At 39.9% G+C, this 260156-nt stretch overlaps 3 protein-coding genes and 1 non-coding gene across 13 annotated transcripts; 2 read left to right on the top strand and 2 right to left on the bottom strand.

The window, feature by feature from the left end:
- The first annotated feature begins 31925 nt into the window (after positions 1 to 31925).
- Positions 31926 to 69276, top strand: Pygl (glycogen phosphorylase L). Its single transcript, XM_046461084.2, has 20 exons — positions 31926 to 32254; positions 38346 to 38447; positions 40949 to 41027; positions 42859 to 42962; positions 50730 to 50861; positions 54173 to 54284; positions 54575 to 54657; positions 58144 to 58287; positions 58511 to 58603; positions 59272 to 59418; positions 59754 to 59917; positions 60423 to 60537; positions 61020 to 61121; positions 61244 to 61391; positions 61514 to 61572; positions 61678 to 61819; positions 63423 to 63630; positions 65922 to 66056; positions 66488 to 66554; positions 68942 to 69276. Exons 1-20 carry the CDS (start codon positions 32012 to 32014, stop codon positions 69116 to 69118), a joined length of 2556 nt encoding a protein of 851 aa, XP_046317040.1. The 5' UTR covers positions 31926 to 32011; the 3' UTR covers positions 69119 to 69276.
- Positions 44130 to 44207, bottom strand: Trnaa-agc (transfer RNA alanine (anticodon AGC)). Its single transcript has one exon. It is a non-coding gene; the product is annotated as a tRNA-Ala (tRNA).
- Abhd12b (abhydrolase domain containing 12B) lies at positions 63582 to 99944 on the bottom strand. Of its 6 annotated transcripts, none has more exons than XM_058584522.1 (13): positions 99783 to 99944; positions 94934 to 95061; positions 93987 to 94089; positions 92209 to 92328; positions 90035 to 90065; positions 86677 to 86722; positions 86439 to 86568; positions 85143 to 85180; positions 83195 to 83274; positions 72910 to 72992; positions 71480 to 71558; positions 70354 to 70472; positions 63582 to 63786 (listed from the first exon to the last, which is right to left on the bottom strand). In XM_058584522.1, exons 1-13 carry the CDS (start codon positions 99875 to 99877, stop codon positions 63582 to 63584), a joined length of 1257 nt encoding a protein of 418 aa, XP_058440505.1. In that variant the 5' UTR covers positions 99878 to 99944. The 6 variants fall into 6 exon arrangements, with proteins under 6 accessions (XP_058440505.1, XP_058440506.1, XP_058440507.1 ...); XM_046461085.2 differs by lacking the exon at positions 63582 to 63786 and adding an exon at positions 69135 to 70238; XM_058584524.1 differs by lacking the exon at positions 71480 to 71558 and having other exon boundaries at positions 63656 to 63786.
- A 38875-nt stretch (positions 99945 to 138819) lies between these two features.
- On the top strand, positions 138820 to 239009 carry Nin (ninein). Of its 5 annotated transcripts, none has more exons than XM_046461167.2 (31): positions 138821 to 138945; positions 139460 to 139513; positions 148207 to 148410; positions 160627 to 160708; positions 172660 to 172829; positions 186521 to 186560; positions 187731 to 187921; positions 192990 to 193136; positions 193595 to 193762; positions 194243 to 194379; positions 194697 to 194837; positions 195113 to 195287; positions 197842 to 197952; positions 198324 to 198413; positions 200592 to 200730; positions 202586 to 202707; positions 203821 to 204326; positions 205226 to 207370; positions 208631 to 208756; positions 208869 to 208938; positions 210552 to 210767; positions 213455 to 213568; positions 215327 to 215449; positions 216233 to 216346; positions 217098 to 217244; positions 220303 to 220482; positions 222015 to 222164; positions 224013 to 224114; positions 228325 to 228522; positions 232308 to 232421; positions 234984 to 239009. In XM_046461167.2, the coding sequence occupies exons 3-31, from the start codon at positions 148228 to 148230 to the stop codon at positions 235191 to 235193; spliced, it is 6411 nt and encodes a 2136-aa protein (XP_046317123.1). In that variant the 5' UTR covers positions 138821 to 138945; positions 139460 to 139513; positions 148207 to 148227; the 3' UTR covers positions 235194 to 239009. The 5 variants fall into 5 exon arrangements, with proteins under 5 accessions (XP_046317126.1, XP_058440504.1, XP_046317123.1 ...); XM_046461169.2 differs by having other exon boundaries at positions 139460 to 139599; XM_046461170.2 differs by lacking the exons at positions 232308 to 232421; positions 234984 to 239009 and adding an exon at positions 230289 to 230854 and having other exon boundaries at positions 138820 to 138945.
- Positions 239010 to 260156: the final 21147 nt, after the last annotated feature.

The raw sequence follows: 260156 nt of genomic DNA, 5'->3' as shown, positions 1-260156 counted from the left end.
ATCAGGATCACTCTGTGTGGTTTAGGCGGACGATGAAAAGACCACACTGACACGGAAGTACTTTATTCACTGAGTGGGGGTCGGGATGGCTCTGAAACCTCAGGGGTCTTCTTCCACACTGGAATGCAAGAGCACAAGAGAGCGAGTACACCCAGAACCCCTCTATTTAACTGGGGAAAAGACATTCAATAGAATATTCCACCCAAATAAGGCAGAGGATAAAATTTCAGAAGGGGGTAACGCTCAAGCCCATAGCTGAAGCACTTCCTTGCCAAGCAAAGGTAAGGCCCACTTGCTTCACATAGTGGTGTGTCGTGTGATGCCAGTTCAACCCCCAACAAGGCTGAGGGGGCATGCTTAGCTCATGCGCAGGGTGGCCCCTGGCACTACATGGCCAAGTTGGGCAAGCCTCTTTGTCTTACAAGTGCTCTCTTTATAGTTTGTTTCTGTTTCCCCAATCTGTCTAGATGTTCCTGTAGCCTCTCTCCTCTGAGACAAAACCCAAAACAGAGAAAAGGTATCAAGGACCTAGACCTAGACCTGACCTCCCAACCTTATCTTTCCTTTCCCTTTCCCCTATTCCCTTAGGTTATTAGTCAGTTTTTCATTGCTATAATGAAATACTGAGGCAGACTACTTTATACAGAGAAGAGTTTATTTATCTCATTATTCTAGAGGCAGGAAGTCCAAAGAGCATGATGCAGATTTGGGGGAGGGCACCCCATGGCTACATCACTTCATGGCAGGAGTGCATGCATATCTCTGTGTCTATGTGATCTCTTTCCTTCCCCTTATAAAGTCACCAGGATTCAACATGGAGGTTCCACCCCAATAGATCTAACCTAATCACTTCCCAAAGGCCCCAACTCCAAACACCACAGTCAAATTAAATTTCCACCCTCCTAATACCATGAACATAAGACTTTTGGGGCTTAAACTCTTGCATGATTCAGGGGTTACAAATCCACTAAAACCCAGAAATGCTCTCATTTACTTCCTCTTCCTATCTAGTGGAGATTACCTCCACATTTAGTTTTCAGCCTTCTTAAAAGGATATTTAATCTGTTCCTTTCCTTTAACACCACAGTAGTGGAGAGAATAGGGAATTGGCCATATTAAGAAAACAAGGTAAATAGGTCTTACACATCCTTAGTAGTCATAAAACTTGCTCATATCTTTTTCTTACTCCCAGCAAGTAAAAATAAGCACGTTCCATGAAATTTAAGAGTTAATATAAGTTTGGTTAGTGTTTACTTATGATTTGGGTTTGATGTGTCCCCCATAAGTTGATGTATAAGATAATAAAAGAATGTTCAAAGGTGAAATGATTGGATTGTGAGAGCTATAACCTAATGGGTGGATTGATCCACTTGAATGGATTAACCAGGTGGTAAATGGTGGCTGGCAGGGTGTGGCTGGAGGAAAAAGGTCACTGAGGGTGTGCATATGGAGTTTATATTTTGTTCCTGGTGAGTGGAACTCTCTCTGCTTCATGGTTGCCATGTCGTGAGCTGCTTTACCCTGACATGTCCTTCCACCATGATGTTCTGATTCACCTTCAGCCCAGCGCAATGGAGTTGCCCACTGTAGACTGAACCTCTAAAACCGTGAGCCAAAATAAACTTTTCCTCCTCTAAGTTGTTCTCATCAGGTCTTTTGATCACAGTAACACAAAACTGACTAAAACAGTTTTATTGCCTTTTTTACCTAATAACATTTTTTTAAAAAAATTCTCTAATAACTGATGAAGATAGATTATAATTTCCTGAAGATGCATGGAAAATGGTATATTTTAACTAATTGTTAACAACTCACAAATTAATATCTTTTAATATATTGCTATGATTTTAAATTTGTATGAAAAAGAAACCCTAAAGCTAAAGAAACCAATTTGATAAGAGAAAGAGTCATGAAGACATAAGTTATAAACTAATGTCTCTCAATCCTGCCTGAAACTCTCTCATAAGAACAATATATTCCATATGTATTTATATGTAGCCAATGACACATTTCAAGGCCCCCAGTGTATGCCTGAAACCATAGATAATACCAAACCCCATAATTTAATTCCTTTTCTATCTTAACTAAGAACTTAGCGAGCATTATAGTCATAGATTTTTTTTTTTTTTTTTTTTTTTTTGGTGGTGGTGGTGGTGGGGAATACCAGGGATTGAACTCAGGGACACTCAGCCACTGAGCCACATACCCTGCCCTATTTTGTATTTTATTTAGAGACAGGGTCTCATTGAGTTGCTTAGCATCTTGTTTTTGCTGAGACTTGCTTTGAACTCAAGATCTTCCTGCTTCAGCCTCCCAAGCAGCCAGGATTACAAGCGTGTGTTACTGCACCTGGCATAGTCATAGATTTTGCAGTTTAAAGTGCAGCAGAAAACCTAGCACAGATTTCTCCTTCACAATTTCATGGATTGAAGACTTGTTCTTTCTGTATGTAGATCTTGGCAACCTCTGCATCAGATTTTTTTTCCTTATTAATTGCAGAATTTTCACTTTTTCAGAGGGTAAAGCACATTATGACTTCTCTTTAGTATATTTAAATCTCCAGTATCATTACTCCTGCACTTTGGGGCTATTGTGTTTTTTTAAAAAAAAGGGTTATTTCCATGCAAGAACTGCAATACCTCAAGGCAGTGGGCTGATAACCAGACTGGCTAGTAAGTAACTGATATGGAAGTAGCATATACAGTGTGGATACACTGGACAAAGGAATGATTCAGATCCCGGGTTGGGCAGAGCAGGATGGCACAAGATGTTTACACTCTGCACACTTAAACAACCCTAAGGGTAGTGAAGTACAGTGATAGAGCACAGCATCCAACAGTGACTGTCTAGTTAAGGGTGTGCCAGCTTTGTGACCTGCAGCAAGTAATGAAAACTCATCCATAGTTTCCATACTTCTAAAGAATTGAATGAAGTGATATAATATGAAACACTCAAAACAGTACCTGGCACATAACAAGTTTCTATGAAGTATTAGGTATTACTAATCTATGTGTGATCTTTTAATGATTACCAATATCCCAACTCAATTTCAGTACTGATTCCTCCCATCATATTCTTTGGTGACCATGTCTTTCTATGGAATTGGGTATTCCAAATAATATCAAATTGATTAAATTGTTTTGCAAAAATTAATGGAAAATGTAGGCCAAAAAAAGGCTGAAAAAAAGTAGTAACTTGTCTGAAAAGAACAATTTCAAAACAATAGTAATTGAAATGGTATAGTAATACTAAGATAAACTGCAGGATAACTCAAAAATTAAGATATTCGATGTTATATATTTGAAAATGTGTTCCTTTTCCAATTTTTCCTCTCTTGGTACATGATGCTTTTGTCCACACAGTTCCTTAAGTCAGCATTTTGGAACAATTCCAACAGCTTTCTCTTTTCCCCAATCTAATCCTATCAGTAAACGATGTCAGTGTCTTAACCCAAGGCATTATATTAAAACAAAAAAAAATTAAGATTTTCAAGCTTGCTGAGAATCACAAAGGAGGAAATGAAAATTTCCACCAGCTGGCGGGGCTGATGAGATGAGCTGGGTTCAAAGGAGCTGGCTGCAACAACAATCTAAGAAAACAGCAAAGAAGCCACACAATACACAAACATGAGTTTTGAGGGTGGGACTGCTCTGTGACCCCAAGGGTCAGCTCCACACTGGATAGCAAAGAGCAAGAGAAAGAGTGCACTTAAAACCTCTCTATTTATTAGGGAAAATAATTAAATAGAATATTCCACCCAAATAAGGCAAAGGGTAGTGTTACAAGAAACAGGGGGTAGCCCAGTCCCATTGAGTGATGCCCAAACCTAGAACAGAGGCACTTCCTTGCCGAACGAAGGTAAGGCCCACTTGCTTCACACAGCATGTGATGCCAGTTCAATACCCTCATTACTCAAGGCCTGGGGGTGGAGGGGTGCTTAGCTCCAGTGCACAGCTGTACCTGACAGAAAATTATTTCAAAATGGTGAAAATATTATCCCAAAATTGGTTAACTGGGAAACAAAACTATTTTCCTAACCATATCATATTCCAGATATTAAGGTATTGTTGTAGGGTCAGAGGAGGCAAGGCACCCAAGATAGCAGGAGACAGTTTTATTTGGCTGCAGCCAGGTTCAGAGGGCACAGTTTCTTCTGTAATCAATACCCAGCATGTAAGGGGAGCGGCTCAGAAATTCACAATCTGCAGAAGTTTACAATAAAGCAGCTTTTCTTTCACTATTTTGGGCAAGTTAACCCTTCAAGGGCAACACCTGAGAAGGGGAGAGCTTCTTCTCCCCCTTTCTTTCCTCCCCCTGCCAGCTGTTACCAGGAAGCCCAATTGGTATCTTCTCTTAGGAAGGTAGACATCTCTGTCTACCTGTGAAGCCCAGCTCAAGGCCAGAGGCCTTGTATGCACATTTTTACAAACTACTATACTGGATACAAGTTTGTGAAAAACTAGTAAGGGGGTGTCCAACACCTGGAGTGCTGATTTCTTCCTGGCCAGTGGCCAAGTAAAACGCGGCAACACAAAAATAGGAAGTTTATCTACATTGAACTCTTTTGCAGACTTTTTTGCTGACAATCCCAAAATCAGCCATGGTGAAGATTTCAGGAGAAGCCCCTTTAAGACTATTCTGTGGAGGAAGGGGGTGACACTACAGTATCAAACATAAAATATTTAAAACCTTAATAACGACAAGAGAGTGCAAATATTTATCTGATCTTTCTCAAGTAGGCTGAGTCACTGTGAAATACTTTATGCAATAGTCTCCTCAATTTTCTCAAACTCCTCTCCAACCTCTCTACTCCTCTCCATATAGCATAGTCATCTGTTTTCTTTTTAATTAACTATACATCTTCAGGCAGTCTAAACCCATTTCTGGAACTGATGATTTATTGAATTTATTGATTCATCATTATGCCACTATTTAACAAACTCCTTCGAAGTAAAGACAAAGGCATTAAATATGAATTATTTTCCATTCTGTTTCTAGACTGTTTTCAACCTAGTAGCTAATGAGTTCATAATGAGCAAGTCGTCTGCAGCAAATGAGGACCCTGATTGTTCCTACTGCAATGCTGATCTTCATATTGATCTCAATACATCTTCCTAATTGCCTGGTGGGCAGCAGGGCTGTCATATGTAAAATAAATCTCCAGCTTTACTTGTTAGGCAGGGTTAAAATGAAGAGTAGTTGAAAGTTAATTGCAACTTCTCAAGAGGTTGGTTTCATTGTTAGCATTTTGCAGACACGGTGGGCTTTGCAGAATATACACTTTAACTAGATTATAGCTATGTACCTGATACACCAGCAGAAAGACCACAAATGTCTTCATCAGAAAGAAACCAGTCTTAAACACTCCTGAGGTCCAACTGAAACTCTATGCCACAATCAAATTCCACATCTTCTAGATTTCAACTCTGACCACAAGTTGAAACCCCGTGTAGTTTCCACCTGTAACACATTCACTGCAGGGAAATGAGCTGTCCATCACCCAGCTGAGGGGACACTCCTCCCTGAACTCAAGCATCTGCTTTCCATGTCTTGGGATGGGAAAAAGGAAGAGTCTTAATGGATTGTATGAATGAGAATGAAAGCCAGTTCAGGGGAAATTGAGATGCCAAATCAGGGGCCCACAGGGACCACAGGGACCACAAGGTATAGGATATAGGAGTGCACTCAATAAGGAGCATATCACCTGTGCATTTCACCCCAAGCTTTTAAATTTTCTTTTTCTTCCCCAATTTGGAAGTCTTTAGGTCTCTGACAGTAACTAAAGGAATGAAATAATTCCTGGGGCACTTTCCTAGAATAAACTCTCTAAAACACTGTAAAGGAGAACAATTAAGGAACATCAGTTCTTCCACAAAACTTGTCTAACTCAATATGACATTTTTCATGGTCTGAATTCCTCTGGGACTAGAGAAATAACAACTTCTTATTTTTTTTTTTAATCTTTTTTTTTTTTCACATTTAACTTCTCTCCAAGCAACACACATCTTACAACATACGTCAGAAGGAACTCTCCAGGCACTGGTAACATGGTAGTTCTCAATTTCTGCAGCATACTAGGGGACTTGAAAAATACTGATGTAGCAGGGCATGGTGGCACACGCCTGTAATCCCAGCTGCTCCAGAGGCTGAGGCAGAAGGATGGCAAGTTCAAAGCCAGCCTCAGAAATTTAGCAAGACCCTAAACAACTCAGTGAGACCCTGTCTCTGAATAAAATACAAAAATGGATGGGAATGTGGCTCAGTGTTTGAGCACCCTGGTTCAATTCCCAATACCAAAAGAGAGAGAGAGAGAGAGAGAGAGAGAGAGAGAGAGAGAGAGAGAGAGAGAAGGAAAAGGAAAAATACTGATGCAGACCAATAGTTTAATTGGTCTGGGATGCAGCCGAGAATCCGCATTTTTGTAAGTTCCCTAGGTAATTCTAAAGTGCATCTGGGGTTGAAAGCCCAGATATAAGGAATGAGTGGTGCATACACTCAGAAACAGTTGTTATTGCCTATATATTTGCAAATAATAAAATGGGGGTACCATTTCATCAGTCTTTCACTTCTGTTGAGTCATTTGCATTGATAGCTGGTAAACTTAAATTCACCTCAAAATTATCATGTAAAAGGTATTTTTAAGAGTCTATTAAAATGCAGCATAGAAAAGGTATCATATTTGTAAGAATAAACATACACTGGAAAATATAATTGAAGGCAGTAAAAATTGCCACCATGTTGAGAACAGATCACACATTTTTCAAATCCAGAAAAATTTGTTGACACCAACTGATTCTCCAAAGACTATCATTCAGATGTCCAAATCTGTCAAAAGCTTCCAGCTACTTTCCAGAAAAGTGCATTACTTCCAGTTTTTTATAGTTCAATTAACAGCAATAATACAAACAAAATAGCCAAAAGGAAGAGAAATACACAAAAAATCCAACAGGATACTTTATTGAGCAGCATTATAGAAGCACTATTTGTCCTGATCATGTGCACTGGACATGCACATTATGTCATTACATATAACTGCCAGAGGCCACACTCAATGGACATTTCAGACCCCTGACATGTTTGTTAGCCTAAAGAAAAATGTACCTCATATTTTTGGGGGGGTGGGGGGATACATCCAAGCTCTTAGTTAGGATTCTTAAAGTTTCATACATTTCATATTGTACTTGATTTTGGTTTTCTAAAAAAAAAAAGCTAATATTAAGTCAGTAGTGAATCTTACAATCTCTAACAAAATCCTCTTACAATTTAGGAATACCCTAACAAGTTGACACATACTGATTTCTGTTTTCCAGGCAATGTACTAAGGGCTTTACTGAATCATCTTACTTAGGCTTTCTGTACCCCCAACCCCACCCCTCCCCACCCCTCCCCACCCCCTTGGCATTGCTGGTGATTGAACCCAGGGCCTCACACATGCTGGGCTAGTGCACAACCACTGAGACACATACCCAGCCTCCGTATTTTTCTTATTATTAACTGAAGCACAAAGAGGTTAAGTATCTTGCCTAAGGTCACACAGCAGGCAAATATAAAAGCCAGGATTTGAATCCAAACAGTCTAACTCTAGGGCCCATGCTTTAATCACTAGGTTATATGAAGGGTTTTTTTGTTTGTTGTTTTTGTTTTTGTTTGTGTGTGTGTGTGTTGTTTTATTGTTGTTTCTTTCTTCTTTTTGCACACAGTGTGTACTACATACAAGACAGTCAATAAATGTTTTATAATCATGTACTAGGTACTAAACGCTGTTGTAACTACTGGAGATGACAGTAAATAAAATAGATGAAGTTTCTATCTTTTTAGAGCTGATATTCCAATAAAATACAGTGCAAATGGCAAACGGCTAAACAAAGATGGAGATAAATTAAAACAAATTTTAAATAGTAATAAATACTACACTGCAAATCAAACAAGCTAATGAGACAGAAAGTTATGAAGTGGTCAGCAATTGCCTCTCTGAGGAAGCGATACTGGAGCAGAAGGGGAAAGGGGCAGGGCGTGGTAAAAGCCCTTGAGGATGGAAGAAGCTCCGGAAGTCCCTGGAGCTACAGAAGAATCCCGAGGCTGACCAGAAGTGACAGGGAAGGCGGTGCCAGGTGAGGTTAAAGGGCGTGGGCGGGACTGAGGGGCTCCGCAGGCCAGTGTAGGGCGACCTAAAGACACAGCGGAGAGGTTTGAGGAGGTGAGGGGTGGCTCAGAAAGGAAGCAGCTCTATTCTGCTACCCTCCCTATCCCCCCCACAACTGACACTAGGATCGCTGTATGTATACACATGGCTGTATAACCAATGTGATCCTACAATTTGTACACGTGGAAAATGAGAATTCATACCCTATTTGAATCAAATGTATGATATGTCAACATCATTGTATTGTCTTGAGCAACTAATAAAAAAAAGAAAGAAAGAAAAAGAAAGGAAGCAGATCTCCCAGGACAGCTCTGGGGATGGAAGAAGCAGAGACTGAAGAACCTCTGGTCTTATCAGAGCTCCCAAAGGAGCAAAAAGCTCCTGCTCTTTCTCATCTTTCAGTCTCTTTGCTCAAGATTTAATGTCAGAAGAACGTGACTGATTTTGCCTGGGTCCGGTGTCTTCCTCTTGGCTGCGGGAGGAGGAAAGGGGGCACATCAGAACTTCCGAATCTCAGCCACTGATCCAGTCTTGAGTGGTGTTTCCAGAAAAGGGTCGATGCTGGGCAGCAAAACGGGCAAGGTTTCCCCACACCATGATGAAGAATTTGGATTAATCCCAAGTGTAGCAGGAAGCAGGAGGTGGGTCTTATATAAAGCAAAGACAGGTTACATCTTTGTAGAGTTTGAATGAATGAATTCTGCTTAAGTCTGTGTCTTTGATTTCTGGGATATGTTCTCATTTATTTTTCTTTTTTTTTTCTCAAAATAAAGTGTTTTAGAAATAAGAGAAAGCAAAGAATCATTTACAATCTCAGCAGAGAATAAACAGAAGAAAAATTCTCTTCTGTATTGACTTTATGTCTCCGAATGCCAAATGCTCAGGAATGATCTAGCTCAAAAACAGCGCTTCCACAACTCAGCAGAAACTGGGGCCGCAGCCAACTTACTGGATACATCTTTTCCAAGCAATGAATACAAGATTTTGCTGCCTCTCAACTACTTGACTCTGAGCTGGGAATATTTTCTTACGGCATAAATACCACACAACTGGTAAAACAAAAAACAAAACAAAATGAATTTTATTCTTGAGTATTACTGATCTGAAAATCTGTGTCAACATAGACTCTGGGGTCACAGAAACCTAGTTCCTGGTCCAAGTCAACCACTTAGAAGATATGAGCTTAAATAAGTTAATTAACCTTCCCAGCATTAGTTTCTAAAACTAAATTGGAGATAACAATACCTACACCATACGGTGTTTGTGAGGATTATGTTAGAAAATATGTTAACCATCTAATCCAGTACCTCACTGGGATTCTGCTTGGTTAAGCCCTTGTTTATCTTTGCATTGGAGAATGGTCAGTATTGACTAAATGTACATTGCCATTGTGTTTGCAGTGAGGATGTAGATGGAAATAAATGGTTTCCAAAGGGTTTGGCTTTTAAAACTCTAAAAGATCTATATTCCTTGATTCTCATTCTTACCAATGCTTCCTAGGTCATGTAATAATAATTGCTACCATTAACTTAGGGCTCATAGTATGCCAGGCACTATTTTAAGTGCTTCATATTTATTAATTCATTTAATCTATGCAACACCATCATGAGGTTCTGTTAGGGTCCATAAACAAGTCAAGATGGTGCCTGGCACTTTGCCAGAGGGAGTGGTTTGTGAAGTAACACCAGCGAGCCATTAAGATAATGGAGATTCCTTAATGACTGACTGCTGTATCTAGTTTATGTCGATTGAGTTAAGCTGTGTGTAATTAAGATGATGAGGATTCTGAAAGGAAAGTGACCACAACACTCGGAGTGACCAAGAGATCTTTATTGCAGCAGTGCAACAAAGAGAAAGGAAAGAAGGAAAGAGAGAGAGAGAAAAGAGAAGAGATGAACAGGGAGAGAGCAAGAGCAAGAGAGAGACAGAGAGCACGCGTAAGAAAGATAAAGAGCAATAGAGAGCGAGCAAGAGAGAAAGAGCAAGAGAGACAGGGAGAGAGAGAACAAGAGAGAGGGGGGCCTGGCAGGAGGGAGTTTTTATAGCCCAAATCTAATAGGGCCTCTGGGTCTGTAAGCTGCCTTGTTGGCCCAAGGGGGGGTTAAGTGTTCAGCCTTAAGCAGGGTTGAATGTTCAGACTTGAGGCAAACAGGTGATAAAGGACCAGATAGAGGGGGGTTTGAGTGCGTGGGCTATCTTGCAGCCAACATCTGTTCAGCCTGCCCTGCAGACAACACAGTTCAGCCTGCTCTGCACCCAACAGATTCCTTGATGACTGATTGATGTATCTAGATGTTAATTGAAACAAGCTGTGAATTCAGTTATGTATATATACCCTTGCTGTCCTACAATAAAGCGGCTCCTGCTGTGTCAACCTTCACGAATTCCTTGTCACTCGCCCCCGGTTATTTCGCCCAGCCAGACTGCAGCAAGGTTGAGGTTGGCATTGTTATATTCCATTTTTAAATGAAGGAAATATATTTTCCCAAGTTCTTAAAGTGGGTAGATGACAGAGCTGGGATTTGAACCTCCACTTGTCAGTTCTGGAGTCCTCACTCTTAAGCATTTTTTTCTACTTTCCAAATAGCAGAGAAATGTTAATCCATGCATGATCTCAGTAAGCCACACAACTCTTTTCCTCTCTGAAAAGCTGTTGCACTTGGGATTTGGAATTACAAATGAAAACTCCCAATTTTAAAATTCTGTGTGTTTTGTGAATCCTCAAAAATAGATTTAAAGAAGTTTCCGTTTTAACAGTGCTTTATGTGAATATAGCAGAGACCAAGTCTTCTTCAATATTGTTCCATGCACCCCTGGTGCCTATAAGCTGTTCCGTGGACATATGAACAAACCAGCTACAACTACCCATGCACATGTCTATAATCTAGTCATGGACCAAGCCCTGTAGGCTCAATCTACTCACAGAGGTAGCAGGTATAACATGAAGGAAACATTAGCAACTGGGATCACACAGTGGTCTAGGAGTAGAAGGAAGTAGCCCCTCTTCCCATGTGCCCATTAAAATAGATTTAAATGATCTCCATCCAGAATCTGGAGAAATTCTGATAGAGACCTAGTCTCCTTGCAAGCTGGCGTTGGCCCTGTGGAGGATCACAGAGACACTGTAAGGAAGCTCTCCTCTCTAAGGTTTTATTTCTACCTAATGATCTGGATGATGGAGAACAAGGGAAGCCTCAGGCAATCCCAAAACAAGCAAGGTGTCTCCTTGGCACCCTCTCTTTTTCCTTTCTGTGCCAACCACTTCTCACCAGGAATACAGAATCCATATCTGAAAGCTTCCAACAGCTGCAATTTACCCCATGACTCTGAAGCCACACTCAGCTCCATCTCATTTTCATTTCCCCCATTAATCAAACATCCCACTCTTCAATGTCCAGGTTATTGCCAATCAAGGTAATAATCTCCAATATGATTTATTACAACTTCACATTAAGAAATCCTGTTTAAACTTCCTAAAATGCTCTGACTGAATTTCTAACACTACCAAAACTTTTAACCATTGGACAGTGTCTATAAACTTTGACATACAGGAGGCTAGACTGTGAAACTCAACTGTGGTCAAGACATGAAGAGAACTTGTTGAAATAAACAGGCTCCACCCTCTGGGACAGAAGAGCCACCTGGGAAGGAGACAGAAGGAAGCTCATGTCATCCCAGTTTCAGCAGCCAGCTCAGAAATGTGCAAAATGGCACCCAGGCAGCCATGTGAGAGCCTCTGCCATATGGCCAAGAGGGTGCCCACCTTTCACCCATGTCCTGCACAGGCTATGGAAATGGGGTTCCCCTCAGTGGAATGGGCTGGCTGAGAAATAAAAGCTAAAAAAATAGAACAACAAAAAAACCACAGGACACAGAAAGTAGTTTCAAGAGCGAGGAGAGGATAGGCAAGCTACTCTGGCAAAATGGAGCCCTCCAGCTTGCTTTATTTATATCCGGAGACATCAAAGGCAGGGATAAGGCTTCAAGAGCAGAGTCTTGCTTCCTGGTGTCTTTTAGTCAGCAGGTTGATTGACATCTTGGTAGGTCACATCCATCTCTGGCAGAGCTTGGTGGGGAGTTCACCTGCAGCTGGCCGTCAATCCCTGTGGGGGTGCCACGGGAGGTTCCCAATGCCAGACGTATCCCCTCATTAGGCAGCTATGTGCAACATAATCCACACATAGCCCAAGGAGGACTCTGACACCCACCTCCTCCTTTTGCATTCATTCAGGATGATCCCTCAGTCCCTTGCAGTAACGACATAGCAGGAGACAGCAGGTATGTTGTGCTGAGGGGTGATGCTGGCCTAGGAGGGCTGAGATGGAAAGAGCTTCAGAGGCCAGCCATGCTCAGGATATTTTGCTCAGATTTTTAAGGACAGAAATCCCCTTTTTCAGACTAAAAGAGAGGGAGCAAGGAGCAGAATGGCTAGAAGGATAATTTCTAAAACTCTAGCTGTTCCTACCTGAAGGACACTAGAAAACTGCTCTGAGAGAAAACTGGGAAGGAGACAGAAGGAAGCTCATGTCATCCCAGTTTCAGCAGCCAGCTGAAATTTTTTCTTCTTTTCCCTCCTTTTTTTTAAAAAATGCTTTAATGGAACCCCTGATTATGCAAAAGGAAAACCCAGCCCAGTTCCACAAGGGTAATTGAGAGAATGTGAAGCTAAATTATTCTGTATAGTAATGTGTTTCATCTTTGTGCAGATGCAATTGGGCATGGGGGTTGTTTGTTTTTATTTTAAAGGACTTTTACCTCCTGATTAGTTTGGAGCCTCAAGGGAAGAGGAGATGGAAAAAGCCACTCTAATCCAACAGGGTAGAATCCAGGAACTTGGAAGCAGAATAAAACCTAAGGAAAGATAGCCATTAAGGAATACTCTCTGACAGCTTTTGTCTAGTAGTCTTTGGACAAAGTGATGTCTGTTATCCAGTTTTAAAACATTTCCTATTCTGTGCAACATTTCTCTTCCATGACCTGCCAAGCCTTTAAAGAAGCTTCCTTAATTTATATAGATCAGTGTCAGCCTTAAGTAAGAAGTGTCTATATGATGGAGACTGAGTGACTTGAGGTTAGGAGAGTAAACCAAATGGGCAAGACTGATGGGGAAGAAGCCAGCACGTAAGCAACACATTTCATTAATATTTCTTCTAACACACAGTGTTCTCAGGAAGGAGAACTGACTATGTAAATAAAAAATCTTTCAACTTCATTACATATTTATACCTATATTTAAGTTTTATTTTATTTCTTGTATTGACTCTTTCCCCCGCCCCTTTGTGGGTCAGTTCTGTCCAAAAAATACACTCCTGTCATGCTATTAGTTTTCCTCAAATGTCTGGCTCTGTGTTTAGGGGATGTTGAACTAGATTGGTACTAGGAATGTTTTTCCATCTCTTGGTGGCAGTAGGATGTTTCAGGCAGAGAAGGATATGGACTGAACAAGTAGACAGTCATTCTTCAGGTAGTGTCCCCGATTCTCTGGTGGCTATAATTTACCTGTTTCTCCTGACCAAGCCTCTGGTCTCAGAGCCTCACATTTGAGTAGACCCACTCAAAGAGTCATATTCCCAGCTTTATCCTAATGGCCACTGTGAAAGCAAAGGCAGTGATTCATCTGGTAACTTAATTTCCCAGTGGGTCATGATGTCAGGACACCCAGAATCACCCTCATCTTCAGTGATTTTCTAGAAGGAATTACAGGACTCTGAAATAGTTACATTCACAGTTACAGTTTATTGCAATAAAAGGATACAAAACAAAATCAGCAAAGAAAAGTGTCACAGTGGGAAAAACCTGGAGGGAACTAGGCACAAGCTTCTAGATTTCTCTCTAGAGAACATACTTCATTCCTCCAGCAATCACATGGCAACATTCATTCCCTGTCTACTTGGGAAGTTCACTAGGTTTCATTCCTAAGATTTTTACTGGGGGCTAGTTGCACTGGAACCCTCTGCCTAGCACATTCTATGATTCCAGATTCCCAGAAGGAAAATGGGAGCTCAGCATAAAACATAGTTTGGGGGTGGGGTTGTGGCTCAGTGACAGAGTGCTCGCCTAGCATGTGTGAGGCACTGGGTTTGATTCTCAGTACCATATGTAAATAAATAAAATAAATAAATAAAGGTCCACCAACAACTAAAAAACATATTTAAAAAAACAGTTGTGCAGCAGGGCGCTGTGACGCAGGCCTGAAATCCCAGCGGCTTGGGAGGTTAAGGCAGGAGGATGGAGAGTTCAAAGCCAGCCTCAGCAACAGAGAGGCAATAAGCAACTCAGTGAGACCCTGTCTCTAAAAAAATATAAAAAAGGGCTGGGGATGTGGCTCAGTGGTTGAGTGCCCCTGAATTCAATCCCTAGTACCAAAAAAAAAAAAAAGTGCAGTCTAGGCACAGTAAACCAGTAGTGAAGACACTACTGAAATCCAACTTCCCAGGTGCTGGCCATGAGCCAAACGTGCAAGTAGGTCTTCTAAGGACAACTGTCTCAGGGCTTTGATACTAGCTCTGCACAGTCATTCAGACATCTCTCTCCCCAGCACTCCCCTTGGAGTTGTTCTGGATTCCATTGTGTAAACTCAAGTCTTGGAGACCCTGTAAGGGACTGCAGGATTCCTGGTTCTATTCAGTTTTGTCATCAGCATATAAGAAGTTCTTAAAAGTATATGTGTTGAATAAATGATCTCTTTTTAAAATGGGTAATCAAAAGTTGAAAGAAAATAACTCTAAAATATAAATAAAGGATAATGCTATTCCATATGATTTTTATTCTTTATATTTTTCTATGCTTTCCAATTTTCTAGAATAAACACAAGCTATTTTATATTTAGAAAACAGTAAAAATGTTTGTTTCTAACAAATTTTCTAAGCAATGTTTCTATAGATCAGATGCCAACTCTGCAGGGTGAGACCCACTGGGTAACTCTCACTCCAGGAACACTTTAAGTCACAGACATGCCAGGTGAAGTCCACATCACAAAGAATTTTTCTCTTGGGCCTTAATCTCAACACCATTCCCTTCCACTTACTCTTCATAGTTTAAACTTATGAAACACAACAATCAATGCTCCAAACAGATTTGTTAACTTATTACTAAAAATTCGGTAACACCCTGATGTTTTCCAGTGTTCAGTGGTAAGTGTTGTAAATAGTGAGTGCTGTAATCAACTTTTAACCATCTTCACAAATAGACAGAAATCATCTTTTAATTAAAAATTACTTTCCTAAGCATATCTTCATGGAGCTAATATTAAAAATTAATTTGAGGTATCCTAAAAATGTTTTTGGTGGCAATGAAAGAATACCCTAAAACTTTTTTTTTTTAATTTGGAACAAGCAATGCAGTAGTTTATATTACTACCACTTATTCTAACTTACGCCAACTAATAAGATTTAACATTGATAAATATCAAAATTATAAGTACCCAGATTCTCTAAATAATGCCTACATTTATTCTAGCCTCCTTGTCAAATGTACTTTCTTCATTGTTGTAATACCTTCAAAAGAACTGTACATCTGTACCCAAATGTCTTAGTTATTTTTCCGTTGCTGTAACAAAATAACTTGAAGCTAGATATTTTTTCAAAGGTTTGCTGGGTACAGTGGTGCATACCTGCAATCCCAGTTACTTGGAAAGTTGAGGCAGGAATATCACAAGTTTAAGGCCAGTCTCAGCAACTCAGCAAGACCCTGGTCAAAATAAAAAATAAAAAAGGCAGAGGAAGTAGCTCAGTGGAAGCTCACTTGGCTAGCATGCATGAGGCCCTGGATTCAATTCTCAGTAGCACCATTAAAAATAAATAAATAAATAGGTTTATTTAGCTCAGTCTTAGGGGCTGAAAGTCTAAGATTGGACAGTCTCGTTGGTCCAGACTCTGGAGAGGGCCTTCATAGTGAGAGCATGTGCCAGAAGAGAGGGGCCAATCACATGGCAGGACAGAAGACAGGAGGGATTCAGGGGCCAGGCTTGCTCCTTTTATAACAACTCCTGAGAAAACTACAGTAATCCCTTCTGAGGGCAGTGTCCTCAGTGATATAACCACCTTCAGCTAGGCCCCCATCTCTTAAAGTCTCCACCACCTCAACAGTGCCACTCTGGGGAACACACTCCCACAACATGAGCCTCTGGGGGGCACATGCAAAAGAGATCCCAACCACAGCACTAAACTACATTCTCCACATGAGGAAGAAAAAAAATATCTCATTAAAACATGTATCAGATCTAGTAATCATATTCCCCACAGAAACGAGAGAATGTGTGCAGGAAAAAAAATGTGCAAAAGTGGCTATGGCGATTTTGCTCATAAAAAGCAAAAACTGGATACAAATCAAATGGTCATCAGCAGTAAAATGGATACATAAAATGGTGCTACATTCATATAACAGACTACAAGACCACGATGAAAGCATGTCTGTCAGGAAGATAAAAGAAACTTCAAACAAAATACTGAGTAAATGAAGTCAGACGAATAGAGATGTGCTGTATGATTCCATTTAGACAAAGATTAAAACAGGCAAAATAATTTGAAGCATTGGAAATCAGGATACCAATTACCCATAGAAGAAAGAGTGACTAGAAGTGGGGGCACAGGAGGAGCTTCTGAGATTCTCAAAACATTCTACAGTTTAGTGTAGGTGGGGTTTACATGAGTCATTCATTTGTACTACAAACTTTTTATATACCTGTCTGTAGATGTTTTACTCCTGTAAAAAAATTACCACCCCCTAGAAAAAGAGGTTTACAGAGAGCTTATACATCCTAAGAAGCACCATTTATTTAAGTTCAACTAGTAAATATCTCTAAGAACATGGATGGCTACATATATAATGTATAATATATATATATATATATATATATATATATATATATATATATGACATATCATATATGATCTATATGTATCATGTATATTTCTCCAGTCCTCTTGAGTCTGAATCAGAGGACATTCCATTAATATCCAACATGAATGTCACTCACTCGTTCTTGCTTGCACTTGCCTTACCAAAACCTCTGTGCCCGGTATCCCATGTTCTGCACTTCTGGGAGTGTCCAGAAGGTGTCCCCATGAGCTCACACTCTGCAGGCACATCCTCTTCCAGGCACCAGGGTTCACCCAGATCCTCCTCCAAGCTATGCAGAAGAGGATAGAAGACAATGAATGACTCACCTGTTCCTGTTGGACGGCACTACAGTGTTTCTGGGATCTGAGTATTTTATATAAAACTTAGTGAGAAGATTAAGTGTACTGACAGCCCTACTTACCCCTGTGGTATACTTACTTCTAGATAGTTGGACCAAGGATCAGAGTCAAGAAACTGCCATAGATTCAGCCATAGAACAGGTAATTTCAGGCTGCCATTCGCCTGCGGCTTGCAGACAGATTGCTAGGGTTCAGTGCGTGGGGGCTTCTTAGAACCTGATCTTATCGGAGTGAACACCGAGCGCGGGGCGGCCGAGTTCCGGCTCCCGGAACCGCCCTGGCCCAGGGCTGGGGAGGCTGGGGAGCCTGCGGAGGCTGCTTCTTGGACCCTGCTCCTATCAGAGCATACACCAAGCACTAAGCGGCCGAATTCAGGCTCCCGGAACTGAGCCCACGGGGACTGCTTCTTGGAGCCTACTCTTATCGGAGCTTACACCAAGCACGGAGCGGCCGAGTTCCGGCTCCCGGAACTGCCCTGGCCCAGGGCTAGGAGCCCACGGAAACTGCTTCTCGGTCCGGGTCCTGCTGAGGGCCGGTCAGGACTCACCCGTTGCTTTGGTTGCCCGGCAAAGGGGAACGAAATGCTGCCATTCGCATAGGATACCAACATGGCAGAGATCTGATGTCATCAGAAAGCGGTGGAGGAGAGAACTTCATCAATACCAGCGGCGACAGAAACAGTTGGTCTCCTGGTAGGGGGAGTGAGGCACAGACACCCAAGTCTCCTCAATTTGTCGTCGAGCCAGAGGGAAGGAGCCGGGCCGCCACCAGCGCCCGGAGCAGGCCCAGCGGCTCGCCAGCGTGGTGACCGCGTGACCCCAATTGGAGAGGGGGCGGAGCGGAGCCGCCACCTGCACCCGCAAGGTGGGCAGACCCGCGACCCAGTGGTACATGGGTGTGGTAGGAGGGGCAGGGCAGAGCTGCCGCCCGCGCTTGCAAGGTAAACAGACCTGTGACAGACTGGCGGGTCAGGCCCAGTGGCCTGCCAGTGTGGTACACACGTCACCCCAACTGGAGTAGGGGCAGAGCAGATCCTTCTCCCACGCCCGGATCAGGCCCTGCCGGTGTGGTGGCCACGTGACCCCAATTGGAGTGGGGGCGGAGCGGAACCCCCACCCGTGCCCGCAGGGTGAGCAGACCTGTGACCAACCTGCAGATCAGGCCCAGGGGTCCGCAGGCGTGGTAGGAGGGGCAGGGCAGATACGCCGCCCGCGCCTCCAAGGTAGGCAGGCGGATCAGGCCCAGGAGCCTGCCGGCGTGGTACACACACCACCCTAATTGGAGTAGGGGCAGATCAGAGTCGCCGCCCGTGCCAGGAACAGGCCCAGCGACCTGCAGGCGGGGTAGTCATGACACCCCAATTGGAATAGGGGCAGAGCAGAGCCGCCACCTGTGCCCGAAAGGTGGGCAGATCTGCGACCGACCAGCAGGACAGGCCCAGTGGCCTGCCGGTACAACAGACACGTCACCCCATTTGGAGTAGGGGCAGAGTAGAGCTGCCGCCCGCGCCTGCAGGGTAGGCAAACCTGCAACCGACCGGCAGATCAGGCCCGGTGGCCTGCCGGCGTGGTACACTCGTCACCCCAATTGGAGTAGGGGCAGAACAGAGCCGCCGCCAGCGCCCAGAACAGGCCCAGTGACCTGCCGGCGTGGTAGCCACAACACCCCAATTGGAATAAGGAGAGAGCAGAGCCGCTGCCCGCGCCTGCAGGAAAGATACGCAAGCAGTATAAAAAGACAAGGAAAGAAAGGACCACAAGCAATGCAGGTCAATGCAACTTTAGAAGAGGTAACAGCTGCAGCAGATGGAATGTCAGATAAAGAATTCAGGATATACATGCTTCAGAAGATCTGGAGTATCAAGGAAGACATTAGACAGCAAAATCAGACAATGAAAGATCACTTCGACAATGAATTACGCAAACAAATCCAGGAAGCAAAGGATCAACTATACAGGGAGATAGAGGTTATAAAAAACAAACAAACAGAAATCCTAGAAATGCAGGAAGCAATAAACCAACTTAAAAACTCAATGGAGAATACTACCAGCAGAGTAGAACACTTAGAAGATAGAACATCAGACAATGAAGACAAAGTATTTCAATGGGAAAAGAACATAGACAGCTCAGCAAGACTGTTAAGAAACCATGAGCAGAACATCCAAGAAATATGGGATAACATTAAGAGACCAAACTTAAGAGTCATTGGGATACAGGAAGGTACAGAGCTCCAAACCAAAGGAATGAGCAGTCTATTCAATGAAATAATACGAGAAAACTTCCCAGACTTGAAGAATGAGACAGAATCCCAAATCCTAGAAGCCTACAGGACGCCGAATGTGCAAAATCATAAGAGATCCACACCTAGACACATTATAATGAAGATGCCCAACATACAGAATAAGGAGAGAATTTTAAAAGCTACAAGAGAAAGGAAGCAGATTACATTTAGGGGTAAGCCAATCAGGATAACAGCTGATCTTTCAACACAGACTCTGAAAGCTAGAAGATCCTGGAATAACATATTTCAAACACTGAAAGAAAATGGGTTCCAACCAAGAATTGTGTATCCAGCGAAATTAAGCTTCAGGATGGAAGATGAAATTAAAACCTTCCACGATAAACAAAAGTTTAAAGAATTCGCAGCTAGAAAACCACCTCTTCAAAACATCCTCGCCAAAACATTACAGGAAGAGGAAATGGAAAATAACAGTGAAAACCAACAGTGGGAGGTAGGACAGTAAAGGGGGGGAAATAATCAAAGAGGAAAACAAACCATGTTTAGTAACAGAAATAAACAAATATGGCTGGAAGAACAACCCATATCTCAATAATAACCCTAAATGTTAATGGCTTAAACTCACCAATTAAGAGACACAGGCTAGTAGAATGGATCACAAAACAAGACCCAACAATATGCTGCCTACAGGAGACGCATTTGATAGGAAAAGACATACATAGGCTGAGGTGAAAGGTTGGGAAAAATCATATCACTCATATGGACTTCGGAAACAAGCAGGAGTGTCCATACTCATATCAAATAAAATAGATTTCAAGCCAAAGTTAATCAAAAGGGATAAAGAGGGACACTACATTCTGCTTAAGGGAACCATACACCAACAAGACATAACAATCATAAATATTTATGCCCCAAACAATGGTGCAGCTATGTTCATCAAACAAACTCTTCTCAAGTTCAAGAGTCTAATAGACCACCATACCATAATCATGGGAGACTTCAACACACCTCTCTCGACACTGGACAGATCTTCCAAACAAAAGTTGAATAAGGAAACTATAGAACTCAATAACACAATTAATAACCTAGACTTAATTGACATATATAGAGTATACCACCCAACATCAAGCAATTATACTTTTTTCTCAGCAGCACATGGATCCTTCTCAAAAATAGATCATATATTATGTCACAGGGCAACTCTTAGACAATATAAAGGAGTAGAGATAATACCATGCATCTTATCTGATCATAATGGAATGAAACTGAAAATCAACGATAAAAGAAGGAAGGAAAAAGCATACATCACTTGGAGAATGAACAATAGGTTACTGAATGATCAATGGGTTATAGAAGACATCAAGGAGGAAATTAAAAAATTCTTAGAGATAAATGAAAACACAGACACAACATATCGGAATCTATGGGACACATTGAAAGCAGTTCTAAGAGGAAAATTCATTGCTTGGAGTTCATTCCTTAAAAAAAGAAAAAACCAACAAATAAATGATCTCATACTTCATCTCAAAATCCTTGAAAAAGAAGAGCAAAACAACAGCAAAAGAAGTAGAAGGCAAAAAATAATTAAAATCAGAGCTGAAATTAATGAAATCGAAACAAAAGAAACAATTGAAAAAATTGACAAAACTAAAAGTTGGTTCTTTGAAAAAATAAAAAAAATCGACAGACCCTTAGCGATGCTAGCGAAGAGAAGAAGAGAGAGAACTCAAATTACTAGCATACGGGATGAAAAAGGCAATATCACAACAGACACTTCAGAAATACAGAAGATAATCAAAAACTATTTTGAATCCTTATACTCCAATAAATTAGAAGATAGTGAAGGCATAGACAAATTTCTTAAGTCATATGATCTGCCCAGATTGAGTCAGGAGGATATAGACAACCTAAACAGACCAATGTCAATTGAGGAAATAGAAGAAACCATAAAAAGACTACCAACTAAGAAAAGCCCAGGACCGGATGGGTATACAGCAGAATTTTACAAAACCTTTAAAGAAGAACTAATACCAATACTTTTCAAGCTACTTCAGGAAATAGAAAAAGAGGGAGAACTTCCAAATTCATTCTATGAGGCCAACATCACCCTGATACCTAAACCAGACAAAGACACTTCAAAGAAAGAAAACTACAGACCAATATCTCTAATGAACCTAGATGCAAAAATCCTCAATAAAATTCTGGCAAATCAGATACAAAAGCATATCAAAAAAATTGTGCACCATGATCAAGTAGGATTCATCCCTGGGATGCAAGGCTGGTTCAATATATGGAAATCAATAAATGTTATTCACCACATCAATAGACTTAAAAATAAGAACCATATGATCATCTCGATAGATGCGGAAAAAGCATTCGACAAAGTACAGCATCCCTTTATGTTCAAAACTCTAGAAAAACTAGGGATAACAGGAACATACCTCAATATTGTAAAAGCAATCTATGCTAAGCCTCAGGCTAGCATCATTCTGAATGGAGAAAAACTGAAGGCATTCCCTCTAAAATCTGGAACAAGACAGGGATGCCCTCTCTCACCACTTCTGTTCAACATAGTTCTCGAAACACTGGCCAGAGCAATTAGACAGACGAAAGAAATTAAAGGCATAAAAATAGGAAAAGAAGAACTTAAATTATCACTATTTGCAGATGATATGATTCTATACCTAGCAGACCCAAAAGGCTCTACAAAGAAACTATTAGAGCTAATAAATGAATTCAGCAAAGTGGCAGGATATAAAATCAACACGCATAAATCAAAGGCATTCCTGTATATCAGCGACAAATCCTCTGAAATGGAAATGAGGACAACCACTCCATTCACAATATCTTCAAAAAAAATAAAATACTTGGGAATCAACCTAACAAAAGAGGTGAAAGACTTATACAATGAAAACTACAGAACCCTAAAGAGAGAAATAGAAAAAGATCTTAGAAGATGGAAAAATATACCCTGTTCATGGATAGGCAGAACTAACATCATCAAAATGGCGATATTACCAAAAGTTCTCTATAGGTTTAATGCAATGCCAATCAAAATCCCAACGGCATTTCCTGTAGAAATAGAGAAAGCAATCATGAAATTCATATGGAAAAATAAAAGACCCAGAATAGCAAAAACAATGCTAAGCAGGAAGTGTGAATCAGGCGGTATAGCGATACCAGACTTCAAACTATACTATAGAGCAATAGTAACAAAAACAGCATGGTACTGGTACCAAAACAGGCGGGTGGACCAATGGTACAGAATAGAGGACACAGAAACCAATCCACAAAACTACAACTATCTTATATTTAATAAAGGGGCTAAAAGCATGCAATGGAGGAAGGATAGCATCTTCAACAAATGGTGCTGGGAAAACTGGAAATCCATATGCAACAAAATGAAACTGAATCCCTTTCTCTCGCCATGCACAAAAGTGAATTCAAAATGGATCAAGGAGCTTGATATCAAATCAGAGACACGCCGTCTGATAGAAGAAAAAGTTGGCTACGATCTACATTCGGTGGGGTCGGGCTCCAAATTCCTCAATAGGACACCCATAGCACAAAAGTTAATAACTAGAATCAACAAATGGGACTTACTCAAACTAAAAAGTTTTTTCTCAGCAAAAGAAACAATAAGAGAGGTAAATAGGGAGCCTACACCCTGGGAACAAATCTTTACTCCTCACACTTCAGATAGAGCCCTAATATCCAGAGTATACAAAGAACTCAAAAAATTAGACAATAAGAGAACAAACAACCCAATCAACAAATGGGCCAAGGACCTGAACAGACACTTCTCAGAGGAGGACATACAGTCAATCAACAAGTACATGAAAAAATGCTCACCATCTCTAGCTGTCAGAGAAATGCAAATCAAAACCACCCTAAGATACCATCTCACTCCAGTAAGATTGGCAGCCATTATGAAGTCAAACTACAACAAGTGCTGGCGAGGATGTGGGGAAAAGGGTACACTTGTACATTGCTGGTGGGACTGCAGATTGGTGCAGCCAATTTGGAAAGCAGTATGGAGATTTCTTGGAAAGCTGGGAATGGAGCCACCATTTGACCCAGCTATTCCCCTTCTTGGTCTATTCCCTAAAGACCTAAAAAGAGCATGCTACAGGGACACTGCTACATCGATGTTCATAGCAGCACAATTCACAATAGCAAGACTGTGGAACCAACCTAGATGCCCTTCAATAGACGAATGGATAAAAAAAAATGTGGCATTTATACACAATGGAGTATTACTCTGCATTAAAAAATGACAAAATCATAGAATTTGCAGGGAAATGGATGGCATTAGAGCAGATTATGCTAAGTGAAGCTAGCCAATCCCTAAAAAACAAATGCCAAATGTCTTCTTTGATATAAGGAGAGTAACTATGATCAGAGTAGGGACGAAGAGCAGGAGAAGAAGATTAACATTTAACAGGGATGAGAGGTGGGAGGGAAAGGGAGAGAGAAGGGAAATTGCATGGAAATGGAAGGAGACCCTCAGGGTTATACAGTGGAGGGGGTAGAGAGAGAGGAGGGGAGGGGAGGGGAGAGGTGGGGAGGGGGGAGGGGGGAGGATGGGAAAGGCAGCGGAGCACAACAGACACTAGTATGGCAATATGTAAATCAATGGATGTGTAACTGATGTGATTCTGCAATCTGTGTATGGGGTGAAGGTGGGAGTTCATAACCCACTTGAATCAAAGTGTGGAATATGATATGTCAAGAAATTTGTAATGTTTTGAACAACCAACAATAAAAAATTTAAAAAAAAAAAAAGAAAGAAACTGCCATAATGTCATCATCAGACTCAGGGATTCCCTCTGACAACTAATTTGTTTCCCAGTAAAGCTAAGCACCAACTCTATCTGCCTTTAGGTTGAGTTCTCACCTAGGAAGCTTCTCATCCCTTGAGAGCCACCCACAGATGGCTAAACTGCCCATGTATATCTATATTCCAGCAATGGGCACGACCAAACATCTTTACCATGTGACTCCATCTCCCTGGAGCACGCTGACTTCACTCAGGCCTGTCTCATGAGTTCACAGATGGCTTGAAGCCCTGTGCTAGACTCCAGCAGAGGCCCCTGTAGTTATTCTAATCCTGTAAATTGAAATGGTTGACTGGCAGGCCCATGCCACTCACATATCAAACATTGAATATTTTCTAAATCTAGCATAAAAATATTAAAATCCCATGCATTTTTCCATTTTTAAATTTTCTCCAGTGTTCTCTATCAAAATAAATGATTTCTTTAGATTTCAATATATTTATATCTAAGATTTTGGGAGAGATAAAGTGCCAACTACCTTATACTCTGGATAAAATGATAAGAAAACAATTTTCATTTATCTTCTTCATGTTATGGGTCATTCTTTCAAAGGTTTTGGTGCATGAATATCTGTAACAAAGAGAGAACTAAAGCATGATTAAAATTGCAGTCACATCCGAAACCACTTGCTTCCCTGAAATGTGTCCCAACAGCGAATTCCTCCACCTGCTGGTGCCAGCCTGTCTCTGCAGTTCATACACCATTCATCAAAAATATCTCATGAAATGGACTAGTGTGCAATTCCAGATCTTCATCTTAAAATGTATTATGATTAAATGACGAAGATATTCTAATTCAAGAGAGTGGTGTAATAAAATGGAACTTCCAAGAAGAGAAAAAATACTCTGCTTTCTCTTCAGATCCTATAAATCTTTTGCCTTTTACTAACGATTTCCATAGAGAAACAGTTATTTTCATTTGGTTTCCTGTGACCTTAGATAGCACTTCAGGTCTGGGTCACTTGTTTTTTTCTTATGATAGTCCGATGGTCTACTTTGTATTTTCTTGTGAATGTGGTACCTTGAACTAATTTTAATGTTTTGGGGAAGGCAGAGACCAAACATCTTTCAAATACAGAGCCTTGTATATCCAATGATTGCTGTTCATTCAGTGATTGCTTTGTTGATGTTCCAAATTGACAAATGCTTCCAGATCATTTTCTCACCCAGGATATGACCATAGTGGAGTCCTATAGTACAGCTATAAAACCTAGGTCAGGTTGCAAAGTGACAATTCCCAAAATAAACATATGGACTTATATTTATAAGTATAAGGCAGAAAGGGTAAGAAAACAAGAAAGACAGTTCCCAGAAAATGGAGCCCTGGAGTGACAACATTTCTGGTTTCTATATAGTCAATCTGATTTACTGATATATTCCAAATGGCCAGCACAATGCTGTACACACATAGTAGGTGCTGAACAAATATTGTCATAAATAAATCAAAAAGTTGAAATGTTGAATTTGAAAATTGGGCTATACACAGCTTCGATTAACAAATTACAATCCATCTAAGACAACAAGAAATGAAAACAAAAAAGAGTCCTGAGTCTGTGTATGACATTAGCTTTTAATATAACACCCAGATGCCCAGCCTTGAAAATATTAATTGAGAGAAAGCCATTCTCTCTTTGGATTTCTGGAGGTTTAAAGCTAACAAATGTAACCCATCTGTATCTAAGCATCTTACTAGTTAGAACTTTAAAGGCAGATAATTAAACAGTTCTGATTAAGTTAAAGTATTTAGCATTTGAGAAGCTAGGGGTTTGATTCTTTAGGTTTGGCCCCCTCCATGGAACAAAATTCTGAAAACTGACACTGCTTGTTTTGTATGGCTGATTCCGGCAATTAATCGATTGTGTGCAAAGGGCAGGTCAAAACATGGACAGGAGAAGTTTACTTTCACAGCGGCCCTGGGTCAAGGTGACAGGCGGCCATCCCTTGAGCATGTCTGCTGAAACCCTGTGCTTAGCACATTTTTCACTTCCTTTCCTGGGTCAGGATTTGTTCATGTCGGTTTGCAAAACTTTCCCAGAGTTAATCTCCTCATTCTTTCCCATACACGGTTGAAAGCCTTTTCTGAAATGTGAGTCTTGTTGCAGGAATAGTAATACCAGAGGGTGAAGCAAATGCATGCAGTAGACAGACCCTGTTGTGCAAGGCACACAGTTTATAACTTTTATATTATTCTGAGTCCTCCAAGAAGGAGAAAACTTTTATCTCAATCAGTCCACTCAACTCAGGTCCCCCAAGCAAGGCTGCCCTAGTGTCAAGTGGCTGGGATAGGGGATGGGATGCCTCCAGACTTTCTTCCTGACCACTTGGGTATTCTCTGAATCAGCCTTCAACCAGTGGCTGCCCTGAGTCTCCCTGGAGATAGGGAGTCCTTGTAAACATGCCTAAATCCAGATTGCTGAGAGTCTCCAAGAAGACACTTTCTCCCCGGGGTCCTACTACCTGCCCTGGATTTTCCTAGGAAATGGAGCTAAGGTCCCTTGCTTCTCTGAGATACTCAGGCTACCTGGGATCTCTGCTGCCTCCTCAGGAAAGCAAGTCTCAGGCTCCTCACTCTGAAAGTTGCTCTTTCTCTTCTCCCCATACCCCTATATCATCTTCTCACCACCACCTCACTCTCCTCAGACCCTTGCCCCTCATTCTTGACTTCTGCATGTTAACGCACAGTTTTAAACCAGAAAGGTTCATGTCTTTCTTCAGAGCTCATAAGCACTTCGGGAAAAAGTAAAATATTGGGAGAAAATAAAAAATTAATACTTCAAAATGTAATCCTCTCCCAGAAGTTTACATTTCCATAATGCCTTTAGCCTTTCCTCTCATGTCTCTACTCATGGTTTTTCTAAGCTAAGCCATCTTGCAGAGTGAAAAGGACAAGGAGCATTACTCTTACTTTGCAGAAGTTGAAATTGAAGCCCTGATTCTCTGGTGTCAGCATCTTCCACAACAGGCATATTGAGACTGTCCATGATTCGAGAGACAGGAAAAAAAAAAAAAAGTGGGTTGTAAAACTTTCCAGCTTTTCAGGAATTCCCACTAGACCACTCTTAACAAGCCAAACTACTGTACTAATGAACAAATCAAGTATGACAGGAAGTAAAAGTGCCAGGAACATCCACTTCTTCAAGACAAGCCAACTACACTCAAGTACCAAGAGAAGGATCGAAGTCACAGCCAATTATAGAGATGACAATTTGGTTAGCCACATTGTCTGCAGGTGGTAGGGTGTTCCGTAGCATAATCAATCCAGCCTCTCAATCATCTTTCTAAATATTTAAAACAGCAGAGCCTGGATAGTAACCTTGGTTGACAGATTCATACATTAAAAATACCTGAACAAAATGTACTTACCTCTAGACCTTGGGCATAATGCTCAGCCCATCTTTTACACTTCCCCTCTCCAGGATGTAAATGATCTGTATATGGGGCCACTTTGGCCATCTGGCATTTTCTTGGACCCAGGTCTGATTTAAAGTAGACCAAGCCGGGCACAGTGGTGCACACTGGTAATCCCAGTGGGTCTGGGGTCTAAGACAGGAGGATTGCAAGTTTAAAGCTAGCCTCAGCAACTTAGCAAGGCCCTAAGCAATTCAGTGAGATGCCCCCCCCCCATCTCTAAATAAAGCTTAAAAAAAAAGGGGGCTGGGGATGTGATTCAGTGGTTAAATGCCCCTGGGTTCAATCCCAAAAAAAGTAGACCAAAAGGTCAACAAATAGCACACACAAAAATCCAAGTGAATCCCATCTGATTCAAATGTATGATATGTCAAGATCATTGTACTTTCATGTGTAACTAAGTGACACAAATTTTTAAAAAATTTAAAAATCCAAGTGAAGCTGCATTCAGTGATGCACACCTGTAATCCTAGAAGCTCAGGAGGCTAAGGCAGGAGTATCACAAGTTCAAGGCTAGCCTCAGCAACTCAGCAAGGCCCTAAGCAACACAGTGAGACCTTGTCTCAAAATAAAAACATTAAAAAGGCCTGAGATGTAGCTCAGTGGCAAATGGTACAGGGTTAAATCCCCAGTACCAAAAAACCAAAAACAAACCCAAAACAACCAAATGAATAGATAAATTGGCTAGCTAAGATGCAGTCTGAATTTGAGTTTACATAACAGATCCCAAATCCTGTTTCAGGGGAGTGAAATCAATGTTTAAGGATGTGAAAAACATTTCTACCACTCACTTGTGAAGATCCTGAGCAAGCTACATAACTTCTAAGCCTATTTCTTCATCTGTGAAATGGAAAGAAAAATAGATCTTGCTTCACAGAGCTGGTAAGAGGACTAAATGAGGTAATGTATGTAAAAGTCTAACCAGAACCCTTTGGAAAATGCTAGTTACAGCCTTGGTGAATTTGGAAGTGATATATCAGCACAATAAACTCTGCTTTGAGACAGTGGATAATAGTATCTTTTTGCTATAACCACCAAATGGGTCTCACAGACACACACAACGGTAGTGAGTATAACTGACCCAGGGCTGTAGATAGCCTTGCTGTGTTTGCACAGAGGTCAAGTCTCCCTGGGGACACTCCACCAATGACAAGCAAAGAACCAGGGACTCCTCTCACTGCTGGCTTTGGCTTCAGAACAACCCAGTGACCTTGCTGGATCCTCCAGGACTACAGGGCAGCCTGGGATATGACCCCCTCCCTTCCCCTCCTTCTCTTCTTCGCTCTGCATTAGCTTGCATCATGGTCTGCTGCTCTCCTGCTCCAAATTGGCTCGCTCCTCATGTCTCTCCCACAAACATTTGCCCTAATAAAACCTTTTCACATTGAAACCCTATTTAGCATCTGCTTCTGTAAGGACTCAAATTAACACATTTTACCTTGGTTCTTTTCTGACAGTGGGGAGCTTATGCTTGTCCTGTGAGGTTTGGACAGTTTGTTCAGCTATTCACAAATGCTGTTTCATTACAGAAGCCACAAGGAAGCAGTAGAGAAGAAACAGGAATAATACATGTCATTGTTAACAAGGCTGGTATAAACATGTGAACCACTTAAATCTGATGGTTTTTCAGGCACCCATAGTTTTTAGTGTTTCAGTCAGGGAAGAGGCTAAAGGAGAGGTTTTGGTGTTGTTTGGTTTGGTACCTGGCATTTAACCCAGGGCTGTTCCTACCACTGAGTTACATCCCCAGAACTTACTTCCTTCCTTCCTTCCTTCCACAGTGTCTGGTTAAGTTGTCAAGGCTACCATCACACTTGCAATCCTCCTGTCTCAGCCTACTGATTCATTGGGATTATAGGCATGTGCCCCAGCACCCAGTTTAAAGGAGAGGTTTTTAAAGATATTGATCTTAATGTTCAAGTAACTTAACTTCTTGAGGCCTCAGGTTTCTGTACTAGTATAGAAGGATCAGATGTTGGACTTTGAAGGGACCTCAATGACTATCAATCTCCTGGTTTCTCAAACTTCAATTATAGATGTACCATTTTCTTTTGCCCCAGTCATGTACCACCCAATCTATATGATTTTTCTAGAAACAAGTTCATTTTAACTGAAAATTTGAAAAATAAGGCTCATATTGGAACAAAAATTGGAAAAGTATCACTCATAATAATTAGAATACAATTTATTGAATTCTAATTAGATACTAAAACCTAGAATAAAAAAAAAGAAGAGTCTACCTTCTGTTTAAAATGCAGATTAACAAATGCTAATACCAAAGACTTTTCAGAAAACCTAAAGGAAATGAGAAGGGAATAACTATTAGGCAGTTGATTTAGTGTCTGGAAGACTGAGTCTACTAGTACCCCAAGTCATCTGGTGCTTTTATATCCCCTTTAACACAGGATTATACCCCAGTTTCCCTCCCCACATTCTACAGTTTGAACTTCTAATTTGATGGTTAGAACATTTGACAGTTTTTTCCACAGAGAGATGTTCAATTCAGGAGAGTGGGCTCACTGGCTGGATGCAGAATCAAAAAAAAAATAGTATGTGCATTAGTTCATCATTAACCTGGACTTCCAACAAGAATTCACTACATCTAAATACACAGGAGGCTAGGATGTACCTACTTGAAATAGGCTTAAGCAAAACTAAGAAACAATAAGTTTGCTTTGGTGTCTTCCCTCTCTTCTTTTGTATCCTACTTTCTCACTCCCCATCCAAGTGCTCAGACTTTATTTTGCCTTCTGCTGCTTAGAGACCTCCATGTGAGTAATATCTACTGACACTTAGCCTTTTACCTTATTTTCCATCCAGCTATTAGACCTGACTGATGTATTTCACAATGTGTGAATGACCCAAAACTGGCATAATGCTGTGGGTATTCAAAGCTGATTTAAAAAAAAAAAAAAAACTTTCAACAAAAGAATTTCTTTTTCCTTCAGGCTCCCCTCACAGGGCTTCACTCCACTCTCTTGACTCAGGACTCATCCAAATCCAAATCTCAACCTCAATTCTCCTACCAACTTTCCTCTGCTGATTGTCAATAGTGTAGGTATTGCATAAAGCCCACCTCAGCCTTAGTTCTGCCCCAAGGGCCAAAGTCTAAGCCCCGGGAAGTAAGGAGGACCAGGAGTCTGGAAATGAGGCCAGACCTATGGGATTTAAACTTAGATTTTTATGGTGAGTTCGCATTAGTTCAAAATAATCAATTTTGGCTAAAAACCCTCTGACATCCTAAAATCCCCTGTGTTTTGTTTACCTTTGCCAAGGTGTAAACACACACACACACACACACACCCCACAAATACCACTGGAGCTGAAGGTGAACAGAGCAAAGATCAGCCTGCCCTGTAGATTGCCACAGACCAGTTTGTTTTATGTGACTAAGGCAACTGGCCCAATGAGCGATCATTCATTTTCCACACACATTCCCTCCTCTTTTCTCTCCGCCCTCTCCTTCAGTTCAAACATAATGTAAATCGACTGGCACACAATCAATCTGAAGCATAGATTCCTGGATTCACTGATTCTTACTGACCCATCTCTACAGAATGTGGTAAGGTGCTAGGCGCAGGTCAAGACTGGTTCTAGGAGACCAGAAACCCGAGTCTCTGAGTCCTCAAAAACTAAGAACAACTGGGGCACGCTGACGATCCACCGTGAGGCGACGCGAAGGAATGGGAAGGGAGGTGGGACAACCTGAAGTTACAGCAAGATCCCAGGTGGGAGATAATAATAATCGCACTGCAAACGTAGATCAGTAAACGACAGTTTGCCAACAAGGTGTTTTCTCACCAACCACGTCCTGGAGGCGCTGGGACCTGTGGCAGGGAGCCAGAACAAACCCTGCTTTCCCAAGTTTGGCAGATCCGGAAGGAAGCCTCCGAGCGCTACGTGACCTGCACACGGTCCCTGTAAACAGCCCAGAGCCTCGGCCGGGTCCCCGGCCCACGCCCACCCCCCCTCCCTCCGCGGTTCGTCTCGGGCTGCGCCCGGCGCCTAGGGGTGGACTGGAGCCGCAACCCTCGGGGAGCGCGGAGGGCGGTGCCGCGCCGAGGGGCGGACCCCAAACTTTTCTGCTCCTCAAAAGCAGCGGCCAGCGCGGCGGCCTCGCCCCTGTCCCGCCGCCAGCTGCCTCCCGCCTCAGGTCCAGCTCTTGCGCGGCCGCCGCCCGCAGCAATGGCTAAGCCCCTGACAGACCAGGAGAAGAGGCGGCAGATCAGCATCCGCGGCATCGTGGGCGTGGAGAACGTGGCCGAGCTCAAGAAGGGCTTCAACCGACACCTGCACTTCACGCTCGTCAAGGACCGCAATGTGGCCACCCCTCGCGACTACTTCTTCGCGCTGGCTCACACAGTGCGCGACCACTTGGTGGGGCGCTGGATCCGCACGCAGCAGTACTACTATGAGAAGTGCCCCAAGGTAGGGAGGGCGGGCTGGCTGGGGGTCTCCTAGCCTACTCCCCGCCCCGTGGAGGGGGGGTGGGATCTGCAGCCATACCCCCAGCGTGTTTTCCCTGCGCGCCTTGCCCTTGCCCCGGAGTCCGGGGAAGACGTGTCTGAGCTGTGGGTGGACAGACCAGGAAACGTATACCACCACCCCACCGACACCCCCATCGCGTCTCTGCGGCGCTGCCCACCAGCGCCCCACCCGAACCCCGACACTGTCCGACCCTGGGCCCGCTGGGTAAGCAAATGCCTAGGCAATCTCTTGTCCACAAACTTTTTTGGAGCATCTACAGCAAGCATTTGAATTAAGAGGTAACTGGCGCCTCTTGCCCGGGCTGCCAAGAACAATTTATGCCCCTGACTTTCAGCCCTGAATAAAACAGACAAAAGCCCTGCCTTGGCGGGGCTTAGGGTTTAGGGAAGACACACAAATATAGAGTTCCTTCAAATAGTTTTAAGTTCCAGGTTTCTCCAAGAGAATGCGTAACTGTGGTGCGGAGGGAAGGGTAGGGGTCCTGCCCCAGTTCTGATGAGTAGGGCGTGAATCGCTCCTGGACTTCCTCCTAGAGAAATACCCCACGTAAGACCTCCTAGAGAAATATCTGCTACCCGCTGGAGACCTACCCAAGAGCTGCAGGAAAGCTCTTCAGGGGTTTAACTCATCCACTTCGTGGAGGCTGGAATGGAGAGTCCCTTAGCATGCTTTGAGCCCACTCTCTCTTCCTGAGAATCTGGGAAGGGGACAAGAGATGGGTGGGTAGAATTGAGGGTGCGGGGAGGACAGGGTAGAGAGAGGGAGAGATACTATGTGCAGAGTAAGAGTGAGAGACAGCCGCTGACAGCTGTAAGGAGGGTGTGTTTGAGTTCATCTTGGAAGATGAAACTGGAAAAGCTGGTTAGAGTAAATGGGAAAGGGCGAAAGATTGGGATACATCCTGGAGACAATGAGAAAAATATGTAAATATTTATTAGGATCTTTAATATGTAAAAGTATGAAGAAAAAGTGATCCATAATCCCAGTGCCCCAAAACAATAGAAATGTTTAAGAGAGAGAGAGAGAGAGAGAGAGAGAGAGAGAGAGAGAGAGAGATTCTAATAGTAAGAAGTTACAGCTGTAACAACACTTTCAGATAGCCACTGCTCACCCCAGATGCCTGGCCAACCACCCAAATATATCAAAATGCTAACATGTGTTCTTATAAATGTAAATGTATCCTTAGAAAACATTTTGTGTATACATTTATTTACTTTCTTTTCTATTTACACAAAAGGGATGTTACTACATATACCATACTGTCCCTTGCATTAAAATGATTGTTAAAATTTTTAAGCTGAAGAGTGGCATAATGAGCCTTTTTTTTTTCCTCCTATAAAGTCCTGCATATTTCCCCTCCAGAGGCTTATCTGGTATTTTATAGGTTTCCCTGGTTCTTTGGCTAGTTCATTGTGTGGGCTCTCCTTTCCTACTTGAGTGAAAGTATAAGGCAAGTATTCTGATCCACTGAGGGTACAACAGTGAACATGATTCATTCCACAAGTGTTAACAAAGTGCCCATGACAGTCTTGTTTAACTAAACAGATGGCTCCTGCTCTTGTACAATGTAGAGCCAGTATGTGTCCAAGCTTCTTTCCCATCTCCCTTGCTCTTTAGAATCTGTGCTGATGAATCATAAACCTGGATCTCTAAGTTCCTTTTCAAACTCCTTCCTACATTTCCTAAATCTCCTCCTCTCTCTCAAAATCAACATGTTAAAAACTCAAATCATATTCCTCCTAATCCTGCCCTATCCTCTGTGTTTCTAGTTTTAATGGCATTTTCATCTTGACAGTAACCCAGACACTAAAATTTAGCTTTACCTTTGACTTCCTCCTGTATTTACCATTCAATGGGTTACCAAAATCTGTTGATACCTGAAGATTCCCTGGAAATTACCCTCTTACCCACTCTCTTCCATTCTCACTTGCTGGCTAGTTGAGGCCCTGGCTACAGCTCTGTTGCAGTGGACCTCTAAGTGGTGACCTTGATTCCCAGAAGTGCTACAGCTGGCAGCATGGGGCTGGCTATGGCTAGTAGACATATTTTGTTTGGCCAACAAGATGTCTTCACCAGTTTAAATTCAGTGCCTTGGGCCAGAACTCTTGCACACACCAGTTCATTGCCTAGTATGTCACATCATTTTATGTGACCCTCATTTATTTTCTCTGCCTGGTTTCTGCAGGCATTTGAATTTGCAGTCCCACCTACTCCATGCCTTGTAGTTCTGCTAATCTTCCTAAAGTAACACATCTTGCCCTCTGCTCAGTTATCATGGGCTCCCATAGCCAGCCACAATACTTAAGTTTTTAAAACCCTTTCTCCATCAGGGTGAATTTGTTTCTCCCAGCTCATCTTGTGTTACCCCCCAGTGCCTACCTTAATGTTCCACCAAACTCCACTTCTGGGCCTCTGCTCACTCTACGCCCTTTACTTGGAAGCCCTTCCCACCATGTCTATGTTTCGTTCTTGACTTTCCTTCAAGTCTCAGTTTTGTTACCACCTGTTCCACATGTCTTCCCAGAAGTACCAGTTCCTCTGATTAATTCTGGGAATAAAATATAAAAATACAGGGCTGGGGATGTGGCTCAAGTGGTAGCGCGCTGGCCTGGCATGCACGAGGCACTGGGTTCAATTCTCAGTGCCACGTAAAAATAAATAAAGATATTGTATCCACCTAAAAAAAATATTTTAAAATGTATTATAAAATATATATATATATATATATATATATATATACTTACTTCAAAACTCTGGTTATTGTTAGGTCTTCTTTATCTTTGCAAGCCTTTTAAAAATGTTCATTTTTTGTGTACTATACATAAAATATTAGTAATAGTGACACATGCATATATTTTATAAAGTATATTGGAAATGCTCAAATATTTTGCTATTAGGCAATAATAGTTCTTTTTCAAAGTCCTTCCTACACTTCCAAATGCTTTGTAAACATACCTAAATCTCTTTTTTTTATTTTTATTTTTTTTATTGGTTGTTCAAAACATTACAAAACTCTTGACATATCATATTTCATACATTAGATTCAAGTGGGTTATGAACTCCCATTTTTACCCCAAATACAGATTGCAGAATCACATCGGTTACACATCCACATTTTTACATAATGCCATATTAGTAACTGTTGTATTCTGCTACCTTTCCTATCCTCTACTATCCCCCCTCCCCTCCCCTCCCATCTTCTCTCTCTACCCCATCTACTGTAATTCATTTCTCTCCTTGTTTTTTTCCCATTCCCCTCATAACCTCTTATATGTAATTTTGTATAACAATGAGGGTCTCCTTCCATTTCCATGCAATTTCCCTTTTCTCTACCTTTCCCTCCCACCTCATGTCTCTGTTTAATGTTAATCTTTTCCTCCTGCTCTCCCTCCCTTCTCTGTTCTTAGTTGCTCTCATTATATCAAAGAAGACATTTGGCATTTGTTTTTTAGGGATTGGCTAGCTTCACTTAGCATAATCTGCTCTAGTGCCATCCATTTCCCTGCAAATTCCATGATTTTGTCATTTTTTAGTGCTGTGTAATACTCCATTGTGTATAAATGCCACATTTTTTTATCCATTCATCTATTGAAGGGCATCTGGGTTGGTTCCACAGTCTAGCTATTGTGAATTGTGCTGCTATGAACATCCATGTGGCAGTATCCCTGTAGTATGCTTTTTTAAGGTCTTCAGGGAATAGTCGGAGAAGGGCAATAGCTGGGTCAAATGGTGGTTCCATTCCCAGCTTTCCCAGGAATCTCCATACTGCTTTCCAAATTGGCCGTACCAATTTGCAGTCCCACCAGCAATGTACAAGTGTACCCTTTTCCCCACATCCTCGCCAGCACTTGTTGTTGTTTGACTTCATAATGGCTGCCAATCTTACTGGAGTGAGATGGTATCTTAGGGTGGTTTTGATTTGCATTTCTCTGACTGCTAGAGATGGTGAGCATTTTTTCATGTACTTGTTGATTGATTGTATGTCCTCCTCTGAGAAGTGTCTGTTCAGGTCCTTGGCCCATTTGTTGATTGGGTTATTTGTTATCTTATTGTTTAATTTTTTGAGTTCTTTGTATACTCTGGATATTAGGGCTCTATCTGAAGTGTGAGGAATAAAAATTTGTTCCCATGATACCTCTCTTATTGTTTCCTAAATCTCTTTTTTCAAACTCAGAATGTTAAAAACTGATGATGACAGAGATCTATTTTTCAAGGTCATATATATATATATATAAAATATATAAAAAATACATATAATATATGTGTGTGTATTTTTTCCCTCAAATATTAGGTGAGGTTCAGAGGGGGTTCAGAAAAACTATTTTTGAGAATTAGGAAATTATCTAAAATTTCTGTCCTTATAATATCTCTCATGTAAAAAGGGACTCTCATTTACTGTGTTTAAACAACCTCTTTTTTTTTTTTTAAGGAAGACCTAGAAATATCTTAGAATATTCTTAAGATTTTATATATTTTAATATATCTTCAGTCCATGCTAACTTGGAATCATTAAAAAAGGAAGGCAAAGACATTTAATATAAATGTAGCCATTATTCCTGGGGTGATGACCTCACAATTTCAAGTATTACATACATACTGTATATATTAATAAGCTTTTTATAGATAACTTTAAACAAAATGGCAAAATATTGTGGTTATGTTATAGAGATAATGAAAATACATACGGAAGAACCAAAAAAGTCTGTGCTAATATTCCACAAGTGAGCATTGTGGCTTGAGATACAGTTTCCCCTAACAGCCGTAGCATTGTGTGTAAGAACACCAGCCAGAGGTCTGAGTGGGCTCTGCCCGTTTGGCTTCAGTCTGCCCAGGAAAGGTGCCTTTTCCCAGTCCCACAAAGGCATCTGACAGGCTGGTGAGGCCTTAATAACAGCATGAGAGACATTCAAACAACCTGGATAAAAAATGAGGACCGAGTGTTAGAGGCCTCACTAAGGCAGGGATGCTTACTACCCATGTGAAGACAAAAATTCAGTTGTTTCACAAAATGAAAGAGTGAAACTTCTAAACTGATATTTTCAAATAATATTTTATTCATATGTGTATCATTTATTGTTATGGAACATATTTATAATCCTGGACTCTATTGATAATTTTATATATTTTCCGATTGACCAAACACTTTTCTTTTTTGGTTCTTACAGAAATGAGAGAACACCTAAAATTTGAGTTGACTTTATATTGGTGCATTTACAGGTTTTTGTTGTTTTATACCTGATGGAGAAGAACATAACTGATAATGGAGAGTGGAATAAGATATTGTAAAAATGGATAATGAAATCACTCGTGGATTTTTTTTTTCTTTTCCTAATTAGTAAACTATGCTTGTATGTAAAAGGCTTTAGGCATATCTGAACTTTGTACCTCTCACTTTTGACTCTGATATTATTTACCAGGCTTTTACTATGTCAAAAGCAAAACAGCTTCTAAGTCAATAGAGAAATTCCCTATTTCATCAAGAACAAATCTAATAAACCTTAGGTGTTTTTATTCAGAAGGAACTATTCCCAGTTCATAGACTTTCAAGAGCAGTTTTAATTCTAAAATTGTAAAATTTCTTGCAATAACCAGAGAGAAATATTGTCTGGCCATGGAGTCTACGGAGTTGGTCCTTGTACGTCTTGCCAGTCCACCTGACCCTCGCCTTCAAAGGGAGTGCTGAGTCGTGGCAGTCTAACTTCTCTTTGTCTAAAGTGTGCTTTCTTTGTAAGATTCTTGAACAGGACCGGGGAAAACACAAAACATTAAATCCAAGTCGTTGGATGAATGAGCTTGCTTTTTCCCCACTCCCTGGGGATAAAAAATACTGAACACTTTGCTAAAATGGTATAAATGGTTTTCCCAAACCAATGTCAGGAATAATCTTAGGCATCTGATCTGATATGTGTCGCAGCTGTGTTAAAGTAGACCTACCTCCTCTTTTGTTTCTTCTTGGTGACCTAACATTTGACCTTGTGTTTGGATGGTTGGCCTAATAGTGGAAACATGACCTTTCCTTTCTTTATTTTAGAGAGTGTATTACCTCTCCCTGGAATTTTACATGGGCCGGACATTACAGAACACCATGATCAACCTTGGCCTGCAAAATGCCTGTGATGAGGCCATTTACCAGGTACTTTGTTCCCATCTCATTTCTCTCATCCTCTCCCTTTAAATTTCAAGTTCACTTCAAGAACTCTGAAAACATAGCACATATACTATCAAAAGAGGGGATGGTCATTACAAACTATTAGAAACAGACATTACTGGTGATCTCTGTCATAAAAGAAAGGACCAGAAAAAGAAGTTAGCGAACTAGTTATGATGCATGAGAATTTTTTTTTTTGCAATCAGTCTTTGACAGCATTCCTCCAAAAATTACATTTTAGAAATTAGCATCTGAACAAGCCTTTGAAAGTCTCTGCTATGTGAACTGCAAGTTTTACTTTGGTCTTGAGTCCGCTTTTAAGAACTGATCATAGTTTGACAGTTTTCAGTGTATAAAGGCAATTTAGAAAATGATAAGCTTTAAAATCCTTTTGTCTTACTGTTGCTTAATGATATGTAAAATGTCTTTCCTCCCTAAAGGAAAAGTCTGAGGTCTTAGCCCCAATGTACTAATTTGTTTTTATGAATATATTTAACTGTTTGTTTCCTGAGCCTCAGGCTTCAACCAAAAACAGGGTTGTTAACCTTTTCAATGTGGTGGAAATGAAGAATTTATATTCACAAAGTCAATTCTAAATGAGAGACTATTTGAACTCTTCCTTTCCCTTGAGGTGGGATTGTCACACTATGCAACCAGCTGTTTATCACTGAGGGCTTTGTGTGGGTTTAGAGCATTTCCTGTGAAGGAACCATTGCAATTTTCCTCCACTTCCCTTTTCCTTACTTCCCCTAATATTAGCTGAAAATAATATAGCTTTGCTTAAAACAAAAAATTGCATTTTAGAAATTAGCAACTGAACAAGCCTTCGAAAGTCTCTGCTGTGTGAACTGCAAGTTTTACTTTGGTCTTGAGTCCACTTTTTAAGAACTGATCACAATTTGACAGTTGGGGCGGGCACCATGGCACATGACTATAATTCCAGTGGCTTGGGAGGCTGAGACAGGAGGATCACAAATTCAAAGCCAACCTCAGGAACTCAGCAAGGCCCTAAGCAACTCAGGGAGACCATGTCTCTAAATAAAATTTAAAAAGGCTGAGGATGTAACTCATTGATTAAGCACCCCTGGGTTTAATCTCTGGTACCAAAAAATAAAAAATAAAACCAAGTGAAATGAAGTGCTCCTCAGCTTCTTGCTTAAGGTTTAGATCCTACTTTTATTTTTAGAATTTAAAAATCCTGAGTGCTAGCACTTACAGTTGGATTGCACAAGGATCCTAGTAGGCTCTGGTTACTAGGGATTAAATTCAAAATAGTGAAATGAAGCAAAATCATGCTTAACTCTTATAAGATTTAATGGTCAAGGTTTACATGAGAAAGCTCTTTGTGATATAAGAGTAGAGATCATGAAAACTGGAGCATTGTCTTCAAGCAGAGTTACATCTCAGGCCTGTATTCCCAATAAGTAAATTAGTTTTCCATCTTAAAAAATATTCAATTTCGTGATTGAATGACATTCAGAAAAGAACATCCTCATTTCACAACAGGCCATCCTTTAGCCAAGTTTGGGTTAGATTATCATCTAGTCAGCATAGAATGGGTCTTGCAACTTATCTGGCTATCAATTTCCTCATTGTAAAATTAGCAACCCACAGTGACCTAAAGGCTGCAGAACTCTGACAGGAGCCCACAGTGGTGCTAATAGACTCTGCCTGTGTGACTCCTCACACTTAGGGGCAGGAAGCCCATGGACAACCAGTTACCTTCATTCCAAGTTCACAGATGCTCCTTGACTTCCAGTAGCTTCTTATCTACTCCAGCAAGAAGTAGAAGATTTTATCTCCATCCACCTGGACTGCGGGACTGAGGCTTTCCTGGGAGCTGTCGGGCCTCCAGTCATCTCATTGCAGTGACTCACTGATTTGGGTTAACAGTTTTTGACCCTACTGAGTAAATATACTGTGGTCATGGGAAGATGATCTTCAGTCCATACTGAAAAGTCTTACCTTGCACCTTTTGCTCATGTTCAAATTCCTACAGTCCAGCAAATGTCAGCTTGGTACTGGACTATTTCTGAGGTTTTAACCCTACCCCATACACACACACACACACACACACACGCATATAATAATAATAATAATAGTTAACATTTATTGAGAAATATCTGTCCAGGAATATGTTTTGCATAATCTCTTAATTCTCAACAACTCTAAATGTGGCATATATTTTTTTATCACCCACCTTATTAAAATAAGAGAGTGCAATGCATAAAAAGATTTAGTAACTTACCCAGGGTCACCAGTAAGGAAGTAGCAGAGTCTGTGACGGTCATTTAGAGTCCATGATGTTGCTGTACCATATCGTACCATTGGCATTTGCAGTTGCCAGTGTCTGCAGTGGGCATCTGATGCCAGAATGAGCTGTGAGGGAAATGAAACTGGTTCAAGTACACAAATACACCTGGGTACCTGACCCAAATGGCCTATATTTGTATCCACATCCGGTATTATTTTCCTTTCATTGTCAGCTTGGATTGGATATGGAGGAGTTAGAAGAGATTGAAGAAGATGCTGGACTTGGCAATGGTGGTCTTGGGAGGCTTGCTGGTAAGTGACACTGGGAATGTATCATCTTGTCTGGCCAATTGATGTTTCCTCAGATGCCATGCACAACCACACTTAAAAGCAGCAGACAGGCTTCCTAGAAGTGCAAAGTATGCTCTATCGTAAATGAATTTGTTCTTGAGTTTTCACTGTGGCTGAATTGAATCCAGACAATTTCCAGCAGAGAAAGGAAGTTGAACAAAACAGACATTGCTCAAAACCTGTGAGGTGTTGCTTAAAACCCCACAGTTAACCAGATCCTCCCTGTGCACTTAAGTGTTTCCAAACTGTCTCTTTTATTTCACTGCTGTCCACTGCTGTGTTCACAGCAGCTCAACTCACATATTTGTGTGGTATGACCTGAGTTGTAAGGGCATTACTAGGCTTCCTGGGCTGTAGGAAGACCAGCAGTGCCAATGGAAAGTGCATTTAACAATGAGAACTTAAATGACTTCGCTTTTTCAGCTGACTGGTAAGGTCAACGAGTGAAGCAGCAAATGAGGCTGAGTAATTCTCATTACGTGATCTCATCTCTTACCTGACTGGAAAGGTTGGGACCCCATTGTGGTCAGGCTCTAAGGAGGAACTGGTCAGGACCCAGAAAAAGCCATATAGCCATAACCCAGAGAGAGAAGAAATGGAGTAGAGCCAGGCCACATGGGCACAGGGGCTGGACATGTTAAAATAACTTGAAGGCCTCAGTCATTGGCATTCATGGATCTCTGTTTTAGAGTTGACCTATGAACCTGTTTGATTTACATCTTTCTGTTTGTTTTACAGCTTTCAATGCTCTTTTCAGTTTTTAATTCCTATTGTACATTTCCTCATTCTCTGCATCAGTTCAAATTCCTGAGAGGGACAATCTGGTTAGTGAAACCCCTGAGTTTGCACCCAACCACAAGATAAATCCCTATTCTGCCTGATGATTGGCTATTCTGGTTCAGATGCTGTGTCATTAGTTAATAGAAAACCTAGCAAAAAAAAAAATTATCCAACCAACAAGGCAGTGTGTTATCACAGAACAGGAACTGCAGAGGTTGAGCTATTTGAAGAAGGGTTTATTTAACATCACGATTATGTCAGGACTCTAGGTCTCTGTGGTTCTTTTACACTACCCTCTAAATCCCCACCCAACCCCCACCATGAAGCAAAAGATGGTGGCAGCAAGGAAAATCTTTCATAGTAGTTCCCTGCACCTTGTTAGTAACACTCAGTGGATTGAGTGTCAATGTATGCCCAAGCCAATGCCAGTCACTGATGAAGAAAATAAAATTACTAGGCCAATTAATCAAGGTTCATTTCCTAGTCCAGACTTCTTAGAACACATGGTCATATATATCCCAACAACAGTGAAATTCAGTAAGAAAGAGTCCTCCACAAAGGTCTAGTTAGTAGTCAGGACATGGGTCACGTATAGGTTATACTCCCCTGGAGCTATCTTTTTAAGCAGGGGGACAATAGAAACAGCTTCCCTTAGAAAGGACAGTGTAGGTAACAATAATCTATATATCTCAAGTAGGTAGCTTCCTTATCTGTTCTCAAACAAAATACCAGCATATACACAGTGGTTATTTCTAGATGGTAAGGTAATAGGTGATATTTATTTTCCTCTTTATAAATTTTTATATTTTCTAACTTTTCTATGGTGTTATTTTTATAATTAGAAAAAAAATGTTATTTTAAAAAATCAATACCCATTGTACAGCAGTCTCTGTGGTTTAAAATATAAAAGTGGTTTCTCATAGAAAACTGTTCTGAGGCTGTCTGTTTTGGGGAGAAAGCCTTGAAATTTACACTAAGCTTACTCTTTCCTTTGTGGTACTCTCTAACTTAGCCTGCTTCTTGGACTCCCTGGCAACCTTGGGACTTGCGGCCTATGGATATGGCATCCGATATGAATATGGAATCTTCAACCAGAAGATCCGAGATGGGTGGCAGGTATGGGAACAATTATTTTAAATGTTATTATTGAAGTACTTCATGACTTCTTTTTTTTTAATTTATTTTTTTTATTGGTTGTTCAAAACATTATAAAGCTCTTGACATATCATATTTCATACATTAGGTTCAAGTGGGTTATGAACTCCCAATTTTACCCCAAATACAGATTGCAGAATCACATCGGTTACACATCCACATTTATACATAATGCCCTATTAGTAACTGTTGTATTCTGCTACCTTTCCTATCCTCTACTATCCCCCCTCCCTCCCCTCCCATCTTCTCTCTCTACCCCATCCACTCTCCTTGTTTATTTTCCCATTCCCCTCACAACCTCTTATATGTAATTTTGCATAACAATGAGGGTCTCCCTCCATTACCATGCAATTTCCCTTTTCTCTCCCTTTCCATCCCACCTCATGTATCTGTTTAATGTTAATCTCTTCTTCCTGCTCTTCCTCCCTGCTCTGTTCTTAGTTGCTCTCATTATATCAAAGAAGACATTTGGTATTTGTTTTTTAGGGATTGGCTAGCTTCACTAAGCATAATCTGCTCTAGTGCCATCCATTTCCCTGCAAATTCTATGATTTTGTCATTTTTTAGTGCTGCGTAATACTCCAACTTCATGACTTCTTGTGCTCTGGATATTTTATACTTTATAAAGCTTTACTAATTTCTCTGGCATTTTTGACAGCAATGAATACAGTCATTCTTCCCCTTTAGTATATAAGTTCCCTGAAAGTAGAGAGCTGTGGGTGTCACTCACCATCAGATCCACAGCACCTAGCACAGGGCCTGCTCTTACTCACTGACTCCATCACAGCCCTTAATCTCTTTGATTCTTAATTATCATCTATAAATTGAGAATAATAATAGTTCATCCATCTCAGAGTTATTGTGATGATTAAGAAAAATAACCTGAAAGAATCACTTAATGAGTGCCTACCCATAGTGACAGATCCTCAAATTGGAGTTATTTTTATCATTCTTGAGGGCAGGTTGGAGCTTTGGTGTTTGCTACATTGACATTGAGAGTGGGTTCTCAGAAGGGAGTTCTGAAAATATTTATCACTGACTGCCTGAATGTGGACCACCTACAGCTTATGACATTCCACTCTGCAGCTTGCTTGACTACAAATCTCCTCTAGTTTTTGCATGTTTATTTGCTTATGGTACTGAGGATTGAACTCAAGGCCTTCTGCTTGCTAGGCAAATGCTCTACCACTGAGCTACATCCCCAGCCTCCCAGTAACCCTTGATGGTAAGAAATATATTTCCATCTTGTAGGAGAGAAAACTTAGTCTCTAAAGAAGTGAAGTTACCCCAGATCATCAGCTGGAAAATATGCATATGTATTCCCAGATTTCCTGGTCCACATTCAGTATTATTGTCTATCTTCAGAGGTTTGCCCTCCTTAACACACCTTTTTTATAAGATAAAAAGCTAAATGTCTTGATTTTTTTAATAAGATGAAATCAGACAACCTTATTAACTGTTGCATCAAATAAATCTGGCACATATTATTTTGTATAATGTTACATAGAAATGTGCACAAGTCCATCCAGATGACTTTAGTTTTACTTTTGTATAACCAAGCCAGGTTCTCAGGTATTTGTTTCTTTTCTCTTTGTTAGCTCTTTGCATCTACAATCAGCCCCACTGTGGATAATTTTCCCTGATACTAAACGTGATTTTTTACTTTCTCTTCTTATCTTCATCTCATACATGCACACCATTGACAAAAATGTCTGGATTGTATTTCCAAAAGGACTGAGCTCTGAGCATCCCCATACTTGCAAGACTGAGTCCAATGGCAGAGTGCTGAGGGATTGGATAGGGGGACCAAGGCTGTTAACAAAAGCCAGAAGAAAAAAAGTGTCACCACTTTCCTCAGTCCCCTTCCCTAGTATCTGGATACTTTCTGGGTTGAGGAAGAAAGGAACTAAAAGATTCAGCCTGAAGACAGAATGAAAAAATACTCAGAAGGAGAATAATTAGAACATATTATAAAAGACATATTGTAAACAGAATTCCAAGTTTTGCTAAGGACCAGGGTTGTATATCTTCAGTAACCTCTAAATAAATCTTAAAAACTGGGAGCCAACATGGTATAGAAGAAAAGGTTGGGCCCCAATTTCTAATTCGAGACCTAATTCTGACTCATTACCTTTATAAGTCATGCTGCCTCCTTTATGTTACCTAACTTCTGTAAGCCTCAGTTTTTTTATCTGCAAAATGGAGATACCAACTTCATAGAATTAGTATAAAAATATATAGAATGTCTGGCACACAAACAAGCACTCAATAAAATGTTAATTCTGTCTAAGAAAAGGAGGATGATTTAATAAATTGTGGTATTCCACAAAATATTAATATAGCCCTTTCGGGGCATAGTGGCATACACCTGAAATCCCAGCAGCTCGGGAGACTGAGGCAGGGGAATCATGAGTTCAAAGCTAGCCTCAGCAAAACCAAGGTGCTATGGGGCAGGAGGTAAGAAAGATGGTGGAATGAAACTGACATCATTACTCAGCAAATAGATTTCAAAATTCTCCCTCACCTCCTGCAGGTGTATTTTCCTGCCAAATTTTATGAAACGTCTGTCATTATTAATCACCCTCCCTTTTAAATGGTCTTTATTTTGGGAAACCATCCCCTTTGCTACAGAACAAGGAAATGCATTTTCCAGTATCCTTAGAGAAAGTGGAGAGAAAGACCAAATAGCTTTTGCTAATCCAAATATTCCAAACCTAGCCTCACTAGTCATCACCACATCTTTAATTCTGACTTGAAATTCAATCCGGATATAATTTTTTAAGTGAAAATATAAATATATCACTCCATTAAAACACACACACACACACACACACACACACATTTCCATTAAAAACAAAAAAATCTGCCCCAAAAGCTGCTGCCTCTTCAAGAGCATGGTCACACCCACTTACAGGAACCCTGCAGTGGCAGATACACAGTAGGCTGAGCTGGAAGGTCTGTGAAGGGTGATAGACTTTTAATTTTTAAGTCTCTTCAAAGAAGATTTGCTGGGGGAACAAAACTGTTCATTGTGAACCCTCCTGAGGAAAAGAGTTGCACTGATAAAATTCTGGACTTACCAAGAATTCTAATGGGGATCACTGGAACCTTACTAGAAATAGTCTTCAGTAAAAAATAACTGGCCACTGGGAGGTGGGGTGGGAGAAGGTGAACCTCACATAAAAGTTAGCAGTCACACCACAGTTCCCAGTGGAAGGGTGCTCACTGTGTGTGTCTCAGGGTTGAGTCACAGTGTCTGTGAACCCCTCTCTTCTTAGAACCCCGCGCCAAGCCAGTTCCAGTCAGTTACACACGGTTCAGTTTACCCAGCAAGCTTCCAGTTATCATTGTGGAATTCTTGGAGTTCCCCAGAAATATTCTCAATATTCTTATTTATATATCTTACTACAATTATTAACACATACTAATTGTACAGATTAATGGGTCTCACTGTGCTATTTCTACGAAGGTGTACATAGTGCACTAATCACATCCATCTTTCCTTCTTCTACCTTTTCCTGTCTCGTCTTTCCCCCTTCCTCCAACCTCCTTCCCAATCCCTAGCAATTCCTCTTCTACTGTCTTTTCTTTTTCTTTTATATTTTCATATATGAGAGAACACATACAACACTTGACTTTCTGTGTCTGGCTTATTTCACTTAACATGATGATCTCCAGTTCCATCCACTTTCCTGCAAATAATAGTATCCCACTCTTGTTTATGGTTGAATAATACTCCACTGTGAATATGTAACCCATTTTCTTCATCCATTCATCTGCTGATGGGCAGCTAGGCTGCTTCCATAGCTTAGCTATAGTGAAGACCACCACAACATATTATCACAAAGCTAGGTTTATTAACTCTCCTGGTTTGTCCACAATTTCTCCATGTATTCCGTATCACAGAGTTGAGGGGGAAAGCATTTCTTAAAATTCAGTAACAGACAGAGCCCCCTGAGCTGACCTCTGCTTCACTGCTTGCTGGGATACAGATTCTACTGAGTAACTCCTCTAGGGAGACCCACGACGAGCTGCTGCCTCCACCCAGCATGACTCTCCCACTCCAGAGAGCACATTTGCTTTGGGTCAGCCCTGCAGAGCCCCTGAAGGGAACAGATCAACCCACTTGGCTGTGAATGACACTCTCCTACCACCTCGCCCCTATTTTGACTCAGTACTTGTACATTCAGGATCACTGGCTCTCTGGAAATCTAAATTCACAGAGGGCTTTGTTAATCCACTAGAAGAAAGCAAGGTAAAGTGAAGGTCTATCCTCATCCCATGGCTTCTGTGGATTTAGTAGAGGGAACAGGCAGCAGTTTTGTCTTTCTCCTCGTTCTGCTGAGATGAACTTGTGCTTATAAAATACCAGTTTTTCAATCTACCTTAAAAACAAGCCTTGTAAAAGTGAGGTTATTACTCACTAATCCTTTACCAAATCATCAAGAGACTCAGAATAAAGATCAGCAAGCAAATGGGGCTTCCTACAAACTTGTTAGCTCCGAAAAATTAAAACCAGCCATAAACTGGGAGGGGAAAAAGTAAGCCAATATTTAGTGGCATTAAGACTTGATCAACTGACTAGTCCTTGGTCACATACCAGTGTGCCCTTGCTGGGTGTGATGGCACACACCTGTAATCCCAGTGACTCAGGAAACTGAGGCAGGAGGATCACAAGTTCAATTTCTTACTACAATTATTAACACATACTAATTATACAGATTAATGGGTCTCATTGTGCTATTTCTACAAAGGTGTTCATAGTGCAATGATCCCATCCATCTCTTCTTCTTAGGGAGAGGGTGGGTCCTGTCAAAGAGGATAAGTACAGTATGTCCTTCTGCCCTCCAGTTTTATTTTATTTTCTTGGACAACTAAGAAAGACCCTGTCTCAAAATAAAAATAGAAGGGGCTGGGGATGTGGCTTAGCAGCAGAGCACCAGTGGATGCAACCCCTGCATTAGAGGGGAAAAAAGTGTTTCCTCAAAGAGCAAATATAGCTGGGACTTCACAGGAACTGCAGGGGAGTGGGCCCAGCAGGGGTCGTGCAGAGCCAGCCTCTGCACAGCCTGTGATCCTGCTGCCTTTCTCAGCAGAAGAGGTGGTGTCAGTTCTCCCACACACAGGACTTGGCAGAGGAAAACCTGCTGTTTCGTCTTCCTCCTGCCTCCCACAGTCCCTTCAGGAGCTTTCCACAGCAGCCCTGAGTGCTGAAATGAGGTAAATGGGCTACTTTCTATTCCGTGACAGGAAGCAGTGTTCACACTGACCAGTATTTTATAACCCCAACCCCTTACCCAAGTGCAGCATAAAGGATTTTGCAAGCCAAGATGTTTCCCTACTTTGTTGATATTGTCATCTGCTTATTGGAGAGTTTCTAACTAATGGACTGGACAAGCTTCTTGTCCAGTCCATTAGTTAGAAAACTTTGTTAAAATTTTATTTTTTTTTTGTTTGTTCTCTTTAGCACTGGGATAATGGAGTTTAGTTTTGGATTCTGTAGCACAGAATTAATTAGCTTTGTAGCACCTTGTAGCTCTCCAGGCTGCTCTTTGGGTGGACTAGGGACCAGCAGCATCAGGAGCTTGTTAAAATATTGGATTTCAGACCCCCTCTCAGACCTGCTGAGAATCTGCATTCTAACAAGATGTGATTTGACAGTTTGTCCAAATCTACCTCCAGCCTTTCTGGGCTTTTTTTTCCTTCTATCCTTAGCTGCGTCCAGCAGGTTTCAAACTCCCAGCTCTTCTACCTGAAGATGTTGTCTGTGAGTTCCCTTTCTGTGCGTCATCATTTCTTGATATAAAGTCATGAACTATGTTTCAAAAAAGTGAATGTGTATTTACTTGCCTGGCTCTTGACATTAATGTTTTGCCTCATATCCCGAAAGACAGTAGCTATGTTTATTTCTCTCTCTACACTGTGACTGGTCAGGCTTCACATGGAGGGATCATGGGGTATCCAGCATTGTGTCATAATTTCCTAAGTAATATCTTTTAAAACAAAGATGAGTGGTCTAAGAGGTGACAGTGAGGAATCAAATAGGTAAAATGACCATATTTGGAATTGTTATAGGGCAAGGGCCTGCCACAGAGTTGTGGCAGCCAGAGCAGTCCTTTCTCATTGGTCTTTGCAATCATGCCAAAAAGATTTTAGACATGTCACTCAGAGAAGCAGGCATGAGCTTATTAGAAGAGATAGAAGAGGGAAAAGGGGACACTCTCAAGGGAGAAGGTGGGTCCTGTCAAAGAGGATAAGTACAGTATGCCCTTCTGCCCTCCAGTTTTATTGGGGGTCCCAGGGAAGTTTCCAGAGAGTCCCACAGAACCATCTCCTGATTTTTGACTGACAGCAAAATGATATCAGACTTACAAGACCCCACTGTGCATGACAATTCTAGGTCACTTTGACCCATGATGACTTGTTCTAAATGAACTTGTTCTTATATAGTTTATGGTTGGGGGGGAGGGGGCGTATCTTTATCTCTCTGAATTCTGGAACCTGATCTGTAGTCCCCCACTCCAGGGTAACTTATGTTCTTCTTATCAGCATTTCAGGCCTGCACTTCTCCTGCAGATAACTGGTTGTTTGCTAAGGAATGTAGCATATCCTACTGACTTAAGCTAGGCAGGCAGGGCTCCAGGTAAATTGCCACCTTTTGTTTTTTTAAAGCATGTCAGAATCAGCACAGAGGACCCAGTTTATAGAACTATTCCCCTTAACCTCATGCTCCTGTCACTCATATCTGTTATCTATCAGCATGATCTTATTGGCAATTACCTCTTTCTTGCCAGAACACAATTCCATTTTTTAATATATTTGTACTATTTCGTAAGTTTCATTTACACAGTTTACCTTAAAACTGTATCTCTCCAAATGCATGTGTGTGTTGTGTGCATGTGTATGTGTTTGATGTTATTATTGTTCTTGCTTTGGTATGTTTGTTTGTTACAAGCCAAAATTTGTTCACTACCCAGGATACTCTAAATAAAAACTATAGTTTAAAATTTTTATAAGAAATATTTTGTTATGTATTAGCATAAATACTTGGGGAAATGTTGTGATTGTCAATAAAATAAATTTTTACCTCTTAGTATATAACATTTTCAAAATGAACCTTAACATGTATCATTTAAAAAAATCACATAAGGATTAAGGTAAAAAAAAACTCCATGAAATATAATGGTTTCTGTTTTAAAAATACTTTATTTTAAAAATAAAACATTTTGTTCTTTAAGTAGCATTTCCTAATTCTGTATATTCTAAACTTGAGAATCTTGCAGGACCCATCAGGTTCATATATCCAAAGGTAAACATCCCTAGAGGTCTTCTCTGTTTAGTTCAAACTGGACAGTTGGCTCCACAGATATTTAGACAGAAGCTCTAGAGCACACAGACCTGAAGTCAATCTTAGCTCTACCATTTAGTCTCTGTGTGACCTCCAGCAATTATTTTCCTCATCCTTTAAAGGGGCGATCCGTAGTTCCCTCCTTTGGGGTTGCTGTGAGGTTTAAATGCAATAATACATATGAAACATTTAGAGTAGTACTAGCAAGTATTGTTGTTTTGTGATATAAGACAAAAATGAATTGAGAGTGATAAATCCAAAATCTCTCCAAAACAATATTCTTTAGTCCTTTCAGCTGGAGACATTTTTATTGTGAAATAATTGAAGGACTGGGTCCATATCTCTTGAAAAATAAATTCTAAGCAGTTTCTTTTTTGCAGATAGAAGAGGCAGATGATTGGCTCAGGCATGGAAACCCTTGGGAGAAGGCCCGCCCTGAATTCATGCTGCCTGTACACTTCTATGGAAAAGTAGAGACCACCCCAACTGGGACCAAGTGGATTGACACTCAGGTATTCTGGCCTCCTCGCTATGAACATTTTGTGTAAGGTAGAGTGGTAAGAAGTACCCACTGTAATATGCATGTGACATTGAGAGGAGTATGTTTTGTATTGAATGATAGAATGCATTTTTATAAATAAATCTGTTATTTCTCTTAGTGTTATCCATTCATTTTGGAGACAAGGGAAGTGACACCAAGAGAGAAGAAACTTTTCCAAGGTCAATTGATTTAGCAGGGTCATTTTGCAATCAGCTTTATCAGAAATCAGTCAGTTCTGTAATATCCATCCTGTTTAGTGCTCCAGTTTTATATGAAGTAGTTGTTGAGGCCAAAGAGGAATAAATTTATTCCTCACCCCACTGCCACATATACATTTACTTACAATTTCTCCAAGATAAATATTTTAACACTTCAGGGTTTATTCGAAAGATTATCAAAGTTCTTATTCATTGAAAAGTCAGAAAAACAATGCAAACTATGAAAGTGTACTGTGTTATTCTGTGACAGATCACTTCTAGAAAAGTAATGCTGGTATCAATTCAAGTGCATTTACTTGCTGGGCAAGCACTTTTCCTGTCACTAGATTTGACTATTGCACTATCACTGAACAATGGCACCCCCAGTGGTGGTTTGTGCTTTGTCATCTTCATACTTGCTGATGTAACCCCTATTAAGTACTGGACAGCCCCACCTAATCAATGGAGCACCACTTGAAATATTTGTTTAATAAGAAATGGTCTCAGGGGCTGGGGATATAGCTCATTTGGTAGAGTGCTTGCCTCGAATGCATAAGGTCTGGGTTCAATCCCCAGCACCGCAAAAAAAAAAAAAAAAAAGAAAGAAAGAAAAAAAGTCTCAGGCTGAAAAGATCAACCACTGATCATTCTTCAAATACTTGAAGAAAATGGTAATGACCAACTAAATGGTGCTCTTATATATGAAAACTGGAAGTCAAAATCAATATTGTAATGCTAAATTTGGTTGATTTATGAATTATTTTTATGAGTAAATGCTTTATTTTACCTTAAAAGAGCCAAGATCATATTATATAGCTGATTTTTTTTAAATTATGATTTATTTTACTAATTCTTATAGAGCTGTTTGCAATTCAGAAAAATAAGACTTTTTTTAAAAAAGGTTTCTTGTCTGAATATGAATTTATTTAGCATGTAAGATGACACATTAAGAGCTATAATAAAAAGTATAATGGTATAGGTAATAAACTAATACTATTATTTGAAGGTAAGGTCCTATTTTGTTTTGTTTTTTTCATTTCAGCTAAATAATAGACCAAAATCTAAGTTGCAATTGAATATATATATATATATATATATATATATATATATATATATATAGAAGAGAGCTACAAACAAATCAGTAATTAATCCACTTAAAGATTTCACAAATGTTTCTAATATGAAACTGTAATTGTGTTATGGAATTTGGTGCCTAAAACTTCACCAGTGGCTTTTATCAAAATGTATGGCTCACACACCAATCATGGAAGCATTCTATTTACACTATCAGTTCCACTGCGAGACAACTTGTATTTACAAAGCACCTTTAGATATTTTCATAAGCTATCCCACAATTCAATGAGAGAGTGTGTTTCTGTGCCCATAAAAGCAAGATTATGGAGCAAAGGTTAAACCAAGGAGCTGAGCTAGGTCATGCAAGGCTTCGTGGATGACAGCCATCACCTGATCAGCCCCGTGGTGGTAGCCAGTGAGTTCAGAGAGTATGAGGCCAGACACGCTCAGTGCACGCATGGGGTGGCTTCCAGGAAACTGAGCTGTTCATTTCGATCTTGTGTGTGTTTGAGTCCTCTGGGAGACCAGAGAGAATTAGAGGTACAAGTGATACATTGGAGGAATTCCTGTGATGGGTAAAGTGGGAAGGAGTGGGATGAGATGGGAAGTCTTCAGACCAAGGTGCCAGCTGTGAAAGAGAAGCAGGAGGAAGCAGGATGCTCAGGAAGAGCTCCAGGCTCTAGTGCCACTCTGAGCAACTGACTGGGCCCATGAGGCCTGGAGTCAAAAACTGTCCATTAGAAGAGTCACAGCTCTGGTGCTTCAGCCATGCTGGAGCTTCCTGGAGAAAGTGCAGTTTCAGTGTGACCTCTTAGGGGGCAGGTTCTCTCTGAAGTTGTCTGAAAGGAGATTCAAGTGGTATATTTCAAGAGTCAGAAATACAAATCTTGTCTGAACCCACACTCAGTCCCTCTATGTGAATTTTCCTGATTGATCACAACTTGCTTTAAACATCCTCTGAGACCTTTATTTTTTAGTGGATGATATTCAAATAAGGGTGATATATAATTTTGAAGCCACAGTGATCGTGAAAGCATGACTGAATATATCTGGTTGATACTGGCCATAATGCTTCATTCATTCATAATTCAACAGGCAATAGTAAAAAAGTGTGTGTTTAGGTTTCAACTCTGCCACTGATTGTGACCTTGGGTAAGTAGTTTCTCTCTCAGCTTTAGTCTCTTTGTGTCCAAAATGAGTAGGTTGCACCAAATGATGTCTAGCCTTCTCCAGTTCAATTATCCTGTCATTCTCCTTCCAGAGCTTGACTCTGACAAGGCAGGGTTTGGACATGAGTCATTTCTCACATAAATTTTAAATGCATTTAAAATGCATTTAAACATGGTTCATTTTCCTGTTCTCTATTACAATGACTGTCACAAAGATTGAGTGAGATTTTTCCAAAGCTCTCATCTTAGACCCAACTCAGCTAATTATCACCTGACTTGGCAGATTGCTATAGGAACCACTAAAATAACTCTTCTATATGTAACTTCAAAAATGTAGCATAGCATTTTAAATATCATATGTAATGTTCTGTCTTCATGAAATGCCTGCTCCACTGATTTTCACCATGTTTGCAATCGGGTCAATGAGTAACCTGCACAAAACTTATCCTAATTGTTACCTTTGGGTACGTACAGATTCATGTTTGTCATTCTGCTTGCATGTTTATTATTATTGAGCAGCAGCTTGATCAGAAATATGAAAGATACGCCTTTCCTAATACTAATACCACAGTTAGCATTCTCCTGCATCTGTATCTGGGCAAGGGCACATGGAATATCAACAAAGAAATGCTATAAAGAACTATCCACCTGGATGTTCCAGTTGGGGGAGGAATCACATGATCTCTACTACCCCATCCAGCCCTGGGACCCTCTTCTTGGTTTATACCTTACACAGTTTGAATTAATACAGGGCCAGGAATAGAATTACATTGCAGTCTCTCAGTCCATTGTTAACCTATATTTGAAAAACAATAAGCAGCTGCATCTGTTCATTTCCACAGGTGGTCCTGGCCCTACCTTATGACACCCCTGTGCCTGGGTATATGAATAACACTGTCAATACCATGCGCCTCTGGTCTGCACGCGCACCAAATGACTTCAACCTCAGAGACTGTGAGTACGGTTTCTGTTTAATCTTTTTGGTTGCTAGTCAGAACCAAATTGAGCTTGAGTTTCTGATCTGAAGTCTTCAGCAACTAAGCAAAAGTTTTATGGAGAGAGTAGGGAGGGAGGTTTTTAAAGCAATCCTTCAGTCTGGCCCTCAGACCTCACGTGAAGCCCAGAATGAAGGGTTGCTGAGATCCTTTTGGATTTTTGGGCATCTAAGGAATCACACATGGCATGACATTAAGTGAGATCAAGGCTGGCTTGTCTATTTATTGTTTTTCTGACATTCCCCTCAGTTAATGTTGGAGACTACATTCAAGCTGTGCTGGACCGAAATTTGGCTGAGAACATCTCCCGGGTGCTCTACCCCAATGATAATGTGAGTGATCCTGTGGCAACCAAAGAGCCTATTTAGTAACCCTATAAAATACATATGTAATATTGGTTTTTCTTCTTCTTTACATACAGAATAGGCTTCATGTCTCTTCCTGAAATGCCTAACTTTCCCCTCCTATACAAGTAAGGAAAACAAATTCATACAGTTCATAAAAACAGAATAAGTATTTTGTCCTTGATTAATGACCCCTTCTCCAATTGGGGAGTTTTGTGGATATTTCAAAACAGAACCTGAATATTTAAAAAAAAATGATGACTCACTGGTGAAGCACTACTTTCTTTTCAGACAGAAAATTTATTTGCAAAGTTAAAAATCCTGAAGATATCCTGCCTGGCCTCTTCCCTCATTGACGGGGCTCTTCCTGATCTTCTTTCCCCAGCTTGGTGGGGTCATGGTCCTGGGAACAGACTCATGAACAAACACGTGCTTCTTTTGGCACTTACTCATGTCTTTAAACTTTTTCTTACAAGTGATTATTCCAATTTTATTTTAAAAATAACTTAGTTTTAAAAAAACGTGGAACTGGATCTCAGATGACTGCTATAAATTCTTAGTTGATTCAAACATATGTAACTTGAATTTCTCGATGAGAAAAATCATTTTCTTGAAGCTATAACAATTCTTTCTTAACATAATCTTGGATGCAATCAAATTAGCACTCTGCTTTGCATACATGGTAGAAAGCAGGGTTCTTGGGGACATAGATGTAAAAACTACTTAGACCGGATATCTTCTGGTGATAAACCACAGTCTCTAAGAAGGGAGGAAGATTGTATGGATTTGCTGGAGTGGTTTTCAGGAACCTACTCATGTATGTTATTTTTCCTTTGGGGAAAATGCTGCAATTTCAATACATTTCAGGTGAACCTCTAATCCAGAAAAGGTTGCTCTGTTTCACAGTCAAAATAAGAATGCTTCCAAGCACAGGACCATACTACCTCCCAAACCCAGGCCTGCAAAACTGTGCAACCAAAAAGGGCTTCAAATCCCTCCTCCTTCTCCAAATAAGGACCAAACCTGGCTTCATCTGGAAATAATCATCTGCAGTAATTGACAACATATACTAAGTTAATGTGTGGTAAAAAGTTGACTTGATGGGTAAAAGGAGCTCTCAGGATTGTGTTTTGTTTTGTTTTTCAGAATGGATTGATAAAATCAATTTTTGACCTTTAACACAAGAACACATTCATTCCCTCTCCTCAACCTGGCAGTACCCCTAGTCCATTCTTGAGTCTCTCTTCCAGAGTGAGTGTGCCCATCCTCATTCTGCCAGTAGTGAGATATTTGTCCCCAGCTTGAAGTCCTTTAAAGGCTTCTGATCAGGTACAAGGGATGTACAGAGTCTTAGGTATGCAGCCCAAGTTCTTCACTGGGGTGCCTGTCCTGTAACTCCTGACAGTGAGGCCCCAGTTGTCCAGGGCTATTTGCCCTCTTCTTTTTCCACCTCGGTGGTATGCACTGTTTTCCTCTGCCTGCAGGGAATGCTCTGACCCTCTGTGTTCATCTGACAAATTCCTACTCATCTTTCAGAGCTCAGACAAAGAATTACCAGATTACCCACATTCTCATAGTACCATTCATACATCTTAATGTAAAATTTTAAAAATTTGTCATGTTGTATTTCATTACAGTTTTCACTATGATATATACCATTAGAAAAGAAATAAGTGTAAGTAATATTAAAAAGTACCAAGAATAAAGTAAAAAAAATCCTAATTTTACTACCTGTAAATTCCCATTTCTCTTAATGACTTTTAATTTTTGTCAAAGTTACACATAGTTTAAGGAGAACCATTCTATGAAGCTTATTGTAAAAACACAGTCTCCCATTTCTCACTCCCCAGAAGCAATATATCCCTTTGCTTTTAGTTGATTTTTTCAGGTTCTTACCTCCATATTTCTGAAGAACAGAGTTATTTCTACTTTGTGATTTTCTCCCCCATTTTTACAAATGTTTGTCAACTCCCTACTCTGAAGGATGAGAGCAGACCTCACATTCTCACATACACACTTCCACCACACAAACACCTAGTTCCCATCCTGGTTCTCTCTACACAAGTCCATGTAATTTCCATGCACTCCTTAGTGTTCACATTATTCTAACTCTGTAAATACAGCCAGCAGCTATCTGTGCATAGAACTGTCCTCATATAATTATTGCCTTTCCTTTAAAGGTTTCATTTGTTGTTGTTGTTGTTGTTGTTGTTGTAAATAATTTTGCTTTGTTTGCTTGCCTGGTTTTCTAAGTACTTTTCTTTAATTTACTGTATACCCCACCCCAGTTTTTAAAATTTCAATATATCCAAACATGGTAGGTATTCCACTACCCAGTCTTTTGAACAGTATCTTCTGGATCTCTCTAGGATGGCTGTTCCCTGGGTTGCAATTCTGCTGTTGTCTTGGGATCCTTCCCTATCATTATGAGCACCTGTGTAGTCACCTACTATCTAAGGTTTTTATTTCCTGTATGTCCTGTCTTTCTCTTTCTTGTTTTTGTTTTTTTTGTTGTTGTTTGTTTGTTGTTTGTTTTGTTGTTGTTGTTTTATTGGTATTCATATGCTCCCGGTACCTCCTGGGGAAGGCATGGATGAAGTCAATTTTTTTGAGATCTTGAATATCAGAAAACATCTTCACTCTGCCCTCACATTCACAACATGCCTGGATACCAAAACACTCTCAGGGTTTTATGATTGTTTATTTTTTAAATTTCCTTCCAGTTTTCCTTTTGGCTGAGAAGTACAATGTATTTCTGATCAGATTAATTAACATTAATAATTAATATCTTGGCTGTCTGTGTTCTGAAGTTTGGTAGAGAGAAGGCTGAGAGTCTCAGAACTCAGTACATAAACTTGACCCCTCTCTTCACATTGTCAGTATGAGATGGCTGAGACCCCTGCCTTCAACGGTACCTGTTGCCCCAGTTCAGAGATCCCTGTCTTACCACCTCCAGAGAATACAAATCCAACTTCTCCCTGAGCTGGGAAAGGAAGTTGCTTAACTGCAGGAGTAGGAGATGTGATCTGAGGCCAGCTGTTCCTTAAACTTTCAACTAACCTTTACCCCCCAACTTCACTCCTACTTTCAAAGACACTTGATGCTGCCAATTCCTGGGCTTTGGGGGAGGGCTCTGGTGTATCAAATGAGTTGTTTTATGACTCTTCCACTACCAGGTCAGAATTGGGCTGTCTTGGGTCTTTGTCTCAATTACCATTCAACTGTTTTTCAACTTCTAAAACATCTTTGCTGTTGTTTCTCACAGGCTCTTTATCCTTTATCTGAATACCTTTGTTAATTTCCTTTGCTGAGTTTCAGGGAAGACCAAAGGCTAATGCTAACATGCTCAACCTGCCATCTTTAACCAGCTGTCCAGAGTGTTTGACCTTGACATGCCCTGGGTGGAAGACTCTAATCACATTTTAGCCACATCTACGATGTGAACCACTTTCATTCAGTCTCTCTGGCTTGAAGTTTTTTGAAGGGAAGGAGCTAAGACTGAAGCAGGAGTATTTTGTGGTGGCTGCAACCCTGCAAGATGTCATCCGACGCTTCAAAGCCTCCAAGTTTGGCTCCACTGACAGTGCAGGAACTGTTTTTGACGCCTTTCCAGATCAGGCAAGTATTCAGTATGTGGATGCAGACAGGGTCGGCTAGGGACCAGGATTTCCAGCAGATTTGCTCTTTTCTCTCAGTGCTAAAAAAGTTGGGAATAAGATGCTTCTGGTGTTTCCTAGGAGTTGGGCATTTTGTTTCAGTGCTTTCCCCAGACGTGTGAGGACAAGGCAGCCAGACCCTGGGCCATCAGTCACCTTCAACTTGATGTCTTTTCCCTACCCAGGTGGCCATCCAACTGAATGACACTCACCCTGCCCTTGCCATTCCTGAACTGATGAGGATTTTTGTGGATATTGAAAAATTGCCCTGGTCTAAGGTCTGCATAGCTTGGCTTTTTTTCCCCCTTTATTAACCAGAATGTCTGTGGTTGAAGGACTACCAAAAAAGCTCTCTTTTCAGTTTTTCAGAATAAGTTCCTATTGCTAACTTCTGATGGTTAGGGTACATTTTGCCCTGATTCGAACCTGACTCCATCCTGAGAATAAGACTAGAAAATCAACCCATGCTTCTTGGGAGGCAGAGAAGTAGCTGTATTAAGGATTATGTTGTGTTTGGCACATTTGTGTCTAAGAGGATTTGAAATTAAATTCTCTAACCTCAGAAGACAGCTAATTGAAAGTGTCCCCATAGCTTTGGAAGTCTGCATTTTAAACATACTTGTGTTTCCTGAGAGTGTTCCTTTAGTTTTTAACTCTTCAACCTTTGTGCATTTAATTTAAAAAGAGAAAAAATAGTAGTAAAGATTTATCAGAACGTTATATTCAGTTCTATTACAGTTTTATATAAAGTTTTTCCCCCCTCCCAAAAAATCATGCACCCATTATCTGGACCATTCAAGAACCTAGTGGAATCATGTGGGGTCTGACAGCACACACTCAGAGCTGTCCTGTTGCAGGCAGGAAGGAGCTGAGGAGGGCTTGGCCCTGAGAGGTAGGTGCACTCCCTGCAGAGCAGACGAAGCAGCTGACCCTTCCCTCCCCACAGGCTTGGGAGATCACTCAGAAGACCTTTGCCTACACCAACCACACTGTGCTCCCAGAAGCCCTGGAGCGCTGGCCAGTGGAGCTGGTAGAGAGGTTGCTTCCTCGACATTTGCAAATCATTTATGAGATAAATCAGAAGCACTTGGATGTAAGTCATTTCCAGAGATTCTAACCCCTTATGAGAATGAAGTCTTAAGATGTTAAGGGTGGTTACAGTGTTTTCCTTTCCCAAACTTGAAGTATAAACACCTTTCAATCATTAATATATCAAAGTACTCAAGTCTGAGTGGGGCTGTGTTTAAAACATCTTGAAAGGGCTAGAATGGAGGGAAGGGTGGCACCTCCCTAGCACTATCTCAACTCCTCTCTGTGGGAATGAAGTTTTATATTCACTGCATCAAAGATTTTGCTTGGGAAGTCAGTAACAGTCCAATGTTGCTTAAACTTGAGTGATCAGCATGGTCTTTCTCTTCCTTTGTCTAGAGAATCGTGGCCTTGTTTCCTAAAGATATGGACCGTCTGAGAAGGATGTCCCTAATAGAAGAGGAAGGAGGCAAAAGGATCAACATGGCCCATCTCTGCATTGTGGGCTGCCACGCTGTGAATGGTGTGGCTAAGATCCACTCAGACATCGTGAAGACAAAAGTGTGAGCCTCCGTCCGTTACCATGGCAGCAGGTCTAATATGGACCGTTCATGGAATGATGCTAATAAGTGCAAGATTGTATTTCCAGATGAGGAAAGGCCCTCTTAAAATGTTTAAAAATACTTTCTTTTATACAAAGAACACTTCTCTTTAAAGAGGAAAATATAAAAAGTAAAAAAATAAAAATAAAAATCCCTTCCTCTTCTTCCTAAATCTAGACTTAGGAGCCAAAAACCAAAAACAACAAAAAAGTATCCTGTTATATATGTCAATGCCAGGAAATCAGATGGAGGTGACTAGATTTGGAACTTTTCTTGTAATTGTTTTGAATTGCAAATGAGTTTCTATTTAGGATGACAGCGATAACTGCTGCTAGCCCCTCCCTTCACCTTTATGTAATCTTTCTAAGCCTACACTTAGCTTCTCGAATATGATTCTGAGCTTTATGCAGCATGCAAGACTCTGCTGTTGCAGCCAAACTCAGTGATCTGTCTCTTCCACCTCCAGATTCAAGGACTTCAGTGATCTAGAACCAGACAAGTTTCAGAATAAAACCAATGGGATCACTCCAAGGCGCTGGCTCTTACTCTGCAACCCGGGACTGGCAGACCTAATTGCAGAGGTAATGGGAAGAGCTGAGATGATGGGAGGTCTGGCTGGAAAGTGAGAGGCATATGCGTGCACTTAACTTCACAAACGCAGTCTGCAGCAGGGCTGGCTTCAGCAGCACGCCCTGCAAATTGTGTAGCTAATCATGACTAACAGCCTGACACACAGATGGAAAATAGTATCTATATTAGTAAGAGAGAATAACAAAGAGCATGTAAATAACTAGCAGAACCTAGGTTCTTGGTCACCCCTTTGAGTAGATTTCCTATTTTTAACACTTCAATAGCACTGTGACTAATATAAGATACTAGAAAAAGTGTTCTTCCCATGGAGAATTTCTAGCCTTTTCAGTGAGTAAGACCATTCTATGAACTGTGTGGTCCAGGAACTATACTCTTACAATAAGAGAGGCCCTCACCCCATACTGACAGAGCTGCTCATTTGGGCTTGATTACCATCCCTGAATTAAAATCACATCCTCCTTTACACTGAAAGAAAATTGGGGAAGACTATGTGAAAGACTTGAGCCAGCTGACGAAGCTGCATGGTTTCCTGGGCGATGATGTCTTCCTCCGGGAGATCGCCAACGTGAAGCAGGTAAGGTTCCAGGTGGGTCACTTCCCTGGAGCTGCCTTCAAGGGTGTACACTGCAGTTTTTAAAAATAGACACCCAAACCTTCTAAGTCAGAAGGGCTCTGCCCCATGCACTGTCTCAACAGGAAAATAAGCTGAAGTTCTCTCAGTTCCTGGAGAAGGAGTACAAAGTGAAGATCAACCCATCCTCCATGTTTGATGTCCAGGTGAAGAGGATTCATGAATACAAGCGGCAGCTCTTGAACTGCTTGCATGTGATCACCATGTACAACCGTGAGTCTGCCCTTTAGCTACCAAGGAATCCCATGGAGGTGGAAGCAACAGTCTGGGGGTAGTTCTCACCACCTCTGCAAGTAGCTCTCTTCCATTCCACTCCCCTCTCCATCTTTTTTCAGGCATTAAAAAAGACCCTAAGAAGTTATTTGTGCCAAGGACAGTTATAATTGGTGGAAAAGTAAGCTGACTGCATTCCTTGGGGACCTGAGGGTTCTTATCTCTTGCCATTTCTCCACTTCACCAGTTGTAACTCCTGTCAATGACTTTGCCATTCTTCCCTAAGGCTGCTCCAGGATATCACATGGCCAAAATGATCATAAAGCTGATCACTTCAGTGGCCGAGGTGGTGAACAGTGACCCCATGGTTGGAAGCAAGTTGAAAGTCATCTTCTTGGAGAACTATAGAGTGTCTCTTGCTGAAAAAGGTACTGCCTTCATTGCAAACCATGGGGGTGGGACAAATTGTAGGGATTGCAAGTACCGGAAATGGGGTAGCTGACCTCAGGGAGCTAGTAATTTAGGAGAGAAGGTGTCACTCATAGGAAAAATAAGGCAGGAGCTATTAAGGTGACCCAAGTAACAATAAGTCTGATGTCTCCAGGGTCAGTATCACAGGATTACATATGCAAATGCATTTTCCTTCCAGCTGGGGAGAGCTGGGTGTAGGTGGAGACTGCCATGGCACAGAGGGTGCTGTACAAATGGAGTTTTGAAAGGTTTTCAGTTCCCAGTCCCAGTTTTGCAAGAGAACACAAACTATCCAATTTTCAGATATTCCTCTGGTCACTGCTTGGGAAGAAGGGCTGTCACTTGTTCATGTCACAAGGAGAGCAGACATCAGGCTGCCAAAGCACGAGGTTCAGATGTGCTTCAGATGGGCACTGTAGGATCAAACACAGTGTTCCCACATGGGGACAGGATGGCAGGAAGCCACTGTCCCTTTTTCTGCCTCTGGGACCTTTGCTTATTTGCATCACATGCTGGCAAAGCACCAACCACACACAAATGCCAGCTGTGTATTACTTGCCAGATTAAAAAGATAGAAAGGCAGCTCTTTTTTTGTTGTTGTTTTGTTTTGGGGTACCTTGAGATAATTGCTTAAGGCTCTATGCCTAAAGAGAAAAGAGCTAGGTTCCTAGGTTTGCAAATAAATATAAATTGAATCCACAAATAATCTCACAGTAAAGCAGAGAATTGCCCTGACCTTTGTGGTAAGGGGAGGTATGGGGGATTCAGGCAGCTCTAATTTGTGTATAAATAAGGCTGAGAAACAGAGGCTTAGTGTCTAACCACAGGCACACCTCAGTTGCAAGTGGCTGATTTCTCTGCAGTGAGAGTGGGAGGAGGGAAGTGAGAAATAGAAAGAGATCAGCAACCCAACCTGAGTTTGCAAAAGAGGAGTCTAGAGACCTCTCTGCATTTTATGGACTAAGAAAGAGAGGTTTCAATATATTTAATAAAGCAGAAGAAATAAAAATAAAACTAGAACAAATATTAGAAAGGAGAAAGAGGACAAGAGAAATGTAATGTCAACATTTATAGCTCAAAAGTCTATAGATACTGGGCTGCGGATGTGGCTCAAGTGGTAGCGTGCTCGCCTAGCATGCGTGAGGCACTGGGTTCGATTCTCAGCGCCACATAAAAATAACAAAGATATTGTGTCCACCTAAAACTAAAAAATAAATATTAAAAAAAGTCTATAGATACTCTTCAAACTTTATAAACCAAGAAATAGCATTATAAGCACATAGTTATATAACACATCACAAAAGGACAAAGTGCATGTATGAATATGTGACAATAAATGCCACTATTATGGATAATTATAATGCAGCAATAAAAAATTAAGGGCAAAGTAGACAAATGTGGTTGCTGCATCAAGGAGAAAGAGCAACTCTGTCCTTGTAACCCACTTTGAATGCTTATCCTATTGTGCATATATTAATCATCAAAACAGGACAGCTAGATAAATACTCAGTTACAAAATCTAGAGAGAGTATCACTGATACTACTGTGTCTCCCTTACAGTCATTCCAGCCACAGATCTGTCAGAGCAGATTTCCACTGCAGGCACAGAAGCCTCAGGAACAGGCAACATGAAGTTCATGCTGAATGGCGCCCTGACCATTGGGACTATGGATGGGGCCAACGTGGAAATGGCAGAGGAAGCCGGAGAAGAGAACCTGTTTATCTTCGGCATGAGGATAGATGATGTGGCTGCTCTGGACAAGAAAGGGTGAGAGAGCAGCTCCTCTTTGTTGGGCAGGTGATGCCCAGGAGGGTGTGTGATCTCAGAGGGCTTCCATATCCCACTGAGGCTGGGTCACATGTGATGAGGCAGCAGAACATCTCCCCTGAGGAGTCAGGAGAGCCTCCTGGGCCACAGATAAGTCTAAAATCCAGAAGATAAAAATAAAGGAAGCTTAGGCACAGGTACGTGAAGAAGTCTCTGTTTGTTACCAGCCATTGCAGCCCCAGTGAGCTATTTGGTTCTCTATATCTGTGATTTTTAAATTTTAATTTTTTTTCTTTTTAGTTATACATGACAGTAGAATGTATTTTGACATGCATGCATGAGTACAACTTCCCATTCTTGTGGTTGTAGATGATGTGAAGTTACACTGGTCGTGTATTCACATATAAACATAGAAAAGTTATGTCATATGATTCATTCTACTGTCTTTCCCATTCCCATTCCCCCTCCCTTCCTCTAGCATCCCCTTGTCTAATCCAGTGAACCTCCACTGCCCCCCATCCCTCCCACCTCTATTGTGAATCAGCATCTTCATATCAGAGGGAACATTGGCCTTTGGTTTCAGGGATTTGGCTTGTTTTGCTTAGCATGATAGTCTCCAGTTCCATCTATTTGCCTGCAAATGCCATAATTTCATTCATCTTCATGGCTGAGTAATATTCTGTTGTGTATATGTACCATGTTTTCTTTATTCATTCATCTGTTGAAGGACACCTAGGTTGGTTACAGAGCTTAGCTATTGTGAATTAAGCTGCTACAAACAGTGACATGGCTGCATCAGTGTAGTATGCTGATTTTAAGTCCTTTGAGTAAAAACCAAGGAGTGGGATAGCTGGGTCGAATGGTGGTTCCATTCCAAGTTTTCTAAGGAATCTCCATGCTGCTTTCCAGATTGGTTGCACCAATTTGCAGTCCCACCAGCAAGGTATGAGTGTGCCTTTTCCCCTACATCCTCACCAATACTTACTGTTGTTTGTATTCTTGAAAGCTGCCATTCTGACTGGCATGAGATGGAATCTTAAGAGTAGTTTTGATTTGCATTTCTCTAATTACTAGAGATGTTGAACATTTTTTCAAATATTTCTTGATTGATTGTATATCTTCTTCTGAGAAGTGTCTCTTCAGCCCTTTAGCCCATTTATGGATTGGGGGTTTTTTTGATGTTAAGTTTTTTGAGTTATTTATATATCATAGAGATTAGTGCTATATCTGATGTGCGTGTGGTAAAAATTTGCCCCCAAAATGTAGGTTCTCTGTTCACCTCTTGATACTTGTATTATTCTTTTTTTTAAGAGAGAGTGTGTGTGAGAGAGAGAGAGAGAAAGAAAGAGTTTTTTAATATTTATTTTTTTAGTTTTTGGCGAACACAACATCTTTGTTTGTATGTGGTGCTGAGGATCGAACCCGGGCCGCACGCATGCCAGGCGTGCGCGCTACCGCTTGAGCCACATCCCCAGCCCTGTTACTTGTATTCTTGGTAAATGCCATCCTAACTGGAGTGAGATGGAATCTCAGTGTAATTTTAATTTGCATTGTGATTTTTAACATTAACCAAAAGATGAACCGTATCTAGTTGTAATTTTTTAACTAAAATTTAAATCACTATCTAGTACTTCCCTAAGATCTCAAAGAGATGAACCAAAACATGGTAGAGGATAGGAATATACAGAAGTACTCAGGAATATTTGTTGTCACTTACTACCTAACTGTGTTTTTCAACCTGAGTTCAAGCAAGAAATGAAGAGCAATGTCCAAAGGACCTCTAGGGGTCACAAAATTTGGAGGGTATTGAATATACTTCCTGACTTAGAAGTAAATTTCACTCAGTAGCAACAAATTTGAAGAATCTGTGGATCCAAAAAGCAACTGGTTCCTGTAAGACAAGGCTTGTTTTGAGTCATAAAGTCTGCTTTGAAATGAACCTTGCCACATTCTATCAGATAAGACTACTGCTGTGTGCCTAGAGTTTTCATTATCTACTGTTCTTAGTGTCTTTGGTTACAGGATTGAATCAAATTTAGAAGGGAAAAAACCTTCAGGATCTAGAAAAGAAATTATTTGTACTCATGTTGAAATCTATGATGACTTCTGTAAATGCTAGTATATCTGAATGCATTTTTAATTAAAACTTTATATGGAATGCATTAATCAGAATGGTGGATTTCAAATATGCCACAATTAGTGCATTTTTATAGCTACTGCAGTGTCTACTGTGTGGTTAACCGCACACACTAACAGTCTTTTTGTCATCACCACCCATTCCTCCCCCACAGATACGAGGCAAAAGAATACTACGAGGCACTTCCAGAGCTTCAGCTGGCCATCGATCAAATTGATAATGGGTTCTTTTCTCCTAACCAACCCGACCTCTTCAAAGATATCGTCAATATGCTGTTTTATCATGACAGGTGAGTTCCTATAAGAAGATGTTATGATTTAGGCTGTGAAATGGGAAGAGAACTTCTTTAACTACAGCCCATTCATATAGATTAGCTTAGGTCTGTGATCTGATCAGCTAACTAAGCTTGGGGGTGGGAGGATGGGAAGAGTCTTCACCAATGGTACTACTAAGATTTAAGAATAAGACCCTCAAACCTGGCACACTTTTTCATCTTCCACTGATATAGTCAACTTTCTAACATACATATTTTGATATATTTAAATGTGGGAAGAACCATAAAAATGTTGAGGGCTGGCAAACATTCTTATGAACAGGTAAACCAGCCATGCCTGACATTAAGCAAAAGAGAATTTTAAGTAGAATCTTAGCTTGCATCTGTTAATGAAGCTTTCTGTTGTTTTGTTTTTTCCTTTTAACAACCCCCCCAAAAAAACACAGATTTAAAGTCTTTGCAGACTATGAAGCCTATGTCAAATGTCAAGAAAAAGTCAGTCAGCTGTACATGGTGAGTAAGTTTTGTGGAGATTTGTGAAAGAACCCAGTTTAGTATGATTAAACTTTTTGTTTCAGTAAATCTAAATATCAGGGCCCCCCTAATCAATCACAAATAGGTGGGGTTTGGGGTATGCCTCAGTGGTAGAGTATATGCCTAACATATATAAGGAAGGCCTTGGGTTTGATCCCCAGCACCACAAGAGAAAAATGAAATGAGGTAACTATTCACGTTGTTCAGATCAAAACTTAACTTTTCATAAGGTTAGACAGAGGTCGGGATTCAAGATTTCAGTAATAATTGTAAAATTTTTTAATACCCAAGTAAAAATCACATTTATTGAGCATATAGCAGCAGGTAGCAGGCACATTCTGAAAGTTCAGGCACTTGGGGTCTTCATGACTGGCACCATGGTTGGCACTGAGAGCATAGCACGGACAAGAAAGGGTCCCGCCCAGCTTCCCTCAAGCAACCTGCACTGCAGAATTCTTCACCAGAGGTGTACATCACAATCACCAAGACCGCTATTATAAAGTATGGATATGCCCCCCCTAACACTGCTGCCCTCTGCTGCCTCACCAGAGATTCTGACCCAGCAGTGTGTGGTATCCACCATTAGTATTTGGAAAGCCTGTCAAGATGATTCTAAGGTTGAGCCTTAGTTTATTGGAATAAGAACTGACCCCCGACCCCATTCTTTGAAAATTGCAAAGTAAATACCTCTCCTCAACTACTAGAGTGGGGCTATAGAAATAGAATAAAACTGTATAGAAGGAAGAGAGTTTTTATGTTTGAATTTTTTTTTACATTATACAGAAAAATAAAATAATAGCTAGAGTCACTTGAATAAGGCTCACATGCAAAGTGGCACACCTTTATCAAATAGTCCTCTAGGTGTATTTTGTAAGGATATGTCAAGGCTGATCATGTCTGATAAGAGAGACTTAGAGAATTTCAGGTCCTCCCAGTGGAATGGATACAGGAGAGGCAGCTCTGTGCCAAGACTCCTGGGACTGCATCACTAACTTTGTTTTCTATTCCTTTTCCAAGACAGGTGACAGGTAGTTCCTACTCATCATAGGTATCCTATTGGGGTTTTCAAATGGGATTATTCAAGGTCTGTGCTGCTTTCTGGCCACTATCTTCTGGTTTGAGTCACACCCATCCCCCAACAGTGTACATATCAGAGAAGTTGGTAACAGCTTTGAACAAGTGAGACCGCACTAGAGCTAAGCTACATGGCTCACTATCTGCTTCTTGAACTTTGTAGGCAGCAGCCACATATAGCCATCACGAATTCAAAGACAGATAAAGGGAAATGTAAGTAGAACAGAGCAGGAAAGGAAAATATGAACAAGGACAGGGACAAATGTAAATGTCAGTTTTACACAGAGGATCTCCTCTGTAAATGTGTGGTCCAATCCCAAAGGATGACCATCTAGAAGCCCAGGATGTGATGCAAATTGCAGTTTTCTACTCTTAACAGTATTATGTTCTTGAGGCTTAGTAAACATGACCTACCTAGCTGGGAAAGCTGTTCACTATGCATTTAAGCAGTTGAAGAAAGGGAAGAAAGGTGTGGTCTTCTTGTTGTGTCCTCCCAGTGGAAGTTTTGTTATCATAGTAAGTTTCAAAAGTCTGAACTAATTGCAGTAACTTAAGGTTTGATGGTAATTTTAGTCTTGCTCTTAAAGGCTTATAATGCATGGTTAACAACTTTGAGTAGCTCTCAGTTAACTTTCAGAGTTCTTTGGAAAATCATGAGGCTATAAGTTAAACATCATTTTATATTATTTTACATAAAATCATAAAATTGTGATATTATATTTTTATTAAGGTGTCTTGTTTCACCCTGTTTTGGAACCCCAATGGGGTATTTGGAATTTAGTGTAAACCTACTAGGCCATATACTTCGGAAAGAACAAGAGAAGCTAAGTGGGTCAACAGAGTCTTTCACTGTTTTGTAGCTGACATTCTGGAGCAGAGATTTTCATACTTTGTGAGCCACATGTTAAATCTCTTGACATGGCATCTTGCAGACAATGAATGTTAGTCTCTTCCTGCCCCATAGTTTAAAGGGAGGTGACTTCCTTCAAAATAGAGCATGGGAAATGTATGTAACTTACATGCCAAAGCATTTTAAGTATAGGAAGAATTACCAACTAGAAAATTCACACCCATAGTTTCTCTTAAAATGAAAAATATTTTTTTGTTCCTCAGAGAAGTATACTCTGAATATGAGAAAAGTGCATTCCATACCTATCTGTCAACTGTGGAGACAATGTGTTTGTAATTCATTCTAGTTTACTCCTGTCATTTTCTCCATGAAATGTGCTTGGTCTGATGTTTGTCATGAAGCTCACTGGCACTCAGGCTGTACCCGCATATTTTGTTCACAGAATCAGAAAGCCTGGAACATGATGGTACTCAAAAACATAGCTGCCTCTGGGAAATTCTCCAGTGACCGGACAATTAAGGAATATGCCAGGGACATCTGGAACATGGAGCCTTCGGATCTAAAGATCTCCCTGTCCAATGAATCTAGGAATGGGGTGGACAAAGCCAATGGAAATTGAATCATAACATGTCTCTAAAAAAAAAAGAGCTTCTTATTGAATTTGAACATTTTCACAGCATTCATTGATTTATTAGCTAATAGTTAAGTATCTTTGGGAATGGAAATGGAACATGTATGGTTGTATTTAGGACTGAAAATAAAGTGTCAATTACTGAAGACTCCAGGAGTGCCAAAACTTATTGCTTTATAGCAGATTGATAGCTTGCAAGGACTTAACCCAAAACTAATCAGAAAATTGGAAAAGTGCTTAGAACTTGATAGTGCTATTTAAATGAATTAAACAAAAACAAATTCTTTAACTACAGTAAAGCACCATTTTTAAAAAAAATATCTTTATTTATTTATTTGTATGTGATACTGAGGATCAAACCCAGTGCCTCACACATGCAAGGCAGGTGCTCTACCACTGAGCTACAGCCCCAGCCCAAAGCACCTTTATTTAATACTGCTAAGTCCAGACCAAAGACTATGTCTTAGTCTATTCAGGCTGCTATAACAAAATGTCATAAACGGAATAACTTATAAATAATAGAAATTTATTTCTCATAGTTCTGGCAATTAGAAGTCCAAAATCAAGGGGCTAGCACATTCAGTGTCTAGTGGGGACCACTTTCTGTTCATAGGTGTGGTCTTCCTGTTGTGTCCTCCCAGTGGAAGAGGTACAGAGCTCTTTGGGCCTATTTCATAAGGACACTAATCCTGTTCATGACTGAACTCTCATGATCCAGTCACCTCCCCCAACATCATAACCTTCGACATATGAATTTGGGGGCAGGTGCAGATGTTCCCACCATAGCAAATGTCCCCAGTCTGATGACTATACATTTTTAGATGAGATCCAAATTTTACCAAATTCTGATTCTCCATGGTGATGAGGTTTCAGCATGTTTCAAAGTAGACTATGATGAGCTAAATGAGAACATTCCATGCCTCCCCTACATTCTCCTTGTTTAGATGACAAGTGTCTTGGGGAAGTGTCAGTGGTTTCAGCTCATTCAAGCATCCCAGTAGAATGTTGCATAAGGAAAATATACATTAAAGGTGGTATTTGGACCAAGTCCTCAGTGAAGATTGCTGCTGCTCTCATGACCTAAGCCCACTGCTCACTCAGGAAATCTCTGCAGAAAAGGAACCTCGATCAGCCCACACCTTCCTTCCTTAGATCCAGGTAAGCCAGAGCAGTCCTAATGGCTTTTACAGGAAAATAGATGTATTCTAAAAAGCAGTTCTTACCTCACGGTTTTTAATAGTATGGGACTTTTATGAAGGAAATTGTGATGGAAACCAGGAGGAAAGATAACCATCTTGACCCTCTCTTTGTGCCTGTAGGCATCATGTGCAATTTCATAGAGCTGAAAGAAAAAGAAAAAAAAAAAAGGGACTCAAAGGCCAACAGTTCAAAGCCATAGGCTCCCTATATGATTTTCCTAAAAAGGTTCAGAAACAACCAACTTGGGGAGTTTATCTCATTGGTTCAGAGACATGAGGCCTCTCCATGTCCCCAGCTAGCTGCCTCTACAGCTAAGGAAAAAAAGGCTGCACAGCCAATATAGGACACTGATCAAACCTCATCCTCCTCTGCCTGTACCTCACTGCAGAGGAACAGGCAATGTTATGGACCCACTCCAGGAGAGGTTTGTTTAAAGGGAAAAACTGCATCCCTATTTTTAGAGCCACTACAGTAGAAGCAACATTTTGTGGTTTGCCTATGAAATGTCCACCCAGAGCTTATGTTAGACCAATGGAGGAATATTTGGAGGAGAAATGATCAGACTATGAGAACTGTAATAATCCATTTAATTATTTGAAAACACTACCATCCTAGGTGGTAACTGTAGGTGGGTAGGTTGTGGCTACAGGCAGGCAGTCACTGGAGGCATGCTCTGGGGGATTAGATCTCCAGTCCCTGGCTCCTTGATCCTTCTCTCTCCTTCCTGGCTGCCAGGAGCTGAGGGGTTTTCCTCCATCATGCCCTTTCACCATAGTGTTTCACCATGGACTGAGACCTCTGAAACAGTGAGCCAGAATAAACTCTTCCTCCTCTAAATTGTTCTTCTCAGATATTTTGATTAGAGCAACAAAAAGCTGACTAACACAAACATGGAGCTTCCCACATAGCCTGGAATCTTCTCTCCACTTAGGAACCACAGACCCCCACATGAGGGGCCCAACTCTGCCCACAAACATGCCTTTGAGCTAAGTAGCCAAAGACACTGAAATTTGTTGTGTGAAATTTGCACAATTTTAGAAGACCTTGTATTTTTCCTTATTCCACCAGGCATCATGGCTATTTAAGGGTGCAGAATTTCAAAAGAAATGCATATAGTGAGTTTCAGTGGGCTCTGAGCTTGTCGTTTACCTTTTTTCCACACTCCAAAGGCACAGTCCTGTCATCCTCTCCATGTAAGATGAGCAGGGGAGAAGACAGGAATTTAACACTGAGACAAGTGGGAAAAAAGCATTCAGTTTAGGAGCTATACATTGAGATCTCTCCTTTTCTTTTTTCAAAGTTAATACCTTTTTCCTTTCTCACATATAAAAAGAACTAATTTCACGATAAAAATAATAATCATGATGATAATGTATAAACTATCACTATCCAATCTCTTCCCAAATAACCTAAAGAGCTATAAGCTCACCAGTATCTAGAACAATGATTGGCACATATTAGGTACTACTCAAATATTTTTTTGAAGACATACAAGGAAGAAGGAGATCTCTCCTTTTCTCAGGTAAAGTTTTAGCAAAACATAAAGTTCACCTAAAACTTCAATTACAAGAAATCTCCTTCCTTCCAAAAAATAACAGTTTCTGTATTAAAAAAATTGCATAGGGTAACTTTTTTTCCAGGAAAATGTCCTTTGAAACAATTTGAATATTTCATTAATTTAACTTACTTCTATCTGACTTTAGGAAATACTGAAGAAATACACTGAGATGTTGAATTTGCACAATGTTAGAAGACCTTGTATTTTTCCTTATTCCACCTTATTTTGTATTATCTGAATATTTTAATTAAAATATTTTCTGGCAGCCAGAAAATAACTCAAAACCCAAAAATAATAAAAACTATCACAGATCCAGAGACCTCTTTGTGGCAATTAATTTACTTTTCCCATAATAGTAGAGGATGGACATGCAGTTGACAAGCTTTTGACTGCTTCCTGGTCAGTCTCTTAATTTGGTTATCCAAAAAGGCTACGGCACAAACAGTGCCTTGATGCCCACTCCAGTGACTTTCTCAAACAGTGTTTCTCAGTCCTTCCCAAATTCTGATACCTATCCATTCCTGCCAGGGTGACTTCGTGCCACCTCTGAGCACAATAGAGTTCCTTAGGTGTGTTAAAATACAAACAAAATTGACCACCACTGATTAGAAGTATTCTCAAATTTCATAAATTCATTGGATCTGCTGTTGGGTTAGGAGGATGGATATCAAGTGGGTTTGGGTTACATGGGGAATGAAGCCTAGAAGTCAGAGACCCCTTAAGAAATGTTAGACTAGACCCTAGAGGACCTTTAAAATGTCTTATAGGTCATAAATATACAAGTCTGAGTTCATAGGGAAAACTGTACTGGTGAAGACATTGGATTAGACAAGAGGGAAATAGCAAATACTGAAAATTCATAGAAACCCTACCCCAAAGCCTAGTGCCCATCTAAGAATGCTAGAACAATATTCTAAGAAAATAAGGACAGGATTTAGATCTGTCATCACCGTAAGTTACATATTAGTTAACCTGGAACCCTACAGATGGAGCAACAGTGGAGCTTCTCATCATAGCTTACTTTTCATCACTGGGGAAGACTATCCTGTCTTTTCTCAGGGCATCCATAAGCACCTGTACACATCCTGGCAGCTTCTGGTAAATCTATTAAAAAAAAAAAAAAGCAACATTAATAATTGTCCCACATAGCTGTGCCATTTGTTATAGTTTCTCACCACAAGCCATACTAACATAGAAAGTAGCAACTTTCTAAATATAATGAACTTTTTTAGAAAACTTATGATTTTAAAAGGTAATTCATGTCTTTGTAGGAAATTTGGGGAAAAAAAAACAGAAAGGAACAAAGAAACAAGTTTTATGTATTTCTACCGCTATAGATAATCAGTTAACATAATTAACTAGTTTAGTTGGAGAACAATATTCTGATCAGTCAAAAATTCTGTGAATCCCCCAAAACCAAAGACTGAAAGTTTTCTCTTGATATGTAGATTCTAATTCACAATGGGGTGGGGGGGGCGGTTCTTGGGAAGAATAGAGGTACTTTGAATTAGGCAGAGGGGAGTATATGGGAAGGGGAGATGGGGTAAAAAGAAAGGTAGAATGAATCAGACATTATTACCCTATGTACATATATGAGTACACAACTGGTGTGATTCTACAGAATGAGAAATTATAATACTCCATATATGTATGATGTGTTAAAATGCATTCTACAAATAAAACAAATAAAAATAAAAATTTTAAAATTCTGGTGAAAGTATACAATATCTAGATAATTGGTTTGAGAGGATTTGAATATTATAAACTGTTGAAATAATGTTATAATTCTTTAAAAGAGATTTTAAGTTTTAACAATAACCACAGAGCTCCAAAGGTAATATATTATTCTATAAATACCGAATTTCTTCTTTAATGGCAAAGTCCAATAAATAGAATGCTAACTAAATCTTTTCCACTATTTTGATTGTCAACACATAAATTAGTTTATATGCCTTACAAACATCCACTTCAGTTGAAAATGAAGAGCAAAGGATGGAAGCCCTGAGCAGTCTAGCAGCTTCCTCACACCTTTGAACCCGCTTCCACACCATATCCAATTCCCACTATTACCCAGCCCAAGTCACCTCTGTCTCTTGCTTGGACTATGCCAACAGTCCCAAATGGGTCCCTGCTTCCACCCTCACCTATAATCCATTTCTTACAGGGACACCAGAGTGATCACTTAAACATGCAAATTAGATCATATCAATGTTTCTTTTGCTTAGCAGCCTCCAAAGGCACATGTTAAATCAAACGTGTCACCTTGGTCTTTGAGGCCCTGCAGCACCTGGTTGGTGGCTGCCTGTTTGCAGCCACATTTGTCATTAAGGCCCCACTGCCCACTTTCAGGGAGGTGGAACATGTTCTGGAACATTCCAAGCTTGATCCTACCCCAAGGCCCTCACCTTTACTTTTCTCTTTTAGTAAACAGTGTGGTAGTCCCAAATGTGGTAGCCTCAAAGCTTTAGTAGCTTTAATACTTCTTGGTCAGAGACCGCTGGATTTTGCCATGGTAAAACTGACTAGTCTTAGCTCAGAGGACATTTCTTCAGAGAGGTTTTCCTAACTAGCCATAACTCTGGCCCTCTGCCACCCATTTGCTCCCCATCACATTATTGTATTGTGTTCACAGCACTTCTCATTATTTGGTATTTTCTGGTGGTATACTTGTCTTTGTTTCTCCAGCAAGAATATAAACTTTCATAGGAGGAGGAATCAGGAATTATTTTTCCTTGTGGGATCCCCAGAACTTGGAATAATTTCTGGTATACAGTACACATTCAATAAATATTTGTTAAAGATGGAAATATTATGCAAATATACCTGGTATACATTTTGAATACTATCTGTAATTTTCCTTTTAGAGTAACTGATTTTCAGGTTTCATTTCTTAAAACAGACTTGCAAAGAAGAAAGACCAGGGGTAGCAGGGGGCAGAGATGCAATATAGTAAACAGGACACCACCAAGAGAAGAAAATGAGCACAGAATAGGTAAACCAGGGCGAATAGAGACAAACTACAGCTTCATTATTTGTAAAAAAGGAAAAAAAAATCATTGAAACCTGCCTCATGGCTACAAAGTCACTTCTTAGAGTCTCCTGCTATGAACTGTGGTAATATAAAGAAGAGTAACTTTTTAAATATAATTATTTTTTAACTTTTTTCTGATTTTAAAAAGTATTTTGTGTCCTCATAAGGAATAGGGAGGCCAGCATCAGTAAATATAGATTTCTGCTTCACAGCTGGGGCTCAGGCTTGAGTGCTACTTCCAAACCTCCTTGGCTTCACAGGATTATCTGGCCTGCTCTTTTGCTTGGTCTCTGAGCAAGTGACACATATTCAGGAAAGATCTGGACAGCCTGGCACAGCCCCCCTCTTTCTTCCTCCATGCTAAGGGCCAGTTTTCTTCATTTATTTTCTCTTTTCTTTGTCTTTCAATTTTCTGACTCCTAGAAGGGGAACTCCTTGGAGGAAAATTCAGTAAGAGAAGCCCTTCAGCAATTCATCTCAAATTCTAAAAGTGTAGGAAGAAAGCAGACTCAAGTCAATCTACTCCATTGTTCCTCACTCCCTTTCAGCCTGGGATGCCCTTAAAGACACAAAGGTCATACTGTCCCCGCCCGCCCAGACCACAGCAAGGGGCTCCTAATTGGCCTTTCTCACTTCCCCTCTCTTCTGTAATGCCACCAGATAAATATTCTTAAGATACCATCTGCATGGTGAAACCTGCTATTACAAAACTTTGGGCCTGCCACACTATCTACTAAAAACAACTTCTAGCTTGACTATAAGCCCATTCACATCTGGCCACCCTTTTTCATTCCAAAGGCTGTTCACCTCCAATCCATCTGGAGTTAGAAGGTGTTTCCTCCTCTTACAAGGTATGTGACAATTAGGAAAGTCTCTACGGCTCTTTTTTCCTCATCTCTAAGTGGGGGCAACAATGCCACATAGTACTTTATTTAAATCTCAATCTCTCTCTCTCTCTCTCTCTCTCTCTCTCTCTCTCTCTCTCTCTCCCCCCATAGCCCAAGAATCTTTTTGTTTTGGTTTTGTTTTGTTTGGATTGGGTAGTGTTTAAGTGTGCATGTGTATGTGTGTGTTTCTTGCTGTGCTGATTGGTTTGGGGACATATATACATATTTATTCATTTCCCACCCCCCTCATTTTTAGCATTTTTTAAATGTAGTTATTTTTCCATGCTTTGTCTTTTGAGGGTTAAGGTTTTTGGTTTGTTTATTGTATGTAAATATACTAAATATTATAATTAATAGACAAAAACTATGATACCTAAAAAAGAAATCAAAACTCTACTATATGGTGCTTACAAGAGATATGCATTAAATATAAATATCATAAAGATATGCATGAAATATAGACATTCAAGCTGAGATTCAAGGAATAGAAAAAGCTAAACTATTCAAACACCAATTAAAGCAAAGGTATACTAATAATGGGTAATGCTGACTTTAAGTCAAGAAGCACCATTAGTCACAAAAGAAAAGGGACATTTTTATAATGAAAAAAGGATTATCCTACCTGGAAGATATAAAACCTACATTACTATATTACTAGGTGACACACCTAATAGTCTCACCTCAAAAAAAAAAAAAAAAAAAAAAAAAACCTAAACTAAAACTGATAGAAACAAACAACTCCATACTCATGGGAGATACTTTAATACCCCCCTGAGTAACAGAAAAAAAGCAGCATACCAAAAAACTAGTAAAGATAAAGAACTGAATAGCATGATTAAGAATCCTAATCCAAGTTACAGCAATGGAACACTACAGACAGCAGAACACATTCTATTTAAGCATATAGAACATTAAAAATTGATTATATGTTGTGACATAATGCACATTTCAACAAATTTCAAAAGACTGAAATAATAGATTATTTTCCTGGATCTTGATAATGTTGAAATACATCTTGCTCAGTGAAATAAGCCAATCCCAAAAATCCGTGGACCAGATTAATTCTCAGCTGAATTCTATCAGACCTTTAGTGCCAGTGCTCCTCGGGTTATTCCATGTAATTGAAAGGAATGGAACACTTCCAGATTCATTCTATGAAACCAGAATCACACTTATACCAAAATCACCTAAGGACACATCAAGGAAAGAAAACCATAGACCAATACCCCTGATAAACTTCAATTCAAAAATTCATAATAAAAAAATTTCAAATATTATTCAATAACATATTAAGAATATTTTATATTATGACAAAGCTGGTTTTATCCCAGAGACGCAAGGATAGTTTAACATATGGAAATCAATAAGTTTGATTTATCACAAAAATAGAATTAAGGACAAAAATCTCTTAGGCATCTCAGTAGATACAAAGAAGACTTTAATTAAATTTGGCACCGATTCCTGATAAAAACACTGAAGAAAGTAGGATTGAAGAAATTGACCTCGATATAAAGGCTATTTACAAAAACCAAAAGTAACATCATAGTCAATGGGAAACAAAATGAAAGCATTTCTTTTAAAATTTGGAACAAGACAAGGATGTCCATCCTCACCACTCATATCTAATATAGCACTAGAAATTCTATCCAGAGCAATTAGGCAAGGGAAGGAAATAAAAGCAATAAAAATAGGAAAGGGAAAAATCAAACTACAAAACTGTTTGCAGGTGATATAATCCTATACTTAGAAGATCCAAAAAGCTCCACCAAAAGAATGCTAGAGCTAATAAACAAGTTTAGCAAAGTAGCAGATTACAAAATCAGCATACAAAAGTCAAGAGCTTTCCTACATATCAGCAATGAATCTGCTGAGAAAGAAATTAAAGAATAAATTAATTAAATATAATACCTAGGAATAAATCTAACCAAGGAGGTGAAAGACCTCTACAATGAAAACTATAGAATACTGAAGAAAGAAATTGAACAGGCCAGGCAGGGTGGCGCACGCCTGTAATCCCAGTGGCTCAGGAGGCTAAGACAGGAGAATTGTGAGTTCAAAGCCAGCCTCAGCAATGGTCAAGGCACTAAGCAACTCAGTGAGACCCTGTCTCTAAATAAAATAGAAAATAGGGCTGGGATGTGGCTCAGTGGTAGAGTATCTCTGAGTTCAATCCCCGCTACAAAAAAAAAAAAAAAAAAGAAATTGAACAGGTCACAAGAATATGAAGAGACCTCCCATGTTCATGGATTCACAGAATTAATATTATTAAAATGGTCATACTACCAAAAACAACATACAGATTCAATACAATCTCCATCAAAATACCAATGACATTTTTCACAGAACTAAAAAAAAAAAAACAGTTCTAAAATTCATTTGGAAGAATAAAAGACCCAAAATAGCCAAAACAAAGCAATTCTAAGCCAAAATAAAAAGATGGAGACATGACAATACCTGACTTACAATTATACTACAGAGCTATAGTGGCAAAATCTCAGGGAATAATGCCTAGAGTTAATATATGGGGTGGCATCAAATTAAAAAGCTTCTGCACAGCAAGGAAACAATTATGAATGTGAACAAAGAACCTACAGAATGGGAGAAAAATCTTTGCTAGCTACTCTTCCAACAGAGAGTTAGTATCTATACTACACAAAGAAATTTTTAAAATTTAACACCAAAAAAATCAAATAATTCAATAAATGGGCAAATGAACTAAACAGATACTTCTCAAAAGAAGAAATACAAACAGCCAACAAATCTATGAAAAATATGTTTAACATTATTAGCAATAAGAGAAATGCAAATCAAAACTATACTGAGATTTCACCTCACATCATTCAGAATGGCAGTCATCAAGAATACAAACAATAGTAAATGTTGGAGAGAATGTAGAGAAAAAGGCACTTTACATTGTTGGTGAGATTGTAAATTAGTACAACCACTATGAAAATCACTATGGAGTTTCCTCAAAAGACTTAAGAATGGAATCACCATATGACTCAGCTATATCACTCCTCAGTATTTATCCTAAAGAATTGAAGTCACCATTCTATGGTGATATATGCATACCCATGTTTATAGCAGCACAATACGCAAGACCCAAACTTTGGAACCAGCCTAGATGTCAATCAATAAAGAAAATGTAGTTCATATACATATTGGAATTTTATTAAATCATAAATAAAATGAAATTATGTCATTTGGAGGAAAATGGATAAAACCTGGAAAGGTTATGTTAAGCAAAGAGCCAAACTCAGAAGGTCAAGATTTGTATGATCTCATATATGGAAGCTACAGAGGAGAAAAGAAAAGAATAATGAGGAGGAATCTCATAAAAATCCAAGGGATGTCAGTAGAATATAAGAAAGGAACTAGGGGGAAGTAAGAAGGGAGGGAAAGGATAAATACTGGGAATGACATTGGCCAAATTATGTTGCTATATTGTGTACAAGTATAAATATGTAACAAGAAATCCCACCATTATGTAAAACTATAATGCACCAATAAAAAATGTGGAAAAAAATAAATTTAGGAATAGTTTCTTTATCATGACATGTCATGAAGAGAGTAAAAAGACGAAACAAAATACTAAATCACAGTTGCAATACAAATAATTTTCTAGTGACTCATATCCAGCATATAAAGAACTTCCACAATGAAATATAACTCAACTGAAAAATCAGCAAAAGACATGAACAAATACTTCATAAGAAATGATGTCGAAATGACTAATAAACATTTTAAAATACCCAACCTCATTAATTATCAGGGAAATGAAAATTAAAACAACAATGATATATAAATGTGGGGGATAAAATGTGATTCAAATTGAATTCTCACACACAACTAAGTGGTGGGGAAATAAGGCGGTAAAGTGTTTTAGAACACTGCTTGACATTGTAACTATTAAACTGTATGCATGCATATCATATGCCCCAGCAATTATATTACTAAGGTACATTCCAGTGACATTTTATAGAACATGGGTTCAAGAATACTCACAACTACAATATTAATTGCCCCACACTGAAAGTGATCCATTATAAATAATGGAATAGATCAATAAATTATGATATTTCCATGTAATAGAATACTATATGGAAATGAGAATGACTAAACTATAGCTCTACATGTCATCAATGACTCCCACAAATATAATACATTACATATGATTCTACTTACATAATATTCAAAAACAGGCAAAATATATTCCTTATACATGTACACACAAGTAATAATACTATAAAGAAGTACTTGAATATGACTACCATAAAGTTGATGTAAGGATTACATCTAAAGACTAAGGATCACATAAAATGGGGCTTACTGAACTGGGGATAACATAGAGAAGACATCTGAGGGCAAATGATGCTAATTTCTTGACTTAGGTGGTAGTCACATGCGTGTTAATTTGTAATGATTCATTAAATCATGTATTTCCCCTATTTTGCTAAATTTCAAAATTAACAAAATTTTTAAATTTGATCAGTCCTATACCAAAGACACAAAGAACAGTAGATGATAAAAACTCTAGTCACACAGCAGTAGTCTTATCTGATAGAATATGGCAAGGTTCATTTCAAAGCAGACTTTATGACTCTAAACAAGCCTTGTCTTACAGGAACCAGTTGCTTTTTGGATCCACAGATTCTTCAAATGTGTTGCTACTGAGTGAAATTTACTTCTAAGTCAGGAAATATATTCAATACCCTCCAAATTTTGTGACCCCTAGAGCTCCTTTGGACATTGCTCTTCATTTCTTGCTTGAGCTCAGGTTAGGTAGTAAGTGACAACAAATATTCCTGAGTACTTCTGTATATTCCTATTCTCTACCATGTTTTGGTTCATCTCTTTGAGATCTTAAGGAAGTACTAGACAGTGATTTAAATTTTAGTTAAAAACTTGCAACTAGTTACTAGTTCATCTTTTGGTTAACATTAAAAATCACAATGCAAATTAAAACTACACTCAGATTCCATCTCATTCTAGTCAGGATGGCATTTACCAAGAATACAAGTAACAAGAGGTGAACAGAGAGCCTACATTTTGGGAGCAAATTTTTACCACACACATCAGATAAAGCACTAATCTCTAGGATATATAAACAACTCAAAAAACTTAACATCAAAAAAAAACCCAATAAATAAATGGGCCAAGGACCTGAACAGACTCCTCTCAGAAGATGATATACAATCAATCAACAAATATATAAAACAATGTCCAATATCTCTAGTAATTAGAGAAATGCAAATCAAAACTACTCTAAGATTTCATCTCACACCAGTCAAAATAGCAGCTATTAAGAATACAAACAACAATAAGTGTTGGCAAGTATGTGGGGAAAAAAGGTACACTCATACATTGCTGGTGGGACTACAAATTGGTGCAACCAATCTGGAAAGCAGTATGGAGATTCTTAGAAAACTTGGAATGGAACCACCACTTGACTCAGCTATTCCACTCCTTGGTTTTTACCCCAAAGACTTAAAAACAGGGGCTGGGGATGTGGCTCAAGCGGTAGCGCGCTCGCCTGGCATGCGTGCAGCCCGGGTTCGATCCTCAGCACCACATACAAACAAAGATGTTGTGTCTGCCGAAAACTAAAAAATAAATAAATATTAAAAATTCTCTCTCTCCACAATAAAAAATTAAAAAAAAATTCTCTCTCTCTCTTTCTCTCTCTCTCTCTCTCTCCCTTTAAAAATAAAAATAAAAACAGCATACTACAGGGACACAGCCACATCAATGTTTATAGCAGCTCAATTCACAATAGCTAAACTGTGGAACCAACCTAGATGCCCTTCAGTAGATGAATGGAAAACAAAAATGTGATATATATACACAATGGAATACTATTCAGCAATAAAAGAGAATAAAAATCATGGCATTTGCAGGTAAATGGATGGAATTGGAGAATATAATGCTAACTGAAGTTAGCCAATCCCAAAAAACCAAATGCCGAATGTTTTCTCTGATACAAGGAGACTGATTCACAGTGGGATAGGGAAAGGGAGAATGGGAGGAATAGACGAACTCTAGACAGAGCAAAGAGGAGGAAGGAGGAGGGGGGATGGGAGTAGAAAATATGGTGGGTGGAATGAGATGGACATTATTACCCTAAGTACATGTATGAAGACACAAATGGTGTTACTTACTTTGTGTACAGAGATATGAAAAATTGTGCTCTATATGTGTAATATGAATTGTAATGCATCCTGCTGTCATACAAAACAAATTAGAATTTTTAAAAAAACAAATTAGATGAAAATATTGAATCTTTTAATGATTAATTTTGTTAGAAACTTACAATTTAATGAACTTATCTGCAATTACCAAGAGTAATATAATAGATACCCAACTAATGGTTATATTAAAATAAACATTCAATTGTCTAGAAACAGTTGATAATGTATCATTTATTGAATCTTACATTACTCAACATCTAATATTTTCAATTATCGAGTAGATTCTTGTGTTAAGTCGAAGTTTAAATATTAAGGGTATTTTTAAGATTATGTGATTCTGTGAACTGGCTGTGCCAGGAAGTAGTGAGAGCTACCTTTCCCTAAAAATGGTTAACAAATTCCAGAACATTCTATGATCATCTACTGTACAAAAGATTTCAAAAGTAAACAGTTATATTAAAATAACCCTATGATGACTCACAACCTCAAACAACCCAACTGGGGCCATATAGGACCCCAAAGCCCCAGCTCCTCCTGCCTTCCCTTCTCTCTCTCTCTCTCTCTTTCTCTCTCTATCTCTCTCTCTCCCACCACCCCACCCCTTTCTCTCTCTCTCCCTCCTTCCAACATTTCTATAACAATAGGCATGGAATAAAATTATAAAATTTGAATAAAATAAAATTATAATAATATACACAACAGATTTTAAAATGACATCTTGTGGCCCAATTCTTAATACTTTATTAAGAAGACTATTGTCTTTATCTATAATAATGTATAAAAGCATTCAGCAGTTTCCTTGAATTATCTGGAAACTTTCTTATGATAAAATCATAAAAGTTATATGGCCAACATTTGTAGGGCTAAAAATGATGCATGAAAGCTTATTTTTAATTTAAAAAATGAATGATAAATAATAAAAGGCAAGTCTATATTAAAATTATAAAAGATAACAAGTAAAGTTAATGAAAGGACAAAAAGGCTTTCACTCTTAAGTCACTCAATTTGTTAGAAGAAAATAAATAAACTACCAAATACAAAAAAAAGCCAGGTGTCCCCTTTAATAGTAACTGGCTAATAATAAACTGTCTCTGGTTAGACTAACTTAGAGACATATAAAACTAATTAAGAAAAGGAAGATAGTTTATAAACATACATGTCTATGCTTTGATAACTTGTAAATATGGATCAGAGACTTACCTTTAACAAGGGATAGTTGATACTTGCATCCCATATGTTGGTAAAAGGAGCTTCCAAGACAATGGCATCAACTGGGCATCCTTGAAAATAGTAAGATAAAAAAGAAAAAAATAGTAATTCCCCTATTCAAATACCAACTTCCCTAGATAAGGGATCCTCACAGTCTTGTACATGAACTACCTGCTTCAAAATCATTTGCAAGGCTTATTAACAATGCAATTTCCTGGACCCCACACCATGCTCAAGAGTCACAGTGTTGGGGGTAAGGAACAAGAGTGTTCATTTTTAACAAAGTTTCTCCCCACCCTTGAGGTTTTTATGCAGATGATGGTTAAAATCACTACCTTCTTCTAAGAATACAAGATTTTTCAGGGCTTGGACAATTTAAGAAAGCAAAGCACTACAGGGAGACAGAGTATTCTGAAGTCTATTGTTTAAAATGTGCCAGAGACAGATTAGGTTGTTTTGGGCAATATCCCCTCTGCACAATTAGAAAATGTATGGGGAAGACAGTATGTGTATGTGTATGTGCACATTTATATGTTTGAAGGCACATGAGGATTACTGATCAGTGAGAATTTTCAGAGCAAATACCACTGAGAAAAGACAAGAGAGTTTGAGCTGCCTTTCCCCTCAAATCAGCTGAAAGCACTGATGATAGTTGACAGAATAGAAACTAAACAGTACTTTCAGTATTCTCCACAACCAAAAGGGGAAAATGAGAGTTCAGGATCTGACAAAGGGGAAGATCCAAGAACATTTCTCAAGCTTTTGGTTGTTACCTCAAAGAACTACATACTAGGAGAAGAAGAATAATGGACCAGAAATAAACCAGCTTTCATAAAGGCTTAAGCAGAGCTTTGAATCAGCTCAATCTCTGATTGGATTCAAGTATTCTATTAGTAGCACAACTGCCTTTCAGAAGAAAAGTAAATTATTTTTGGAAAAAGACAACATCACCCCAAGTCTTAAATCATCTCTATGATTACCCATAAAAATTACTAGCACTTAATCAAAAATAACTAGACATATGAAAATAAAGAAAAGGGGGTTGGAGGTGTAGCTCAGTGGTAGCATGCTTGCCTAAAATGCATGAAGCCCTAGGTTCAATCTCCAGCAAGGCAAAAAGAAAAAAGAACAAAAGAAAGGGTTTAAAGTAGAGAATTGAGTTTTGGAATTTTGAAACTTGATAGCATTCAGGTAATTAATATTTTTATTGATCCAATATTTTATATATGAAGCAAATTCCAATTTTTTATCTTAAAAAATATTTCTTGGCCCTATTCATAAAGATTCTAATTTGTGAAGGTAGGATCCAGGAAACCTACATTTTTCACAAATGCACTCAATAAATTCTGATACAAGCTATTCTCAAATCACTTTGAGACCAGGTGTAGTGGTACATGTCTATCATCCCAGCAAATTGGGAGGCTGAGGCCACAAGTTTGAGGCCAGCCTCAGCAACTTAGCAAGACCCTAATCAACTTAGCAAGACTCTGTCTCAAGATAAGAAACAAAAAGGGCTGGAGATGTGGCTCAGTGGTAAAGCGCTCTAGGTTCAATCCCTGATATGAAATAAATAAATAAATTGCTTGAAGAAATATTGACATAGCTATTATATAAGAAGGACTGCAGAAACCAAGTCCTGACTATCCTTTCATAATGTCATTTTCCTCTCCTGAAATTTTAATTAACATCACTTCACAAAGAAAATTCATCTTAAGGCATTTTTAATTCTTCCCTTGATATTAATTTGAAATTTCATAGCCCCCAGAGCAACCATTATTTTATATTAAGTAAAGAAAAGAACGTTTGTTACCTGCAAAGAACTGTCCTCAAAAGGACACCATTGGCATCTCTGTGTTCAAAGTGGACACAACAGTTTCTTGATTCTTTCTATTTCCCACCTGAAGCCAATAAATTAAACCATGGAAGCATTTTACATTACCTTTCTCTTCTAACACTTTTGCAGCATTTGTTGCAACTCTGTAAAGCAATGCATATTAGTACATATGTGAAGCAATGACTTAATAGTCAATTAAGTAACACAAAATGCAAAACATCCAGAATGAGTATTTGATGAAACCTCTGAGCTCTCTGACACAAACTTGCACAGGATTTCAAGAGTTTCCACAAGCCCTAAATAAAAATTTTTTTCTTTAAAACTCTCCAGGAGATTCCTGGGAAAGCTGGGAATGGAACCACCATTTGACCCAGCTATTGCCCTTCTCGGACTATTCCCTGAAGACCTTAAAAGAGCGTATTATAGGGATACTGCCACATCGATGTTCATAGCAGCACAATTCACAATAGCTAGACTGTGGAACCAACCCAGATGCCCTTCAATAGATGAATGGATAAAAAAAAATGTGGCATTTATACACCATGGAGTATTACGCAGCACTAAAAAATGACAAAATCATGGAATTTGCAGGGAAATGGATGGCATTAGAGCAGATTATGCTAAGTGAAGCTAGCCAATCCCTAAAAAACAAATGCCAAATGTCTTCTTTGATATAATGAGAGCAACTAAGAACAGAGCAGGGAGGAAGAGCAGGAAGAAGAGATTAACATTAAACAGATACATGAGGTGGGATGGAAAGGGAGAGAAAAGGGAAATTGCATGGTAATGGAGGGAGACCCTCATTGTTATACAAAATTACATATAAGAGGTTGTGAGGGGAATGGGAAAATAAACAAGGAGAGTGGATGGGGTAGAGAGAGAAGATGGGAGGGGAGGGAGGGGGGATAGTAGAGGATAGGAAAGGTAGCAGAATACAACAGTTACTAATATGGCATTATGTAAAAATGTGGATGTGTAACCGATGTGATTCTGCAATCTGTATTTGGGGTAAAAATGGGAGTTCATAACCCACTTGAATCTAATGTATGAAATATGATATGTCAAGAGCTTTGTAATGTTTTGAACAACCAATAAAAAAAATAAAATAAAATATTTAATTTGACACTTCTAAAAAAATAAATAAATAAATAAAACTCTCCAGGAAAGTCCAGAATGAACTTCAGTGTCCTAGATCCATGGAGCTGACAGGACCCTCCCTTGTTTTACAAACAGGCAAACTGAGGTAGCAAGGTCTCTAGCCACTTCTGGAGAAGAAGAGAAACCAGAAAAGAGACCCTATCTCCTAGAGCTCAGTGCCCCTTCCCCTGCTCTTGGCTGCCTTTGATGTGACCCTAAAGCCCCAAGTCCCCACCAAAGGACACATCTTCAGCTCTCACTCACCCTGTGCCCAGAGAGTGGCCCCAGAGACACACAGGAGTGGCACCACATCTTGCCTTGGTCCACTCATAGACACAAATAGCATCCGCAGTCAGTCCCTCCTCCGTGGGCTTCCCCGTTGAGTCCCCAAACCCTGGCAGCAAGCAAAGGCAAGCACAATATCACTATCCCCAAAACAAGCGATCATCAAAAAAGCCTCCTGCTTATTTGGAAATCTTTGAACACTGTTCTTAACACATACCTCTGTAGTCAACAGAGAGAACATGAAAGCCACCATCACTCAGCACCTGGGTAACAAAGAGCTGCCGTCACTTGAAACTGAAGGTGTAAACAGGAAAGGCTCCTTAATAGGTCCATGTCCCTGTTCGTGGTGGTTTAATAGGTGGGGGAAATTTGTACTTTTGAAATCTAGTGTATGTCTTCAAACCTGAGGAACTCAGACTCAGTGGGAAAGATGGAAAGCAACCTCGCAGAGCAAGGTCAGACTGTCAGGGTCACACCTACCAACTGAGTGGCTTTGGCCAAGTTACTGAACTTTTAAGTGTAAAAACATTATTCTGAAAAGTAAAAAACATTACTTTTAGGATTATTGGAGAATTACATGGATGACATATTAAAATACCTGATTGCATGTTGTCTTTTTAAAGAACTCCCTTGAGAAATAAGGACGCTACACAGGTGTAGTAGAGGCAATCAAGCATTAAGAAGATATTTATATTAAATATGATCAGCTAAAGAATTAAATTCAATCAAAATTAGAGATCATGCGAACACATGAAACCACCACCAAGCCCCTCATAGGTCAAGAAGGAAAGAATGTGAAAAAAATAATTTTATATGAAGTGAAACACAATGACAAAGAGACATAAAAAGAATGAATTATTAATGTGCAGACAGTTTTTATTTAACCCTCATGACAGTAAGTTAGATATTATTCTCATTTTACAGATTTTTAGTAACTGAGAGCTGGGCACAGTGGCACATTCATGTAATCCCAGCAGCTCAGGAGGCTGAGGTGGGAAGATCACAAGTTCAAAGCCAGCCTCAGCAACTTAGCAAGTCCCTAGGCAACTTGACAAGACCATCTCAAAATTAAAAAAATGAAAAACTCTGAGAATGTGTTTCAGTGGTTAAATGAGCTCAATCCCAGTACCATAAATTAATTAATTAATTAATTAATTAATTAATTAATTAAAAAACTGAGCACTGGAGAGTTTCAGTAATTTGTTCTATCACCCAGTTTTCAGAGGCAGATCCAAGATTCTGCCTATGTCCAAGTACTGTGCTTCCCCTCCTTCAGCACAGATGTGAGCAGCTAAACCTCACTGAGGACATTTTAAATATAAGTTGAACTAATAATTAGAAATTAAATGGAACTTTTAAATATCAATTCAAATTACAATCCCTCAAGAAAAGCTAACACACGTGGCAGCTAAGCCTTCAGAGAAATGGGAATAATCATGTGTTACTTATGGCACATGTATTTAAGGACCATTTGACAATACAACTCAAGGACAACAAGAGCAGCAAGTCCTTCTCCTAAGAATTTATCTCTAGGAAAATATGCCAAAAAAGAAGGAAAAAGGGATGGGGATATAGTGCCTGCATAACATGTGCAAAACTTTAGGTTTGATCCCCAGTCCCATAAAAAAAAGAAATTTAAAAAAATACATGCTTGAAGTTTTCTGTAGTAATACTATTTAAAATGAATTCAGAAAAAAAAAATCTAGCAATAATGGAGGAGTTAAGTAAACAAAGTTTGTAAATAAATAGGAAGCTTTAAATTGGTTAATTATGATAACTAAAAGCATGGAAGGATATTTACAAAACAGTATTAAAAGAGCACAACATAAACTTGTATTAGATATATAGAGGCAATCATAGTGACATATTTCCTCTTCATATAAAAAGAGAAATAAAGATGGGGAAATACAAATAAATGTGAATAGCTGTACTAAGTGATTGAAGGAACAGAATCGAGGAAGGAAGCAAGCAAACAAGGAAGAATTTAATAAAGACTTGTTTTCTTCCAGGAGAGGTGGCACATGCCTGTAATCCTAGCAGCTTGGGAGAATGAGACAGGAGAATCGCAAGTTCAAAGCCATCCTCAGCAAAAGCGAGGTGCTAAGCAACTCAGTGAGACCCTGCCTCCAAATAAAATACAAAATAGGGCTGGGGATGTGGCTCAGGGGTTGCGTGTCCCTGAGTTCAATCCCAGATACAAAAAAAAAAGATTTGTTTTTTGAAAGAAAGAACCTATCCAAAGTAGAAAAGGGGAGGCTCTGGAAGCCTGGTCCTATTGGGCAATGGTGAAGGCAGCACTTGGTATACAAAAGGTGCCAGGGGAAAAGTCATACCAGCCACTGCCTTCCCCAGCCATCCTAACCATGACAGGGACTAGCCACCTTCTTTTCGTATCTACAACTCTTCTTTCTGGGAACACTGAGGTCATGCAATTCAGCTCTGAGTGGGAGGGGAAAAAAACCCCTCAATTCTGATCATCATCTGCTTCACCGTATCCTAAGTACGAATAGCAAAGGGCCAATGTGGAATAGAAAGCTAACCCACAATGAATAGATATCCTCCTTCCTCTGAAAACTGGGTGACTGAACAAATTACTGAAACTCTCCAGTGCTCAGTTTTTAATCTCACCTAGCACAACCCATTGGCAAGGGTCACCTGTGAGATGCACTGATATGGGTGGAGGTCTGGAAAGGAGTGGAGTTTCCTGACTGCACAGGGAGGGCGGGTGAAGAAGTGCTAGAGATACTGAGGCTGGCAGGATTATACGCCTAGATTACAGGACAGATTATAGGCCAGTTTATAGGCTGGAAAGAACTGAGGAGGAAGCCAGTGTGTGGGAGGAAAGACCAAGCCTCAGGGTCAATAATGGAATAGCAGCCCAGGCACCTGCAACAGAGATTACCTAACTGCAGAGGATCAACAGGCAGCTCGCTGGACCAGTTCTGAGACAGATATGGCTAAGTGGAGAGCCAGCCATGTTCCCACTTGGAAATGCAGGGACTGTCCCAACAAACTGGAGTGAGAAGTGAGGACAGCACAGCGCAGCCACCAGGCTACTCTACAAAACTTTATGTAGGACTAAAGCCAGGGTTTGATGGACTTTTAAAAGAAGACATTCGGAATTTTTGTTCTATACCACTTAAGAGATCCTTATACAAGGAGAAGAAATTTCCCATTTAATACATCTATCCCCTAACCTTCGGCGGGTGGGGCGGGTAGAAAAATCTAAGTGTCTTCTACCTTTTTTTTTTTTTTGAGATGAAGGGAACCAGTGCATGAAAGTGTATGAGGTCCCAGACATCACAACTCACCCTGGGACCTCTCAGGAGATAGCCAGGCTAAGGACCTAAGGAGATCTTATGACTATAGCCCAGAAGAGAATCAATGGGGATATACAGAACTGATGTTTTGAGGCCTCTTCAGGACATGGGGATATAGCATAGTAGTAGAGCTCTGGCCTAGGATGAGCAAGGTCCTGGGTTCAATCCCCAGCACCACCAAGAAAGGAAGAAAGAAAGGAAGGAAGGAAGGAAGGAAGGAGCAAACAAACTTCTGTGAGGCCTCTTCAGACATACCTTTACCAGCTCAAGCCTGTGAGGGGCTGCCCTGTAAAAGGGGTTAGGGAAAAAAAAATAAGAATTATGAATTACGATGATGAGTTCAATAAAAATCACTCAAATGCTGTTGGCATTTCATGCCATTCTTTTTTAGATTAGAGAAATAAACAACTGAGAGCAAGAGAACTGCTTCTTGGTAGCAGAGCCAGCTTAGATGTTTCAGGGAGAGTGATCAATGGCCCTGTTGCTGGACATTTCTCCACACAAAGCATTGGGCGCCCAAGTCTCTCTGAGGTGAGCATCTGATGAAGTACTGATAATCCATCTCCTTTCATTTCTATGCAACTAGACTTATCTCTAGGAATACTTTTAGAAGCTAAAGGGAAGTAAGTTCCAGAAAATTACTTTTCAGAACAAGGGATGATGGAGTCAAGTTGCACTAAATTATAATTTGCCTGTATCCCATCGCCTGTGTCATTGAACACAAGATGAGGTGAAGGAGTGAGGCTCCCTGTCCTGCAAGGACAAAAGATGTTTCTTCCATAAAATAACCATATTGATTATCCTCACACTAACAAAAATGAGTCAAAAGGCAGAGGATTCTTAAAAACCATTTTCTGGCAGCAAGCTGAGACTCTTGGGCAGAAGCCAAGAGGCAGGTGTGGCCAACCCCAGAACCAATGACTCTAGGACAACTGGGGGCAATTTCAGATTCACACAGAGGCACACATGGTAGTATGTTCCCCCTGATCCTTCAAATAAGCACACTGCAGCACCCTGCCCAAGTTTACACTGCACTGAACAATGTCGAAGACTGCCGAATTCCGCAGGAAACCTCAACAAATGTGATTCTGAAATGGACACATCAAGAAAGCCCCTTGAGGAAAGGCAAGTCATGAGAAAAAGACATCACCTGATAGGAAAAAAAGATAGGGAGAAAAAAGACACTCTTGGCAAGCTAGCCAAGAGGCAGATTCCAGGGCTTGTCACTTAGCTGGAAGTTCCCTCCAGAGATGAATGGAGACCAGTGGGCTTCAAGCCTCAGTGCCCCTCCCCAGACCAAAGAGGTGCAGTCATGGCTCATATCCATCACCTAAGGTAATGAGACAGGTCCAGGGACAGCTCTGACAGTACATCAAAGGACAGCCAGTCTTCCTGGAAACGTTCTTCCTTACAAAGCAAGGTAGGGACTAGAGAGTGAGGTGAGGCATGAATATTCTAGACTAGAATTAGTCAGATGGCCCCCAATTCCTGTGGTCAGAATTCCAGATGATTTCTCTTAGGAGTCATACTTTTAATTAACAGGGTTGATGCTAAATAAAGGACTCTCCACTGTAGTTTTCTGAAAAGTCCATTGATGTGGAAATTGATCTTCCTTTCCCTCAGAAAGCATGCCTGACCCCTTTCCAGTCATCCATGGGTTTGTCAACCTAAATAACAATCAGAGAGAGATTCTGCTAAGAGTATTTGGAGAATATCCAGGAATAGCAGAGCCCTGCCGTGGAACTATGTATGCCACAGTAAACTGTGAATGTATTCAAAAAGAATGAGGCAAGGGGAAGTTCTTAAATGCAAAATCAGGAGGATTACGTAAGATATTTTGAAATGATAAGCCTCTGCTACAAGGATTAATAACAAGGGTAGCACCAGTCAGAGATTGAACAGAGAGTTACTGGGCAGATGTCCTTGCACAAGTATTTCTGTGTAAGGTTGAAGTGGGCTTTGTACCAGGCTGTGGTTTTGGCAGAGTGACCTGTGAATAATTCCTATTATCAGGTTATGGGACATAGATGCATGCAAATCTTCATAACCTTCTGGCTTTATTTATTGACTTTGTGGTTCAAACTTGACAAAAAGACTCCATTTTGACTCTGACAACAGGTTCAAGCTATCATTTTGGATATTCTTAAGGAGTAAAGGAACCACTGCCTTCTCTGAAATCAACATCCAGATTTTGGAAGAATCATTCTTTTCTCCATCCCAGTTAAGGATCCATATTATTCTTCTCATAAAACAATTTTCTAAAGAGAAGTCTTTTGCCAGAACACCCTTAGATTTCAAAAAAGGAAAAAAAAATGTGTGAAGACATGCCAGCAGAGTTTAAAAACTGAATCCTGCTTCACTCTCCCACAGCAACACTGAGATGCTCTTAATCTCCTTAAAGAAAAAAAAATGCAAACAGAGGCACTGACCTATGTTCTGCACTGCCATGAAGATAAACAATAATCGGGTTCCCATCGTGAAGGGCTGCTTCATACCAGCAACAGTCCTTCCCCTTGGCATCTTCTCCCCGGCAGCTGGGGACTGTGTGCCTGAAGAGGAAGGAGGTTATCAAAAACATGTACAGAGGGAGGAATTCTCCTTCCTTGCCAAAATCTGAGGCCCTCATTATGGGGCACCTGTGTGTGTGTGTGTTTATATATTTATATTATTTATACATTCATATATTATATTTATATTCTATTCTAGAATATTTTTAAATTTTTACCTGAGTAATATATGCACCAATTAAAATTAAAATATAATACCACAAAACATCTTATAATGAAAATCTTACTGTCCTGACCCACTGGCCCATGAACAAAGGCAACACTTTTAACCATTTACTGTTTAAATTCTCCTGAGTCTTGTACCCATTAAGCTTTCAAGACTCCAGTTCTTAGGTGCAGTCCATTGAAATAACCAAAAACAAATAGAGACAAGTAAAAGATAATAGATACTTGCCATCTGCCATTAGTTTGGCTGAAGAGAAAAAGTTAGAGAGATTTTAAAGGAAAAATCAAGTTATGTAGGAAAGAGAACTTTAACATGAAGCCAAGCTATTCTATCCATGAAATCATGTGACCTTGTGATCATAAATACCTGTGTGGTCCTGTTCCTCCATCTTGCTAAACCAATGAAAGAACCCTAAAAATGCAAATGCTGACACATGACATGTCACAGGGACTTGCAAAACAGGTCAAGAAATGGCAAAGCTTCTGTTCTCTTGATTATTAAGGGACAGGCACCACTGCCTGAGTGAGTTGGTTCTAATGAGGACAACCACCTCACCAAACAGAGGGCCAGAGGGGAAAAAGCAAAGAACAGAAAGATTTCCAAATTCCAACACTGTTAGCTGACCTGTTCCCTGCAGGATAGAAAGAAATCATGTGCACCCATATTGATTCTCAAACATTCTATGATCAGAGGTTTAAACTCAGGAAGAAGCAATATAAAACAGAGCACTGGAAACTTGTCAGCCAAGAATAAGTAGTAGAACCAAACAAGAAAATACTGAGTTAAGCATAACAGAAAAAGGCAATAGAACGTTCCTGGCTTCATCTGACAAATATTTATTGCATGCCCTTCATGTACCAAGAATTAGGCTAATCGATCAGAGCCCACCACCAAAGTCTGTCTTCTCTGCAAGCTGTGGTCTTGTAAGGAAAACAGGCATTAACCAAATAATCACACAAACATTTATTTAATTATGAGAAAAAAAAATGTCTTCATGGACATTACAAGCACAGGCAGCCACCAAAGCACATACTTAAAATGGGGGCTAAGGAAAGACTTTCCTTAAAATTGTCAGTTAAAGCAAAACCCAAAAAAGATGAGTAGACAATTAGCTATGCAAACGGAGGGCCATGCAGGAAGATGAGACAGAATGACATGCTGAGACAAAGCATATCCTGGGGAACTGTGGCTTGACGTGCCTGGAGCAGAAGACATAACAAGGGTGGTGTGGAGTAAGAAGAGGTGCTGAGCCCACAGGCCAAGGGCAACATCTGACCTCACACTCTGAAGCAAAAAATTCTTGAGAAGCAGAATTAATCAGGTCAGATTTCAATGTAAGGAGAAGGTGTTATGGAACGATTCCCAAGGAGCACCAACCCCCACGCAGACAGGTAAGGCAGCATTGCTCCCCTTTGCCCTTCTAACAGGAAAACCTGGTCCATCAAGCATCTCAGTGTCCAATCCATGTACTCACCAGATTCCCAGCATCACTCGGGGTTCAGCCCTTATGTAGAAGTTCACAGTGTGAGGAATCTTTGACTCTGGTTTCTTTAAATCCACAAGAAATGGAGCTTTGTCTGGAAAATAGAAATTATTGACTACAGAATCAATCAAATTCCAAGTCTTTTAATGATAACCAAAAAAAAAAAAAAAAAAACAGGAATGAGTCTTTGTAGGCAAACTGGTTTCTAGGTTGCAAGCCACTAAATGACTTGCAAAGAGTTTTATCAACTAGGGCTAGCCAGCAGACTAGTTGCAAAAAGAAACAAAACCTAAAGCTAGATTTTATAATAGCACCAGCATGGTAGCCCACAATAGAGCAAGAGAGTTTGTCCAATCCTTATCTTTGGCTCTACCTAAAAGCAGAGAAAACCATTCCTCTGATAAGGTAAGAGGGCCCAGAAGGAAACAATGAATATTCTGCCACTGAAGTAAAACCTAATCATTAGCCTAAGTCCAGAAATGATTGAGGTATACCAGGGGGCTGGTCAGTAAGAGCTAGGATTGTTACACTGACTGAAAGTACCCAGAAGACCCTTCCTCTACCTGCTCTCTTCCTTCTCCTTTCCTCCCCCTTTTTCTTTTCTTCCCCCATCCCCTACTTCTCCAAGGCATTCTTATAAGAGAGAAAAGAGAAAAACATAATTCCATGGGCAGTTAGGTATCCATGTCAACAGCTAACTTGAAGACTGAGCTCCCGAATTGAAACCCCAGTCACAAGGCCCGGTCACAAGTGTCTTTGCCTATTCCCAACAGCTTAAAGGATTTATGCTAGCCTCCAAAAATCAATACTGAAAATAGGTTTCAGACTGTTTAAATCTAGCCACAAATTTATAATTTACAAGTCTTTTTCATTATATTATAACATTAAGGACAGTGAGTTCTTTATTTGGGGAAAATTCATGGGAAGTATACACTTACAAAAATTAAAATAAATCAGCATGTCCATCAGAGGAGGGAAAATGTGTTCTTTTAATGGTTTACTAGTAAAGCTGATGTACAGAGCAGCAATTTTTCCTCTGAGTGTTGAACAGGAGTGTGGAAGAGATCTGCAAAATATTGGGAAACACACAAGGTTTTCAAAATCAGTCCAAGTTTGACTTGTTTTGTTTTTTTCTCCCAAAGTTCAAATCAAACTTTAGAGACTAATATTGGGCATTCCAGGTAACTCAGCATTTAAGCAAAATCCTTCACACAACTTCACACACTGTCTAAGCTGGGCCCTGAAGAGGAACCCAGTGAGGAAGACAGAGCCCTGTCTAGTCCCTGAAAAGGCCAGGGCATGACAGGGAAGGAGGGCAAGAGCTGACGAATGCACCAGGGTCAGATTTGTCCTCCGTATTGCCCCATAGAAGGCCAAAACTAGACCCCAAAATCATTAGTAAACAAGATGCAGCCAGCTTAATAGTTTCTGTGTTCAAAAATCACATCACAACGCAGCACTACACATGTTAGCTGTTGTTCCTACTATATAAAGCAGTGAGTGACATCATTAGATCTTCTCTCTTCTGACTGAGTCTTAGGAGGAAAAAAAAATCCAATGAGAGAACACCCCCACTTCTGAGTGACATTCCTGGAGGAGAGGCACCTGTGAGGAGCAGGGTGGGGGGCAGGTGGGTGGGACCTGGAAGAAGTGGGATGAGACCATCGGCGTCTTGCGCATTCTACTGTCCTCTATGACACAAACCATCAATGTGATGATTTGTCCATGGGGGTCACTAATTCCACTCTGTCTTGAATCACATCTCTCATGAAGGTCAAGATGGCCTCCCATTTTTGACAGATGAGGGACACAGGAGGTTAATATTATTATCTGCTTCCAGTTTTTGTCCACATCATCTATTCAATAAATCCTTTTCCTTTTGTGATCTACCAACATTAAGACTGCCCAATGTAGTCATATTGTAAGGTTGGAAAGATAGAAAGCACTCTGTTCAATTGCCCTGATTTTTCTGCTACCCCAGAGGCAGTTTAGAAGATAAGTGTTACCTCTGCTTCACAAATGAGGAGTCTACAAAGCTAAAAGTCCTTCCCAACCTTGCAGGCCAAGGAATGAGTCACACATCCCCAAGTCTGCCTGACCCCTGTGATAACTACAGTGAGCTGTCACTCTCCTGCTGAGTTCAACTTGCCCTTCAGGTAGGCAAAGTGAACCCCAGGAACAAGGCCAGCCTCTGGCATAGTTCTGTTCTTAGAGACTCTTATTTTAGGATCCCCTTCTCCACATCTGCACTCTTGTGCTTTCTTGGGTCCCTGCTTCCTCCCACCTTCTTTCCTCCTTGCTGTTTCTGTGTTCTCAGGAGCCCTCTGATGACAAAGTCACCAAAGAAATACCCTCTAAAATATTAATTCTCCCTCAAGTACTGAAGGGAGAAGATGGATTCCCAGTAGTTCTGAAAGAGTGGAAAAGAAATGGGCTAAGGATAGTAGATGGCTCTTCAAACACATTGCACATGGGAAACTACCTACTCATAAAATCAGCAAGAAATAAATGAAGATGATTGTTTCATAACACTGTAAAATAACCCCCCTGAGGACAGCAGGAAAAAGAGGTCATTGTTCTGATTTTAGAGATAAGAAATCAAAACCTAGGGAAACCACTTTGAGCCACAGATCAAGGCAACATGGGCACAAGGGAACACAGGTTGGCAGAGTTGTGCCTGCTCCCAGTTTGGGCTGCCTCCTGCTTGCTCTTGCCAGATTCCCTGCACTCACTGCTACCCTGCCTGTTAGTCTCCCACTAAGTTATCTTTTGAAGGTAGGCAGGGCAGTCTCCCGCTAAGTTATCTTTTGAAGGTCTGCTTGGGAAGCAGAAGCAGTGGAGGGAAATGTATTTCTTTTTTAAAGGAATAATTCATACACGACCCTTCTCTCAAATAGCTCAAGGCACTTCTGTGAGAAGCACTGCGGGAAAAGAACAGAGTGACCAGATTCCTCAGAGCATCAATAATGCAAAGGCGCTTCTTTTAAGTAGGGGGTTGTCAATTTGACTTCCCCTAGATCAGTGGGGGATCAAAAGTCACCAGTGGCTAATAGACCTTATTTGAGCAGAGGATGCAGTTTCAGCTCAATCTCTGCTACCAGCCAGCCACATCAAAAAAGCTTGGTGCCTTGGTGTTCTTTGTTTGCCCTTTGATCAGTGGTGGCTATAACCATGAAGTATCCCACAGAGGCACAGCACCTAGATGGATAATTCTTACTGGTGAAACCTGGTGGAATCTGAGCTGATAACATTCCTACTCAGAGGTGTCTGCAAACCAGCTTTTGGGAGCCCAAATCCAACCACATTTGGTCAAACAACTATTCCAAATATGAAGACGCTTTGTACATCCTTCCTACCTGCTGATTCATGCAGCCAGCATGTGTGGATCACTGAGTACCAAGATGCATCATCCAAACCAAATCCCACCCCTACCCCTTCACACACACTCAAGTGTATCTTCTTGGTGGAAGTCTCCCAAGACAGATCTTCCCACAGTGACCTTCCCTTTCTTTCCATCCCTCCCACTAATTATAATGGGCCTCAGTTTGACCCTATTTTGTTCTCTGATAGTTTTCTCATTATTAGCCCATCTTCCCCTCACTGTGCCAGGCATGAACCATGTGGTATGTGTGCTTCTTTTACATCTCACCTGTGTAGCACAGAGCCAAGTTCACTAAATATCTGTTGAACCACAGATTGAAGGCTGAAAGGTGTATTTCTTTCATGAGCCATGACTTTTAGAGTTTTGGGGGAGAAAGGGAGGGCTTCATTCTTTTATTCTTTATTTTGAACTACAATTGAAAAGAGATCACTGAGAGTTCTAAAAGAACAGGGTTATTATTATTATTATTATTATTATTATTAGTGTATTTCATTTGTTCCTTGAACCCAGGATATAGGAAAGAGCATCACAGATAGTGATAACCTGTGAGAAGAATGACTAAATTTATCTGCATATTACTAAGCACTCTAGAATGTGACAACTTGGGTGACACAGGCAAATAAGGAAGAAAATAACCTTTGACCTATGCCATCTTCTTTCCTGGGAATGTTTTCCATTTTTTCCAATTTAAAGATCATTTGCAATGGAGACTTACTGTAAAGGACCAACCCACCTTAAGTAGCAATTATGTCAGATGAAATTTTTGAAAAGTAAATAAATAGACTACCACTGAAAATATAATATGATTAAATGTTCTCCTTAAGCCTCTGAAAATGTGACAATAGACCTAGCACTATAAGCAGGGCCAAGCACACAGCAAGTCCTCCATGAATATCTGCTGATTTAAACCTACTTGGCTCCAAGAAACTAAAAGGATTCCAGGTGCCAGAAACAGGTCTATGCCTCGGCCTTAACATGTTTTATGTTAAATCAATAATCTGTTTCGATTAAAAAAAAACCACTGGTACTTTATCCTTTTAGAGATCATCTCTTGAGAGTTATTTTTTATTAATTAGTAATATAAATCATGGGGTCCCTAACTCCCAACTTCCTACTCCATTATCAACAAAAGTAGGTTGTTCTCTAAGAGAATGAAAATGCAGCTTTGAATCTCTACCTAATCAATGCTCTATTAGTATGGACATTAAGTAATCAGCCATTAAGTCTACAGAAAACACAAAAGGGAGAGGTGGCCGATGCCAGCTTTCCTAGAATAACCAAATGAGGTGGGGCAGGAAGCGGAGAGTCCTATGATTGTGAAATTTGAAAAGTACAGACAGAATATTCCAAAGGTGTCCTGCTGAGGTATGGGTTCTGCATACCTCATCAGAGAGAGCCACTCTATGATAACTGCACTAAGCTAGGGAAGGAAGAGAAGAGAAAAGATCCCCAGTGGTCATCATCACATTCCAAAGTGAAGTCTCCTGTGTCTGGATACGATTCTGGGATTTTTTTGTCATCCACACAAATTAAAAAGGAATAGAAAGAAGAAATATAAACAAAAATGCCAATATCTTACCACATCAATAAAACAACAGGAAATATACAAGTCTTCCGTGTCCAGGTCTCCAGCCAATACCTGGTTTCCATGCGAACAAGACTGGTGGTATGTTGCTAATCAATTCCAGTAACTAAAAATTATTATTCAACCCATGGGAAGAAGTTTTATATATATATATATATATATATATATATATATATATATATATATATATATATATCTCTGATATACAGACATTTCCAGATTTAATGTGAGAACTTGGCACAGGCAACACCACTTTGAGATTTCAATGTACTACATAGCTTTAGCATTTGTGGAGGTGTTCTTTAAATGCACACCTGATCATTCACATTGGGGAGCCAGGCAGCAACTTTCTGACCTTTTTCCATCTACACTGACAGTTCCTTGACCTAAGAAGACCAGCAAAGATAATTGCACACAGTATATTCTTATTACCACTACTGTTAGTAGTATCAAAATCCATTTTGTATATTAGTAAAATAGATAAAAGAGATGTTGGTATAGGAACCCGACTTCTATTTCAAATCTCAACTTCAAACCCCCTCCCCTCCTAAAATTTTAAGTTCTGGAGGTCAATTCTGTGAGATTCACTGGCCCAGGTAGGGGGGGGGGGTCAAGACTGAGCATAAGACCATGCCAAGGAGCCCTGGGAACTTGCAGGACTCTGAAAGCCACTGAAGCCCCCTAGTGCCGCAGTGCCTGGCCAGGGGTCCGCGAAGTGGGGCTAGGGTAGGGCTTCTGTGTCAGAACCGGCGGCACGCTCGCCCTGCGCGACCTCTGTCCTGCCATAGGGGCTCCTGTGTCGCTGGCGGGGCGTACTCACCGCAGGTTCCGCAGGACCATGTTCCACCAGGTGGCCACGTAGTCGCAGGCTGGGGGCCCAGGGGCCGCGTCCGCCTCGCAGTCCTGAGAGTTCATCGCGTGCTGTGCTGTGCCCCCAACTGTCGCCACCGCCACCGCCACCGCCTAGGGAATTGCCACTCTGGTCCGCCCCACCCCTGCGGCGCCCACGCCTGCCCTTCTTCGAGGCGCCAGGCGGACGGCGGCGCGGGGTGCTCTGCAGCGTGGTGCTGCGGGAGGTGCTGGACCCGCCGCAGGAGCCAGGGGCCGCCTGCGAGTGGGCTTCTGCCTGGCACAGCGTGCTCCCTGCTTCCCCCATACATACACAGATAGATGTTCAATAGAAACAAAAAGTATCCTAAGTGAAGCTATGCAGCATTTCATTTTTATTTGATTCCCATTATACCTCCATGTGCACCCAGGAGCAAGAGGCCTGCGTGAAGTAATATTATGGCAGAACTCAAACAAACATTTAATAGGCACAGAGTAAAAAGATCTTCATATCATTACTGTAGCAAGAATTTCTTTGGCATCCTTTGGTTGAGCAATGTTTGATCTGTCCATTGGGTTATGAACTACAGTTATTCCAGTATCCAAAGATGAAATCTTTTGGTTGTTTTGTTTATTTAGCATTATAAAACAGAACCCCATTTTTGTTCACACCTTGTAATGGTTGGCACCTGGTACAGACTTGCATTGCATAATTTTCTCCTAGAAGCTGGGATTATGAGTCTACCAGAACTGCTCCAGGGAAGCCACAGGGCGCAAGTGTGGAGATAAAAGGGAAGAAAAGGGATGCAATTTGATGCCAGCCAGCATCAAGGCTTTGTCTTGGATGAAGACGCATCCTTGGTGCAGCATCACCAGAGGTGAAGTGTAATTTTCTGTGGTGCCTGCTCTGTTTGGGCAGAGGACAGAGCAGGAGACTGCTAGCCCCCAGAAGGTGGGTGCATAGGGACCCATCTGCTAGAGGATAATTGGACAATGTGGAGGAAAAGACACAATTTTCAAGAAGTGTTCTTTTTGAGAACTAGACCATTTCATAGAACTGGCCAGACAGAAGGAGATTGTGTTCACTGCCTCTTACAACCCTTCGGGGAATGTTTGTTTCCTGATTCGCATCAAGACAGAACAAGATCCATGAAGAAGGACCAATGGAATCTCAGCCTGATTGATGAGGCAGCTGCAAGTGAGTTTTCACAGGGCTACTCCCTGCATGATGAGAAAGGTTCAAGCAGATGTCTGATTCCACTCCAGGAGTTGGTTATAAAGATGGTCTGGAATCTCACAGAACTTGTTCAGGAGAGCTCTGGATAAGACTCTAGGCCTTTCTTGCCTTATGAAAATGAAGGGACCAGAGGTAGCTAGCAGAGGGAAAAGAGAAAAGCAGCCAGAATGGCCCCAGATTCTATTTCCATCTGTTTAGATTGAGAGAATAGAAGCCTGTCTGCTAATTGAGGCCACAAAGTTGTCAACATAAGCCCAATTTCTAGGGACACCTTGAAATGATCAACCAAATCTTGGAAGCTGAAAATCACTTTCTGCCATTTTTTATAACATCATGAGAATTAAGGATCAGGAAGAGGCTTTCCCACCATAGGTAGTTTCTTTGGGGTGGAAAAGGGAAAATCAGAGAGCAGTCTCCAACATGATTGGGCAGAATCTAAGAAAAAAAAAGTTCATTCATTTATTAAGCACCTATAGACAGAGTGTCTTTTAAATGTCAGGTACCATATTGGACTCCCTAGGAGGATACACACCAGGATCCCATCTGTAGAGAGACTAACCTTAGAATGAAGCGTGAACTAGGTTTGATTCCACATGCCTGTAATCCCAGTCACTCTGGAAGCTGGGACAAGAGGATCACAAATTCAAGGCCAGCCTCAGCAACTTAGGGAGACTCTCAGCAACTTGGTGGGAGCCTGTCTCATGATAAAAAAGAAGGACTGGGGATGTGGCGCAGTGTCAAAAAACAAACAAACAAACAGGAGAAAAGTGCCCTAAGGAAATCCAATCAGGGACTGGAGATGGAAAAGGGGAGTTAACTACAATAGAGTATGCCAGAACATTTTAGGGTAATGGAAACTGTCTTAGGCTCTGCAGTGGTTACATGACTATAAATGCTCACTGAAATTCACGAAACTGGAAATTTTTCAAGGGTGAAATGGCTGAATATGAATTTTATATCAACAAACCTGACTTTGTTTTAGTGATGCTGGGGATCAAATGCTAGGGATTGAACCCAGATCCTCACACATGCTAGGTGAACACTCTACCACTGAACTGTACTTCCAGCCCACACCTGACATTTAGAAAAGTGACCTAAGAAACATACAGTTAAACCAGGTGCAGTGGCATACACCTATATTCCCAGTGACTTGAGAGGCTGAGGCAAGAGGATCCCAAGTTGAAAGTCAGCCTCAGCAACTTATGCCCTAAGCAACTTAGTGAGACCCTATCTCAAAATAAAAAAAAATAATAAAAAGGATTGTTAATGTAGCTCAGTGGTTAAACATCCAAAACAACCATAGATTCAATCTCTGATACAAAAAAAAGGAAAGAAAGAAAAGAAATACACAGATAAACTACATAAATGAGCGTATCCTATGCTACACTGTGTAAATGTTTAAACAAAGTCACTGGCACAAATATATCAGAAATCAAGAGTTTAGCTGTTATTTGAACTAGTAGGAAAAAAATCTCAATTGGAAATAGGTTAATTTTGCCACCTAAAATTATTCTGTAATAAAAGAAATGGAGGATAAGAGTGATGGTCTCTCAGCTGCCACACAGCTGTGGAGGTAAACAGCTGGTGACAAAGCATTTGGACTGAAGAACCAGAAAACGACAAATTGCTAATTTTCTGTTACTTGGAGAATAATAATAGAAAATTTCTATCTATCCCCCTTGCATTTTCTTTTCCTTTGAATTCAGTTTTGCTGAGACACAATTCACATACCAAAAAATTTATCCTTTTTTGAGTATAAAACTCAGTAGTTTTACTATATTCAGGGCTGTGCATCCATCATTGTATTTAATTTTAGAACATTTTCATCACCACAAAAAAAAAAAAAAAAACCATGCCCATTAGCAGTTACTCACCATGATTCCCTTTTGTCTGCCCTGAGCAACCACTAATCTACCTTCTCTCTCTGTGGATTTGCCTATTCTGGATATTCTATATAAATGGAATCACACAATTTGTGGTCTTTCCTGTCTGAATTTTTTTCCCTTAGCATATTTTCAAGGTTTAACCATGTGTAACACTCCAATCCTTTTATGACTGAATATGGCCATTTGGCTTACCCATTCACCTGCTGATGAACATTTGAGTTGTTTCTACATTTTGCCTATTATAATGCTGCTGTAAGTGTACAGGTTTTGTATGGACATACATTTTCATTTCTTTTGAACACATAACTAGTAGTGAAATTTCTGGTTCATACGGGCAAATTTGTGTTAAATTTTTGAGGAGTTGCTAAAATGTTTTCCAAAATGGCTGCACTGTTATATAGCCCCACCGTGTAACGTGTGAACTACTGTCTTGCCTTTCCCCTTGTTCTGCTTTTCACCCTATCTGAGCTTCCCATGCACAAATAGGAAAAGAAAAAAAGGATCTGATGCTGTTGAGATTATACTGAAACATTTAAAATAAGTTTAAGAATAGTCATAGAAGATAGAGAATGACTCATTCGGAACATTTCTTTTTCTGTGTTAAGTTTTTTATTGTCCTTGGCCTATATCAGGCCAAATTAAGACTGTTTACTCTTTTTTTTTTTGCATATAACTTTTTATTCTTGTACAACATGAAAAATCAATTTATTTTTTATTTGCTCTTATTAATTATACATGACAGTATAATGTATTTTGACATATGGAGTATAACTTCCCATTCTTCTGGTTGTACATGATGTGAAGACCATTCTACTCTAAGAAAGAATGTTAGATTATTCTTGTGTGCATTTGAGAATGTTAATATGGCTTCCTTTTAGCAAAAAAAAAAAAGTGATTTCTTTGAGAAGAACAAGTGATGAGATCATGGGTTTCTTTCAGTTAATACTGAAAGGGCTCAAAAGTCCTCTTTCTTCTGAAGAAGCCTCTACATTCCAAGGCATGGCCCATGGCTTCCCTTGCTATTCCTCGGTAACGGATGGGACTCAGTTTTTCTAATATCAGTAGAAGGACTGAGCCAGGATTAAAACCCAGGGTTACCATCTCCTCTTACCTTTCTAGTTGCTCTTTTTCAAAGGTCCTCCTGCTATTCCTTAGAAGTTAGTTATTCTGGGGCTGTGGTGTAGCTCAGGGGCACAGTGTGCCCTTAGCATGCACAAGGCCCTGGGGTCCATCCTCAGCACATGCACATGTGTGCGTGTGCACACACACATATGCACACACACATACATACACACACTAGTTATTCTCCAGGGTTCCTTTCTAGCCCTGCCTCTTTTCTTGCATTATTTATACCAGGATTTCTAAAACCATGTTTATTCATTTGGGGTGTTGTGGGATGAATACAGTAAAATATGCTCCTTTGGCTAGGACTTCAGTCTCAAAATCTTCACTTACCTAGTATTCTTTGAGAATCACCAACAGGGAATTATAGAATGAAACATTTTTCTAAATTCTTTTTCTCTCCCTACTCCTCCAAACTTGTTCCACTTGCAGAATGCCCCATCTTGAAGAATAACTTCATCATACATAGAGTTTCCTAAACTAATAACTTGCTCTTCATCCTGATTCTTCTGTTTCCTATAAATCCAGCATTTCCTCTAGATAGAATTGCTATTATATCTTAATGTACTATTTCTTTGAAAAATATTTACCAAGCACTTTATACATAGTATCTAACTTGGAATCTCACACTCTAGTTGCACAGAAAGGACTTACAGATGTGAAAAGCTACACAACAACCTATGAGTTATCACTAGGTAATAAATAAACATGTTACAAATAATACATATTACCACAGGCTCAATATGAAACACCTCTGAAGGCTGAAGAGGTCAGGTAAGGATCCCAGGAAGGAACCGTTCTGTTGCTTAGAAACAGCCTCAGAGATAGAAGATAATTCAAAATGGCTTTCCTAAGAGACCTACAGAATGTCAAAATTGGAAGATATACAAGCAATCATTTACTCTTGTCTTAACACAAAGGAAACTGAGACTCAAACCAACTGATGAAAGATGAGTCCCATTCATTCAGTACTTATTGAGTGCCCACTATATGCAAGGTTCAGCATGGGCTGCACTCATTCAGCAGAGCAAGCAAGATGAGACTGATCATCAAAGAGCATCAGAACCTGGTGCAAGAAAGTAACCTGCTGACAAAACATCCCCAAGAGCAGGACAATGACAGAATGGTGCGGGGCCCAACAGGTGATTGTAAACTGGGTTACTAGTTCTTCAGCTTACCCTCAAAAATAGCAGGGCTGGGGTTGTAGTTCAGGAGGGGCTGGGGTTGTAGCACTTGCCCAGCATGTGTAAGGCACTGGGTTCAATTCTCAGCACAATATGTAAATAAATAAAATAAAGGTCCATCGACAACTAAAAAAAAAATAGGAAAAAAAAAAGAGTCTACCTAGCTATTTAAAAACATAGCAGAATTAAAATAGTTCTATCACAGGTTAGATAGGCACTAATTGTTTCTGCTTCCTGAATCATCAGGGAGGAAGAATTTACCACCACCTACGGTGTCCAGTCATATGGCACCTGGATATACAGATATCCAGGTAGGAAATTCTGAAGCAATCTTTGTAGTATTTGCTCTAGGGAAGGTGACGCATGCCTGGATTTTTGTGAGGTGGAACTTTGGAGTTGATTTTAGGACAATATGAACAGGGAGATAGGGAGAGTTGCACCATCAAGAATTATTATTATTATTTCTTTTTACTTCTACTTGAATGTGTGTGTGTGTTATTTGTCTAATAAATCCAAAGTAAAGTCATTTCTGTAGTCTGCAGGCCAGCTTTAGAGTAAATAATGACCTGGGGCTTTTTACCCCAGAGGGAGTTAAACAGGAAAAGCTAAAATATTAGGTAAGGATATGAAAAAAAAATATCTTCCTGAAAATGAAAGCACACACATGAAGAAATTGCAAAGACAGGAAAAAAGTCACAGCTGGGGATGAAGTAAACAGGAACTGGCTGTTCGGTCTCAGGAGACTAAAGGATTCCAGTTCTGAGCTTTCTGAATGCCTGACATCAGTTTGAATTAATCTATTCCCCATTGTTTATAAAATCTCCAAAGACATTTCCAAAAGGGGCCTCACTCCCTTGGTTCCCCTGTTCATGCCTGAGTGTACATCCAACACAGCTTGAAATTCATGTATGTTTTCATCTTCGCCTTTAGTTTTTAAACAAGCAGGGAGAGACCCCAGGGGACTTCCACAGTGGACAGCCTGGGCCATGATGTCAGGTAGCCTGAGGCGGGTCTTCAATCTTCACCCCACTTAGCCTTGCTTGCATGAAACACCTGCCCCCAGAGAGCAGGTTTAAAATAATAATATGTTGTGTGAAATGAGATCATAGATCTGAAAGCTCTTCTTTGAAGTTAAAAAAAATTAGCTTACATATTATTTATTAATGAATACATTTGATACTGTCTTTGTCAGGCTCCTAGGTATATTGGTATTCCTTCATTTAAAGGACAACCATCGACATATGGCTTGTAGACCAGCATGGAAGTCTAATTACTAATAAATACTAATATGAAAACATACCTGGGAGTTCATGCAATTATTCTCTTCTGCTTCACTCCTACCAAAAGGAATTAAAAATTGATATCACAGGAGACTCCCTTCCTTCCTTACACTGTGAGAGACAAAGGAATGTGTGGGGGTAGGGTAGAGGTGGAGGATGCTCTTCCCTCTCCTGCCTGCTAAATGTCAAAGAGGGTAAGAACTCTCCACGGAGTCCTCCCAACACAGCAATCAGAAATTATTTAGCAAACACCAGATCATTAATCCAGAGGGAAATGTTGAATAGCACTGTGAGGCGACTGGTTGAACAATGTGCAGGGGGTAAGGTACTGGGGATTGAAGCCAGGGGTGATTTACCACTAAGCTATGTCCCCATTCCTTTTTTATTTATTTTTTTTTATTTTAAGACAGGGTCTCACTAAGTTGCCAAGGCTGGCCTTGAACTTTCAGTCCTTCTACCTCAGCCTCCAGAGTCTCTAGGATTGTAGGCTTATACTACTGTGCCCTGCTTAGTTAAACAAGTTTTAAGCAAAAGGGCTATAGTGGATCACATGCAATCCTATAGTCTTGCCCTATATAAGTTGGGATTCCTTTTTTGTGTTTTGTATTTCTTACTAAGTTAGGAACAAAATTTCACACATCTAGTCCATGTGTATCCCCAGCACCTAGCATGATATCTGGCACAAAGTAGGCACTGGGTAAATATTTTGTAAACTGAATGCATAATTGAAAAACTTGAATTTATCCAGCAGCCAGTCAGTACCACAAGTTCCTGTCTCATACATACATTCTGTACCGGTCTCTCTGTCCATCCTGTAGAATTCAGAACTACAAGATGAGAGCAAGGAAGAGCCCAGGCCTCACAGACGATCTGTAAGGTGTGCTGTGGAGGCTGGTTGTGAGGTTCACTGACCCGTTCTCACTCCCACCCACCCAGAACAAAGTTCCACGTTCAGTGCAGCCATCCCACCCTGTGTAAATGAGGGATCTCTCCCTTCCCCGCCCTTTACCCACCTAAAGATGAGACAGATGCTCCTTCTCCAATGCAATGCTACTTAACAAGATGGGGGGATCTTTTATCATGCCAGGCACTAGAGAGGACAGAGGGAATATAAGACATGAGCCCTGATGTCAGGGAGACCATTCTTCATTCTTCATTTATTCTACAAACATAGATTCAGTGTATATGCTAAATATTGTTCTAAGTCCTGGGGTTTCAAAGTTGACCAAGACTTCCCTGCTCTTGTGATGCTGACATTTTAGAGAAGGTAGACAAAAACAAAAAACAAAACAAAAAAAAAAAAACCAATAATACTAAGTCAGGTGCTAAAAAAGCTAAATCAGACAATAGAGATACTGTTGTAACTGAGATCTTAATGACAAGACTTGAGGGTAGAGAAGGAGCCAGAGAGAATAGGAAGGATTATGAATATGAAGTGTCCAAGACCCAGCAAGAAGGTTGGTGTGACCGAAGCTTTGGAACCCTTAGAAAGAGACAAAAGAGACAAGATCAGAGAAGTAGGCAGGGTCCATTCAAGGTCATGTGTTGAGAGCCACAGCCAAAGGGGCCCCAGCAAACTTCCAGCTGCCAGCAAACTTCCAGCTGCTGGCTGATGATTGGCTCACAGCGGCCCCAGCAACATCTAGCTGATTGGCTCCTCGGCCCCAGCAACATCTAGCTGATTGGCTCCTCTGCGGTGATGCTCATTGGACTGTTTCCCTGCCCTTTCAGACCACGGAGCTGCTCATTGGGGGACTTTTTTGGCTCCGCCCACGTGACCCAGCCAATCGGCCTCAAGAGCAGGAGGATTGTGGGAGGTGGAGAGAAGCTTGTGTGGGAGAGAGAGGCTTGTGGAAAGCCGGTGGTGGCAGTTGAGGCTCTGAGGGTTTTTCCTGAGAGACTATTTTGTTTGTCGTGTGTGGTTCTAAAAATAAAGTTAGTTTCTTTTGACAAGTGGCTCCTGATTGTGCCCAGCCAGACTGCGGCAGTCATGTCCTTGTACTCAGAGAGTGGCCTGACTACCTCACAAAACTGCTAAGAAGGAGAAGGAGAAAAAGAAGGAGAGATGTTCATTTTCTTTAAGCTGCTGTTATTCTGAGTTCTTAGTTATTTATAGCTGAATTTAATTCTAATCCTCACTTTATGCTATATTATTTCTTTCAATAAAACTGTACATGTCCCACAATCTTTGAGACTAATTGTGGGAGACCAACCTCACACGTGACCGAGTCACAATCCCCAGCTGCAGTGCTGAGGCGCTCAGTCACAGAAATGTAGCAGAGCTTTCCCCACCCTTCTTGGGTTCGAGGGACGGTGTCTGGGTGCATGGGTGTGTCTTGCTACAGCCCCATGGGTGAAGCTACGCTCACCTGTTCCTTTATAATATAACCCCTTGCCCTGTTTAGGATAGAATCTTCCATGGAAGTGCCTTGTGTGTGTCCCCTTCTCTTACTGTGCCCTTGGGGTGTGGCCTACCCAGGTGTCAGTCAACCTGTTGACAGTGGACATCATGAAGATAGACTCAGCCCCCTGAAACCTGACCCCTTGCCTCACTTGAATAGCTTCTCCTCAATAAAAGGGGTCAGAGGGTGTGTGTGCTCTCTCTCTCTCTCTCTTCCTGCAGACCCTTAAGGTCAGAGGAGCCGTCACAGCGACCCCAAAGGAAAAGGTATTTGTGTCTCTTGTGTGGTTATTTTGCACAGCCCAGTCAGTCCAGTTTACCTGGAGTGACCTCTGAGCCTTTTAGTCGCGAGAACAGAAACCCGGCAACTAATCAACAATCTAAGCAGGTAAACTATATCCTGTAGCTCCAAGTGCTTGTCCGAGTCCTGATCTTCCTCCCTTCTCACAGACACACAGCAATATAAGCAGCATGGTCCTGGATAGATGGGAGACTGGCCACAGCCAGGTTCATGGCAAAGAAAAAAGGCACAAGGCTAAAGATGGGTTTGGGCTCCAGGACGGCTGCTTCTGAGAGCACAGAGAGAAATGGACCTCCTAGCCTGAGTAGCCAAACTGGAACACTTAGGGACACTGGCCCCTGCTCTGTAACTTCTAAAACTGTTCAACAACAACAGGGTCCCTGTGTTGTTGATGAGACTTCTACCTAGACTAATTAAGCTCTTCAAACAGGTTGCTATTCTTAGACGATGCCTATTGTTTACAAAGTTGAAGGACTGAACCGGGGTTATAGCTCAATGGTAGATCACTTGCTTAGCATGTGTGAGGCACTGGGTTCAATTCTCAGCATCACATATAAATAAATAAAATAAAGGTCTATCAACAACTAAAAAAGTATTAAAAAAAAAGTTGAAGGACTGACGAAGTGAATTCTTTCCAATAGGCAGTTTCATCATCATCCACCACTCCCAGAATCACCTCAAATAAACATACCACTGAAAATAGTAAGCTTAATGCAAATGTAACCTCAAGATATTCCCTTCAGCCCTGACATCTGGTCAGATAATTACCCTGAAGCTCCTCCAATGTAGAAATTCCTGAAACCCTGCTGTACAAATTCTCAGCTGCCTTTGCAGAGACATTGATAGATGCCTCATCTCCCAAGGATAAATGGCTATAGCTGCTCTTAACCTGGAATATTACTAGAAATTCAGAGAATACTTTGGTCAGGCCAATTTAAATAGCCCAGAAATACTGACTCACACTCAGTGTGTGTCCCATAATCCCTGCCTTACCTTCCATGGTGATAAATTTGGTTTTGACCTAGTTCACAGGAGCCTGTGTGGGCACTGACTTTGACCAGACTTACTTTGATTTCTATGGTAGGAGGTGAAGCCTGAGCCCTCTCCCTAAGAGCAATTTTTGAACTGAACAGCAAGGACCAATAAGATCCATAGAGAAACACTCAGACTTTAGCTGATGACTATGGGAGGTGCCAAACAAGTGTAGAAGATTCTGGAGTGAGTATTGAGAACAGGTAACCATTTCCTCCATGCAGGTAACATTGAAGAGGAGACTCCTGCATCCTTTCTGCATAAGGGAGCAGGCCCCTTGATACATTCAGTACAGAGGCATTTTCCATATGCCACTGAAGATTACATTGATATTCTATTTGGTCCCCAGTTCTATGAAGCCAGAAGCAACTCACAGAAATTCATGGATGGTTAAGAAATAGAAAGATTTGGTGTTTAATAGAGACATCTATTTTCCATCAAAACTGAAGTTTAGTACGCTCACCAAAGTTACAGGTGAACACAAGGAGGTTGTGCTTTGATGAGTATTCAGGTCATGTATCAGAATTATTTCACATTGTAAACCCTTTATTCAAACTTTCAATCACCCTAAACATAAGATTTTAATTGAATGCTATAAAATAAAAATGTAATGCATATGGTTTGTCAGGAATGGGGTATCGTTAGTAGAACTCACTTTGCTAGTATAATCATAACCACTATTTCTAAGGGTTAAACTTACCCTTTCAACAAAGGCACAATCAATTGGGCACAATAGAATGAGGTCTTCTAAAATGAAAGACTTACTGAAAATTTACCTGAATTATCAAGCTTTCACTAGCAAGCCAAAACACTGCTTTGATTCTATACTGTTTATTTTCATGGGAGCTAATAGACTGATGGGGGGCTTTGCACAATTAATTTGCAAAGCATAAAATTAAGGACGAATTCTGTGATTTTTCAGATCTGACACTTGGGGGCAGCAGTGAGCCAGTAAGGAACGTAGACAATAGTGATTCCATTGAGCGAGAAAGTTTGTATCTAGAAATTGAAATGATGGTTAGCTGTTCAAAATCATTTGTAACATTTTAAATTTTTTTAAATTGAATATTAGAAGATTTCACTCTTCTAGCATGTGTTTTCTGCTCTGCATTAATGCTTAATTCCCAGATTTCACTGATTTTTTTTTCTGTTGACAATTTTATTTTTTAATTCATTGTGCATTTTGATCTTTATAAAGCTGAGAAACTTCTTCCTGAGCAGTCCAACCTGAAGCTCAGGAAGCAGAAGTAGGATATTCCAACCCAGGGGCACAGAAAGCAAGCTCTGTGCACCACAGTAGGTAACAACGACAGCCTTTGTGGAGAATCCACTTAATAGGTGCTGAGAAGATTGTTCCACAAGTCGGTCTCCCAGGGCTTCTTTTATAAAGTGAGGGAACACAGGGACACTCCCTCTTGCTCCCCAAAGATGGATCCGTTTCATCCCTGCCTATCTGAAAACTGCTTTTCTGGCTTAACACTGCAGATCTCCCACCTTGGAAGAAAAAGATGGGCCCATCCCTGGTTTTGCTTTCACTGCTGGCAAAGGTTTTATAAACAAAGGTACCACAGCCAATTAGTCATTAGATCCCAAAATGAGGCAGCAGCCAAGTCAGGGACAGAGGGATAGGGATGGAAGGGAGTGTTTACTGAGGGCTGCTGGGGAATGACACTCTGGAAGAAGGCTGGGAGGTTGGAGGTTCACTCTCCACATGGCCCCAAAACAGCCCTGCTGGCTGCACCTGCTCCACAAGAGAGCCTTTGTGAGGTTGTCAGACTTGGTTTCATTTTTAGGCTCAGCCCCAGCTGCCCTCCTGCTTTAGACTTTCCTTCCACACAGCTGTTGCTGCTGCTTTCCAATGCTCCAGGGTACAGGTGCTGGGCTTCCCTTTGCCTTTGTCTGCCTGGACAAATAGGAAGAGAGAGGGGTAGGGAGGATGTGTGGGACTGAGTTCTTTCTCAGCAACTGACAACTCCTAAGCACTGTTGCACCCTGCAGCAGGTCGCCCTGCAGCAGGTCCCTCTCTCCAGTCCCACCAAGGACCTCCAATCCAGATATTGAAAACCAGTTCAGAGCCCGCAGGATTGGTAGCTTTGTGGTATCAAGTGGGCATTTTACAGGGCACTGGCCCATTGAATGACCAGGAAGGAGGCTTAGAGCCCAGAGACACACTTCAATGCCATACCTCCACACCATAGACCCTCTCTGAAAAAAAAGGGTTTCCTCCTATGTTATTTTAGGAAATTTCTTTCTTCAACTTAAGAAAAAAAAATTACTCTTTTATGGTAACATTTCCATCCAAGTCTTGGAAAAATTTTACATTTCCAATTTTTTTTTAAAGCACAGCAGGGCCCTTCCTGAATGTGTGACTTTAAAGCACCTCATGTGTATTTTAAAATCTGCACTGAAGACAGGCACAGTGGCACACACCTGTACTCCTAGCAACTTGGGAGACTGAGCCAGAAGGATCTCAAGTTTGAGGCCAGCCTGGGCAAGTTAGCAAGACCCTGTCTCAGAATAAAGAATTAAAAGATCTGGATAGTAGCCCAGTGGTGGAATGCCCCTGGGTTCAATCTCCAGTACAACAAAAATAAATAAGTAAATAAATAAAATAAAATATGCACTGAAATGGAGGTTACCTGTAGGGAGTAGGACTGGGGGAATGAGGCAGTTTTGGTTTTTTTCTTTTCTACCTTTTTGTATTATTTAATCCTTTCTCAACAAATGAACATGTTTTAATAATGTGCAAAAGAAAGGAAAGGGGGCAGCTCTAACCAGTGAAAGCCACTGCCATATTGGACACACCTAAGACAGGACTCAATATAGCAGGTGGGTTTTTTTTTTTTTGTCTTCTGTTCTTAATTTATTTAAATTAATCTTCCAACTGTTGTAGTTTCCAGGGCTAAAAGACTTTGAAATGGCCATGGTGTCCCCAGACTCAAGAATTATCCTGGAAAGGACTCTACAAACAGGACCACTCAGAGAAACAGTAAGATAGGTCCATACAATACCTTGAAAAGCCAATTGGCAGGCAAGTGAAAGAGCACTGGCTACTCTTTATTTTATTTATTTATTTTTGGTGCCACAGATTGACATGAGAGGCACTTAAAGACTGAGCCACGTCCCCCAGCCCTTTTTTTTTTTTTTTTTTTTTTGAGACAGGGTCATGCTAAGTTGCTTAGGGCCTCCTTAAGTTGCTAAGGCTGACTTTGAACTTCCAATGCTCCTTCCTCAGCCTCCCACCCCCACCCCCAGCTGCTGGGATAACAGGACTGCATCACCCAGCTACTCTTTATTTTTATTAACACTTTGTCCTTTGATCTGTGTTCTCTCTTATTACTTAGCCTCGGCTACATAGTATTTGTGCTGTCCCCATCCCAAATTTTTACATTGAAATCCTAACTCCCAAGGTGGTGATGTTAGGAGGTAAGGCTTTCCAGAAAGTGAGTCCCTCGTGAAAGGGCTAGGAGCCCTTGTAGGAAAGAAAGGCTGGAGGGAGCTTGTTGTCCCCTCCTCCATGTGAGAACACAAAGAGATGGCACCATCTGTAAGAAACCCAGCCCGTACCTGACACTCACCTTGATCTTGGACTTTCCTGGCTCCAAGATTATGAGAAGTAAATTTCTGTTGTTTGTAAATCATCCCATTTATGTATTTTGTTACATCAGCCTGAATGAATTAAGACAAATAAGTGCCTTGTGCCTGGCTCCTGGCAGCTTTGGGATTACAAAGAAAATGAGGGAGGCACAGTCCCTGTCTGGAGGGACCACACATGCTTGTACCAGACACAGGTAAGCAATGAACTTGTGGGAAGATGATCTGGCAGGCTGTGGGTGATGGAGCCCAGAAAAGGCAGTCAGCCCAGCCCAGCCCAGCCCAGGTCACAGGAGGTTCTTGGGAGGACTAGATGCCTGCATCTTAAAGGGCCCATTAGCCAAGCAGAGAACAGGAAAAAGGCTCTTCCCCACAAAGGGAAATAGGAAGCAATATCAAGGCCCCTCTGCCAGTGGGATTTCTACACATCCCAGCTCTGCCCTGAACATTTCACACATGGCCTGCCACTTAATTCTCATGGCCCCATGGGACAGGTGCTTTTATTACTCCCGTTCTTGAAGCTGAGGTCCCTGAGGCACAAGGGTTCAGTGATGATTTCAAGGCCATGTAGTGAGCAGGTGGGGGAGCCAGGATTTGAATGGAGGTACTCTGGCTCCAGAGTCCTTGATTCTAACCCCAGATTATCCTGCAGTTTGGGTAACTCAGGAAGTATAGATGGCTGGAGCACAGAGTTGCAGGAGATGGTTAGAAAGGAATCTTCATGCTAAGGAGTCTAAATTTTATCCTGAAAACAGTGAGAGGTTTGAAAACAAAGGTGTGGTCTGATCAGATCTGGCTGCAGGATGGACGTGTGCCTTTGGAAGGATTTGTGGGGCTGAGCTAGTACAGTGTAAGGAAGCCACTGTAGCAATTGAATCAAGAAAGGAGGCTGCAAAGACGGGTGAAGAGGAAGACGGATCTGAGCTTAGTTGAGATGAAGCTAGAGCCGTGACTCTCAGAAAAATCCAGACCCTGCTATAAGAATTGGCGTCAAAAGGCATAAGGAGCCATGACACCAAAAAAGTGGCAGTCAGAGCCCAGATTGCACAAAGTGCAATTTACTGAGGACTTTGAGACAGAAGTGTATCTTGGGCAGCAGTGAGATAGAAGGGTCCTTGTGCCCCAAAGCAGGAGGAAGTAGTCTGTAAAAGTTGCTAAGTTACATAAAACTGAGCCATGGACAACTGGAATGTACACAAGTTTTCTTAAAAACTATTAGCATGTCCAACATCAGTTAAGAACATCTGAACATCAGTGACTAGCACAGCATGCTCAGCTACCTTAATGACTTCGTCCTGTAAGGTTTGTAATATGTGCCAGGGTCACTTGGTGGGCAAGATGGCTGCAGTTGTGTCAGGTTGGATCCATCATTATAGACAGACTGTGGAGAGGGCAGCCTGATGCTTGGTGGCATCTGGAGTAGGTGACTGTGCAGAGGGTGGCTTTTCTCAGGTACACTGGGAACACTGGAATAAGAGCAGGTTTAGAAGAAAGGGGAGTACTCAATTCAGGTGCCTATGGGAACTCCCCATGGAGATAAAGACCTTAATTAGGTCAATGGAATGGAAAAGAAGACGCAAGTGTCAGGTTATTTTAAAGCAGGTGTTCTTCACCTGGATAGACACAGGAGGTCTGTAAACTTGAATGGGAAAAATATTCTATCTGTTTTCACTTTACTGCTACTAAAGCTTATCATTTCCTTACATTATTAATGTAAGAAAACTATAATAGTAATGTTAGCAATATCTATGACTTTACCATCAATAGAAACCACAGACTTTTCATGTTATTTTTCATATCATATTTCAGTTGTTGCAATTGTCTGCAAGTATCAATTGTGTTCATCGCTACTTTAAAATGCTGGCAATGAGATCTGGCACTCAATCTGAGCAGTTTCCTTCTTCGTTAGCACCTTACGACCTGTATCAACATAATTTTGAAAACTGTATTTTTTAAAATGGCATCCTTTGTAATCCTTTGTTTTATTTTATGAATTAAAAAGCATTATTCTGAAAAGCAGTACAAAGTCTTCATCAGACTGCTGAATGTTTTAATGATTTAAAAAAGGGATTAGACTGGAGTTGTAGCTCGGTGCTAGAGCACTTGCCTAGCATGTGCAAGGCACTGGATTCGATCCTCAGCATACATACATACTATATATGTATAAATAAATACATATATAGTACATACATACATACATACACAAAAAATCCAGATGCAGTGGTGCACACCTGTAACCCCAGCAGCTTGGGAGGCTGAGACAGGAGGACCGTGAGTTCAAAGCCAGCTTCAGCAATGGTGGGGCACTTAGCAACTCAGTAAAATACCAACTAGGGCTGGAGAGGTGGCTCAGTGGTTGAGTGTCCCTGAGTTCAATCCCTGGTACCGCCCCCTCCCCCCCAAAAAAAGGTTAAGAACATCTGACTTAAGGTAAAATAAATTACACCTGTTGTTGATTGGAAATAAGGGGTAAGGGGTCAAAAGGAGGAAAACTAGAAGACTCCAAGAACAGCTGGCTAAATGACATAGTGATTGATGGCAACAGGTTTCACCATAGAGAACAAAGAGGGAGCAGAAGTTTGGAGAGGATGGTGATGAGCTCATTTGTGGAGATGTCATGTATGAAGCTCACAGGATAAGCACTTGGAGCTCTCCAGTGGAATGCTGGCAGTGTGGCCACAAGCTGGGCGAGGAGCAACCACAAGCAGAGAAATCTCATTTCAGAGACATGGACTTGTTACAAAATAAACAAGCATATCCAGGAAGAGCAATGCAAAGTGGGGTGAAGAAGAGAGAGCTAATCTGTGGGCACCTATCCAAGGAAACTTCCAGGGAGAGTTAGTGGCCAAAAGGACACCTATTAAGTCATCAGAGGGGAGGCAAGAGAGAGAGCAGAAGTGGCATCATGGAAACCAGGGACAGTATTGTCAACATTGTCAGATGCACACTAGAAAAAACAAATCAGAAGAGGACTATCTGAGACCCCAGAGTCGGCAGGCATGACTCTAGAGGACAGTCCCGCAAAGCTGTCAGAAAACAAATCCCAGTGAATTGAGTTAATTGGAAGAAAGAAAGTGCAGGCCTTGAGTATGGGCTACTCTTTTGAGATATATCATGGGTGGGAAAGGGTGGCATGTACAGTAGTGTCAGCTACTCCAGAGGCTGAGAAGATCACTTGAGCCCAGGAGCCTGAGACCAGGCTGGTGACACATACGGGGTGGGGGTAGGGGAGAGAAAGGGATACAGCATAAGAAACAATTGAAAAAAGATATAATGGTGGGAGAGTGGGAAGCAGATCAGGAAACCTCTAAAATGAAGTAGGCAGTAAGCCAGGAGGGCAGAATGAGGACTGGCCTTAGGGTCATGCTTATGATCCAACAGCCAGCCTGTGGTCAGTGGAAAGAGTCTTCCTAGAGAGAGCTGGTTGGGTGGGAAGGGGGCAGGAACCCCGAAGGCACAAGTGGAGAGAGGAATAGGGCCATCTATTCCTCTTTTGGGGAGGAACCAGGGATTGAGCCCAGGGACACTTAACAACAGAGCGACAACCCCAGCCCTTTTTATTTTATTTTATTTTAATGATTTTTAAAAATACGTTCATTTTTTATTTATTTATTTTTATGTGGTGCTAAGGATCGAACTCAGGGCCACACACATGCAAGGCCAGTGCTCTACCACTGAGCCACAACCTCAGTCCCCCTTCTTATTTTTTTACTTTGAAGATAGGGCCTTACTAAGTTGCTGAGGCTAGCATTGAAATTGCAATCCTGGAGGAGGTAGGGCAGGGGGTGAGTCTGGGGTTGTGGCTCAGCAGGTTGAGTGCTCATCTAGCACATGCGAGGTGCTGGGTTTGATCCTCAGCACCACATAAAAATAAATAAATAAAATAAAGGTATTGTGTCCAACTTCAACTAAAAATAAAGATTAAAAAAAGAGAAATTGTGATCCTCCTACCTCAGCCTCCAGAGTTGCTGGGATTATAGGAGTGTACCACCACACCCAGATGCCTGTTCCTCTTTGATAAGGGATTTTAGGTGGACTTGAACATGTAGTTAAGCTTAAATGAGAAGAAAAGAAACACAGGAGATCCTGCCTTGTTCTTGTTTCCTCCACACAGAGGGGAGTTAGCGCTTTGGGTCACGACATGTATGCTGTTTGGGAGGATGGCCTGTTTAAGAAAAAGAACACAAAATTAACCAAATCAAAATTAGGAACAAAGTATTTATTTAGAATTAGAAAGGGAACACACCAATAATATTTTTAAAGGCAGACAAATACCACAAACCTTATAAGAGTCAGAAAATAATGTAAGATTTATATTTACAAATTGACATGCTTCTACATTATTTTGTTTTTCCTGCAGCTTTGACTGTCTAATCATTCCTTAATAACAATAATTTGTTAATATTTTTCTAATGAGAGACAAGAAAGCTAATTCAGTATTTCTTCTAATGTGATTGCTTGAAGTTTATTTTGAATATTGATGGCTGAGAGGCATTGAGCTTGCAGCTTCAAACACAAACCTTGCAAACCTTTCTGCTTGTAGTATGACACAGGTTTCTGCTCACACAGACATTACAATTCTATCTCATGTGATTCTCATTTTCAAAAAAACAGTAAAATGCTTATGATGCATATCTTAGCTGAAACTGCTGTAACAAAACACCACAGGACTGGTCGTTTGAACAACATATTTATTTCTCACAGTTCTGGAAGCTAGAAGATCTAGGGTCAGGATGGGGTTCTAGTGAGGGCTGTCTTCCTGGCTTGCATCAGGTACAGGTGCCTTCTTGCTGTTTTTTTCTATGGAGGGGAGACGGAGAAAGAAGGCCGTGGGGCACGAGCTCTCTGATCTCTTTTTAGTAAGGCAGAGGGGACACCTTATGACCTTTTCTAAACTTCATTACCTCCTAAAGGCAAATCATCCCCAAATTCCATCACAATGGGGGTTAGGATTTCAACTTATGAATGTGGAAGGTACACAGACATTCAGCACCTAACAATGCACTTATAATTGTTGTCAATGCTGCATTATCTGGTTTGTTCTTAAGAGGGAGAGACTTCTGCTTTGACTGTGGCCTGAGAACCACATCCTCCTCTTCTTTCAAACATCTGAGAACGTTTCTGCATGTTTCGAGACCTGCTTTCTCCTCTACCCTCACGCCTCTGCTGCCAGGCTCCACAGGACACAGTCGCATCCCTGTGTCTGACCCTGCACCTATGGCTCAGACGGTGGTAGGAGTCCTGGGAACTGCTTCAACACCAGCATAACAAGAAGTAACTGAAAGGGAGATGAACAAAAAACTCGAACATTCCCTGCTAAACCCAAACTAAGTGTTTCCCCAACTTAACTTCCTCTTAGCTGGATTCCCAAATGCCCTCAGCATTAGCCAACACAAGGAAACAGATGGAAACAGATGGCATCTTAACCAATGTGATTAAAAGGTCTCACTTTTTTAAAGGTGACGAAAGCACCTGTGAACACACTGGTAGGGGCTCTCTCAGGGCCTGGAAGGGGCTGGGCAAGTGGTGGGCTGCACCTTCGTGGTGAATCTCCCTCCACCTCTGGTGCTGGGCTGTGAATGTGCGGGCCTGATAAAGCTACTATATAGAATAAAGGAATTGAGAATTATAATAGGGCCTGCCAGGGGAAATGCTTTGTGTGTATTAAGTCATTTAATCCTTACAGCACCCCCGCTATGGTTTGAATATAGATTGTCCCTAAGGTTCATGTGCTAGAAATTTAGTCCCCAATGTAATGATATTGAGAGATGTTAAATCTTTTAGAAGTGAGGCCTGGTAGAAGGTGATTGGGGCATGAGACCTCCATCCTCAGAATGAATTAATGTAGTTCTATAACCAGATTCCTTCCTGAGAGAGTTGTTGAATAAAAGAGTGAGCCTGGGGCTGGGGATGTGGCTCAAGCGGTAGCGCGCTCTCCTGGCATGCGTGCGACCTGGGTTCGATCCTTAGCACCACATACAAACAAAGATGTTGTGCCCGCCAAAAAAAAAAAACTAAAAAATAAATGTTAAAAAAAATTCTCTCTCTCTCTCTGTCTCTCACTCTCTCTTTAAAAAAAAAAAAAAAAAAAAAAAAAGAGTGAGCCTGGCCCCTGCCTAGATTCTGCCTTCTCACTCATACAGATGCCTCTTCTGCACATTGAGTTCCCATACCACTTCTCTACCGTGTTATCAAACAGCCAGGTGTCCTGATCAGATATCAGCACTATGCTCTTTGGACTTTGCAGCCACTAGATTTATCAGTAAAATAAACCTCTTTATAAATGACCCAGTGTCAGGTATTTTGTTACATCAACACAAAACAAACCCTATGATGTTGGTGCTATGATAATCTTTATTTCACATATAGTGAAGGTAAGGTGCTTAAGCAGGGATTAGAATCCAGGCAATCTGGTTCATGCATGCCCCTAGAACCAGCCCCCACAGCCTCTGCCTCCCCTCCAGACTCTGCACCTTCTATTATAGTACAGTTGTCCTTCAGTATCTTCAGGGGATAGTTTCCAGAAACGCCTATGGATACAAATATAAAAATCTGCAGATGTTCAAGTCCCTTATATAAATGGCATAGTATTTGCATAGAGCCTACACAAATCCTCCCATGTTCTTTGAAGTATCTCTAGATTACTCATAATACCATTGCAATGTAAATGCTACATAAAGAGTTGTATTGTGTAGGGGATGATGACATGAAAAATGTCTGTACATGTCTATTACAGATGCAGTCATCATATGTTGAACTGCATAGTCCAGAATCCTTGGTTGGTTGAATCCATGGATGTGGAACCTGTGAATATGAGAGCCAACTGTGTACAATTTGCTATTTTGCTTATTTTCCATGCCTTGTTTCCAATAATATAGACTCTGTGAGTACAGAGCTGTTTGTTTTGCTCACTGCTATGTTGCTAATGCCTGAAACAGTGCTTGGCACATAGTATGCCTTCTGTGATTATCTTGAATTCTTTAATACTCCTCACAGGAAGTAATCTATTTGGAAGACTGTATTTTAGTCAGCTTTTTTTTTTTACCACTGTGGTCAAAAGACCTGGCAAGAACAATTTTAGAGGAGGAAAAGTTTATTTGACCCTCCTGGTTTCAGAGTCTTAGTCCTTCAATGGTCAATTCCATATCTCAGCCCAAGGTGAGGCAGAACATAATGGCAGAGGAAAGCAGCTCAGGACACAGCAAGCACAGAATGAGTTCTGCTCACCAAGGACAGAATATAAACCCTAAAGGCATGCCCACAGTAATCTATCTCCTCTAGCCACACCCTACCTGCCTAGAGTTACCAGGCAGTTAATCCATATTAGTGGATTAATCCACTGATTTGGTTAAGACTCTCATAACTCATTTATTTTATCTCTGAAAATTCTTGCATTATCTAACACATGAGCTTTTGGGGAACACCCATATATAAACCATGACAGACTGCAAAAGAAAATGAAAGAGGGAGGAAACACACACACAAGTGGGGAAAATTTGGCTCATGTAATACTCAACAAAAGATGAACTTTTAAAACATTTCGATAAAATAGTTAGCTTCATCCTTAGTGTTGGTGACTTATAGTCCCATGTGTCTCAGACCAGGTAAATTGTTCAGAGAACCAACTAAGAATACTTAAAGAATTTCAGATGGTCTTGAAGTTCAACTAAAGTTTGAAATTCAAAATTCGAGTTAGCCTCTGACTACAGGATTGTGTGATTTTCTCCAGTAACATAACCCCAAGGAAAGCAGGAAGGTCAATGGATCCAAGGTTGAGGATCTATTGGTTGAGCAAGTCATAGCGGGTAAGGGCGTGCTTCTAATGATAAGACTGTCCTAAAAGTGTCCTTAAGGCCAAAAGCACCAGGGGCTATGACATGGGAAGGTTGAAGGTCAGATGCCTTGGAAAGATTGAAGATTTATAGGATGAAGTGCAGGGGGAAAGAGGGGTAGGGAGTTGAGCACAGAGTGGAATTTCAAAGTTCAGCATTTCAGAGGTCAGTGAAGCAGTTCTAGGTGATGATGAGCTCTTGTAACAAGATAGGAGACATTGAAAGCAAGAGACCAGAATTAAGATAAGTCATGAGACAGGAGAAAACTTGATGGTATTTGAGATAGGCACTGATGCACAGGTTTAACAACTTAAATCTGCAAACTGTAAAGCTAGCTTTAAACACCATATGATTTAAAAAAGAATATTACCTTCTCCAATAGTCCAGTTCTGATGGAAAATGCTTTATTTTTGATAATTTTAAAATAGCAACCCTTCCAAAATTAACAAATCAAGATCCTGGCATCATCTCAATTCAGTAGGTTGATAAAGTTGGAAGCCAAGTTTTACTTGCTGAAGGTTTGATTCTGTTCAAAGAATCACTTGCAATTAAATACATATCAAAGAAGTGTTACTTTCTATCTCCAGACTAAAGTCCCCTTTGAGACAATACTTTATGTAGTGGGACGAAGATCATAAGAGATCTTTAGTCTCTAGAAGTTCATCATGTTCTAAGGCTACAAGACACTCAATAAATATAAAAATAAACATTAAACAATGATAGGCTAGAGAAAGCACTTTGCTTTCTCAGACACCCAATTCATGAAGTGCTCCAATTACAAATATAACCAACTGATTTTCGGAAAACAAAACAAAACAAAACAAAAAAACACTTACTAAGTATTATCTAGTAGCTTAAACAGAAAACATAATAGCTTGAAATTACATGTAATACCCAGTGAGGAGTAAGATTTCAACTTCTTTCACTGTCGAGTATAGTGGAATGATAGGGAAAGGGGAAAAAAAAGTTATTGTATTTTTTCCCCTTTTTTTCAAATTTTTTCATCTACTACTTAGCCTAAAACTCTGGGGAAAAAAAAAAGATAACAGAAATCCCAGACTAACTGTAGTCAGCAAGTAAGTTGATTATATTCTCCTTTAAGGAAATTCATAATAAAAGAACCTGTTTGTGTGTTTCATTAAATTCACCTGAATTGATAAGAAGGCTTACAGAAGTCTTTTAGGACAGAGGCGTATAAAAGGCTTTCTGCTGTTTACTGCAGACCTTTTAAGCAGACAGTAACTAAGCAATGTCCCCTTTCCCTGCTTTGAAAAGCAGAAGCTTTTCAGGGGCAGTGGAAGGGTTAGGTGGGGGACAATACATCTGGTCTGGCAGATTGACAGACTCCTGGGTAGTGTTTTGGAAATTAGAGATGAAGGAATGTATACACTAGATCTTACATGTGAAGTCGTTTTTAGACATTTTATGAAACTAGGGAAACAATTTTACCCTTTCCATTTTTCCCCTGCTGAGTTTTCTGTATCTCTAAGACAGATGGAGCACATGTAACAAAACCAACCAAATGCAGAGGATGCAATCTGGGATATTAAAAATAAAATCTTTTCCAAATCTTCACAAGCTCCTTTAAAAACACTTCCACCCAAGTGTTAGAGCTGTTAGAACAGAGGTGTCTAAAAAAGGAAAGAAGAAGAGGTGCCCCAAGGGTTCTTATTTCTAAACCAGCCAGAATTAATATTTATTTCTCAGAAAGGGTCCTTTATACAATGAGCAAATGTGACCAAATTTAGTCATAATGTGGGCTGAAAAATGAAGGCTCTCCATTAATAATCTTTAAATATAAAAAAGTTGGACTGTATCCAGAAACAATACAAATAAGTAAATGCAATTAATACCCAGGTTACTATATTACTATACTCCAAATAAACATTTGCTCCCATTAAGATTTTCAGAGAAATCTATGAAGAAAATATAGTTAGCTAGATTTTTAACATTGTATTCTCTATCCTTGCAACTATAAGCTCTTTACTATAGAAACATTATAGCTTATATTTTGCATTTTCATAATATTTAAATTTTATATTTTCATAATATTTAAAAATAGGAACCTATCAATAATGGCTCCTGAGTTTTTAATTTTCTATGTAAAACTAATTTATTCTGAACCATATGCAATTTCAGATTTTTCAAGGGGTAGATTAAACTCACAAAATTATGTTCAAATATCACTATTTCATTGCCATCATCCAAAGAACACATCAATATTCAATTAAATATAAATAAAATTAATGTTTTCTCCTTTTTTTGCTTTTCCACTGGGACATATAAATAAATTGTTTGGAATACATTACTGAGGGAAATTAAATGTAAATTACTTCTGTCTTAACTTATGGAGTCTCTACACACTGGGAACTGATCTACGCGCTGGATACAGCCAGGAATGTGGTAAACAGGCCCGTTCAGTTTAATAGGGCAGATTGGCATCAAACCCACAAATAAGCCAACAATCAAATGACACAATTTCCGATGGTGATGAGTACAATTAAATCTGCTATTGGGATTGATGGTGGCCGAGAATGGATGGAGGAACAGTGGGACAGGGGACAGGGCAGTCAGGAAATTGGAAAAGGTGATGTTTGAATTAATACCCAAGAACAAGCCAAGCCCTGTGGTGCATGCCTGTAATCCCCAGAGATAGAGAATTGGTTGTTAGTGGGGAAAAACAAAACCCACACATTCTGGTGACCAGGAGTTTCCTGTGTTGATGTTGCATGTAGGGACAGTTTATTTCTTCTCTATACAGGCAAGAACAAGAAAGAAGCAGAGAGACAGCTAGGAGGCTGAAGGATAGGAGACTCTTAAATACATGTTGGCAGTGGCCATGGTAGTGATGATGAGAGATGTTCAGATCTGAAATACAGTTTAGACAGGTGCGGTGGTGATGGTGCACACCTATAATCCTAGTGAATTGGGAGCCTATGGCAGGAGGATCACAAGTTTGAGGCCAGCTTCAGCAACTTAGGAAGACTGTCTCAAAAAAATAAAAATAAAAAAGAGCTAGAGATGGGCTGGGATTGTAGCTCAGTGGTAGAGTGCTTGCCTAGCATGTGTGAGGCATTGGTTCAATTCTCAGCACTGCATACAAATAAATATAAATAAAGGTCCATCAACAACTAAAAACAAAAAAGTAAAAAGAAAAAAAAGGCTGGAGATGTAGCTCACTGGCAGAGCACCCCTGGGTTCAATTTGCAGTCAGTACTAATAATATCTTATGTAGATGAATATATATGTATGTATACACTTATTTATTTATTTACAGTCTACAGAACTTTAGCTGGTCGATTATGGTAGATTATTTCATTTTCCCCAAATATCATCTCTCATGAGCTACATTTCCAAAATTTTTCTGAGACAGTGTTAGATCCAAGCCCCTTGCCCTTACTTCTCTATTCATGCATATATCAACCCACTCCTTTTGTGTCTCAAAAAAAAAAAATGCCCAACTCTCTTAAATCACAGTTGGTCCAAATGGCTTTTCAGTTATCATTCCAGTGCTCTGAGTACATTCTAGCCAGCAGAGTGCCTTCAGAGCCCTGAAGTGACTCTCCAGCTAGCCTTTCCCAGGCCTTACACCCAGTAGACTCCTACAGACTCCTAGAAAAATCCATTTTGTATTTGTGCATGGCTCTTCCCGAGCCCAAGATTCCACAGTCTCTGAGGCTCTGTCGCAGTGACATTCAGGGGGTGATTATCAGGGTCTAGCTCAATACTAGGGTGTCTATGGGATTGATGTGCTTCACTCTTCTCAACTAGGACAGAACTATCAGCAATACCATCTCATGGTCAAGGAGATCAGTATGTGGACATGTTTTGCAAATTGTGAAATAACACACATCTAGGATTTAAGTTAGGTGGAGATTAACCAGGCTCTTAACCACCGGGCCCCACTGCAGCACCAACAACTACTCCAAGAATAATCCCTTTGTCCCCCACTTAATGAAGTGTCGCCACATTTCAGTTGATGACTTGGGGTAAGACTCTTAATCTTTCTGTGCCCATTTTCTCACCTGTAAAAGACAGGTAATGATAATGCCTGCCTTGCAAGGTGAGGACCAAGTATGTTACTATATACGAAGTGCTTTGAATGGCATATGGTACAGAGCACATGCTACCTGAGTATCTTCCTCCTGTCCTGATCACCGAATATCAGCCAAATGACCACTGAGCCATTTCCAAAAGCTCCCTAGGTAGGTGTCTGTGGAGTGGATGGCTCAGGGTATACATAGCAAAATCATTACCAAAAAGAAAAAAAAAAACAAAAAACGCAGCAGAAGTTTGATGAAGCTGAGTGATGAGGTGTCAAAGATACTAAAGAGACACTTAATAAGTTGTGATTAATTTACTCTGAATAATTCATTGAAGTGAGGACATTTTCACAGAATTACTTGGATTAAATTACTTATTGTTCCAAGTCTCATCTCCCCAACCAGGAAATGTATGGCGTGGGCAGTTAGTAGTCTGCCCTTGACAGCCACCGTTTAGTCATTGGCCTGCACTGCCCCCAGCCAGCTCTCTGGCAATGAATCAAGGTTCTGCATCTCAAGCTCTTGCCTCCACTTCCCTGTTTTTAGTTACCACAGCTTTTAGGATGTCTATAGGTCAAAATAGACTAGATTCGTCTGTGTAACAACAACAACAACAACAACAAATTTCAGCAGTTTAAAATTATAAAATCTATTTCTTGTCCATGCGGCAAGCCCACTGGAGATGGGAAGGCCCCAGTCCTTGCAGTCATTTGAGGAACCAGGAGGCTGGCACCTCAGCTCATAGATGCCCGCCGAGGAAAGGAAGCATAACGAACCATATGTTGGCTCTGGAAGCTTTTTCCTGGCAACATGCTGCGCATGCTTTACTAGTCAAAGTAATGAAACCATGCCTGGCCTTCCAGGGGGGAGTATGTACGATCTTCCCAGGGGAAGCTCCTCAAACACTTGGGAACAATAAAACAGGCAACTATAAGAAGGAATTGATTAAAAATAGAAAACCCACCTAAAAGCAGCTTAAATAACCAAAGTATTATTTTCTCCAAAACAAGAAGTCCAGAGACAGATCAAGGCCCAAAGGTTGGTAAATTCAGTAGCTCAAGGATGTCTGCAGGGACCTACTTGATTTCTAATTTGCTATTCTTAGGATATCAGCCATGTTTCCATTTCTGATTACAAAAGAGCAACAGCAGCACCAAACATCATATGTAGACCCACAACATCCAGTAAAGAATAATAGTGGTTCCTCCCGATAGTCTGTATTATTAAGAAAATCTTTCCTGGAGCCCTTAGCTTACTTCCCTTTGGTCCCCTTGGCCAGATTAAATATGTTCATGACTTTCTAATCACTGGCAAAAAGAATAAGACCACCTTCTGGAGTGAGAAAAGGCCTGTTTTTGCTTTATACAAATTCTGGTTTCTATAAGAAACATGGCACTGAACATAAACAATCAGGAAAATATAACCTGTTCTCACCAAAGATGGTAAGAGCCTTTGTTCAGAGTGTAGATAAAGAGGGACCACAATGTCCCTTCAAGAAAAGCTTTCATTTGTGCTTACGTAATTATTCACAGTGGAATAACTACGGGCAAATAAAGCAAGCAAAGCAGGCATTTAATAGGGAAGGATCATTTACCCAAGGGTCAGGGAAATAAGAAACTTCTTTGGGCTGATATTACATCCATCTCAAAAGAGTTGACCAAAAGAATTTCATTGCTCCCTTCTTTGTGACCCCCTCCCTTATGGCCTAAACATTCTTCATCATTTCACCTTTGATTGTCTTTATCTGTATACCTGTCTGTCCCCACCTGCAAGACTGTAAGCTCCTTGAAAATAAAAACTGTTTCATCTTTTCATTCCTATGTGTGCCAGCAAATGGTAATGACTGCTATCAGTTGATCACTCACTATGTGCCAAAACCCACTGTAAATTCTAAATAACTTAACTCTTGTAATACTCACTAAACCCTACAGAGAATGTGTTTTTATTATCTATGGCTTATAGATAAAAAGACAAGGGGTCAAAATGTTGAATCACTTGACAAGTCAAGTGCAACTATTAAGTACAAGAGTTAGATTTCAGATAGCTTGGCTGTATTTTCCCAACAAATTGGTGAAATTAATATGCTTTAATATAAAACATGAAGTGATATTTTTTTGCTTACGTGTAGAATCAAATCAAGTGTGATAGACCTATGTTCCATGAGTAACAATCTAATCTGTTTGTTTTGTACAACATGGTATCTCCAGTTCTTGGCATAGTTGCTGGCACACAGTAGTCACTCAGGTACTCCTAGAAATAGAATAGAAATGCAGGGATGAGGCTGGCCACAGTGGCACATGCCTGTAACCCCAGCAGCTCAGGAGGCTGAGGTAGGAGGATCATGAGTTCAAAGTTAGCCTCAGCAAGAGCAAGGCACTAAGCAGCTCAGTGAGACCCTGTTTCTAATAAAATACAAATTAGGGCTGGGGATGTGGCTCAGTGGTCGAGTGCCCCTGAGTTCAAATCCTGGTACCTCCTCCCCCCAGAAAAGGGAAAAAGAAAAAGAAAGGGAGGAATGAATGGAAAGAGGAAGGAAAGGAAGAAGAAAGAAATCGAGTGAATAAACACAACTAATGCACTCTCTCTTGCTTCTTAGTTTCTCTACCCCCTCTTCTGTTATTTCTATTCTGAAATCTGCATCTCGCCTAAGACAGGAGGAAATGTTAGTTTCTAAGCATCAAGGGTTCCCCAGAAAGTTTAAATGTAACTTTGTTACAGAGTAGCAAGGCCTCTTAGCTGTCCTGTAACTCATTTGGCTTTTGAAACATTGTCTCGAGTTAAGTTTTTCCTCTATCTGAAAGATTTTTAAAAGAATTTGCCCTGCAATTATACTTTTTCTTCTAATTGTATGTGGTTTGAAATGTCAACACAATGTAGGGAAGCCAATTCCAACATGAACATATTGATTTTTTTTTAATCAATGCAAGGTCATAAGTAAATGAACAGCAATAATTAAGGGCCAACCAACAGCCACTGCTGTGGATGGAAGTACTGTGTACATAGCCCCATCACAATCAGCATTTTATATTAGATAGATAAAAGCCTGTGGACGCTCCAAGTACTATTTTTCTTCTTGCTTTTATTGCCATTATCATAGGACTCTGCTTTCAGAGATGGCTCCAAACAGCCATACAGTTTCAACATATCAGGTCTAATACTTAGACCACATATCCCTTAGATTCATATCCCTAGACTTAGATTCATGTCCCTAGACTCCCCACCCTAGACTTGATCAGCAAAGTAAATCATGATGAAACTGAAGCATTCTGCTTTGTCATGAGTGAATTCTGAGTGCTGTTTTTCCTAAAGTGTATCCAAATTTTCTGTTGTTGATTTTATTGTTTTGATTCCTATCCAAAAAAGTACTTTTCTGAAATTTCTCATTTTAAAACACTTGGTCTAACCTTGAACTAGAACTTTATGAGTATCTGAACATCCTAAATTCTTTGGTGTGTTCTTCATTCTCAGATTACTTTCAGATTTCATTCAAATTATTTCGAGTTATTGGGGATTGGTTTTTAGGTATTTCCTCCAATTTCAATATATCCCAAAATTATCTCCTTGACTTCTCTCCCTAGTCCGTCTTTTTCTTCTTGACTCTCTCTCCTTGGGGATGGCACCATCATTCACTCTCTGATTCAACCCAACACCTTAGCTATGTTTGATCTCTTTCATTTTTTTGCCACTTGCATCCAGTTAATTGAACTCTATTCAATATCCAGATTCATGTCCCTAAGTCAGTCCCTCATCATCCTCTCCTGGAGTGTTGTAATGGTGCCCCAACTAGCTTCTGCTATCTGTCTTTAATTCATCTTTTCTATTTTCTGAGAGATCATATTTCTCTCCTGCTCAAAAACCTACAATGGCTCACTATCACCAATTTTTAAAAAACCCCAACTCTTTAGTGACATTTGAGACTCTTTTTCATCTAGTCCCAGCCTGCTCTAGCAGCTTCATTTCACTAGTATTTCATTGTTTCTTTTATTTTCTTTTAGTTGTAGATGGTCACAATACCTTTATTTTATTTATTTATTTTTATGTGATGCTGAGGATTAAACCCAGTGCTTTATACATGCTAGGCAAGTGCTCTGCTATGGAGACACAACCCTAGCCCTCTTTATTTCTTTATGTATATATATTTCCCCAGATGTATTATGATATTTCTCAATTTCATCTGTCTGGTAAAATCCAAATTACCTTTCAAGATTTCCCTCAAACACCATTTCCTTTTATGGAAAATTCCTTGCTCTCCAGACAGAATTAATCATTCTTTCTATGCTTTGATGGCATTTTATTTGTATTCTTCTTGTGCCCTGTCTTAGGTCAGATTCTCAAAGACATGCTCTGACAGATGGATTTGTAGGAAAAAGTTTTGTTAAGCAAACACTCTCAGAAGAGATCAGCAAATGAACAAGGGAAGAAGGACAGGAAAGGGAGAGAGACTAAGGAAGGGTCTCAAAGTTTCAAGGGAGTAGCTTAGCCTGCTTCCATGGGGACATTCTGGATACTCATTCATATCCTTTTCTGAGGCATGGGACCATGCTTTCTCAAAAACTCCCACACTAAGCAGTCACTAGCTAGGGATTAATTCCCAAGCTCTTCCTGCTACCTATAATGTACACAGTAGTCCAAGGACAGCCATGGAAGTAGAGTCACAGGTGCAGGCCAGTGGATATTACTGAAGTGCACAGAAATGATAAAAGGGATGCCAGAGTATTTGGGGGGAGTCGGACAGTGCCAGCCACATGCCTTAGTATAGCCTTCCTTGAGTCCACCTAATGAACCACAGTTATCCCCACCTCTGGCTAGTGGATGGTGAACCATATGGGGGCAAGAACTGCATCTTAGTCACCTTTACATCTCTACAGCAGGTGGAATATCACTTTGTACCTGACAAGTTCTTAAACAGCATTTATTGATTCGAACTAAATATTCTCTTGCAACATTCTGCTGCTATTGATTATTTTACTGAATTTCTCCTGCTAGTTGGTTTTAGCTGATAAAAGGTATGTGGCTTCTGGGGTTCCAAGACCTAATGATCAACTATTCACCTTGCACTTCTCTTCCTCTGGCAACAATGTGCTCAGCACATCTCTTCCTAAATTCCAAGACAGGCTGCTTGCTCTGTTCAGTCAAGAATGCCAACCCAAGAAACATTTTTGAAAGATCACAGTCAGTGTCATTGCCAAAAGAAGAAGTTCTTGGCACACAAAGTACCTGGTTCAATATGAGATGCCAGATGGTGATTTCAACTTCAGCTAAATTCCTGATGAAAAGTGTTTGAACTGCAGATGAGAAAAGCTTCTATGACAAATTTCCAAGTGTTAGAAGCTTCAGAGGAAAATGGCAAGTGTTGATATTCCCCCACCACCGCCGCCAAACACATGCACACATACCAGAGAACTACTACTTCATCTGGCAGCCAAGAGTCCTACAAAGATTCCTTTGCTTTTGAAGAAGACTAAAGATCCTATTTGATTTTTACTAATTTTAAAGTATATTAACCGAATGCACTGAAGTGAATACTATTCAATTAACATACGGTGCTTTTTCAAAGTGTGTGTCCCCTTAACATCATAGATAACACTTCCCCCTCCACCAATAGCTCCACTGTTAAGCGAATTGATAACCTATGTATCTCTTTCCTTAAATATATGCAAATTATGGGGAATATATGTAAAGTATAAATTAATCATGCTCTGCCCAGAGGCCCTTCTACTTTTGGTCTACATTCAATGTGCTTTGCTTTCTTCTTCTTTTCCTTCTACTCTTCTCCTTTTTGCAGTTCTGGCAATTGAACCCAGATACACTCTACCACGGAGCCACATCCTCATTCCTTTGTATTTTTTTATTTTGAGACAAGGTCTTCATAAGTTGCCCAGGCTGGCCTCCAACTTGGAATCCTCCTGCCTCAGCCTTCCTGGGATGGGATTACAGGGTGTGCCACAATATGAAGTCTGTGTTTTGCTTTCTAATGATTGGTTCCTGCAACCATCTTCAGAGGACTGCTCTTGGACTACTGGAGTTTAATCTATTTCCACAGAGAGCTGGAAGTTCCTGAGAGTTTGCTGTGGCCCAGAGGTGCAAATAGCCAATGACATAGTGGTACAAGAGATTGAAAGCCTAGGTCCCCTGACTCAAGTCAGGGCAAACTTTGAAGTTAATTTATGCTCCACAGCTCCATTCAACATGAGGCTAATGCTGGGGCTTTGCCTGAAATAACACCCTTGCCTGGATTCTTCACTCCTTTCTCTGTCATGCTCCTCCTTACTACCATACTCTCTTACAATTTCTCTTGGGAGTATATCTTTAACACTATTGCATATGAATACTTATCTCAGGGTTTGCTTCCAGAGAACAGACTTAATATGATTCTGGGCAATGGAAAAATTCAAGAAGTCTCATTTCAATAGAGAAAAAGGCATTTTTTTTTCTAGAACAAGGAATGTGTGCATACTATCAATCAAGATTTCAGAAGAAAGTAGTGAATAAACTCCAACTAGGCATTTAGAGGATAGTTCATAATAAAGGTTCTATTTACAAAGTGTGGGCAGGTACAGAGAAACAAGGACAGTGCCTGCCTGACAGTTGGTTACAGAGGGTGCCCTTACCAACCTTAGACCTCACTGGTAAGATGAGGACATGGCTTTGAGAGCTGGTGACAGAGTTGTGTGGAGAGGACTATGTGACAGGAGCTAGTCTCTGCAGCCAGCCTATAGAGACCCTATAAGGAGCAAGTTGGGCAAATAAATACCCTGGTCTCATGTTCCTGCTTCCTCCAATTTTTTGCCAGTGACCCCCATCAAGCGAACCTAAAGGGATGCCAGGGCTTGGGGAAGCCTGTTGATGTAGTAACCTCTAGGTTATCCTCTTAGGGCACAGAGCAGGTATAAAAGGGCAGAGGGAGGATCTGAAAGGACAAACAGAGGCCATCCAGCATACTTCCTTTCTACACACACACACACACACACATACACACACACTCACACCCCTGTTCTTGATATCACCTTGTTACTAGATACACATAATTAGACATGCCTTTTCCTCTCTACAGATCTTGTTTCCTTCTACCTCATTTGCACCTTGGGGGACCCAGAGATAGGCTACACAATGTGGGAGAAGGGAACCTTAATAATAAAGAATCAGACAAAGTACATTTTGATTAAATTCTGAGCTTGGCATCTGGCATTCTCCGCATTAGCTCCAATACATCAGCCTCTAAGATGGAATTTTATGTAGATTCAAAACGACTCACAGAGCTCACTGCCATAGAGATTTATTATCACTGTGGCCTCAGCATTTTGGTACAAAGTGATCTGAATTATATCCATAGAAAACCATACCCCTTCTCTTCTAATTGAAAACAAAATGCAAATCAAAGATCTTTATGCTGCTTTTTTGAAATATCTAATTGCTTTCTCATCAATCCAGGTGCAAAGATGCCTTCATTATTCGGTATACTCCCAGATGTCCTCATTACTGGAAGCAATGCTCTCTTCATATGGGTCTCATTTTCTGTGTTGGAAATGGTCATTTTTTCCCCTGTATTTCAGTTTCTTCTTAACTCAAAATATAAGGCATTGCAAAATGTGCATCCTAGAAGAAAAAAGGTCACTGTTATTTCAAGGCCTTTGAGATTAATCATGGAGAACAACATGGGTCCTCAGGATGCTGGCAGGAGCTCATGTGGGTGGTATGGAGGGCAGATGATGCATAATCCTCCCTCCCTAGAGGACCAGCAGTGCACAGCAGCCACTGTCTTCCTGCTCTCAGCCTCCTCTCCGCTGGGTACCCCACAGACATTGATAAAGCTGAGCAGAAAACAGGTGGGGTGCACTTTAACAAATGTTCTACCAAGTTGTCATTTCTAAATATTAAAATAGTATGTATTGGGATATTTTCATCTGAAATTTTATTTTTAAAATTTCAAAGGCTTTTAGAAGGTGGTGATTTTTTTTTTTTAATGTTTTTCAACACTGTGCTTTATTCCAAGGTAGCTATTTAGGTCAGCCCTAAAATTTTCCAGGAGGTGAGTGTTGGAGGCCAGGCCCAGAATAAGGCCCAGGGGTCTGATATATCCACTGTGTGGTCTTGAACAAGGCATAAACACTTCTTAAGTGCAGGCTTCTTTTCAACATAAGAGAATTGGGTTAGACAAATTCAGAACCATTTTTTGTTCTAACATTGTATTTATAAGGCAGCCATTAGTCCCATGTGGCTAGTCTGACCTGAGATGTGCTGCAAGTGAAAAATATGCACCAGGTTTCAAGACTTTATTCCAAAATAAATATAAAATATCTCATTAATTTTAACAGATGATATGTTGCAAAGATAATATTTGGGGTATACTGGGTTAATTAAAATATAAAAACTCATTTTATGTATTTGTTTTTATTTTTTAAACATATCTACTAGAAAATTTTGAGTTATACACGTGACTCACATTATTTTTCTACTGAATAGAACCATTTCTTTTGTGAGTACATCAAATTCTAGAAAACTCCAAGTAGTCTCACCTGGAAAAAGTAATGTTACATCATTTTTCAATTCAATTTCTTTTAAAAGAAAAAGTAAAGATTTTCATGTCACATTGACAGAGTTTAGGAAAAAGACCATCAATGTTTCTTTTTCTTTCTCCCTTTCTTTTTTCTTTTTTGTACCAGGAATGGAACCCAGGGGTGCTTAACCACTGAGCCACATCCCCCAACCTTCCTTTTTAAATTTTTTTAAATTTTGAGACAGGGTGTCACTAAGTTGCTCAGGGCCTTGTTAAGTTGCTGTAGCTGGTCTTGAACTCACAATCCTCCTACCTCAGCCTCCTAAGCCACTGAGATTACCGGCATGTACCACCACAACCAGCATCAATGTTTCTTTAGCTAAAATTTTATTTCCTTCTTCTCTGAATAAAACTTTAGTGACAACCAAAAGGGAAAATCAGCCAGACATGATGACACATGATCCTAGTGATTCAGGAGGCTGAGGCAGGAGGATTACAAGTTTGAGGTCAGCCTCAGCACTCAGCAACTCAGTAAGACCTTTGGCAACTTAGGGAGACCCTGTCTCAAAATGAAAAATAAAAAGGGCTGGGGATGTGGCTCAGTGGTTAAGCACCCCTGGTTCTAGCTTCAGTACAAAAAGGAAAAAAATCAGACCCCTACCCTATGCACATACATATAACATCTCTTCTACATGGGAATGCCAAGATTTGAAAGCAACTAACTGCTTAACTTATCAGATCCAAAAGGCTCAAGTTTAGCTCACATCCTGCTGTTCTTTAACTTCTGGGCCAAATAAAGAACAGTGGATAGAGATAAGGCATCAATTGTGTTTTAGGACTGACATTCTGGGAAGAAAGAAGAAGAGGGATGATTTGGAAGCACTTATGAACAGAGTGGAGGGGGTAGATTGCCTGCAGACATTGAAGATATGTACACTTTCAATGATTGGGCAGGACCTTGAATGCCAAGGAGACCTAGGGCTGAATGTCAAAGGCAACGGTCTGAGCGACCTGATAGAAGCATGTTAAGAGGAGTCCTTGGCCTCTTCGCTATCATGCAACAGTATGTGGATGTTCCTCACCTGGAGGACTTATTAGAATCCAGAGCTACCCACATTGTTTTCCTATTCTCTCATGCATACAAATTTTTGCTTCCCCCCAAAGAGAATGTTACATTCCTCTTTCTCTATGGCTAGAACCAAGGTTGATGTTTCTTTTGAACATCAAGACAGTGGTAGGCACAGAATAGGAGCTCAGTGCTTTTTAAAATGATGTACTGAATCTATTTCCTCTTCTTTTATATACTTCACAGGGGAAAATGAATAAAGAATCCTGGGGCTGGGGTAATGGCTCAGCAGTAGAGCACTCGCCTAGCACTTGCGAGGCCCTGGGTTCGATCCTCAGCACCACATAAAAATAAATAAAATAAAGGTATTGTGTCCAACCACTACTAAAAAAAAAAAAGAATCCTAATTTCTAATGAGAGTCCCTGGGGGCAAAATGGAAATCAGTTTGACTCCTGTCCCCTTCCTCTCTCTGCACTGTCTCCCTTCTTCCTGGGTTTTTACCAGCAATGTCTTGTTGCTGAAACTCCTAGTTCTTGACCTGCAGGTCTAGAATCCAAACTGTCCCCATCTTCCTTCCAACATTCAACCTCCTTAGGGCCAAAGGTCTTACTGATATATTTTTCTTTCACCTAAACATGGCTTGGGTTGAATTGTAACTGATCATCTGTTTTAACCAGTGGGCTCTCTCAACCCAGCTTCACAACTTACTTGACCACTGTTCTGCTGCGTTCAAATGGTCTAAGGAATCAAAAGACATCCATCACTGTTTCAAAGGTCTTGGAGTTGATACCAGAAAGACAGAAGAGTTTTTGGTTATTCTGTGAATAATAAATAATACCAAACTGTGACTTGGGAGAGGGTAGGTTGAATTTGGTTAGAGCTATAGCCATTCCAGCACCAGGGGTGGGAGATCCCAGGAAATTTATGAAGCCTGAATTCATATTCTCTGTTTGTTTCTCTCTCAAATTTATTTTTGCTGCCCTGCCCTCTTAAACTGATAATTACAAAGTTACTTCAGGAAGAAACAAGGAGTATCATTCTCTTCCCAGGGTTTTTTTTTTTTTTTTTTTAGTTAACTTTTAAAAAGTTTGAACCACCTGAGAAAGCCAGTCCTACACCATGAAATGTAGCAGAAAATCACTCAAAAATGTCATGTACAAGTACTTGAAGATAGGATCCATTAACAAGGCTCTATAAAATGAGAGTTAAAACCAGAAGTAGATAAACTGCAACAGATAAGAGTCAAATTTGGTTTGTGAAGGTATTACCTCTAGGCAAATATTGACGTTTCTTTTCATTTTTCCTTATATTGCATATAATGTAAAATTGAAGGTGGCTGAAATTTCTGCTATTATTTGTGTTGTATTGTATTTTCGTTTAATAGAGAAAAGTTCAAGTAATGTCCCTGCTTTTTTTTTTTTTTTTTTTTCCCGTGACTCTAGGCTGGGCTAAGAATAACCATTCACCCTGTGCAACCCAAGCCACAGACACCTTGTGTTAAAGAAAGGATCTGCCTTTGCAGGCTTGCTCTTGCCAACTGGTACCACTCAGCAGCCAAGCTGCAAGCTTCCCCTCCTCTAGCAAGGCTGGAGATGATCCCAGATCCCAGTCCCCCCCCCACACACTAACTCCACCCAATTTGCTCCTCTCAAGAAAGTATGTCTTGTGTTTTTCTAATTACAACATCTTCCCCACCCCACCCCCAGCAATTCTGATCTCCCTCCACAAGGAGCCAATATCACCTCCAATTATCTCCTGGGCCCAAGAATCAGTGCTTTAAACTAATGAGCTATCTCATCCTTAGGGATTCTTGCAGGTTAAAAAGGGATGCTTGGAGAGAGATCCAGTAGGACAAGGCTGCCATGGCAGAGATTGAGCAAAACAAAGAAGCCACCTCTTCATCCTTACCTTCTAAGTCTGTTTGAGTGCCCAGTGAGCATTATTCTCTTATTTATAGGATGACATCTATGTAAGTATTCCGGTAACAGATTAATGAATGGTGTGTGTGTGTGTATGTTTGTGTGCGTGTGCATGCACATGTGTGTGCATGTTTGTTGTATAACTAAACAACTATGCTTACAATATATGATTATTTGTGTGTTTATCCAAGAGTGTTCAAAGAGATCCAAGAGCTTCCTCTTACTCCCCAGGCCCATTGTATTGAAGGAAGAGACACTGGGTTTTAAAATAACTGATCTGCTTCATATTTTTTAAATTTCAAGATAACTGTAGACTCACCTAAGTTGGAAGAAAAAATACAGAGATCCTCTAAGTACTTAACCCTATTTTTTTTCCAGTGGTAAAATTTTGTATAACTGTTATACAATATCACAATGAGGAAATCAACATAAACAATCAGATCTTATTTAAATTTGACTGGTTTTACAGGCTCTCATTTGTGTATACTTTTAGTTCTCTGCATTTTTGTGTGATCTGCTTTTGAACGTCAGCTCTATTAAGTATTTTCTTTGTGATCACAGAAAAGCTCTTTTGACATCTGGGAGACCCAGTTTCCTCATATATTAAATGCTATAATGTCTGCCTCCTCAGGATTGTTGGTGGGAGGATTAGGTAAAAAAAAAAAATCTGTTGCGTCTTCAACACACTGGATTCTCAATAAATGCTGATTTCCTTCCTGTCTTGTTCTTGCTGCTGCTCTTTCCCTTAGTAGCAAAGGGTTTGCTCCAGTTTTCTTGCTGAAATAATCAGACTGTGGGAAGTAATAAGTCAGGCGGATCCTTCTTCAAGGGCAGCACTTTTAACCCTGCAGCTCAAGAACCATGGGTGCTGCTTGGGGCCCACAGCTACTGCCACCTCTAGCCTAGACTTGAGATCCTGTCTGCACTGAGATCAGAGGAGAGAATAGGTACGCGGAGAGTGCGAAAACCATTACTTTGTTGGGGCGTGTAGAGTACGGATGCAAGGGGGTGAGGCTCTGGGACCACCAACTCCAGAGTTTCTGTTCTGCTTGGTTGTGACCTAGGTTTGGATGTACCCTCAGAGGGGCTGCACAGGCGGCAGGAACCCATGAGGATGCCGTGGGCAGGTGTTGATGCCATCTAGAGGTTCGTAGGATTCAGAGTCAAGCCCGGAGGTCTCTGCCTCCTAGACCCCTCTTCCCCTGATAGCGAGGGGCCTCCCCAGAGCTGGGAAAGCCAGGCCACTTGCGGGCAAAAGTGGCACCTGAATTCACAGTTTAAGGTCGCACAGGCTGCAGACGCTGTCTGCAGGGTGTCCTAGTCGCCGGGTGCGTGTGGGAACGTTTGGAAGGAAAGGGTGGCTGGCAGGCTGGAGGCGGAGAGGCGGACGTGCCAGCTCCTGGGCAACCTCCGCCCGCACCCTGAGCCCTGGCGTTTCCAAGTTCAAATCTCCGTGGCTGAGGCTCAGAAGGGTCACTCGTCCGCGAGGGCCCAGACAGCGCCACCCGCTCCTCCCTCGGCTGCAGGAGCCGCGCGGGCCGCGGAGGAGGAGCCGCGCCCGGGTCGGCGTCGCCCTGACTCCTCCTCCCCGCGCGGGCCCTGCTCTTCCTCCCGGGCGTCCAAAGCTCTGGGTGGCTGAGGCCGAGCCGGGAGCTGAGCGCGCTGGGCGCGGCCGTCCCGCTGCCGCCCTCGCCGAGCCCCGAGTGCGCCCGCGGCCATGCTCTCCGCGGTAGCGCCGGGAGCCTGAGCCCCGGGACGCGGTAAGCAAGGAGCCCAGCTCCAGAGTCCCCCGACCCCCCGGCCTGAGGGTGCGGGGAGGCCTTGCGCTGCCCGCGCGCCGTCGGCGAGGCCCTGAGCACCAGGGACAGAATGTGCACTGAAACCCCCTGGGGCTCCCCTTCTGAACCAGGGGTCAGGGCGCTCGCTGACCCCGCGGGCCTGAAGGAAGCGGGGACTGGACTGCCGGCCCCGGCCCAGGGGCTCCTTGGGACCAGGCGGGGAGGGGGCGGCTTTGGCCGCAGAGAGGAGGGGCCGTGGCGGAGGAGCGGGCTGCGCTCGCGGGGGGCGGGCCGGCGGGCGGGGAGGATGCGGTGCAGCCCGCGGCCCCCGAACGCAGCGCTTTTGTAAGAGCTGGCCCCTTACATATGGAAATGACGCTCGCGCGGGTCCCCATTCGCGTCCTTTTGAAGGACGCCGGTCCGGAACCGCGGCGCCGGCTGCGAAGTATTGTCCGGCTTCTTGAACCCTAACAAAGCGCCCTCCTTCGCTTTGCAGAGCACTGGAGGCAGGCAGCCGGGTGTGCGGGCGCTCCGGAGAGGCCGACAGAAGGTAGGCGAGGGCGGCGGGGGCCGAGAGAGCGTGCTGCCTGGTGACACAATGGAGTGTCTCAGGCTTCTGGTGGTGGCGATGGACAGGTGGGTCGGGGACGCGTTGCGGGTTGCCAGGGACCTAGGCGGCGCGCCTGCCCTCTGGCCGCACCTCAGCCTCCCAGACCTGCAGCGCCTCTGCCACCCTCTTGGCTCCAGCCGCAAGCCTGGAGCTGAAAGCTGCTACTGTCTGTTGGTCCAGGCAGCAGATTTGAGTCCCAGAAGCAGCAGAAAGGCTTGCTGTTCTGTTGGTATGTGCCGCCCAGGCAGCCCTGTGATTGAGAAGCTGAAGAGAAAGCTGCGTGGGGTACTCCGAGATGTTAGCCTGTGCTGTTTGTGTAGCGCACAGCTATTTGGAGCCTTTAAAGTGGAGATTTTAGGTGTGTAGGATCAATACATGTAGAGACTTTCCCAATACAATTACTAGGAAAGGGGGAAACGACTACAGTGACAAGTCACCAGAGCAGAGAAATCGAAGTGTCTAATGAAAGTGAGGAACGTCGGGGGAGGAAGCTTCCAGGGTTCCAGCTGAACTCTACAGCTACTAAACCGGCCCCCACAAAAGGACAAAGCTGATGGAAAGAGTTACTGCTTAAAGCCCCCACCCCACCCCCCACCCCACCCCGAATTTCAAAGAGAGATTGAAAGGGGCAATTTTCCTAGTCTCTGACCTGATGAGCCATGGTTAAGGTGCGAATAAAATGGGAGCTGAAACTATTGTTCTACCTTATGTCATGTTTCTAGACAACTTAGTTATTATGAGGTCTTCAGCTCTCCACTTCACTGGGACAGATCCCCTCCTGGTGTTGAGGAATTACTGAGATGGGCTTGTCCTACAACTCAGTTCTTGAGTTTACTAATAATAAAAGCAGATTGATAGTTGTCTTTGTGAGTGTCAAGGTAGTTTTAGGATAAGAATCCTGATTAAAGTCCATAAGGGCACATAAGATAGGCTCCTAGGATCATGGAAGATTTCTTTTCAAATTCATACATGAATTTGTATGTGATTACATACTTCCTAAGGCTTAATGATCTACAGGAAATACATTTTGTTTTCTGTCAGCATAGTTTTATCTTGTTTCTTCTCTAGTTGTAGCATTTTACTCTTTTTATATTTATTTTTTAGTTGTAGATGGACACACATTCTTTATTTCATTTTTATGTGGTGCTGAGGACCGAACCCAGTGCCTCACATGTGCTAGGCTAGCATGCTACCACTGAGCCACAACCCCAGCCTGAGTTGTAGCATTTTATATTGGTGGCCTACCTGGAATATTGGTAGATCTTGCTCTGAATTGAAAGTAGCTGTGAAATTCCCAGGTTGTAAGAGTAACATTGCAGGATGACTGAAAATGAGTTTGTGTGTTTTCTTCAACTGTTGTCAGTGTTCCTCTTTGGGAAGTGATGAGAACTGCTGGGATGGAGGGTTGTTTGCAGATTTGTTTATTTTCACCTGTAATCTGGTGCTTCTTTAGAGGGAAGCATCCCGAACTGCAATGTAGATAAAGCAAATGAGTTGTACTTAAGCAAAGACCTTGCCAAGACAGGGAGAGGTTTTACTGGGGCAATAGAGAAGAAGCCATCATCAGCATGGACTTTACATTAAAATGTCAAGGATCAGTCATTTTAATAGGCACTTGCCCAGAATGACATGGGCTTCATTTTTCTTATTTTTTCATTTTAGATATGTAATGACCCTTAATATCAAAAGATGTTAACTCACACAGGGGGAGAATCTGGCTCCAATGAATTCTGAACAGCCAATCTTCATTTAATAGGCAATGTTCTTATCATGAATCAAATGTTGTTCAAATAAATTGTTTTAAATGTCACTGAAAATGATTTTCTAAACTAACATTTCACCAATCTTGATGCTTCCATTTTATGTTGGTAATGGAAATACATTTTATCGGTCTTACACTGATAAAGGCTTGGCAAGTTTAGCCAGAAGCATTTTAGAGGGATTCAGATAGCCCAGAGCCTTTTCAGAAGGCTTGTTTTTGTAGATGCCAATTCATTTGTAAGCCAATAAATAATGCAGTTTGAATTCTGGCTATTGATCTTGCATCTGTTGGGCAGAAGCTTGTGGGGAGACTTACTGAACCTTGCAAAATGATATTTTTATCCCACTTACAAATAAGATAGGATTTTGAAAAGATTATGGGATTATACAAGTCAGCAACATTGAGATTAGTATTTTTATTATTATTATTTGTAGCAGCACTTATTCAAGCTTTCGGATGGAAAAAAAAATACTGCAAAGCCATCTGTACCTAAAAGCTCACTTAAAATACAAAGTTGGGAAAATATTATTTATGGATGTGAGAATAGAAGCACTTCACTTATACCCCAGGGAACTGTACTCATAGATTTAGGCATCCTAAATTAATTTGAGTAAATATGGCTCAAGAATTGAAAGTTGTTATAAGCTTTCTCTTTTAGAAAAGAAGTAGTCAACGTGCAACTCTGTTTTCTGCTCCCATAATTTTACTTAGTAGTTGATTATAGGTTATTGGATCTACCTTGTGCTAAGCTGATGTTTTTTTCCCATCTACTGCCCTGAGTTAACTACTTGATTGGGTAATCCACCTGCTGTTAGATTTAACAAAAGCCTGGTTTGCTGTAACCTTCAGGGTGGTAAAATACTAAAGCTTGTTTATGATTTGGGATAAGTGCTAATAGGACACCCTTAGTTCAATAAAATTTTATAGTATATTTAGCACAGATTATTGTTTTCTTTCAGATTTATTTAAATGTTGCTTTTTCCTGTGTAATGGCACTTACATTTTTATGGTATATTTTTATACCACAGTTTTATTCCTGGTAGCACCATGTTGCTTTTGGTAACCAGCCTGGTGTGAGGGGCTATTTGAGCAGAGAGGAGGCTGATTGTGATTGGTTTGCTGCTGAACAGCCATAGTTTTTGGACTGAAGGGTTCTCCTAATGAATATGCAAATAGGAGCGATAGCTTTTTTTGGTTGTTGTTGAGTTTTTTGCTAAACTTGAATTTATTCTCATCACTATTTCCTTTCATGCTGAAATTAGTCCAAAATAGTAAGCCTGGAAATCTTTGTAACAGATTAAAGAGTTTGCAGAAGAGAAAGAAACATTGCAATTTGATCATGGGCATTATTAGGCTGACTTGCCACAGGGTGAAAGCTAAAGGCCTAAATGAAAAGGCTCCCCAAGCAGTTTGTCTGTGTTCATCACTTCAGTCCCCAAGTAACTTAATTAGTCACTCGGTGGTCACTGCTCAGTCTGTGGACCCCCAACAGCTATGTCTGAACACAGGTCCGAAAGCATCTATTATGATGTCCTAGAAGGGAGAGCTGCTGAGCCGAGAGGGGCATCCAGACATTCCACAGAGCTGTTCAGCTGCTGGACCATCTGGAGGGGAAATCAAAGGCCTGGGCTAGGGGCTCTGGCATTGTGCTTATTTATTATTTGGGTTTCACTTGCTAGACTTTGTCTTCTTTTCACTCCCTCCAGCCCAGAACAGACGTCCCTGTTGGCTGGGGTACCATTCATTCAAGCTCCTTTCTGTACCTCAGATGCTGGAAAGTTCATAAGTTCACATAAGCACTTCATCCTGGCCTTGTGTCTGCACTCCATTATTCGTGCCACACCTCCACCTATTCCTTTTGCAGTCTCAGTTGGTCCTGTAATTCCATCAGCCAGGGCAGCCAAGTGGAGCACAACAATGCAGATCTGTAATGGACATCCCTGTCAGAGTCTGCAGCATTTTGGCAGCCTTATTTTGAATTATTTTGGAAGAAAGATGTTCTGAACAATTGTCGTTATAGCTGGTTATTGGGTGGTAAATGTTTTGATTAATGATTCTGTGCATCTGCCTCTTATTTAACTATCCCTAGTTAGAACTCCTAAATATTACCCACCCTGGCCCTTTTATTCCAAAAGAATCATAAAGGTCCCAAACCACATGATTGGGAAGGTCCTTGGTGAGGAAAGGCTTAGGTTTATGTCAGGTTTCATAAAATTGGAATTGTTCTTTGCAATTTGAAGGATTTACCACTCGAGCCCAACTTTTTAAATCTCTAAGATTCCTGCCACTGATGGATGCCAGTTAGGCTTTGGCTCTGGAGTGCACTAGATTGTATACTTAAGTATTTATTTGGGAAGATTAATTGAACAATTATCATTTCCTCAGCTATGCCCATATTGATGATGAGACTCTTTATGATCATTCTATATAAAAATGTATTTTTTCCATGCCCAAATCCCAAAGGTGCATTAGGAAAAAAGCATGCTTATTCTATCTATGTATCCCAAGAGCCTTGCAGCCTGTACTCATTCAGTAAAGGGTTCAAGGGAGGGAGCAGGTAAGGATTTCACTTCTTCCCATTCTAATTTGGAAAAATTTGTGGCCAGGGAGTATTCCATGGTGGCTTCTCATACTGAGTACTGTTCAGCTGGCTGACACATAAAGGTGGAGGTTAAGTTTGTCAGTGGTATCATTCCAAGTGTGGTCCCGTTCATGTGTTCTTTGTGCACTGGAGGATAATTTATTGCCATACCAGATTTTAAGTTCAGCTCTACCCCTATATTAGTTCTGTATCCTTGAACAAATTGCTTAATTTTGCCAAGCCCCAAGTTTTAATACCTTAAATGGGGATTCTGCTTTGAAGAATGGGGGTGGTGGGGAGGGTATTAAATAAGATGATAAACTTGAAACACTTAGCATAGGCCAGCTCATAGTGAATGCTCAGAGATTAATCACAGCAACAATAATTATAATAAATTCTTCTGAATTCTCAGCTACATTTCAGCCTCTCTGCATTTATTTGATGTTAAATGATCAATAATCTTCCTTTGAAGATTGAGGAAGCATGAACATTACCTGCTGCCATTATCATTTAGAAATATAATGCTGTTTATATGCATAATACATTCAATGCCTGCTCTAAAGCTCTGTTCTAAGACTTTCCACACTTCCTGCTTTGCTTCTTTGAAGGTAGATTTATGACTGATTGACTTAAGTTACTCACCTAAGTTTGTGCCTCCTTTGTGAGACTTGGGTGTTTTCTTGGTTGTTTTTCAGTTCCCCTCTTATATCACCTTTCTCTGGGATAAGCCATTCTCACTGCTTGCCATATTTAACCTTCAGAACAACCCTCCAGAGGGGTATTGTTATTCTCATTGGATAAATGAGAAGACCTGAGAAAGTGTTTTAGTACAGATTTTTCTCCAAAGTTTTCTCCCATAACAACAACAAAATGTAGCTGCAGTTTGTGAATCCATTGGCTTAATTACTAACCCATTGAACTAAGCTTCAGATGTCTTTATATAGAGTGGTTTGGTAGTCACTGCTGGCTCTGTACTTCTGCTTAGTATGTTCAAGACTAAAAATGCCCTTAAAAAAGAACTGGAAGAGGGAAGTGGAGGTGTATGTGTGGAAGAAATAGGTATTTCAAATTTTTCCTATGCTTGTTCCTACATCTCCCCATTCAGGGTAAGTCTCCTCTCAAGGAGTAGTAAGTCAGTACATGAGGTTGATCAAGTCCCTGGCCTGAAGAACAGTTTGAGGGAAGGCATAAAAGAAATAGAAGGTTTGGACCTTACACTTAAGGAACTTTCTGCTAAGTGGGGAGGAAAAAAAAAATTCTTGCACATGAAATTGCTGATGAACATTTGGAGAATAATATCAACCAGAAAAAAATACATTCTGTGCCAGATGAGTGCTTGCAGCTTGTCACCATGCATAGCAGCTCCTGGATGTTTTATTGTGAGCATTTGTTTCACAGGGGTGGGGCCTTCCCCCCCTTCAGTCCAAAGAATGTTTTCCTAAGCTTGGTATCTTAGGAAGGAGGGAGATGGAAACATAAGAAAGGAAGGCTGCTACAAAACAAAAGAAGTTCAATTTAGCAAAGTTCAGTGATCTCCCCAGAGTGGGGCATAATAGTTTATTAAATTCAAAGCAGCAGGCCAGTTGCATGTCTATAATCCCAGCAACTCTGGAGGCTGAGGCAGGAAGATTACAAGTTTGAGGTCAGCCTCAGTAGTTTGAGGCTCAGGCTAAGCAACTTAGTGAGACCCCTGTCTCGAGAAACAAAAAGAGATGGGATGTAACTCAGTGGTAAAGCTCCTCTGGTTTAATCCCATCTATTTCTATATAAGTATATCTATAACTATAGATGGGATTAAACTAGGAGAGCTTTTCTACTGAGTTACATCCCATTTCTCTATATAGAGATAGATATAGATATAGAAGTAGTGTGTGTGTGGGATTGAACTCAGGAGCACTTGACCACTAAGCTACATCTCCAGCCCTACTTTGGATTTTATTTAGAGACGGAGTCTCACTGAGTTGCTTAGTGCCTCGATTTTGCTGAGGCTGGCTTTGAACTTGGCAATCCTCCTGCCTCAGCCTCCTGAGCCACTGGGATTACAGTCATGGGCCACCACACCTGGCTAATCCCCAGTATTAAAAAAGAAAAGAAAGAAAAATTCAAAGCAGCACATCAGATAGGACTTTTCAGTGTATTGTGAGTTCTACTGCTCTCCTTCATTGACTTAGATGGATAAATTGCTGCACCTTAAAAATAATTTTAAAAAGAGGAAGTGTTAGAACTTTTTTTTTTTTCACTTTTGAGCTTTTAAATATTATGCAAAATCAAGCAAAGGTAGAATGTCTGTCTTTTCTGAAGGTGGTCAGATTACAACCCAGGGGACTGTAAACCTCAGACTGAGCCTGAGAGCCATAGCAACGCCAAAAATCCCAGAGCACTTTGGGGAATCTCAGCAAATCTTGGTTGACAATTAACTGGCAGACACTGAGTGAATCTCATTAGCCAAGCCTTGGCTTTGTCTAAATTCCTACCTCTTGTGACTTTGCATAACACCTTTGTGTTCCTTTTCTGATGCTTTGATGTTTATATAGCACTCTCAACTTATTTTGAAAATATTTGCATAGTGATTAGTTAACCCAACAGACCAACCCTGGGAAGACAGCCAGAGCCAACAGCACCTTAGTAATGGGAAACTGCTAATAGGAGAGGAGACCTCCTCAAGAACAGGGACTTGGACCCAAACCATGGCATGTTGTTTTAATGAGTGGTCCTCATAAAAATTGAGTTGTATGGCAGAACTGATCAGGACTCTTCTTCTGAATCCACCTAATTTTGTTAAGGTCGTGGAACTATTTGGGCTTATCATGTTGTAAAGTTGTTTATGAACACACAGCAGACACAGCTGAGAGAAGCACTGGTTTGCTACAGAAAGCTCTTTTATCTTCATTACTGGCTCTGTTCAACATGCTAGCTTACCTCTTCCCCAGGTAATAATGATTTTCTCTATGGAACATCACCTCTAATTCAGAGTATTTTCTGACCCAGTGCTTGGTTTAGTTGAAGATGCTGCCTTTGTTGTTGGAGATGGATAGCAGTGCTGGGGATTAAACCCAGGGCTAAGCACATGTTCTACTGCTGAGTTATACCCCAGCCCCTAGGCTGAGAGCTTGCTGTCTGTGGCTGAGATCACTGTCTCAAGGGTATGTGTTGTATTTGGCATCTATTACATCATAGTGAAGTTTCCTCCAGATGTTCAGGCTTCAGGCTTGCATCAAAAGACCTAGCACATTAGAAATGAATAATTGAGCAAGAAAAAAAAAAAAACCAACCTATTTTAAAGCATGAAGTTCTTAGAATTTTATGATGTATATTTTTAGCAAAAATATGACTCAGAGCTATTGATAACTCTAAGTATTTGACCAATCTTAGGGAAAGTGGCAAAATGGAAAGCCCTGGGGTTGGGGTGAGACAGAGATGCAAGACAGGTTAACCAGGCATAAAGGGGTGCTCCAGAGAGTTCTGGTTCCCTAAGAGTCTCTGATTCACAGAAGCCAGTCTGTGACTCCTTTCAAACCTTTCTGTCACAAGGGTTGGAGTGGTGTTTTCCCCTTTCTCTAGGCAACTAAGCATTACCTAAAGCTCCCTGGGACTATGGTGAGCTTCAGGGAATATTCTTCCTGTCACACTTCATGTAATTGCACCAACAAAGTTAATTGAGTTGCTTTGTGAAGCTCTCATGTAAAAGGCATCTGGTCTCGTGTAAACAGGGACATGGTTTGGTAGCAAACATGTTCAGCCAGTGTCTCTTGTAACTATTATGGGCAGCATCTAGGCTGAACGAAGTGGAACTAATCAGCTTGGCCACACTGCCAGATCCTAGCATCTGGGCAGGTTGTGTGGAGCATGCAGACTTGTGTGGAGGCTCTGGCTTGCACAGTTGGGTGGTGCTAACAGTTGGCTCATTTCACTGGACTGGCTGTCAGAAGCGGCCTTTCACCTTCTTTAAGTCTTGACCAGATGAACTGATAGGGAGAGAACCACTCGTGGGTTTGAATTTGATAAACCGGACATCCACCTAAGGAGCAGGAAGGAGAAGAGGGTGTCTCTCTGCCTACATGACCTGCTCCTCCTGGTAATGTCACCCCCAGTGTGATCAAGAGGTACCCCTGGTGTGAGTGTGCATGGGAGCTTTAACGGCCAAAATGGGGTCCTGGACTTGCCATGGGTTGTGTCAGAAATAGAATGTCATACATAGAAGAGTGTTCCCAAGCAGCTAGTGGTGCCAGGAGAGATTGGTGCACCAAGGACTGACCTGCCCCAACCTGTCCTTGTCTCTGTCTTGCACAGGTGAGCGCTGTGGGCTATGGGATGGATGAGGTGGAGCAGGACCAGCATGAGGCCCGACTCAAGGAGCTGTTTGACAGTTTTGACACGACAGGCACCGGGTCCCTTGGACAGGAAGAACTCACTGACCTTTGCCACATGCTAAGCTTGGAGGAGGTGGCCCCGGTACTGCAACAGACACTGCTTCAGGACAACCTCTTGGGCAGGGTAAGATGTGAGGAAGAACTATGAGTCTGTGGGAAGAGGGGTGCGGTTTCTGTCCGGGTGCTGGGGGTGGCGCAAGCCCCATATGTTGCAACTTAGCCGTTAACTCAGTTGAAAAGAAAAATGTAATGGCCATGAGCAGTGCAGTGTGCTTGGGTAACAAGAGTGTGCTTTAGTTTAGCTGTGGAATCATGTTGTGCACTGAGTGTCATAGATAGAAAAAAAAAATATTTCCCACTTTTTGTTGTTATTGTTCTTTGTGAATCATTTCATTGACTCCACATTCATCACTGGGACAGAAAGGAGGAGGCAAGATTTCCATGGAAGATAAAGAAAACACAGCAAGAAAACCGCCCATCACAGGAAGAGCAGATTTCTATTATGACTTTTGTTCCTGGTAAAACTATTTCTTGTGTGGATTGTTTCTGGGTGAAGTATTAATTAAACCTTCCACCCAGGAAGTAAGACAGGAGGGTAAGTAAATACAGTGTAGCTTCATTTAAAAACCAGCACGACTTGCTTCCAGCAGGGATGTGTGTGCGTTGCCAATGTTAACTTCTACAGTTGACAACAAATAGTCACGCTTTCCCCATAGATCTGCCGCAGATGTGAGTGAGAGGAGAGAAGGGGATTCACATCCCCCACTCTTGTGCTGATAGTGGGAAGGACTTTTTATGTCAAGACCTGAGATTTTCTTCAATTTTCATAATTATAATTATTGGATCATTTACAATGTAATACAACATTTACATTGCTTTGGATACTCTTTTTTTTTAAAAAAAAAAAAGTTGTAGATGACACAATGCCTTTGTTTCTTTCATTTATTTATTTATTTATTTTTAATGTGGTTCTGAGGATCAAACCCAGTGCTTCACACGTGCTAGGCAAGCGCTCTACCACTGAGCCACAACCTCAGCAGAATCTTTGCTGTTGGTTTTTGGAATGCATGAAAATAAAAGGTTTGAGCTTTGTTGTTGTCATTGCTGCCCCTCTGTAGGCAGTAGTTTTTATCATGTGTAGATTGAGGAAGCAGTCATGAAGCTTAACTTTATTCTAGTGACTGAACTTTCTCTTCTTCATTTTATTTTCACTGTCTCTTGGCTGACAAGGTGGGTAAATAGCCTGAGATGCAATGTAGTGGTTGTCTATAACCTGAAAGAGACAAGAGCAGTGCTCATTTTGAGATTAATATAGAGGAAGTGACAGTCCCATGACTGTGGTGTCAAGAGCAATCCAAGTTCTTCACAAAACTGGGGCCATTCTTGGCCACTTTGGGGGATTAACTGCTTGTGAATATATATGATTCCTAAAAAATGCCAAAAATCTTGCTTTGAAAGCAATAAAAGTGGATGCTTTGAATATTCAGCCATTTGCTCCCCATCATATGGTGCACTCAAATGTTTTTGAGTTCTGCCTCAATTTTAGACAAGGTGGGGAGCAAAAGCGTGGCATCCCCCAGTGCGGTCCTTGAAGATCTCAGGGATATCAAAGGACATATCTGTTTTAATGCTATGAAAGCAGGAGAAAACATGATATGCCTGATGATTTCCTTGAGAGGGTTCCTCAGAGTCAGCATTAATGTGGAATCCTCTGCTGCAAACAGACTGCACCTTGGCAGCAGATTAATAGTTTGCTCTCCAGATGTTGCACATATCTGCCCTCATTTGGTAGACTAAAACCAGGGAACAGCTATCGATTGATTTGTTAACAACTTGACACCACCAGCCTGCTTTTTATGTTTGATATTTGCCTGAATAATGAATACCTAAGTGGACTATAGTGTGATATTTACTTAGTGAGCCAGTGATAAAAGTTAAATAGATGTATGCATATTGATTTCATGTGGGAGGTCCCTGGTGATTGTCTTGAGAGCAGTGTTGGCATGAATTAACACACTACTGTTAAATTTGCATTTTTAATGGAACTGAATTATTCTCAGATGATCACATAAACTTGGCCATATGCTGTTAAGATATCCTATATGGTTTATGATTTTAAATGATAAAGAAAAAAATCCTTAGAATTCACTGGAGCAATCCAAGTGCTCTCACCTTCATGTATGTTGAGTATGGATCAGAGGAGTTGTTTTTAATTAATACAAAAATTTTTTAAGTGATGCATAGTAGTTTTACATTACTTATGGGGTATAGTGTGGCATTTTAATACATGTATAAGATATATAATCATTAGATCAGGGTAATTGGCATATCTGTCACCGCAGGCATTGATCAATTCCTTTGTTAGGAGTATTCAGAATCCTTTCAGCTATTTTGAAATATTAAATTAATTGTTATCAGCCATAGTTATCATATAAGTTGTTTTTAATGCCAGTCATCTTTTTTCTCTTTGGAAGGTATTTGTAGAAAAGCTTTCAAGGGTTAGTAGCTTGGTTTAATAAAAAAGGGGAAAAGGTAGCATGACAAATCTGCATATGCTCATCTATTCGTAAATTCAGCAAATATGAATTGAGTGTGTCCTGCATGTCAGTCATTCCACTAGTCTCATGGTATTGGTACAGTTTATTTATGTTTATTATAGGCTGCAGTTCTCCATTAAATTAGCTTTTGAATGCATTAGGACCCATCAGCTTCCTGGATACTTATGACTTTAATTTTATGTTTTAAATCTTAATGAGCATACTTTTTAGATGCAATAAAACTTCCAAGTTTTATCTCTATTGGAATTAGGCAGAATTCTTGAAAAAGAAATAAGAAAGTAAAAAAGCATTTTCTCCCTCAACCAAGAATATGAGTACTGTCTATTTATTTTTGTATTTGACAGTCCATCTGCAATAATATTTTTTAAACCTAATGTTTCTTTTAATAAGTGTTAAGTAACTCAAATCCACTTGCAATTTTTATGCATAATAGGTCATTTCCTCCCAAATCATCTTTCAAATCATGTGTATTTCTTTATAATTTGAGTCCATATTCCCCTAAGCAAGGTGGTTACTTTACAAGTGTTTGAAATGCTTAATGCTTATCGATTTCTGATTGGAAGGAAAGGGGACATTACTGATTTGTGTTTCCTATTAGATAATCTGAAGAGTTCATCCATCTCTTTCTCATCAACCAAGCACCTGTCAGGTGGGTAAGGCCCTGACACAAGGGGCTTCTTAATGCCACTGAGGAATTTAAAGTCTAATTGGGTAGTGTAACTGGCAGGTGAATACTATAGGGAGAAAGTACTATAAAATTTTTAAGAAAGAGAATCATGTTAGCTCTCTCACTGGGCCAAAGTATCATTCAAGCAATTGATACTAAACTGTATGTGCTTCCTGTTTCTTGTTCCTTTCAAACAATCCTCCCTCTCTTTTCCCCCTCCCCCTCTCTCCCCCACCTCTCTCTCTCTCTCTCTCTCTCTCTCTCTCTCTCTCTCTCTCTCTCTCTCTCTCTCTCTTAAGAAAATAGGACATAAGTTGGGCATGGTGGCACATACCTGTAATCCCAGTGGCTTGGGAGGCTTAAGACAGGAAGATCACAAGTTCAAAGCCAGCCTCTGCAACTTAGCAAGGCCCTAAGCAACTTGGCGAGACCCTGTCTCAATATAAAAAATAAAAAGGGCTGGGTAATGTAGCTCAGTAGATTAGCACTTCTGGGTTCAATCCCTAATACACCCCCCACATCACCCTTAACCCCCCCCTCCAAAAAAAAAAAAAAAAGAAAAGAAAATAGGCATAAAAAGAAGATAGTTTGCTTTGGTATTGTTGAAGCCCTTTATTATATTCAGTTTTAAAAATGCATTTCCTTTTCTTATTGTTACATACCTACTTTAAGAAAAAACAGCTCCCTGAAGTTCTAAAGTGTTTCATTGCTATGTCATTACTTTAATATGAATTTGAATGCTAAAATATCTCTCTGTCCTTATTCCCACTCTTTTGAATGGGAATAAGCCACTTGGCAGCAGAACTCACCATTGGCTTCCAAATAAGATGTGTGAACTTGGGCCATCAAAGGCACTTTGAAATTTTTAGTATTAAAATTTGATAGCTATACAAATATATAATTTAGCTCAGCTTTCTACCTTTCATTTCAAAGTGCTTGTGGTTCTTTTATAAATGTCATGATTAATTTCAAATGGTAGATTTACTTCTTTGTTTCCAGTTCATTAAGAGCATTTTAAGGTTTCTTTCTTTAATATATATTTAATCATTTGAAGAGTAAATCAGAAATAGAGAAGTGCTTTTAGGCAGTGATTATTTGGACTTGTTCTCTGTGTGCAAAATTATACTTCGTCATCAATCACTGCCTATTTTTTTTGTATCTATCCTGTGATCATGCTACTATATCATATTATTGATCTGAGACCTTTCGAACCTACTGCAGGGAATGGTAGAAATGTTCCTTGCTGCATTTCTCAAATGCCTGGCCCTTTGCCTTTTTCTTACTCTTAAACTACCACACTTTAACCTGTAGCAGTGAGGATTATATGTGTGATTCCTCCGTTGGTCTTGTGACTCCAGGTGAATTATCATTCTCCTTCTGAACAGGAGTCTCGTTTGAGGTTGATCTGAACTCCTGTGGGTCTGTGGTTCTGCATTTATAGAAAAGACTTTCTAATGAGGGAGTTATTAGATTTGCGTCTATTTTATGTTAGTGCTTTCTTGTCAAACTCATTGTGAAATTTACTTAGGTTTTGAGTACCTTAAGTTCTTAAGTCTCTGAGGTGTTTTATGTGACAGGAAGCAAGGAGGGAGGGGGAGCTATTGGGAAGGCCTTGAACTCTGTAAAAGCAGGAAGGGTCAAGCATTAGATGGCCATTGTCTTCAATCTACTTTATTTCAATAATGCCCATGTCAGAGAAGACATGGTCAGGAATGCTCTTTAGATTTCACCAATATTCCACTGATACTTTTATGGTTTGCTTCCTGTCTGCGTAATGTTCTTCAGTGTCAATCACAGATTTTACCTGACAGGGTTCATCTGTATGATGAAGAAACCCAGCACTTGGAGAGAATTGTTCAAGGTCAGACAATTCATTTGGGACAGTTCCATGTGGGATACTGGAGTTCCAAGACCCTGCTTTTAAATGTACATATTCAGTTTCCTCTAATTCCAGTATGCAAAAATAAGTCACATTCTTTGTTCCCCTCTAAATACTATCAGCACCACCACCACCACATGGAGACTCTGTTCTATTAGAGCATGGTCTTTGAGGTGAGACCTGGATTCAGGTACTGGCTCTTGCTGTTTTTTAGCCATGATGGCATGTCATCTTAAATACTCCGAGCCTCAGTTTCTTCATCTGTATAATGGAAATATAATATGTTCCTTGCAAGATTGCAGTGAAAGTTGGTTGAGATTGTGTGTGCATAATTTTATCATAGAGCCAGGAAAAATTGTTTACCCACCATATCTCACTGTACACTCCTCTTCTCCACCCACTACATGCCCAGAAGGGGTCCTCAATAAATAGTAACTTCAAAGTAATGTGTTTCTAAGAAAGCTTATTAGAATAGAAAATGAATTTGCTAGAAGTTGTCTTGGTTTGGTGGTGGTTTGTGTCCATTTCCATCTTTAGGCAGGGTTAGTCACGGAGAACAAATTCATATAGTTAGTTTTAAAAATCTACCTTTTAAAAAGGTCTTGGCCTCCCTACACTGTCTGCAATAAATGACTGCTGGGCTACAATAGCCCAAAGACTTCATTTAGAATAAAACATTTCATAACTGAATCTTTCACTGTAAAACTACATCTCTTCGTCAGTGTATGTTATTTCTCCTTGCATAATGCTATGAATATTATTTTCCTATACATTGACCTTCTGATAAGTGTATACTTCTATACCCATTTCCTAACAATGTTATGAATACTCTCTTGTTGATTTCCTTTTGTATTACTAGATATAAACCTACTAAATTTAATGACAATTGCCTGGACTTTGCCTTGTTTAATAAGCTCACTTCATTAAACTAAGTTCTCTCACTCTGGGTCTGTTTGAAGTACTGCCTATATACATGTGCAAACTGGGTGCATTTGATCTCCATGATTGCTCAAGGTGATTTTATGCAACGTTTGGTTCCTTATTCCACTTCCTATTGAAGGTTTCTTTGTGGTTTGAATTAGCATTTGCTTCTTGTGGGGCATTTAAACTTCTTTTTCCCCCAGTAACGCAAATCTTATTTCTTAAAAAAGCATTCATACAAAATGTAGAGAGGAAAAATGATGAGGTAAATTCTATTAAGCAGTGGTGACACCTGACAAAAAAATATCAAACTTGACTAGTCTTCCTGTTAATTTAGTTTAAATGTCATGTGTGTTTTTAGTCAGTCCTGTAATTTTCCCATTGCTGCAAACTGCCCTTTGAGGCATACAAGATATGGAGATTCTTGTAAAATGAATGGCAGCAATTATTATTCAAATGAGGAGGTACAACCAGCATGTGCACAACCTTGAAGCTTGTTACCCTGTGAGATTTAATTGCCTTGTGTATTTGTGAAGATTTCTAAATTTTAACATAATACAATAGTAAAGCTCCCTGGGATAAGAAAAGTGTTACTTAAAAATTCTGGTTACTGAACATAGTCAGCCCACTCTTTATGTGATTCTTCACAATAGAGGGCATTTGTCAACATTTTGGTTCTGGGTTGTGCCCTGGGGGCTTTTTTGCCACATCAGTATTCATGAGCTTTGATGGAAAATAGCAATCACCTGCCTCTATTAGAGAACTATCTCCTTGAATCAAAGATGTGGCATTTACTGCTATTTAAAATCCAGGGGCCCAGTGTCCACATGCCCTTGTAAGAAAGAAATACAGATCAATGTAAGACTTAAAGCTACTCCAATTATTTTTATCATATATCATGAATAGTATCTGGTCTTGGGGATTTTTTGTTATTATTGAGGAAGGAGGGGGACAGCTAGAAAAATGTTATTAGATTATGAAGAACCTCTGAGTTAATAACCACATAGATGCTTTTTCTTCTAAAATGAGGCTTATTTAACTATATCATTAGTCCATTTTGAAAACGTTTAACTCCATCTGTGAATATCTTAGAGCAGTCAAAACCTATCCCAATTTCCCTCCGTACTGGCCCAGAAGGACATGCTGAATTACCAGAGGCCTCTGCTGGCTTGTTTGTGTCTCTTTCAAGGCACTTACCAGATTCTTGTTTGTAATAATGAATGCACTTTTCTTTTTTCTTCTGCATGTCACTCTCCTATTTTTCTAGAATCTAGAGTGCAGCTGATAAACTTCCGAGGTTATGCATCTTTTTGATGACTGATCCCCTATTGCCATCTTACACCCAGCTGCTCTGTATGAAGGGTAGGGTTTGACTTGCAGCAGCAGGGGTTTTCCCAGAGAGGTCAGATCAGGAGGGAAGTGGGTCTGGGTCAGGCTGGACCTTGAAGAGGCCCACCAGAAGACCTAGCTTACTTAGGGTCTCCAAGCCACCCCATCACTTTCAAGACACATGGCCTCAAGCACGTGCCCTCTCTGCGCTACTTCTCTTAAATTTTAAGGGGGTAGGGGCACTCTCTGCTTTGACTATCTCACATGGATGTTGTGAAGTTGAAAGGACAAAATTTCTAGGAAAGAATGAACTTTCAAAAATACCCCCATTCACTTGGTATTATTCAGGACTCATGTTAATAAAATGTTCTGGTTAACTGGAGATAACTGGACCTTTTACCCCATATAGTGACAGATGAAAGAGAGAGAGAGAGAGAGAGAGAGGGAACACACAACATGTTGAGTACTGGAGATTTCTGAAGTTTTATCCTATCAAAGAATAATTAAACATAAATTAGATTGTCCTTGATCATAAAATCTTCTTGATCTATCAGCTTTTCTTTTATAATATAATAGAATGATACCCTGAGGATTCCTTCAGTAGCTTATTAATCTTTATCCCAACACTAATGACCACGACCTATTTTTGAGTGGACATGCCATTTTTTTTTTTTAATCAGTTCTGTAGATTTAAAAATGGTGGTTGGGGTTGTGGCTCAGTGGCTGAGTGCTCACCTAGCACATGAGAGGCACTGGGTTTGATCCTCAGCAACACATAAAATAAGTAAAATAAAAGTATTGTGTCCAACTATAGCTAAAAAACTTTTTTTAAAAAAATGGTTTTTAAAGCATAAAAATATTACACATCACTTTTGTTTGAAGGAAGATAACTAATGTCTTTTCTCAATTCAAATATGTCAGTAGTTACTTCCTGGTCTTACCTTGGAATACCCCTTTCTTTTATTTGCTACTTCTGCTCTGTACTGGGTTAGGAAGCAGATAATGAAGTTTCTAAAAAATCTGGTAGTGTAAGAGTAAGGAGATCCTGTGTTGGTCCTGTGGCTGTTCCTAGGCAAGAGCTCAGGGCTCTACAGGGCCCTGCTTAGCCTTACACCTCCCTTGTAAGTTTCCTCATTTTCTGTTGGACTCTAGGTAGATGGAGTTACAGGATGAACAGCCTTCATATGCATGAAGTTTGTACCATCTCAAGCATTTTTGTGTTTGTTATGCCTTATTATTTTTTCTTTTTTTCTTTTAAATTTTAGTTGTTGATGGACCTTTATTTTTCTCATTTATTGGTATGCGGTGCAGAATCGAACCCAGTGCCTACCACTGAGCCACAACCCCAGACCCTGAGCCACAACCCCAGGCCTATTATACCTTATAAAAGGGAGATTTAGGCCTCATATAAAGTCTTGGAAGTACAAATTATGTGTGCATTGTCATTTGTCAGGGGAATAAAATTGAAGTATGTAAACCCCTGGGTGACCCTCACCACTGCCATCTACTGAATTGAACTGTGTCAGGACACAATTCAGAAGGGCTCTTTCCCGTTGCCCTGGCCAAAACTTAGACCATTGAAAGATCCTAGGGAGACCTACAGAGTCAGTATGAAGGATTTGAAACAGGAGCCTGCCATTCAGCTTGAAGCCAGGGTAAGTTTAGGCTCGTTCAGGTTCCTCCATGAATATCTTAGAGCAAGAAACCAGAGTTGGGGGTCCCACACACAGCAGACCAGATCAGTTCCTCTGGTTCTGAGCAATTCTACAGGTCCTGGGGCTGGGAGAAGGTGGGCTCCCAAACTCCCTGCTCCATCCCACCCTTCCACTCATCTATCTCAACTGCTCCCACAGTCAGCTGCTTCGCTTCAAAATGTAGGCCCAGTTTGACTGTAATAGTGGTGGGAACAGTCACCCCCACTATTAGTAGTATTAACTACCACTTGTGGGATACTTAGGAAATTCTAGGGTGTTCTAGACATTTTACATGGTTTTCATTTTATCTCTCTAACACTGCTATTGTAATAGATTTGGAAACAAGAATGCCTTTGCTAAAAGCTGTGACCTCCTGGGTCTACTGAGCCCTACAGGTTTTGTATCTGTCTTCTTTAAACTTTGGGTTGGGTCCCTGCTCAGCTTTGAACATAGGCATGTTCATCAACTAAGGAGTACTTATCTAAAACTAGTAATACAAGGTTTATTGGTCCTAAATTTAGCCAACATGTCTCATCACTCTTCAAGACTGAAGCCAAATTTGCAGGGAAGTCTATGGCATGCAGTTTCAGATCTCTGGAGTAGCACCTAGAAGTTTTAAATCCTGTCCTACACCTTCCAGGAACACCAGGAGCAGTCACTTCATGAGAATTGAGTTGCCACTTTCCAGGATCACAGGTCTGATGGATAAACATCCAGAACCACAAGTATAAATTGCCCCTCAGAGTGATAATGGCTTCTCTGGTGCCACTTCATGGAACCAGAACTGAAAGAATGATCAACCAGACAAGTTTGACCAAATCTGTTTAATTATGCCTACCTCTTGACCCCCAATCCTTCCTGTTTGAACCTAAAGCACCCATCAGTGCCCCAAGACAGGGCTGAGATGCTGGATCTCACACTTTGCCTTCCCATTATGGCCATATTAACTAAAGCTCCCTTTGCTACATTTCACCATGACCTTTTCCGCTTGTTTTTTTTTTTTTTTTTTTTGGCAGGTTGGTTGAGCCTGGTTAGTTAGGACCCCAGAGTCAGGGCTCTAAGTTAGAATGCTGGTAACATGACGAGGGAGGAGTTACTCTAAAAACCATAAAATTCATACAGTGCTGTTAGCATAGTACCTGCCTGACTCCTTTTGATATTTCCTGAGAGCGGAGTTCCATGAAGCCAAGTCTTTTGTCACTCTTGTTCTCTGCTGTATCACCAGTGCCTATTTAGATGAAACAGATGGGAACTCATTTCTTATCCTCACCAGTGATCTAGTTCTTCTTTGTACCTTCTGAAATGTTCCAGATTTGTGCCATGTATCTGACAGTGCTTGACATATAGCAGCTACTCAATAAATATTTGTTGAGTGAATTATATTATTTGATAGATATCCTCAGTTTGACAGATGAGCAAAGAATAGCTCAGAGAGGTTTAGCAGTTTCACAACAGGAAGTGATCAGCAGCACCAGAGTTAGAACCTGGACCTGCCTGACACCAGAGCCTCTGTGTGTCCTTCCAAACCCTCTGCTGCCTGCCCTGGGAATAGGAATACTTCTGCTAGGAATTAGGAGATGCCCGTTAAGTGGCCCGGATGGGAAAGCTCCTGGGTATGGGATGTTTATGAATGGCTGGTAGGGAATATGGTGTTGCCATGTGAACTAGAACTGGGGTACACTGTGCTTAAAGCCCATTCCTGAAACTAGGACCACAAATCCTCCCTCCCAGGGGTTTTGAAGTAATTTGTCAGTTGTGAATCCTGGTTAGCAGAGCTTGCATTCCTGCAACTGTTTAACTGTCCATGGGTTGTATCCCACTATCTCTTTAGCAGATGCCCTGCCTCCCATGACAGACTACTGTGGCTCCTTTGATTGTTGATTTTTCAAGACCATAAATCTAACTTGAAATTTGCCAAGAGTATATAGATCCTAAATGTCCTCATGACAACAAGCAGTTTTAAAAGTAATAAACCTATGAGATGATGGATATGTTAATTAGATTGGTTATGATGATTTTTTTACAGTATATAAATATATATCAAGCCACCAGGTTGTACACCTTAAATATATGCAATTAAACATTTTTAAAAATATGTAACGTTCAGTCTAAAAGAAATATGATTTGGGGAAGTAATTTTACTTAATTAAAATCATGTGGTTGGGAAGTCACATATTCCTTGGAAGTGTGTGGTAAATTGTAAGCAAACACAATTTTATGACATAAATGAAGATGGATTCTTCTCCTTTGCTTTGATTGCACAGGTAATATCTTATCTGATTTTCCCCCATTGTTTAGATAACTAATAAGGTTTCTTGCTTTTCCAAATTTAACTAGGAGGTGTTTTTTAATCTGTCACCTATGTTTAAGCCTCTAGGCAGTGTTTTTTAATGACATCCAGAAAAATCCACAGCAGCAAAGGTTGCAACATTTATCAAACTTTCCTTTTGTATTTATCTATGGAGTAAATAGGTGCCACATTATCCAAGAAGCCTTATGATGAGAAGAACTACCATCTCTTCTTCCTGTCCCTTAAGTTGAAGTTATAGAAAAATCTAGCTGGCCAAAAAGAAAATTGTTTTATGTTTTTAAGCAAAATAATATCCCAGTTCTGACTATTTCCTTAAATAAGACAGATTCTTTCACACTGCAGTCAAGGCATTTGTATTATTATGGATTCATGAAAATTATTCTCAAGATTCTCTTATCTCCTGATTTGCTATTGACTTATGCTTGTTTATAGACTCTTGGGCAACTGGGAGATAAATTATTATATTCCTGCCTCAGGAAAGACCATAGTCCAGTCATCCTCAAAAGAAAGCTTACCTCTTCTAGAATATCTTAAGAGCTAAAACTTTACTTGGGAAGTTTTTCCTAATATCTAACCTAACATTTTTCTTTTCTGTTCTTGTTTGAAAAAATAAAAGAAGCTAAGAGTTAAATACACACACACAAACATACACGTGTGTGTGTGTGTGATATATATATATATATATATATATATATATCTTTTAAGCTTTTTAGCTTTTAAGAGGGTTTTGCTGTACAGCTTTTTCCCTTGGGGGTTGAATAAATATCAATGTTGATATAATACTAATTTGTTTATGGCACTGAATATCAAAATGATCAGCCAATTGTCCCTTCTGTACTTTAGAGAAATGAAGAAAAAAGGGGACAAAGATGGGCAATGACTCAATTCAAGGCTGTCAGGATGGGAACAAACTCTTCTGGTACCTCATAGATATCTTGGCACTGTGGAAATGATTTTAAATTTTTTTTTTTTATTTTTTAGGTGCATTTTGACCAATTCAAAGAAGCATTAATACTAATCTTGTCTAGGACTTTGTCTAATGAGGAGCACTTTCAAGAACCAGGTAAGGGCACAGATGTTCCTCTTCTACAGTCCCTTTGAAAGTTGTCCAGGGAGGGCTGGGATTGTGGCTCAGTGGTAGAGCACTCACCTAACACATGTGAGGCCCTGGGTTCGATGTTCCTCTTCTACAGTCCCTTTGAAAGTTGTCCAGGGAGGGCTGGGATTGTGGCTCAGTGGTAGAGCACTCACCTAACACATGTGAGGCCCTGGGTTCGATCCTCAGCATCACATAAAAATAAATAAATAAAATAAAGGTATTGTGTTCAACTACAACTAAAAAATAAATATTAAAAAAAAAAAGTTGTCCAGGGAAAAATGTGGGGACCTTGAAGCATGTGTGTGAAGGATTTGGGACATCTGCCTTTCACAGATTGAGCAGTTATTTCCAGTGACTTCTTTCTTTCAATATTATCATAAAAGCCTTGCAGCTGTTGAACACTAAAATGAGACTTCTCCACTATAGCAGCGTATTATGGAAAAATAATTGGATTGTTCCTAGGCAATATGTCATATGGTATGGCAGTAACTCACTCCTGGAATGAATGGGGAGAAGCTAAATGGTGACCACCCTCATTCTTATTTCCTGTGTACATGGAAGCCTGTGATTTGGGGGACATTTTTCCTGAAGAAAGATTCTGACCTAGAGATAATTCTTTTTAGTCTCAGTGAGTGGCTAGGCCTTTGCTACAGACATTACCATAGGCATTTTTATTATTATTTATGTCTCCTCCTTTCAAATGTTAGCTCCTTGAGGGCTGTGTATTCATTTTTATGTTTCCAGTGTCTAGAAGAGTGCTCAGCACATAGTAAGTAGTCAATGAATGTTAAGAAATAAAAGACTTCACTGATTTTTTTTTTAAAGTACTGTACATTATGAGACGCATTGCTATTTCAGGTATTTCTTAAAATTTGTTGTCAGCTACTGTCACGTATATCTAAAAAGAATAAATTAAAAAAAAAATGTTTCTAGATAAATTAAGATGCCATTGATTTTGAAATATGACCTGATTTCAGTGTGCTCAATTCTGGTGTTGGAATCAATAAAATATGGTAAATATTTAAGAGGGAAGTCTAGACAGTACAGAAATTTGTATCAAAGTACAGTCTGGTTTATCAAATCAGTGGCTGTCATAGGCTAGATGGAGGGATTGATTAAAACTCCTACATGATGGAATTTTGGTTATGATAAAACTTCTATATTTCAATAGTAATGTTGTGAGCTTTTTCCAACCTGTAGATTGTGCATTAAAAGGATGAAATTTTCTCAAAGTAAATGTCATCACAATAAACCTGACCTTAAAAAGAAAAAAGAGAACATCAAAAATACAATGAGGTTTGAGACCGAGGAGAAATCATTGACATTTTTGTGGCTACCAGTACATGTTCAGTGTGACCTATTTAGATGAAACAGATGGGAACTCATTTCTTATCCTCACCAGTGATCTAGTTCTTCTTTGTACCTTCTGAAATGTTCCAGATTTGTGCCAGGTATCTGAACTCTGCCTTCCACAGTGTCTTGGATTATGGACTGTGTCCCCACTTTTGCTGATGCTCACCATCCATAGGAAGGCTAGTCTCAACTCTGAGGCTTGCCAGCACTCTCCAGAAGCCCCCAGTGAGCCTGAGCAAGAGGGTATTACACTCTTTGAGATTTTTCCAGACAGGTGGTAAAATTTCTGTAGGTGACTACTACTGGAATAAAGGATGTTTGTTAATTATGGGATGTCACATTTTGTTGGTATTTTTACTTTTTAAAGGTAAATTTTTTCATCTTTATAACAATTACACAAGATCTAGGAACTCTGATAGGACAATGGTGATATCACTGCTGGTGTACATTTCAGTTCATATGAACATAGGTAATAGAGACATAAATTCAGCCTTCTCTGGGCTGATAATGTGATTTTGTATGGATTTGGGAGGGGTAGACCTGCTCCTAGTCCACATGGTCCTTTCACCGCCTTTTCTTCAAAACCTGTGCTGTCACCTGCCAGAAAATTGTCATAATAAAGATAGAGATTTATGGTGATCACAGATGTGGAGGTTGCCCCCTAGACTTGTGCTGGGTTGTAATATAAGCAATAGACTGAGCTAGAACATGGCTATTTGAGCTTGGTCACAGCAGGAAGTAAAGCAGATACATCAAGCTGCTGATGGTGGTTTCATAGTTATGTGTGTATCTTGCTGCTGTGTGGGCAGAGGTTATGATTTGGACCAGTCTCCCAGGATAACACAGAAGAGATTTTTATAGTCTTGCCATGTGTCCTGTCCTTGGGGTAGACTGCAGCAAGCTTTGCGATAGAACTGCTGCTCCCAAATCAGTGTAAAGCAGCAGCAAGACACCTTCTGATAGCATTTCAGCCAGGATTTAAATGACTTCCCTAACATTTGTTCTGCTAGGATAAAATCTAGAATTGAGTCTGTGCCTAAAGACTATTTTATCTAATAAGAGACATGAATCAGCCCTTCCTCCCACATTCCCGGCTTTGTTCTAAATATCTCTGCTTTGTTTTTGTCCATCTCTCCCTGGCTTCACCAGTTGTTCATGAGGATCAAGCAATTCTTTCCCTCAAGCATTCTTCTAACCACTCTCACTGACTGGTTTGGGTGGGCAGAGACAGAAAAGAGTAAGGGCTCCAATGCAGTGCATCAGGAAGCCACCTGAGTTTCAGCTTTTCCTCTCCCTTTATAACAATAACTGTCCCTTAAATAACAGACCAGTGCATTTTAGAACTGCAGAGATCTCTGCAGTTTTATCATAGAACAAATTGAAGCCTAAGGAGGAACAGAGCCTAATTGAAGTGTCACAGATAATAGCAGAGGAGAATGCTAATATTGCATCACCTGGGTACCAGGGACGTACTGGGTTTAGGTTAAAGATTTTTAACCTTCAAAGGGTGAGTTGGTCCTCAGTCAGTGCAGCCTGGCCCAACAAGGCTGCCAAGTAGCCAGAGGCATCAAGAAGTGAATGAGAATGTGTTGCAGATGATGGTTGGTGACAGGGATACCTTTGTCCTTCATTGTTGGGTGCTCAGTACTCATGTTTTACCACAAGGGCCAGGACTGTTTTTGCCTTGGCTTTTAAAATCAGTGGTCCTGGTATACTTGAAGAGAAAAAGCTGCCCTTAAACAATAGAAGGAGACTGAAAAAATAAGAAGGCCATAGTGATAGCCCATTCATATTTTATAACACTTAGGATTTTTATGAGTTAAATTATCAGATGCCATACCAGGCTGTAATATAGAAAAGTCAACTTGATAAGACAGACAGAACCTTGAGCTAGGAGTTAGGAAACACTGACTCAGCCCCTCTGATCGTGTGCCCTTACATGTCTCTCATCTCTGTGGTTTTCAATCAGCTCCTATCTAAAATTGGTCATATTAGAAAATACCTAAAATCCCTTTAAGCTCCAAGATTCAATTGTGTTGTCTTCTAATATCTAAATGACATTATCTAAATCTCTGAAAAAAGCTAGCTTTTGTGTTTCTATAAGATTTTACCTAACATAAATTGATACTCTAAAGTGCTTCTTCCTAAGTACGAATGCTCAATATCTTTTACATTCCTCTAATAAAAGAAATTATTTATATAGAACAAAATCAAAGATCTAATGGGATTTCAAAGGCAATGAAATTAAGTCGTTATTTCCATAGTCTTTGGCTCTGCTATTTATTACTTCTCTGAGGTTTTAAAATGAGAAGTTGTGAACTAGATTACTTTCAACATCTTATAACTCTCTTATTTGTGATTTTAAGACTCATTTTTTCCCCTAAAAAGCAATAACAATAATAACTCAATAAAAAATGCAAGATTCCAATAAGTTCAGAAGAATGGACTGCAAATGTGGGGGAGTCCTTTGTAAGTTTCAAACTGACCAGCATTGCCAGCGGCATAGTTCCCCTCATATCTACATGTACAATTTAATTTTTAAATTATTTTTCTGGAATAAGAGAGGTGCAACAACTTAATTATTACCTCTTCATTCAATTTGTGACGGCTCTGGATTATTGCATTTTGTAGTGGAAATGTTGCCACAGGCTCTCAGCTACATGGCATCAGCATGCTAGCTGAATCTAGTCCCCAGAGATTTTGCTCTTATTTGATGCATCTTGCATTAGATTTCTGTTTTATAGTAGATGTTAGCATAATGCAGGAAGCCCTTTCCCTGATATGGTTCGTTGAAAGTGTCTTTCCTTTATTTATTGGAGGGAGAGAAACTCAGGTTTGGAAAAGCCAACTCATTAGAAAAGCAGGGCTGGGCAGTGTTGTGGTGAAGGTGATTGTTTTGTTTTGTTTTGTGACAGACCTTCCTAATTCCGAGAACTGCCCTACTCAAAATTATTTTTCTTATACTTTGAAGAAGCCATCAATATAATAAACAGTTATCTTTTCATTCACTTAGTAAATGTACAGTGAAGCAGGGTCTATGGTAAGGCATTGGGTTCAATCTTGACTTGCAGCAATGGAAGATTTGTGTTTGCAACTGTGTTCAGAGGCGTTGGGCCCATCTCTGAAGTCTGGCTAACATCTCTGTTTTGGGGAGGCATTACACACAGATAGCCCAAGAGACATGTTTTGTGTCCTCTGTTTGGCTAAGTAAGATAAGTGAGAACTTAATCCCTGTTCTCCTGGTGTTGATGACATGCTAATCGTGAGGACCAGAAATTTTTTCCAAAAGTTAAGAGTGAAATAAACCATTACCACCAATTATAATACAATGAAAGAAGGTGTTAAGAATGTATTTTTTAATATTTATTTTTTGGTTGTACACAATACCTTTATTTTTTTTTGTTTATTTTTATGTGGTGCTGAGGATCGAACCCAGGGCCTTGCACGTGCTAGGCGAGAGCTCTACCGTTGAGCCACAACCCCAGCCCAAGAGTGTGTTTTTAATATCATAAAATTGAAAACACTCATGCCTACTACCGGTGGTCACATAAAGTGATAGAACCTTTCTAGAATTATAGAAGATAATAAATACCAAGAGCTGTAATAATGATTTTGGTTAATCAGTGCGACTCTCAGATTTTATGCAACATAAGTAATTATGGATATGTGTAAAGAGCTATGTATGAGTACTCATGTCAGTGTGTGCATGTGTCAAGAGAAAAAAATTGGCAGTGTATTAGTAGGCATATTGTGGTATATCTATATAATCAAAGACTGAGCAGCTATTAAACTTTGCCATAGAAGATTCCTTGTTATGGTAATTTTACTAAGGATAAAAAGCAGTCTTTTAAAATTATGTGTATATGTGCTAGAGCTGTTCATGTTATTTAAAATTAAATAAATGGGACTGGTGAGAATTTTGATAATGAAGCAGATTACTTGGAAGTTGTGTCTATTTTAATTTTAATATCAGTGAGTCTCTAAGGTTTCCAAACAGAGGATGGTGGTTTTTCACAGAGAAATTAGTGTGTCCCTTTGCATCAGCCCATCCCTCTTGCATCAGCCCAAATGAAGGGAAAGTAAACTAACAAGGAAGAGAAAATTAGGATAAGCACAAGATCAGGACCAGGACAGTTCCAGTTTCTGAGATGAGAAACTGCATAATGTCATTATACATTTGCCTTGATCTTATTTGTTACAAAAAAATGAAATTGAGGAAATCGACTGTGAGGTTGAGGGCTGGGATATTCTTCCTGATTTTGCTCTTCCAGGCACCCACTGCTGGGTACCTGTCCCTGGCCTGTTGGCTTTGGGCTGCCACTGGCTCTGTAGAAATCTGAAAGAACCAGAGTGTAGCCAGAGCTCCCGGGACAGAAGCTGATAGACCAATTGGTGACCTTGCTCCATGTAGCTCCTGTTCTTTTCACTCCTTCCAGATGAGGAAACCAAGCCTTCCTGAGTTGAAGTATTCCTAACCCTGACAGCAGTTGAGTATCTGGGTACAAGGCCCAGTCTCTTTCCACGAAGCCCTGCTGTCCTAGAAAGTGTAACAATTGTGATTTTAAGACTCATTTTTTTTCCCCTAAAAAGCAATAACAATAATAACTCAATAAAAAATGCAAGATTCCAATAAGTTCAGAAGAATGGACTGCAGCCTTTCTCCACCCTTATTACCTTTGTATCCAAAAACCTGTGTTCTAGAAAGAAGTAAGATGAGTAAGCAATCTTTTTTTTCTTTTCTTTTTTTTTTTACTGGGGATTGAACCCAGGGGCACTTAACCACTGAGCCACATCCCCAGCCCTTTTTTTATATTTTACTTATAGACAGAGTCTCACTGAGTTGCTTAGGGCTTTGCTAAGTTCCTGAGGCTGGCTTTGAACTACCAATCCTCCTACTTCAGTCTCCTGACAGGCTGGAATTACAGGCGTAAGCCAGTACATCCAGCCCAGTAAGCAATCTTAACATGTAAAAAGTGCTTTTAGAAAAAATATGACCACAATCATTATTAAATTGGAGATGATAAACAATAAGAGTTACACCAAATGCATAGAAAAAAAGGTTCCAGTAGAGTTGTGCCAAGAAGTTACTTGAGAGAAATGAGTATTGGGTTGTGCCTTAAACAATGGGGAGGTGCCGCAGTTAGATGAAATGTGACTCTGCTTTTTTCCTCCAAGTGTCTTCTGATGCAGGACCTCCTAATAGAGATCAGCCAATTGATCCTTCCATGCTGAGGCTGGGGAAGCAATCATAATCATTATCCACTCAAAGATCTTTTCCTGTTGACTGATTGTCAACTGCTGGAAGTCTGAGATAGACCAAGTAGTCACACTGATCAGTCCTGGGCACACCACACTCACCCACCACCTTCAGCAATTTTGGGGGTGCTAACCTTCCTCTCAGAGCCTTTCTCCCTGGAGCCTTTCTCCACCCTTATTACCTTTGTATCCAAAAACCTGTGTTCTAGTAAGAAGCATCTTACCCATAAGAACTGATATGGAGACTGCTCCTAAAATTTTGTCACTGGGATAACCTGAAAGACCCAATTGAACATCTACACCTCGTGTGGTGATTCCAGGAGAGGGGAGTAGATGGGGAGTGAGGTAGTGATGTCTCTGGACCCCCAAGCAGCTGTTTGGAAAGGCCTGCCAGCACACACAAGTATGGGGAGAAAAGGCTGCTTGGGATGATGTCTCCTGGGGACTGGGAGCACACTGGGAAGCAAAAGGAATGGCAGATAATGTCACAAGGCTTTTGCTAGTGTCTTTTTTGTGTTGTCCATTCTCTGTTGGCCTCTCTCCCCCTTCTTACTCCTCCCTACACCTTTCCACTGCCCCAACTCACCTAAACCCTCCTCCTTCGTCCCCCTCTCTGCTCTTCTCCTGCCTCTTGGTTTCCTTTCTTATTTTGTTTCTTTTTTCCCTCTTGCATTCCTCCTCAAGCCTTTAAGTTTGCCATCTCCTGTGTCCTCACCGCCTTCTCTCTCTCTCTCCTCTTTCTCTCAGTCTTTCTGCCTCTGTGTCAATCTCTGTCATTTGCTCTAAATATGTAAGTCTCTCTCCTAGTCTTGTTCTTGGTTTGTCCTTTAATTCCTTGTCTTATTTAGAATCAGATGGGGGTTTGCAGTCCCTGTGTAATGGCACATTCATAACCAGTGAGGAGGTGGGGATGCTCAGTGGGGCAGGGTGTGCTCATTTGCCACATGACTGCCTTTTCCCAAGAAAGCTTCTTGGGGGTGTTTGTCTGGAGGTTTGCACATGTTTCATTTTTTATCCTTTGTTAATGTCAAATGGATTTTAGGAATCCTGTGAGCTCAGGAGGCGTGCAGTATGACAGGCCTGGATTGGCACCCTCTCCGCTGAGGTTCTGTGGAAGGGGGCGGTGTCACTGGGAATGACTGCCTAGGCTAAGTGGGTCAGGAAGGCAAACAGAAAGCAAGAGTCTGCCGTAGCAATTCCAAAATAAGAATGGCTGCACCCTCATGGCCAGGCTTTCTTCTTCATCCTTGGAAATAGCATCAGGTTATATGGGAGATCCAAGAAGTTTGCTTCAGAAAATGATAAAATGTCCATGTTGTGTCTCAACAAGTATAACATAATGCCCTGCCCATGGCAGGTGTCCAGTAAATATGAGGTTAAGTGAACGTAACACTAGAGGGCAGCTTTGAAAACCTGCTTTAACTTCTCATGTGTGTGCTGTGGATGCCACTTTATCTGCGGTCCTAAGCTTGCACTTGTGCACAGAAAGCATTTGATTAAGTGGAGCCTCCCTTAGTGTCTTGTCATTATGCCTTTGGCCATCCATGGGGTGTTTTTAGGACACCTGAGCATTCCAAGCGGCCACCTGCATCATGTTGGTGGCCGGGGTCAGGTTTGGAAAGCTGTTCCTGCCATCAGCACTCCTGGGAAGAGTTGAAAGAGAAATGGGCATGCCACTGATGTTTGTTTCCCTGCCTGCAGTTGGCTCATCCACTTGGAGTATCTTTCTCCCTGATGCTGTGTTTCAATTTTCTTTTTATTGTAAGTTCGGGACCTTCTGGTCACAAGTCATACGTGTGTGTGGAGGTTCATCCTGATCTGGATGGGGAAAATTACCACAGCTCTGCAGCTTCTCTTCTTGGGACAACTAAGATGTGTAGTGAAGAATGAGCACCCAGCCTTTATTTCTAAGATTAAAAGGGATAGGGCTTTTTCCCCGCTTCATCTTTTGAATTTTGAATTAGATCTTTTACTCTGCCTGCTTGTTAGAGATTATTGGTTTCTTCCACATTACTCCAGCATCTTAAGGGGATTAAACCAAGGTTTCTCTTTTGTCCCCTACTCATAAGCAATTGTTTGGTTTTGGGAATTAAACCTAGAGCATCTCAACTACCTTACCATAACCTCTCCCAGGATGGATCTGAGACTCCCCAAGGCAGGTTGGTGTGCATCCTTCAGAGCCTATCTTTATTTTTATGTAGTGATGCTAAATAGGAGAAATGAAAAAGGGGAGAAAGAGAAAAATGACTCAGAAGTGAGACTCAGGCAGAATCATAAATACACTTTCAAGGAATTAAAATACCAAAGACAGAGCAGTTCTACTTTGTTTAATTGGCATTTCACATTTCTTCTTGGAGCTCATGATCAGAGCATTCCTTACATCTATGTCAAAGGAAACTATGGGATGTAAATAATTTTATTTCTTAACAAACCAAATAACCCCATGTCATCTGGCATGGGTACATTGTTCCAGAATAAAACCCTAAAAAACTTACATCTGAATACTCTCATAAATTAATAAACTAACTTTGCCCCAGTGCTTCAGTTTTGCTCCTACGCCTGGTAAGAAGGAACAAGGCATTCTTTTTCTTTTTTCTTTTTTAAAATATATTAGTTGTAGATAGACACAATATCTTTATTTTATTTATCTTTATATGGTGCTGAGGATTGAACCCAGGGCCTCACTCATGCTAGGCAAGCTCTCAAGAGCTGAGCTACAACCCCAGCCCAAGGCATTCTTTAGTCTTAATATCCTGGCCATGGACTGACTGGTGGACTGCTGTTGTTGACTTCTGAAGCCCTGGTTGAGACTAAAAAGGAGAATCGTGGTTTTCGGATGCTTAACACAGCAGTTGCTGTTGACTATAAATGTTCTCCCTGGAATTCCTTATTCTTGTGGTCTCTCTTCTCTTCTTATCATATAATTTCAATGACATTAATGTTCTCAATAGAAATGTCTAAGTATAATTCTAAGAGATAACTATTTTTAAATGGTGTGTGGACTCTAATTCTCTTTTGGTCACACAGATGGTTTTGAAAATTCAGTGATGAGGAAACATTAATAATCTATTTTTCTTTTCTGTGTGCTAATATCTTTATTCTAAAAGATTATACAGTTTAATAGATCTCTCTAGAGTTTGACTATAATAGGTACATTCTGTAGAAGATATTAAAGTTTGCTTAAAATTGCTTGTTATAATAGAATTTTAAAAATCTTAAGTTCCTGGCAATGCAGAAGTGAGTAGGTAAGCAAAGCACAACTTCATGGGTCCCTAATGGTTCACAGTCTATTGTCTTTTATTGCTTAGAGAAAGAGCTGTTTGCAATGCACCACTGCTCCCTGAAGTAGGGGGTAGTTAGTAGTTATTAACCAAGGAATCATTTCATCCACAGGTAAGTTTAGGACTAGTCACAGTAGGATTTCTTAAGAATGTTGCTTTTCTCCTTTGGAAGCTTTTTTCCAGCCTGCAGTTGAAGAGGTCCTCTGTCAATTCCATCCCTGGACGTGACTTTGTTCTCAAAGGTTTTAAGTTTTCCTTTTAATCTTTTCCAAGTCCCCCACTCCCTCGTCACTAATGGTGTATCTTGTTGTCTGCCACTAAAATTTAAGAATATCTAATAAATTAAGGATGGTTCTGCATTGCCTCTTATCTGACTAGCATCTATGGGTGTCAGCTGCCAAGTAGCTCGGGTGTCTGTGCCGCTCCTGAATCCCCACAAGCTGACACACTCCCTTCTGAGAAAAGGTACCTTCAAATATGCATGCAATTTTCAATATAAATTTTGTATGTTTGAACACTGCCTGTAAGAGAATCGCTTGACCTAATAAAAATGACTTGACTGGGACTTTTTAAAAGCTGGATATAAATATCACTAGAGATTGTATAGCCAGCATAAATACTTCACTCTGAGCTTTGCTGAGCATTCTCAGAATGCTTCTGGCCACATTTGTGAGTCTCATGAAATCTGAGCTTGTGCCAGAGGAAGGGCAAGGGCTAGTCAAACAGGGTCATCGGGCCATAAAGTGAGGGCTAACCTACTGTGGTTCAATGGTAGCAGAAGAAGGCTTTTGTTCTTTCAACTCTTATCTAATCAGCCACCCTCATTTTGATGCTATGTTTACATACCTCACCTAAAAATCAACATGTCTTGAGTTCTGAGATATCTTGTGAGGACTGTCATGTTCAAACAGAACCCATATTGTGTTCTCCAGAGAGACAGTGTGTCTATAGACAAAAAGACAACAGAAATCAAAGCATTGCCAGTCTTTTATATTTTAATTGAATTGTTTATTCTTCTAATACTGCACAGGTACTTTATAAATCGTCAAGCTGACATTCAAATAGAGTGAAGTATTTATTTATTTTGTTGCTTTAAAGCTGTTTATAGTAGAAAGAGGCTAGTCTGTCATTGTGGTGATGGTGTTGGTGGCTGTGATGATGGCAGCAGCGATGGTGGTGGTGGCAAAGGTGGAGTCAGTGAATGTTGAACCTTCCATGTCAAAATGTCAAAATGCTGAAGCCCTCCTTTAAGACCAAGAGATGGCCCTCCCCTTATTCACATTCCTTTTCATTTTGTACAACACTGAAGCTCATAAAGAGGAAAAAAAATACAACACACCGTTTTTCTTAATAGAATTTTACATTTGCTGTTTTATTCCACAGCTTTTAATTTGAGAATGAGATCTTGATGCCAGGCTTCATAGACGTGACTTGCTGTCATTAATTGATTAGATCCTGCTGTATCCATCTCTTTGCTTTACCTTCCTACTTGTCTGATAGACCATAAAGTAGAATAATTGACCAAGGAGTCGTTGAGGTAAGGGAGGGTGTTTCTAATTGATGTGGATGCTAACTTTACAGTGCTGGTGTAAGGTCTGTTGCATTACCATTTTCCAAGATTTCCTCCAAGATATCTGTTGGTTAGGTTTTTTTGTTTTGTTTTCCTCTCTACCCACTTCTGCATCTCCAACCTGCAGAACATTAGCTTAGTAAACAGAAGAACAAATATGATCCCTCACCTTTTCCTGATCTTCTGTACTTTTGAGTTAAAATCCTTTGCTGTTACCATTGTATCTTTCCCACGATATGCAGATATCTACTCGGGCTGCTATAAATCATTCAGAATTAGAAGTTGTGCTCTGCATCTGACCCAGTAGCTCACATACGCCCAGGGCCACCACAGCTGGCAAACAGTGGTGGTTTATTTCAGGGCTGGTATAAGAGGCTGTATCCAACGGCTGTGAATGTTAGCTCAGGGCTGAGATTCTCATGTAATGTGGCCTCAACTCTTGTCTCCTTGTCCAGACTGCTCCCTGGAAGCTCAGCCCAAATATGTTAGAGGTGGGAAGCGTTATGGACGAAGGTCCTTGCCTGAGTTTCAAGAATCTGTGGAGGAGTTTGCAGAGGTGACAGTAATTGAGCCACTAGATGAAGAAGCGCGACCTTCACACATCCCAGCTGGTGACTGCAATGAGGTAAGTAGTTGGAATAGCACATCTAGGATATGCTCCTCAGCATGGCATGGAGCTGGGAGAAGTAAGGGCACTTAAGACTGAATGCAGGCTTTTCTGAATTACCAACTTCTTATTAATCTTATTACTTGTCTTTTGGACATAGAGATTAATCTTTCTGTTTGAATATTTTCTCCTTGGTTTCAGCTTTCAGAGTGAGTGCTGACATTCTGTACATTTTTATGCCTTTATGTTTAGATTTCAGTAATGTTTATATTGTCAGGGGTCTTCTACTTCTAGCTCTTCCTGGGAATATATCTTATCCCAATGGTGCAGCTATTTTTTTAGTAACTTAAAGATCTAGCAAAATCTTTCCCTTCCACCCACTCCAAACTATAAAACAGCATTCTGTTATAGGTAGAAAATGAAAGCTAAATTTTCAGGCAGTTTGAGAGCCTGCATCTTATCTTTTGTGATGTACTAAAGCAGCTCTAGTACTCCATTCTTGCCTCAGGATATCAAGCAGGGGCACTTTCCCTCTGCTCAGCAGTTGCCACTGTTCTTCCTACTGATTCTGACACACCCAGGTCTGTCGCCCTCTGCAGCACTTCTCCCTCCCTTAGCTCCCTTGTGTTTACTTTGCATATTGCCATAATCTACCAATAAACAGTAACATTTTCTTTATTCTTTCTTTATGGCTCATTTACCAGCATCCCACTTACAGAATATGATTGAAAATGCCATGCTGAACAAGCTCTAAATATTTCTTGCAAATCCGAGCTCAGATTGGGGCTGCAAATATTTCAGATACTAATATAAACTGGGAAAGAGACAGCACCTCAGCTTCCTGAAAGTGGTCTATAGATTGCCGGCTGATTGTGTGTGTGTTCATGGCTGTCTAACACCCATGTTGAGCTTACTAAAATCTACAGGAAACATGCTCCCAATATGTCCCCAGCAATCAAACATCTAGTATGCTCAACGTTCCAGAATATGCACAAACCCAGAGTTAACTAGAAACCCAAGTATTGAGCAGAAATGAAACTGGCAATAAATTCTGAAGTTTACAAGAACACACAAGCAGTCTGCCAAACAGAAGAAGTTTGCATCATTTTTTAAAACAAAAGCCATTTGTCCTCACTCCAGAAGTGACAGAATTGTGAGTGGGAAGAGAAGAAAATCAAGTAGGAAAGGGGGGTGTGGTGAGACATGAAAGCTGAAAACAAGGAGAAGGGACACTTCCTGGGATATCATGGTCCCCTGGGTGGGTCAGTTGGGCAGGGCCTGCTTCCCATCTCAGGTACAGTTTTAGTGGTCTTCCCCTATCTCAGGTCCCTTTGAAAATCCAGATAGGGACCTTTCTCAGGAAAACACACATACTCACATGCACAAAGCTTCACATATACAATTTTAGAGAGGCAAGTAATTTGCATACTTCAAGGAGTGCAGTGTTCATAACACTGTGTTTGTCTTGTATCAGGGAGGATATCATTTTATTACATAAAGTCCGTTTCATAACTCTGGGTAGTATGAAATAAATGAGATGCTTCTTGGGGTGGGGGGGATGTTTAAAATGTTTCCAACACTTTAGTGGATATGTTTTATTTGGAAGCTACTTTTAAGTCTAATTTCCCAGTTCTCCAACTGTTTTCAAGAGATTATTATTTGGTGTTAAGAGATTAAGTGGTTACTTATTTTTTGATATGATATCCAATAAGTTCTTGGGCAAATCTGACCATTGCTGGTACTGCATTTCTTATATCCTTGTTATCTTATCTACTGGACTCTTAGTGAGATTTACTTAAAAAGTGAAAGTTTGGTTTCATGTATAAACAAAAAGAAGAGCCGAAGTTTAAGCCTGGGTACAATCTTTCTGCTTGTAAAGGATATATTGGGAGAGTCATTCCAGCCCCAACATCCTATAGCTTCCCTTTATCCTCCAGAAACCTCTTGGGTGTGACCTCTTGTGCTATATACAGAATCTGCAGTTTTCTCCATGTTCCTTCAATAGAACTGCAGATAGAGGCCTGGAGAGGGTCATTTCTCTGGATTTCTGCTCTCAGCAATCCTGCTTTGATAGCGTGTTCAACCATTCTTGTCCTGTTCCCCACCCCACCTTTTTTTTTTATTGCTAAAGGTGTGTTCAAACCAAAGCTCAACCACCTATTTCTTGCCTAAAAATCAAGTGTTTTATAAGTGGATCCTGTCATTTTTCAAAACAATTCATCTCTTTAAAAAAATGAATAGCTTCTCATGTAGCATTTTCAACATTCCCTTTGGCAGTCGAAAGGGCAAATCCCAGCCCTGTGCAGCAACCCTGGATGCAGATCACACTCATGCCATTGCTGATACACAACGCCTCACACTGTCCTTTTGTCAGTGTGTCGGTCCTGTTGCACGCCCTGTGTGAATGTGCAACCTCCTCCTGGCCAGTTACCGCATTAGCCTCAGCAATCGAGAGCCACTGAGTCAGCCAACAGAAGTTCACATGCTGGGAGGCACAGGCCCACTCTGAAACCCTGCCATTCTACAGAAGCTGTCTAGGACAGCTTCCCCATTCTAGAGTGGCTTCCACTGGGGACTGTGGGGTGGAAGCAATTCTGAGTGACCTGTGGAGTTCATTTACTCTCACAAGGAGTCTGAACCTGTCAGGAGTTCTTCATTGTACAGTTGGCTTCTTTTTTCCTCCCATTTTGGTTGCCTGAGTCCCTCTTGTCTTCTGTCTGTGGAGGTACTAAGAATTTGTTCTTTGGGCTCAGACTTATGTCAGTGCTACCAGGCAATAATGAATGAGGGTGTGGGCCTCGTTCTCCCAGATATAAATATTTTATAAGGAATAACCAGATGGGCAGCTAGAGACAGTTATCTTAGTTAAGTCCTGGGTTTCCTTTGATTCCTGGGCCCTGGCTTAGGTGAAGGTAAAATTCTTGGCTTGCCTTAGGCCTACAGTATCTGGAAGGAATTCCAGAGTTTCTGGATGAAGACAGTTCCAAAACCTGAACCTATTGTCAGAAATTAAAAGAGGGGAGGTCTATGCAATGAAAGACTAATTTAGAGGGAAGGGGGGTACTGGGGTTGAACTCAGGGGCACTCGACCACTGAGCCACATTCCCAGCTCTGTTTTGTATTTTATTTAGAGACAGGGTCTCATTGAGTTGCTTAGTGCCTTGCTTTTGCTGAGGCTGGCTTTGAACTCTTGATTCTCCTGCCTCAGCCTCCCAAACCACTGGGATTACAGGTGTGCATCACCACATCCAGCAACAAGAAACTAATTTTAGTCCATGTTGAATTTAATACTAGTTTTATTTACCTGAGGACTTGCAGAGGGGTGGGCAGTAGGATGAAGCAGTGTTACAGCTGTCAAAAGCTGTCCCCATGTGACTTGCTTCCTGTTAGGAACTCATCCCATCAAAGTAAGTGAGCAATCATCTGAAAAGCAATACCTCTTCCTCTTTGCCCTCCAGGGCTACCCCATAGTAAGGGAGGTTGCTATCAGTGACAGGAATTCATTCCTGGGCTCCTGGATTAGTGATTCCCAGTGTTTTTCTGAATCCTTATTTGACAGACATTTTCCCACAAGAAAAACAAAATTAGTAATTCTTAGCAGTCATAATTCTCTGCAGTCTACCTATAACTCCACTCTTTCTCTCCCACTCAGGAAAACATATAGAAATGCAGATGAGCATGAGAGAGGCTATTATGGAGATTGCTTTGAAGCAACTATATTTATATTTAATGTAAGTCCCATGTGAAGCTTCAGACTTCATTAGCTGCAAGCAACTCGGAGCTCATCTGGTGACTGTTCACCGTGCACCATTGTGATGTGCTGCTATGGGTGAGAACCCACATTGTTACTGTGGAGTAGCTCCCTCCCTGCACAGATCATATGAAAACAAACCTTGTTACAAGGTGTTTTTGATCATGTTTGACTTTTGTTTCAGTACATCTATGTTAAAGCATTGACATAAATTGTAAACATTTTAATAGTCTCCATCCTGCCTCTTCCCCCAGTGCTTTTATCAGGCAATTTGATTCTTTCCTGCTGAAACTGAGACTATCTAACCTAGCTATTAAGCATGTCTCCCCTACCAAGTTTAGTTTACAAGGCAATAAAGCCCTCTGTAGGGAAAAGACTGCTGTAATCTAGCTAAATTTTCAACACTGAAGTGTGGTGTTTCAGAATTTCATTTGGAAACCCTGAAGCAGAATGCACTAATTCACAAGTGACAGGTAGGTCCCACTGGCAGGCTGCAACATGCATTCGCCTTCCAATTTAGTGTGTTTATGTGGCAAATGGATCCCTTGGGCATCTGACCTCTCTTCTGGGTAGTATTGAAAGAAAAGTGGTGATTTTTCTTTTTTCGTGATGTCATTTTCACCCAAGTCAATTCAACAGGACAATGTACTTTGAATTAACCCAACAAACAAAGGACACATTCTTGATTCCAAACTGAGGTGCGATTAATGAGAAGGTTTTGATAGTCCCTGTTTGTGTTTTACTTCATTAAGAAACAGAAGTGAGATTTTTTTTTTTTTTTTTTTTTAGGTTTGGAAATGAACATTTTTTCTCCTTTTGTATGCAGGAGCTACTGAACTGACCTTGAATTTTATGCTCATGTTTCTTTTGAGGTAGATGGAAAGAAGGAAAAGAGAAAATGAATTCTCAATTATTCTATTCTGTATTCTTCAGACTTGGTAGGAAAGATTGTGCAATTAATACAATTGGGGCAAGGCCACTTTGCTTTCTGTCCTGGTTGAAAACAGGGGACACCTTGTTAATTGTTTTCCTCCACAGGGAATAGATCAGGTCTAGTAAGATTCTTATCAAGAACAAGGGGCCATAAACAATGATTTCTTCAACTGTAGACAATAGTAGTGTAAGCTAAAACTGTTGGCTCACACACTGCAACTTAAGCAAGAACCTGGGAGAAAAAGTTAAAGCTGATTTCCACATTCGCCCAAGGATGGACAAGTGGATTCAGGTGTTGTGTTGGGACAGGGGTGGAAGTTGTTGAAAAGCACCCACACCAAAACCAAAAGCTGACTTTGCTACCCTATAAAAAGTCAAACTTCTTTAAGAAATGTGAAACTAACTTATCTTCCCCTTATGATCATTTTCATATATGCATAACTTTGTAGTTAAACTTTATGAATTATTCATTTACATTGTATAGAGTCAATATTTAATTATGGAGCAAACCCTTCTTAACTGACAGAAGTTCTGCTGAGATCTTTTGTAGTGGAAGCACATCTATTTTCTCCTTATCCATGTTAACATTTTTTGTTCCAGTCTTTGACAAAGCAAGCAGTTTATTACTATGCCATCTACCCCATCAAATGCTGTAACATCCTCAGGATGTTTGTTTATTTTATTTATTTGTTTGGTACCAGGAACTGAGCTCAGGGGCACTTAACCACTGAAACCACATCCCCAGCCCTATTTATTATTTTTTTTTATTTTGAGACAGGGTCTTGCTAAGTTGCTTAGGGCCTTGTTAAATTGCTGAGGCTGACTTGGAACTCCCAATCTTCCTGCCTAAGCCTCTGGAACCTCTGGGATTACAGGCATGTGCCACCACGCCCAGCTAGGATGGATGTTTTTATTACTGACATCCTAGTCCTTGCCTTTATGTTTCTTTAGTCTGATTAGATCATCTGGCTATTTCCAGAAATGAAACACTCATTCAAGATGCAATTGTAGATTACCTGAAAGTGATCTGAGAAGCTCCTTTGAAGCTTATAATAAGACCCCTCTCTCTCTCTCTCTCTCTCTCTCTCTCTCTCTCTACAAGACTTTAGGACTTCGGTGTCTCAGTGAGTCTTCCTGACTTGATCCCAGAAAGAATTCCCTTGGAATCTAGTCCCACTTTCTTCCAGAACAGTTAATTAATTAATTAATTTTTTGGTACCCGGCATTGAACTCAGGGGCACTCAACCACTGAGCCACATCCCCAGCCCTATTTTGTATTTTATTTAGAGACAGGGTCTCACAGAGTTGCTTAGGACCTCGCTAAGTTGCTGAGGCTGGCTTTGAACTCACAATCCTCCTGCCTCAGCTTCCCAAGCTGCTGGAATTATGGTCATGCACCCCCATACCTGGCCAGATCAACAATTTCTAATATTTATTTTCTATTAGATAACAAATCAAATTAATTTTAATAATAATTAAGCATTTTCCAACTCTCCCATTAATTATGCTCCACATAGAAAAATAGTGTTAACTAGCCATTGAGCAACTCTGATGAGCAGGAAAGATATAAAAATATCCCTTCCCTTTGAGGACTTTGAAATCCAATAAGCTAAAGCAGTCTCCCAACCTTGACAGCAGAAGAGGCTTACAGCTCAGACTCTTCGATTCTACATTTCCATACACCCGCAGTTCTAAAGAATTTTTGGCAATGTAGTAGGATGTGTATGCATTTAAAAATTGTGCATTCATTCCTGTTATCCCCAGCACTTACTTGTAGCATTTAATTGCTTTTAAAGATTAAGGCATTGATTTGCATTCTGGTTGTGACAGCCTGCCACTGAGCAGCTTGTCCTTGAGTTCAGAATAGAGACTGGGAGCTGAGCTGTCAGGCCCTCCTTTGCCTTTGCCTTCAAAGGCAGCAGAGTGGGAAATGAGTCTCAGTCCCGGGAAAAGTGTGTCCTGTTGAAACAATAATAGCCAGCCCTCCTGGGCACACTTAGCTTCCAGTACCCAACTCAGACTTTATAAATATGTAGAACTATGAGTGAACCATGCCACCGACACTGTGTACTAAAAAGTCCTAAAATTTTCATTATAAGCATTCTCCCTAAACAGATTGCTGTTTTTTGTCAGTGACTCATTTTGCTAAATGTGCTCCCCTTTTAAAAGGGATATTCCAGCTCAGTTTCTCTGGGGACCTTTGCTATTCTATTAAGTTTCCTTCCTCTTCTCTTCAGGCTTGCAAGGCCCTCCCTGTTCAAAAAAGAATCTGCTTCATGCTCTGGGGCTGCTGAGATCAGTTAAGCAACCTCTGCCAGGAAAGAATAGCCCTGTGTGTGCCCCCATAATCATTTTAATTAGCCGTACATTCTGTGGGGCACAAAGGTCTGCACTAGAGCAGATGGCGTGTGGGGGGTGGCAACTGGGCTATTGTGGGTAGGGGCCGCACCAGATCCAAAGCCTGCAGATGCTGGCCCGGCCTTGGGGCTGGAAGCCGGGGATCTGAGAAACTCAAGCCATCTGCTCTGCAGTCCACCAAAGCAGGTGTCCCTCCAAAAAAACATTCCTGAAATTGGTGTCGTCTATGTGACTGAAGTGTGCAGGGCACCTTCATCCAGCTGTAGACAAGCCAAGAGCCAGCCACAATGACCAGCATGACACTGAGATGCACAGTGAGCGCAGGGGCTCCCTTTATCTTCCTGGGGGGTTGGCGACTGCTTTCTGAAGCAGACGTTTTAGGGCTTGGCAACCTCTGACCCTTTCCCCTGTGTTTTCTCTCAATGGGGCTGTTGACCAGTACACTTGGCATGGTAATGGGGAAGCACAGGACAGTCCCTGCCAGCTGTGGTAGCCCAGGGGACATTGTCTGTAGGGGAAGGTCCCCAGGGGAGGCTCTGATCCTAAATTAAATCAAAGTTGATTGCTTCATCACAATCACCAGGTCAAAAACTGTAGATTTTGGTTTGTTAAGGTAGAACTGATGAAACATACATAAATGTACATATTCTGTATATTTATAATATATACATGATGTTTTAATATATGTGTACATTGTGAGATGATTAAATCAAATCAATCAACATATCAAAACAGTAGTTTTAAAGGTTCTCTTCTGAGTTATTCTTACAGCTGACTGTGGTCTGTCTGCTATTTCTTCTGCCCTTGTCCTACTTTTGAACATACCATTAGGATTCATATTTGTATTTCTTATTTACTTCACAAATGCTTAGTGCTTAAGTCATAGCAGGCACTCTTCCAAGTGCTTTCCAAAAATGCAGCCTAACTTTGGAGAAAGGTATTGCTACTTATGCATAAGGAAACTGAGGCACACAGAGATTAAGTAGCTTGCCCAAGGTCACCCTGGCAGTAAAGGTCAAAGGTGAAAATGAACCCAAGGAGTACAGCTCTGAAGTCCAAACGCCTAACCACATCATGGTTCCAGCTGAAACCATAATGATAGCTGATTTTCCTAAGTGCCAAGCACATGCCTCCATGTCCCTAAGTATGTAAGAGTGTCATCCCACTTGGCAGATGAAGTACTGGAGGGGTCTCAGGAAGTGGTTAAGCCAGACCAGTCTCTCTGCCAAGCCCCTGTGCTTATCCATTCTGCAAAAACTTTGCCCACAGAGTTGGGAGGGGCTGAAGTCCTACAGAATAATGTTTAAGTGCCTTAATAGCCGTTCTTTCTCCAGTGAGAGGCTACCTAGGATTTCAAGAGGAAGAAATGGAAAATCCTTCCTCATGAATGCATCCAGCAACTGTCCCTCCCTTCAGCCTGGCTCATCCAAAGATTTTCATGATTATATCCCTTCCAGTGCTTCTGGCAGATCAGTGTCTAGAGGCCACCTGCCAGCTTTCACTATGCTGGGGAAACCATCAGCAATTAAAGGACCCTGTTCCAGAATGATGCCTCCTTTTATTGGTGCTGTTCAGTAGCTGAATGATCTAATCCCCCAACCTTCTAACCTGCTCTCCCCTCCTTCCCCAGTTTTTTAATGGGAATAACTGGCTCCAGGCAATGAGAATGAAAATAAATGAGCTGTGAATGAATTGGATCTCCCCCCTATACACACCCCACCTCCTGAAATTACAATTTAATAACAAACTTCCAGCCGCCATGTGCTTACCTCCCTCTTGTTAAAGGAGAAGACCTTCAGTGGAGACTGGGGAGAAGCATAGCATATATCATATCTGAGTAATAAATTTCGTCTCCAGCTGAGGTGGTCTTGGAATGAAAATGTGGCCATTAGCATAAGCTTGCTTCTCCTAACAGGATGGTTTCTGTTTCTTACAAAGGGCTGTGGGAGAAGTGCTTGGGAAACTGTTTCCCCTAGACTTCAGAATATATTTAAATCACCCCTTACCTCACCACTCCCAATTGCCTCAAGAGTTTATGCGAGACTTTTTAAGTGAAGGTGCTGCCTGGGGTTCAAAACCTGTACCATACTTTGGATTGGGCTATTTCAAAGGGGATAGTCTCAGTACCCCCAGACAAGTCTCAGGCGAGTGTCTCAGATCTTTCCAACTGCCACTAAGCTTAGGGGGCACTGGCATTAGTAGCCTTTGCATTCAGGCTCTCACCAATACTTCTCCATCTGTCACAAGACAGGATGGCATTGCAGGTGTTGCAGAATGGGACTTACCAAAGGGAGGGAACTTCCTTCCTCCATCCCCATCCCCAAGTCACAAGAGTTAATTTATTTAGTGAGAACTTGAGGGCAATTGGGCAAAAGAAAGAATGAAAGTTGTGCCTATTTATATTGCATCAACAGCATTTATAACAGTAGAAGAGTAGAAAATTGTCTCCCATGGTTCCTCAACCAAAATGTATCTATTTTTTCTTTGGGGTGCTGTATACAAAGGATTGAACTCAGGGGCATTAGGCCACTGAGTCACATCCCCAGCCCTATTTTGTATTTTATTTAGAGACAGGGTCTCACTGAATAGCTTCCACCTCACTTTTGTGGAGGCTGGCATTGAACTCAAGATCCTCCTCCAAGCTCCTGAAATTATAGGTGTGTGCCAACGTGCGGCCCAAAATGTATCCATTTTTATTATCTCTATTTCCTTCCAGTCTTTGTCTGTTTGTGTAAATAGTTTTGCCAGCAGTAACCATAGGGTAGATGGCATTTTTGTTATGCTCTTTCATTTGTTAGGATTTTTTTTCATGTTCCTACAGTTTCTTAATTATTCTTTTAATGACTACATTATGATGTATCATTATATTTTATGCCCCTATTGTTGAATATTTAGGCTGTTTTCAATATTATATTGTTACAAAAAGTGCTACGATACACATATTTATGCCTATGGCTTTTTGCTTTCTATCTCTGATTATATTTCCTTTGGATAGTAAGTAAATTTATTGCGTCAAAGAGTATGAATATTTTTATTGCTTTTGACACATAATGCCATTTTCATTAATAAAGGAATAATACCCATTTACATTGTTACAAGTAATATACAAACAAATCTATTGTTTACATTTTTTTTAATATATTTTTTATTGGTTCTAATTAGTTTTACATGACAGTAGAATATATTTTGACATATTATATATAAATGGAGTATAACTTCTCATTCCTCTGGCTGCACATGATATAGAGTTACACAGGTCATGTAATAATATATGCACATAGGGTAATAATGTTTGATTCATTCTACTGTCATTCCTACCCTCATGTTCCTTCCCCTTCCTTCACTCCCCTCTGTCCAATCCAAATTACTTCTATTCTTGCTCCCACCTTGTTATGAATTAGCATCTGCATATCACAAAAATTTAGCCTTTGGTTCCTTGGGGTTGTCTTATTTTGTTTAGCATAACATTCTCCAGTTCCAGCCATTTCCCTGCAAATGCCATAATTTCATTCTTCTTAAGAGCTGAGTAATATTTTATTGTGTATATGTACCATAGTTTCTTTATGCATTCATCTTAAACAGGACTATTTTAAACTATAATAGTTGTAATAGGAGTTGTATCTTAAACTTATATTTTGCTAATTTAGTACAAACTATTATGATTTCTTGGTTTAAATTTATACTACTTTGATTGGTACTGAGATAAACCTTTCCCCAAATTTATTTAATTTTGTTGCCTCTTATGTGAATGGTCAATATTCTTCGCACCTCTGCTGGAGGCTTGACTTTTTTCTTATAAATTTATATGAATAGGGGAATACGTCCTCAGGCCTACCCAAAAGACTACTTTAAGTTTTTGTTTTTTTTCTAATATGTTTTAGTTGTCAATAGACCTTTATTTTATTTATTTTTATGTGGTGCTGAGGATCAAACCCAGTGCCTCACACATGCTAAGCAAGCATTCTACCACTGAACCACAACCCCAGGCCCTACTTTAAGTTTAAACATAGTAATGAAAAATATTTCTACAAATATAAATTTCATGTCTATTATGCGCACACCTGGCCAATAAAATAAAAATTTTACATTGCACAGGCACAATTCTAATCCCTTTACCCTTACCTCTGTGAAATCTGTACTATACTACTTTATTCCCATTTTGTAGATAGGTCAAGAAACTTGCCTAAGGTCAACCTGATAGGTAAGTCAGGATTTGATGCCAGGCAGTCTGACTCCTAGATCTATGCTATGATCTCCACACTTAATCTCTTATTAGTTGGGAGTGAGAATTGAAGAAAAAAACCAGCAAGCATGCACTGTCCCTGTCAACCTGAAATATGCACACAGTCCCATAGATGGTGATATGTTGGAAAACAGTATATTAGAAATTCTATGCACCTTAGTTCTTTTAACTCAATTTTAAAATGAATTAAGATGTGAATGAACAAAGTTAGTAAATCAACTTTTGTGTAACAACACATAATTCATTGCTTTAGAAGGTGTTACCAAGGATTCCTTGCAGGTTTGCATGTTTCTAAGTAGGAATCCCAGCTGGAGCTCTCTTTCTGGTTTGGGTTCAGAGATAACATATCTCCTAGCATTTCTCCCATCAGTGTCTGCTATTAAAAATCATCTCATTTGTGGTTTGAGAGGTTTTATTTTGACCTACACTTCTTAGATCATAAACCGTATTTGATTTGTTGTAGGTTGGTTTAATGGATTTAGTTCTAGAGTGTTTAAATGTTGAATAATGAATTTTCATAATTGTGGATACCACAGCAGAGTGAGTATTTAAATAATTTGCTCTGTTGAATAAGGAAATAAATATGGAGGGACAGCAGGCAAGATACTTTTACTAGTGGGGCTTTATTGATTTAAATTTCATATATAAAATACAGTTGAATTCTGACTAGCAATAAGTAAAGAAATCCACGGAGGACTGTTGACTCTGCCACTCACCCCTTGTTCCCACCCTGCCTTGCACACCACCTGCCTTTATCACCGTGAGCTGATAAAACTGTAGTTGTGAAAAAAATCAAGGTCACACTGTGCCTACTGATTCATCATCATCCCCTTTGTATGCTAGTGACTTTCAATTGTAACCTGAATGAGCCATGGTGAACATATTCATTTGGAGTTATGGCCTTTTGGTGCCTTCTGTGTGACAAGAATACTCTGTCTGAGCATTGTCAATTTGAGGTTTACATTTAGGCCAGCTCCTGAATCTGTGCTATTTCCAGTGTTTTTGTAAGTGAAATAAGGAGCTATGAAATCATGGTAGCTACTTGACCCTCATTTAAGAAAACTACAGGGAGTGTGGAGAATGAAGTAGGTGTGCTTAGGTGGCCCAAAAGAAGAACCTCAGCTCAGGCCAATTTGAACAAACTGCTGAAAGACAGTGTTTAATCCAAGGATTTTTCAGGTGGCACTCCATCTGCCATGAGGAATCCAGGTCTGGAGACAGGTGGCAACAAGGCCTGTTTTTGCTGCTCAGTTTATTTCAGGATTCAAAGAAATTAATTCATCTTAGATAGTTTGGCCTCCCCAGAGAATGGGCTGGTTTTTTGTTATCAAAGTCACCTACCTTGACAGAGTTATATTTTTGCCAGTGGTCACAAAACCTCTCAGTAGAAGTGGGAGCACTGGGCAGCTGGCTGGAAAGGCCAAAGCCACTGAAGACCTATGTTTGCAGCTGGTTGGAAGAAGATCTGTAAAGTGGGCAATGGTGGATTTTGGTCCTGACTTGTGCCCTTGGCTGGGTGGTTTTGCCAGTACATAAACTACATGCTGTGACCCTGGGGAAGACTCACTAAAAAGTAGAAACATAGCATGATAAGATGGCTAAATGGTCTAATTCAGATAAGGTTTACTACTTTTACTGAAATTTACTGATAATATATATTTTATTTAGCTCAAGCTTTCTAGCCTCCCATTTTTTGGTTTGCATTTCTCTGCTCACTGTGCCACAGGCACACAAAGCTTATTCGTACCCGCTTGCTTCAGAAGCAAACAATGACTGCCCCTTTTTTTTTTTCACTCTCTCTAGTTCATCCTTGGGGGGTCTCAGCTTAGACCTTGCTTCTTCTAGGAAATCTACCCTGTCTAGTGAGTCTGAAGTGTCTCATGTAGGCATCATCACAGCATCCTGAAATTCCCTATCACAGCACTTAAAACATCCTCCTGTGTACTTCCTGTTTTCTTGTCAGCTTGTCCTCATTAGCATATGCACTTTGTGAGGCAGAAAATGTGTTGGCTCTCTTTATGACTGCATTACTAGGACCTAGCATAAAAATAAGCATTCAATACACATTTATTGAACAAGAAGTTCATAAATGCGTGCATACAAAATCTTGTTTTCTTAATGGATTCCGAATATTTACTTCAGCTTAATTTAATGGGTTTGATAGGTTTTGCTGTTGAATAAGTGACCTCCCAGATGAGAAGGACAAATCCTTATAACAGTCTGCAGAAGACCATATTCAGTGTCATAGGAATCATCTGGTTAACTGAAGAGAACCCTCTTGGATAGAAGCATTGGCAGGCCCTAAAATCATGTGGCCCACCCAGATGATGATTTCAGAGCCAGAATGTAATCTGGTTTAGGAAAAGCTAGGATTTCTTTTTGAATAATTTCAAAAGCACACTAATCATCTCTTGTCCTCCGTAGCACTGGAAGACGCAACGCGGTGAGGAGTATGAAGCAGAAGGTAAGAGCTGAGCATGTGGGGACCTGCTGGGGAGGGGAGGGCTGGGCTGCCATTCATAGAGCACTTCCCATACCCTACCTCCCGCATTTTATGCTGGAGGCTAGTTGAGAATAAACATTAGGAACAGAAGCCACAGAAAATTCAATTGTAGTTGATAGCTCATAGTTTTAAACTCCTGGCTTTTAACATCATGAAAAAGATGGCAACTACAATGTGACTAATTTCTCTTGATACAAACCTTTTAATTAATTGAACAGCCGTAACCTAAATATTAACCTAACCTAAATAGCATTTTAATATGCATCCCTTGCAATTTCAAATGTATATAAAAAGCATTGGAACACAATTGATCCTCTGACCACCAGGTGGCACTGAGGTCCAGCTGACAAGCTCTCAAGCCACTTCACTACCTATCTGGGATTAACTGTGCTTAAATGTATTTACAACACGTTCTCTCTAGATCTCCGTTCTTCCGGCACACAAAATTGTGCTAGTAATTATCTCATATTTAAGTGACAACTTTAAAGACTCTCTAATATGTAAGTGGACAATTTAGAAGTAGAGATTTTTAATAGAGGATAAATATTCTTGATATTTAAATAAGTAGTTTGATCTCTGTCTTCAAATAGAAATTACCCTTCATATTCTTTGAAGTTGGATTGTTTGTTTTCTATAGGTCAGAATATTCTTATGTGCAGACTTTGGAAAGAGGCAAATCTTGAGATGATCATCATGAATTTTTTTTTCTTAGTAAAAGATGCTCTAGTATTTAGATAATAGAAATAAAACTGGAACCTGTAGTTGTTCAGGGCCTGGAACACGTTAGGGTGGCTCTTGACCAGCCTTCTCATGTGATCAGATGACCACCTAAGCTTCTGATGTTATTAGTTGGGATAAACCAGTATCAGTGGTACTGCACAGGAAGGATGTTCTTTACTCAGTTTGACTGCCATGGAGCAAAAAATTATCTATTGTTTCTAAAAAAAAAAAAAAAAAAAAAAGTTGGAACATCAGGACCAAATAAGAAGGGGGTCAACATTTCTTATAATATTCAACTTTTTTAATATAATATTTATTTTCAAAAGTACTTTTTTTTTTTTTTTGAGAATAGGCATTCACTCTTTCTTTGCACTTCCTTTAGAGACAATACTGTGTGCACTCTGATTTCAGGCCAGCTACGGTTTTGGAACCCAGATGACTTGAGTGCCTCACAGAGTGGGTCTTCCCCTCCCCAAGACTGGATAGAGGAGAAACTGCAGGAGGTTTGTGATGATCTGGGGATCACCCGGGATGGTCACCTGAACCGGAAGAAGCTGGTCTCCATCTGCGAGCAGTATGGTTTGCAGAATGTTAATGGGGAGGTAAGCATTGTAGTGTTTTGATTCAGGAACAATAATGATGATAAGCTCCTAACTGGCCACAGGCAGGGACAGCCATACCATAGCTTCCTGCAGCTTGTTAGAGACTATTTTCTTTCCTCCTAAGAAGTCATTCTTGAAGATATTGTCTTTTGAGGGATTCATATTGTTTTATGAGAAAGAAAAACTGATACTTCGTGCATACTGTGTACCCCTTACAGTGCTAAGCCTGTTACCCTGTATGAGACTACCAGACCCTAGCTCTTTGAGCTATGATGTTAGGAGATGTCAATCACAAAGGAACACATGGGAAAGCATGGAGGAAAAATTAAGCAGGGAGTTTCACACATTTAAGTTGGGGGACTATTTTGAAAGCCAGGCTGTTAAGTTTAGGTTTTTAGACAGAATATCTCAATGTCATCCCTGGATCCTTAAGCAGATTGAGCAATATATGGGAAAAGTTTTTATGACTTGTTCTAAACCACAGAGGAGCTGGGAGTTAAGGATGGTCTCGGCTGCCTTTGCCTATTGTATGAGAAGAGCTTTGGGTTAGCTGTCACAACCAGGGGTCATTACCATTTTCTGGTCATGAGGAAATGGAAAAGGGTAAGTTGGTTGTTTGAAAGTACAGAGTCTTAAAAGAGCCACCCAAAGAGTCTCACTTGGTAACATTTCAAACTTTACATTTTCTGAAAAATTAAGAAGGGCTCTGCAGGACTAAATGCATGAATAGCTGTGAAACATAAGAATGTAAGTAATTCCAAGAGATGTCTTTCAAAAAGCTAAAAATAAAGATTAGGGAGTTAGAGGTTAGGGCTACCGTCGTAGCTTTGGGGTCTTTGATTATAATGATATTTGAAACCCTGCTATCTGCTCACTCCATAAGTGGTAGTATTTTCCTATCCCCTCTCCCAAAGAAATTTATAATCAAAAACTTCCCAGTATCCTGGTTTGCAGAAAATTTATTATTTTATTTTTAATGTTTTCTTCCTCACTTGTATATGTAGTCATTGTACACTACTTGACTGCTTTTTTAAAATTTATATATGACATCAGAATGCACTGTAATTCTTATTATACATATAGAGCACAATTTTCATATCTCCAGTTGTATACAAAGTATATTGACACCAATTCATGTCTTCATACCTGTACTTTGGATAATAATGATCATCACATTCCACCATCATTAATAACCCCATGCCCCCTCACATCCCCTCCAACTCCTCTGCCCTATCTAGAGTTGTCTATTCCTCCTATGCTCCCCCCCTCCCTACCCCACTATGAATCAGCCTCCTTATATCAAAGAAAACATTCAACATTTGGTTTTTTGGGATTGATTAACTTCACTTAGCATTATCTTCTCTAACTCCATCCATTTACCTGCAAATGCCATGATTTTATTCTCTTTTACTGCTGAGTAATATTCCATTGTGTATACATGCCACATTTTTTTTTATCCATTCATCTATTGAAGGGCATCTAAGTTCCACAGTTTAGTTATTGTGAATCATGCTGCTATAAACATTGATGTGGCTGTGTCCCTGAATTATGCTGTTTTTAAATCCTTTGGGTATAGACCAAGGAGAGAGATAGCTGGGTCAAATGGTGGTTCCATTACCAATTTTCCAAGAAATCTCCATACTGCTTTCCATATTGACTACACCAATTTGCAGTCCCACCAACAGTGTACTAGTGTACCTTTTTCCCCACATCCTCAACAATACTTATTGTTATTTGTCTTCATAATAGCTGCCATTCTGAGTGGAGTGAGATGAAATCTTAGAGTGGTTTTGATTTGCATTTCTCTAATTGCTAGTGATGTTGAACATTTTTTCATGTATATAGTGGTGATTTATTTTTCAATGGTGGCTTTTTAAAAAATATTATTTTAGTTGTTGATGGGCCTTTTTTTTATTCATTTATTTTTATGTGGTGCTGAGAATTGAACCCAGTGCCTCACACATGCGAGGCAAGCGCTCTACCACTGAGCCATAACCCCAGCCCTCAATGGTGACTCTGAGTCATAAAATTCAATCATCCTCCTAATTTATAAACTAGTGCAGTACCCAGAACCTGGGATTGTTTTTGCCAAGAAATATTGCACAAACTTGGATTATTTATCCAAAAACAATTCTTGGAATAAACCGTAGTCATTATATAAGAGTAGTAGAGTTCCCAAAACCTGGGAGAAGAAATAAAGATTTTTTCCTCTGGTTTGAGTATGAATAAAGGATTGCTTATTAAACACAACTTTTATTTAGCGGTTTCTTTCTTTTTTTTTTTTTCTCCTAAAGAAAAACTGTGTGATTCTGTAGTGTTTTTTATGATTTGCTCTAAGCCACAGAGGAGCTGGGAGTTAAGGATGATGTTGTTAACATGCCACTTGGAATCCTAGATTTTACAACTGAAAGCCATTTGAGCTTTAGTCACCCCTTCATTGTATAGATAAAGACAGTAAGGTCACTGCTGCCCACTGTTGTCTTGAGGGGGAATTGGAGCCCCTCTCTTACAGCTCTAACTAGCACTTTGCTTTCCAGAAGGGAGGACAACTAAGGGGTAGAGATGGCAAACCAGCATCCCAGATGCCACATCTAATCCCAAAGTCATTTTCTTTGGCTGGCTCAAGGTTTTAAAAATTGAACTGTGTTGTACACTTCAAGTTTGGGAGATTTTCCTTTAAAAATCCAAAGATCTTGCCCACTTCTGCAGGCCGTGAGATGTAGTAGGCTCCTTGGGAAGGACATGTGGTCAGGTGTCCAGTGAGTTCTCACCACTTTCCAATGTCTTAAAACCACCCTCTCCATTGTCTCCATCATCTTCTGGGCTCTGCTCATATTTGGGTTTTTGATCTCTATCCTGATACATTATTTCCTAACTCACACATTGGAAAATCAACTATTTAAAGATCTGGCTAGTGCATCATGGGGAGCAAAAATGTCCTTGCAGTTCTAGATGTGGGTCTAAGGTAAAATGTGCCTTGCTAGCTTCAGCCAGGGCGCCTGGATTTCATCATAACTTTTGGTTTGGTGGTTCTGAAAGCCTCCTCCTCCTCCTTCTCCTCCTACAGGAGAGTGTTCTTAAAAATAAATAAATAAATACACACACATATATATTTTTTATTGGCACATATTAATCATACAGAACAATGGTTTTCATTGTGGCATATTTGTTTATGCATTTGATCAATTTTAGTCCCCGGGACTTTCTCTTGCCCTCCCCTTCTTCTTCCCCCTGATCCTCTTCCTCTTCCTTTCATTTTCATGAGATACCCTTTATTCCCTCCAGATTCCACATGTCTTATTTCATATGTAGTAACTTGTCTTTCTGAGCCTAGCTTATTTTGCCTAACATGATATTCACCAGTTTCATCCATTTTCCTGCAAATGGCTGACTAAAACTCCATTCACTATATGTACATTTTCTTTATCCATTCATCTGTTGAAGGACACTTAGGCTGATTCTGTAGCTTGTCTATGATGAATTGTGCTGCTTTAAACATGGGAATGCATGTGTCACTATAGTATGCTGACTTTGACACTTTTGGATAATGCTGAGGTGTGGTGTAGTTGGATCATAGGGTAGTTCTGTTTTTAGTTTTTGGAGGATCCTCCATACTGATATCGGAGAGTGTTCTTTTGGTTGATGAAAATGAGACCAAAATGCTAAGGGATGTTGGCAGCCTCTGCAGCTTGTCCTAAATGCCTTTCCATGGATTTGATTACTAGATTCTCTGTTAGAAACTGTTACTTGTTCCAAAGATTTCCACCCTTTAGAATAGTTTCCTTGTTTCAGAGTCCTCTCCAGAATGGAGACAGATGTTTCCTATTTGGTGTGAGGGGTGTAGGGGGGAGCATTGATAAAAGAGATGCCTCCAGCACTTACATAAAGAACAACATCAATCATGAGATGACACAAATCATAGCAATAGTTCAGATTTAAGAAATGAATATTAAAAAATTTGAGGATGTGTCACAGAGAATTTAAACCTATGTTAGAATGGACTTAGTTATAAGTTTTAAGGCCACAAGAATAAATTTGTTGTTTATTGAATCTTGCTACTCAGTGACCTGGGCTTCCCCTAGGAGCTTGTTCGAAATGCAGAATTTCAGGCCCCTCCCTCAGACTTACTATAGAAAACTCTGCATTTTAATAAGAACCCCATGTGATTTCTATTTTGTTCATGGGAAGTGTTTTCCTTTAGAAAAAAAAAAAAAAAAACCTACCCCATAAAATAAAGGGACACTGACTTCCAATAGGAGATCTTTGCCTTTAAACCGTTTCTTGGGGCTGCAATGATGCACACTGCTCTGTTCCCCTTCCCCTTGCCTGTGAGGCTAAGGAACAGACCATCTCCAAGGCAAGCCTCTGAATGGGGCTGGGGTCCTTGTTATATGATGAGGACCACTTGATTATTCACAGAGGGTGTAAGAGTCAGTTGAAGCTTCCTTGTCTTTTATCTCTTGGAACACACACAAAACCTGTCTCACCAAATCTTTGTCTCTTCTGGGCTAAAACAAAATTCCAGCACATACAGTGTTGTTCCAAGTAAGGTTCTAACCTCCAAGTATGGGTTTCAGACCCGAACTCTTAAGTTATTACGATCTCTCCCAGACCAAATTATGCTGTGCTAGTGAGCCAATTTCAAATTTTTATATAAGCCAAATGTCACTTAGAGTCACCACAGTTTGCAGGTGTGAAGAATGTCCTATTAATTTCTACTATTATAATGCTGTAAAGCTAAATCTTTATTTTTTAAGTAAAATTTTAATTTGCAAGTACATGGCTTCATTAAAGATTGCCTACTCTAGGAGTAAAGAAAGTTAATTGCTACATTCTATTAAATTATGGAGATGTTGAAAATGGAATTTTATTTAGTTTGTGTGAGGGAGAAGGTATATCAGTACTGGAAAGGAAAGTGCATTTAGTTCAAATAAGAGTAAAAGGACATAATTATATTTCTAGAGTCTTAGAATCAACAGTGGTGTTGATTTCTGTTGGCCAGAAGTAGATCCTGGGCCTTATGTTATTTTCGGTGAAGCATCTAAAATATGTGATGACTCTCTTTCAGATGCTTGAAGAAGTATTTCATAATCTTGATCCCAATGGCACAATGAGTGTAGAAGATTTTTTCTATGGCTTGTTTAAAAATGGAAAATCCCTTACACCGTCAGCCTCTACTCCTTACAGACAACTGAAAAGGCACCTCTCCATGCAGGTAAGCTTTTTCTTTGTAAGTGAAAGCTAGAACCCACTTAGTAATTTCTAATTAATTAATCTGTTGTCTGAAGTAAAATGCCAAAGAGAGAGCGCAAAGCAAAAGGAGAATAAGAAAGACTAACCTGTCAGGAAGAAAACTTGGGTTTGAGAAATGACCATAAATTACAGAGTGGGAAGGCCACTAATTATGTCTCTTGATGTCAACTCGGGGTCAGAGAAACCTGGTGTTAAATAGAGAGACAGCCCATCTATGTCAAAAATAGTTGTTTTTGATAAGCTTTGTAGTCTTGGCTCACCTGGGAACAGAGATCAAAGGCACTGCATGAAGTATTTTTTCCTAGCAGCACAAATTAAATTCCGCTCTCTGTGGTCAGCACTGACCAGTTTTAGTCTTGACCAGCATCTAGTTGAAATGCCTGGAGTCCAGCTGAGCTTGCTGAAGTCTCTCTTTTCTAGTCCTTTGATGAGAGTGGACGTCGTACCACAACCCCATCGGCGATGACGAGTACCATTGGCTTTCGGGTCTTCTCCTGCCTGGATGATGGGATGGGCCATGCATCTGTAGAGAGAATACTCGACACCTGGCAGGAAGAGGGCATTGAGAACAGCCAGGAGATCCTAAAGGTGTGGCAGTTAAAATGGGAGGAAAAATAGCAAATCTTGGAAACTTTCAATTTTTTTTGAAACTCTTGATTCGTTGTGATTTATCTTTAATGATTATTCTGTTCACAAGCTCTCAGATAAGAGGTAACTTTTCCTACCCCCTGTTGCTAACTACTTTCCATAATTTTAACCCCAGAGTTTTTGACATGAGAAATATGCTTAACTGATCTCTAGCTGGTAAAGATGAGAGCTCTATTATTTGTGTTTATTTATAGTATCAGTATTTTTTAAAGAGAAACAAATAAACATGTTATATTTTCTTTAGGAAAAAACTGTTCTGAACTGGATTGAAGATTATTCTGAAGTAGTCTCTAAAGAAATATAATTGCCCAATATCTAAGCTGTATTCAGTTCTCCAAGTTTATGTAACCTTTACATTTTTTGCTTTCAGAAGGTAGATCTATGGTTTGTCTTGAAATTGTGCTATGTTCTGATTTCCAGGCCTTGGATTTCAGCCTTGATGGAAATGTCAACTTGACAGAATTGACACTAGCTCTTGAAAATGAACTTTTGGTTACCAAGAACAGCATTCACCAGGCAGCTCTGGCCAGCTTTAAGGCTGAGATCCGGCATTTGTTGTAAGTCGAGTTCTCCTGTTCCGTTCCCTTTCCCACCTGTCCAACAAGTCCGGTAAACAGTTTTACATTCTGTGTGCATAATGTGACTAGTCCTCCATATCTGTTGCACAGATCTTCCTTAAACTGTAGGAAAATGAGGTGGAACTTAGTCTGGCATGTAGGCTTTTGAAGGGAACTATGGAAAAGCTTTATGTTTGGGGTGGGGTTTGGTTGTCTTGGTTTTGTTTTTGTATTAAGCAAGCCAGATAAGAGCTCTTCGGGGTCTACTTGTTGCTTAGAAATAGTTTTCTGTTAACTCAGTGCATTTCTGATTCTAGGGAACGAGTTGATCAAGTGGTCAGAGAAAAAGAGAAACTACGGTCAGACCTGGACAAGGCTGAGAAACTTAAGTCACTAATGGCTTCGGAAGTGGATGATCACCATGCGGCCATAGAGCGGCGGAATGAGTACAACCTTAGGTGCGAATGGTTGGGCAAGGGCCAGATCCTTTCCCACCTGCCAGGCATAGGGCCAGAACAGAGCAAGGGATGCTTTGCCTGCCTGCCTGCCTGCCTGTTGGGCCACATCTGGCTGCAGAGATTTAGATGTGGTCAAGCCTCAAGGAAAGCAAGACACATTAGACATTTTCTCAAAAGTGCTTCCAATCTCATTAACTCTGTTTCCAATGTTGATAGATCCACGTAGGGAACTCCAGGGGATCTGATGGATGCTTGTCAATTTTTCCTCCTTACAGAAAACTAGATGAAGAGTACAAGGAACGTATAGCAGCCTTAAAAAATGAACTCCGAAGAGAGAGGGAGCAGATCCTGCAGCAGGTGGGCAAGCAGCGCTTGGAACTCGAACAGGAAATCGAAAAGGCAAAAACAGAGGAGAACTACATTCGGGACCGCCTTGCCCTCTCTTTAAAGGTAATCTCTTTAAAGGCTGGGATCCCTTCTGCATTTGCCACATGCAAAGCTTTAGCTCTGAGAGGGCTAGTCCACACAGGGCTCACTCTGATACATTTGCCCCACCATGTCATGATCCAGACATGGCAGGGACCCTGCTAGGACCTGGATTTCAGGGTTATGCAGGCTTCTGGTGTGCTGATAGTGTTGTATTGGGTCCTCAGGGATGTTGGGCACTTAACTGACACCCTCATTCAAGTATCTGGTCCTCTTAGCCTATCTGTATCTTCAGGTCCTACTTCCCCTTCTCTGCCCACCTACCTTGTTCTCTGCAGATAAACTTACCTCTTGCCACACAGAGGCCTCTGAGTTTCTGTTTAGCTTCCATATGTGCCTCTTCTCTCATTTGTCTTCCCCGCTTTCCTCTCTCTTGGTGGAGGAGTGGACATTCCTTCTCTTTATTGGACTCACACAGAAAATATGATGCAGGAGCTCTAGAGTCAGACGGCATGGCTCAAACATGGGTGTCAGTGTATACTTAGCTGAAATTACTCAAACTGTTTCCTAATGTACAGATGGGCACCATAATAACATTTACCCTTTGAAGTGGGGGTTATATCAGATGATATGTGTATGGTATCTGGAAAATAAGTACTTTGGAAATGCTACCGCTGCTGTTATGAAATGTTCCTGAAACTCCATACATCAAAAACTGAGCCAATTATGACTCCTAATCATGCAGTTCTTTCAACTCCTGAATTTTCTCCCTAATCAATGTCATCACCATGCACTATAAGTTCCAGGAGTTAAAATTCTCAGTCATCATCACTCATCAGTTTCTAAGTTGTATTGATGCTCTGAAATGCCTCTCAGATTTATCTCCTTCCTCTGCATTTCCCTAGCCTCTGATTAGACTCTGAATTCATCATGATTTCTTAGCTGATTATATGGGCCCTAACAGTTCTTTCCCCATCTCTCCTACCTTCATATGGCCATCAGTTACCGTAAAGATCAGTTATAATCATGCTGATAGTCTTTGTCAAAAGAAAAAAAAAGTGCTCATATTTGAGGCCACTAAAAGAGTTCCCATCCTCATACCTTTCTAGCCTCAGCTCCTGCCAGCAACTCCCAGAACCATGCCCCTACCCCACTGCACTCAGAGACAGAACACTTTTATGCTCCTTCACTGTTTTCCCTGATACTGTGGGCTGTACCTTTTCATTCCCATTACCTTTACTCTTGTGTCTTCATAGTGCAATTAACTCTTGCATCATAGTTGTATCCATATCTGCTTCTCTTCCTGAGCTCCTGATTGTTCCCTGTAGTCAGTATCTGTCTGATTGGGCATCTTTCAGAGTACCGGAACAGTGCCTGATAGGTAAAGATTGTTCCTTATTATTTTAGCATCATAAGTTTAGGTACACTTTGAAAGGCTAGAGTATAGAACTGGCATTTTTAGGGGAAGGTAGTATTTTTTTTAAATGCTTCAAGTACATTTTTTTCTTTACTCCATATTGCTATGTGAGGGTGTGAACAAGAATATGTTAAAAATATACTGGCTCCATATTCTTTTGGCAAAATGTGCTTTGGAAATAACATTCTTCCAATCAGTCTTTACCATTGGAGAAGAAAATATGTCAAATAGCATGTCTGGTGGTTTGTTTTTGTTTTTTTTTTCAATGTGAGTAGAAATCTTTCTAAAAAGTACTTTATGTACAGATCCTTTTAAATTAAATAAAACTTTTTGTGAGTTTTGGTTGATATTATCTTATTATAACTTAAAAAATGTATAAATATGAACCACGTAAATGTATAGCTTTTACATCCTTAAACCAAAATTAATTTATAAATCAAACTATAATACCAGTAAATGAAAATTGATTTTAGAGTTACTCTAATTTTTTTAGTTTTTCTGAGTTCTCTTTTGTTGGTGGCTGGACAAATTACTTTGTAACAAGTTTTCCTTCATTGGACAATACATTGAGAATATTTCATTTAATTTACGAAGTTTCACTACAAGTGAAACCCACTTATTTAATTCATATGCATTAATAAGTATAATAAACATCCTCAAAAAATACTCTAGTGCAGTGCTGTTCAGTAGAAATAGAATACAAGCCAGATATGTAATTTCAAATTTACAAATGGCCACATTAAAAGGTAAAATTCATTTCAAATCATTTCATTTAGTCCAATATCTCGAAGGCATTGTTTTAAATTGCAATCAGTATACAAAAAAATTACTGACCTATTTTATATATATTTGTGCTCTGCAAAATCTAGTGTATATATTACACTTACGACTCATCTTTGTACATATTTCAAGCACTCAGTATTTACATGTGATTGTTATTGGCTAACATATTGGACACCGTGTTCTATGAGATTTCTTTTAAAAAGGGCAGACATTTGGGCTGTGATTTAGATATCAACTTTTTTGTGTTTATTTTCATTTCCATTCAAGATGGGCAAATTTTCTTAATCGAGAACACTGACTTATGCTTCATATAAAATGATACAACAGTTTGCTTATTTCTTAATCTGTGCCATATTTAATTTCCCTAAATTTCTTCAGGAAAACAGTCGCCTGGAAAATGAGCTTCTGGAAAATGCAGAGAAGTTGGCAGAGTATGAGAATCTGACAAACAAACTTCAGCGAAATTTGGACAATGTGTTAGCTGAAAAGGTAAATCAGTCTAAATCTGATTTCCTGATGGGCTGCCCAATGTGTCTGTCTTTATTCAAAAGAGCAGAAGCAATGCCAAGAACATTTTTATTAGGGAATTATTTGGGTACCTAAAAGAAGTTGTAACTTTGCAGGGATATAATTTAGTGAGTGGTTATGAAGGAAAACATTGCCTGCCACCAAGAAGTCATCCCTGCCTGAGTTGAACACATTGTTCTCGTATGTTCTCCCTGTCTTCTGGTTGATGATGTTTCTGCTTAAATACTGCATTCCTCTCATGCTCAAGAGCCTGGGTGACACAGAAACTGGTATGTGATAGGTCAAAGAAGGGCATTTGGGGAAAATGACAGTTTTGCCCTTTCACCTTCTAGTTTGGTGACCTAGATCCCAGCAGTGCTGAATTCTTTCTGCAAGAAGAAAGGCTGACTCAGAAGAGAAATGAGTATGAGCAGCAGTGCAGGGTGAGTGGCTGGAGAGAACACGTGAGTGCAGGAGGGGGGCATGCATGCAAATCCCAGCTCACCGCTTCTTGGCTATATGACCATGAATAGGTCACTTCAACCTGTGGGTGCCTCACCTTCTCCTCTAGAGGGCTGTGAAAACAAGAGTACCTACCTACTCATCAGGTGGTTGAGAAGATTCAACGAGCCAATGTGCAGAGCACTTACATGGAAGTTGGCTATTAATATTGTTAGTCAGTGTTCAGCCAGAGGAATGAGAAGTTGTGCTCCATTTGTATACAATGAGTCAAATGCATTATACTGTCATGTAAAACTAATTAGAACAAATTAAAAAAAAAAAAAAAAAAAATATATATATATATATATATATGTATATATATATATATATATAGTTAGTCAATATCCTGCATCAGGGAATCTGCAAACTGCATTTAAGTCTGCTTTATCTAGATCAGAAGTTACTAGTGCTTAGAGGAAAATATAATTTTAAGCCGAGTGGAGGAATATGATATTGCCATGTTGATGTGCTTTTTCCAAAGTTAGCCTTTCCTGATTGATCATTGCAGCCTAATGTGGCGTAATTTAGTTTTGTCCTGGTTTTTTTTTTCTTTTTTTTTTAATTTTTGAATAAGTTCCTTTTTTACAAAACAAATGAAGCAGAAACCATTCAAGTGTTTCTATAATAAACCATTCCCAATACCTACCAGGAGAGATAAAAACACTCTTTTAGAGGAATCTCTTTTTATTTTCCTAAATTAACTTCCATAAGCTTAGGAATTTGGGATTTTTTTCCCCCCTTAAACCAGAAATACTAGTCTATTTTAACAAGGTTAACTGAGTTCTACCTGCTTTAGATAAAAATTGCACTTGAGCAGAGGTGGGGAAAGCAGATCCCTCCTGATGAGCTTGTTTCTGGGCTGCCTTCTCAGGAGGTGCACGTGCACTTTTGAGAAAAGAAACATTTCTTCTGCTTTTATAATTAAGTTACAGCTCTTGGTCCTAATCAAATGGACTGTTTGCTTTCAACGTCTTTAAATGTAATGAATTCATCAATAAAATTCATCCCAGTCCATTCACTTTTTAAAACAACTTTACATACCATATATTTCACCCATCTAAAATGTACAAATCAATGTCTTTTATTATATCCACACAATTGGGCAACCATCACCACAGTCAATTTTAGAATATTTTCCTCACCCCAAGAAGAAATCCCTGATCTACCTAGCCACAGTCACTCCCATGATCACTAGCCCTAGACCATTACTTTTCTACTTTCTGTAGATTTGCCTAATCTTTGCTTTTCACAAAAAATGAAATCAGATAATGTGTGTACCTTTGTGACTGGCTCCCTTTACTTAACATGATGTTTCCGTGGTTCATTCATGTTGTTAAGTGTTTCAGTACTTTATTCCTTTTAATGTTGGAATAACATTCTATCATATGGATATATTGTGTTTTGTTTATCTATCATTGGTTAATGGACATTTGAGTTTTGGAGGGCTTTATGAATAATGCTGCTATGAAAATCTGTGTGCCCATTTTTATGAAGACATAGATTTTCATTTCTCTTAGGCATATACATAAGAGTGGAACTGCTGAGTCATATGGTAACTCTGTGTTTAACCTTTTGAGAAACTGGCAAATCTCTTCCATCTTGCATTCCCACCAGTATGAGAGTTCCAGTTTCTCTGTATCTTGGTTAACAGTTATTATTCTGCATCATTTTTATTTTGGCTATCCTTGTGGGCATGAAGTGACATCCCCTCATTGTTTTTATTTGCATTTCTCTAATAGTTTAATGATTTTGTGGATCTTTTTACATACTTACTGATTGTTTATTTTCTTGGGGGAAGTATCTTAAGAAATTTCTTAAGATATCTTAAAGGATCCTATGTCCTTTGCCCATTTCTTATATTTATATTCTTATATTGAGTTCCTTATATTTATTATTGAGTTGTAATAGTCTTTATATATTCTAGTTACAAGTACCTTATCAGATATGAAATTAACAAAACTGTTCTCCCATTCTGTGGGTTGTCTACTTTTTTGATGGTGCCTGTTGAAGCACAAAAGTGTCTATTTTGATGATGTCCAATTCATCTGTTTGTTGTTGTTGTTGTTGTTGCTTGTATTTTGGTGTCACTTCTAAGACCTGTGTGGGTTTTTAAACCCCAGGTATTACAAGACCAAGTGGATGAACTCCAGTCCGAGCTAGAAGAGTACCGTGCACAAGGAAAAGCATTCAGGCTTCCCTTGAAGAACTCGCTGTCAGAAGAACTTGATGTTAATAGTGGCGGCATTGAGCCTGACCAGGGTAAACACATTCAGACATTATCTTTTCAGAGTCTTTGCATTTAATCTTTGCAAGAACTGTGACTGAATGTTAAATTGCAAAACTGGCAATCTGAAGGGAAAAAAGCCTTTGTCAATTCTCATTTTGAGCTATTTCACTTGCGGTCAGGTTTTCACTTATCGTTGAAGTCTGTATGAGAATATGTCCATCTGATTTTTATATGTATCAACAAAGGAATGAAAAAAATCAAAACACTAAAGTATTTGCTTTGTTTAAAACAAACAAACTGACTGCAAATCTAAGAACCCATGCCTTTGGAGTGTTAGAATTCAGACACAGAGCCATTGCTGAATCCTTTCTCTGAGAGTGCCTGGCTGGTATGAAGATGGTTTTGGAGGGTGAGCCAACCGCAAACCACAGAATCTGTAACTGGTTTTCTTATGCTGGCTATGCTAAATGCCTCTGTGGCTTCTGCAGAACAACAAATAAGATAAATAAGGGTTGGTCGCCTGTGCCTTTGAGGAAAATTTCCAGGGGCAAGGTTGGAAGTCAGAGTTGTTTGGGAACCATCCGACCTTCACTCCTGGCTCTTTCCCCCATCTTGATAGCCTGCCTTTTTGCTCAGATGCATTGAGTTCAGATTTCAGAAACGGCTCAAAATCAGTTCTTTTGTTATAAATAGCTTTCCTCTCTGCTACTTGGGTGAAAGTACTTTTCTCACAAAATGGTTCATTCCTTCCCTCACCTACTTAGTGTAGAATCAGCAGGGGGTAGAGGAGGGGAGTGGAAGAGGTCTTCAGCCCTTTTCTCTGAATTTTGGCCTATATACTCTAGTCAAGGGTGGAGACCACCTGACTATATGATACATTTCAGCAGCTTTTCCATCCAGCTGTTGGGTTGTGCTCTTCACGGGTGGCCATCTTTGGGTGGTTTATATCCATGTGTTGATTCTCAGCTGGGGATATGCCATATGATTGGAAGCCCAGGTTAAGACTGTCAATCCTAGCTGTGAGGTCTCAACCCAAGAGGGGTCCCTTTCTCCCATCTGCCTATATATTCCCACATGAAAAACTATCTTGGGCTTCCCTGCCTTAAGGGATTGCTACCTAATAGTAGACTTTGTTTTGTAGACACACAGTGTTTTGGCACTAGCTCAGCCTTCGACTTAGTCTTTACCTTCTCGATGTTCTCATCAGTCATCATGGGCAGTTTCAGAGGTACAGTCACACGGTGGAGTTGTGAATCCCACCCTCACCATCCCCCCCCCCCAAAAAAAAAAAACCCTGCCTATATCCAGGTTCCAAATTATATCCTATTTTTCAGCCAATAATTTTAGAGGGGGATCAACAGGAAACTCAGTGACACCAAGTATTCCTTTTTATTGAGTGATGAGCTGAACATCCTGACTCAAGAAGTCTACTCCTCAAAGCCTGGCAGCAAGTATGCTGGCCACTCACCCCCCAGCCACATTGCCCTTGTGCCAGTTTGTCATTCAGTAGTTGTTGGATGGATAGAAAGCTGGTTGGCCAAACTTCTCCTGCTATTTCCTCACCACATACCATTTTTATTAGGAGGAGGTCATGTTTAAGCAGTAATTTCCACACCTATGTCTACCTACTGTTTAAAAAGGTATATTCTGCTAAGGTTGGTACATTGCCAATACATGAAAGAATCTGTTCATCTTAGTGTCTTATTTGCCCTAATGTTTGAAAAGAGAAGAGACTTCTCTTGGCTTCTCTTATTTTCCAGTAGCTCACATCTGGGGAAATTTAGGCTGAAAGTTATGCCTTAGGTAAATTGGGGGTCCCTCCTCAGATGCCAGATTGTGTCATTGAAAGAACCTGCCACAGGATCAGAGGGTCCCCTGTGTTTTTAGGACTGGGTTCTGAAGAATGTAATCCACTCAATATGAGCATCGAGGCTGAGCTGGTCATTGAACAGATGAAAGAACAACATCACAGGGACTTGTGTCACATAAGACTGGAGCTTGAAGACAAGGTAAGTTTCTCTTACCAACCCAGATCCCTAATTTCTTTAATCTCTGACAACCATTTTCATGTGGGGCTTTCCCAAGTCTTTCTCACACAACAGGACTTTCTATGCATTTCTCCCTATGTCTGGTGGCTACCAGAAGCCTACTTCCTCAGGCTGAGGGCAAGCCCTTTTCCTCCTGAGAGAGTTTATCTAAAATATAATATACTCATCCCTGCAAGCATGGAACATGAAGCTCAGAGGCTATTGTGTTATTTCAACTTGTTAAAAAAAAAAAACTTCAACATCTTAATTAAAAAACCCTTTGATGTAGCATTATGTGCTAAATTAAGTATAGGTTATGATCCTTGGCCTCCCAACAGGTCACCTTGGGACTTCCATTTACATTCCCAGTCTTCTCTGTTACCATGCAAGTTCTTATCCCCTAGCCAAACTGGGTGGTTTGTGGTTCTCCATTAAACTCTGTCCCCTTTAGCTCACACTATTACAAACTGTGCTGTTATTACTGCTTTTTGCCTCTTGAAAGTCTACTTACCCTCCAGAGTTTGCATCAAATATTGCCTCTTAGAGGAAGTCATTCCAGAATTTTCTAAGCAAATTTGATTTTTCTCTTTTTCTAACTCCCCATGCTACATTGTAGTTCTTTTTTCTAGGATTTTTATATTTGATGTTCTGCCTTGTAAACTTGTTTTATCCATGTCCAGACTAGTTTCTCTTCAATGGCAGGAACTATGTCTTAGTCGATTTTATGTTGCCTTGAGGCTTGCAGGGTACCTTGTAGTACCAATAAATATTTGAATTAATTAAATATTTTAAGACCTTAAGTTTTCAGTTGGAAAGGACTCATAGGAAGACAAAGAGTATCTATGTGTGAGGGTCTTCCCAGTTCTTAATAGAGTTGCTCAGAAACTAGTATAATTTAACCAAGTTTTTTTTAAAAAAAAAAAACAAATTATGCCAGACTTAGATATCTTATTTAAGGTGTTTGAAATAAGTTATTTTCAAATAATGTGAAAATTCAGAAATGATTATAGAACAAAACACTTGCTGCCCCCATCACATTCCTTTCCATGGCCTCGAGCTGAACAATCTTGTGGTGGTTTCCTGTCTTGCTTGTAGGTGCGCCAATATGAAAAGCAGTTGGATGAGACCAGGCTCACCTGTGAAAAGGAGCAGGAGACCATGAAGCAGAAGTACGAGCATGGCATGCACACCTTGGAAAAACAAATAAATGACCTTCAAAGTGAAATTGCAGAACTCCAGGGGCAGGTCATGGCACTGAAGGAGGTGCACCGGGAGACCTGCTGCCAGCATGAGGAGGAGAAGAGGCAACTGCAGGTGACATGGGATGAGGAGAAGGCTCGCCTGAGGGAGGAGCTCAGGCTGGAGCACGAGCTGGAGCTCAAGGCCCGACTGCAGCAGGCGGAGGAAGGCTTTAGCCAAGAGAGGGAAGGACTCATCCAGAGTAGCACCTGGACGGAGGACAAGGTGAGGGGCTTGACTCAGGACCTAGAGCAGTCTCACCAGGAGCAGCTGACAAGCCTGGTGGAGAAGCACACTCTTGAGAAAGAGGAGTTGAGGAGAGAGCTCTTGGAGAAGCACCAAAGAGAACTTCAAGAGGGAAGGTAAGGATGTGAGGGGAGCCAAGCAACCCAGGCGCATCCCCTCAGGGCATCAGAAGCTCCAGTCAGTGAAGGAGGCCTGGAAAAAACAGAGGGCAGAGTAGCCCAGGGGTTGTATAGATTCTTCTTAAAATTTTCAACTGATTTGCCCTTGTTTACACCTAAGCTTAACTTGGAGAGTATTGGAACTATTTGTTTTTTTTAAAACAGGAAAGTGGTTCTGGTATTAAAATCTATCTTCTAAGGCTCCAGATGAAGATAAGATGATCCAAAATGTGGTCTCTTCCTACTTTGGTTCTGTTGCTTTCTAAGAAAGGCTGTTTATGACCTTACATTTCTTCCCAGAGTTACGAAATGACAATTTGTGCTCGCCTTCCTTCTGTGAAATCCCAGTTCATTTGAGGGCTTTGGTGCTTCACTCCCTGACATACTGCTGTTTTATTAAATAAGAAACAAACCCAAAATGAATTTGTTAATATGTATGATTTAAGTGACTAATATCCTGCAATGCATGTTTAATTAAAATGAAGCAGTGTTATATATTTCCCAAGTTAGGGGTTAGGTCAATACATATTTCATCATTTCCTATGAAATACCAGTTTAAGACTTTGGTTTAAAAATCTGTGAGTACATCCAGGTCTATGCCAAAGAATTTGGTTTCATAAATATTCTCCTAACTTCAGAGAGAGCTGTCTTCCAAATTAATTGTAGTTGCCACTCTTAACTTTTAGAAATGTGATTCCTCCCAGTACACATGAAACATGGAGGAATAAGTTAAGAACATTTTTAGAAAGAATTTTAACTGTTTGCTTGGCAGCCTCCTCTATGCATGGAAAAATGTATTTTGTTTGTTTCTGGAGTTGGTGGCAATTTCAGTAATACTGTATGTTGACCACATTTAGGGAAAAAATGGAAACAGAGTATAATAGAAGAACTTCTCATATAGAAGCCCAGTTTCAGGCTGACTGTCAGAAAGTCACTGAGAGATGTGAAAATGCTCTGCAAAGCCTAGAGGGGCGCTACAGCAAAGAGCTGAGGGACCTTCTAGAACAGCAACTGGAGGAGAAATCTCAGTGGCAGTTTGAGAAGGATGAGCTCACCCAAGAGTATGCAGAAGCCCAGGAGCAGCTTAAGAAGACTCTTCAGAGGGAGAAAGCAACTTCTTTGGTCCTGTCCCAGGAGAGAGAGATGCTGGAGAAGACATACAAAGAACATTTAAACAGCATGGTCCTAGAGAGACAGCAACTGCTCCAGGACCTGGAAGACCTACGGAATATATCTGAAAGTCAGCAAAATCTACTGTCTGATCAGATACTTGAGCTGAAGAGCAGTCACGAAAAAGAACTGAGAGACCGAGAGCAGGTCCTCTGCCAGGCAGGTGCCTCAGAACAGCTGGCCAGCCAGCAGCTTGAACAGTTACAAATGGAACGTGAACAGGAAAGGCAGGAGATGGTGGCCAAGCTTCTGGCCATGGAGACCATCCACAGAGTGACCTGTGAGAAAGCAGATCGAGAGAGGGCTGAGATGAGCACAGAAATCTCCAGACTGCAAAATAAAATTAAGGACATGCAGCAGGCAGCAAATCCTCTCTCCAGGCTTCAGGGTAGCTGTCAAACAACAGGAGAAGATGAGGAGGAAGGAAATGGGACCATGTCCCTGCTTCAGCAAGGGGAACAGCTGTTGGAAGAAAACGGAGATGTCCTTGTAAGCTTGCAGAGAGCTCATGAACGCGCAGTGAAGGAAAATGTGAAAATGGCTTCTGAGATTTCCAGATTGCAGCAGAGGCTGCAAAGACTAGAGCCAGGGTCGGTGATGTCATCTTGTTTAGAGGAGCCAACTACTGAGTTTTTTGGAAATTCTGTGGAACAGACAGAATCATTTTCATCCCCAAACCAAATGAAGCAAGAAAAAGGTGAAACTGCACCATGCAGGCTAAGTGACTTGCAAGATGATAAGGTCCAGGACCTGGGGAGTACTGCGACAAGCTCTGTTCAGAGACAGGAGGTCAAAATTGAGGAGTCTGAAGCTTCCATAGAGAGTTTTTCTGAGCTAGAAAACAGTGTAGAGACCAGGACCGAATCCTGGGACCTGAAGAATCAGATTAGTCAGCTTCGGGAGCAACTAATGATCTTACGCGCAGATTGTGACCGAGCTTCCGAAAAGAAACAGGACCTGCTTTTTGATGTTTCTGTGCTAAAAAAGAAACTAAAAATGCTTGAGAGAATCCCTGAGGCTTCTCCCAAGTATAAGCTGCTATATGAAGATGCAAGCAGAGAAAATGACTGCCTCCAGGAAGAGCTGAGAGTGATGGAGACACGCTACGAGGAGGCTCTGGAGAACAACAAAGAGCTCACTGTGGAGGTTTTCAGGTTGCAGGATGAGCTAAAGAAAGTGGAAGAAGTGACTGAAACATTCCTTAGCCTGGAGAAGAGTTATGATGAGGTCAAAACAGAAAACGAGGAGCTAAACGTTCTGGTTTTGAAGCTTCAAGGGAAGATTAAAAAACTGCAGGAAAGAGCAGCCTTGCAGTGTGGCTCCTTCTCCTTGTGGGAAGACTGTTCAGACAACTTGAAGGTCGAGTGTGATGAGAAGGTACTTGAACTCAATCAGACGCTGGAAGAGTGTGTGCCTGAGGTTTTGAGGGCATGCCATATTTTAGAAGAATGCAACCAAGAAAACCAGGGCCTTGAGCAGGGCAGAACGCGAATCTCCAAAAAAGTAAAAGCACATGAAATCCCTCAGGTGTATGGAACAGTTCAGACATATCAAGAAAATTCCAGAGGTGGGACTCAAGTTATACTGGAGGAAAGCCCTGTTCTCCTAGGCCTTCAAGATAAACATGTTCAGCGTCAGGCCACAATAGCAGAGTTAGAACTGGAGAAACAGAAGCTACAGGAGCTGACTAGAAAGTTAAGGGAGAGAGTCACTACCTTAGTTAAGCAGAAAGATGTACCTTCTCAGGCAGAGAAGGAGGAAGAGCTGAAGGCAATGATGCATGATTTGCAAATCACATGCAGTGAGATGCAGCAGAAAGTTGAACTTCTGAGGTAACGTATGTACATTCTAGACTTCACGGAATCCCACAGAGCACCTGATCGAATCTAACTTGCACTGCTTTCCGTACATAGAGAAACTAACCTGTTAGTCTTCAAGAAAAGAGCAGTACCCTAGACTTCCTTCTGCTTCTGTGTCATATTAACAAATAACCTTGCCTTGGAGGCATTCTCTTCCTTGTAGCAAATAAATGTGTTCATATGGAGTGTGAAAGTTCAGAATGGCGAGTGTTTGCTGTTTAACCACATGCATCACCACTGTACAACTTTACCTCTTGTCTAGCACTTACTTTATTTGGATGGATAGCTATTATTTTGCTCAATGTCAATTACTTTCCTAATTTTGACGAAACACGTTATATGAGCATGAATGGCTTTTGTGTATTATTAACTCTCTTGGTAGATTAAAAATTCTTATACTAATATAGGAAAGATGTTTTGTAGCTTATAGTTTTTCACTTAGATAACTTGAAGTGCATGTTGATATTCAAAAAACAATAGAAATTTATCTTAGAGCATATACTTACCAAGGAGCTCCTAGTTTCTAATAAATATGCTTAAAGAGTAGCAACAAAGATAGAACTAATGTAAACTATTGCCCACTTGATTTTATGAAATATGAATCTTCTAGCAAAATTGGTATCTAAAAACATCTTGTAAAATATTACATCATGTTTAAAATATCTTAATGGTATAAAACAAAACAATTCTGAGATAGTTTCTCCTTCCTCAGGCCATTTTAGTTCAAAACATCAGCATATAATGAGATGAATAGAATCTCAAAGTAAACAGTATACGTATTTCAGTGTGGCCCTTTGATTAATGTAGTAAAATTTCTTTCTGTAGATCCCTGTGGGCATAAAACTAAAACTCTTACAGCTTAGTAATTTGGTTTATGTCTATTCAGAGCAGGGAGGCCTTGAGACTGAGATAAATAAAGCCATTTGTTCAAAGCAATATGCCTGCCATTGAGAAAATCAACCACCAGATTGATATTGAATCTCAATGCCCATCTCCATGCTCAAGTTTTTTTTTAGCCACACTCCCCTGATGTGTTTTAGTGAAATTCTTACTTCCCAAAAGAAGTAAATCATTATGTCAAAACTTGATTTCCAAGGACCAGGAGACCACTAATTTAGACTTTTCTTTTTAACTGGCATGCAATACTTACTTTATTGGAAGTTACTAAAAAATATTTTCCAAAGATGCCAGATGACTGCCTTATAACTTTTTAAAAAAATCTCTGTACTTCAGATATGAATCTGAAAAGCTTCAAGAGGAGAATTCTATTTTGAGAAATGAAATTACTACTTTAAATGAAGAAGATAGCATTTCTAGCCTGAAATTAGGAAAATTAAGTGGATCTCAGGAAGAACTGTGGTAAGACAGAGTATATTTGAATTTTCTTAAGACATTTTGTAAGGACTAAAAAACTATTTAACTTCAACTTTTAAAGCCTAGCCCCCAAATTAAATTTTCATTTTTCCTTTAGGCAAAAAATAGAAACTGTAAAACAGGAAAAAGCTGAAGTTCAGAAGGTGGTTGAAAATTTAAAAAAACAGGTAAGGAAACAGTATTTCCCAATGTTTCTTGATTCTGAAATTTCCTTTTTTTATTTGAAATTTACAAATTTATAGTAATTAAATATATTCCTAGAATAGTACATTGCTAATGATAGTAAAGTTGTAAATTCTGAGTTTAAAAATGGAAACTCACCTCTCATTGACTCTAAACTGGGTTTCTGTTTAGAAAATAATGTAGATATTGTTTCTAGATCCTGTGTGCTTAATGCAAGCTTTATAACCAGCAGGAGTTGGGATACCTCTAAAGTACACCTAGAATACTAGCTCTAGACCTTGTGCAGCTTCAGTCAATGTTAGTTCCTTTCTTTTTCCTCATCATGATTAAAAGCAGAAAGATAAGGACAGAATTTCACAGATATGGAATGCCAGCTAATCAGCATATCATTTCACAGAATCATAATTTATTCAGATAGCTTGTGCCATTCAATGTTCATTTTATATAATCTTGTAACATGTAGTTGAGCACGTGAAGAACATTTAAGATTATGTCTGAAATAGTCAAAAGACGAGAACATTCTGGGAAAAGAGTATTATCAGCACTTGAAATGTACAGGGTTTTAACATCCAAAATGTATTTTGTACTCTTACAAAAATGGTAAAGCAGGGCTGGGAATATAGCTCAGTTGGTAGAGTGCTGGCCTTGCATGCACAAGACTCTGGGTTCAATCCCAAGCACCACAAAAAAAAAAAGAAAGAAAAAAAGGTAGAAAAATGGTAAAGCCCAGTTGAAAAATAGGTAATCAATTTGAATGCTCTAATTATACAAAAATAATACAACACATAAAAGATGGGTATCCTCAAAATAATGAGGGAAGTATAAATTAGTTTCTTTTTTTCTCAATTGAACTAGCAAAAATTAAAAGTTGATATCATCTAGGATTCAAAAGGTTGTGAGGAAACAAGAAATACATTGCCAATAGGATTGTAAATTGGTAGCACTCTGAAGAACAGATTTGGGAGACATCTATCAAAACAACAATGTTTATGTATACCTTCTAACCCAACAACCCTGCTTCTAAAAGATATTATCCTAAATGTAAAATGATACCAGATATAGATGGGTTGTTTCCTCATAATTAAAGGAAATAATTATAACAAACCTATATGTCTATCAGTGCAGAATGGCTAAATACATTATGGAAAATCTTGCTACTTGGGATATCCTATAACCATAAGAAGAAACACATAATTTCCAAACACTCATGGAAAGCATAAGCATCTGTAAGATATTATAAGTGGAAAAAGCAGGCTATCCAAACATGAAATGATCTAATTTTTTGCTTAAAAAAGAGAAAAGAATTTCTATGTGTATGTGGGTTTTATATATTCATAGAAATATGTATTCATAGAAAATGATCTAGTGGTTTACATATCCTGTTGCAAACAATAGAGCATCCTAAAGGATGGGATTAAGCTGTGTCTCATACACTTCCGAATGACCGAATTTGTAATAATGGGTACATATTTTTTCTGTTATTATTTATACTTACTTTTAAACTTTATATAGAAAGGAAAAAAGAATTAGTTTCTAAATCTGTTTTTTAGCAGAAGCAGGGTAACAAGTTTTAAAAATGTATTTCAATTTTAATTAGATTTCAGATTTAAAAATCAAAAACCAACAGTTGGATTTGGAAAATGCAGAGCTTAGCCAAAAGAACTCTCAAAACCAGGAAGAATTGCAAGAACTTAATCAACGTCTGGCAGCAATGCTATGCCAGAAGGAAAAAGAGCCAGGAAATAGTAAATTCAAGGAATGGGAACAAGAAAAGTCTGATCTGAAAGAAGAACTAGAACACTGTAAAGTGCAGGTATGATCTGCAGCCACCCTACAACTTCTCTCTCCCTCTCTCTCTTTTTCCTTTTTTTAAGGAAATCTCAAGAACTAGAAGAAATGCTTGTATTAAATTTTTTATGCATAAATATAATAATTAAAACAGTGTGGTACTGGAACATTAATCCCTATCCCAGACAGATAAATGGACTAGAAAGTCTTGAATTTGATACAAATACTAATGGATACCTAGTATGGTCAGTCTTCTAATATATGGTTTCTACATCCATAGATTCAACCTCTGACCAAAACTGTTTTTTAAAAATTGCATCTGAACTGAACAGAGTTCTTTTTCTTCTTATTATTCCCTAAACAATACATTATAACAACTACTTACATAGCATTTATACTTTACTAGGTATTATAAGTAATTTAGAGATGAGTTAAAATACACAGGAGAATGTGAATAGGTATACGTAAATACTATGCCATTTTACGTAAGGGACTTGGTTATCTGGGGGCTTGGGTATTTGTGGAGAGTACTGGAGCCAGTCTCCCACACATGCCAAGAAATAACAGTAGGTGACAAAGGTGGCTTCTCAAACTGCTGGAGTAAAGATGGATTATTTTCTTCTTCTTCTTCTTCTTCTTCTTCTTCTTCTTCTTCTTCTTCTTCTTCTTCTTCTTCATTTTAATAAGTGATGTCTGACCAACTGCATAGACATTTGGAAATAGATAAAATTAGATCCATGTTTCATAACATATGTAAGGATACATTCTAATTGTATTAGAAGTCTAAATATAAAAAAAAAACAGTACAAGTACTAAAAGAAAACATGATGGGTGAATTTGTCTTTAACTATCATTTTTAAAAAGGCCAACTATGACTCTAAAACAGGGCAATACAAGAAAAAAAATTTTGCATGGCAAAAAAACTTATATAAAGTCAAAAGACAACTGACGAAGTAGGAGAAAATATTTACAACATAACTACAGAGAGAAGAGCTCATACCTCTACAGGTAAAGAACTCTTAAAAATTAAGGATATAAAATCTGATAGCAAAATTGGAAAGAGATATGAACAAACAATTCACAAAAGAGATAAAAATGGTCTTCAAATCTATGAAAAAGTGTTCAAAATCAGTCATAATTAGTTAAGTGCAAATTAAACAACACTAATGTGTAATTTATCACCTAAAAGACCAGCAGTAATTTTTAAATATGACAACATATTCTGTTGGCAAAAGCTGTGGAAAAACAAACATTTTCATACATTGCTGGTGAGAATGCAAAATTATATCATCAGTGCACAGGTAAATTTGGCAATAAATAACAAAATTTTGCCTAGCAATCTCACTTCTAGGAATATAACCTAAAGGTATACTTGCAACAATATCAAAGGTCATATACACAGGGTTAGTCATTGCTGCATTGTTTTTAATTGCAAGATAGTGCCAACAACCTAGATGCTCCTACACAGTGGAGTGGTGGAGGAAATGTGGTGGGTACATCCATACCACATTAGAACTGTTCGAGAAAAAAATAAGAAAGCTCTCTATGTGAAATAATTTCCAGAACACAATGTTACATGAAAAAAATATTCAAGAGTATCTCTATGTGCCTCCACATATGTGAGAAAGGAGACATTAGAAAATACCCATGTACCTACTCATTTTCATGAAGCTGCTCATCCCCAGCACTGTTTTACATCTTCCAGTACTCTCACAAGAAAAGCATAAGTGAATCCATTCAAGATGTGGGGATGGGGAGGGTACCAAAATGGAACATAAACGCTACAGGAGCCCAACAGCATGCAGAATGTAGCCACACTGGGGAAGAAAAGAATTCAGTGAGGGGCTGGGGCTGTAGCTCAGAGTTAGAGCACTTGCCCCTCATGAATGAGGTACTGGGTTCAATCCTCACTACCACATAAAAATAAATAAATAAAGATATTGTGTCCATTTATAACTAGAAACATATTTTAGGAAAAAAAGAATTAAGTCATCTACAAAATAGATATATAATAGAATAAAGTAAACACAGACTATAATAAATACCTGAGTCCATATTAACATAAAAATTGATTAAATAGGGAGAATTTACAGAATTCATTTCAGAATGGTAATTAAAAAATGTAGAAAGACAAAAACAGAAAATCATCCCTAGGCAAAACACCCAAGTAATAATTATTGTAGCCAAAATCCACTAATCAGACATTAATAAAGCAGAAAATTGGAAAACAGAAATTTCATAATCTCAAAAGCTTTTCTTTTTTCTTAAACTTGAAAGATTGTTTTTTTTTCTTTTATTCACCCATTTTTTTAAGAAAGAGAGAATTTTTTTAATATTTATTTTTTAGTTATCGGCGGACACAACATCTTTGTTTGTATGTGGTGCTGAGGATCGAACCCGGGCCGCACGCAAGCACGCTACTGCTTGAGCCACATCCCCAGCCCTCAAAAGCTTTTCTGACAAGAAAAAGTAACCCCACAGTGGAGAAATGTACAAAAACTGCCTTAGGAATCCTATTCATGTTATTGAAGAGGAAAGCCTTTTAAGATGGCTTTAGTGAGTTCCTTTAAAAACAAGGACAAAGTTCATAAAGCAGCCTGTGGTTGAATTGGTGTCGTTGTTTCTTTCATACTTACTGCCCTCTGTGAACCTGGTCTGTCTCCCCAGCCTGAGTGAATGTGTCTATTATCTGAGTTTTTATTTTTCTCTCAGTCCTCCACTTTAGTGTCTTCTTTGGAAGCAGAACTTTCTGAAGTTAAAATACAGACTCATATTGTGGAACAGGAGAACCTCCTTCTCAAAGATGAACTGGAGAAAATGAAACAAGTAAGGCTGCATACCACTAGAGGGGCTGAGGGAGCAGACTGTGCCCCCCTAGTCTGGTGTTTCTAGCACCAAACATCCTTTGCACTCGGTCCCCTCAACTAGCTTATTGCTTGGTAAAGCTGAGGACTTAAAGGACAAGTCCATTCGCAAGAGCTCTTATTGGTAATTATCCATATTTCCTTCTAGTTAAGGTTGTAGACTCCAAAATTCTATTACTGTAAATGAAGCCCAACCATTTCAACCCAAGGAATTGGTTGTTCTACTTTCTCCTGGCCAGGGAGAAAAAAAGTAGCATTAGTTTGTTTAAAAAGAAGGTGACTTCTGCTCTTAACTTTCCTTACTCTGTTTACTCTGATTTGTGAGGATACAGGTGAAGGTGGTGCCTCTGAGCGTCCTTCCTTGTAATTATTTCGTCAGGCGCCAGACCCCTGAGTAAGGGAAGGTCAGCCCATTGTCATTGCCTACAGCTCAGACCTAGAAAGCATGTGCCATTGTATGTGATATCATGGATCATAGCTTGCAAGCACTTCTATGCCTTCTACCTATTGCACTGAAAAGAACCACAAATAGCATCCGCAGAAATCACATGTCAGTCTGTAGACATCCAAAATGATAATAAGCTTTCTGGGAATTTGCAAGGTCCTGGGTGAAGGAGAAGGCTCTTCATTAGACCAATATATCCTTCTGGCCTATTCTTCCAAAGTATGTTAGATTTGTTGCCAATTGAAGACAAGATTCAACCAGTAAAATGTATTTGTCATAACTATTTCTAAAGCGAAATGTAAAACAACTTCAAGCAGGACATAGAAAGATGGCCCTGTCGGAATGATACTAAAGAACTGAAAAATGTGAAAGTCAAGTACAAGGGTGGAAAATTAAACATTTATAAAATGTGGGGAAGGGTTAAGAGGTGTAAGAAACAAGTGGCCTCTTTAAATCCATGATTATCAACAGGATTAGATGGGGGGCTTGTTCCCTGACCCTGGCACATTTAGCAAGGTCTAGGATCTTCTGGTTTTCACAAATGGGGATACAGTATCTAGTGAGTAAAGCTGGAGATGCTGTAAAACAACCTACAGTGTACAGGACAGTTTCCCTTCCCCCAACCTCCCACCCCTGCTGCCAAAAGAATTAATTCAGCCCAAAGTGTCAATAATACCAACATTGATGCTGCAAAGAAACAGCCTGGTTTGTAACATGGAGAGGAAGAAGCCTGAGCATTCACGTTAGCAACACTCTACTGGGAAGTCAACTTAGGCATCCTCCAAAGGAAAGGGCACATGAAACAAGCTAGAAAACACAGATTATTATATTCTTAAACAACCCTTGTGTTGATACCTTGTATTTGGTTCATGCTGATGCTATATTCTTGACCTACATTTTTTGAAAAAAGATTTTTTTCTAGTTGAAAAAGCATGAGGACAATATAATGTGTCACTGTGCACAAGTTAGATGGATGGCAGAATGGCAGTACAGTTATTTTACCCTGAAGGTGAAATTGAAAGCTGGGATCATTATTTAACAATGTCTGTCTGAGTCCATCTGAGCAGACATTGCAGCACTGAACTGGGGAGTGAAAGAGAAGCCAGCAGGGAACAGTTTGTTAAAGTTAATTATAGTCTGCAAGAGTTTATATGTCCTCTGAAATATCTACAGATAGGGAAATCTCAGCAGTCATGAAAATGCCCTGTTTATAAAAACCTCTTTATGAACACAGCCAGGAGATGATGGTGGGGCTCATTTGTTTATCTCTTACAGCTGCACAGATGTCCTGATCTCTCTGACTTCCAGCAAAAAATTTCTAGTGTTCTAAGCTACAATGAACAACTGCTGAAAGAAAAAGAAGCTCTGAGTGAAGAATTAAATAGCTACGTGGATAAGGTAGTAAAAACAATAAGATTTTACCACATCATGGAATGTGTTCCCTAAAGAGCATTTCTCTAGGGGTACTCAACCACGGGCCTCCCATGTTCCAGAGTTTCCTGGAACAGCATTTCAGCTGGTCTTACATTACCTTAGATATCATGAAGCCAAGATTGTGACTTTGTCTCATTTTAGTATATCGGGATAATGCTTAAATATATAATATCTATATACAATAATGCTACTGTTCTATATGCTATAACTGATACATTGTTTTTAATAATCTGAAATCTATTTCATAGACAATTTTTTCTATTAGTTTCCTTAGCAGATCTAAAACCTCTGATTTCTTTCTCCCTACCTGCCTTATTCTGTGTTTTCCTGTTACAGTACACTCCTGAGATTTCTAATTGCCTTCCAGCCCAACATTTCCTACCATCAAAATATGAGGCGTGGGACTGGGGCTGTAGCTCAGCGGCAGAGTGCTTGCCTAGCACTGGGTTCGATCCTCAGCACCACATAAAAATAAACAAATAACATAAAGGCATTCTGTCCATCTACAACTAAAAAAAAAAAAGAGGCAGTGAGGGGAAAAAAAAAAAAACAATGGGAAAACCCAAAAATGAAAAGACTCAAAATTAGAAGTAGAACAGAGTCAGGAAAACTTCTACTTTATTTTTCCTTTCCCTGATCTCCCATGTAGATGGTACTTGTTCTTGACAGTGTAAGCAAAGGCTGATAAATTGAGGCTAGGTATGTTTGCAAAAATGCCTTCTTAACCTGCTTCTCTTCCTGAAACAGGTGGCAAAATCAAGACGTTTAGAGCACAGAATTGCTACAATGAAGCAAGAACAAAAGTCTTGGGAGCACCAGAGCGAGAGCTTGAAGTCACAGCTGGTGGCTTCACAGGAAAAGGTATGTGGACAATTCCTGTTTCATCACCACATGAATATTTTCCTATGTCTTCCAATAGAAATCCCAGTGGAAAGAATACTCCAGGTGGGCTCAGAATGATCACATAGTATCCAATTTTACATATACGTTACATAGTATGTCCATATAATGCAAACAACATTTCCTTCAAAGTTCTTTAATTATGAGATTACTTATTATGAAACCTTGAGAATAGTATATTGAAATCAGTGTTTGTTCCCAATTTAGAAATAGGATTTCTGAAGCAGGTCCATGCCCTATTAAAGATCTCTATCAACATTCCTTTTACAAAATTTGAAGTTTTAATGGAAATATATATATGAGATATCAGTGCAAAATAGGTTTCTACAAGCATATATTATTATTTTCAATGAAGAGATCATTTACAAACCAATACCACAGGCTGAAATGCAGTTTCTCCAGGACACAGTGAAGCCACCTTTTGTGATGCCAGTCGGCACTCCTTTGTCAGCTATCACTTGGCGATCTACCAGGTGACTATCAGCACTACCTTGCTCCAGGCACAGTTTACCATTTTCCTAAACATAATTTAGCATCTTGTAAACCTACATAATATCCTGGGTTTCCACCAAACTACTGAAAAGAGAACTGGATATAGTAAGCAGAAGCAGGAGCCTTGGAGTTCTCTAGTCCCTGTTTATTCATTCCTGGACATGGTGGCAGTAAGACCATGAGGTTTGGGTAGCAGTGTAAGCTTATTCTTTTCATGCAGGTTCAGAATTTAGAGGAAACCCTGCAGAATGTGAATCTTCAAATGTCTCGGATTAAATCTGACCTCCGAGTGACTCAGCAGGAAAAGGAAGCTTTGAAACAGGAAGTGATGTCTTTACACAAACAACTTCAGAATGTGGGTGACAAGGTAATTTTTTTTTATTGAGGCACACCTTTTTCTTCTATAATGTGGTCATATAGATATATATAATTTTACATATAGTTGTATTTTTGTGAATGTGTTTGTATAACTACCACTAGTCAAAATATAGAACATTTCTGGCACCCAGCTGGCTCTTGAGTTGATAATACTGATACCCACTTGTTTTATAAAGAGAAGTTCCTTTGAAATAGTTTTTTTTATTAGTTCTTATTACTTATGTGGATTTCATTGTGACATATTTGTAAATGCATATAACATACTTTTGTGCATTTCTACCCACCCATTACCCCCGGTAGCTCAGTGGTAGAGCACTTGCCTTGCATGCGTGAGGCACTGGGTTCGATCCTCAGCACCGCATAAATAAAGAAAGAAAGATACTGTGTCCATCTAAAAAAAAAAAAAACTAAAAAAAAAAAAAAAACCCTATTAGAAATTACCTCTACAGGTCTACTAACCAAAGAGAGGAAATAATATAGAATAAGCTACACTAGGACATATTAATTAAAGTAAAATTAGTACTAAAATATTGAAAAGTGGGGAGGGGAGGGAAAAGAGAAGAAATGAGAAGAAGAAGAAAGAAAAGAGGAAATAAAAATGAGAAGGAAAGAAAAATCCAATTAAATAATTTTTTAAAATTTAAATTTAATTTAAAATTAGATAAAAGTATAAAATGAGGGAAAACAAAACAACATAGAACATAATGAAGGCAGAAACAAAAAGAGGCTAGGATTCCTTTTGTCCAAAGTATTTTAAGTGGATATACTTTTTTCTGGGATTTCTAATTTTGGAATCCACCAGGTATGGGGGGGCGAGGTTGCAGGCTGCAGCTTCAGTCCTGTGTGTTCGTCCTCAGCTCCAACACAAAGGGGCCAAACCAGTTAGGGCGGTCTGTAGGCTTAGCTCCACCCTTCCTTGCCCACTAGCTTGTGCTAGGGCAAAGTTATCCACAGTTCAGCTACATTCACTCCCAATGCCTCTTTTTTTGTACTTGGAAGGTGGAACATGGCCACCCACCAAGCCTGTGGATCTATCTGGATCCCCCAGTCGATGTGCTCAGGGATATGGCAAGTGTCCAAACTACAGCAGTTGAAGCCTCTGAATTCCTCTAAACTTGCAGGAGGTGACCAACCCAAAGGGAGCTGGGGTGGCAAGCTGAGGGACTCCAAGCATTCCACCAGTCCCAGCCCCTTCATGAATCCACACACAGCTAGTCTCACTCCTTGTTACAAAGGGCAAACTTACACTTTTGAATGGAAGCACTTTCTGCTTCCCTCTGCCGAGCAGATTGCTCTTCCCACTGCCTCAGCAAATATGTTTCACAGTCACTTTTCTGGGGCCAAACTGACTTTCCATGTGGGTGCCCACTGAACCAGTGAGAGGAGAGGCTCTTGGGAAGGGATGGATTTATGTACCTTCTGTCACCATAGGTCAGAGATGCTTGTTTCTGAACATCATATAAGTGAAAATATAAAGTATATCAAAAGGTAATTTTTTGGTATTGAACAAGTCAAAAGACCATAGCTGAGTTGAGTTTTGTAGTAATGAAATTAAAACACTTCCAAACTTTGATATGTAAGAGCATCCTATTTTTTAATGTGACTAAAAAAATTAAGTCAAGAAAAATATTACAAGAAATTAATCAAGAAACACACACAAGGGCTGCAAGAAAAGTAAGCTTTTCCTGAGAAGGAAAACTATTGCATAAAACAACAATGGTGAATTTCAGGAGATAATTCATTGCCACCTAATGGGTTTCACCTATGGTACCAGGAAGACCAGGAAGAGCTGGTTAAAGCCTTAGCTGGCACATTACAGTGTTGTTAGAAAGTGGCTGGGGTTGTGGCTCAGTTGTAGAGCACTTGCCTAGCATGGGTGAGGCACTGGGTTCAATCCTCAGCACCACATAAAAATAAATAAACAAAATAAAGGTCTGTCGACAACTTAAAAAAAAAAAAGTATCTCATCTTAAACTATCACAAATGCTAATCAATCTGTATACAAGTAAATTAAGAATTTTATAGATGCTAGTCTTTAGGTGGATGTTAAGATTTTGTCTATAGTGAAAGTAGGCACTAATTCAGTTATTTTTATCTCTTGGTGGTACTTTTTAAAAATAATGTAGTTTGTATTTTAAAAATTACTTTTGAGCTGACTCTTTTTCTAATTGAGATTCTACCTTTTTTATTTTTCATATTTAGCTTAAAAGGCAGGAGACTTACTTAGTTGTATTGCTTTTTTGTTTTTGTTTTTTAAAATTATTTTTAGTTCAAAAAAATATATCACTCTGGTAATTTAAAGCACATTTCTGAATCCAAGCCTCAATTACATGGACAATATGTATTTTGGGATTCTAAAAAGGGATATGATTACATATGTGAAAACGAAAAAGTTTGGCTGGTGAAAGGTTTCAGGTTGGCAGTGCCTTTCAGAGTTCCTTTTGTGTTTTTTGTTAATCAAAATAGTATAATCTGGGTTCAGGAGCTGGGGCTAGGGCTCAGTAGTAGAGCACTAGCCTAGCATACGGTAGGCACTGGGGTTGATCCTTGGCACCACATTAAATAAATAAATAAATAAATAAATAAAGCCATTGTGTCCATTTGTATATATCTATACAAATATATGTATATTTTTTGAAAAAGAGTATTATACGGGTTCAAAGATAACTTCCTAAGAACAAGGCAATTTTCATGCCACCAACTTCCATATACTTGGGTCCTATTAGTAACTGGGATTTGCTCTATAATCCTATTTGCTATTGAACCTGACTGGCCAGTTTTCCCAAAGGCCATTTTGAACAGAGAATTTCCAAACCTGATTTTTAAAAATCAAATTCCAAGAATATAGTTTTATTCATATCTATATTCATATCATATCTATATTCTAAGAATATAGTTTATTCATATCTATACACATTAGGCACACAAAAAAGGTTGAAAGGTGCTTAATGAGTATTGATGTCATTAGGTAAATAGGATACAATTCTTAAAACAGAAATGACCCATCAGGATCATTTTAAGGCTTACCTCTGCAATTCTCTCTTAAGAACTGGGACCCAGAAAAAGCCACCCATCCATCAGGGCTCCATAGCCAGCAGAAAAGGCTGTCTTGGGACAAGTTGGATCATCTGATAAATGAGGAACAACAGCTGCTTTGGCAAGAGAATGAGAGACTCCAGACTGTGGTACAGAACACCAAAGCAGAACTCACACACTCCCGGGAAAAGGTAACTCCAAAGGCTGGCACATCATGACATATGTCTGAAAAGGATTAGTTTGATATGAAAATGAATGTGTGATATGATTGAAGTGGTTCTAGGGTACAGATTTGAGTAGCCTGTGAAAGAAGACTTATTTTAAGAGTGTATCATTTATCATTTACTTACATATAATTTTATCCAAGTATGTTTAGAAAATATTTTTTTCATTTTGTATAAGGAGTTCTATATTAAAATAAATCTGTGATTTTAATCCTGATATAAAAAATATAGACTCGTAGAAATTATGTCAACCATATAGTTCTTATTCCAATTGGATAGCTGCCCAGACCAGAAGTTACAAAAATGACAAAATTAGACTCAGATCTTATGGGTCTAGCTCCTTATAAGGAGTTAGTTAGAGTCAGCATTTCAAGGTTAAAGTGATTTTTAAAGATCTTTTCCAACCAACAAACTATGCTTGAATTCCTTACTTCTGCTCTTAAGTTCACTGTTTATATTTAATCTGTGCTTCAGCACCTCTACTGAGGAGAAACTAGAGCACAGATTTTCCTTTAGAAACTGTTGTCACTGAAGCCATGGTGGGGGACAAGAAAGACATGGTCCCTGTCCTCGTGGAACTTAATAGTGCAAATGTACTGTTTCAGGTACAAGCAGTCTGATACAGAATAGATGGGACTGTTCACTTGCGAAAGTTATACTCATGCCAGAGCTGCAGGGACTAGGACTGCTATGTCTGTGATCTTGATAATCACATCACAATTTGACTCTTGGAGTCTTGATAGATCCCTTCTACCTTGTCCGATACTTACAATGTTGGGTTTATAGACCCAGCCAGATTTACCTAGAAAGGATCATTGGAAATCCATAGAAGTAAGCTTCAACAATTGGCAAGCTAAGCCAGGTGCGATGGCGCATGCCTGTGATCCCAGCCTGTCAGGAGGCTGAGGCCAAAGGATCACAAGTTCAAAGCCAGCCTCAGCAACTTAGTGAGGCCCTAAACAACTTAGCAAGACCCTGACTCTAAAATGTTTAAAAAGGGTTAGGGATGTGGCTCAGTGATTAAACACCCCTAACTTCAATCCCTGGTACCAAAAAAAAAAAAAAAATTGGCAAGCTAGACTGAAAAATATTTTTTATTGCTCTCATTTTTGGTTTCTGATATGTGGTCAAGTTTGCTATCTTGCCTAGCTAGACTGATCTCCAACTCCTAGGCTCAAATGATTTCCCACCTCAGACTCCCTAAAGCTAGGAATACAGGCACCCTGCTAAGAAAAGACTTTTAATGACACAGAACCCAAGTACTGAATTAAAACTTTACTTGCACGTTTATTTTTTTAAATATTTTTTAGTTGTTGATGGACCTTTATTTTATTCATTTATTGTTATGAAGTGCTGAGACTTGAATCCAGGGCCTCACACATGCTAGGCAAGCACTTTACCACTGAGCCACAACCCCAGCCCCATATGTTTATTTTTTATTTTTTTCTGGCTACATGATTACATAACCATTTTTTCCTCTTAACATTTGTTTTTGCTAGGTTCGTCAGTTGGAATCCAACCTTCTTCCCTCCAAGCACCAAAAACATCTAAACCCATCAGGTACTGTGAAGCCCACAGAGCAAGAAAAGTTGAACTTAAAGAGAGAATGTGATCAGTTTCAGAAAGAACAATCTCCTACTAATAAGAAGGTGAGTTTGGGGAGGTATACACTATGTGTATACCTGGGTTATTTCTTTTTCTTTTTAATTTTTCTTTTAGTTGTAGATGAACAAAATGACTTTATTTTATTTATTTATTTTTATGTGGTGCTGAGGATCGAACCCAGTGCCTCACACCTGCTAAGTGAGCCCTCTACTGCTGAGCCACAACCCCAGCCCAAATGTGGCAGCTGATTTCTTCTTGAGGTGATAATAAGAGACACACGGCACCAAAAGACCAAGAGAGAAGCTATACTGCCTTTCATAACATAATCTTGGAAGTGGCATACCATCACTTTTGCTGTTGTCTGTACATACCCAGATTAGTCCTGATGTGGTCTGAGAGAAGTCTACATGACAGATTCAGACTGTGAGGTGGGAACCACTGGGTGCCATCTTGGAGGCTGGCTACCACATGGACAAACTTTTGTAGCCCAGCTCCAGTTGCTTTCTATACTTTTCTCATGGAGTTAAGGTTCTAGATCATATTATTCTCATGATTTCTGTTACTTGTTTTTCTTTTCCTAAACTTAAACTCAGTTTTCTCTAATATCCTCCTCTTCTTAAAAACCATTTAAGGGGTTAGTGTTGTGGCTCAGTGGTAAAGTGCTTACCTAGCACATGTGAGGCACTGGGTTCAAACCTCAGCACCACATAAAAATAAATGAATAAAATAAAGGTATATTTTAAAAAAAAGAGCCAATGGAACAGATGCCTATTTTTAAAAAAATTTGCTTAAAATTATGGGAAGAATGAGCAATATTTTGTTATATTCATATTTTTTTTACTTGTGAAAGTATAACCATTTGTAGTAAGAAAATTGGTATGCTAAGTTGAAATATCAGTTGAAATTACAGTTACTTTTAAGTCAAGTTGTCAGAAAAAGAGTAGGTTTCATCTATAATCTCACCAAGTGAAAAGTCTTAAGATGGGTTTTAAAATAACAATGAATATTAAATGGACCTAGAAATGTTAGCTGCTGTCCTTGGCTCTTTTTAATAGAAGCAAAAATCATCTAGAATAGTGTCATGTTTTCTACTTAGCAATCCTCTGAATCCCAGTGTCCTGTAGCTTATTAGATTCTATTGTAATAAAGAGAATTCCAAAAGTGGATACCCATAAAATCTTCTAATTTCATCTTTAAAATCGAAAAAGGAGTTATATAAACCAAAATTTATATACTCTCAAAACAGTGATTTCCCCATTGCAGATCTATAGTAGAGGATCAGTAAATCAACTGAGTTAAAATCAGCATTTTTTTTATTAATGAAATATACTGGGAAATATCAGTATAGGGATCCTGGTAAGGATAATTACTACCTAATAAACATTTTATTTTTGTGACATGTACTAGTAACTGTGCGCACACACACATACAGTGTGGGTTTGGGGTTATAGAATAAAACATTTCTTACAGTGGATGACACAGAGGTTAAAAGTCAACTGCCTTAAAGAATCTGTTACATGCAAGAAGTAATGATTAAACGCACGTTACTGGTGCTACAATTGTAGCTCAGTGGTAGTGCACATGCCTAGCATGTGTGAGGCACCGAGTTTAATCTCGGCATCACATAAAAATAAATAAATAAATAAAAGTATTGTGCCCATCTACAACTAAAAATATATTTTTTAAGATATCTACATTACTTAAATTTTAGTTTAACCCAGATGACTTAAATATCAGCATTGAACTGAATTGTGTTGTTGTTTTTCTTTGCTGAATTATCTTGATTTTCTTCCAAGAATCAAGATTTCTGACTAATACAAATTTACCAAAATGAAATAGAACGATTCATGTTTGTTTATTTTCTCTTATTAAAGAATTTTATTTTTTAACAGGTTAATCAGGTGAATTCCCTTGAACGAGAATTAGAAACAATTCATTTGGAAAACGAAGGCCTGAAAAAGAAACAAGTGAAACTGGATGAGCAGCTACTGGAGGTAAGTTTTTAAGCAAATGTCCTTAACTATGAAGAATATTTTAATCCATGAATGAGCCATTTGTTGGAAGAAACTAGACCTGACATTGAATTCCTGTCCTGAAAATCTGAGTATACTTCCAAGCTGCATTCTTTGATCTATCTTAGCAAGTTTAATAGACATTTTTGCTTAATTACATGATCAGGTAATTCCATACTGCTTTTCAGAAGAGGAAATAATATCCTAAAATGCCAAGACCTGTACCTCAACAAATTCAGTGGCAGGAACTTCTACCTGATATTGGCCAAGGGGCCTAGAGCTCTCAACATAGGTGTGTATTTAACAGTGTCCTGATACTCCTGTATTTCACTAACAACCTCTTCAGTTAGGAAATCTATCCAGGGAATCTGAGAGCATTTGCATTTTTAAGTTCATTTTCAAGAACTGCCATTGTAGGACTGGGGGTGTAGCTCAGTGACAGAGCACTTTCCTAGTATGTGCAAGGCCCTAGGTTCACTCCCAAGCCCTGGGGGCGGGGGGGCGGGGGGAAGAATTGCCTTTGTTCATTACTGCACTTATACCACAGCACTGCCTTTTGGGAGGTACATCTGATAAATGTAAAAATGTTTGGAAAACTTGTCAGCTTGGACATTGAATTCCAGTCAGTTTACCTTGCGATACTACTGAATACCATTGAAGATTAGAAAACAACTTATATACAAGCCCTCCTTAATAAGTAAAACTTAATAAGTAAAACTGAGATATTTTGCATTGGGTAGATAAAAGTATTTTAATTACTACAACATTTAGTTAACTGTAAATTTTATATAAGGTAGAGAAGTATGCATAGAAAATATCTTTTATGCTCTTAAAAATTGTATAGAAATATTTTTAAGCCAGAATAATGAGACAGAAGAGATATTTAAATATTTTTTATAAGGCTGAATACATGCTAGCTGACTTTAAAAATTAATGCTTAATTTTATAATGTGGGAAATAAGGGCAAACATATCACATTGACATTTAAATGACCACGGAGGTTTCTGGCAATTTTATGTTCTCCGATTTATTCACTAATAGGGAGATTAGTGAAATTATAAATAGTGAAACCCAAACCATGTTTTCTGACAGCATATAATAAATGCACTCAGAATCTTGAGTTGCAGGCTACACTTAGATGTAGGTATTTTTTCTGACAAAATAATTATATATTCCAATGAATAAGGTATCTGAAGCTAAGCCCAATGTGTCTGGTAATTAACTCAGAAGTAACAGGGTATACTTACTATGGTGATTACACCTTTGGATGTTTTCCAAATGCTCTGCCAAGAGGCTGATTCTCCGCCTGTTCCCCAAGCCTGGGAAGCCCCCTTATCTCTCAGTCCCACTTTATATTATTAGCCATCATAAGCAATTTCCTATCATTTTTTCCCTTGATCAGTAGTAAATATTTGCTAATAAATAAGGAAAATTGAGTATTCTTGGCACTGGAACTGAATAAGGAAAAAGCATGAATGTTCTATTCAAACACTAAAGAGAACATTTCGTACACTCTTCTAATGAAACTTCCATTAGGAAATAAGAACTGTAAACTCTAGATTTATGCAGATTGGATTTTTTAACAATTCTGTTGAGCTATAAATTCACATATGGGGTTCACATGTTTAAAGTAAACAGTTAAATGGTTTGGGGTGTATTACCTTATTAATTTTTTAAACTGTGGTAAATATGTACATAACATAAAATTTGCTGTTTTAACCAATTTTAAGTTTAAAATTCAATGGCATTAATTACATTCACAATGTTATACAACCATTTCCAAAACCTTTTTATCACTCTAACCAGAATAACCATTAAGCGTTAACCATTCCCACTTCTGGCCTTATAAATTGGATTATTAGAGTACAGTATTTATACATTAAGCGAGTTTCGAGATGTGCCATGGCTTTCACATCATCTTTTTTTTTTTAAGCTTACCTGAGGGATCTGTGTAGTCCTTCCTCTCTGGCAGAGATTCTCACCTGGTGAGGTTAGGGGTGGTGAGCAGACAGAGATGTGTCTACATCAGAGATACATCTGTGGTTTCAGGGAATTTGAGCAAAGCTTTCTAGGCAGTTCTGATCTGATCTGATGTACAAGTTCCCTTGAGGGGAAGTCTCTCTTCCTCTCTATATATAAGTTGGAAAGTCTCTGATGTAATCCAATACATATCCTACTCCAGTGTAATGAAAGTGTGCAAATTACCAGAGTAGGAGATTCTAGACTAATTCTAGTCAAATTAGGGCTAGAATTTGACTTCCACTCCAGGGATTTAACTAGATGAGGCAGCATTCAATAAACAATTCAGTTTGAACATTGAAAAAAGAAGAGGGAGGTGGTACAGACCATCTCAGCAGTTCTCAAGTGTGCTATACGCCACTGTAAGAGCCAACAAGTTAGACAGTGGAACAAAATGTTTTAGTTTAAATTCTAGGGCTGGAGTGGTGGCTCAGTGGTAAAGTGCCTGCCTAGCATGTGCAAGGCACTAGGTTCGATTCTCAGCACCACATATAAATAAATAAAATATAGTTCCATTGACAACTAAAAAAAATATTTAATAAATAAATTCTGCATCTCCAGTGGCAAGGGTTTTAACATCAGATCCATTCCATACTAGACCTGGAATTTTTTAAATAATTATAGTGGGATGAATACCCCATGGTCTCTCTCTCCTCTCTCTCTCTCACACACACAAAATCAACCAAATTATAACAATGAGGATGCAGTTGCAAAAGTAAAGCTATTAAGACATTTTAATGTTTATTAAATTTATGTATAGAAAAATGTAAATGTTAGCTCTTCATATGCTCTTATTCATGAATATAACATAACCAAATGATACTGTTCCTTCTCTTTTATAACTCTTACTTTTCTTCCTCTTTTTCTAACTCCTGTGATTTTCTTTTGTTTGTTTTTGTCTATGGCTAACCTGTATCTAGAACTCAGTGGTTGGAAGTGGCAGAGAAGGGTGCAGTGCTCTGCCTGAGATAGTGTGTGAAGGTAGAACATTCTCTTTCAATGAATTTTCATAGCATGGGGCCATCTCATTAAACTCTTTGTTCTTGTAATCATTTCTGATGACTATACCAGTGAATAAATACTTCTGGTAAGAGCCAGTATTCATTTTTATTTTGTTTTAACTCTAGAATACGTTTCTGCATTTACATCAGGATTTTCATCAGTATTAAAAGCATTATATGAAGAAAATTATCCCACGGGTATAAAATCATGGGATCATAGTTCTCCATATTTTTTATTCACAAAAATAAAGTGGTAGCTTTTCTGAATCAACTAGAAGTATTTCAAAATGGGTAATGGTGCACCTCAGAAATTTAAAGAAATGGATAGTGGCTCTGAAGTTTCATCATAGCATTTAATTGTGTTTGAGTTTTAGAAGTTCTTTTTCCCCCACTCAAGCCTGGAGGTGCTTCTTCTCATGCTGTTGCATGCCTTCCCTTGAGCCCTGTGTCTGTTGCGTGTGTTGACAGATGTGAGGTGGCGTGCTCCATTGGCCAAAATGCAGTCTCCCCCTTTTTCTTTCCTTAAATTTTATTCTCATGTTGACATACCATTTCCTCATTGTCTTGTCCTCCAGTTCCCAGATGTTCTAGGATATGGCCTTATACCCCAGAATTGCCTGTCTTGTGCTATTAAAGGGTTTCACTATCTATTGACAAACCAATGATGGGTTAAAATAATTTTAAGTTCAGGAAAAGATTCTTTAAAAATTTGTTTACTTGGGTTTGGAAAATAAGAATCTTTACCAATGGTAAGTAAAGTAGCACAAGCCTAAAACATAATCACTTACTCCCCTTATTTCCCTAGTCTAACTTCAGTTTTTTTTTTTTTAAAGGAGGGTTATCAAACATTCTAGCATAAGAAAAAATGAGATGGAATTCAGATATACTATATATTGTGCCCCAGACTCCCACAGTCACTCAAGATGAGGAAGTGCTGTTTTTTAAAGTCTAATAATCTTGAGAAAGCCTGCTCTTGATTATATTATGTCCTAAGCAAAATGGCTCTTCTCATTTACATCTCTCTTGGGCTCATGTGCTGTCCTGTTTCCAAGCTATGGGTGGGTGTGGGGCCATTAGCAAATTTATAGGCTTCACTATTGCTTGACACATTCAGGGGCAGCTCTGTGACAGAAGGCACTGCTGCTGACTAGGCTTTTGCCCTTGTCCTTCAGATGCAGCACCTGAGGTCCACTGTGATGCTTAGCTCATCCCCTCACTGGGATCTGCAGCTGCTCCAGCAGCAAGCCTGTTTGATGGTGCCCAGGGAGCACTTTCTGCAGCTTCAACACCAGCTACTACAGGCAGAAAGGAGAAATGAGCACCTACAGGAGGAACTTGACAACAGGACCTCCGAAACCAACACACCACAGGTATGAAGCGTTCTTTTCCTCTAGTAGTAAATTCAGATTGCCTAATTAATTTTACTTTTATTTGAAAGTTCAAATAAAACCAATTCAAATGTGGGGACAACAAACCTAAATCTACTCTCAGAGAGTGACAACTTCCCTGTATCACAAATCCAGAGTTCTGCAGTGCTGGTTTTTGTTTTGTTTTTGCAGCACTACTTTCCAGCTCTTCACTTCTAAGATGTTCTGGGTCTCCTTTGCACACTTGTAATAGAAGACAAAGCATCAGAATCACTTGAGCATAGTGTACAATTGGCCATCATTCTCATCTCATGTCAAAAATACTACAAAATGCAAGTGCAGCTCTAGGATTTACATTAGGAACAAAACATCCTTAACTGCACCAGATGGGTGGGGCCCACCAACATCCATGGAATTTACAGGTGGAGTGTTTCACAATTAAGGTAGAAGAAAGTGTAGTTGGTGACATATTTCTTAGTGGATATGATCATTAAGCTCAATTGTTTTATAATCTAGTTTGAAAAATGATTTTTAGGAAAATAAAGATCTTCCCATTGGCTTTGAATTAGCCTTATTCTGGGTCACTACCAAATACCATCTTATATTACCTAAGTTTTCAAACAGTTATTTCTCTTTGGTGCTTCATTCATAATCATCCTTTTTCAGAAGTTTCATAACTCTTTGGTCTTGCCCATGTAGTTAATTCATAATTAGGAATAAAAAGAACAAATACTTTTTTGTGGAATTCTAAATTCCTTCTGCTTTAGATGCACTTCTGTTTCTATACACCTTACCTCTCCAACAACGTTTGATAAGGAATTTCCCAACTCTTTCTTTTTCTTTTTTTTTTTTAAGAGAGAGAGAATTTTTTTAATATTTATTTTTTAGTTTTCGGTGGACACAACATCTTTTGTTTGTATGTGGTGTTGAGGATCGAACCCCGGGCCGCACGCATGCCAGGCGAGCACGCTACCGCTTGAGCCACATCCCCAGCACCCCCAACTCTTTCTTAATCCCTTCAGAGTAGCTTGGCAAAGTTACGTGAGCACTGTAATTATCCATAGGAACAGTTGTTTTTCTCTACTACTAGTATATATCTGGGCTTTGTTAGTATTTTTTTTTTTTTTTTGGTACTCCTGCTACCTATTCTTCCTAACAAAACTTTGAAGTTTGTGCTTTCAACTTCCCAGTATTAAAATTAAATTTGCAAATTAAAATTGCAATGGTCAATGCTTCAACTCTTCATTATATCATTGACCATACAACCTTAACTTCCATTTCTAATGGACTGTCTAAACTAAATGATTTGACTAAGATTCTATTCATTGACTTCCCATAAACACTATTTTCAAAGCATGCTCTTCCCAACCCACCCACCCACCCGTATTTAAGAATTAAAAACATCCTTTTACTCCATTTGCTTCAGGATTAGACCAAAACTTAAAATTTTCATACAAAAAAAAAAGACAAACCCAGCCAGAGCAAAGGGTGCTTACTCGGACTAGATCACCACTTCAGACTCTCCCATTTCTGATTGCCCAGCTGACACTAATTCTAAGAATACAAAATATTATTGGAATCTGCACGTTGTCTGTGTGGAGTGATGTAATGTCTTCTGCCTTTGTGTTGCTTTGCTTGCGTGTGTAATGTAGTGTAGTGTTAATGTGTGTGCTTTGAAAAATTGCATCATAAATGTGTGAATTTAGACTCCCTAAAAATACATAATCTTGACATCAGGGTGAAGTATACCACTTGCCTTCTTTCTCTAGGCCTTGCTACCGGAGCAGCGAGCAGTGCATGCAGATTCCTACAGAAGGATTGGGCACCTGTGAAAACTGGGCTGCTATTGATGGCATTTGTTACTATGGCAGACTCTCAAATGCACACACCCACACACACACATAAACCACACTAACAGAGGCATAAGCTGAGACATGACATAAGTGCTCTTTAAAATTATTCTATTATGATTTTTACTATTAAGCCTTTGCAGTATTATTTATTTATGTAGAAATGACAGATCTTGTGAATCAAATTCACAAATTTCTGCTTGTTACAAATCATTTTATTTATACCATTTAAAGAGTGTGGATTTAAGATTCTTGAAAGGATGTATTCTATATATTTTCTCATTCCATAAGTTGTAATTATTTTTTAACAAAAGGTTCTACTTTTATATATGGAATTTGAAGAGAATCAGGGTTATTTATACTGTTTTGTATAAGATGTATAATACTTTTTGCCAGAAAAAAAGGAAAATTTTGATGAAACAATAAAATAAATTTTAAATATATGCCTGCCTTTGTTTTTCCTCTTTTCCCCCACTCTTTTGCTGTACTCTGTATACTTTGAATTTTCTGTAACTGTGGTTTTATATTTTGATTTTTTTATGCAAGTGGAAATCAAACATTTTTATTTGTATTTGAACTTTAAAAAGCCATATGTCTTTTAAAATAAATAGAACTTTTAAAAAGTTGTTGTTAGGCCTAGATGTTCAAGGCCCAATTTATTGAAATTCAGTTTTTTGCATTAGACTTTTGCCTCCTACAACTTTTATCTTCAAATTAGTCACATGAGTTAATTATTTCTTTTATAATTAAATGCTAATTATTTAATATCCAAGCAAACTTTGGCTTTAACACATTTGGTCATTCTGAGTACTTTTTAAAGTATGCCTTTTTAAGAATATTTAAGAGCAGCCAGTGTGTGGCGTGGCACACCCTTGTAATCCCAGCAACTGGCTGAAGCAGGAGGTGGAAAGTTCAAGGACAACCTGGGCAACTTAGGGAGGTCCTGTCTCAAAAGAAAATATAAAGGGTTGGGGATGTAGCTCAGTGGTACAGCACCCCTAGGTTCAATCCCCAATACTTTAAAAAATAATTTTTAAAAAAAGGAATATTTAAGTTCCATCAGCCATTAACACCTGAACTACAAGATTTGAAGCACCTTTTGAAATGTGAACTTCCTTCTCTGGAAATTTTGAGGGGTTGGAGGCCAGCTGAGGAGAGGGACAATCAGTCAGACTCTAATCTCTGTTTACATCACTCTGCTTCCAGAAACCCACACACCTAGCCCTGTTGTGTGAGGAGAGGGAGAAAGTTAGGGCCCCTTCCTGCCCAGTGGCTTTATCTAGGAGTTGTCTGTGGAGAGAGGCTTCTTAATTTTCAATTTACTCTGATGATAAATCCATCCTCCAATCCAGATGTTTGCTTCACATTGACAAGTCAACAGATGACTAGAAAAACTGGCAGGAAGATATGATTACTATGAAGAAAAAACCCTAACACCCTCAAAAAAGTAATCAGTTATTTCTGAAGAAAAACAGACGTGTGTTGCAAGCTGAATGGAAACATTAAGCAACCCTGAATAAACTCAGTGTTTGTTTTGTTGTCGAGAGACCCACAGTATTATAAATACCCAAATCAGGATGGGAGTTGATCACCCTCTTTTAATTTACTTTGGATACCCATTTTACTATATATGAAGTGCACACAGATATTCAACTATGGGTTTTAAGAATTTTTCTTTTTATCAGGGGACAATGGTATACCACAGGTAAGATTCTTTGTTTTCTCTTTGATTCTTTCTCTGATAGGACTACTTTTCTGACATGTGCAATCAATGCAGTGCTCAGAACTCCCCCATTTCATCAGAAATCCATCCTTCCTGTTTAAAAGGCAAAACATTGGCTGTACTTCCTCCAGGCATCTTGTGGGGAGAATAAACAACTAGTGCTTTAGATGTAGCATGATTTTCAAATGATGATATACTTTTTTTCTTCCCTTCAGGGAAGCCAGGAACAGCTGGTAACTGTCATGGAGGAACGAATGATAGAAGTTGAACAGAAACTGAAACTGGTGAAAAGGCTTCTTCAAGAGAAAGTGAATCAGCTCAAAGAACAAGTGAGCCTCCCCAGACACATCTTCCACCCACCCCACATTCCAGTTTTAACATTCCTTTCTTGCCATTAACTTGCTAACTTGTGTTGTCTAATAAAGGCAAATTCTATAGATGTCTAGAAGAACTTAGGATTCACTCACCCTCACATGCCCTCAAAAGGTAAATTCTATATTCTATATTTTTCCAAAACTCTTCTAGGTATATGTTTGTCCACCCCAAGTTTAAAAAATAAATATCTGCTAACAGTGGTTAACATGGATCTGAAGCATTCCTGATGAGGTTCAGTGGCTCAAAATGAATACTTAACAGATCTTTTTCTGTCCAACATAAGCAATATGCCATTTAAACAAAACAGAAAAATGATATTGGTGGATAATGACTGGAGAGTTAGCTTTCCTGTTTCCAACAGCTATGGCAAGCTCAAAAAGTATCTCATTGCCCTAAAAGGATGTGCCTTGTATAAAGTCTGGACCCCAAATGCCAGACGACTAAGAAGCCTTATCCTTTCCACCTGCTGGTGGCAGAAGTGACTTCAGTGGTTAGAGGTTAGTTGTGCATCTTCCAAAGAGCTACACAAGGAGGCAAGGAGGGAACTAGGAACTCATGGCAAACGCCTATAATCCCAGCAGCTTGGGAGGCTAAGGCAGGAGGATCACGAGTTCAAAGCCAACCTCAGTAGAAGCGAGGCACTTAGCAACTCAATGAGACCCTGTCTCTAAATAAAATACAAAATGGGGCTGGGGATGTGGTTCAGTAGTCGAGTGCCCCTGAGTTCAATCCCCAAAATTCCTCCCCAAGAAAAAAAGCTATGCAAAGAGAACCACCTCCTAGGAAAGTATTATCAGCTTCTCTGGAAACCAAGATTGAGACAGACTGGGGCAAGGGAAATTGCCCAACTTGTTTTTCTAGATAAATAAAACCTGAGAATGATAACCCCAAGAGAGGGTCTGGAAATAGGTGTAGACAGGAATGTTCCTTGCCCTATATCTTAATGAACAGAGGAGAAAGAGAAAGTCCTATCAGTGAGCATTTTCCCATTCAATCCTTTAAGTACTCATTTGTTCAACACATAGTTACTTTGGGCCATGTCCTATATGGGGCACTAGAGATGCAGCAGTGAACAAAATTACATCCCTGCCCATATAGAAGGTGAATTCTATCACACCTACAAGGTACCAAGCATTCCATCAAATGATAGGTTCAAAAATATATAAAATAGGGTTAGCCCTGTTTCAATAGATGGCACACAAGAGAAGAGACACTTGATAAAACCCAGAGATTTAAAGAAAGCTTCCTGAAGGTCTCTTAAATCAAATCTTGAGGGTTGCGTGAGATTTGAACAAGTGAATAACTGTGGGAAGGGCATTCTAGGCTATGAGAGCATCATGAAGTTAGGTCACCATGTGGGGTGTGGATATCTATAGATACATGGATATTGCCAGTTCCTACTGTCCTGGGAGAAAAGACGGGAAAGGACAGAAAGAGAGGGCCTTGCATGGTATCCCAAAAGGGAATTTTATTCTGTAGGTCATGAGGAACCATTGTATTGTTTCCTAAGTGAAAGAAGGGAGGGAAAAAGGAAAGAAGACAGGTGGTATTTCAAAAGAGAGTAGGTTCTAAAATGCTAGTATGTTATACCTGCCAGTCATCTAAATTATCATTGACCTTTGAAATGCTAATAATTTAGCCACTTTGTAGTTGGTCTTTATTCCCTTAAACATTTATTCTTTAAGATGCCCTGCTTGAAATTGGGAGTCGAGTGAAGAGTTAACATGGGAAAGGAGATTGAAGATATTAAAGGAGCAAGAATAAAAGTATTCCATGTCTGCTAAAAAGTTTTCCCACGCCAACCTAGATGATATGTTCTAACCATAAGGATTAGTATATACCTTCTAGGCAAGGCCGCATGCAAAAAGGGAGAAGCTGACGAAAAACAACTGCTCACATCTCATCTCTTTGTTGTAATTTGTGAGCTCGTTTTTTAAATGAATAATAGGTTGTAGTTACGAATGGAAAGCTTCAGGCTCTACTGTTAAGAATGGAGTTTAATACAATTCACTCCTTACACCTCAAAAATTAAAGTTACAAAAATATTTGTGATGTTTTAAAAAAATAAAGGAATACATCTAGTTTATTTAGGTGGGAAATAAAGTCTTTCATTTTGGAGCCTTCAAACAGCAATCTATTCTTTCTATTAGTAACTTCTGGGCTGGGGATGTGGCTCAAGTGGTAGTGCGCTCGCCTGGCATTCGTGCGGCCCGGGTTCGATCCTCAGCACCACATACAAACAAAGATGTTGTGTCCGCCGAAAACTAAAAAATAAATATTAAAATTCTTAAAAAAATATATTAGTAACTTCTGCAAACATGCAAAGAGCTTGGAAAAAGTGGGTTTGTTCTTGTTTCCCTGATGCTGAATCTGATGTTAAAGCTGTACTGTAAAAGATAAGAATGTAACTGGTAGGCATGATTTGCCTTTATAATGCATCTATCCTGATATCTTTCCTTAAATTTAAAAGATTAATTACAGAAATGGAGTCACAGTGTTTCTGATTCTGTTTCTAGCTCTGCAAGAATACTAAAGCCGATGCAATGGTGAAGGATTTGTATGTTGAAAATGCCCAGTTGCTGAAAGCTCTGGAAATGACCGAACAGCGACAGAAAACAGCAGAGAAGAAAAATTACCTCCTAGAAGAGAAGATTGCCAGCCTCAGTAATATAGTCAGGAACCTGACACCAGCACCATTGACTTCTATGCCTCCCTTGAGGTCATAGCCACACCAAAGGATGCACTCATTTTTGTGCACTTTACTGAAAGAGAAGGAACATTTCAGTAGTATCTCTTAACCCTGTTTAAAAAAAAAAACAAAAAACTTTCAATGGCTTAAAATTAAGCCAACCTAAATTTTGGAGTCTATTCATTGTAACAATTTGACTGTTAAAATTTAACACTTACAAATAATTTATTTTTTAAGTATTCTAGTAGGTACCAAGAAAATTAATATATGAAAACAATTTAAGAAACTTTAAATCCCAGTTTTCAATGTGTTTTTAAAGCACCATTGTATGCCAATATGTATACATATAAATTCCATATATTTAAGTTTGAGACCTTACTAAAATGGTTATTAGGGACTTTATTTAAAAACAAATTTAGGTATTGCACATTTAAATACTGAAAAATCATTCTGCTTTTAATAGTTTTGGTTCTTTGATAGGAGGGCTGGGCTCAGTAATTGAGACCAGAAAAACCCAAGTCCATAGAGCTCTACCTTCTTCCACTTACTATTACTACTCTTGCTATGTGAGAGGTTTAGAACTGATTTACTCAACTGCACTCTTAACTAATGATGAAGCTTTACTTTTCTTTAAACAGTCTTTTTCTTCCTCCTCTTAGAAGTTTCATTTGGTCCCTCATTTTCTAAAAAATGGATAAAGCCACATTCTTAAAGCATTTGAACTGTAGGAAAAGCACTGAACAAACCACTTTGGACTACACACTCACTCTTGGAGAAGGGATATGCGGTCCATGTGAGTTTTCCTATCTCAAAAGTCTTGGAGGTCATGGACTTATCTGTGAGGTTGCCTCAAGAACTCAGGGAACATTTCTTTAAACTGTCTTCCTGAACTACTGCCAGGCCTCTCTAAGAATTTGAGATGTATAAACCATGTGACCTTATTTATTTGTCTTATATATTTCCAGCCATAGGGTTTTCATGTACATTTTAGTGCATTTAAGTGTTTGAAAAAGGCCTTGATTTTAGCGTTAAAAACTTTTTCCAACTTATAGGAGAGTTGTTATTGTTTATTAAATATAGGTCAAAATTGTCCATGCTTCTTACTCTGCTATACCTCAAATCTGATCCTAAGAATTCCTTACTGTGGTAAGTATTGGCATGCCATCTGAAGCAAAGGAATGTCATCAGGACTTCCCATTCTTTCTCAAGATCAGGAATCATGGAACAGTAAACATTTTAAACTGGATAACACCCCCACCACCTCCAGTTTAATTCTTTGCTTCTAACCTACTTCCTCCAGTGGATGGCGGAAGACTTACAAGGTGCAGAATGCTACTAAAGCTCATCACAGCCACCTACTTGTCTTCATGGGAGAGTAATGAGATCAGAAATTTTTACTTTGATGTATTTCAGGAGGTTCTTTCTATTTATAAAGAGTATAACAGAAATCAAACACTGCTTTATAGGCAGAAACACAAGATAAAGCCAGCTGCCTAAGAAGTCATATAATGCCAGAAAATCAATCTCAACAAAATAATTTCCATCAAGGAACTTCAGAGATCCTAACAGGCTAACCACTTGTCAGTCCAGGAGTCCTCACTACCAGGCCCTTGAAAAGGCACTGCTACTCACGGGACTAGGAGTCCACACTGGTGAAGCAGAACTTTCAGGATTTGCATAGCTCTTATTGGAAAGCTTTGATTTCCCCCTGGAAAAAGAATTTTAATCCTTCCCTATAATATGCTTCCAAACATTTGCCATCTACTATCATGCCTTCCCTAAATCTTTTCTGTCCTGTGCAGATATTCTCAGCAAACTCAAGTACTTGTATGGCACTAGCTTTAACAGAAAACTTTTCACTTAAAACTGTGGTTTGGCCTAGGCTGAGGTCAACAATAAACTAAGCATCTGTAGTGGGTTTATGTGACATGCTTCAAGTTACCCAAGGAACCACTGGAACCAGACACCACGCATATTTCTCAGTCAACTTAGCATGTGGTCACATTTGTATTTTTTATTTTTATTTTTTACATTATGAAAAGTGTAGGTTAATTTGTTTCCTATGAATTTGTATTATGTGTATATAAAATGTTGTATGATTAATGTAAATATGGCTTTGGGGAAAGTTTTAGACTGCACATAGAATCCCTTTATCCAAAATACAAATACAAAATAATACTTAATCCAAAATCAGATGCAAGTAAATTTAGCCACATATCGGAACTTAATTTCCTGCTTTTCCACTACAAAATTGGAAAGATGATGAATATAAGAAACATCAGGGATACCTTAAATTTATACATTTTTGTGACAGTTTATTTTTGAGAAAGTTTAGAGTGGGAGTTTTAAGAGATCATTTATGATATAACTTAGAGTTTAAACCGAATTTCAAAGAGATTAAATGTAAACTTCAAATTATGTTTAGCTTTTGTTTACAGATTTGTTGTTGTTGTTATTTGGAACTTGGGATTTAAGCCAGGGGGCACTTCACTACTCAGCTAATGCACAGCTTTTTTTATTTTTAGAAGAGTCTCACTGAGTTGCTTAGGGTCTTGCTAAGTTACTGAGGCTGGCCTCAAACGTGTGATCCTCCTTGCCTCTCAAGCCATTACAGATGTTACCAACTGTGCCCATCTGCTTTTAGACTTCTTAATGGCACTCTTCATAATCACAAGTTATGTATTTTATAGGCATTCAGCTGCTTTTTTATTAAAAGCACTGGTTTTTAAACTTTATTTTTATCTAAGTACAGTTATTTAAAATAGTCTTACAAGACTAGATCTTCATTTTAAAGAAAAATCAAGTTTACCTTGGGGATAATACATTACATAAGAAAAGGAAACTGTGGGTAGTAAAGCCTTTATTATCCTATTTTCCTTTCTTCTGCTATTTAAAAGTTTGAATCCAAGCTCAGATCTATGAAGGAAGAAAAGTGGAGGAGAGGGGTAGAACCAACCACAGCATTTTGTTTTATTTATTTTTCTAAGACTCTTACTAAATCTAGGTTTTGAAAGTTGTTTTAAATATGAATCCATCCCTTAAGTATCAGTGTACTATTGATATATTCATCAGTGCATTTTACACAAATAGATCATGAAATAATAGGCTTTTGAGGCATAGAAAGAGATCTTACGGGTCTAGTATTTTAATAATGCACCAGTACCTAGAACAGGTATTGTTTTGAGGGGAAAAATTTTAATGAAATGAATAAGGTTTTGTGACAGATTTAGGCTTTTTAACACATGGAAAATGAATTTGTGATTTCTCTTTTTATTTTGTTAAATGAAGAAAAGGAAACATTCAGCTATTGTCAACATCTTTGAAGGTATTCCAAATCAAGGCAAGTCTAAGTGCTTTGCAATACTGTAATATTAAGCAAGTCATGTTTTGAATGGATTACCTGTAATGAATGATTCATTTGAATAATGTAATTATATAAGTAATGCCCAAACCAAGTCAAAGCCTAACAACCAAAGTACTCATGTTTAAAATATATTCATTATATCTTGTTTGGACCTCTTTAAACATCTCAGCACTGTAAAACAATTTTGGTTTTATGGCATAATTTTTTATGGATAACTATTCAACAAGTCAAAGCTTTTTGTTTCTCAACTTTTTTAAATGATACAAATTTGATTTATTCTCATTGAGGAGACACACTATCACAGCATGGTTTAAGAAAATACTGGTTTTGTAAAATAAAACCTGAATTCATCTAAAATCCATAGAACTTTCTTCCAATAAAGATGAGTGTATGTGTTTATATCAGCTTTGTATATTTCATCTTAGCCATTCTATCCTAGAAAGATTTTAATGTGAGCTTAAAATGTAAATAAATAATTTTACAAATATACTTCTTGTTTTATATCTACCCTGAACTTTTTTTTTTTTTTTTTTTTTTTTTTTTTTTTTTTTTTTTTATTGTTGGCTGTTCAAAACATTACATAGTTCTTGATATATCATATTTCACAATTTGATTCAAGTGGGTTATGAGCTCCCATTTTTACCCCATATACAGATTGCAGAATCACATCAGTTACACATCCATTGATTTACATATTGCCATACTAGTGTCTGTTGTGTTCTGCTGCCTTTCCTATCCTCTACTATCCCCCTCCCCTCCCCTCCCCTCCCCTCCCCTCCCTCCCCTCTTCTCTCTCTGCTCCCTCTACTGACATTCGTTTGTCCCCCTTATATTATTTTTCCCCTTCCCCTCACTTCCTCTTGTATGTACTTTTGTATAACTCTGAGGGTCTCCTTCCATTTCCATGCATTTTCCCTTCTCTCTCCCTTTCCCTCCCACCTCTCATCCCTGTTTAATGTTAATCTTCTTCTCCTGCTCTTCGACCCTACTCTGTTCTCAGTTGCTCTCCTTATATCAAAGAAGACATTTGGCATTTGTTTTTTAGGGATTGGCTAGCTTCACTTAGCATAATCTGCTCTAATGCCATCCATTTCCCTGTAAATTCTATGATTTTGTCATTTTTTAATGCAGAGTAATACTCCATTGTGTATAAATGCCACATTTTTTTTATCCATTCATCCATTGAAGGGCATCTAGGTTGGTTCCACAGTCTAGCTATTGTGAATTGTGCTGCTATGAACATCGATGTAGCAGTGTCCCTGTAGCATGCTCTTTTTAGGTCTTTAGGGAATAGACCGAGAAGGGGAATAGCTGGGTCAAATGGTGGCTCCATTCCCAGCTTTCCAAGAAATCTCCATACTGCTTTCCAAATTGGCTGCACCAATTTGCAGTCCCACCAGCAATGTACAAGTGTACCCTTTTCCCCACATCCTCGCCAGCACTTGTTGTTGTTTGACTTCATAATGGCTGCCAATCTAACTGGAGTGAGATGGTATCTTAGGGTGGTTTTGATTTGCATTTCTCTGACTGCTAGAGATGGTGAGCATTTTTTCATGTACTTGTTGATTGACTGTATGTCCTCCTCTGAGAAGTGTCTGTTCAGGTCCTTGGCCCATTTGTTGATTGGGTTGTTTGTTCTCTTATTGTCTAATTTTTTGAGTTCTTTGTATACTCTGGATATTAGGGCTCTATCTGAAGTGTGAGGAGTAAAGATTTGTTCCCAGGATGTAGGCTCTCTATTTACCTCTCTTATTGTATCTTTTGCTGAGAAAAAACTTTTTAGTTTGAGTAAGTCCCATTTGTTGATTCTAGTTATTAACTTTTGTGCTATGGGTGTCCTATTGAGGAATTTGGAGCCCGACCCCACCGACTGTAGATCGTAGCCAACTTTTTCTTCTATCAGACGGCGTGTCTCTGATTTGATATCAAGCTCCTTGATCCATTTTGAATTAACTTTTGTGCATGGCGAGAGAAAGGGATTCAGTTTCATTTTGTTGCATATGGATTTCCAGTTTTCCCAGCACCATTTGTTGAAGATGCTATCCTTCCTCCATTGCATGCTTTTAGCCCCTTTATCAAATATAAGGTAGTTGTAGTTTTGTGGATTGGTTTCTGTGTCCTCTATTCTGTACCATTGGTCCACCCGCCTGTTTTGGTACCAGTACCATGCTGTTTTTGTTACTATTGCTCTGTAGTATAGTTTGAAGTCTGGTATCGCTATACCGCCTGATTCACCCTTCCTGCTTAGCATTGTTTTTGCTATTCTGGGTTTTTTGTTTTTCCATATGAATTTCATGATTGCTTTCTCTATTTCTACAAGAAATGCCGTTGGGATTTTGATTGGCATTGCATTAAACCTATAGAGAACTTTTGGTAATATCGCCATTTTGATGATGTTAGTTCTGCCTATCCATGAACAGGGTATATTTTTCCATCTTCTAAGATCTTCTTCTATTTCTCTCTTTAGGGTTCTGTAGTTTTCATTGTATAAGTCTTTCACCTCTTTTGTTAGGTTGATTCCCAAGTATTTTATTTTTTTGGAAGATATTGTGAATGGAGTGGTTGTCCTCATTTCCATTTCAGAGGATTTGTCACTGATATACAGGAATGCCTTTGATTTATGCGTGTTGATTTTATATCCTGCCACTTTGCTGAATTCATTTATTAGCTCTAATAGTTTCTTTGTAGACCCTTTTGGGTCTGCTAGGTATAGAATCATGTCATCTGCAAATAGTGATAATTTAAGTTCTTCTTTTCCTATTTTGATGCCTTTAATTTCTTTTGTCTGTCTAATTGCTCTGGCCAGTGTTTCGAGAACTATGTTGAACAGAAGTGGAGAGAGAGGGCATCCCTGTCTTGTTCCAGATTTTAGAGGGAATGCCTTCAATTTTTCTCCATTCAGAATGATGCTAGCCTGAGGCTTAGCATAGATTGCTTTTACAATATTGAGGTATGTTCCTGTTATCCCTAGTTTTTCTAGAGTTTTGAACATAAAGGGATGCTGTACTTTGTCAAATGCTTTTTCCGCATCTATCGAGATGATCATATGATTCTTATTTTTAAGTCTATTGATGTGGTGAATAACATTTATTGATTTCCGTATATTGAACCAGCCTTGCATCCCTGGGATGAATCCTACTTGATCATGGTGCACAATTTTTTTGATAAGTTTTTGTATCCGAGTGGCCAGAATTTTATTGAGGATTTTTGCATCTAGGTTCATTAGAGATATTGGTCTGTAGTTTTCTTTCTTTGAAGTGTCTTTGTCTGGTTTAGGTATCAGGGTGATGTTGGCCTCGTAGAATGAATTTGGAAGTTCTCCCTCTTTTTCTATTTCCCGAAGTAGCTTGAAAAGTATTGGTATTAGTTCTTCTTTAAAGGTTTTGTAAAACTCTGCTGTATACCCATCTGGTCCTGGGCTTTTCTTAGTTGGTAGTCTTTTGATGGTTTCTTCTATTTCCTCAATTGATATTGGTCTGTTTAGGTTGTCTATATCCTCCTGACTCAATCTGGGCAGATCATATGACTTAAGAAATTTATCTATGCCTTCACTATCTTCTAATTTATTGGAGTATAAGGATTCAAAATAGTTTTTGATTATCTTCTGTATTTCTGAAGTGTCTGTTGTGATATTGCCTCTTTCATCCCGTATGTTAGTAATTTGAGTTCTCTCTCTTCTTCTCTTCACTAGCATGGCTAAGGGTCTGTCGATTTTGTTTATTTTTTCAAAGAACCAACTTTTAGTTTTGTCAATTTTTTCAATTGTTTCTTTTGTTTCGATTTCATTAATTTCAGCTCTGATTTTAATTATTTCTTGCCTTCTACTTCTTTTGCTGTTGCTTTGCTCTTCTTTTTCTAGGATTTTGAGATGAAGTATGAGATCATTTATTTCTTGGTTTTTTCTTTTTTTAAGGAATGAACTCCAAGCAATGAATTTTCCTCTTAGAACTGCTTTCAATGTGTCCCATAGATTCCGATATGTTGTGTCAGTGTTTTCATTAATCTCTAAGAATTTTTTAATTTCCTCCTTGATGTCTTCTATAACCCATTGATCATTCAGTAACCTATTGTTCATTCTCCAAGTGATGTATTCTTTTCCCTTCCTTCTTTTATCGTTGATTTTCAGTTCCATTCCATTATGATCAGATAGGATGCATGGTATTATCTCTACTCCTTTGTATTGTCTAAGAGTTTCCCTGTGACATAATATATGATCTATTTTTGAGAAGGATCCATGTGCTGCTGAGAAAAAAGTGTAACTGCTTGATGTTGGGTGGTATACTCTATATATGTCAATTAAGTCTAGGTTATTAATTGTGTTATTGAGTTCTATAGTTTCCTTATTCAACTTTTGTTTGGAAGATCTGTCCAGTGGTGATAGAGGTGTGTTGAAGTCTCCCATGATTATTGTATGGTGGTCTATTAGACTCTTGAACTTGAGTAGAGTTTGTTTGATGAACATAGCTGCACCATTGTTTGGGGCATATATATTTATGATTGTTATGTCTTGTTGGTGTATGGTTCCCTTGAGCAGTATGTAGTATCCCTCTTTATCCCTTTTGATTAACTTTGGCTTGAAATCTATTTTATTTGATATGAGTATGGATACTCCTGCTTGTTTCCGAAGTCCATATGAGTGATATGATTTTTCCCAACCTTTCACCTTCAGCCTATGTATGTCTTTTCCTATCAAATGCGTCTCCTGTAGGCAGCATATTGTTGGGTCTTGTTTTGTGACCCATTCTACTAGCCTGTGTCTCTTGATTGGTGAGTTTAAGCCATTAACATTTAGGGTTATTATTGAGATATGGGTTGTTGTTCCAGCCATATTTGTTTATTTATGTTACTAAACATGGTTTGTTTTCCTCTTTGATTATTTTCCCCCCTTTAGTGTCCTACCTCCCACTGTTGGTTTTCATTGTTATTTTCCATTTCCTCTTCCTGTAATGTTTTGCCAAGGATGTTTTGAAGAGATGGTTTTCTAGCTGCAAATTCTTTTAACTTTTGTTTATCATGGAAGGTTTTAATTTCATCTTCCATCCTGAAGCTTAATTTCGCTGGAAACACAATTCTTGGTTGGAACCCATTTTCTTTCAGTGTTTGAAATATGTTATTCCAGGATCTTCTAGCTTTCAGAGTCTGTGTTGAAAGATCAGCTGTTATCCTGATTGGCTTACCCCTAAATGTGATCTGCTTCCTTTCTCTTGTAGCTTTTAAAATTCTCTCCTTATTCTGTATGTTGGGCATCTTCATTATAATGTGTCTAGGTGTGGGTCTCTTATGATTTTGCACATTCGGCGTCCTGTAGGCTTCTAGGATTTGGGGTTCTGTCTCATTCTTCAAGTCTGGGAAGTTTTCTCGTATTATTTCATTGAATAGATTGCTCAATCCTTTGGTTTGAAACTCTGTCCCTTCCTGTATCCCAATGACTCTTAAATTTGGTCTCTTGATGTTATCCCATATTTCTTGGATGTTCTGCTCATGGTTTCTTAACAGTCTTGCTGAGCTGTCTATGTTCTTTTCAAGTTGAAATACTTTATCTTCATTGTCTGATGTTCTGTCTTCTAAGTGTTCTACTCTGCTGGTAGTATTCTCAATTGAGTTTTTAAGTTGGCTTATTGCTTCCTGCATTTCTAGGATTTCTGTTTGTTTGTTTTTTATAACCTCTATTTCCCTGTGTAGTTGATCTTTTGCTTCTTGGATTTGTTTATGTAATTCATTGTTGAAGTGATCTTTCATTGTCTGATTTTGCTGTCTGATGTCTTCCTTGAGACTCCAGATCATCTGAAGCATGTATATCCTGAATTCTTTATCTGACATTCCATCTGCTGCAGCTATTACCTCTTCTAACGTTGAGTTGACCTGCATTGCTTGTGGTCCTTTCTTTCCTTGTCTCTTCATACTGTTCGCGTTCCTTTCTACTTAGTGAAACTGTTGTGCTATTGAATTTTCCCCCTATATATTTATATTGGTCTTGTATAGTTGCAAAGTCTCCCTCGCAGGCGCGGGCGGCGGTTCTGTCCCTCTGCGGGCCGCTAGGCTTGTTCTGTGGGTGGTCACAGTTCTGTCTACTTTGCAGGTGCAGGCAGCGGCACTGCCTCTCTGCAGGCCTCTGGGGCTGTACTGCCAGTGGGTCGCAGGTCCACCTAACTTGCAGGTGCGGGGGGGGGGGCGGCTCTACCCTTCCTCAGGCCACTGGGCCTGTTCTGTCTCTCGGTTGCAGGTCTGGCCTGTTCTGATGGTGGTCACAGTTCCACCTACCTGGCAGGCGCGGGGGGTGGGGGGCGGCTCTGCCCCCCAGCAGGCCCCTGGGCCTGCTCTGTGCGTGGTCACAGTTCCCTCTACCTTGCCGGTGCAGGGGGAGGGGGTGGCTCTGCCTCTCAGCCAGCCGCTGCTCCTCTTCTGCAGGTGGGTCGCAGGCCCACCTACCTTGCAGGAGTGATTGGAAGCTCTGTCCCGCCGCGGGCCGCTGGGCCTTTTCTGTCCGTGGTCACAGTTCCCCTACCTGGCAGGCGCGGGGGCTGGGGGGCGGCTCTGCCCCTCAGCAGGCCGCTGGGCCTGCTCTGTGCGTGGTCACAGTTCCCTCTACTTTGCCGGCGCAGGGGGAGGGGGCGACTCTGCCTCTCAGCAGGTCGCTGCTCCTCCTCTGCCGGTGGGTCGCAGGCCCGCCTACCTTGCAGGAGTGATTGGAAGCTCTGTCCCGCCGAGGGCCGCTGGGCCTTTTCTGTCCGTGGTCACAGTTCCCCTACCTGGCAGGCGCGGGGGGTGGGGGGCGGCTCTGCCACTCAGCAGGCCGCTGGGCCTGCTCTGTGCGTGGTCACAGTTCCCTCTACTTTGCCGGCGCAGGGGGAGGGGGCGGCTCTGCCTCTCAGCAGGTTGCTGCTCCTCTTTAGCAGGTGGATTGCAGGCCCGCCCACCTTGCAGGAGTGATAGGAAGCTCTGTCCCACCGCGGGCCACTGGGCCTTTTCTGTCGGTGGTCACCTGGCAGGGGCGGGGGGTGGGGGGTGGCTCTGCCCCTCAGCAGGCCGCTGGGCCTGCTCTGTGCGTGGTCACAGTTCCCTCTACTTTGCCGGCGCAGGGGGAGGGGGCGGCTCTGCCTCTCAGCAGGTCGCTGCTCCTCTTCTGCAGGTGGGTCGCAGGCCCGCTCACCTTGCAGGAGTGATTGGAAGCTCTGTCCCACCGCGGGCCACTGGGCCTTTTCTGTCGGTGGTCACCTGGCAGGCGCGGGGGGTGGGGGGCGGCTCTGCCACTCAGCAGGCCGCTGGGCCTTTTCTGTCCGTGGTCACAGTTCCCTCTACCTTGCCGGTGCAGGGGGAGGGGGCGGCTCTGCCTCTCAGCAGGTCGCTGCTCCTCTTCTGCAGGTGGGTCGCAGGCCCGCCCACCTTGCAGGAGTGATTGGAAGCTCTGTCCCACAGCGGGCCACTGGGCCTTTTCTGTCGGTGGTCACCTGGCAGGGGCGGGGGGTGGGGGGTGGCTCTGCCCCTCCGCAGGCCGCTGGGCCTGCTCTGTGCGTGGTCACAGTTCCCTCTACCTTGCCGGTGCAGGGGGAGGGGGCGCCTCTGCCTCTCAGCAGGTCGCTGCTCCTCTTCTGCAGGTGGGTCGCAGGCCCGCCTACCTTGCAGGAGTGATTGGAAGCTCTGTCCCGCCGAGGGCCGCTGGGCCTTTTCTGTCCGTGGTCACAGTTCCCCTACCTGGCAGGCGCGGGGGGTGGGGGGCGGCTCTGCCACTCAGCAGGCCGCTGGGCCTGCTCTGTGCGTGGTCACAGTTCCCTCTACTTTGCCGGCGCAGGGGGAGGGGGCGGCTCTGCCTCTCAGCAGGTTGCTGCTCCTCTTTAGCAGGTGGATCGCAGGCCCGCCCACCTTGAAGGAGTGATAGGAAGCTCTGTCCCACCGCGGGCCACTGGGCCTTTTCTGTCGGTGGTCACCTGGCAGGGGCGGGGGGTGGGGGGTGGCTCTGCCCCTCAGCAGGCCGCTGGGCCTGCTCTGTGCGTGGTCACAGTTCCCTCTACCTTGCCGGCGCAGGGGGAGGGGGCGACTCTGCCTCTCAGCAGGTCGCTGCTCCTCCTCTGCTGGTGGGTCGCAGGCCCGCCTACCTTGCAGGAGTGATTGGAAGCTCTGCCCCGCCGAGGGCCGCTGGGCCTTTTCTGTCCGTGGTCACAGTTCACCTACCTGGCAGGCGCGGGGGGTGGGGGGCGGCTCTGCCACTCAGCAGGCCGCTGGGCCTGCTCTGTGCATGGTCACAGTTCCCTCTACCCTGAACTTTTATAAACAGTTTCAATGTGTTTATCCTTGGTCTTGAGCAAGAACGCATCAAAATATCACACTAAACACTTTCTACAAATGCCAAAATTCAGGCCCTGCTCCAGATGTGCTAAACTAGAATCTTTGTTTTAATGTGATCCCCAAGTGATGTGTTTGTGATTTAGAGCATTGGGATTCTGTTACTGTCCAAGAAGAGATGGCAGTTTGGGGTCCCTCACAATGTGGTAGTGTATATTCCCCAGAAGAATTCTGACTTGACCTCAGGCCAGGGCCTACTTGGGATTTTGGATGTTTCAGAGGTGGCTTTATTTCACTTTTCCATCATTATGGGTGGATGGTTTGGACTTTGTTAATTTGGCTGCTCATGAGTGATGAGATAGATTTAATTATAGATACAAAAGTTAACCTGAGGGGCTGGGGCTGTAGCTCGGTGGCAGCGCACTTGCCTCATAAGTGTGAGGCACAGGGTTCAATCCTCAGCACCACATAAATATAAACAAATAAAATAAAGGTATGCTGTCCATCTACAACTACAAGAAAGAATTTTTTTAAATGTTGAAGGCATATTATTAATAGGCTGACTGCTGATGTGAAATGAAAATGTCAGCCAAACTAGACTCATTTTAGGAACTTTGCTTTGTTTTCAAAGATTTTATGTCAACCTTACACTGCTTTTATGAGGCAGGAACTATGATCCTCACTTTACAGATGAGAAAACTGAAGCTTAGCATAGTTGTAGTTTCCTGAAAGCCACAGTGCTAGCTAAGTAATGGACTCAGGACTCGTCCAGGTTTGTCTGTTAATGTGCTGCAACATTTGGATCAACTCCTATTTCTGGAAGAACATTTAATTGATGTTGATTCATGTACAGTGTGCTCTTAAGAAAAACATAAAACATTCCTGGGAGTAGAGGGGACAATCCAAGGTGGTAAAATAGATGTGCCTAGCACTCATCTCCTCCTCCACAAAGGAGAACTAAAGTTAAAAAGTATGTAGCTACATTTCAAGGTGAATGACCATGGGAGAACACGAAGTCAGCAAGAAAAGAGACCAGAACCTTCTAAGATTCAGAGATCTGGGATAACAGTATAGAAAGAAACAAAATATCCCAGCATCTGCCACCTTGCTCCACAGCCAGGGGAGGGGAATCTCCTCTTCACAGGGATAAGGGTGAAAGAGAATTCCAGAAAACTCCATTGACGCAGATGTTGGCAATTTTAGATAACCAGAAAGTTACACAATCCTCACAGGCTGGCAGCCCACTTAGATAAGTAACGTGAAAACTGCACAATAGCCTTGCTTTGGAAAAGGACCTCACATCATCTGTCAGTGGCCCAGAGTAATCTTGAAAAGTAAGCTACTGCGTTTGGACTGTTGTAGGGGTCAGAAACTCCCACATATTCCATCTCTGTGACTTCATAGACATTCCACAACACTGGCTTGAGTATTGCCTGCTTTGCGAACCTAACTTGATCTAGGTGACCTAAGCCATCTGGGTGACCTGCAATGTAGGGCTGGTATTTTGATGCAAAGGGGAATGGAAAGCACCACCCTTGAGAACAAGGTCTGGTTCATTGAGACCAGTGCTAGGACTGAAGGCAGACACCCACATAGTTCCTGCCACCCCTCTCTCTGCACCTCGCTCAGGTTTCTCTTACTGACAGGACAGGGAGGGAACACAGTGGTTTCCACTGCCCTGCCCACAGGAGCATGCTTGGGGAACTTGAGGAACTCTCATGGCTCCAGCTGCCAACCTGCCCCCAGATACAAGCTACTGCTGCAGTAGTGTGAAGAAGGAGCCCCAGCTTCAGCCATCCCTCAGCCCTGGCAATGTGGTCAGAGGGCCAAGAGGATTTTGCCTATTAACAGCCACTGTCCAACTCCTGGTCATTCACTGCCACCAGCAGAGAGGAACATCATAGCTCCTGCTGACACCCCACCTATGTGGTTTGCTCAAAGAACAATGCTTCAGGTCCCCCACCACTGCTGGAACTGGCAATAGTGCCAGAAGCCCTTAGTAGTAGCAGAGTTAACATCAGTGGTGCCTGAGGAAATCAGAGGTAACTGTGGACCTTATGGGGCTACCACTTCTGTTGTCAAAGTAGTCACACAATGAGTACCCCATACCCACTGCTATCTGTAGCATACCTGCCTGAATGGCTAGAGTGTCCCCACCTTTGTGTAGCTGCAAGGACAGTAGATCTTACTCCACCATAGTACACATCATGCCCAAAGTCATTAATCATAGCCAAAGAAGCTATAGGGAGACTACACTATGGCACCTGGCTAAAAATAAAGCCAAATTGCATAACAAACCAATACCCCCAGACATGTTTCCAAGAAAAATCCGCTTGCTAAGGCCACCTCACAAAAGTGGTAGAAATACCTGATCTACCAGATGTGAAAATCTCAACACAAGAACACAAGAAATAGGAAAAAAACAAGGTAATATCATGCCTCCAAAAGAACATAATAATTAACAACAGATTCCCAGAGAGATCAATATGGATAAATGTCCGATCAAGAATTTAAAAGAATTATTTTAAAAAACTCAAGGAAACCAAATAGAATACAGATAAACAGTTAAAGAAAACTATACAATGTAGGATATAAAAAAGAAATTCAGCAAAGAGAGATTTGAAAAAGAATCAAATAGAAATCTTAGAAATGAAAATATCAATAATTCAAAAAGTACAGTTGAAAGCCTTAACAACAGACCAGATCAAGTGGAAGAAAGAACTTAAAGACAAGTCTTTTGAAATATTCCAGTCATACATGTTAACTGAATAAATATCAACATTTCTAGAATACCCAAAGGTGAGGAGAAAAAAAGCTAATGGCATAGAAAACCCATTCAATGAAACAGTAGCATAAAACTTCCCTAATCTTGGGAAAGATACAGACATCCATGTAGAGTAGGCTTACAGGATTCCATGTTAAACGGTTTTAAGTATAAGACAAAGAAAAAATCTAAAATCTGCAATAGACAAGCTCCAAGTCACATTTAAGGGTATCCTCATTAGACTAATAGTAGATCTCTCAGCAGAAATTGTACAGGCCAGGAGGGAATGGAATTCCATATTTCAAGTCCTGAAACAAAATTGCTGCCAACCAAGAATACTATACCCAGCAAGGCTACCCTTCAGAAATAAAGTTTTCCCAAGAGAAGCAAAAACAGGTAATTCAAGGTCACCAGACCAACTTCACAAAAGGTGTTTGAGGAAGTCTTACATCTAACAGTGAAAGAAAGATAGCTACAATCATGAAAGCATGTGAAAGTACATTCCCATTAGATTAGATAAACAAATAGAAAATAATCAAAACCCATCAATGCAGTGAACCATCAAAACACAAATATGAACAAGAGAGAAGGAAAAGATCAAATAATATTTAAAACAACTAGAAGAAAATAAAATGGCAAGAGTAAATCCTTATCTATCAATAATAACCTTGAACATAAACAGACTAAATTCTCTAATTAACAGGCTGGCAAGGCAGAGATGTTCGCTGTATAATGATCAAGGGAACAATTCAACACAAAGATAGAATAAATGTAAATCTATATGCTCCCAATGACAGAGCACCCAATTTTATAAAATCAAACACTACATGAAGTGATAGGCTCCAATACAATAATAGTGAGTGAAAGAAAAGTGGCGCAGGATTGATCACACACCTGGGATAAGAAGCAGGTGTATTGTCAGGAGCCTGACAAGGCTGCCCTGCACAAAGAGTGGGACAGCAGCAGCAAGGAGGGAGAGCATCAGCAACTCCCCTCTTGAATGTTACCTTTTATAGGCCAGAATCATCCCTGAGCACTAGGGGCGGGTTTAGTGACTGATATACTAAGCATCCCCTAATCTTGTGGAAGCCAAGTTTGTTTCTTGGGAACAGAGACAGGCAGTTTTCCTATCTTTCAGAAAGGGGAACAAGGAAATAGGCGTGTCCTTTTATCTTTTCAAGGAGAGAACAGGGAAACCAGTATATCCCCATCTCAGGGGCCTGTAAGTTGTCTCCTATCTCTCAATGAGGTAACAGGGAGAGACCAGCACGTCTCCAGGCAGGTAGGTTTTATCTTGGTCTATTTCTTGGGAATAAGAAAGTATTCATAAAGTGGGGGTGGGGGAAAGCTACAGTATGCTAACAGTGGGGGCTTTTAATACTCCATCTTCATCAAGGAACAGAAAATGAAGACAAAAAAAAAATCAACAAAGAAACAAACTATGTTATAAATCAAATGAATTTAGACATTTACAGAACATGCCAACAGCTTCAGACTACACATCCTTAAACATGAAACATTCTTTAGAATAGATCATTTATTAGGATATAGAACAAGTCTAAACAAATTTGAAAAATTAAAATAGTTTCCTGTATCTTTTATGATCTCAATGAAATAAAACTAGAAGTCAAAAACTAAAGAAATTTTTGAAATTATACTAATATATAGAGACTGGACAACACTTTTGAATGAAAAAAGGGTCATTAAAGGAATCAAAAAGAAAATTTTAAACCATCTCAAGACAAATAAAAATGGACATACAACATACCAAAACTTAAGGGATACAGCAAAAGCAGTAATAAGATGGAAATTTATGGCAATAAGTGCCTGCATTAAAAAAAAGGTTTCAAATAAACTGATAAGGCATATCAAGGATTTAGAAAAGAAAGAAAAAGCCAACCCCAAAATCAGTAGAAGAAAGATTAGAGCAGAAATATATAAACTAAAAACTACATATATATGAAAGATCAGCATAACAAAGAGTTTTGTTTTTTTTAAAGACAAACAAAAATCAACAAACTTTTAGATAGACCAATATCCCTGATGAACATAGATATACATGTTCTCAACCAAATACTAACAAATTAAATTCCACAGCACATCAAAAATACCATTCACCATAATCAAGTGGGTTACTTTTCAGGAATGCAAGGTATGTTTAAAGGATACAAGGATGTTTAAATATACACAATTCAGTATCCCATTTTAAAATGAAGGATAAAAATCATAGGATCATCAATAAATGCAGAAAAGCATTCAATGAAATTCAACATTTCTTCATTAAAAAAATTCTGAGCAAATAGAAGTTTCAGACCTCAACATAATAAAGGCTGTATGTATATGGCAAACCCACAGAAAACACCAAACTGGGAAAAACTGAAAGTATTTCCTCTAAGATCAGAAACAAGACCAGGATGTCAACTCTCATTGCTGTTATTCAATATAGTACTAGAAGTTTCAGCCAGAGCAAATAAGACATATAGCTAGGGAGGAAGTCAAACTATCCCCGTAGAGTATATGATTCCATATGTAGAAAAACCTAAAGATTCCATACAAAAAATAATATTAGAACTGATAAACAAATTCAGCGAAGTGGCAGAACACAAAAATGAACATACAGAAATAAGTAGCTTTTGTATACAATAATAATTAATTCATGGAGAAAGAAATTCACTCACAAGAGCTACTACTACTACTACTACTCACACAAAGAAAATGAAAGAGGAGTTTCAAATGGTAGAATAGAGGAGGTTCACTTTTCTGGCTTCTCTATGGTATGAAACCAAGAAAGCAGATGGGCAGTTTCTCAGCAACGTGGGTGAATAAAAGGGGAGCAGTGTTGGGAATTAACAGTGGACATTCAAAATGATCAACAAATTGGGGACTCAGAAGGTCGGATATAATAAGAAAAAAATCCCCAGTGCCACTGCTTCCCCTAACAGTGGTGGTGCCCGCTAGAGTGGTTCCCCAGTGAGAAAAGGGAATGGATAAGGAAATTAAAGGAGCATGCATTTTTAGGAGGCCTGTGATTTATCTGGGTATGGACTAACCTGAAAGGCATGCTGCAAAATATCCTAGTGCAGGAAAGAAACCACATCACTCCCAGCTACCTATGGAGGACAGAGGAAATAGCCATTTTGCAGCTGCAGCTCGGGGACAGCAGGTGGGAGAGCCAAATTCCTGGCAAACCAAAAGTGGGGCCAAAATACAGGACTGAAAAACCCACACTACATGCCATAGACAGTGCTTAAGTGACCAGGAGAAAATCAAACATGGAGAGGGGTTTACACAGAGGAATATAAATCATGGAAACCCACCCAGGACTCCCAACCCCTTGAGTCCAGTGGCTTGCAGGACCAACTGGGAGAGATGTGTCTGGCCAGGAATTCAAAAGGGCAGGGGTGGGAGTGATTGAGTCTGGAGACTGAACCCAAGAGACCAGGAAACATGGGGGTCAGTGAATGATGGAGAAGACTAAGGATTGGCACCTCCACCACATGAGTGGAACCCAGGGGAGATTCCTGAGGTGTAATCTCCTAGTGTGGACCAGCAACTGCTCAGCCCTGCTAGTGTACTGACTTAAAATCTTCAAAAAAAAAAATTTCCCTTAAATGAAGGATCTGGAGCCTACCTAAGCAAAAAACCCAGCACCAGGAAGCCAGCTAACAGGATTTCCTCTCACACTTTAGCAACCCCACCCTTTAGGAGAAGCAGATATCACACTCTGTCCACCCCACCTAACAATGCTGAGAAAGGAAGCTGAGAATTTTCTGAACTCCAAAGGAAGCATTAAATTTTTAATCACAATTTTTTTTCTCTGTTTAATTGTGACCTGAATGGTTCATGAACACTTATGCATACTTGTTTCTATTTTCCCATTTCTAGAATTTCTGAAGGCAGTTATCTTTTTATGAATCAGTATTTTGAGGACTAGAATGTTTAAATAGTATATTTTGGTTCTATTTTATATTTATATTTATTTTTATTTTTTGAATTTTAATCATTATATATATATATTCTTATTTATCTGTTTCCCTAGATTCTTTTTTTATTCTGCTAACATCCAAACATTATTGTTCTCTTTCATTCTTCCTTTAATTTTTACTTATATTTTCTCTCTAATCCCTCATAATCATCACATCTTACATCTCTTCTGTTCTCTCCCTTGCCTGTTCAACATTTGAAAGTATAAACACTTTTGCAAACTTATTGTTATTACTGTGCACAATAACTAATCACATCATTTTGTTTATTATGACAAATAACATTGCAGATGTCATAGCCAGAACTATTTGGCTTAATGCTGTGTATGATTTGTATTGGCTGTTTATCTGCCCCCAAACAGTGAGGTACTAGAAACCTTCAGAGACATTATAAGTACACAGGATAGAAACTCTGCTGCCTCAGATCCATAGTGAAAGATGGGTACAAACACAAAAAGCATGAAAAAACAAGGGGAAAAATCACCCCAGATAAACCAAGATACTTCAATAACAGAATCCATGGGCACCACAGTGGAAGAAATGCCAGAGAAGGAGTTTAGAATGTACATAGTTAAACTAATCTGCAAGTTAAAGGATAATGTAAGGAATAAAATCAGAAAGAAAATACAGGAAGTAAATGATCACTTCAATAAAGAGAGAGATTCTGGAAAAAAAATCAAACAGAAATCTTTGAATGAAGGAATCAATAAACTAAATTAAAAATTAAATGGAAAGTGTCACCAGCAGACTAGACCACTTGGAAATAGAGTTTCAAGCAAAGAAGACAAAATAAATAATCTTGAAAATATAGTTAATTGTGGAGAAAAGATGTTAAAAACCATGAACAGAACTTCCAAGAATTATGGGAAAACATGAAAAGACCAAACTTAGGAGTTATTAGGATAGATGAAGGAACCAAAATACAAACCAAAGGAATGCACACTATTTTCAATGATATAATATCAAAAATTATTCCAAACCTACAGAATGAAATGGAAAATCAAATACAGCAGACTTATAGGACCGCAAATATCTAAAATTACAACAGACCCACACAAAGGCAAATTATTACAAAAATGACTAACATACAGAATAAAGATAAAATTTTAAAGACTGCCAGAGAAAAATAACTGATCACATTTAGAGGGAAACCAATCCAGATCTCAGCTAATTTCTCAATCAACAGATCTTTAAAACTAGGAGGTCATGGGCTGGGATTGTGGCTCAGCAGTAGAGTGCTCGCTTAGCACTGGTGGGACCCAGGTTCGATTCTCAGCACCACATTAAAAAAATAAAGGCATTGTGTTGTGTCCATCTACAAAAAAAAAAAGATATTCTCTCTCTCTCTCTCTCTCTCTCTCTCTCTCTCTCTCTCTCTCTCTCTCTCTCCTTTAAAAAAAAAAAAACTAGGAGGTCTTGGAATAATATATACCAAGTTCTGAAAGACAATGGAGACCAGCCAAGAATACTACACCCACCAAATTAAGCTTCAGAACTGATGATTAAATAAAAACTTTCCACAATATGTAAAGCTTTAGAGAATTCACGACTGCTCTCCAAAACATACCCAATAAGATATCTCATAAAGAAGAAATGAAAAATAAAAATGAAAACCAGAAAGGAAAAAAACTACACTAGATTCATTTCAAGCAATAAAATTGAAGATGTTATCAAATCTACCAACAAAGAAAATCCTAGGATCAGAGAGATTCTTAGCTGAGTTCTACCAGACCTTTAAGGAAGAACTAACACCAATTCTCCTCAAATTATTGCATGAAATAATAAAGAAGGGAAACTTTCCAAACTCATTTTATTAAGCTAGCATCACCCTGATACCAAAACCAGATACTGATACACCAAAGAAAGAAAATTTCAGACCAATATCCCAAGTGAACATAGATGCAAAAATTCTTAATACTGGCAAGTTACATGCAAAAACATATTAAAAAATTAGTGAACTGTGATTACATGGGGTTAATTTCAGGCATGCAATGTTGGTTCAACATATGGAAATCAATAAGTAAAATTCATCATATCAATACACTTCCAGACAAGAATCACATGTTTATCTCAGTAGATACAGAAAAAGCATTTTACAAAATACAGCATCTATTCATGTTTAAAACACTAGAAAAATTATGGATATTAGGAACATATCTCAACATGGTAAAAACTAGGGATATAGAAATATACCTCAACATTGTAAAAATTATATATGCTAAGCCCAAGGCCAATATCATTCTAACTGGAGAAAAATTAAAAATATTCCCTTTAAAAACTGGAACAATACAGAGATGCCCTCTTTCACTACTTCTAATCAACATAGTCTTTGAAACTCTAGTCAGAGCAATTAGACAGATGAAAGAAATTAAAGAAATATGAATAGGAAATGGAAAGTCTTGCACAAGTTGCCTGTGGGCCAGGGAATGGGTTCTGATTAGAGGGATGGGCTGGCTGTAAAATAAAAGCTCTGGAAGAACCACAACATAGACACAAAAGACCAGAAATATATTTTGTAGAGCAGGTGCAGTTATGGGTTAAGCCAACCAGAGGGGTGCAGCATCTAATAAAGATGGAGCTTGAGCTTGTTTTGTTAATAACAGAACAAATCAAAGGGGATTGGTAGGCATAAGGTTTCAGTGTAGGAGGAATCTTGACTCCACGCTTGCTTCTTCACAAAGAACAGGATGTGGGCAGGGGTAAGCAGACTGTATGGCTCTTAGCAGGTCATGCCCACCTCCAGTGCTATGCTAGAACTTGAGTGGTGAGTTAGGCAGGATACCACATGAACCAAGCATTCTCAAACCAGTGAGTTTCTCCTGGGAGTTCCTGATACCAGGCTTCCTGTGCAATGGCTTGAACATCGCTTTAGTTCACATACAGTTCATGAATGGCTTCCCACAGAAGAGCTCAAATTATCCCTATTTGCCAATGACATGATTCTATACTTAGAAGACCCCAAAACTCCACCAGAAAATTTCTAGAACTCATAAATTAATTCAGCAAAGTAGCAGGATATAAAATCAACACCCATATAACAATTACGTTTCTATATATTAGTGATGAATCAACAGAAGGAGAAATTAAGAAAACTATCCTATTCAAAATAGCCAAAAATAGGTAGGAATCAATCTAACAAAAGAGGTGAAAGATCTCTACAAATGAAAACTATAGAACACTAAAGAAAGAAATTAAAGAAGACCTTAGAAGATGGAAAGGTCTCCCATGTTTTTGAAGAGGCAGAATTCACATTGTCAAAACGGTCATACTACCAAAAGCACCATAGAGATATAATACAATTCCTATTAATGTTATAATGACATTCTTCATAGAAATAGAAAAAGAAATCATGAAATTCATTTGGAAAAATAACAGGCCCAGAATACCCAAAGAAATCCTCAGTGAGAAAAATGACAGAGGAATCTTCACAATACCAGATCTTAAATTGTACAAAGAGCTATAGTAATAAAATGAGCTGCCGCAGTCTGGCTGGGCACAAATAACTGAGCCGCCACAAAGCCTTATAGGTTCAAACAGCAACTCTTTATTCCCCAACTCTCACCGGCACTGTACACACACTACTCGGGAACACACTCCTTGCACCAGGCTCCGGGTGCCCAATCTCTCCAAACCCCCACGAGAACTGCACAGGAACTCCAAAGTAGCGGGCACCCGAGGCAGATTCTTGGAGCCTCCCTATTCCCCAGGAGCAGGGTCCATATACAACTCAATCAATCCAGCATCACAGCAGTTATATACAGCTTAACTCAAATCATCATCTCAATGGTTTGCTGGCATCACCTTTCAACCATTCCCTCTGGCAATATGCCAGGCATCATTCTGAGTCGGCTGTGGCTCTCAACATTTCCCCCCTTCTGTTTAATTAAACAACGAGCATGTGGCTTAGGGACCATGCCTGTCTTACGTTGTCCAAATCTACATATGGTTCTTACCCATCATCAGATGAGCTGACCTCAAGGCATCAGCCTCTTGTCTTAGGTTGGTACCATTGCAATTGGATCTTACCCGTCATTGACTACCAGTCCAGCATACAACCATACTTGTGGATAGGCCTTTGCACCAGTGGGGGGTGAGGTTCTTTGCCTCACCTCTGTTGGCCCCCAAATTATAGACCATCACAAGCAGAAGGGAGGAGGATGCAAAATGCCACGACACCAAGCCAAATGATGGTTCCTTTTGGAAAGATTGTACCACCAATGACACCATCAGCAAAGATGCCCCAGCACTACCACAATTTGCTGCACCAACAGATAGTTCACAATGCATACAAGTGATACATAGTCCAGGCAAGTTCTGCAAGCAGTTCAAAGCAGAGGAATCCATCAATATGTCCATTTCCTCCCAAAGTAAATCGACTCCTTGATTGAGCATCACTTGTTGAGTTATTATTCATTGATGCATCAGTTTATACAGTTTGTTGTAATAGCTATAGTAGAAGCTGTAGTTTGGTTTTATCTTTGTCTTCACTGGCACTGGGATGAAGATAGGAATTCTGGCAATGATGGCTAAAAAAAAAATTATGTAACATTCCAGCAGGCACTAAGAAAACAATTTTCTGAACAATTTACATTATCCTGAACAGAATTATTAAATATAATGAAAAGGAAAGGTGAAAGTAAACAAACAGATCTGTTAACCTCCATTTTTGTTCACATATTAAAACAATCCTCAACAGCTGTTTACCCAATTTAAATTAAACCATTTAAATCACGTGAATAAAAAAATACTTTTTTCATGAGCGCTCCTCATATATGATATATGACATACACATATACAGACATACAACACAAAACACAAGTGTGCACACATAACATACAACACATAACATAATAGTAAAGGCCTTGTAGGTTTTCACAGGTGAAATCTCCATTGCAATGTTTAAAAACTCCACAGTCAAAAAGTAGAACTGATCAGAAAAACATTAACCTAGGTCTGTATGAGCTCAAAAAACAAAATAAAACTTTATGATGTGGGAAAGGCAATAATAAAATAGATATTTAAAAAAAGCATCCTGGTTACCACCTGGGTTTGATGTATTTTTTTTTTATTTTTTATTTTTTTTGTTATCCCATCCTTCTTCCTATAACTTGCATATGGGTCTGAAGGTATTCCCACAAGCAAGCCCCAAGGTTTTTTACATTTGAAATAGGCCTTAATGGTGTTCATTATTCATTATCCTCCAGGTGTGGGAGAATCACTGTCTCAGATGTAAGAATAGCCAAGCTGGAGTTCTGGATATCAGCTGTTATGGATTTGAGTCAAATCATCTTCTTTTTGGTCTGTAGAAATCGCTTTGGTTAGTCTCTCTGGAATCCAAATCGGCTGCTGTTCTCCCTGTGGAAACACACAAACAGATCCCCAACTCCAGACAATCACTGGGTCAGGACCTTTCCATTGTCCTGTTAGAATATCCTTCCAAAGTACCTTAGGCTTATGTACATTTTTTGGACATATATGCCTTTCCGCAGCAATAAGCCCTGATGAATCCAAATTTAAAAAGTTTAGCGTAAAAAGGGTTATTTTAAGTTTATCTTTGGGGGATATATACCCCTTTCCAATTCCCTCTTTTTGCTTTAATAAGTACATTTTAATAGTTTGATGAGCTCTTTCAACTATGCCTTGTCCCTGTGGATTGTATGAGATTCCTGTTATATGAGTAATGCCAAATGATGAGCAAAATTGTTCAAAAGAGGTAGAGGTATAGCCAGGGGCATTATCTGTTTTTAACTGTTTTGGAACGCCCACAGTGGCAAAATTTTGTAAGCAATGAGCTATAATATCTTTAGTTTTTTCTCTGGCATGAAGGGAGCCCAGCAAAAATACGGAAGAAGTATCAACTGTTAACATGCAAATATTTTAATTTTCCAAATTCTGGCAAGTGTGTGATGTCCATCTGCCAAATATGGTTAGGTATCAGTCCTCTAGGATTGACTCCAAGATTAACTTGTGGTAAAAAGGTCACACAATTTTGACATTGTTTTATTATTTGTCTAGCTTTTTCCTTAGTTATTTTAAAATGCTTTTGTAAAGTATTAGCATTGACATGGAACCTTTTATGAAAATTTGTAGCTTCTTCTAGTGTAGAGAAAATATGTATGTCATGTGTAGTTTTATCTGCTAAATCATTGCCCAAACTAAGGGCTCCAGGCAATCCTGTATGTGCCCTGATATGTCCTATAAAGAATGAATCTTTTCTGTCCCAGATTAGACTTTGTATAGTGGAAAACAAAGAGAAAACAGTAGAGGAAGGGGAAATCCTACCAGCATCTTCAAGGGATACTATAGCATTAACTATATACTGACTATCAGAAAATAAATTAAATACAGAATTTTTAAAAATCACAAAAGCTTGTAATACTGCATTAAGCTCTACCTTTTGAGCTGATTGTTTGGGTGCTAAAAATGTAAAAGTTTGATCAGGGTAACTACTGCTGCTGTACCATTATTTGACCCATCAGTAAATATATTTGGAGCATTCATGATAGGCGTTTTTCTTGTCATTTTTGGAAAAACTACAGGATGCGAAGACCAAAAAGACAACAAAGGATTAGATGGTAAGTGATTATCAAATGAAACATTAGATTTACA

This window comes from Marmota monax, unplaced genomic scaffold, assembly GCF_021218885.2.
Source record: "Marmota monax isolate L192 unplaced genomic scaffold, Marmota_monax_Labrador192_F-V1.1 WCK01_AAM20220418_F8-fsc00001, whole genome shotgun sequence".
Taxonomy (NCBI): domain Eukaryota; kingdom Metazoa; phylum Chordata; class Mammalia; order Rodentia; family Sciuridae; genus Marmota; species Marmota monax.
This window is presented reverse-complemented; position numbering and strand designations above follow the sequence as displayed.

What these genes read in the sequence shown, in the direction of transcription:
- Nin (XM_046461167.2), top strand. Translation starts at nt 148,228, where the DNA reads ATGGATGAGGTGGAGCAGGACCAGCATGAGGCCCGACTCAAGGAGCTG. An exon ending in CAGCTGGTGACTGCAATGAG is followed by an intron (nt 172,830 to 186,520) that starts GTAAGTAGTTGG and finishes TGTCCTCCGTAG; the next exon opens with CACTGGAAGACGCAACGCGG. An exon ending in CCGAAACCAACACACCACAG is followed by an intron (nt 228,523 to 232,307) that starts GTATGAAGCGTT and finishes TCTTCCCTTCAG; the next exon opens with GGAAGCCAGGAACAGCTGGT.
- Pygl (XM_046461084.2), top strand. Translation starts at nt 32,012, where the DNA reads ATGGCTAAGCCCCTGACAGACCAGGAGAAGAGGCGGCAGATCAGCATC. An exon ending in CCAAGTGGATTGACACTCAG is followed by an intron (nt 50,862 to 54,172) that starts GTATTCTGGCCT and finishes TCATTTCCACAG; the next exon opens with GTGGTCCTGGCCCTACCTTA. An exon ending in TGGCAGACCTAATTGCAGAG is followed by an intron (nt 60,538 to 61,019) that starts GTAATGGGAAGA and finishes TTACACTGAAAG; the next exon opens with AAAATTGGGGAAGACTATGT.
- Abhd12b (XM_058584522.1), bottom strand. Translation starts at nt 99,877, where the DNA reads ATGAACTCTCAGGACTGCGAGGCGGACGCGGCCCCTGGGCCCCCAGCC. An exon ending in GCTGATTTATTTTAATTTTT is followed by an intron (nt 94,090 to 94,933) that starts GTAAGTGTATAC and finishes TCTATTTTCCAG; the next exon opens with ACAAAGCTCCATTTCTTGTG. An exon ending in AAAAGTGTTAGAAGAGAAAG is followed by an intron (nt 83,275 to 85,142) that starts GTAATGTAAAAT and finishes ACTATTTTCAAG; the next exon opens with GATGCCCAGTTGATGCCATT.